Source organism: Lepidochelys kempii, chromosome 6 (genome assembly GCF_965140285.1).
Source record: "Lepidochelys kempii isolate rLepKem1 chromosome 6, rLepKem1.hap1, whole genome shotgun sequence".
Lineage (NCBI taxonomy): Eukaryota > Metazoa > Chordata > Testudines > Cheloniidae > Lepidochelys > Lepidochelys kempii.
The window spans coordinates 23,794,092-24,082,449 of record NC_136385.1 but is presented as its reverse complement, the minus strand read 5'-3'; the positions used below and the strand labels follow the sequence as shown (position 1 = coordinate 24,082,449).

The window sequence follows — 288,358 nt, the reverse complement described above, 5'->3', positions numbered from 1 at the left end:
CAAACAGGTTTGTAAGGGAGTTACGTCATTCTCAATTTCGCTGCCTCGCAGATTGACTCACTCTCGGATCTGCCTACGAGCAGCATCCAACACTATAGAAGTGCCTCACTTTGTTTTCAACAGCACTAGCCTTATGTAAAAGGTTACAAAACACTGCCTCGCCTCCCCTCCCCGTACGGGGCCAGTCCAATGTCTCTCCATTGGCGCAGACAGTGAAAGCCACTCTGGCCCACTCTCAGCCTGTGGGATGGGAGATGGAGGGTAATTTCACCCCCTTTGGCAGGAGAGCCACAGATCAGAGACCTCCCATTTTGGGGGACTATGCTCAGGGCCGTCCCTAGCCACTTGGGGGGGCTGTGTGGCCCAAGTAGAGTGACCAGATCACAAGACTGAAATATCAGGACACACTGGGTGAGCGGGGCGGAGGGGGTGTAGAGAAGAGACAGACACAGGTGCACAGGCCCGACTGGAGCCAAAGGCACACTGGTCCACCAGGCCCTGTGCTACCAGCGTGCCCCTTCCTGTTGGGGGTGGGCCCATGCGGCGCCACACAGCTCCCCTGCCCAGCGCCCCCTGGACCCACTATGCCCAGAGCCCCCCTACAACCCTTCCACCACAAATGCACAGTGCTGTGCACACACACCCCCCTGCCCAGAGCCCCCCTGCCCACAGCCCCACCAAAGCTGCCCAGCACCCCACACAGAACCCCCCCTCCCTAGTTTCCCAATACACACAGATTTCCCCTCCCTCCCAGTGCCCTTCCCCACAGCCCCACCATCACAACTACACAATGCCCCACACAGACCCCCAGTGCCCTGACACACACAGATCTCCCTCACTTCTCAGCACCCCTCAACAGGCCCCCACTGTCTAGCACCCCAAAACACACAAACCTCCCCCACTGCCCAGCGCCCTCCACACCCTCACAGCCCAGCACCCCCACACACACCTCCCAGACACTCACCTTCACACCCTGCCCCCTTCCCTGGCCGTACTCACCAGCCCTGCTGGGAGGTCTCTGGCTCCTAGGGTGAGAGCAGCATGGGGAGTGACCAGACTCTCCACGTGCTGCGCCTGCCACAAGCGCGAGCTCCGTGGCTCCCATTGGCCGGGAAAAGCACCAGTGGGAGCTGCCGGAGCTGTGGAGTGGGGCTTGCAGGTGCTGGCAGCGCACAGAGAGCCCCTTGCCCCCCGCCCCGACCCTAAGAGCCAGAGGGACCGGCCAGGGAGCGAGGTGGGGAGTTCCGGCAATGTTTACATGGGGCGGCTCCCGCCCTGGGAAGCATCCGGCAGGCAGGTCCCTCTGGCTCCTAGGGTCACGGGGGCAGAGGGCTCTCTGCCCACTCCCGGCGCCTGCAAGCCCCACGCCTGCAGCACGTGGCGCTCCTGCCGGTGGGCGGGCGCCAGGAGCTGCCCCAGGAAGCGGTGAGCAGCGACGCCGTGGCTGCGGTCCGGACGGTCCCGATATCGAGACAAAGGGTGTCCCGACCGATGTAAGATAGGGACGCGGGACAAGTCCCCTAAAATCTGGACGTCTGGTCACCCAAGGCCCCAGGCTTCTGTGGGGAGGGGGGGGGACTGCCCCACAGCACAAGCCAGTGGAGCGGACCGGGCTGGAGCCAGGTCGCTTCACTTCCTGCTGCCCGGTGAGTGCAGGGCAGCCAGGCCCAACCCCGCACTCACAGGGTGGCAGGAAGTGGAGTGACCTGGCACCAGCCTGCTCCACTCTGCTCGCCTTGGGAACCGCCCCCCAGCATTCACCAGTGGTGTGGCTGGGAGCACCGGCGCGGAGCGAGCTGGGGCCAGGTCACTCTTACCGCTGCCGGTGAGTACAGGTCCGACCCCTGCTGCAGTCCTCAGGGGAGTGGGGGCAGGGCTGGGGCAGAGCAGGAGTGGAAAGAGGCAGAGCAGAGGCTGGGGCTGGGGCTGGAGCAGCACACAGCTGTGTTGGGCACCAGGAAATTTGGTGCCCCAAATTTCCTGGCGCCCTATGCAGCTGCGTACTTTGCGTATGGGTAGGGATGGCCCTGACTATGTTGGAGCTCCCTGGCACCTGACAATTTCAAGGCCAACAAGCATATTTGACTCTCCAGGAAAAGGAAAAGCTTGAACTGGGTGATCCTGGTTGGGTTTCCAAACACAGGACCAGACCCTCAGCCCCGATGGCATTTCATAGCATCAGAGCAGCACAAAGGGACTTTAAGCTGCCCTAAATGTGGGCAGTAAAGGAAACCCCCAGCCATGGAAGAATTCTCGGCTGCTGTCAAGCTGGCATAGCTATCTCTGTGCAGCCCATCCTGTGCCCTCTGCTTCTCACTCAGCAGCATAGGGGGCATGTGTATCAATGCGGCCTCTGGTGGGACACAACTGAGAGTATCAATTCAGGACAAATTGCTTAGAGCAGGGCAGTTACAGCTCCAGGCTGGGGTTCCTCCACTATGAAGGCACACCAAACCAGCCAAACAGAGAGGAATTTGGTTTTACCCCACTGGCTAACCAGAAGTCATACAAGCAATTCCCTTAGACACTCCAGTTTCCCAGTATCACCACCAGCACCACTTCTTATGGGGATGAATGATTATGAAAACCAATACCCCAGTAAAAGAAAAAAGGTTCTCCCGATCCCAAAGGACCAAGCCCCAGACCCAGGTCAATATACCAGTTAGATCTTACCCACAAATCACGCTGTTGCCAATCCTTTAGAATCTAAAATCTAAAGATTCATCTATATTTCTTTTTATGAATAAGAGTTAGAATTAGCCAAAGTAATCAATTACATACAGCAATGGCAAAGTTCTTGGTTCAGGCTCGTAGCAGTGATGGAATAAACTGATAGCTTAAGTCAAGTCTTTGGAGTACATCCACAGCTTGGATGGGTCATTCAGTCCATTGTTCAGAGCTTCAGTTTGTAGCAAAGTTTCTTCAGAGATAAGAAGCAGGATTGAAGACCAAATGGAGATGATGCAGCTGCCTTTTATAGTCCTTTTGCCATGTGGCTTGTGCTTCCTTTGTTCCAAACACAAGTTGCCCAGCACATGGCATGGAAAAACCTTAGAGTTTTGTCCATAGGCATGTGCCTGCATGTCTTGCTGAGTCACAAGGTGTATCTGCCTTCTCTCAATGGGTCAGTTGTATAGCTGATGGTCCCTAACAGGCCATCAAGCAGGCTAGGCAGTGCTGATGACAAACTGACTGGGGTGTCACCCAGAAGCATAGCCCAAGTTTGAAATACAAACAGTACAGAGCCAATACTTATAACTTTAAATACAAAAGTGATACATGCATACAGATAGCATAATCATAACCAGCAAATCATAACCTTTTCACAGACACCTTACCTGACCTCCTTTGTGCAAGATTTGGTGCCACTACAGGACCTTGGTTGCAACAATGATCTATATGGTCACAATTCATGTCGATAACATCACAGCAAGGCAGAAATTGGCATCAAAGTGCACTGTGCTCCAGTGACTCTTGTTGGCACAATGGCTCAGAAGTGGCCATTACAAGTCAGTTCAGGACAGATGTGGAGCCCCTTTCTGCCTGCATCCCCCATTGTGAGCTCAGTGCCCCGTAGGACTGTACCCACTGAATCTAGGGGCTAATCACAACACATGATCTGCTCTTGTTATTTACCTCCCAAAGAAGAGTTCAACACTGGTTTGGTGTTTTGCATTCTCCCAGACTTTTGATTCTCTCTTCCTTTCCCATGATATTTCCATGACAGGCAGAACCATACTTCAGATTTCAACTCGGGTTTTTGGCATCACAAATTCTCTGAAGTTTTCACTTCCGTTTCTTGCTCTTAAATCAATTCCTGACTCCTTGTCCTGAACAGAAATTCAGAACTACATACAGCTTTGCTGTTCATGTTCACTTAACTGAGCAAACCCTTATTTATCACTATGGTAGCCCGAACGCAAAGTAAGTCTCCAAAAAGTTAGAAACTTTGTTTGGATTTTAAATATTTCAAGTATAGTTGCTACTATATCAGAGAAATGTGGGACACAGGCAGAACCAAGCCTTGGGGCCAAACGAGTTCCCTGCAAGCAAGAGCAGAGTCATTACAGTGCTGGCAGAATGATGCTGCTGAACCGCACAGCCTGGTTGCAACTGGCACCCAATTTTCCAACACTGACAGCTGCAATACATGTCACAGGTACCACAGTTCAGGGCAACTGCACCTGTATTCCCCTTCCATGATCCCTCAAGGGCACCCCCCTAGGCTCCTGAGCCATCACCTCTCGGTGGTGTGAGGGGGAAGACCCAAATCTCTCTCCCTCCCTCCCGATGTTTTTCCAGGCTGCACAGTTTCTGGTCTACACTGTGATATGCCCAGCGAGCCAGGCTGTCTAAACAAGCTTGCATCTGTACTTTGCTTTCTCTTCAGAAGCTACAAGCAGCTGCCAGCAATTGTAAGCTACAACACAACCCTTTCTAAGTAAGCATATTTATTCCTAAGGTGAAAGCACTACAAAGAAAAACATTAAAATCGTGAAAGAAACTACACACGCCAAAAAGTTTACCAGAAACCACCACCATCCCCGATTCCAGTAGGGCTCCGGTCAGTGTCAGTCCTTCTACCCCTTCCATGGGGATTGCCCCCAACCCCTCACCCTTGGGCAGAAGATTCTGTCCATTTTCTAGATCAGAAAGAAGGCCCAGAGTGTGTTTAATTTCATGCTATTTATCCAAATGTCCCTCTGTGTCTGTTGGTCTCTGGAGAATCCAGTTTGAACTTCTATACATGAGCTTCCCCATGCGATGGTACCTCTCCGGAGCTGTTACAACCCAAGTGAGTTTGCCTAATGCCCCACCACCACCACCGTGCTTAGTTTATGGAAGGTCTGTGGTCACCCTCCCCTACAGAATTACATATAATCCCTGGCCCACAATGATACATAAACTTAATACAGTAAGATTTCCCAAAGATATTGCAGGAAATTGCCATATCTGTCACAGTAGGATTGCAGTTTTCCTCCATGGACTGTATGGCAGTAAGCTAAATGTTTATCATAGTTCTGCTCATCCATTGCTGGCATGTATTCAAAGTCAAAGTCAAAGCCAAGCTCAAGCTTAGACCAACTTTTCTACCTCCAATTTACATTGCACTTTTCCCTACAGGGATCTCACGTGGCTTTGCTTGGATTTGATCCAAGCTGAATCCCCAAGGACGGACAGAAAGATGTATCGTGCACCAACTTCTTTTTTTTTTTTTAAATGCACACTCAAATGATTTTTAATCATCAACTATTCAGAATCAGAAATTTTTTTAACCCCTCTAGATTTACAATGGATTATAACAGTGAGAGCTCAGTGGTTCAGGAGCCAAATGAGCGATCAACAAAAAAAAAAAAAAAAAAAAAAAGCCACAGCAGCGCGAATTCATTGTTTAATTTATTATAGTAGTATCCATGTTTAAACAGTATGACAGGGGAAATATTTAGTTTATATATCTATAGTCCCACAGCAAAGAAGTTAATAATTTAGCACTAGTTGATAACTTAATTGGTCAATAAGAAACTGAAAGCATCTTGATTGGTTAATAACTAAGTTACACAGTGTTTTAATATCATGCGCTGCAAAGAGCCGTAGTCTGAAGTATCACTGGATTATAACTAGGGGTAATGGGAAGAAATTAATAAAAGGAAAATTTGGACTAGTTACCAAGAAAAGACATCCAAAGAATGTACATCATTCAGTTGTGGAATAGTCCTGCCAAGGGAAGTAAAAGCCTCATCGCTGGATGTTCAGAATAAGACTAGACAAAACCCACACAGTATGCTGAAGGGAACAGCCCTGAACTGACAGCAGAAGAAAATTAGTGAATGTTCTCTTTCTCGGATTGTTGTGATTCAAATAACCCCCTTCTGACTTCGCACCACTGACTAGACATGCAGAAAAGTGAATAAGAAACCAGCCTCTAGTTTGAAGATACAGTACAAACAAGAGATCAGAGCTGACCTCTCTGGGAGATGTGAAAATTGACTCATAACACCAATCACCTATGAGAGAGGCAGCTAAAAACAAACAAGAGGCCAGCAAATCAACATTCCTCACCCTAACCACCAACCAGTGAGTCCGTAAAACACAGTCAGCTCTGGTGTGTAACACAGCTCCACTTCAGAACCAACATCTCACATAACAAATGGAGCCGTGGCCTGCTTGAGGTCTCTGCAAGTGCTACAGCAATATAAATGTTAAATAAACAACATCCCCGGATTGTGCCTGGATTAGCCAGATTGGAGGGGACAGGGAAGGGAGCTGGAAAACAAGCAACACTTAGATTGGAAGCTCTTTGGAGCAGGGACCTCTGTTTGTTCTGTGTTTTTACAGCAACTAGCACAACAGGGTCCCGGGCGCTGACTGGGGATCTTTGCTGCCACCACAATACAAATCAACAACAACATAAAACCTTCCCAGCTGAGCAAGGAGCAATAACTAAGAGCTCATCCTAGCTGCCATTTTAAGAAAAAGACTTGGATGTAATATGGCAATAGCATGCATGGGCTTAACAGAGAGTTTTCCCAGGGACTTATGGGAGTTTTACCTCTTCTCCTACAATTCTCTTGGGCTCCCCAAGGAATTCCCAAAGGCCTTCTGAAGCCTCACAGAATAACTGCTTCTAGGAGCTGTGCCAAGGACTGAGAGCGGGATACCCAGAAGGCAGTGCAACTGCAACTCTGTAGCAGAGCATAATGGTGGATAGGAGATGTAATTTGCCCCGAAACATAGCCCTACTACCTGGCCCTAAACAAGTTACAAATGCAGGATGCTGCAAAAACAGCCATTTACAAACATTGAAAGCAAACAAAACTATTCTAACAGAACAGTTAGAGCCTGCAGATGAGCTCCAAGAATCACAGGGATTTCAAAAGTGTACCATGGTGTTCAGGAGAGGAAAACTGTGCTCCAGAGCCTGATCTGAGACCAAGTGGCTATCCAAACGACATCCCCTCCTGCTGTAGTCAGGCTAACCTTGCCCTTCAGGTGGCTCTGGCTCTCAGATGCCCAGTCATCCAAATGCCCCCTTCTCCTGGGGTGAGGTTTCCCTTCGATACAGTTCAGCTCTAGACTGGGAGAAACAATGCTCCAAGTGGCGTTGGAGCCGGCTCTGCAGCCTCTTGATATGGCCCAATACTCGGGATCACCTCCAGCTCCCCTACACTGCAAGCCCCTCCAACAAAATGGCTGAAAAAAAAAATCATCTTGTGACCCATATCCTACACTTTTCGGCAGCCATAGAGGATTGTGGGATATGGGAAGTTTTTTATTTTGTGGGCCACCAAACAACAAAAGGTTGAAAATTGCTGCCTTGAACTGAGCCCCCTTGGGAACTGGTTTCTTCCTTCCTTCCTGAGCCTGCTTTAAATCCAACCTGTAAGGGGGATTGCTCCTGCCCTCCAGCCGTGAGGAGATACCAGCATATCAGGTATCTACTGCACATGGGTACCAGATACTTCCCAAAAAGGCTTCTTATTCCACACAGCAAATTAACCCACTGCACAATTCAGTTATTTAAAAATTAAGTCAATAGTTAGTCTGAGAATAAAGTGCCGAAAAAACCAACACTTTGTTGATCTTTAACCAACACACATATTGAAAATATCCTCTCTTTATATTAAAGCAGTATTTATTATTAATACTTAGGTCTATTGATCCTTAGATCTCAAAGCATTTTACAGGGTAAATGTTATTCCCTTTTAGAGTTGGGGAAACCAAGACAAAGTAGAAGTGACTTGCCCAAGGTCACACAGCAAGCAGGTGAGTGGCAGCGGTAGGAACAGAACCCAGGTCTCAACTTCCAGTCCAAGGCTCTATTCATTAGAATACCCACTGCCTCTGTTTAAAAAACTGACCTAGGCTGCCTTGGATTTACAGTCTAGCTAGCACAGTGATACTCAGACCTCAGTAGTTCAGGAGCCAAATTAATGGTCAACATTACCCAAAAGAGCCCCAGTAGTGTGAATGACAGGAAAATTATTTAGTTTATATCTATTTATATATTATTTTGACAGCAAATAAATTAATAACTTAGCACAAGTCCATAACTTAATTAGTTAAGAGTAAAAGCATCCTGTTGAGTTAATAATTAAATCACATTGTTTTAATATCGTGCACTGAGGGGACACATTAAAGAGCCACTTGCGGCTTGTGAGCCATAGTCTGAGTTTCACTGATCTAGCATAAATTGACTAAGACATGAAAGAATTTCAGGGTTACTCACAATGCCCGGTATATCCTGGGTGGAGATGAAGAAAATACTCTCCAAAGAAATTTCAATGGCTTTTCATATTTAATTTTGGAAGGGGCAGGTGAGAAGAAGAAAGGGATCTTGCCTCAGTTTCGGCCAGGCAGGGGGGGAAGGCAGCTAACGGACAAAACGGTAACCTTGATCAAATTTTATGTTTATTCAGACCAAACATGAATGCAAAATACTCAGCTCCTGAGCATAGCTGGCTACCAACTAGCAGCCTACTGTTCTGAAAGGGGTTATCAATCTTTACAGACAATGCTCTGATCATATGATTAAAGGCTCTCTTATTATTCCCACACACCACAGGCTGCAGCAGCATATCAGATCAGATGGAGTAGAGGCTGCCTTTCAGTACAAACTCTTGAATAATTGTTCCCTGATGTGCCGGGATATGTGATTTAATCACACACCCTGGGAATGCAAGAGTCAGAACATGCCACACATACAACACTACTTAGAATGTTTAAAGAGGTGACATACACTGACAGCCAGGAAATTCAAAGTTGACTCTCAGTCCTTAATTCACTCGACCAGGCAAGAGTTCCTTTAGAATTAATTATATGATACAACACAGTTATCCCCATTTCAGATTTGGGGAAAACTTATACCTTCAAGTCAGTGGCACTGGTATGGGTACCCGCATGGCCTCACAGTATGCCAACATCTTTATGGCTGATTTAGAGCAACGCTTCCTCAGCTCTCATCCCCTAGTGTCCCTCCTCTACTTGCGCTACATTGATGACCTCCTCATCATATGGACCCACGGGAAGGAGGCCCTTGAAGAATTCCACCTGGATTTCAACAATTTCCACCCCACCATCAACATCAGCCTGGACCAGTCCACACAAGAGATCCACTTCCTGGACACTACAGTGCAAATAAGTGATGATCACATAAACACCACCCTATACCAGAAACCTACTGACTGCTATACTTATTTACATGCCTCCAGCTTCCATCCAGGACACATCACATGATCCATTGTCTACAGCCAAGCTCTAAGATACAACTGAATTTGCTCCAATCCCTCAGACAAACACCTACAAGATCTTTATCAAGCATTCTTAAAACTACAATACCCACCTGGGGAAGTGAGAAAACAGATTGACAGAAGGAGATGGGTACCCAGAAATCACCTACTACAGGACAAGCCCCACAAGAAAAATAACAGAACACCACTGGCCATCACGTACTGCCCCCAGCTAAAACCTCTCCAGCACATTATCAACGATCTACAACCTATCCTGGAAAACGATCCCTCACTCTCACAGACCTTGGGAGACAGGCCAGTCCTTGCTTACAGACAGCCCCCCAACCTGAAGCAAATACTCATCAGCAACTACCCACCACACCACAGAAACACTAACCCATGAACCAATCCCTGTAGCAAACCTCATTGCCTACTCTGTCCCCATATCTACTCTAGTGACACCATCAGAGGACCCAACAACATCAGCCACAACATCAGAGGCTCATTCACCTGCATGTCTATTAATATTATATATACCATCATGTGCCAGCAATGCCCCTCTGCCATGTACATTGGCAAAACCAGACAGTCCCTATGTAAAAGAATAAATAGACACAAATCGGACATCAGGAATGGCAACACACAAGTGGGAGAACACTTCAATCTTCCTGGACATTCTATAACAGATTTGAAAGTAGATATGCTTGAACAAAAAAAACCCTTCAGAAACACACTTCAAAGAGAAACAGCAGAACTAAAATTCATTTGCAAATTTGACACCATTAATTTGGGCTTGAATAGGGTCTGGGAGTGGCTGGCTCATTACAGAAGCAGCTTTGCCTCTCCTGGAATTGACACGGTTAGGATATAGATATTCAGGCCTGTCTGTAAAGGCCTATACTCTAAGAATTTAGGTGTATTCTTATCACTTGGCTAGTTATAGAGGTATAAAAGAAAGAATCAAAATCACTGTCTGCTGGTGTAAGAGCCTTCTCTTACTGTGACAGTCTGAGGCCCTGTTCTTAGGCTAAGGCCTTTGGCTAAGCAGCAGAGGCAGCCATAAGCTGGGAAGCGAACGGTCAGATCCTCACATTCCAAACTAGTCACATTGAAATAAGGTGCGATGGGGCTGTTAGGAATACAATCCTGTCCTGATAATGCCTATCACCTCCAGAGAAAGGGAAGTGCCTAGAAGATGTAAAAGGAAACTTAGTTTGATAGCATCCTGTCTGGCAAGAACTCACTTATCAATAGCTGGGATGTGAAATCCTCATTTCTGTGTTGTTCTATCACTGTAGTCCTCATTTCCCTATTGTTTGTCTGTATAATCTCTGTCCGGTTCTGTGATGGTTTCTGTCTGCTGTATAATTAATTTTGCTGGGTGTAAACTAATTAAGGTGGTGGGATATGATTGGTTAAATAATCATGTTACAATATGTTAGGATTGGTTAGTTAAATTTCAGTAAAATGATTGGTTAAGGTATAGCTAAGCAGAACTCAAGTTTTACTATATAGTCTACAGTCAATCAGGAAGTGAGTGGGTGGGGAAATTGGAATCATGTTTAGCTAAAGGGGGAAATGGGAACAGGGACACAGGTAAGCAAGCCTCTGTGGTGTCAGAGCTGGGAAGGGGGACACTAAGGAAGGAAACTGGAACATGCTTGCTGGAAGTTTATCCCAATAAACATCGAATTGTTTGCACCTTTGGACTTCGGGTATTGTTGCTCTCTGTTCATGCGAGAAGGACCAGGGAAGTAAGTGGGTGAAGGAATAAGCCCCCTAACAGACACCTCCTCATCTATTGTTAGGACTGGACTACATCCACCCTGATCAAATTGGCCCTGTCAACACTGGTTCTCCACTTGTGAGGGAACTCCCTTCTCTTCATGTGTCAGTATATTTATGTCTGCATCTGTAACTTTCACTCCATGCATCTGAAGACGTGAGGTTTTTACCCACGAAAGCTTATGCTCAGATAAATCTGTTATTCTTTAAGGTGCCACCGGACTCCTTGTTGTTTTTGTGGATGCAGACTAACACGGCTACCCCCCGATACTTGACACAGTTACCCAAGGTACTGTATATAACTCAGCACATTCCCTCCCCCTACCATATCACCACACTGTTCAAAAAAAGGGTGTGTACCACTGGGTGAAGCTGATCATGCTGTTGGAAAGCTCTGTGAAAGCTTCCCCTGAACAGCTCTGCCAATGCATCTCAATCCCTAATGCAACATCCCCGGAGGCCCCAAATGCAGCTCACCAGTAGGCTGTCAAATTCCCTCCCTGTACTATTACAGTTCCAGGGCCTCTCCCCTCCCAGAGCATCTCATATCCTGACCTGCAGCCCTCTGTTACACCAGTGCCACTATTACAATGTGAACAAAATCCTGGGAGTGGCACTTGAAAGGGGGCGGAGGGAGAGAAACTCACTAGAGACCAAACCAGCTTCGGAATCCATATTTATAAAGGTGTGGGAAGGATTAAATGGCTTTTTTTCTTCCTCTTTACCCATTAGAACATAACAGTTCCTGGCCCATCATATAAATAAGTGCAATAAAAACCCTTTTGCAGAGTAGTTACTGTGCATGTGTAGCCACCACTTGAATACCATGAAGTTCATTAAAAAAAAAAAAAATAATAATACAACAAGAGTGATTCAATGAACTCTCTGCTAAATTACAATTTAATATCTGCACTTTAAGTGTTGGACCCCTACAGTTACTGTTTCTGCAATGCAATAGCTTCAGCGCCGCTTGTGAGACCAAGCATGTCGCCTTAATGCATCCTTAAAGTGACAGAACCACCAGACTGAGCAGCTTTATCACCCTAAGGGCACACAAAGTAACATGCTTAATCTGATGAGTGATGCCGAAGCAGTGCCTGTCAATATTTTATGAACCATTTGGTTGTTTTTTAATTTAAATAACAAAACAGCAACTCAGTAAACAGAGACGGCACGCTCCTTCTAGATGGAACAATCCTGGACGTGCAATGGCCCATTTCATCCAAGTGATACATTATCTCCTCTGTGTTTACACCTTTTTTTCATGCCAATTGCTGAAATCCCACTTCACCACAAGACTTCAGGCTCTGCTTCCCGACAGGGATGGCTGCTTAGAAAGAGGATCGTCTCTCATCAAGATGTGACAGGCCTCTCGCAGGGAAGGGCTGCTTTAGAATGTTTACCTTCCATACAGCATCACAATCTGAGCACGGCATGTGAACATTTAACAAGGGGAATTTGCCTACCTAGCTCCTTGCCCTACCATTGCTACTTCTTCCCTAGTCCCGGGAGCTTGAATCCAAATATTAGGGTTCAGGGGCCTCCCCCAATCCCAGATCCATGGATTCAGCCAAAACTGACTCCTACTTACAGTTGGAGTTCCTACTCCTAATGTTGCTATGCAGTCTTGCAAGGAGCAAGAGAGATCCTTCACAGAAGATATGCAGAGAGGACAGCCTAAAATCAGACTTGAAATGCAACCACAAAAATGCTCTGGAATCACAAGGTTCAATCCCATCAGGGACTCAGTAATTCATCATTCCAAGGCACAAATTCACTATCACGTGTAGGGGTCTCTCATATAAGATCTTGAAAGAAATCAGCAAAGCTTTGATCTTTTGTGTAGTCATTAATGAACTCAGAAAACCAGAACACCTGTTTAAAAGAGCCGTGTTTTGCTGCAGTATCCTTAACCAAAATGTTTCTCTCCCCTCAGTACTGTATGTACTGGTTATTAATGTGGCTAGGACCTTTCCACTCAGAAGATGGCCATGGTTCCATGGTGCTGTATGAATGTTTCTGCTTCTATTGGATGTGTTTCTGACTTTAACTGGGAACACAATCAAGCTCTTGGAGATCAATCCTACAAACACTTACTCCTGCCTGGCAGAAGCCAAGACCATGAGTTGCTAAGCACTTTTGGGTCCTTTTGAAGGAAAATGTAACAAAGTAACCCCAAGAAGGAGAATAATTATTATGACATCTGAGGACACTTGCAGGAAATGGCAGAGCTGATAGACAGCTGGTGCAGTCTTATTGATTAAAATGCTGCCATGGGATATTACTGAGATTTTGTCTGTGGGTTTTTTACATGAAATGGTCAATTAGCTAGCAATATATTCATGTCATCAAGACTTTTCTCTCGTGAGGTGGGTCAATCAGCTCACTGCATAAACAGGACCAAGAGAGGCAAAAATTAGTTTTGCCTTGAAACAACCTTGCTGAAACCAAACATATCAGATCAATGCAGCATTTAACAGGTTACATATCTGCACCTGGGGAAATTGAGGAGTGGAGGTGGGATCCTTATGGAGTTCTGTTTGTGTCCTTTCCCATCTCACTTCTTCTGTGAGAAATGACAGACCATTGCAGGGAAAGGCAGGTCTAGAATTATATATATTACATACACTCACACTCATTCTATCTATGGCACTTTTTGCTGGTGCCCCTTCACAATACAACAATAGTTTCTGTGAGACAAACTTCTTTATGATGTCAGATGTCCAATGGACATCTCTTGATTCTCAGTTATGCTAAGGCCCCTTTACGACGCTGTCAAAATAAAAAAAAAGTCTTATTAAAATGAATGGAAAGTACCCCCTGAGAATGCTCCCTGTGCAAAAGGTGTTCCCAGGCAGAATAAAGCTGGCATAAGGGCTCTGCTCCCAGCAGAGGGGACATATTGGGGAGGGGCATGGGCAGAGTATACGGCTCTATAGCTACTCTCTACTTCCAGGGCCAAGACCCACTGTGGGCCTGGGGAAGCAAGTCAAATTACAGCAGCCCTCAGGCAGCTTGGACTTACACCAGAGGCGACAACTTGCCACAGAACACAGCTAAATGCCACTTTTGTTCCCCACCTCTGTTCCTGCCCCAAATCAGAACCCTTGTCTCCACAGATTGACTAGATAGACAAGAAATGCAGCAATTCTTGCCACTTTCCAAAGGGATCTTTTAAAACACGAACAATTAGTATTAATTATTTGTATTGCAGTAGCACGTAGAAGGCACAGTCATAAACCAGAACCCCATTGTGCTAGGTGCTGTACTAACATGACAAAAAATAAAAATAAAAAAAGAGACACTCCCTGCCCCAAAGAGATTACAATCTAAAAATAAAATAAATCTTTACATGAACAATAGAACAAACTTTACATCCAGCACAATGTTTTACACAGTATTACGGTGAAATACTGTATATGTATTTGGGATGTGTTGGTGGGACTGTCACACATTTTATTTTCCTAAAAACTGGGGATTTTAAGAAACATCTGTTACTCAACATATATTTGTATATAAAAGGACGTTATGCCGATAATAGAAAGCAACTCTTTGAATCCTTTCCATCGGTCGTCACTAATGAAGTCTATGGGTGCAAAACTGAGTTCATTCCGCCCCCATTAGAAAGCCAATTACACTGGGAAAAAAATGCAATTAGCAAGGTGTAGATTAAACAGCCTGCCACCTGCCTTTAATAGCAGCCCCACTTCAAACAAGTCAAGGTCTCGGCAAAGCTTTCAGAATTGGCAATGGATATTATACGTATTTATTCAGCAGCTGCTCTTCATTGCAACAAATATTACAGGCTTACCAGATAAGGTCAACACATTTTTTAAAAATACACTAAGTATTAAACCCTGCTTTGAAGCTGCAAATGTTGCTTTTAATGAAATCAGCAGTATCAGGCTTTTCTGTATCACTGTGAAATCTGCAGTTACGTTCCCTAGCTTAAAATCATATTTCCCTTCATTTCTACCGGTTCAGCAGCTTCTGAATTTGTTTCACTAAATCCAGGGGCCTGGACAGGTATTAAACAGCACTTGCAGGGCTGATGGAGCTGTTAAACAATGCAATGCATTGAGCAGCCCGGAAGAGTAGACCATTCTTTCATCCTATCATCGTCCCTTTCTTTTGTTCTGACCTTCTGCCACCTCTCCATTGTCGGATGCAAAAGGTACATCAAGTGAGGGCAAAAAGGGCAATTTTCCCACTCAGCCATTGATGTAAAGGGCAGCCAGTGAAGATTTCAGCTCAGCCCCCTTAACCAGAAGAGGGCAGAGTGCTTAGGAGGAGGAAAAAAAATAGTACTCTTACCCCTTTTCGGGGAAGGTACTTACTGTGCAGAAACTCTCCTGGCTCCTTCCAAAGCAATGTTGACTAGTTGCAGAAGAAGTCACATGCAGTGCACTGGACGGAATGCATCCCTGCTTGGATGGAATGTCAGTGAGTGACAGGCACTACTGTGTGGTACAGGAAGACTAGTGGAAACCAAAGGTAAATCCTTTGTAGGGAGAGACTGGTCTACACTGCAAACTTAGGTCGATATAAGCCACTTTAAGTTGATCTAATAATGTAGCTGTCTACACTACCAAGTCCCTTCTATTATTTTTTATATTTAATCTGAACAAAAAAAGTAGGTGTAGTGGGTATTGGTGGCCACTCCAGCTACACAGCGGGTGCTCTCTGAAAAAGACTATTTATGTGCATGGGGATCCTCCACGGAGATCTCTAGGAAGCTTTCATGGAGGTATTCTGCAATCCTTTGCAGAAGATTTCTGGGAAGGGCTGCCTTATTTCGTCCACTAGAGTCCCTCTGTAGCCATCTTTGCCCAGTTCTACATCCTCCTTCCCCAAACATCCTATGAGGCAGGGCGGAGTTCGGTATCCCTTGCACTCAACACCAGGGGACGGTACAAGCACCAGAAGGTGCCCATTCCCACATCTTTGAGTGAGTGTTATTGCAGTGCATCAGTAAGCAAGCTTTATTTGTTTCTCCCCCCGCACACAGTGTTATCTTACTTTTCTTTGCTGTCTCAGTGTGTTTGTGTGCATAGAAAACTTAATGGACTGAGGAGAAAAGGTTTGGTTGGTGGGGGTGGAGTTTACAGGCGGAGAAAATGCAATGGAGGGGACAGTTTGGCAAGGAACACCACAGATAAGTGTCACAATACTCTGGCTCATTGCTGAAACTGGCTTTCAAAGCCTCCGCAGAGCCCCTCAATGTGCTCTTCTTATTGCCTTGATGTCTGGCTGCTCAAAATTGGCTGCCAGACAATCTGCTTCAATCCTCCACCCTAGCAGAAACTTTTCTCCCTTTGCTCACTGATACTATGGAACACAAAGCAGGCAGCAATAACAATGGGGAGAGGATATTGCTTTCACTGAGGTCTAACCTGTACACAAACATCGTCAGCGACCTTTTAAACATCCAAAGGCACATTCCACCACCATTCTGCACTTGCTCAGCCTGTGGTTGAACCAGTCCTTACTGATGTCCAGGCTGCCGTGGTATGACTTTGTGAACCATGAGAGCAAGGGGTCGGCTGGGTCTCCCAGGATCACAATTGGCATTTCAACATCACCAATGGTTATTTTGCAGTCTGGAAAGAAAGTCCCTGCTTGCAGCTTTCTGAACAGACCTGTGTTCCTAAAGATGCACACACCATGCACCCCTTCAGACCATCCCACACTGATGTCGGTGAAACGGCCCCGATGATCCATCAGCGCTTGTAACACCATTGAAAAGTACCCCTTTCAGTTTATTTACTCTTTGGCAAGGTGGTCTGCTGCCAAGATAGGGATATGCCTTCTGTCTATAGCCCCACCGCAGTTAGAGAACCCCATCGTGCCAAAACCATCCACTATGTCCTGCACGTTACGCAGAGTCACTACCCTTCTTAGCAGAAGTCTGTTAATGGCCGTGCAAACTTGGATCACAACAGATCCCATGGTAGATTTGCCCACTCCAAATTGAAGCCCCACTGACCTGTAGCAGTCAGGCGTTGCAAGCTTCTACACAGCTATTGCCACTTGCTTCTCCACTGTCAGAGCAGCTCTCATTTTAGTATTGCTGCGCTTCAGGGCTGGGGAAAGCTCTTCATACAGTTCCTGGAAACTGGCCTTACGCATTCGAAAGTTCTGCAGCCACTGCTCGTCATCCCATAGCTGCATAATGATGCAGTCCCACCAGTCAGTGTTGGTTTCCCAGGCCTAGAAACTGTGCTGAACCATGTCAAGGGGCCGACAACAACTGTGAATTGCTCTGCTCTAGGTCTTCCAGCAGGGCTGCTTGCGTAGCATCATATTGTTCTGTGCGGCAGCTCATGTATCAGCTGCGTAAATACTGCAGGATAAGGCGCAAGTTGTTTGTAATGCTTACAACAACAGTGTACAGCTGACGGGGTCCATGCTTCTTGTGCTATGGCATCTGCACGGGTAACCCAGGCTTATGAAAAAAGACGTGAAAAAGGCTTGGTTTGTTTGTCGTTGATTTCAGGGAGGGAGGTAAGTGCATCATGGGAGGTTAACACCATGTTCCCATAACCACCTGCGCCAATGTTTTGGTCCCATAAGGCATTGCAAGCCAACCCAAAATTCCACTTGGCTATGTGCACTATGGTAATAGCTACCCACAGTGCAGTGCTCCATGCATTAATACAAGCCCTGCTAGTGAGGATGCACTCCACCGACACAATGAGTGTAGTGTGGACATGCAAGATCAACTTGCTTAAATCAGAGGCGGGAGAGTGAAAGAAGAAACCAGCAATTCCTTTTCTCCCCTCAACCACTCTGTCCTCAACTTCTGATCCATAAAATCTTCCCATTCACTCCGATTCCTAAAATTCACACTTTTTTCCTTTATGATTTTTCACTGTCCTTGATTCATTTAAGGGTCAGTAGCGTGGCACTGAGAGGATACCACCAGTGTTTAAGGCATCAGATTGAGATTTCTGATGAACCAACTCTCCCTGAGATGGACCGAGCACCTCAATAAAGATATTTCTTCTCTGAAGGACCAACGGAGAAAGCAGGAAGTGGAGCTGCTGCTTCTAACTAGACAAGGGGCCAAATGTCTACAGGTTTTAAAAAGGATACCGGTCAAGATTAACAGGTCTAAAATTTTACCTCTCTCAAAGGAACACTTACAAAAAAGATTCCTTTTGCCTTTCACCAAACGTGAGTTGTGATGGAGATACAATCAAAGCTTCCCACGCCTGGGCAAATCAGGTCACAACAGGCTGTATTCACCACTGCTCTGCACCTTTTGTGGTCATTTACCCCGAGTTAAATAAATGTAAATTCAGAAATACAACCTCACTGCACAGGTATAAATGTTCACACAACATGCGATGCAGCAGAGAATCAGTTTCTATCTGCAAGAGAGAGCACAATCTCTCTGTCACACACACACCCTCCCTCCCTCCTCAGGGGATTACGAAAAGGAAGCCTCCAGACACACGCCTTCAGTTTCTCAGCTTTACCTGCAGGCGGAGCACACATCTATCAAGCCACCATTCTGCAGTACAAACTACAAAAGGAGAAGGTCACAGGAGACGCAGCCTTTCAACATGGCTAGATGCAGAAAGTCACTTGCCCTCACACATTATAAAAACACTTTGGGGATGGTTCAGCCAGGCAGGTCACTTAATTGGCTGAATATACTTAACCCTCTTACTTGAGAGGCAAAGGTGCCCCAGGGCAACAGAGCGGCTGCTGGAACAACAGACTACAGTATTCCACAGAAAGTACTTTATGCAAAAGAGTAGGAAGGAGCATCTGCCTTTTAAACAAAAATGTACAATATAAATATTCATCGCTATGATTGTTTTATACCCTAAGCCTAGCTGTACTTTGCAGGTCTACATCCATCCCAAGTCCTCAAGATGTGTTCAACCCCTACAGTGTCGGCGCCAAGGTAAGTACAAGTAGCCTTCGAAAGCTACGCCAGCATCAAAGAGAATCTATACGTACCTAATGTCTAGTGCATTAATCGGAGAGTGCGTTATACAGATGGCTGCAATTTCACAACAAAGCAGCACTAATGGCAAAGTTTGCTTTAAGAGATGCCCCTCCAAAAATGTGTTTAGGGGGAGGGTCGTCACACTTTGTTATTCATCATAGTGAAGCAACTTATCGAATCAAACAAAAATAAGAAACTAGTCCACAATCCCCCCACCTGTTCCAATTCCATTAGTTCTAGACCAGGGGCGGGCAAACTTTTTGGCCTGAGGGCCACATCAGGTTTTGGAAATTGTATGGAGGTCCGGTTAGGCCAAACAGCCAGGCGTGGCATGGCCTGGCCCCCGATCCCCCTGACGCCTCCCCCCCCAGGACTCCTGCCCCATCCACCCCCCCCCACTCTCTGTCCCCTGACCGCCCCCGGAACCCCCACCCCTGACTGCCCCCCGCCGCCCCATCCAACCCCCTCTCCTTTCTGACTGCCCCCAGGGACCCCTGCCCCATTCAACCCCCCCCCTTCTCCCAGTCCCCTGAATACCCCCCCAGAACCCTCGCCCCTGACTGCCCCCATTCAATCCCCCTGTTCCCCTCCCTCTGACTGCCCCAACCCAACCCAACTGGAGTGAGCCACGCACCGTGCAGCACCGAGCACCGGGTCAGGCCACGGCTCTGCACCTGCGCTGCCCCAGGAGCTCGCAGCCCCACTGCCCAGAGCATTGCGCCGGCGGCGCAGTGAGCTGAGGCTGCGGGGGAGGGGGAAAAGCAGGGGAGGGGCCGGGGCAAGCCTCCCAGGCCAGAAGCTCAGGAGCCGGACAGGAGGGTCCAGTGGGCCGGATGTGGCCCACGGGCCGTAGTTTCCCCACCTCTGTTCTAGACGACCCTCTTATGCTCATTGTTGAGGAGCACTCTGATAGGGTCATTAGCTGTGAGCCATATGAAGCATTCTGCAACCTCTAATAACTGTTCAAAGACACAAAGATCGGGGGCTGCCACTTACTGAAAGTGGTGGAAGGCCTGGGGAATGGTATAGTGTGAAAACTTCTTGGCGTGTGAGATATAACTACACACTTCTAGGGGCATAGAGAACTCCAATACTTGCAAAAGGAGATATTTTACAAGTAGGACCCAATTCAATTTAGTGCCAAAGAGCATGGGTTGGTATTAGAACGTATAAAATATTTAAGTGTAGAGGAGCTGGAAGCTGGAAATCCCATGGGATGCAGCTATCCACCCAATGAAGTAGCAAGGAATCACCCTAATAAGAATGTGCCAAGGTTCATAAATTACTAACTCTGCTTCTTAAAACACACAAATGGTTTAAACTGCCCATTGTGGCTTGGCAGGAAAATACGCTCAGAACAACAGGATACACAACAGGCAGCATAAAATGTTCTCAGATGTAACAATCTCTGCAGTTCCCAGAACATAACAATCCTTAAATTTCACAGGATCAAAAAAGGACATAAAATCTATTAGACCATTAAGCCACTCACCCAGCCAGGGTAGGTTGTGTACACAGGACAGATCAGATGTTAAAATTAATACCATGTCTAAAGCATAGTAATGTATTCTTGATGAAGATACAAATGAAGAAATGTCTGAGAATTTAGGTCTGAAAGTTGCTGTCAGGTTAAAATTCAGTTTTGTCTTCCTTAAAATTAATAAACACATTTCCACAACTTAACAGCAAAGCCCTGATCTACCTGTAGGGTTACCTCTCTGTCACGAACCCCCAGCTACAGCACCTCCCTTTCTCACTCTCACTTCCTACTTTCTGCCTGCAAATACAAACACTTCACTTCGCAGTTCAGGACTGGGGCTCTACAGAAATTCTGTCGCTGAACAGGTATCAAATCACAATCTCGAAGTTCACCAAAAAAAAAAAAAAAATCAAAGGAGAAAAATAAATAATGAACACGCTCACAGTTCTCATTGGCCTCAGAATCTACAACTCACAGCAGTTCATCTGCCATTGATGCCAAGTCAATTCATTCTGTTCACAGCTAAAGATAATTATTGTTCCTGGGACAGCAAAAATCATAGTCGTTTCGTTGGTGCTTAGAATTGTTTATAAGTGGTTTTATAATCCCAAACCTCATTTGTTATAATGGAAGTATTTGCTCTTCTACAGTTCAAACTGGGTCTGGAGTTTCTGCGCATTGGGTCAATAATCTGTGTTTTCAAAATAAGAGTCATGTAAGATGTATTAACATAAGCTGTGCATTAAGACAATTATTTATATGCCGGGCAGTAATGGCTCCACGCTTTCCTTTGTGTAAGGGGACTGTTGCCCCCTTACTAACGTTCAGTGGGAGTGTTTTAGTTGCTAGCTCCCAGTACTCAAAGGGGAAGCGTTGATGGGAAATCAGGACCCTGAGACTGATAGTCCCCAGGAACAATGGGGAGAGGCCAATGCTCCAGGTCAGCCTGAATGACAGGGCGGACAGGCTCATCAGGGAGTTAGGAGGCCAGGGATGTCCTCCGTGTGAGCTGGAATCGCCTGGGTCAGACAAAGTGGGCAGCAGCCTGCAGAGCAGACCTGTCCTGGGAGCAGAGCTGTAGCAACCAGAGGCAGAGGGGCCAAAGAGGCAGCCCAGGGAGCTGGAGGCAAAGCAGCAGCAGCGCTGAGACAAAGTGGTGGAGCTGGGGCTGGAGCAGTCCGGAGCTGGGTGCGGTGAGCTGGGGAGAGCGAGGGGGATCCTGGGCAGCGGGCCCAGTACAGGGAGACACCTCAGCCAAGAGGCTCTGCAGGCCAGACATGGATCGTAACCCGGACAGGGCAGGGGCGACACTGGGAAGAAGGGTCCTACCACTTAGAGTCTGAGAGCGTGTGGCCACTACCAGAGCAAGTGTCCAACCCACAGCATCCCTGAAGCACAGCCAGGGCCGGAGAAGGAGGCCTGGGACTTACAAGGAACAGACTGTCAATGGCCCTGACGTTCCAGAGACACTGTTTGTGGTGGTCCCTGCCACAGAGCGGGTTGATGTGTTTCCTTTAACCTTTCCCATTTTTCCTTATTGTTTTTAAAATTAATTGTTGATTAAATAACTTGCATTTGCTTTAAATTGTATGTAATGGTCAGTGGGTCAGAGAAGTGCCCAGTGCAGAGAGAGTACCCCGGAGTGGGGACACCCTAGCCCCTGTCCTAGGTGACCACAGCAGGGTTGGGGGTCGAGCCCCCCAGGAATCCTGGGCCCAGCCTTGTTGGGGTCACGAGGACTCTGCCAGACAGGAGAGTGGAAGGGGAGTCCTTAAGGGCAGGGAGGCCACTGGGTAAAGGAAGTAGGAGTGAGGACTCAGATCCTTTTGCTAGCCCACTTGGCCCACTTCACCGAGGTAGTGCAGAAGCCAGGAAAGTTCCCCACAATAGCGGGACTATTCCCCTGCTTACAATTGTATCAAATCTCAGATACTTCAGAAAATTACCACTTTAAATAAAGAAAATTAGCATAATGTTAATGTTGTAACAAGTGAACAATAAGAATTGTCCAGAGTCAGACTGATTCTCTATCCTACGATCCTCACCCCCCAAAACAACTAGATGTGCCCCCAAAGCTGGTAGCAGCCACACCTGTTTACATTTTTTAAGCACATACACTTCCTCACATCTTTAACTTAGTCTAATGAAATACCTCTAACAACAACAAAACAATTTAAGATGCATATTTACACATTACCAAAATTCTCTTAGTTTTTGGGGTACGCAATGAGATCATTTGTCACCTTGTTTACAGCAACCCCTCAACTCCTTCTCAGTGGGGCATGACCCTTTCTTTCCCTGCCCTTCTCCCTAGATATTGCAACGCCTTTCTAACAGTGCATGATGGAGCTCTACTGCCTTGGCACAAAGGAAATGAGCCAACACTGGTGAGTAGTGCCAATGTTAAATTGGAACATTCTTGCTTTGGCCACACATTGTCTTTTAAATTTACATTAACAACATGAGTCACATTAACATCTGTCCCTTACAAGGCCATTTTCAAGTTTAATTTGGCTCTAGTTTAGATTATGTAAAAATAAACTCTCTTACCAATCTAAAATAATTAGAACTCCCCCCATTTTGTTTTAATTTCAATGAAATCAGTTGTTTTAAACCAGTGAACATGCCCCTGCTGTATGAGAAATTCACCACTGAGACCAGGGAAGTGAAACTGACAATAAACAAAAGTAAAACAAACCACAGTGATTTTCTTCACACAAGTGGAGAGAAGTGTAAAAACTAAACAAAGAATGACAAGTAACTTGGATTTTTTTAAATGATTTCTCTTTTAAAACTTGTATGTGCTATTAGTCACAGATAAATATATTTGCTTGCAAACAATAATTGATGTCTGTTTTTAAATTGGCAGAGTATGTGACCTTTTTTGTGCAAATACCTCCACAATTGTTTGCAGGCAACCAAATTCAGAAACTTCACATTTAATAGAAAAATTATTAAAATACATAGCAGTACATCCGAATTCCCTTCCTGCAAAGGTATGGTGCCTTGGGGCGCACCTCCATTGACCTTTGAGATGGTTACTTCAGCGTGAGAGATTTGTATTGGTACAGAGTAAGTTTTTTGTACGACATCAAGTATCAGCTCTCTCAAGTCTCACTCACTTGGATAGAGACTCCCTCCCTTTCGAATCAAAAGCACTATATTAATCAAGTATTAGACAGCACCGTGAAATCAGATCGGATTAATTTCCAAGGGCAGTTTTTGTGTGGGTATTTTTTAAGTCTCTCCACGTTCGGATACGGGATTTTGCACTCTGGGGTGTTTGTTTGTTTGTTTGTTTGCTTGCTTGTTTCTAAATCTCAGCTGGCCATTACGGCTTCCAAGCAGCCTTGGGGGCATGTCCTTGCAAACCACTACGGAGATCTAGGGGCATTTCTTGCATTGCAAAAAAGGAATCCACAACTAGCGGTGCCCAGAACAGAAACCACCCGTGCCCTGCCCTACCTCACCCCCCTCCCCGCCAAACAACAGTAGGTGGTGAATGCCCTCAAGCAACCGAGAGAAGCCCCTCTTCAGCTCTGCCTCTCCCCCCTGCTCCCCCCGCAGCAAGCACAACTTGTTGGTGCTGAGCTGCAGCCACCAGTTGCACTTTCCACTCATGCACAAACCCAAGCACTAACTGGCGTGGGAGATGAGGGGGGGGAGGGAGTGAAATCGGACTTCTTTTAAATCCCGTTAGTAAAGCCCAAGCAACAAGTGTCTGCAGAGAGCGCCTGGGAATCATTAGGAGTGAAGAGAGGTACCTGACACTGCACCGCCACTGCAGCTGCCTCCAGCCTCTGAGCTCTGCTGCTCCAGCTGCTGCTGCTGGGCGCTCTACGCTCCCAGAGCACCAGCTGTCACTCAGCGCACGCGAATCGCGAACCCACCCTGAACGAGGCCTTCTTGAGCCAACCGAGACGCCGTCGGTTTGGGATGTACCATCCTGAAGCCGGGGGTGGGGCTGAATTATTTATTTCCCCGCGCGCGCGCTAGGCCGTAAATTGCTATTATCACCGGTTGCATTGCGCCTTGTGTCTGCTCCCCTCCCCCCCCGCCAAATCAGGTATAGTGGTATCACCCACGGAGAGGGGCAACTGCCGTTGGAGCAGCGGTAGCGGCGCGTGGGGGGTGAAGCTACCGGGCGCGGTGCAGGCCCTGCTGAGGTAACGGGAACCAGTGACTCGGGCGGCAGGGGGGGCTGTGGGCGAGTGAGAGCCCCAACGGGCCCCTGCCCCGACCCGACCCGGGTCCCTCTTTCAGTCACCGCCGCCTTCCCAGCAGCGGTTCCCCTGCTCGGAGCCCCCGCCTCTTCCTTGGAGACACCCACCGGGGTCTCTCCCCGCCCCGGCGTCGCGCGACCCGTAGCCGCCCCCCCCCCGGCTTCCCGCGCGCAGTTCGCCCAGTGCTTGGCCAGGGAGCCCCGAGTGCCCCCCTCCCCCCCCCCCGCCTGCAGCGAGCGCGCCCGGCGCGCGCCGTCCCAGCAGGCAGGGCGGGGAGCCGGTCCTGGGCCAGCGCATCCGCGTGGTGAGTGTGAGGCGGGGCCCGGCCCCCGTGCGCGGCCGGGGAGGGGGCCCAGGCGCTGTCCCGAAGCGGCGCGGAGCTGAAGGGCCCGGGGGTCCCGCGGAATCCGAGAAGATCAGGGTTGGGAGCGACCCTCCGAGTGCAACCCCTCCGCTCAAAGCGGGAGCAGCCCCACCTAAATCATTCGAGCTAAGCCGGGCCCTAAAAACCTCTCAGGATGGAGATTCCCCCACCTCCCTAGGTAACCCATGCCTGGGCTTCACCCCCCGCCCAGTGAAATAGCGTCTCCCCCCGTCGCTGCAGCCCGGGCCCCCACAGTGAACCACCTTGTCTCTGAACAAACCAGCCCCCCAGCAGCTGCCTCCCGCCCTTGGGTCTAACACGGCTGCAGCGCCGAGCTGCTGTTCGGTGGCACTTGATCCACTCAGCTGCTGCGCCTGCGCCCCCCCCCCTTTTTTTTTTTTAATTTCTAATCCAAGGTATGTCGAGCAAGGCTCCCTAGCTGCCACCGGTGTAAACTGCTCAAACGAGTACGGCTGTGTCTACAATGCCACTTTCAGCGCTAAAACTTTAGCCGTTCAGGGGTGTGAAAAAACACACCCCTGAGCAACAAAGGTCTTAGTGCTGAAAAGCGGCAGTAAAGACAGCGCTTTATCCTGGCGATAAAACTACCACTGCTCGTTAGGGGTGGGGCGGTTTTATCACCGGGAGAGCTCTCCCGCAGCGATAAAGCACGTCTACACTGCCCACGTCACAGCGCTTCAGTGGCCGCGCTGTAACGTGGGTAGCATAGACATACCCTACGCTGCCCATGTCACAGCATTGCTATGGCCACACTGTAACATGGGCATTGTAGATGTACCCTAAAGGGCCCCACACAGGCTCTTTAGGCGCCCCACAGTGTCTCCTACATGGCTCTTTTTAGCAAGTTTACCATCCCGCTGCCAGAGCCTTTCCTCTCCTGCAATAGGAATATGTTCCAGCAGCAGGGAAGCTGCCAGAGCCTTTCACTGCGCTGTGTACGTACGTACATACATACATAACACAAAAAGAAAGGGAGTACTTGTGGCACCTTAGAGATTAACCAATTTATTTGAGCATAAGCTTTCGTGAGCTACAGCTCACTTCATCGGATCCCTTTTGCCCTATGTGAAGAACTTCCCATTGTGATATTTTATAGATGCATCAAATGCATTCCGACATGTAAACGCAAGCAGCAAGCACGTTATTTGGTTAATGTTTTGACAGTTACTGCAAGAAAATGATTATCCCAGTCAGATGCTTCACCTGCGGCAAAATAGTTGGAAATAAGTGGGAGGCATATCTTGGCCTTCTGCAAGCAGAGTACACAGAAGGGTAAGTATTTCTTTATGCTCCTTGGCCCTGATCTTGCAAAGACTTAGCCAGACCTGGTCTATGCTACAGAGGTAGATTGATGTAAGACATCTTACATTGACCTAACTCTGTCTTTGTCTACACTACAATGGTGCTCCCGCGGATGTAAATTGCCCACTACATCGACTTAATAACGCCACCTTCATGAGAGATGTAGTGCTTAGGTCAATGAAGTTAGGGTAGCCCAGTGTCTATATAGACACTGGAGACCCGGCCCCATCACAGACAGTCGGCCACCAGGTTCACAGCTCTTCCCGTGCCCCCAGCACTGTCAGCAGGGCATTGGACTCAATGGGAGCTGGAGAAGAAATGTGAAATAGCAGCCATGAAACTGATAAAAATGTCAGTTCGCTTCTGGTAAGCTCCCTGCTGTGAAATTGATCCCCACCCTGGACACACAATGCCCCTTGCTCCAGCTGTCAGTGCCCCACAATGCCCCACTGCAGTCGGAGTAAGCGCTCCCGGTGAGGATGTGCACCACTGGCAGAAGGAGGGTAGCGTGGACACCAAGAGCCGATTTAATTGCTGCGGTGGCTGTAGGTTGTCCTAATTTTGTAGTGTAGACAGGTCCTCTGTGTTCATGCTTTGACTTCGCTGGGGCAGTGCCTTAAGTATGTGCGTAAATATTCACAGGCCCTCGTTTGCCACTTGACTGCTTTCGCTGCCTGTTAAGTTTCCCGCAGGGGTATAGGAGTTTTCACCAGCCCTACCCCCTACGTCTTGTCTGTAAACTGAGCAAGGGCACCCACCACTTGATTTTTCAGGGGTACTGGGCATTCACATCTCTTATTGAAGCCAGTAAGTGTTCAGCAACTTAGAAAAACTACCCTTTCTGTCCAGCGCTTTTTCTAATAGCTGAAGGGGGGAGACTTCACCACAAAGCCTGCACCACTGTTCCTTCAGCTATAGAGGCAGAAAAAAGCCGTTATATCACCTCGCCAAAGGGATGATCGGAGGCTTGAGTAAAGACCCAAACAATCTCAGGCTGTCTGACGTAAGTTATGCCAACATAAGCTGTAGTGTATTCAGGGTGTGAATAAACCAACCCCCGAGCGACATAAATTATACCGACATAAGCATTGGTGTGGACAGCGCTATGTCAGCGGGAGAGCTTCTCCTGCCGACACAGCTACTGCCACTCACTGGGGTAGGAGTAGTTAAGCCACTGGAAGAGCTCTCTCTCATTGGCGTAGAGCGGCTACATTTACAGCCACTAGCGCCCCTGTGTACTTGCTAGTGTAGCCATGCCCTTAGATGAACACTGTAGGGGTGAAAAATAAACTGAATTCAACTTTGCCAGCAGTTTGTTACATCAGGACTGCAACTGGAAAATACATGAAAGAGGAGGGGATTATAAGTGGAGGCCAAGATTGTCAAAAGTAGCTAGTAATTTTGGGTACCTACCCACTTGAGCTGTGTGCCAGAGCACGTAATTTCTGAAAGTCAAGTCCCTTTTAAGGTGTCTCAGGTTGGGCACCCAAATTTGCTAGTCATCTAGGAGAGATGACTGAGGGGTTTTTGGGAGTATGTTCTATCCTTCAGATGAAATGATTAATCACATAATTGTCCCTCAATATTTGGTTGATAACCAAAACACTACTCCACATTTAGCATAGTCTACTTGGAGCTGCCCAAGAACTAGAATTATCCTGTAACTTGGAAATTTCTCTCAAGTCACACTATAAATCTCAGTTATGCACCAGACAGATCCTAAGTGTCTGCTTGAACATTAGGAAGCATAACACTGTGCGTTGAAATAAGCTTTCCTTTCATAAGTCATTTAAAAGTAAATCACAAAATCATTTGTAATTTTTTTACCAACTGTTATGTACAATTGGCAGATCAGAAAAAAATAATGTATTGTGCATTTGACAATTCATTATGTATTGCTACTTCCAGTGTTTATTCTGCAGTCAGTTTCCCTTTAAGGCAATTTATAACAAATCCAGCTTTCTATGAGGTTTGGGGCTTAAGACTCCCAGCTTTACCAGACAGACTATGAAGCCGAGATTAGTTTTAAAAAAAACAAAACTAAAATCTTCCCTTGCCTAGCTTTAAACACACGGGGATTCATAATCCACCCCTTTATTCTCTTCAGAGCTTTTTGCCAAGGTTGTAGAAAAGACTTATCTCACAACTGAGATTTTATTTCTCATTTGTCAGTTGTGTTAGATGAATGTGCAGTGAGACCCAGTCACTACTTTTCCTAAATCCCATTGCTGTCCTGGAGTGCGTACTTGTAAGTGCCCTTCCAGAAAGATCACACCAATGGATGTTGTTGAGCTCAGATACTGCAGGTCCAAGAAGGAAATTATGGCAATTTGTGCTGTAGCTTCATCATATAGAGTTAATTATAGCTTATAGTAACAATACAGAGCAGGGTTCTAAGAATTTTTTTTGTAATGCTCATTTTAATAGCTATTTATCATGGCTGTTTTCAGTGGCAGCTTGCTAACGACCATTCAGTTCCTAGATAGGGTATTTGTTTTTTCAGTCTTTAGTTTAAGTAACTCTACTTAGAGGAATGCCAAAGCCATGAACTATTTGTGGCAGAAATGTACATTTGAGACTTGATAAGATTGTTTTGACATATTGTGGACCTGGTTCTGAGCTCACTAGTGTAAATCGGGAGCAATTCAACTTTGTGAAGTTACACCATTGTAATATCAGAAGCAAGGCTTCTGGCACTAAAACTTGGGCTACAGCTACACAAGAGAGCTTACAGTGGCACAGCTGCACTGATGCAACTTAACTACTCCAGCCCTCATGAGTGGTGGTAGCAGCTTTCTTGCTGCCATAGTGCTTTCCACACCGGCACTTATGTCACTCAGGGGAGTGGTTTATTCACACCCCTGAGCAACATAAGTTATGCTGACATAAGCTGTAGCATAAACATAGCTTTAGAGTTACAAAGAAGCTCAAATGATAAATGCAGCCTGAAATAGAGCATGCCCTAGGCGCGCACATTGATTTTTTTTTTGTACCATTTCGGTGTATGGATTCCTGTATCCCCTAAGGTGAGGAGAGTTTCTGCAAGCTCTTCTCTACTGTGCCATGAGCAATGAAACTGCATACAATTTTAGGTAATGGTGTGCAGCCTTCTGACAATCGTCTGGGCAGATAAATGTCAGATGCAACGGAAATCACTTATTGTAACTTAAGAAATGAGTGAGGAAAATGGAACAATGTGTAGTGCAGGGGTGGGCAAACTACAGCCCGGGGGCCACATCCAATCCTCCAACTTGTTTAATCTGGTCCTCGAGCTCCCGCTGGGGAGTGGGGTCTGGGGCTTGCCCTACTCCTACGCTCCAGCTGGGGCAGCGGGGTTGGAGGCCGCTCTGAGCGCATGTGCCGAGGCTCCCGGAAGCAGCAGCATGTCCTCCCTCCAGCTCCTATGTTTAGGGGTAGCCAGGGGGCTCCGCGTGCTGCCTCGCCCCAAGTGCCACCCCCACGGCTCCCATTGGCCAGGAACTTCAGCTAATGGGAGCTGCAGGGGCGACGCCTGCAGATGGGGCAGCGTGCAGAACCACCTGGCCACACCTCTGCATAGGAGCCGGAGAGTGGACATGCTGCTGCTTCCAAGAGCTGCTTGAGGTAAGTGCCACCCGGAGCCTGTACCCCTGACCCCCTCCCATGCCCCAACTCCCTGCCCCAGTCCTGATCCCTCTTCTGCACTCCAACCCCCTGCCCCAGCCTGGAGCCCCCTCCCACATCCTGAACTCCTCATTTCTGGCCCAACCCCAGAGCCCACACCCCCAGCCAGAGGCCTCACCCCCTCCTGCACCCCAACCCCAATTTCGTGAGCATTCATGGCCCACCATACAATTTCCATACCCTTTGGCCAAAAAGTTTGCCCACCCCTGGTGTAGTGGCAGAAACTGCGGTGTCTCACTAAAAAAATGTTTTCCTTCCTTGTAAGCACAGGTTTGTGGAAGGTTGAAGAAGAGAGGGAAACATCTAAGGAACTGGTGCTTCTGAGTACTGATTTAGCTGAAACTATACAGTGTATACTATTTCTAAACTTGTAGCTCATTCTTGTATTCTGCAGCTCTGACTGTCAGAACAGTATGACTTGAGAGGTCAGAATTTTCCAAAGTAACTGTTACTTGTCAGACTTAAACTCTTCCCATTTGAAAAGTGTTCTGCTTTGTAAAAGTATGAAGATGCAGTGTGATGCGTTAGTCATAAAAACCACACTTCCTGTGCCCTTATCACAAAAATATGCATTTACTATAACAACTGTCTCATGTACTACTTGAAGAGTAACTTCTGCACATACTTGTTTTGCACTGGAAAACATACTTGCTGTTGAAGCCCCCCTCTTTAAAACCTTAAAATAAATTGAATAAAGTACTAGCAAAAACTGTAGGAGCAATCCTAAGCCAACAGGTGGAAGGACTAGCTGACTTAATTTCTGGAACTTATTATTCTGAGAACATTGTTTAGTCCTTATCACATCCACCCAAACAGTTGACCAAGATCCAGTTAATGTAAAAGCTTCCTGGACTTTGTTCAGTGATTACAAAGAGTTCATGAACAGCAGCTCTTCCCATTCAATCCCATATACAGTGTCACAGTTTTGTTTTAAGTTCATTTTGGGAATCAAATACTGGATTATTACAGCACTGAATAATGCAAGTCTAAAGATTACTAGGATTCAGTCCATATATTTTGAGGATAAACCAGTTTTGAAGAAAACTGAACTACATTTATTTATAATCCATGGGTTGGGGCTACAATGTTCAGATGCTACTCTACATCCACTGGGAGATGTGTACAGTGAGTGAGGGTAGAATATGGTTCAGGTAGTGACCAAACTTGTAATTACATTTAGCATCACTTAAGAGTAGGTAAAAGGTGGAAAATAATACAGGGCACTTTTAAGTGTGTGTATTGTTTGAGCCATTTGCCTTATTACCCAATTCACACATGCAATTGCATATGCTTAAATTATTAGAAAATCTGGTTCAACTAAAGCATCCCATTTATGAACAGAGGTAGTTCACATTTGTGACCCATTAAAAGATAGCTTCAGACTTGTCTATGCTTCTTTTCAGGTAACTTTTGGCCTTCATCTTTGCAATAGGAGTGCCTCATATTTTAATGTATTGACCCTTAAACATCTCAGAGGTGGGCAAGCATTATTCCCAGTTTTACAGATAGGAAACTGGCAGATTCTTTGAGCTGGAAAACTAATCTACATCTTTCAAGTGCCTTAACCACACACTTGTCCTTTCTTCCACTGTAACAGTAGCAGGGTTCCTAGTTAGTATAGATGTGACCAGACTATATCCAAGTAACTGGCTTAAAATCCTGGACAGTTTGACTTATCACAGTAGTGGGGATGCTGTTACAGTACAAGGTTCAAAACAGCATCCTGTTACCAGGCTGTCATCTCTGGTCATCCGGATTTTTAAACCGGAGTAGGTCCCCCTCTATGGTACCAGTTGCAACAATGGTGAAACCAAGTCCCCTTTCTCAGTTATAATAATGTAAATGGGGCCTAAACAGGCTGCATGGGCTTAGTTAAAAGTCATGTTCACAACCATGAAGTCTAAAAACAGGTTTCCTAGCTGGATAAACTTGCATTCAGCTTACTTGTCATGGGTTGAGTTTGACATTGTCTTTCATAGTGGAGAGAATCCTTCGGAACTATACATAGAGCTTTTGGATTTCCAAAAGCAGTTAATTGTGTCCTATGGGAATTAGGCAGAGTCAGATTTACCACCTGTAAGAACAAGGTGGAAATATCAATGTCAGTTTGATTCTGTATTTAACTTTAGTTCCACAGAAAGAGTGGGACCCCCTTGTTGATTTAATCTGACAGGAAGAGCAGGCTTCAGCTACATATCCTGCTCAGCAACAACACTGGAAAAGAACATTAACAGAAATAAAGATACCCATCCAGGACCGAGCAGGGGTTCTTAAAAGCTGCCGACTACCCCTATATTTCTCTTGTCACTCTAGTTTAAAGTCTCAAGTATGTTGCTTACGACCATTTTCAATGCTACTGTTCTAAGGAATGCTTTTTCACTGTGTCATTTGTTCATTGTCAGGGATGCCCTGGACGCCCTAGGATTGAAGAGATACTGTTGCCGTCGCATGCTGCTAGCCCATGTGGATCTGATTGAGAAGCTCTTGAATTATGCCCCTCTGGAGAAATAAGCAGTGGGTGGAAGGTTTCATACTGCAGCCATATGGGCCAAAAAGGCACCACTAGCAAGCCTCCAACTGTACTGTTCAGGAGTTAGACAGATGCAAGCCATTCATACACCAGCCAATGAAGGATTTCACTTTCCAGCCACAGTACTGCCCCAGCCACTGATCTCTTCCAAGGAAGCATTTGAAAGATGAAATCCACTTACAGTCCAGTATTGGAATTTAATTAAAATGCGGACGGAAGATTTTTTTGCAGCAGCCTGACAGTCAAGTAGGCAGTTTTCCTTCCCTCTTTTCTTTCCTTCAGTACTTTTAAGAAATTTTCACCCAGTAACAGTATTTAATAAAGTTTTTTTTTATGAAATGTAGCCAAGTTGTTTCATGATTATTACAGATTTGTATTGTCCCCTTTCTCTCCCCAGTCCAATTTCAGTTGCTGGATAGGGTTTTAGTGTCCACTAAACTTGAAATTCCTTATTCCTGGTGTTAAAGTTAAAAGACCAGTCAATACTGAAAAGAAATTGTTCCTTCTCTTGAACAGTTGTCTACACTAGTGTACAGGGAAGAGGCTGGGTCTGAAGTTCTGAGTTCCAACATAGTATCTACTTTCCTTACTATGTAAGAAGAGAGGTCATTTTGTAAGAGCAGATATTCCTCTTCATGGTCAGTGATAGTAGGGGGTATTTCCTACCTCAGGGAATGAAGCAGATGACTTTTGCTAGAACTTAGTTTAGAACATTGACTGTGGAAAAAGCAAAGGGAGCAGCGATTATAGCCCTGGTCCTGTACACACTTACATGCTTAACTTGTGAGCTGTCCCTCTAAAGCCAATTAACAATTTAAGTGAAGTTGAGCATGCATGTTAGTATTGGCAGGACAGAGGTCTATAGCCTTGATCCTGCAAGATGCTGAGCACCCTCCACCTGATTCAGCAAAGCACATAGTCAGGCGCTCAACTTAAGAGTACGTGAGCAGTTCTATTGAAGTCAATGGGACTATTCACATCTTAATGTAACATATGTACTTAACTGCTTTCCTGGCTCAGAGCCAGAATATTCAACAGCTTGCAGGACTGAACACTAGGTCCTCAGCAGTTACTCTCACATAAATCTTGGCTATTAGAGTGTGTGTTAGGTAAGACTCTTTCCACCACAAGTCTGGAGGATAGTCACCCCTTAACTTCTGGGTGCTGTTAGAAGAGACATCAATTTAGTCTTATAGCTAAAGGAAGGACTATACTTCTCTCACTGCACCTTTCCCAACATGTGGTACCTGTATCTCTACTGGCTGAAAGAGTTAGTTTCCACATGCAATTCCCCTCCTCACCACCCACAAAGAGTAAGAGGCACAGGTCCTGCACTGTGTACATGCCCAGAACTCTCCCCTTGAGAATGCAGCTTCAGCCTACATGCAAATTTTAGACATAATTCGTAGCCACAGTGTTGCTAGAAGATAAACTGGAGCAGATTATACAATAATTCTCTAATTTGGAGACCATATTCCTTGGCAACATTCACTTTCTTGGCACATAGAGCTCAGCTGCTGAGCAAGTAGTAACTGGATTTTTTTCCCCATAAAGAAAACTGCAAAGTTGGGTTAAACAAAATCTGGTTTCTAGATGAGTGCTGTTTAATAACTAGGACTATTACTGGGCACAACTGCTTCTCTATACAGTGGTCCAGTTTTGCCACAGTACCTTTCATTGGGCTTTAACAATTTTCTATAAAAAAGTTATCAAGTTTCTAGCTATATTGATCAGTCCCAGGAATCTTTATAGTTTAAACTTCCTTTAAGTTTATTACTGACAGTTTTCCAAATGAACTGCGGAATGTTGTATTTTAAAACACATGCTTTATCCTAATGGAAAGGGCATTAAGTGATTAGTTTGGCATTTGTGTGTCACAGTTGGATAGCTTATGTTCTGCACATCTGCCACATTATCTAGGAAAATGCATTAAAAACATTGTTTAAGGCTTCATGGTTAAAGGGACACTCACATACATTAGATACTTTTTCAAAAGTACTCTTCCCTTAGAGAGCAATCCTGCACACTTGTGTTGGGGGTGGCCAGATTAGATGAGCTAAAGGCTTTTTCAGGTCGTAATTTCCATGATATTAAGCAAGTGCCCTGTTTTACACACACTTTAAAAAAAAGTAATCTTGGGGACACAAGTGTATTCTCTTTCAGAACAGATGCAACACAGGGTAGTGTGACAATAGCAGCAGTAGCTCTAGAGCTCTGTGTAGGTCCTACAATGGAAGTAGTAATTTATTTCTTAAAACCACAGATCTAGTTCAAAAGACATGCTTCTCTCGGGCTCCCATTGTGTTTGTGCTTAGATCTTGGACTTTCCTACCTTATGACTCCAAATTGAGTCTTCCAGTCAGAGACTGGACCTTATGCTAAACAAAAAAAAAGTGGGGGAATGGTAAGTCACAGTAAACAAGCACTGGGGGAAAAAAAAAAAAAAAAATACAGCACATCAGACAACCTATCCGCACTAGAGTCCTAGCTAAGGTCCTGGATATGTCAACCATCCTGAGAGTTGATATCAGCACAGAAAATGACCCGTCAGGAGATCACACAAATGGACAATGTACTGGAACAGGCTAATGCTCGCCTCAACACCACAAACCCAAGAGCTTTAGGAATAAAAGAAAGTGGAAGGTGCTGAGCAGGAATGAGCACAAAACACTAGAAGATGCAACAGGCACATGAAGTACTTAGCTACAAAATTGAAGTCTTAGCTCAATCTCTCAACCTATACATGGCTAATTTGGGGACTACAGGTAAGGAAGAATCTGTATCTACAAAAAGAAAAGGAGTACTTGTGGCACCTTAGAGACTAACAAATTTATTTGAGCATGAGCTTTCGTGAGCTACAGCTCACTTCATTGAATGAAAGCTTATGCTCAAATAAATTTGTTAGTCTCTAAGGTGCCACAAGTACTCCTTTTCTTTTTGTAAATACAGACTAACATGGCTTCTACTCTGAAATCTGTATTTAGTTAGCTAGTTGGAAAACCTAGAGGCTGATCTCATCGGTATCAAGAAACTAGTATACAGAGTCCTTATGAAATACAACCAAAGCCATAACATAAGGAAACAGAGTTCTCCAACTTTCTTTTGATATTGCTCTTAATACAGTCTGTGGCCTGAGAGCCGTCTGTAGTGTTTTCCTAGCTACTCAGACAAAGACATGTTTTTATCCCTCTGAAGCAAAGCTTTTTAGGAAGGAAAGCTAAGGTTGTATTGGACCTAGCCAAATGAAAAAAAAAAAAATGTAAGAGACAAGACAATAAGAGGACTGTGAGGCAGCAAAAAGACTGAGAATATAATGCAGCAGCAGCTTGTGAAGTTGTGCCATAGACACTAAGGCCCAGAACCACAAAGGAACTTAGGTGGTGCAACATTGAGCATCCCCATGCCTAACTTTTAGGGACAGCGGGAGGGAATCACAGGAACAACGCTGTGATCCAGAAAGCTTCAGTTAGACACCTAGGCTCCCTATACAGTGAATGGGGAGAGAAGAGGTGACTTAGAATGTGATCCACAAAGGCTAGCATGCTAGGTGGGGAGCTGCCTAAATTAGGCAATGGGAGATGCTGACAACAGGGGTGTGCGCTAGGCCCTGCCCCTTTCTGAGATAAGCAGCAGGTATCGAAGTCTGGGGTGCAGGGAGGCCCCAATCTATTTAATAATCCACAGAGAGGAATCCGGTGCCTAAAGAGTTTCTTGCAGGAATGAGTTAGGCACCTCCCTTGCTCCACAGAAAACAGCCAGAGGAGGTTGTTTGAGCACAGCTGTTCAAGTCCCTCCTCTGCCTGAGTGGGAGAAAGGGAGACCCCTGTTCAGATCCTACCTCTTTAATGCTTTAACAACTGACCTCTGGGATTTCTGATGTGGGGCTCCCTCAGTCTCTTCTGTTGAAGTTGTTCCACTGGGGATAAACAATTGGAAAGTGACTGAACCACCTACCAAGTGGATGCCCTAACCACTAGGCTACTCATACACTCACTCTCCCCCCAAATCCTACATTTTGGATAATGTGGATTGAGTCCAAAGGCTGGCTGTTCATTTGGTATAAACTGGAATGACAGGTTATGGAGCTATGCCAATTTACGTCAGCTGATCTGGACCAAGACTGTATGATGAACACTTGTGTACCCACATAGGGACAGACATGTTCTGAAATGTCAGGTAATGTGTGTTTGGAGTTCAGAAACAGAATGTCAAACCTTCCATGGCACTGGTGAGATGAAAAACCAACACAGTCTGTATCTTTTGAGTGTGGAATAGGTGTATAGCATGCTTTCAGTTCATTCCAGTAATCAAAACAACACAGTAATTCGAGTTCTAAGCATCTGAGGGCATGTTTCTATTTCTAAAATACAACATGCAGGTTTTTCAAGAACACCCTCCTCCCCCCATTCTTATCTCTTTAAGCTGTGTGGAAAGAGTGATGTTTACACTGGGAAAGCACAGATTTAATTAATCCAGTGGTCTCTCTTATTTTAGGGGTGGGTTTTAGAAAAAAAACCCTCTAAGTGTTCAGTGCACAACCCATTACAGGCTATGGAAGTAATTATCATTCTGGGATAATGGGTGCATTGCCACTGATTTCATTGGGGTTGCTCCCACGTAGTAGAGAAGAATTTGGCGCTGGCTCTGTGTGCTACTGAGTAGATATTAAATTATCTGCACTAAAGAATAAATATCCCAAACCTGTAAGAAACTCCCCTGCCTGTGTCCACATAGTGCTCCTTGCAGAATCAGGGCCTTAGCAGGCAGTCATGTGTTTACAAGAACTTGAATCTCCCGCACATCTTGTATTATTGTTGCACGTAGTCAGCATTTGTGTTAGGCTGTTGTCATTACACAGAAGTGAATTTAAATGTAAACAGGACACCTGAGTTCTTGAATACAGTTCTGAATCCCCAAAAAATTTAAAAGGGAAAAAGGCTAGAGGCTAACATGAGCACATCAGGTTGTCTTTCTAGGACACCAAGTCTATTTGAAAAGAGTCATCAAACTGATGCACAGGACAGCAGAAATCATCAATATTTACCCTTGAAAGCTAAGATGGTGGGTTCGGGGTTTTTTTTAGGCAAACCTCATCCGCCCAGAATCTTCACAAAAGGAGAACTTTTCACTTCAGCTTAGCTTACTCAGAAACACACTACAGGAAGAGATCATGCTATTGGAGCAACACTAAACTAAATGCAGAAATCTTATTGGATACGGGGACCTGTAGATATCGCAGAGATTTCGCTACAGCATAGCCGCTTACCTGCTTCATAATCATTCTTATTTTTCAAGTGGAGTTTGGAATTCTATGGTGGAAGGATGTGGTTGAGATGATACTAACCTGAAACTAGAACAGACACAAAATCAAAAAAAAAAAACTTTAATAGAAAGAATTAAACAACTAGAAGCAACCTGAATTATAGGCGGCTGCTCAGTGCCTACCACAACGGGGCCTGATCTTTGACTGGGTTTTTAGGACTAACAAAAATGGTGAGTGAGCAATATGTGACAGATATTTAAGTTCTTTGGAGTAGAGATTGTGTCTAATGCTTTTGTAGAGGATCTAGCACAATGGGGCATCAATATTATTGCAACATTTTTTTATAGTTCTTTGAAACAGCAATTTTTACAAAGATAATGTTGATCATGCTTTTGCGGCACATGAACTGAAACACGTTTAGTGCAGATGCTCACAAAATCTTGGGCCTCAGACCTTCAAGGGCAGTTCTCTGAAAAGTGAGCCTGTAAAGATCCCATTGGAGGGTTCCATGTTTACTGTCTCGTCAGTGACTCCAGATCCTGAGTTTACCGGATTTTCCAGCTACCAGTCCTGCAAATTCAACCTGGACTTTGATACTCAAATACTGTTGATGAATGAAGATACAACATGGCCCTTTATGCTAGAGATCTGCGCTTCCGCTGGCTCAGAGATTAACACGGGAGCATTCCTAGGATGATCTCTACATACCAGCACTTTGTAGAGGAGTTTGCACCTGCTATGGATCTGGCACCCTATTTACAGAGTGATACACACTGTCAAAGCCTCAGTGAGCCAGTCAGACACCTCCTTTCATAATGCCCTTCTCTATAACTATAGCTAAGATGCAGCACCCCAGAGCAGTGCACAGGATTTCCATAGCCTGACCCACTTTTTTTGTGGTACCTACTCTACATGTGCTGTGCTGAATGTAATCGTAATGCCTTGTAAGAGCTGAATCAGAAATAGATGCAGGAAAATCCTTCCCAAATGTAAGAGTAAGCGCTTTAATAAAACCGGTTGGTTATTTTCTGCTTTTGGGGGCAGACCTAATGGTGATCAAAGGAAGCATTTCATCAGCTGTTGGGCGTGTAAGGAATAAAGATAGTTAACACTCCTAAAAATATATGTAAGTATGTATGTTATGGGCTATGGCCTAAGTTTTCCAGAAGTGACTTTGCATGCCCAACGTGAGGCAACTTGAAGGGGTCTGGGTTTCAGAGGGCAGACGCTCAGGACTTTCTGAATTTCAGACCCTTCTACAAAGCGTCTTAAGTTTGGCACCCCAAAAGTCACCAGTTGCTTCTGAAAAATATAGGCCTGTGGTTTTAAACAAGAAGGACCTGAGCGAAAAAGTTAGGATCCACACTTTGCTCTGTATCAGCACCCTGACTACTTTAAACTAACAACTAGACAAGGGCCTGCACTAGACCCCTGGATTTGAATGTCTTCTACCTCAGTATTATGCTCTTCTTAATACCATGCTATCTCAATGCTTTAAATATGCCATGTGTATTAAACAAAAATCACCATCTATACCTCTCTTTAGGGACCTGATCTGGGATACTGAACTCAATGAGCTTCCAATCTGGCCCAACAGCCCCATCTGATCCTCCCTTGACAGGCAGGACTCCCATTGCTTTACCTGGGATGTTTCCCATATCTCTGCCCCAATGAAGGCCACGTTAACTACTTGCCCAGAAGCAGAAAGACCCCACCTAATTAGCACACTCATTTGCACAGCTGAAAAACAAGCAGTAAATATGCACAGCTATAGAGAAGGACGGACAGGCTTGTAGGTAAGGTACTGGGCTGGGTCTCAGAAGATCTGAGTGCAGTAGCAGAGCCAAGGACAGATTTCCCAAGTGGGCTTAGGCGAATCACCTAATTTCTCTGTGCCTCAATTTCTCCCACTTGTGAGACAGCTAGCTAGCTAATGAGGCTTTCAGACACCATTGTGACAAGCACCATAGAAAAGTCTTCAGATGATGTAATAGTCCCTAACATTTGCTTCTACTTCTATCTTTCTAGACTGATAAATAGAAGTGGCTTTTTGGAGACCGCAGTTCACTTGCAGTAAATTGATCAGCTTCATACTCATTCTGCAGTTACATGGACAGCACAGCCAGGAACTAGGTTCTATTATTCCTCTATGGGTTGCGTTTAGCCCTCGGGCACCGTACTGTGCACTCCTGCAATATTGGATGGAGCTTTTACTGGGAATTTAATTGTGTACAGAAACCCTACCCTGGACTGACAGACAGTCACACAGAGCAGAACACAACAGGTAGGTTAACCACTTTAACCATCACTTTCTAGCTATATTTCCTGCTTTCCCTTATTAAATAACTTGTTCAAGAACTGCTAGTGGGAAGGGAGAAAAATCTCATAAGTTCACCAACAGGTGGAGTCTTTAAATCAAGATGGGATCTCTTTCTAGAAGAGATACTCAAGTTCAATGAGTAGTTGTTGTGCTTGAAAGTCTATGCAAGATTTCAGATTATATTATCACCACAGTAGTCCTTGCTAGTCTAAAATCTATCAAGTTATAGTCTAGTGATCTCAACTTGTTTATTCACAGACTGCTGTGACTACTACAAGCTATGGGGGTTTTCCACTAAAGCCTGTCTATATTACTAGTGTTAGCCTTGTTCAGATAGAAATGAGACAAGATGAGTGGTGCTAAATGTAACTGACTAGTCATCACAGAACAGGGCAAACTATGTTCAGCATTGTGTCAGCTACTCACGATTACATTTTGGGTTGCTGAAACAGAACTTGTCTTTGTCTACACTGACCAGTCAGTACCATGCCAGCTAACACGACTCTTACCAATTGTCTTTAAATGAAGTAGGATTTTCCTAATATACAGAAGTCCTAAAGCTAGCTGTGCCCTGAAAAGTTGGAAGTTCAGTACTTTTATAATTAAGCTTACAAACGAATTCACAATAATGAAATACTTAACACCTGGGCTGAAGTGTAGAACAAGAGGCTTTGCTTAAGTTCATGCTAGAAATTTAACAAAATGAAACTGAATTCACTTTGTCTTGAGCTGTAGGCCTTTCCCAGTGCAGCTCAAGCTATTAACTGTACTTTTTTCTAACTAGCAATAGCAGTTAGACCAGGAGGGCTTCCTCCAGGAATTATCTAGTAAATGAAAGCATTAAGTTAATAATGGCTTGAGCAAGTCAGATCATTATGGAGAAAGCCTACAGCACCAAGCACTGCTAACTTGATTTTTTTATTGTCAGCGTGGCTTTAAGAAAACCCCCTTTGGTTCCAGTCAGTGTTAAGCGTGGCCTTGACAAATGGCTGTTCTTCTCCATTAGGCATAACTTCAAGAGGCAAAAAAAAATTAAAATCCACAGTTGAATAATTGTTTGTTTGCCAGACAAACAAAGCCACCCCTATCATCCTCTGGGGATTATTGAGTTACCCCAACCAAGTTACTGCTGAAGGAGATTCACATCAACATCAGACACTGTGATGGGCACAAGAAATGTGAGGAGGGAGGGGGAAATCACCAGGTCAGTAGCAAAAGGGAATGTCTCAAGATGCACAAGAGCAGGGCTTGATGGTTACAGAGAAGCTCTGGAAGGCAGGTCGCTGGGGGAGGCCAGAGTTCCAATCCTATTTATGGGATAGACTCACTGTTGATTTCCTTGGAAAGAATTCTGCCCATCATTTAGTCACGTTAATAATAGTTTAGAATGCCCTTGCCCCACCCCCACAAACACCTTCCCAGTAGACAGAAAGCCCACCCTGTACCACCTCAGCCCTCCATCAATGCCGACTCAACTAGATAGGCTATGCAGCATGCCCAGAAGGACAGCTAATTCAGATCTTGATCCAGGGCAGATCATTCCAAAGGAAAGTGACCCTCCAGAGAATTTGCTGTCAGCAGTGCCCTCCTTTCTGCTTAAAATGTTTTATAACTTCCTTTCTTCCCTCCCTTCAAAATCCTCTCCTAGGCTGAAGTTTCTAATGCTTGTTCTGTACTTTTTATTACTTAGGAAAACGTGCATGAGCCAAGCATGAAAAGATGGAGCATTGGGGCCCAAAGCACCAATGATCTCTCTCTGGAAGGACCCCCATGCAGCTCACTTGAAATCAATGTGGGGTCTACATGCATCCTTGCTTGATCAGGAAGTTACATTGGATACATCTTTCTTCTATGCTTTAAAAATATAGTGTTCAGATCTCTCTCAAAAAAAAACAGCTATTGGATCATGTCCAAATATAAACCCATCACAACAACTAGGGAAAACACAACAGGTAATATATTGGAAGGGGAGCACACTGAGGCCAAGAGAATATCGTCTCCATTTCTAGCTGCACTATTCATAACTGAAGCCAGGTATCCTGTTGCTATATTAGTCCGTGGTATTGATTTGTTCTTAATACAGTGAAATGCCCCTGTAATGAACTCTGCTGTGCCCTTAATAATTTCATATCAAAAGATGTTATGTGCCTTGCTCATAACAGGGTAACTGCAGCTCCCAAAATAGCAAACCTCATAATAAAGTGTTATGGAGGAGCCTGGATTTCAATATAAAAAGGACTTGGCAGTACTCAAGGGCTTTCTGGAAACAAATGCATACTTAAGAGTTGTATTAAAGTCATGTCAGTGACCAAATTACACCAGCACCAGGAGACGCTACTTCAGGCAGTGACTGAGCCCTGGGTCCCTGAGACACTTGTAGACAGATGCTGTACAGATTGGATTTAGTCCCATGGCACGGCCAGGACCAGCTGACAAGAAAGCAGCTGAGTTGCCCAGCTTCTGACAGCTGCTGACTCGGGAAGGGTGGCGTGCAGAAGGGGGCTGTAGTAACTGGAAAGAAATCATAAAAAGAGACCCAGAATTTAAGGTGCAGCATGGTTGTGAATTGATCCGAGAGGTGGCATGCTTGAAGCATAGGAGACGGGAACCCCTGCATTCTAAAGCTGGCTCTGTCACTGATTGATAATGTTGCCTCAGGCATGTCACTTTACCTATCTCTGCATCAGCTTTTCCAGTCTATGGAGGGACTACATCCATTTGCCTCCCTCCCCGGAGATGTCGGGAGACTTGTTATTCAGTGTTCGTGGGGGGCCAGATTTCCAAGAGCTCATCATTCACAATTAGGGCCTGACAGTCAAGAGATCTCCGCTCCCGTGGAGGCGCATAAATCAGGGCCAGGCATTCTGGGCACTGAGTGCTATTGGAGCTCCCATTGTGATGCTCGTCGCCAGACGGTCATAGAATCATAGAATATCAAGGTTGGAAGGGACCTCAGGAGGTCATTTAGTCCAACCCCTGCTCAAAGCAGGGCCAATCCCCAATTTTTGCCCCAGATCCCTAAATGGCCCCCTCAAGGATTGAACTCACAACCCTGGGTTTAGCAGGCCAATGCTCAAACCACTGAGCTATCCCTCCCCCCCGCACTGAAAGCACAGCCCCCAATGTGCTTTATCCTTGCAAAAAGTGGGCCCATCATGCTCTGAAGCACTACACACCGCTAAGATATTATTAAAAGTTCCTAGATTGGTCTAAGAACTGCTTCAATACTGCAGTTGCCGATGTTGCCTCACTTTACGTTTCTCCTTTTATACAGCAATAGCCTGCACATGGGCCTTGTACCAGAGAAATATTGACGCTGGCAGTGGAAAACAGACCGAGAACAGCAGCGGAGTCAGCCGTGAAGTTCTGTGGAGCAGAAATGGAGCAAAAGGGAAGAGAATTAATAGTTGGCATCCTATAAACCACAAAGGTGGAAGGAAGCTAAAGATGAACCACGTTTAATGTATGACCTGCCCTCAAGACAAGCTGCTCACAGGCGGTGTGTTAATTACCAGGACATCTACCGACGAACACACAAGAAACAATAGGGCAAGACTTGCAACTGCTAAGAGAACAAATTCCCTGTTTTAAATAGGTTTCAGAGTAGCAGCCATGTTAGTCTGTAGCCGCAAAAAGAAAAGGAGGACTTGTGGCACCTTAGAGACTAACAAATTTATTTGAGCATAAGCTTTTGTGAGCTACAGCTCACTTCATCGGATGCTGTAGCTCACGAAAGCTCATGCTCAAATACATTTGTTAGTCTCTAAGGTGCCACAAGTACTTCTTTTCTGTTTTAAATAGTTAAGAAGCGAGGCACTAGGGGATTTAGGGCCTGATCTAAAGCTCGCTGGTGTCAGTGGGAATCTTTCCATGGACTTCATGGGCCTTTGGATCAGGCCCTTAGAAGCGATCACTAATAAAGAGGAAGTCAGAGTTCCCCCGATACACGAACAGCTCTCTCCTCACTCTGCCAACGGTGTTGCCAGCAGGGGTCACTGATCTCTGGCAAGGTCTGCACACCCACTTGTCAGTTTCACTCACTTGTTGTCAGCAAGTGCATTTTCAAGACGCGCTAACATAGTAAGGGAATCAATGTGTCAGCCCCTTATGAAAGAACAACACGATAAGCGATAAGCAACACAGGTTCATAAAGAACAGATTGTACCAGACAAACCTGATTGCCTACTTCGACAAAATTGCAGATTTAGCTGACAAAGGGAAAGAAGAGAATTTAATATAGCTAGATGAAGACAGGCTTTAGGCAGAGTCCCTAGTGGAAAAATAGCAGATTGGGATGAGATGTCTTCTAATCAGAAGACATTGGAGAGTTTCCCGTTATCCAGTGCTGTAGAGAGAAATAGTCATATAAACAAACAAGTTACTAAGAAGATCCAAGTACATGTTTCAACACTTCCATGGGAGAGACTGGCTGCAAAGTCATCACATAGCTGAACCGTGGAGGAAAGTTTCTAGACCCCCATCCCCGTCTCTAAAGAGAGGGCTTAAAGGCACTTACCTTATACCAGAGATGTTTAGAGAGTCACTGGAAAGATTCATTTCTTCCCCTACCCTGCTCTTGGGGTGGAAGACAGAATTAGCACCTATCCAGAGAATAATAAAATCATCCTCCCAAGGAAAAGCAACACATACTCATTCCCCCTGGTTCTGGGAAGCACCACAGGACATCACAGCAGAAAAGCCCCTTTATGGCCCCATTTCACTGGATGTTCTAATCACACAGGTCGCTTGTGTCACGTCCCAGTCCTACTCTCCCTTTCCTACATCCCCTCTTCTTCTCCCTCCTGCCTCCTCAATGCTCCTTACACACACGCTTCTTCACTCTATTCTTCTCCCAAGCCTTGGCAATGAGCTCAACATAAGCAGGCCCTTCCCTGCCCCAGCGTGGAGCTCATTAGAGCATATGGATAACTGGCTGGGAGAAACTTCCTGTTTGGGAGGGTACTGAAGACAAGCTAATCACCTGAATGTGCCACACCTGGAATATTATTCTCCTTAGCCTGTTTTCAAGCAGGTGAACAGGGAGATCTCTCCTTTCCCCTCGCACCTTTAGATAACAGGAAAGCAGTTAACTTAGACTGTAAGCTGTTGGGGTATGGACTGTCATTTGCTTTACCAGTAGAGTTCTTGAGAAGCAATGAGTCTCAGATGTCAATGCAATTTCCTTTCTTTAACAATTGCATCTGTAACATAATGGATGATGACGGAGTCAGTATCTTCCTCGGAAAAACTCTAAACTGTTGCTACTCTGTCTCTAGCCTACTTCCTGTTAGATACCTGCAGGACTTCCTGTTAGATACCTGCAGATGACACTTTGCTACAATATGTGTGCACAGCACCTGGCACAATGGGACCCCATCTCAGCTGAGGACTAGTGCTAGTGCAATAGAAAGAGAAGCACTTTCCAAGGGTGTGTGGAGAATACAGCTTATCTGTGTTCATATACAAATTCCAGAAACCTTCTGCCTATAAAACAAACAGAACTGAGTTACCTCAAAGCAAAATTATATTTGCCACCGAACAAAAATTGAAATACTTGCTGAAACTAGATTTGTTTTCCCGATTGAAATCAATGTAATAGAAATGCTGTTGACATTCAGCATTTTCATGGACATATAACCACTTTGGTGCAATAATTTTTATTATTATTATTATTTATGTTACAGGAGCACTTTCAGATCCCCAGACGAATAAGAGTTGTGCTCGGCCTTGTGCATACACACGGTAAGAGAAACCTTACAAGCTAAAGGGACAAGCCAAAGGAAATATTCATAGCCCTGTTTGTACAAATGGGAAACAGAGGCACAGAAAGACTAATGACTGGATTTTTCAAAGGGGCCCAGCTGCATCTACAAGTGGGGCCAGATTTTTGGGTGAGCTTAGCTCCCATCTGGGAAAATCTGGCTTTAGATGCTTAAAGTGCTGAACCCTACTCAGCTCCATAGAAAATAGAGGAAGCTGGCAAGTGCTGAGCACATCTGACAATCTGGCCCCTTCTTCTAGGTGCATAAATGGGCACAGAACTCTTTTGATTTGGCCAAATCTGTGGCAGAGCTGGCAAATGAACTCAAGTCTCCTGACTCCCAGTCCAGTGCTTTAGCCACAGTTAAATAAAAAGTTTTACTGGGGGAGGTTTGAATTTTAAAAATCCAGCTCCATTCTATTTGATTCAGGGTTGTATGATTCTGAAATCTGGATAAATCATTGAACTATTCCTTTTGAGATGATTGTCACATGGATATAGACCTGACAGACCATAAATAAATTAACCCTGAGCCAAACCCCTTCAACATAGCATGAGGTATGAAGCAAAGTAGCACCAGATCAGTCTTGGGCTGGAATATTATTTAAAACTTTCATGAATGGCCTGGGGGATGGGGAGGGAGTAAATGACAATATTGATCACATTTGCGAATCAGACAAAACTAGAAGGGACTGAAAAAAACACAGGAGGATGAATGGAAATGACAGCGTGCCCAGGAGAGACGGACAAGTCTAAATGGGATGCGGTCTGATTCAGCTAAATGTAAAATACTCTGTGACTCACAAGCGTAGACACATATAACAGGAGAGTGCTGTCTCAAGAGGAACAATGTGGGAAGCGAAGGGGGGGGGGGAAGAGGGGGAGTAGCCTGCAATGTGACACAGGTGAAAAAAAAGATAACAATGCCCTTCTGCGGTATATAACCAGGGTTGGCACCTGTAGGAATAGAGGGGTAAGGATGGCTCTTTTTACTACCTTGATTAGCTAGGATTTATTATTTGTACTGCAGTAGTGCCTAGCGGCCTCGGCTTGCCAGGTACTGCACGTACACATACAGATAGACACCAGAACTCGAAATAGACAAGACAGGGGAGTCTGTGGCAGGGCCAGGAACTGATCCCAATCTCCTGAGTCCCAGCTCAGTCTCACCCAAAAAACTGTCATTCCTCTCATTGTACGTTTTGGTGTCCCACATTACAGAACAGGCATTAACAACTTAAGAGAATCCAAAGCAAGGAGGTTAAAGGTGTAGAAGATCTTAACTGTGAAGAGGGGCCTAAGTGTGGCTTAAATAGGCAGATTTTGAAGGAAAAGGAGCAGAGAGACATACTAAAGCTAAGCAATAGCTCAGTATCTCTGAGGGCATGTGGTCCACTGAGTACAGCATTTTATAATACTGGAAATTCAGAAAATCCACACATACGGCTGTGATTCAGGACCTCTGGATTCCATTGCCTGCTTTGCTTCTGACTTGCTGTGTGGTCTTTGACAAGATTTGGCCTCTTGCTGCCTCAGTTTCCCCATCAGTAAAATGGAAATAATACCTCACATGGGAGTTGTGAGCCTTAATACATGAGTATAAGATTCCCTTCAATGAAAGGGCTTCGGCAAGCAGCTAGGGTAATGTTACCATTACCAGTGTGAAAGGTTTTAATATAAAGATATAGGGCAGGATTACTTGTAGTGCCTCAGAGCGGCCAGAGCCCTGACTTGAAAATTAAACTGGGCCCATCTAGGTTGTAGAGAAAGCAATCTGTGTGCTGTGGAATGACCTGCCAACAAGCTTGGATGTTCTTGGGAGAGGCACTCGGCCTAGACGTCCCTCAGGTAGGGGAGCAGCTGGTGCTTTGTCGCTGCCAATGTGTGAGAACAGGTCAGCTAAAACTCCAGGGGCAGTCAAGTAGAAGAGAGGCCCTCTCCCTGCAGGGAGCAGTGCTTCTTTGAGAACCCGAGCAGGTTTCTATGGTGACCAGTTAGTGGGGAGCCATTTTAGTGGGAACCTTCATTCTGAGCAAATTAGGAAACAAAAATCCAATCTGTAAAAGTTGCTCTTCTACTTCCACTGCAAACTCCTTCCCCCAGCTTCCTCACGCAGCAGCACGGCAGGTGTGGGTTGCCCCTGCTGATGGGCCAGCCAGAGTAAAGGAAAATTGGGCTGGATGGCAGGAGAGCTGGCGGCGTTGCATGTGTGAGAAGAAGGAGAAGAGCTGATCTGAAAACGTCGCTTTCCCCTCTTGCCTCTGCTACTGTATTGTCACAAATCTGTGGCGGCCTGGGACAGCGTGGTTGTCACTCCGCTGCACACCATGGCCACAAGCATTTCACAACGGCAGCAGGGATTTCACCCAGATCCTCCGCCTGTTTTCAAATCACAGGACTGTGTTCCCCATATTGAAGAAGAATCTCCATTAGCTGCTACCAGTATATGGCCTAGGACACACAGCTGAGCAGTTCTGAATCAGGACAGCATAGCCAGCCAGCTCATTCAATTAACTCGGGAAGCATTTTGGGGGACGGAAATAGGCTACACGTTGCATATCTTATTTGTGTACCTCCTTGTCTAAGCAGGGTCAAGGAAGGCCAGTGCTTGGATGGAGACCTTCAAGAACACCAGGTGCTGCAAGAAATAACGTTTGTGAATCAGTCCAGGGCACTCTTCCCTCTTTAGTCAGTACTGAGTAAATGCCCCAGCATGGCACTAAGGGCACTCCCTCCCCGGAAGGCACATTGGGTGAGTCTTGCTTCTCAATTTGTCTCCAAAGTCTCAGCTTGCATTTAAACAAAAAAAAAAAAAAAAAAAAAAAAGGGTGCATCTCCAGCTGTTACAATTGCAAAGAAAACCTTCAACACATAACCTAAGTGTAACCGATGCTGCAATATCTGCCGGAGTCTGCAGAGAGCCTGAAACAACAGTGCTGAAGAGCAAGCTGTTCTGTTCACCTCACTGGGTTCTAATTCAGATCCAGTGATGGTACTTTACATACCACCACTGTTAACTATATCACTGCTCTCCAAAACGTGTAACAATAGAGAGGACGTATATTGTGAAGACCTACACAAGCTGCTTCGGTGAGCTGGTGTTTTGGATAGGCCTTTTACAGCACCTGGCCAAACTGAAAGGGGATGCTCGTGGATTTGTTTTCCTGGTGCTGGCTCAGCTGTCCAGAGTTTGGGAAATCCTGCCCCGGGGTATGTTTGCAAGAGTGTTAGCACTTGAGAGGGACCAGCATTTCACACGGGGAAGATAGCTCACTCTCCCGGCCATACAGGAATCTTTCCCTCGGTGCGAATAATAGCGGTTTCTGCTAGCAATGACTGCTGGAAATGCCGAGCACTGAAAAGCTATTGTCGTTACCACGGAGCAGCAGTTATAAAGAGAGACAGCAACTGATCTTAATAGGCTCAGTGTGTGAACTACTTTCTGTTAATGTAGGCCCTGGTTACGATGCTAGGGGACAGGCGTCCTTTACAGTGAATAAGAAGGTTTTAAACCCCTGTATGCTTAATGGTTGAACAATGATTCACTGAATACATTCATTGGGCACCAGCCATCCCTGCTGTTCATGATTATATCTTGTTTGAGTGAATAATCCGCCCCCTCCCCCCCAACTTACCTTTTCTAGGGACTCTGCATTGATCTTTCTGTTGTCTATTCCTCCTACCCTCCCCGCAAGCCAGGAGATGTCACCAACACAGCCACAGCCCCTAGTCATGACGCGGCTTTTAAACAGAGCAGCTTTATTAGCTGGTGTTTTTCCTGCAGTAACCTCTCCCCAAAGAGGAACGTGACACAGTTGGAGGTTATAATAGCTGCACTTTAATAGCATGGAAACAGGCCAAGTTACAAATAGCAGAATAGTAAAACCCCAATTGCTGTTTAGCATCTTATAGCAGCTTCCAGGGCCGCGTGCGAGCAACGTTAGCCAGCGGTGCAGTGAGCAACACATGTGCACCTCACCGGCACGCACCTGGCCAGGGCTAACCAATGCGTGACGTGCGTGCAGCGCCTCGGTCTCTGCACCAGCCATGCTAGCCAGGGCACTGGGAACCAAAGACAGGCGGCTGGCAACGAAACGCTAACAGGTGCCCTGGTAATGGGCTAACATCTCGCAAATCCCAATTTCAGTGTCAACCGCCCTCCACGTTAGTACAAAAACAGTTATACAAAAAAATCAGTCATGGCTAAAAGCACCGTTCTGCAACTAAGGCGTTCGCAAATATTATGTTCTCCATGAAGCAGTGTGCTTTGCTGAACCCCGCTCAGAGCACTGAGAGGAGGGCAGAGCAGCATGAGGCAGACTCATAGATTCGAAGGCCAGAAGGGAGCACTGTGATCACCTCGTCTGACCTGTATAACACGAGCCCTTGGACTTCCACAAAATAATTCCTGTTTGATCAAGGGGATGAACGATATTATGGGCAGCCCCATGATCAGAGAGAGGGAGTAAGTGGGGATGGGCACGGGGTCTGTGCACAGGCGCCAGGGGAACCAGCAGCCAGGAACAATGCCAAGGAGGGGATTCACAGGCTGCAAAAGAAACAAAGGTCTCATGGGAAACCCTCCAGATTAAATAGGAGACATGGGAGGAATGGGGCTCTCTGCAGAGATCCCAATGCATGTTCTTGGCTTGGCATCTCCTTGGAGATGGCGAGAAGGCAATTGGGTTAGTGTGAGGCATACAGCAATGGGGAGGGGATAGTTGGGTTAGTGTGGGGCAGACGGCAATGGGGAGAGGGCAATGGGGCTGGGGAACGGGCAGTTGGGTTAGTGTGAAGCATACGGCAATAAGGAGGGGGCAGTGGGGTTATCCTGAGGTGTGAAAGTGAGGAGGACTATCCCAGGAGGAGTGCTGTGTTTTCTAAAGGGACCAGAGATTTTGTCCTGTGCCCACTGGGCTCCAAAAGCTAAGCCAATTAGAACCGTGATGGGCGTAACAATAAAGTGTAACTGGCCCGCAGTGAGCTCAGGACATACAAGTGAATGAGCTCATCCCAAGCCAATGGTGCTCAGTGGAGGAAGTGCTGTGTGACACTTCTGGCTGGGCCCGTACCAATGCATGTGAACTGTCAAGGGAGGAAACAAAGCTAGGAACAGGAGGGAAGGACAGGGAGAGGATGAACCAAGAACTGCATTTATTACATAAGGTGGTTTGAACAGGATTTTGCTCTCACATCCCCGCTTTAGGCCTGAGTACATTGCAACATTTCCCCACTCCCCAGGCCAACCTCAACGCAGTCTGCGGTAACAAAATCTACCATACGATGTGAAAATGCACATTTCTCTAGAGCTGCGACTAACTTCCTTCCGTCAGAGGAGGGGAGCAGAGGCCTCTCCACTTCGACTCTTCTGGAGTTACATGCAATAGGCTCTTCTCAGCTCCGGCGAGACACCTGGCATGCACCCCCCCCCCCCCGCCCCGAAAGCTGCACTTGCATTAGGCCCAGCTCAGGTAGCTGGGATGCAGCAATGCTTCATACGCCGCACTGTCTGTGGCATACAGAGTGCCACTCTGTGGTCAGATATATTGACGGCAGGAGGACATTTCCCCCAAGGGTTTTGCTCCTACCACATTGGCACAGGGCTAATAAGGGGGACACTTGTGTTTATGGTTGTCATTTTTAATTCCTAAGGCAAACACAGAGTGAGCTCAAAGCTGGACTGCAGAGAGGCTGCCAGACTCATCCGCTCCGGCACTCTCCGTGCACACGTCCAGGGCTGAGGCTCGACTGCTGTGAGCTACGCCAAGGGCACGCGTGTGCCCAGGCCACAGACACAGGAATGCATCCCTGCAGCACAGGCCCCAGGACAGAAGTAGAGCTCATCATATGGCACGACCCTGGCACTGCCTTCCATTGCCCTGCAGTAGCTAGTGCAAGCCCCTGTACCAGATGTGGAGGACTTCGGTTAAGTTTAGGGTGCGTGGGTGCAACTGGTGGGCAGACAGCAGAGCAGAATTAACCGGGCTCTCCGGCCAGGGGTTGGACTCTCTGTTCACGCACATCCTGCCTGTTACTGCTGCCAGGACTTGAACACACAGCCCCTGGCAGGCCAGAGGCAGCAACACTAGCAGCTGGGCTGGATAGGAGCTGCCCCCTGGCAGAGCCTGTGGGAGCCATACTGAGCAGGCCTCAGCTGCCACTCTTTGCACGTGTCATGGCCAGCAGGGCCTTTCCCACTCGGGCAATGAACGTGAAGCTGAGCCTCCTGAAAAATACTGTAATACACATGGTGCGGCACACTGTGTGTAAACACCTCTGTGTGCGCTCACTCAGGGCCTGACCCCACAAGATCCTGGGTCCTCAGCTACCATAGGAGCTGTGGTTGCTCAGCACCTTGTGGGTCTGGATCCCTATAAAGCTGGCTAAACAGTGCCAAGGAACTAATTTGTCTCCTGCTTCCCACTCTATTCTCCCAGATCAACTTGTTCAGGTTAGAAGGACTAGCTGGGTCCAGCGGGATTTTTTATTCCCTCCCATGCTCGCTATTTATTTACACTATGTACTGTATACTATGCACACTCGTGCCCATGCCCTGAGACATAGGCTTCAGCATGGCCTGATCCAAAGCCCAGTGAAGCCAATGGGAGTTTTTCCATAGATGTCCATGAGCTCTGGATCAGGCCTCTTGTTGGGGAACAGGAGGTGTCAAGTGCCCTAAACTTCTATTGGCTTCAATGGGGCTTAATGGCTCTCAGCACCTTGCAGGATCGGCTATCCAGGAGTACTGAGCATCAACAGCTCCCAGGACCCGCGGGTGCTCAGCACGCTGAAAACCAGTTCCTGGAGATCAGCACTTTTTAAGCTTTTCCATATGGAGACCCCCACTCCCACTTAGCAACATGGGAAGGACAGGGTCGTTGTGATTTCCTCACAGTTGTTTGCAACCCCTTTGAGGATCCTGAACCCCCAGACTTAGAACCTCTGCTTTCCAGCTTTGGCCTGTTTTCTCTGAGACCCTTTCTGTCGCTGCAACCCTGCTAAACCACTACTGCATGTTATCTCGTTGGTATGGTTACAAAGGATAAGTAGAGAGTCTCTAGCTTTATTGTCTATTGACCAGCAACTTAAACTGAGTTATAAAAAAAAGCATGAATATTACATGGGGGAAATATAAAACAGCTCAGAAGACAAAGGCCTGGCCATTCTGCCTGGTCACTCCCTCCCTCTGGACAGTACGTCTTCCAGGGAGCGGGTACAGACAACTGGCAATACACACTTAAGTAACTAAAAATATTGCTTCAAGCAATGTGCTCAGTATTTTCCTTTTTGTTAACAGTCAACTTCTCAGGAACTGAAGAGTAAAACGAGCAATAATTTAGAGTTTTATCCTTTAGAGCGTTCTGTAATAATTTAGGTTCTCTTTCCCCCTTCCACCACCCCAGGGGCAAAAATGCCCCTCCACCACACTCTTTGCCTGTGTTAGCATCGAGAATTATTTCATTATGCTGCTGCATTGGGGATTCCCAGTTTCACCTGCCCTTATTTGTTTTTTCACCTCATCACCTTTTAACCGCTTACTGGGAGGCTTTTGGTATGTGGAGCAAAGCCTCCTGATGGTGTAACAGGCCCTGTGGGACACTGGGAAATTCCAGAACTGTTAACTGTCTGGCTGCCGGGCTCAGTATGTGCCCAGAGTGACAACAAACTCCATAAAGGCCAACAAAGGGAATAAGTCACTCAGCTTATACTGTCTTCCTGCAGTGAACGGACTTTCCCAACCCACACCCCACCTCTGTTCACTCTTACTGACAAAGGAAGCATCTCCAAGGACCCTCAGACACTCTTTGGCTGGGACTCTCAAGAAAGCCAACCCACGCAGCCCTGAGTTATTCATTTCACTGCACAACCCAACGTGTGCTTTTCAGTCAACACTCTACCCTGGATCTGCTGTCCTTGGCCAACTTCTGAAGGGACTGAGAGGGGAGTATGATCAGTTTGGGGGATGGGATTTGCAGTTGCTGATCATCAGGGATAAATTACGTGCCTTAGTAGCTTGTGATTTCTCCCCTCCATCACCAGGACCACAGAGATCTCTGTGAAGCAGAACTTAATCAGAGCATGGAAGGGTATAGGATCCAGCTCCATGGAATCCCATGAATCTATTGCTGTAAATGTAAATCCTTTGGAGCAGGGGTCACCATAGACAGGACGCTGTGCTAGGTGCGTATAGTGAATTCCTGGGATGGAAGGGCGTCACTGACAATGCTTATGATGGGAAGGAGCCAGGAGTGACTGGTGGTGAAACAGGGATCAGCACTGCAGCATCTGGGGAGGACCAGGATCATGGTCACCCTGCAGAGCTTGGAGGGCTCCGAAAGGAAAGGAATATTCAGGGGCAAGCCCAAGGAGAGTTTGGATTTCTACAAAGGTGGCTAGAATGGGAAGCCCTCCCTCCCACAAGGACTATACTTCAGGGCCCTGCACCAAAGTGGGCTGGACAGGACCCAGCCACACACAATTCTGAGTATCCCACCTGCTTCTCGGTGAGCCAAAGAGGCTGTTCTTGAGCAACACAATGCCCTGCACCAACCCCTAAGGATGAGCTCACCGACTCCCCTAGGCCTGGAATGTTTTAAAAGCACTTTCCCATAACCCACATGGAAGTTTCTCATACTGCAGCCTCAAGAACACGCTGCTCCCTTCAGGAACTAGCCACCCACTCTACAGACCTGAGCTAGCTTTCAAGGCCACTAGGAACCATTCTGATCATCTGGTCCGAGCTCCTGCATAACACAGGCCAGAGAACTCCACCCAGTGACTCCTACATCAAACCTATCTCTGATGGTTAAGCTTTTAGAAAGGCATCCAATCCTGATTTAGTTTCACTTCAGAGCTAATTGCCAGTTTGGGCATTCGAGGACCAAATTTTCACCCATGTGTCTCTAAAGGCGCTATGTAAATTTCACAGCTGCACCAACTTGTGTGTGCAAAGCCTGCCAGATGCCCATGTGCCAGGTCTATCCTTTGGAAGCACTGATGGAACACTGGCAATTCAGAGTAACATACCTGGGACGGCACAGCAGCTGCCAGGAATTCAGGCTAGCACCCAGCTGGCATCATGGTCCACAGCCATAGGGAGAGACTATGGTGGCAATAGACGTCTTTTGCCCTGAAAAGTGCCATGGAGACTAGTGAAGTCACCATGCATTTACACTAACCAGACAGAAAAGGAGTACTTGTGGCACCTTAGAGACTAACCAATTTATTTGAGCATGAGCTTTCGTGAGCTACAGCTCACTTCATCAGATGTTTACCGTGGAAACTGCAGCAGACTTTATATACACACAGAAATCATGAAACAATACCTCCTCCCACCCCACTGTCCTGCTGGTAGCAGGACAGTGGGGTGGGAGGAGGTATTGTTTCATGATTTCTGTGTGTATATAAAGTCTGCTGCAGTTTCCACGGTAAACATCTGATGAAGTGAGCTGTAGCTCACGAAAGCTCATGCTCAAATAAATTGGTTAGTCTCTAAGGTGCCACAAGTACTCCTTTTCTTTTTGCGAATACAGACTAACACGGCTGTTCCTCTGAAACTAACCAGACAGTTAACTAGCATCCCCTGGTACTACCAATTTACCAAGTATATTTTGCGATCACATGAAACTGACTCTGCAGGTTATTAGGTGAGAGGAATGAAAAAGCAGGGTTACAGGTTTAATTAGCGCCAGAGAGTGCCTAACTGATTAATGAGATCCGGGGAGGCCTGTACAAAACCCTTAGTGCATTTCCTTTGCAGCCTCCACATCTGTCTCTCTTGGGCAAGAATTAATCCATATGGCTGGGGAGTATCTTGTCACATAAGAGGGTTTCTCTGGAGAGTGGTGTTCCAGTAGGCCGTTCCCGCAGCTGAAAAGGCAAAGGATTTAAACACCCATATGTGGCAAGGTACAACACATTCCCCTCATGGCCCACTGTAGGGCCTGTCAGACAGGGAGCAGGAGGGGGGACAAGTTAATTTTTCCCATTTACACTGGAAGCCACTAAATATTTTCCACTGAATGCATCCGATGAAGTGAGCTGTAGCTCACAAAAGCTTAAGCTCAAATAAATTGGTTAGTCTCTAAGGTGCCACAAGTCCTCCTTTTTTTTTTGTAAATAAAATATAAATCGCGAGAATCAGAAAATGATTGAACATCCCTCTCCAGTCACTGAAGGCAAAAAGCCCCTGTGCCCCCAATGGGCTCTGATGGGGATGGAGGCTTTGAGGAAGAAGGGGCAAGATTGCTGTGTAACCCCAGCCGGTCACACCTCAGGCAAGATCAGAGTTCTGGCAGGTCACCCTCCTGCTGGGGAGATTGAGAGAGGTGATGGCAGCAACTGCCAAGAGCAGGTATAGATGGAGTATAGCTCTGTCAGGGCATGGGCACGGCGCAAGGAGAACCATCTGGATGTAAGAATTGGTGTGGGCTCCCACCCAGCACAGAGACATCATCTGTTCTCATGGTCGGTGCACAGGCTGCTGAGTGGTCTATCAGCCAGAGCGAACCATTGTTCTTGTGTGGAATCCTGATATCTCACGGCAGGGCTTGGATGATTTCTCTTTGAGGTTGCAACATGGGCCTGGTTTGTTAAAGCTTCTAGCGGAGTGGAATCTGCAGTTGAATTGCTCTAGAACACACAGGGAACCCACTGAACTCCTGGCCGTCCTGTGCCACCTTAAGGAGGGTGGCCTTCTCTGGCAGAGGCAGGGTAGGTGCTGGATGATCCAAGAGTCACTTCATAAGGAAGGCAAGTCCTCGGGTTACTGATGTTTCTGTGCTGCTGGGTAGAAGCTGGTGGGGTTGAGACACTGAGGGTGGTGGTAGAGGGGGATCTGATGGATTTCCTGGTACTCCTAGTACGGTTCTGACTTTAAACTCTTGTACAAGCAGCAGGTGAAGATCATTCCAAAGATCTAAAGGGTGAGGAGATAAGAGACTGAGAAACATGACATGTGCTTAGGGGCAGCTGTGTAAAGATGGGTCTATGTACCCTAATGGGTTAACAGCTATCCGCCAGTTGGGTCTTCTCACAGAGGCCAGTTTGACTCCTCTATCTGACGCAGGACCTGATTTCAGAAGTGCTGAGCACCCACAACTCCAGCTGAAGTCGCTGGGAGCTGCATGTATTCAGCACCTCCAGAAAATCAGGCCCCTTAGGATTTAAAGCATCTGAGAATTTACTGTACTTCCAGGAGCTCTGGAAGGGGAGCTGGTCATTCTGGATGTAGAGAGGATGAGGAGAAAGCAGCTTGTAATATTCCTACCGGACCTTAATTGCAATGGGTGCTCAATGGATGAGCTGAGCATTTGGGAAACCCAAGCTCTGTGTTTCAATAAAACAGCAGAAGAGATGATGAGCAAAGCAGGGTGTCTCCCCCTACAACCAGTCACAGACATCCAATTGGTGCCATTGAGTTACTAGCCAGAAAAAAAGGGAACTGAGATCATATCCCACTGTCGTTCCCCTGGGAAAGTCTGAATCTTGAACCAGAGAGAATACCCTGCACCTTTCCTCTAAGATACAGGCAGGCTAAGACGACATGTACCGCCCCTGGAATGTGTGTCCCTTTTTCACATTATCCTCACAGAGGTATCAAGACCACAGCACCATTCACCTCTGGTGACAAAGCAAAAGGAAAAATCAGGGCACAAAACTACTCCAGATCGGCAACATCTATGCTGGCAATTGTGGGGGTCCCCGCTAGAGGTCTCCCTCAGTCTGCAATAGAGAACAGCAGAACCCATGCCGTGTCCGCATTTCAGAGCAAACGCGTAACTCAGCTCTCCCCAGCCCACTGCACTGGGTTTTAGCATCAGAATTTCTCTCTCGGAAGCATAGTTAAAGCCTCCGTTTTCACAGACACAAGGAAAGGGAACTAGCTCAGGGCATCTGAACCTTGGATCCCACAAGTTTAGATTAGCACAGTTTGTGGAGACCCACACACCATACTTCCAATGAATCAGTGCCATAACTCCCTAGCCATGCTCTGGGCTCAGCAGATGGTGCTTCACTGGCCTAGGGTCCTTCTAACGTGAGCCAAGCTTCCCCAATCCCGAGAAGTCAGTCAGTCCCTTTACCTGAACACAAGCAATGCCAATCCCCACGGCTCCAATAATTTTCAGGTGTTCCTGAATGAAGTTTTCCAGCTTAGTGATGCAGCCGCCCTGGAAGGGTGTGGGGGGGAGAACAGGAAGGATAGATGGGAGTTAGTTTTGGTTTAATCCCTTGCCCCTCGTGCATTACAACGTTTGTAACCCTGTAAAGCGGGTGAATGAATGGCAGTGAAAACTAACAGGATGGATTCCTTGATACAACTTATTCTTATCTGTGTTATGGTGGCATCCAGGAACGCCAGTCAGGCATCAATGTCCCATTGTGCTAGGTGCTGTACAGACAGCACACAGAGAGCTCATAATCTACACTTCCACCCTAACACGGCTGCTACTCTGAAACTTCCACCCTTGTTACAGATACCAAATGTAACAGTACAGCATGGACAGTAACCACTGTGATAGCAGGGAGCCTGGCAGCTCCCCAGAAATGGCAAGCAGGCTTCAACAGGTCCAGGGCAACAGACTTACAAATGGCAAGCGAGCGAGGCAGTGACCGCAGAGCTTAGGCTAAGACAGCAGCCCAGCTGGGCACAGGTGATGGGGAGGCAGTGCCCTCACAGAAACCAACATCAGCCCTGCAGCCAGAGATGGGTGAGACCATGACCTCCCATACGCCTGGGGCTGAGTTGAGTTCTGGTGGCAGGGAGGAAATTTTACCCCAAGCTATGTGGAAAGCCTCGTCCTTGCCAGAACCTGCCTGCAGGGGATACTGCATCGATACCCAGTGACCCCAAAGCCTCCACCCGACGACTGTAACGGCTTTGACCTGAAAAAGAACATGGAAGCCCTTGCCGGGTCTCCAGGAATTGCAGTTTGCACCAGCTACGAGGTCTCCTAAAACAGCAGAAGCCCTTTAAAGGAGAACTCCATGTAGGATTGTTTCTAAGAGTGATGAGGTGGGGCGGCGTGGGCCCAAAAAGGTCAGGCACTGCCCGCCTTCATCTTGTAATTGTGTCCGTGGTTGGCAGCCTGCTCCCCTCCCAGCCCTGCCAAGCCATTGCTGACACAGAAGCAGCAACAGGGTTGGTTGAATATTGATCCAAGGGTCTTTAAATGATTAAGTGGGTTAATCTAGCGAGGCAGATCTTCTGTGGGGAAGGGCAGCTTCCAAACAGAGGGTAACAAGGCTCCTGCCCCAGAGAGCTTACAACCTACAGAGAGAGACAGAGGGAAGGGAGAGGAGTGTAATATACAGGCAGAGGGGGTTGGGGTGGAGAGGCCCAGACCTTGCTTGTTCCGTGATTGGACTTCAAAATCTAAACTACCCCTAGCTGCCCCATTCTGGAGCCATTATTACCTTCATTACCCAACCCTTGTCTAATTTTTTCAAAACCACTAAAATCTTGCCTGAACTACCCCCTCTTAGCCAAACCCTGGGGGGGCACCGTGCAGGCTCTCTCTCCCGAGAGCTAACCCAGCCCCTGAAACCCCATAGGTTCTCTCTCCTCAGAACTAACCCAGCCCCCCGCTATCCCACAGTCTCTTGCTCTCCACAGCTTACCTGGCCCCCACCACCGATGGGCTCTCCTGCCAGCTAACCCAGCCTCCAAGCCCTGGGCGCTCGCTCTCAGTGCAGCTGTGGCCCTATTGGTCCCAGGGTATTAGACACGGTGGTTAAGGTCATATCTTTTACTGGACCCACTTCTGTTGGTGAGAGAGACAAGATGAGCTCCGTGTAGCTCAAAAGAAATTGGTCCAATGAAAGATATCACCGCACCCACCTTGTAGGTCAAATGGGCAGCTGTGCGGGCAGTGAGAGGCAAAAAAGGCAGCCCCCAACTCCATCTCTGACATGGGTTCCTCCGTTACGCTGTCCCAGGGTTGCCTTGTGGGCCCTCCATCATTGGTTTCACTTCTGCACTTCCTTGCTGGGGCCAGGAGCAGATGTGGGGGAAGTGCCAGGCAAGAGGCTCTACCCAGTTCTAGCCAACCAGCCCAGAGCCACAAATCTCCTGAGCTCGCCCTTTTCTCCTGACATTCCTAGCTCAGAGCAGTCTGGCTACGCAGCTGAACTTGAGGCGACTGTGCTGAACCAGAGAGTCTCCGCTTCCACCCTCACTATTCATGCCCAGAGGCATGAGGGCTGATTTCCCTTATATCCGTCTGATCTGCTCAACTTAGCAGCAAATGTTACTCATGCTCCTAAAACTGTCTAATCCTCACGTGAGCCCTGCTGAAAGCACATGCCCTCTGAGAGGAATATCGGACTTAAAGGGGCCACCTCTTCATTTGCGGTGTCTCTAACGAGGGAAATTATAAACAAGGAAAAGACTCCAGCAGGCATTCCCCACCCCTCTAATTACCAGTCTCAAGGCAGCCAGGCAAGGTGCTGACTCCACAGGTTAGAGCGCTGGCTATGCTGCTGGGAAGATCAGGCTAGAAAGCCAGTGAACAGTCCCTTGGTTGAGGCAAATGTATTTATACTGTTATGAGTCAGGTGAAACTTTGCTATAGGCTTAGTTAAAACCTTGTTCAACCTATGTGTGAACAATAGCTGTAAGAGACAGTTAAGGGAACACACCTAAAACAAGGCCTTCTAGAGCCTGCCCAGAAACTAGCCCCACGTGGGAGCAGGGTTACACTCGGTACTGAGAAAAAAATAGAAACTGAGAACAAACAAGAATGGAGAGGGAAGCAGAGGCCAAAAGCAAGAAATCCAAGCAAGCAGTAGCTTGTGTGATCTTGGGGAAAGCTAGAGAGAGCTTTGGGGTCTCTTGGTGTGGTTAACTAAAAAATGGCTCCTTTTGTTCCTGGTTCCTCCCGAGAAGCAGGACTTGGTCCGCTCCTTGAAAATAAATAAGATTTCATTAAAGAGAATACCGGACTCCATTGCTTCCCACTTCTAACTGGAACATCCTCAGGGCCCCAAAATTTGACTAGCTGCTCGAGTCAAAAAGGGCAACAATATGGTGGGTGCCACAATTCCCCCTGCAAGACCTCACCCCTCCTCGAGTCAGGTAAATGACTGCTTAGCTACCCATTTTGTTTGTCTGAGTAAAGCGGGGTTTCCCCTCTACTCAAACACTGCCTAACCCAGCTCTAGCCAACGGGGACTCTACTAATTTGACTCTACAACACCCCCTTTCCCTCCTCTTCCTACCTCTTTCCTTCATGCTGGAGGCTAAATCCATCTTCCCTACCATCCTACCACCCTTTCAGATGAGGACTGGATGAGACTCCATTCAAAGCCTGCCAAAGCTGCTGAGATACCACTTGCATTGTGGGACTCAAACCCAGGTTTCCTGCCCAGAACTGAAGAGGAGAAGCACTAGGCTAGCCTCACTTTTCCCCCATCAGCAACATGCTTCCTACTCTTCCCTTCCCCATTTCCTGGGGTGCACTTCTTGTCAGCGTCACGTTCCCCACCCACAACCAAGTTTCCTGCTCCTTGTGCTGCGAGTCGATATTGCTGTCTGCTGCACAGGATTCTTTAACATGCTCCTCGAGCTTTGGAAGGCGATTTCTGCACTGATTTTAAATGAACTACTTGCCCAATCCACACTCCCATCTGCAAGATGCTGCCTAGGTAACTTGTACCACGCTTACTCAGGACATCAGCTCTGATCCCACACCCATGACAGCTGTGATTAGTACAGCATTTGGAATTGGAGGTGGGGAACAAAGTTCGAGAACTCAAGTCTTCAATGGAAAGTCCCTGCCCACCCCCTGACTTCCACAGGCTTTGTATTCAGCACTACGGAAGCGCCAAACCAGTCTGCCCAGCAGGCAGAGTTGGCTCTAGGTTTTTTGCTGCCCCAAGCAAAAAAATTTTTGGCCGCCCCCAGAAATATGTCGCCCCTGGATAGATGCCAACTCCGCGGGTGCTCCGGGGCTGGAGCACCCCCAGGGAAAAATTGGTGGGTGCTCTGCTCCTACCGGCAGCTCCCCACCCCGCTCCCCCTCCTCCCCTGAGTGCACTGCTGCCACTCCGCTTCTCCCCCTTCCCTCCCGCCCAGGCTTGCCGTGAAACAGCTGTTTTGCATGGCAAGCCTGGGAGGGAGGGGGGAGGAGTGGAGCAGTGGCGCGCTTGGAGGAGGAGGTGGAAGCGGAATGGAGGTGAGCTGGGGCGGGGAGCGGTTCCTCTGCCCCCCACCAAAGATTACTTCCTGCAGCCCCCACCTCCCTGCGTGCAAGCCTGGGAGGGAGGGTGGAGGAGGAGAAATGCAGCGCGCCCGGTAGAGGAGGCGGGGCCAGGGATTTGGGGAAGGGGTTGGAATAGGGGCAGGGAAGGGGCGGAGTTGGGGCAGGGCCGGCGCGAGCACCCACCGGCGCCGGGTAAACTTGGCGCCTATGAATGTGCCCGCCCCTGGAAATGGGCCGCCCCAAGCACGTGCTTGCTTTGCTGGTGCCTAGAGCCGGTCCTGCCAGCAGGTCCCCCCAGTGTGATCCTGGGAACGTTGACATCAGCCTGTTCTTTACCTCCTTGTAGATGTTGGAAGGATGGTCTCTCCGGCCACACCCTTCTGTTATCGTCTTACAACAGCTGTCTGGGAATTTCCGCCCTCCGGCCTCTGCGGATTTGATCCAGATGCTCTCGCTCCAGTCTGTAGCATTGTTGCTGCCACAGCACTTGAACTGTATGCGCACAAAAGCAAAGGGTGAGCCTGCAGTTTGTCACCAGAAAGCACAGCGCCATCCCCTACATCCATCCTCACCGCACCAAGCTCCTAGTGACACTCCCCGCAGAGCATTGTCGATCGGCGAGTCCAGCTGCTTATGTCTGCCTGTGTTTTTATGAGCTGCTCTACTTATGAGCGACCTTTGTGCCTAAGGTTCCTAAAAATGTCCCTTAAAGATCTGCAGTGCCTCAGTGCCACTTACTTCTCTGTACGGAGATGGGCTTCGTCTGCAGCTCCTTGTGGTCTTGACAACAAAACTGAACAGCACCAATCATGCGCACGTTGAATCAAATTACAGACGACTGTGGGCAACTTAGCTGTTCAGCACACCCACAGCCTAGGGGGTAGTTGTAGTAGGCAGAATGAGCTTGTTCCCTGTGTGGGTCCCTGCACAGCTGTCTGTCTCTCATCCCACTTTTGGGAACAACTCATGCCCTCAGACCATAAAGGGCTGCATCCGTGTGCCCTTGGCACACTCAGATCCTGTTGGCAATGATGAGGGGAAAGGCGGGCTTGTGGCCAAGGACTGAGAATCAGGAGAGGAGAGTTCAATTCTGATCTCCGTCACAGAGGGCACTGCGTTGTTAGTTGCACTTTGCCTCTGCTTTCTCATCTGTAAAATACTCACCTGATAGCGACAAGGCCCGGATTAACCTTTGTGCATTGCTCTGGGGTCCTCAGACAGGAGGCACTACAGAGCTGCCGGTTAGTATTATTCATTTACAAACAGAACTGCTTTGACTGCTGAAGATTGGACCTCTCTCTATTTGTGACCTAAACAAGCCACAAGCCCTCAGCTCTATGGATTCCGTACCTTGAGAACAGAATCAGGAGACACCAAGCACTAGAATACACACTGAGACGCTCAACACCTTAACATGGGGCATGAGAAAGCAGAGCAGAATGGGGAACGTGAGAAAGCGCCATGGCAGGCCACCCCAGCGACGTGGGAGTCAGTTCTAAAGCCTGTACAACCCTCCCGAGAATGTCACGTCAGTGATCCTGCACTTCTCATGGACATGTATCATAACAGAAGTGAGAGTCAGGCAGTGGGACATCAGATTGGTGTGGGTTGGAGGTAAATTCAGGTCTATAGCAAAGGGCATGTCTCCTGGGGAGGGGTTGAGAGGTACTGGATTATGAAGTTATCAGGACTATTCAGCCATTCCGATGGCTCAGTCCCCCAACTCTCTGGCAGTGCCTGGAGCAACAGGGCACTTCAGTTATTATACTTCACTCTCCAGGGTATTGGGAAGCTTAATTAACATTAGTAATTCCTCCCAAACTCCTCTGGTAGACAACCTGTTGGAAGCAGCTATCAATACTGAACTGGCCAGTACTAGTTCATTCAACAAGTGATGTGAATGTCCCCCTTCCCCTTTCAAGCAATCACACTGCTCAGAGAGCAGGAGTCCCTGTCTCTATGACAGCAGACGCAGCATCACATCCATCCTGTCTGAGCTGGGGGAAGTGGGGTGTGATGCTGGTAAGCCAGGTGCCAGCTCTTGCCAAGGCTGGAGGTGTCAGCTGAGCACTGACAAATTCATAGCTGGAAACCACACCAGCGCATCTTGTATGTTAATATTGTTCAAGGTAGGCGTTAGACTTGAAAGGATGTGTTTAATGTTTGGACTCAATAGAATGCTTGTAAGTTGCTGCATATATTAATCTTATTTGTAATGCCTGTATCCCATGCTATACGGTAATATGGAAGTCTTGATTTATAATTATAAAAATGCCTGCTCAGTACAGGTGAACCTAGGCAGGAAACGCCCGCCCATCAAGGAGGACTATCAAGACTAAATGGGCCAATGTAGGACAAAAACTTTGTTGATCGTCCCATCCACCCATGAAGAAGTTATGTGCAGGAGCGCTCATCCCATCAGTTTGAACTCTGGGGGAAGGACATATAAAGATGCTCATAAGAAAAAATGGTTATATCTTTGCTGTTTGGATTTTCGCAAGGGCTGGACCTAGGAAACAAAAGCATTCTCTTGGGGCTGGAAGCAACCTGAATATTTTGTGATTTTTGGTGTAAGTGACCTTTTGTCACTAAGTCTGGCTTGCCTGGGCGGCAAGACAGACTGGAGTGCCCAAGGTGACTATCTGTTACTTCATGGTAAGACTAGCACAGTGATCCAGGAGTTCACATCTGTTACTGCTTTGGTGAAATCCAATTGTAGAACACACCACAAGTTTGGGGTCTCTGCCCTGCTTTTTGACAGTCTGCCTGAGGCTGGTGTGCATGGACCACTCCAGACAGTGTGACATCGGGAACACCTTTATCTCTTCAATAATAAAGAGCCAGTGATCTAAGGATGGTATACTTTTTATCTCTATCATAGGTTTAATTCTCCCCATGTCTTTGAAGCCTACCTCCTGCTGCAGTTTGTCCACCGCGCTGGTCACGCCCTCCTCTCCCTCCTTCCGGTACTTCTGGGTCATGGTCTCTTTCAGGTTTTGCTTCAGCTCCATACTCAGCTAAACAAAAGGGGCATTGGGGGTGAAATCATGAGGCGGACACCTTCCTTATCATCACCCCTTTATATTTTCTATCATCTTCACTCCTGGAGAACAGCAGAGAACTTTGTGGAAGCTATAACCCCGCCTCCAATGTAGACCCCATTGGTTCCAAGAAAGCACATTTGCTTATTTCTGCTTCTCCTGGCTCTTTAAACATCATTCTCCCATTTTAAAGTGCAAAAGACTCTCACGGGGCCAAATCTGTGTCCGTCTGTGGCATGCTGCACTGCAATGGTCCCAGCATGGGCCTGCCTCCACATTGAAAGGGATACCATCCAGAGGGACAGGCCTGCCCCAGAACAGGATTGCCCTTCTCTAAAAATCTCATTCTTGCCTCTAGGATCAAAGGGGCTCTCATGCCTCTGGAAGCACTAAATCCAAAAGGATCTGGCGAGGAGTATTAGGAATTCAGAGCCCTGGACCTGCTGGGCTGAAGTTGTGCAGTCTAAATACCTTTTATATCATTGAATGGGACGTCGCACAAGGAGATTGAGAGCATGAGGAGGGATTTTAAGACTCTTGCCTCCCTGGCTGCAGCCCTTGTGATACTAGAGATAGGTTCAGAAAGCAAGAATGACATTGCTCAGAAAGAGGGTCTGATATTTGGAGCATGTCAAGCATAAAAGTGTCCTTTACAGTGACACACACACACTAATGTATCCACAACTGTCTCTCTCTGTTGAGCTGGCTGATGCACCACTCGACTGCTATGTCCTTTCCTGGTATTTTCCTGCCCATCCCTGCTGATACACAAAATATAGCTGAAGTCTGCCTCCTTTCTAATCAGCCTCCTCCTGCCTGATCCATTCAGTAATGATGCCATAATCCAGTGCCTGTGAAATCACAATTCTCCCATGCTCCTGAACAATGTCGTCACAGGTGTAAATGGCATCACTGAATAAACCAAACGGGGAAAGGCCAGATGGCCAGATAGGGAAAAGCTTCTCTATGTACATGTACTTCTTACTAATAAGCAATAACTGTGGGGTGGAATGCAGGAAAAGAAAATTTCGGTTACACTGGTTTGGGGGAATATGGCCTGAGTTTTCCTCCCCCACTTCAAATCTGCTGAATGTAGCAGTGGGTCTTAATTTTCTGTCAAATGGGGATAACACCTACTTCGCAGAGGTGATGCGAGACTTCATTCATTAACGTTTGCAAAGTGCTTTGAGATCTTGGGATGGGAGGCTCTTTAGAAGCGCAAAATATTTAGGGAGCAAAGACAAGAAGAAAAGTTTGGGAGCTCATGGGCACCAAAGGCAAACAAAGAGACAGAGTCTACTGGTGGAAATATTACTCAGGAGAAAAGCAGTTACCTGCAGGCTCACGGGGAAGAACTGCAGCATGGAACAAAGACAGCAAAAGAAACACACAGTTTATATACACGCACGCATTGGACAGGACAGCAAGGGAAGGGGAGAAAGAAAACCAACTGCTAAGAGAGAAAGCAGCCGGAGCCCAGGGAAGGAAGGACTTTTACATAAAAGAGCGTGGGGGGATCAGTGCAGCTAGTAAGCCAAATGCCAGTGGGTGATCTACAAAGCAGCCTGCGGCTCTGCCAGAGAGACTACAATACCAGCATGCCACGCTCCACCTTAATCCAGGAAGTTTCCACCATTTCACTGATTGCCAAGTGTTACTTTAGTCTTTGCTCAGGTCCACATGGAGCATGGCTTTCTGGGTCCCATAGCCTCCATGGGGCCTATCCCTCCATATTAAAGATGGAGGCAGCTGGAATGTATTCCACTTGATACAAATGAGGCGTAGCTCTCTGGCTACAGGCAAACTGCTAATGCCACCCTTGGGGGAGGAGGGGCAAAGCCTGGGAGCCCTGAGGCAGGATGAAAATTCCCAGTTTAAGGGTGTAATCCAGGGAAGCCTACAGTATGTGAACACAGAGCCACTGAAAACGCCTGCAGCCCTCTGCAATGTACACTTCCCTGTCAGACACACCTCCTCAGACAATCTCCAACAGTCTGCCCTCTTCAGACACCCAGCCTTCCTCAAAGGATGGGGGAAGAGAAGACATGTGGGCAGCCTTGTCTGAGGGAGCCTCCCAAGCGGTATACCTCTCATCGGCCATATCCAGTGTGATAACATGAAGCCATAGAATCATAGAATATCAGGGTTGGAAGGGACCTCAGGAGGTCATCTAGTCCAACCCCCTGCTCAAAAGCAGGACCCATCCCCAATTAAATCATCCCAGCCAGGGCTTTGTCAAGCCTGACCATAAAAACTTCTAAGGAAGGAGATTCCACCACCTCCCTAGGCAACGCATTCCAGTGTTTCACCACCCTCCTAGTGAAAAAGTTTTTCCTAATATCCAACCTAAACCTCCCCCACTGCAACTTGAGACCATTACTCCTTGTCCTGTCCTCTTCCACCACTGAGAATAGTCTAGAACCATCCTCTCTGGAACCACCTCTCAGGTAGTTGAAAGCAGCTATCAAATCCCCCCCCCCATCGCTCCCTCATGGGGATTTCAAGCTCAGCTGTCTACGACTGCCGCAGACCCTCAGAGATATTCTGAGCTACGCCGGTGGTGCTCTATCCCCAGTTAGACCATTTCTCGTCTATGAGCTTGCTGGATTTAGCAGGGAGCGTTTCTGCTTGGCTATTAGCCAAGATGGTCAGGGACGCAACTCCATGCTCTGGGCATCCCTAAGCCTCTGACTGCCAGATGCTGGGACCGATCAACAGGGGATGGATCACTTGATGATTGCTCTGTTCTGTTCATTCCCTTTGAAGCAGCCGCCATTGACGACCGCTGCCAGAAGACAGGATACTGGGCTCGATGGGCCATTCCTATGTTCTGCTTCATGGACATGCTAGATGGCACAACTGTCATTACAACTGCCTGCGTTACCTTCCTGGGTGTCAGAAAAATCCTCAGGCTGACCCTCTGTACTAGAAACAAGACGATTCACTCCAGCAGCTCTCTTCATAAGGCATCACAGAGGGAGGGGGAGAAAAGAGGATGTGCAGGAAGGAGCTGAACTGTATCTGACTCCCAAATACACACATAACAGACTAATACCTTGTCAAATATGGCTTATAACCTCATGCATTTTGTATATGGAGGGATGTAAGTAAGGAGGGATCAAGCTGGGGTGAGGAATAGATGGGCCCAAACCCAACAACGGATTCAAAGCCCTTGAAATGTTGGTTTAGGCCCCATCTCTAAATACAAATTGGGTGATAAGTAGCTGCTCCCTCTTTCTCTGGATTGATCCTCTTAGCTCGACATCCACTTACCTGTTGGTAGTAGATATAGGCCAGGATACCCGCAATGATCTCAAGCAGGAAAATGCACAGCAGCAATATGAAGTACTGCAAAACAATGGTAAAATTGTCTGTGTTAAAAGAGAGCATCAGGAAGGGTGGGAGAGAAGTCCTAGAAGTTAAATTTAGATTATCAGGAAAAAGCCTTAAATCTGTCAGTATTATTGTTTGTATTACAGCAGCTCTCAAAGGACTTGATCGGTATGAGGGGCTCATTGTATTGGGTGCTGGGCATGGAAAAGGTTATAATGTCATTTAAGACAGGCAGCAACAAGAGGGCTTATCAAAGAGTAGGAAGTGGAGGAGGAAGGACAGATGAGAGTAATAGTGATATAAATGTATCTAGTGAAGGGCAAGACAAAAATTACAGCTGAACTGGAGGAGACAGGCTCCTATTTACCCTTTTTCCTACTTCAAGAACAAGGGGGTATCCAATGAAATGGAAAAGTAACATTTATTGATATCAGGATTTTTCTTTTTACATGATGCACGCTTAGTGGGAGGAACTCTCTGCTACAATGTATCATGAAGGCAAGAGTTCAGCATGGTTCCAAAAGAGTCAGGACACTGATTTGGTTAAGAACATCCCCAGTCACATTAGGTGGGATAAAGAAAATGTATAAGAGAACTAAATTTTCATGTTTCAGGGCATAGCTCAAAGGTGTTAGGAGGAAACTATCACTCTGGGCAAGTTAATCCATAATTGTCTATTCTCTGAGGGCTCTTGCATCATTCTCTGAAGCAGCCTGTACTGCCCAGCGATGGACATAAGATTTTGGGCTAGCTGGACCATGGGTGTGATCTGGTAAGGTCGTTCATATGAGCCGTCACGTATAACTAATGAAATGCAACTAACTAGATTCCATGGATACAACAGCTCAGTTGCTGATGCCACCCACCACAAAATGCAGCTGCACCAGTTCCTGTGTAGAAACTCAACACTAGCTTGTTAAATAGGAGAGGAACATCTGACTGCACCAGGCGGTGGGAGTCCCAGAATAACCATGCATCCTATGGGGACGGCTCTCAAAACTGAGTAGAAGCCAAGGATGAGGCTGCAGTACAGACAGCAAGTGCAGGGACTTTGTACTCCATAGTCAGCCAATTGTTCAAAGGAGGAAACAATGCAACAAGGTGGCACTATTTGGCAATTGCAATGCCTCCTGATTTGGGGTGGGAAATTCCCTGCTCTGGGGACCTTCAAGCAGAATGCAGAGTGCAACGTCAGCACTGGAGCTCTGTATTGAAATGTGCCTGTTACTCACACAGGGTGAAATTCATCCCTATGCACCACACAGGTCCCAAGTAACCCTCATAAGAGAGCCTCACCTTAAGCAGTGCATACATTGTACTGGTCACAGTGGTACGTAAGCCCGAGAAGTGAATTTCACCCACAACAATTAACCATGGAGAGTTGACCTCCACCCTTGGGGTAACTCTGTGGAGTCCACTGAGATACAGAAGGGATGAATTGAATCTGGGCATATTGTTTAATCTTTTGCAGTCCTTGTGTCTATTTAAAATTTCAAAAAATGCTCTTAATGTAATTTTAAAGTTGGTGAAGGAATCAAATTGCCATCCCTGAAGACCACCCAATGCTCTCTTTCTAAAGCATCCAGTGCTGTAGGATCTACGCATCATGTACAATTTTCTCAGAAAACAGGGCTATGCCCTGTCCTCGTTTAAGCTACTATCCTGACTGTCATGTCAACATGGTGATGGTCACCTAAGCGGCTACGGCCAGGTCATTCTACAGCTCTAAGGGCCTAAATTCGGGCTCATCCCGTAATACTCTAGGTCATCACAGCACAGCACTTGGCAATGCCGTCTTCCCCACACACTGCCCCACCAGAGAACTTTGCCTAGAGCTGGAGACACCACCTCTAGGGACTGTCATGGCTCCATATTCATTCTAACTGTGGCTCTTCTGCAAAGACTGTCAGGTAGCGTCAGTTCTGATGGTGATTTACTCCACTAGGAACCGGAGAGAGACACTGCCCCATGCACACAAGCTTATTTCACAGAAAGAAGTCATGCTGGAAAGTCCCATCTTTGCCCCACCCATGATGGCTGTTCTCTTTGCAGCCTCATGCGGTTCTGCATGGGAAACACACTCACTATCGGATTTGATATCTAGCTGTACCAGCACACCATCTATTATTACAACCCTGGCCCCACGAAAGGAGCTACACACCCCTCCAAAAATCCATGGTTGGCATCAAATAAATGCATCTGTATGTTACAAAAAATAGACCACCACAACACCCTGCTAGGAAAAGCAAAGGACTGGAGACAACAAATTTGCCTTTGCATCACAGCTTGTCTTTTGCTGAGCGACACCTCCATTTCTCACTGCGCTTCCCCTCTTTGTCAGAAGACACAGGTAATCAAAACGTCTTGCCCCAGTGAGATTATGCCAAATCAGAATCCTTGTCCATTGGGTCAGATTTCCTCTTTCACCCTCTGCTAGGATTCAGCAGCTGCCTGTGAGGGACAACTGGGTTTTATCTGCAGGCTGGGCTTTAATAGGAGTGTACAATCTCAGGCATTCACTCCCAGCCCTAAACTCCCCCCACTGGCTCTCAGCTGAACATTGCAAGTGTCTGCACATGCTTGTACAAGGTACCCATTCATACCACGGGAATGAGTCACCCGATAGAGTGCTGGATAACCAAAGGCTGGGCACCACACTAATGGGAGGCTGAAAGGGACAGAAAAGGAGAGGAACACTCCTAAACAAAAGGTTTCTTTCTTTTGTTGGAGCCTGGTTACATAATACCTCTCTGACATCATGGTGCTGTCAGGCTGCTGTTTTAGGGGAAGGAAAACAACCAATTAACTGGAAAGTTTCTCTTTCCTTCATCTATTTTCTACATACAGAGTATTTTCTGCACTGATGTCAAAGGCATTCCAGTGCAGCTGGCATGTATCACAAGGCCTCAGCTCACCATATTATCTTAAAGAGCCCTCCCAAGTTTTAGCAAACAGGTTTTATCAAAGCCTATATAGAGTGAAGGTTACTACAGCTACCATTCAGCTAGACTGTGCTAAAACATCTTGTTATTATTGTTAGCCCTGCCTGGCTGTTTCATTTACCTGTCACATCTTATCTATTTAGACTATGCTCTTTGGGGCAGGAACGGTCTCTTACTCTGTATGTACAGCACCTCGTACAATGGGCCACCAGCCTAGATGTAGCCTCTGGACAGAGCTGTAATCCAAATAATAACAACAAAATGCTTTCCACCAATTCTCTTTTCCAATGTATGTAAATATTTGAGAGAGGCATGTGTATGTGGGGAAAAACAAGGGCTATCTTTTATATTCAGCTCTTCTATCCTACATAAGAACTGTCATACTGAGTCAGACCAAAGGTCCATCCAGCCCAGTATCCTGTCTTCCGACAGTGGCCAGTGCCAGGTGCCCCAGAGGGAATGAATCTAACAGGTAATCATCATGTGATCCATCCCCTGTCACCCATTCCCAGCTTCTGGCAAACAGAGGCTAGGGACACCATCCCTTCCCATCCTGGCTAATAGCCATTGATGGACCTATCCTCCATGAATTTATCTAGTTCCTTTTTCAACCCTGTTATCGTCTTGACCTTCACAACATCCTCTGGCAAGGAGTTCCACAGGTTGACTGTGCATTGTGTGAAGAAATATTTCTTTTTGTTTGTTTTAAACCCACTGCCTCTTAATTTCATTTGGTGACCCCCGACTGGCTCCTGCTTTTATCATGTGCACTATGTTTGTTTCCACGTGATTGTTAAGAGACCCATGATCACCCTACCTGCTTGTAATGAGCTGTGTACACCAACAGTGACATATACATTATGTTCCTGATTCTCAGTTATGTTTCTCCCTACTTTATGCTATCCCAGCAGTGTAAAGTATGATGAAAGTTGGCTTAACGGCCATTTCCTTGGCAAAGGGGGGATCCTAGGTGGCAACCCTACACCTTTGCAGTCCATAGGATAGGGACATCTCAGGGTGTGTTGGGTGTGCAACCTCACCATCCCTGTGCCCTGATTGTTCTTTACTGTTAGAATGGCTATAGCATCTGAGCTCCAGTTAGAGTAGGCCCTGGGATTGCTCCAGCCTATTCTAGGGACCAGACGATTCCCTGGCCTGCTGTGCCATTGGTGGGGAGTCTGAAACTCAGAGTCAGGGTGAACTATAACAAGCCTGATCCTGCAGCTCTTGCTCATGGGAGTGTCTCTCACCGAAGTCAACAGGCTGCAGGCCTGGAACCCACAGAAGCAACTGTGGTATCACAAGTGCTTGGATCACTGTGGCATCCCTGAGTGAATCAGGCTGGCTGCGAAAGAGGAAAAATGCTCTTGACACACAAATGTCCTGGTAATCAGCAATGAGAAACAAAACACAGGGGAAAGCCTTGAACTGGGAGTGAAAACTCACCAGTAGCTATAAAAGTAGCTAGAATATACCTTCCGGGCTCAAACCCCCACCCCCCCAATGCACATACATCCCCACCCCCCATCTGAAATTATTCTTGCAACTTGCTTTAAAGAGCCTCTGGATTTGGAAAATTACAGGACACTCCCTATCACAGCGTCTCTCTGTATAATACATGGCCCTTTGGTACAGAGAGAAATTGGGACCGACTGGCACAGACACCTTTGTCTTTGTTGTGAAGATGTTGGGATTACTGGCTGAGCTCAGAGCTGGCAGGAGCCTCCAGCCAGACCAACTCAGCCCTGCCCAGCACAAAATATTTCTTTTGTGGATTACTTAGTATCAGATAAACCAGAGGAGGGACGAGACAATAGATCTGTCACAGGCAGCCACTCAGAGGGGGAAAGAAAAGACAGAGAACAACCTTTTGTTTCCATGAGACAACTGTTCGTTTTCTGTGTCAGAATAACAAAGAAAACCCCACCAGATTTTCATCTGTAACTTTCAGGAGGGCGGGGGAGGAGAGAGAGAGACAAAGGCAGATGAATAGAGCTCTTTAGAACAGTGAGTAATTGTGCTATACCAAAATGAACTGCTAAGGGCCAGGGGCCAAATACCACCCCTCAGAACCAAATGAATGAACCACTAACAAGAGCTCCTGAGTGCTCATCACAGGCCTTTTAGGGGCATTTTCCACCACCTTGTAGTTTCAGTTCACAGCCACTCCCCACAAAGTGGGATCACAGTCAGAAGGTATTGTTCATCATGGCTCCTTTCCCTATCCCCACCCCAGTCTCCACTCCACTCGGACAAAGGGGATGGGACATTCAGGCCAGCAGCAGCTTGTAAAACTGAAGGAATGCTTAAGGCCCGAGTGGAAGTGTCCCCCTTTGTTACTATGAAATGACAATTAATGGCCCTTTGCTTTCAGTCACTACACTCACCACTGCAGATGAGCTGCTTAATGAACCACTGCCACCCTCCGGACCGCAAAGGAGATTTGAGAGAGCACGAGTGAGAATTAGGGCAAGTCTACACTTAAAACAGTGCATCGGTGCAGATGGGCCGCTGTAGTATCTTAATGAAGACGTTCTATGCCAATGGGAGAGAGCTCTTTAGTCTAATCCACCTCCCCGAGAGGCAGTAGTTATATTGACAGGAGAAGCTCTCCTGCCAACATAGCGCTGTCTACATGGAGAGTTCGGTTGGTATAACTATGTCACTCTGGGGTGTGGATTTTTCACACCCTTGAGCGACGTAGTTATACCTATATAGGTCTGCAATTTAGCCTAGAACTGAGATTTATGAGGGCTGGTCAAAAATCTCAAGTGCTTTTTCATCTGTTTGTTTTTTGGGCCAAAAAAAAAATTGGGTGTATGTGTGAAAATTTTTGCACGGTTCGAAATTTTGGCTCAACAAACCAATCAAAAGAAATGTTTTGCTTTGAATCAAGTGGAAACACAATTATTTATTTTTTGGTTTTAAACTGTCCCACCCTGCCTTCTCTCCTGAATTTATTCCCATTTTTTCCCTACCAGCCTGAACTTTTCCTTTGCTTGGAAATGTTTTGACATGCTCAGATGAAAAGCACCGTATATTTATTATTTAGCACCTTTTGAAATGCACAGAAACCAATAAATTCTCTGGGTGGGACAGAAAGAAAGGAGTCTCCTCTGTAATAGAGGCCATCCATTCCCAACAGGGAGAGCGGGCAAGTCACTGGTACAGCTCTCCAGGTCCAGAGGAACAGAGATGCAACTCTCTCCTCATACACACAAGACGTTCGGTGCCCCGTGCTGTCCTAGGGCAAATAGGAAACCTTACCACTCTCAGCAGGTTCCGCCGCTCTTTGAAGGTGGCACAGCACCCGAGGATGCCAGTAATCATGACGACAATTCCCGCCACCACCAGGATGTAGGCGGTCGCCATGTACGTGTTGGAGGACAGGAGACTGATGTAGTCGCTCTTCTCGGCCAGAGTCCAGATCCCCACCGCCATCACCGCCCCACCGGCCAGCTTAATAAAGAGAGAGGCAAGCCGGTGAGATGCATCTGAGGTGGGCACTTCCTCTTTTTCAGAAGTGGCATCCCCTGCTGGGCCACAGGGATCAGATTTCAGCTCGCTGACCAAGGGCCTGATCCAAAACCTATTCAAGTCCATGGAAAGACTCCCACTGATTTCAATGGGCTTTGAATCAGGCCTTAAATGAAGCAGATTCTTCCTCTCTCCCCAGTCTCTCAAGGGCCCTGGGAGGTTCCAGGGCGTCAAGGCACAATATTCCAGCTGGAAGGGGATGACAGCTGGCTGGGGGTTTGCCCACACCGAGTGGGGAACTTTGTAACTGGAGTTCTAAGTTTCCAACCTTAACCAGGCTCTTGGCTCTCACGATTGCTTGAGCGCCGCCTAGAGGCAGGGAATGAAGATGAGGAGAGGGAGGGGATGCTTTGCTTTGCACCCTTGCTGGCTGATCCAGGAGTGATACTGACTGCTTCTAAACAACAGCTGTGTCTACCTCCCTCCAGGACAGAACCACTGCGGGGCAAGGCTGTAAAAGGTGGGAATCCTGGTTAGCTAAACTCCAGTGAGAATGAACATTAGCACAGGAATACCCCCGCAGTCGGGGCACACTGGGTGAACCAACATCTCTCCTTCAGGCTCCCCTTCCTCTTTATGGGCCTTGTGTTCCCTAGAGGTTTTTACCTGGTTGCCAATTCACTGAGGCAGTTCATAATTCATTCCTCTATAAAGGCTAGTCTGGACCCTCCCCAATCATTTCTTCCAGCCCACGAATGTCTGTGGCTGACAATAGTCTGATCCCTTGGCCAGCAGTTAACTTGAGGTAAAAATTCTAGTGTAGACATAACCGCAGCTATTACCCCCATAATCCCAGCCTAGCCATCTTCATTCCACTGCCAGCCTGTGCTACGTTGCTGGGCAGAATGAGAGAGGAACTGAATGATGTCCTGTGTCTATGGGCTGCCCTGGAGTATCTGATGCCTTAAGAATTGTGCCCTGGGTCACCATCCCCTGAAGTGGGCAAAAAGCACTTTTTCAGGCCACCCACTGCTGTCGATAGCTGATCACTTCAGGGCTTACTCCTGGTTAGGCAGGTTATAGTCCTTCTCCCCAGTGTTGGCAGCATGGGTCTAGTCAGATACCAGGGGTGAAATTCTGGACTCACTGAAGTCAAGCAGAATTTTTGCCATTGCCTTCAGTGGGGCCAGGATTTCACCCATGCTATCCATCCCACCACCCTGGCCACTGAAACAACAGATGGAACCCTCGACGAGGGATGTAGTGAGGCACACAAATGGGCTGAGGCACACAAAAGCTGGCACATTACCCAGAAGAAGAAGTTAAAGATGAAGAGCAGGTATTTGAGGCAGATAGTGCCGCACGTCTCCTTCTTCTCCGTGTACTCGCGCATCTTCCCGGCTCAGCAGGTCTCTGAAACGTGACACAAAGAAGAAAAGCCTGTTAGTTTTCCTGTCTCCCAGCAGGGCGGCATCACTGCTCTCCTCTTGCAAACAGCAACCACTCCTCAAAGCCTGTGCTGAGGTGGACAACCAAGGAATCCCAGCATGGTGAGTGATGGGACTCCAGAAAGAGTCTCATTGCTGTAAAATGAACCCCCTGCATCCTGATGGCCATTCTATCGCTCCTTGACAGAATCAGAGAGAGGTTGTGTAATCATCTCATCTTATTGTGTTATCACCCACCCACTCCTCCCGCTATTTCTTAGGCACACTTCTTATGGCTCATCTGCAGTTGGATTGTACTCTCTTTGGGGTAGGGACCAGGCTACCCACATGTTTGCACAGAGCCTAGCACAATGGGACCCTAATCCTGACTGGGGCACTGTACTGCCTACTATAATAGCAATCCCAAACATCACAGTACGGAAACATCTCAGGAAGAAAATGGACACATGCTCCTCCCCCTTTTCATTTTACCACCCCACTATTTGAACAAAAGAAATGCAAGTCCCAGGCCTGTTCAAAACTACATCCACTATCCAGATCAAACAGGAATCACTCCATGAGAAGAAATCAGGGAACGGAGAGGAGTTTTGTGGACAGGAAAGAGTAAGCGCTATACAAGTGTGATTCACCCTCAGGATAAAAATCCTCCCATCCTAGACATTGTCCAGAACACTCAGTCCCTTCCCTGAAATTCTTCCTTACACTCAACAACCATCACCAGCACGAACTCCTGTACCAACCACTTCCCCTTCTGCCTGAGCCTAAATCCTTTATGTCAACACTTCTCTTAGGGATCACCAAACTGGATCAGACCCCTGGTCCATTCAGTCCAGTATCCTGTCTCCAACAGCAGGCAGCATCAGCTGCTTCAGAAGAAGGAGCAAGAAATCCCGCAGTTCACAATTGTGGGGTATCTGCCCCCTAGAAAAGTTCCCTCCTAACCTCCATAACTTAATAGAGGTTGCCTTAAACCCTTAAGCAGGAAAGTTTATAATCCTTCCAAACTCCTGCCTATTTTTAATCCTGACTATTATAACTCTGGACTTGTTAGCCTAACAAATATCCAATTCTTTTTTGGAATCCTGCGAAGCATTTGGCCCAAGAGATATCCTGTTGCAATGGGTTCCAATGGCTAATTGTTAAGGTTGTGAGTCTGTCACGGAGGTCACGGATTCTGTGACTTTCTGAGACCTCTGCAGCAGCCAGTGCGGCTGGCCCAGGGGCCACCTGAGCAGCTCAGGGCAGTCTTGGGCCACCATTCCCTCCCCCCCACAACAGCAGCAGGAGTTTGGGTGTGGGAGGGGGCTCAGGCGCGGGAAGGGGTGAGGGCTCCAGGTGGCGCTTACCTCAGGGGGCTGCCCGGAAGTGAGACATGCCCCTTGGCTTCTAGGTGGAGGGACTGGGGGCTCTGTGCGCTGCCTCCACCTGCAACTGCAGCCAATGGGAGCTGCAGAGCCGGAGCTCAGGGCAGGAGCAGCACACGGAGCCCCCCTGACTATCCCTGAGCCTAGGAACCAAGGGACACGTCCCTGCTTCCGGGGAGCCACACAGAGCCAGGTAGGGAGCCTGCCAGCCCGCCAACCCCCACCCCCCCGAGCACCAGCGGGGGTCACGGGTCGCCCCGTCCCACAGAGCGCCTGTGGTGCCCCTGGGCAGCCCCTCCCCCCCAAGCACCCAAGATTTAGTGAGGGGTATAGTACAAGTCATGGACAGGTCATAGGCCATGAATTTTTTTTTGCTGCCCGTGACCTGTCCATGACTTTTACTAAAAATACCCGTGACTACAACATAGCCTTACTAATTGTATGTTATCCCTTACTTCTATAGATCATGAAGGCCCTAAGCCCTTTCCATGAGCCAGCTCTGGCTCCCAAGGTCAGTTTTAACGAATACTAGGAGGGAGAGCACATGCAAATTGGTTTCATATGATCTGCTGGTCATTGCACACCCCCGAGCGACGCAGTTATACCGACCTAACCCCTGGTGTAGACAGCGCTGTGTCGACAGGAGGGTTTCTCCTGCCTCTCATGGCAGTGGATTGACTATGCTGATGGAAGAAGCTCTCCTATCAGCATAGTTGTGTGTTCACTAAAGAACTACAGCAGTGCAGCTATCGCGCTGTACATGTAGACAAGCCCTTCGGAAAGGCAGGTCAGCCCACTGCAGGGAGAAATTTCCCTTTGCTTTTCTCTGGTCAGCAAACATCCAGGATAGGCCAGTGTTTTAGGAGCCAGCAAATCAGCCATAGGAATGCAGTAATGGGAATGCACCCATCCCCAAAGCTGATCTGCCCCAGCCTGTCCTGATTTTACAAGGAAACATTTTGCCCAGAAGAGGATATGACACCATAGCTGGCAAGAGAAAGTCACTTCACGTGGGATGGGAGTGGCTCTGAGATGGAGGTATTTATCGGGGAGAATAACTATCAGGCTCTTTTCCCCTGGCCTCTGGGCAACTCCACTGTCACCAAGGCCCTGTCTACACTGGCAAGTTTGTGCACAGTGAAGCAGCTTTGAGTGCTGTAATGCCTGAGGTGTACACACTGCCAACTCACTTCGTGTGCGGAAATTGCACGGCGCTGTTAAAAAAAAAAAAAAAACCACCCCGACCAGAGGCGTGCAGCTTCCTGCACCGGGGCTACTACGCTGCAGTGCCAGTGTAGACCAGTGTTGCATCTGAAGAAGTGGTTTTTTACCCACGAAAACTTATGCCCAAATAAATCTGTTAGTCTTTAAGGTGCCACCGGACTCCTTCTTGTTAGTATAGACACCGTGGTCGGTTACAGTGCTGCAATTGGCCTCTGGGAGGTGTCCCACAATGCCTGTTCTTGCCTCTCTGGTCATCGGTTTGAACTCTGCTGCCCTGTTCTCAGGTGACCAACCATCATCCCCACCCTATAAATTCCTTGGGAATTTTGAAAGTCCGCTTCCTGCTTGCTCGCTGACTCATGCAGTGGTCTCAGTGCACCTTTCCAAGTGGCCAGGCCTGCTCCACGCACCAGGCGATCCCCGGCTTGGAGCAATGCCAAGCTGCTGGACCTCATCGGCATTTGGGGAGAGAAGGCTGTCCAGTCCCAGCTGCGCTCCAGCCGGAGGAATTATGATACCTACGGACAGATTTCACAATGCATGACAGAAAGGAGCCATGACCGGGACACACTGCAGTGCAGGGTCAAAGTGAAGGAGCTGCAGAACGCCTACCACAAGGCACGGGAGGCAAACCGCCGCTCCGGTGCTGCGCCCATGAGCTGCCGGCTCAACAAAGAGCTGGACACGATACGCGGCGGTGACCCCACCTCCACTGCGAAGGCCACTGTGGATACTTCAGTGGCTCACGTGTCAGTCAAAAGTGGACCAAGCCAGGAGGAGGAAATCTTAGATGAGGATGTATGGGGGATGACCCAGAGGCAGAGGATGACTCGGAGGTCAGAGATGCATGCAGCCAGGAGCTCTTTTCTACCCCGGAGACTACCCAGTCACAGCTGTCAGTTGTTGGTGAAGCACAAACAGGAGAGGAGGCCCCTGGTAAGTGGATTTGATTTTGGGAATTGCTGAAGTGAGATGGTGGGGGGAAGGAGGGTTGCAGAAAGCAGGCATGTCTCCCACCACGTTAGTCTGAGTGGCAGAACAGGCTGTTGATTGACTCCGTCACTTCATGGGAATCTCCCTCAGAGATCTCCAGGAAACTCTTGTGGAGATATTGGGCAATCCACTGCTGCAGGTTCTTCAGCAGAGCTGCTTTGTTTCTTGCCCCATTAACGGTAAATTTCCCGCACCACTGTGCCATCACGAGAGGGAGTGGGGGAACCATTACTGCACACAGGCGAGCCGCATTAGGGCCAGGGCGGAAGATGCAGTCTTGGAGAAGACCCTCCCTTAATTCCCTGCTCACCCTCTTCCATAACGATCACATCCTGTGGAAAGTGTGGGGACAGAAATGATTATCAAGACCCCCTACAGTGCTGGCTCTCCCCAAGAGCCACGTGCCCAGTGTACAGCAGGGTCCGGGACGCATGATTTACCCTGGCCCTGCCGCTACTCATCATTTTGGGGGTCTTGTGGCTCATGTGTGCTTGCCTGGAGTCAGCCAGTTAGTGAGAGGTGTAAGAGTATTGACTGTGTTTTAAATCCCTGAATTAGTGTTCTATGTGTTGCAAACAATATTGCTTCTGTAAAATGTTGCATTTAAACTTCACAGAGATGACCGTGGGAGTCCAGCCTCCCCCTTTGTTACCGGCTGAATGGCTGTGCAGAATTAGAAAGCGGCCAAGAACTAAGGAGGACTTTCTGCATGATGTCATGATGCACTCTAGTGCCGAGAAACAGGAATTGAAGGAGTGGCGGGACAGCGAGAAGAGGGGCCGAAAGGAGAACACAGCGCACCAGAATGAAGCCACGGAGAGGCTCTTAAAGGTTATGGAGCGCCAAGCAGACACGCTCCAGGTGCTACTAGCACTGCAAACCAAGCAGCTCTGCGCCTGCCCTCCCCTGCAGCCGCTGTCGCAAAACTCTTTCTCATGCTCCCCCCAGACACCACCAACACACTCTTATCAACCTCCTGACTCCAGTCTATACCCGCGGCATTCCGCTCCTCCCCCATCACAGCCCAGCACTGCGGACTCCCACTACCCACGGCACTCAACACCTGTCCCTCTGCAATTTGGCCCAGCTGAAGCACAGTACCCGCTGCATTGTATTCCAAAGGAGAAGGTTGGATATGACCCCTGGACATACACAAATCTTTAGCCATCCTGCGACCCCTCCATCTCCTGGAACCTTCCCTTCCCTTATCCCCCTCACTGCTTATGTTTTTTTTGGCTTGACTCTCTCCTCCGGTTGTCGTTTTTTAATAAAATAATTGTGTTGGTTTGAAAGCAATCTTTATTCTATTAATTGAAAGCAAAAAGAACACTGCAAAGCAACATACAATTACGTTAAACCCACATTGTCTGCACCAATCACCTCCTAGCATTACAAGCACTGCAATCCCGAGCATAGCAACGAGCATTAGTGTCTTTCAGCTTCAAATTGCTGTTTCAAGACATCCCTGATCCTTATGGCCCTGCGCTGTGCCACTCTAATAGCCCTGGTCTCTGGCTGTTCAAACTCAGCCTCCAGGTGCTGAGCCTCTGCGGTCCAGCCATGAGTGAAGCTTTCACCCTTCCCTTCACAATTATGGAGCGTACAGCACACGGCTATAAGCATAGGAATATTGTCATCAGTCCAGCTTCCCACAGAGGCAGCGCCAGCGGGCTTTTAAGCGGCCAAAAGCACATTCAACAGTCATTCTGCACTTGCTCAACCTGTTGTTGAACCGCTCCTTGCTGCTGTCAAGTTGCCCCATGTATGGTTTCATAAGCCACAGCATTAAGGAGTAGGTGGGGTCTCCCAGGATCACAATGGGCATTTTGACTTGCCCTACGGTGATCTTCTGGTCCGGGAAGAAAGTCCCTGCTTGCAGCTTCCTGAACAGGCCAGTGTTCTGAAAGATGCATGCATCATGAACCTTTTTGGACCAGGCTGCGTTAATGTCTGTGAAACGCCCACGGTGATCCATAAGCACCTGGAGAACCATACAGAAATACGCCTTCCAATGAATGTACTCAGTGGCTAGGTGGTCTGTGCCAGAATTGGAATATGTATAGCATCAATCGCCTCTCCACAGTTAGGGAAGCCCATCTGTGCAAAGCCATCTACAATGTCACGCACATTGCCCAGAGTCACAGTCTTTCGGAGCAGGATGCGATTAATGGCCTTGTAGACTTCCGTCAACACGAGTCCAACAGTAGACTTTCCCACTCTGAACTGATTAGTGACTGATTGGTAGCAGTCTGGAGTAGCCAGCTTCCACATGCAATCGCCACACGCTTCTCCAATGGTAGGGCAGCTCTCATTCTCATGTCCTTGCACTGCAGGGCTGGGGTGAGCTCATCACAGTCCTATGAATGTGACTTTCCTCATCTGAAAGTTCTGCAGCCACTACTCATCATCCCAGATGTGCAGGACGATGTGATCTCCCCACTCAGTGCTTGTTTCCCGAGCCCAAAAGTAGCGTTCCACTGTGGTCAGCACCTCTGTGAATGCCACAAGCAATCTTGTGTCATAGCTACTACGTGTGGTGAGATCAATGTCACACTTCTCTTGTCTTTGTAGTTTAAGGTATAACTCCACTGCCACTCGTGACAGGTTGGTCAGAGCGAGTAGCATACTGGTCAATAGTTCGGGATCCATTCCTGCAGCCCGAAGAGGCAGGGCGCGCAATACAGAAACCGTTGAAAGAAGGCGCCAAATGCAGACGGAAGCACAGGGATTGCTGGGATGAGAAGCAATGCATCACAGGGCACTGGGACAGGACCCAGGATGCCCCACGACCCCCTCCGCTTTCCTACAACTCTTAGCGGCAGAAGAGGAAGAGGTGCTCTGTGGGAGAGCTGCCCAGAGTGCACCACTCCGAATACCGCTGCAAGTGCTGCAAGTGTGAACACGCTATTATGCGGGCAGCTGACAGTGTGAACACACAACAGCGGTTTCCCTTCAGCGCTCTCTGAGCGGCACTGTCACTCCCGGCGCTGTAACTCTGCCAGCATAGACATGCCCTTAGAGAAGATTAATTACCACATTGCTGAGCAAAAGCATGAGGGAGCGGATGATAGTGCCGTCATCTGCTCTGAACAGATTTGTAATATCAGAGGGTTTTTTCCCTCCTTTTAAACAATGGTCCTATGAATTTCAGGTTCCTGGAAGGTGACAGATTTAAAGTCCCAAAATCTTTGTTTAACCACAGGACACTTAGCAGCAGCAGCGGGGCTAGTTTCTACACACTGTGCTATCCGTGTGGCTCAGCCTACACCTTCCTAGACAATCTCTACGTAATTCAGTCTCTAGGGCCCATGCTGTCCTTGACCTATTGCCCAAGACTGCCAGGAAGGGGGCCATGGAGTGCAAATTGTGATGTGAACCCTCCTGAGATCAACAAACTCATTTAACTAAATAACCAGGAAATTGTAACCGTTACTGCCAAGCTGTATAGGATTTGAACTAGCAACCTAGATGTGAAAAGTCTACAATAGACCCTTGCTAATCCCCTGAACCATCCAGCACCCAACACTGGAGCCCACTCCTACCCTCATAGGATCCCAGGATACAGATGCCCCCCGCAACATTTTCTTGCTCCCACAAAGAACCGCACTATGCAGTCACCTGACACTGCATCAGCTTTAGTTAGAAAGTGCAACCATGGTAGGTTGGTGCATTGGTCTTTCACATACAGCAACCTGGATGTAAGTGTACGTTAAATCAGTGATGGAAATACGTCTTAGTCCCTAGTAGATATTTATTCACATTGTGAATCCACCCAACAGTTGGATATGAGGCAACACAAGTGGCTATTTTTCCCCAAGAGAAGATCCAAACCAAAGACAGGAGGAGGAGCAGCAGGCTAGGTCTGAGGTTTAATAACACAACCCGGGGGGTAGGGGTGGGGGCAGGAGAAAGGAGAGAAACTAGAAACAGTAGAGTAAGAGATGAAGAGGAGTTAAAGTTGAGGTGAACTGGCTGAGCTGTGTAAGGGGATGCAGGAATGAAATAGCAGGGCGTGGTGGATTAAGGTTTAGGTGCAGGCAGATCTGTGTGAGAGGGAAGCTTGCTGAGCAATTATCCCAGCTATTTCTGGATCAAGCTACCAGTGATTTACTTCCACCAGCACTAGATTTCCCCTACACTCCCCGCAAGATCCAAACCACTATGACAACAACATGTAGCGAGGAGGAGCCTTTTGGTTCTTTGTCCTCATCAGCATCCTACCCCCAGTGAGGTGTCTCCAGGAAGGGGGTGTGTGTAGCTCTTAATTCCCTCTGAAGCCAAAGCCTATGCTGAGCGCTCAGTGTAAACGGTACCGGCGAATTGCTCTTCTGCTTGCTACATATTGGGAGTAAGAGATTCCTGAGAGGCGCAGCAGGGTGTCCTCACCCCATACAGCACTTTACGGTGTATCCTTATAACGTATGTACAGCAACTAATAAAGAGAAGAGGCGGGGGAAAGGCAAGCCTTTCCCCTCCCTTCCCAAGAGACAGTCAGATGCCCCAGGACGGGATATCATTGGAAGAGATAAGCTTGAGTGGGAGATGAGGTGTGACCCTAAGAGCCCCCAATACTCGCTGGTAAAGGCCCCAATATAACATAAATTGTGTCAGGCCTGACACACTCATTACCCCCACACGCTGTGATGATATATAATTAAAAGATGTCTGTGTAAGGTATCACATGTAAACTGGTGACACGCTGGTCCCAAAAATCATTGTGTGATGTATGTAGAGGTTGTATATAAAGGTGTGTGGTATGTGTGTGTTAGAAACACATTCTTCAAATGTGTTTTGGAGGCAGTGTATACAGCATGTCTGCCCTAGCCAAAGGAATGGGGATTTCACTGTTGACTGGCTTGATTACAGGCAGAGAACAATGAAAGTACATTTACATATAAGGTAAACAAAGCAATCAAGTAGAGGAGGAAACAGTTTAGTGAGTCTGCATGCCCAGGAAGTCTTCCTGGCTCTTGAGACAAAGACAATGAACAACAGAAAATATAGAGGAAACAAAAAGACATTCTAGTCATTCATCACTAGGGGAACAGCAACCTCTGAGCCTGTGAATGGTAGATCTTCTTGGCCTGAAGACCAGGAGCTGCTGCTAACTTGCTCTAAGTGAGAAACTGTTTTAAGCAAAGGTATAACTTTTAAGGAATTACATTTTAGGCTCTAGAAAATATGGTATTTTTGTAACCCTTTTTTCTCTCTTTTATACTTGCCTAGTATCAATTAAATCTCTGTTCTTTATTAATAAACTTATTCTTAGTTTTACTCTAAACTATCTCAGTGCTATTATATTAAATATAGAGAGTACACAGCTAACCTAGCAGGCTGGTGTATACACTGTCTCTTTCGGGGCAGCAAATGTAATAATTTCCGAGTATCCAGTGAGAGGGACTAGAAACTACAGACAGACATCTCTGGGGAACTCAATTACTGGGGTTCACTGACTTCTACCTGCAAAGCAAGGTTAAGACTGGAGGATTTTCAAGGAGCTTGTGGTTGAAGAGGACAGACTGGTGTGGCAGGGAGCTGACACAGTCTAATCGCCCACAAAGCACACTGGCTAAGGCAGAGGAATAACACAGCGGCTTATGGTTTTGGGCTGCCCTGAGGAGAGCATAATTTGAAGAGGGGTGTTGTGGATTAGTAGCTAATGCACTGGACTAGGAGTCAGGAGACCATGGTTCTATTCCTGGTTTTGCCACGGTCCTACTGGGACACCTTGGGCAAGTCATGCTCAGTGTCTCTGTGTCTCCTCTCAGCATTTGCCTGTCTTGTCTATTTAGATTGTAAACTCTCTCTCTCTCTCTACACACACACACATTAAGCCTAGCACAATGGGGCCCTGAGTTTCACTGCTGCCTCTAGGTGTTACTGTAACACCAATAATTAATAATGAGATCTGGATTGGCGACTTTGATTTTTGTCATTATTGAGTACCGGCAAGTTATCATTGTAAGCCAGATCCTCAGTGAGTGTAAATCAGTATAGCTCCCTTGGCTGATTGACACCCGCTGAGGATCTGCCGTGTATCTTGAACAATGCACCCACTTCCTCTAAGCTCCATGGGATCAGATTTTCACTTCACCCAATCTCCCAGTCTAACTAGGTGACTGCACTTTTCCATCCCCCCTGACCCCCCCCCCCACAAAAAATAGGGGCTCTTTGATGACATCTTCACTGCCGAACAGCAAAAGTACAGCCTGTTACTGTCGCTGGGTTGCCTTTTTAGTATTTCACTCTCCCTGCCCTGGGCCAGATCCCCTGCTGATTGACACCTCCCAAGGGTCCCATGTATTTAAAGTGGGAGATGTCAGACTTGCCATAATCTTGTGCATTGGTGTGGGGGGTGGGCAATGGACTTTCAACTTAGGCTCTAATCAACCCTGGGTGAGGCAGTCACTACATACCCTCTACACCAAAACCTCTGCCACTGCTCAAGGCCTCCTGGGAAATTCCCTCTCTCACACACAGATGTTTCTAACAAGCCTCAGGTAAGGACTTTTCAGAGGATCTTGCAGAACTAAGCTCAGCTGTTCTGACAAGAGGAGCAGTAAAAGCACACAAGAGGTCCTCCTCTCTGTGTGTTTTCAAAGAGCAGACAGAGAACAGCTGCAGGTTTATGAAGCACAGATGATTCATGGAAGGGTGGTAGCCAATGAATCACAGAGTAATCATGGCTGTCTTCGTTTGATCTATTCCTCCTAGCCAGTACAGGCTGCTCCTGAATGCTTGGTGACTAGCCAAGGAAACTATTCATGGAAACACGTGGTTCTTTCTGGACCCTCCCTTGTGTGTGTAATGCATTTTCTTTTCCTTGTACCACACAGAGTTGACTAGCTCTTTGCGAGAGGCTATTCCAGGCTGCCCTGTAGGGAGCAACACCCATCTTCAGGGAAATAGACAAAGGAAAGATACATTTGTATTGAACCCCTTGCCCAAGCACCTAAGAAGCTGATCCTGAGCAGTGGTAAGCATCCATGCCTTCCATGATGTTTAACTGCATCATTGCTGGAAAAGCCCTGGAGCGATGTGGAGCATTAAAATGATCCTTTGGGGCCTCGGCATGCTGGGTGCTGAGCTCCTCCGACAATATGGCCATAAGGCCTTGTCTATACTTGCAAGTTAGAGCACATTAAATCAGGCCCAGGCGCCATAACTCCTGAGGTGTTCACATTGGCAAGGCACTTCGAGTGCCTGGACGCTGCAGCGCTCCTGGTAATCCACCTCCATGAGAAGCATAGAGCTTGCTGCGCCCCGGCTGGAGCACAGGGGTGTGAGTGTGGAGGACGTGTGGCATTATTGTGCTGTGATTGGCCTCCGGAAACGTCCCATAATCCCCTGAAGTCCAGTGGGCACTCTGGTCATTGTTTTGAACTCTGACTGCAGGCATGCGGATATCCCCTTTCAAAGCTCGTTTCTGACAGCCCAGGGACACAAAGCAAACCCTTACTGTGGAATGCTCCTGCTGCAGAGGTGTGTGTGTGTTTGTGTGTGTGTGTGTGAGAGAGAGAGAGAGAGTGTGGGTGGGGGCTGATGTCGGGTTTTCCCCTTCCCCCTGTCTGAACTTACAAGGTAGCATGCTGACACACTCAGCCCCCGAAAACACACTGTCTCTCCCCCCACATACACACAACACACTCCCTGTCACACTCCCCACCCCCTCATTTGAAAAGCAGCTGGCAATCTAGTCGGATGCCCATGGAACAAGGGGATTGGGAAATCGGCATCATGTGACGCTGTGTCTGCCCCATGACGCATTGCAAACCCTTCCCAAAGCACCCTGCAGCCACTTGCACGCTGGGACAGCTACCACAATGCACTGCTGTCTGTGGCATTGCAAGAGCTGCTAATGTGGACACGCTCCACAGTCACAAGGAGCACAGTGTGAACACACAGCAGTGCTTTCCCCACTGCTGTCTCCGAGGGCTGGTTCAACTCCCGGCGCTCTACATCTGCAAGTGTAGCCATAGCTTAAGTAACACAGTAGGAGCTGAGCACTTTCGAAAATAACCCCAACTGTGGCACTTGACAGTCCAGCCCTAAACATGGTACTGTAGCATCCATTATCCTGGGCTGAGGCACCTGCGTCTCAAGATCTTGTTGTGGGGTCCCACCCCAGCCCACTGGATTTTGTTAGCTCATCTATGTATGTGCACATGCCAAGGCTATGAAAGCACATGCTCCTGCATTCAAATAGGTTATAGGCACTTGTCTAGTCACACACACAAAGTGGCTCAATGAATCTGCCTCTACCTGCCCCGTACCAGGAGTCAATTAGACAGCAAAGAAAGCAAGCCGGTCCTGAAGACTTTTCTGCATAGCCTGCCCTGAAGCTATGTCTAATGGATGGGGAGGTAAGGCATTGTTTCTTAACCTAAGTAAATTAAATAACTCCCAGGCCATAAAAGGCAACACTTAATGAATAGCAACTAGGAGGCAAGCAGCATCCAGGGTGTGCCCAATGATGTGTCTTTATTTTCTCCCCAGTTAAACACAAGTCAGGCAGAAAATAGAGTTCACAGCTGTTCAACCTTTTGGTGGCACCCATGGCCACAGTAGCTAAGTGCTGGACAGATGCAGTGCAGCTGTACTGTAAGGTCCATAGTGGACTTCACAGCCCATCTTCACCCACATACGTAATGCACAAGATAGTCTCACCTGAGAACTAAATTCTAGTTCTGGTTTTGCCAACCACTTGCTGGGCTTGGATAAATCACTTAAGGCCTTAATTTTCAGAGAAGCTGAAGGGCAATTACAGGTGCTCAGCACTTCTGAAAATCCAGCCCTTAACCTCTCTGTGCCAAACGAAAATCCCACTAGCACTCCCCGATCTACCAGCTAGGATTTATTTTAAAAAATGTCATCCTGCTGCTTATCACCTCTGCCCTTGGGTGCTTTATGACACTGAAAACAGCTATGAACCATTAAATACAGCCTTCCCGCCAGCTGCATTGTAAGGGCTGCTTGTGAAGTGCTCTGTAGTGCATAAATGCTAAGTGCTATTATCTGCCTAAAGGGGATGCTCAAAGGGGAAACAAACACGGCTTCACTCACCTTTCAGGGGGAGGAAAAGTTGGAACACAAATGAGACCTCTCAGTTCTCCACGGGGATGTCTTTCTCTTTCACCTGCTCTCGTCTTCAATGGGATACAGGGAAGAGAACAACTGAAAAAGAAGGAAGACAGCCCTCAGCAAAAAAATATTCCCTTTCCCTATATTAAAAAGCTAATAGCACGCATCTCCATCAAACCTTCATTCTGTAACATCAGAGCGTCTGCTCACAAAGCATGCTACATGTGTGCGTTGGAAGGACGAAAAGAGGAAGGCCCAGGCTGCAGCTCTGGGAGATATGATAGGTAGCCCTCTAGTGTCGGAAGCTCCCAGAAAGGGGCAGCCAGTCATTGGGTTTATATTCACATGTCTGTAACATCAAGTAAACCCAGCTAATGTTTCTGTCAAGGCTGCCTAAACCACAGCACAGGTGCACTCTGGCAACACAAAGGAGCCTAAGAAGGGGTGGAAATGGCTCCCTGAGAAAGCCCATGGAGAATATGCCCTGCCCGGGAAGACACCCCAGCCAGTGTAGAGCTGGCATAAGGACTCCAAGCCAGCTCTGCTCCCAGCCCCTGGCATAGGGGGCATGTCAGGATTGGGCCAGGGGTATGGAGTGGGCGGAAGTGGGCAAGCAGGGATGGAAATGGGGCACATGGCCAGAGCTCACAGTTCTACCATTATTCACCAATTGCCAGAGCTCATCAGGAGCTCCAGAAACCAACAGAGATAGAACAGTTCTGAGGCTGACACCCAGAGCCAGGAAGGGCCCCCAGCTTTGCTCCAAAACATGCAGCGCACAACCGTGGTTTTAAGTCACCTTTTCCCAGCCCCCAGCTCTGTCCCAAGCACAGGAGTTGGGGGACCAAGAATTCGGGCCTATATGCCAAGCCAGTCCCTGTCCAACCATGAGTTATCAGCGAGTGATCTTATTAACAGGCTAATGACAGCCCAGAACAGCTGATCCAGATCTGGCTCCTGTCTGACTTCCCCTGCCTGTCTAGGTTTTTGTATCATGCTCAGCAACACAGTGTCTCTCTCAGCTGAAAAGGCCCCTCAAACCTGACATAAGCCCAAGCAGTACTGCCTGGACATAGGTCACCGTTGTGATTTACCTGCCACTGCCTCCCCACCCTGCCTAAGGCCTCTTCCCCCAATTGTGAACTGACTAGCCCTCCGGGTTAAAAACAAACCTACAGAAAGGATCTCATTCTCCACTAAATATTACAGGCTTTTGAGAATAATTTCTATACAAGCCTATTGCATTTCTGTAGCCCTCTCCTGGAGTCTTCGCAATGAAACCCTACAGGACTTTCGCTGAAGTCAAATGGGTAGCCAGCTCCAACTTTTCTTTCTTTTCTTCTTTTTTTTTTTTTGGAAGGGGAGGAAATGGGGAGGAGTTTAGACAACTTGCCTGTTCTCCAGAGAGAGCACTGCATGCGGGGACTTGAAGTCTCCATGGGCTGCATCTTCACAGAAAGACTAAGAATGGCTACAACTAATTACAGCCCAAATCAGGTGCAGCCCTGAGGCTCCCGATAATCTGCACTTGGCAAGGTTTGGGAATCCTTCGTCACAAACCGCAGGACATGAAAGGGGAGAAGGGGGCAGGAATTCACCTAAAGCCACTTATTTATATTGCAGACCAGGACCCCCCTGTGATAAACACCGTACAAAACACAGAATTAAAAAATCCCCATCCTCCCATGATCAGTCTGCCTCTCTGAAAAGCTAACATTAATGTATCCTCCCAGTGTGAATGCTACAGTTTCTTCCCCCCACCCCACCCCACCCTTTGCCTTGCCCTTTAGCTGCTTGTGGAGATTCAGCTGGGGAACTGGAATTCCTACTTGTAAGCAGTTTGCACACATCCCCCTCAAACAAAAATATTGTCTGGGGTTCTGCGAGTTAAAGGAGAGCAGAAGTATAGTGTTAATGGCTGAGCTGACTTGTTTCTACTCCCACTGCTTCTGTTCCCCACCCCAGAATAGAACACTGTTTACTTCTGTTGTCTTTAAAGTCACACTCCTAGCTGCAGAACAACAGGAAACAAGTGAATCTGAGATTTTTCTCAAAATGCTGGACACATGCGGATTCCACATGCAAGAGTTTTTCTCTCTCCTGAAATCTCTGCCCCTGCTGGCAATGCTGCTGGGGGTGAGGATGGGGCTTTGGCATTGATTTATCCCCTGCAAAGGTGGTGTGATCCAGCAGTCTGAGCACAGGATCAGGACTCCCTGCATTCTATTCCGGCTGTGTCATTAACTCACTTTGAAGCTTGGGGAAAGTCACTTCACTTCTTGGTCTTCATTAATACTGACTAACCTGCCTTGCTGGGATGTTATAAGGATTGGTCTTTGTGACACACCTGGAAGAAAAGGGGTAAGTATTACCCAAAGGCCAAAACCCCAGGTTCTCACCCAGTTTTTAGTCAGGCAGATGCCCCTTGAAGTTGCTAGGAGTTTGAATATGGCCCACAGGGAAGTACAAGGGATAAAGTCTCAGGTACCTCCAACATCCCTTATTCTCCTCCTCCCCCTCTCTGCCAAAAACAAAAAAACCCTGGAAGAAGCAGAGTTAACTTCCTGGCAGCGAAGAGTCTATTAGACCACATCTACAATGCAGCATGTACAGTGGCCCAGCTGCAAGGCTGGAGCGCTTGTGATGGAGATGATCTAAGCGGACGGTAGACTTGTCAGTTTAGTAACTGCAGCCTCTGCAAGAGGTGGTAGCTATGCCAGTGGGAGAAGCTTTCCCACTGACCTGGTGCTATCCACACCAGTACTTAGGTCGGTATAACTTGCGTTGCTCAGGGTTGTGAATTATTCACACCCCTGAGCAAAATGAGTTATACCGAAGTAATCAGTAATATAGACAAAGTCTTAGATCATGGAACAGTCTCCCAAGATAAGTGGGAGGAGCCCCAACATTTAAGATGCTTGCAAGTCACCTGGGAAAAGCACTGGAATATAAATCAGGTTTCAGAGTAGCTAGAATTGTCAGGGAGCTGGGCTGGGTGAGCTAGGAGGGACCTTCCTACCTCTACTGTCTGTGTTCCTAGGAGAGCCATTTAAAAACAAATGGGCAACGTCAGCAATGTTTAAAAAAAAAAAAAGTAATGAAAGGTTGCCAACCTCTTCTCCAGACACACTCTACACCAGCTGACCGACACTGAGTGACAGAGCACCACTGTCTGCTTTCTCCTCCTCCCTGAGGTAAAGCTGCCAGCCTCAAAGCCCAGCACTCCAGACAAGGGCTCTGATTTCCTAGGACCAGCCCTTCAGTCTAGCTCAGCCAGATTCAGAGTCATTACATGTGTACACAGGTCTCCACCAGATCTTTCCCCTGGCTGTCTGCACTCCTGGCAGCGCTCATTAGCTCTAAGAGCTCTCAGACTCTTAACTGAGGCTCAGACAGTGCAGCAACTCATGAGCCAAATGTCCAGTCCTGCCTCCCCATGACATGCTGGGCCTGAAATCTTCAGGAACTTCAGCTGTGTTCTGCCCTTTGTTGAAGCTCATCATGGTGCTGCCTGCCCCCATGCCCTTTCCCCTTGCAAGAGGAGAATTGTCCCCAGGATGCAAAATGCGTTTTTCATTTCAACCAGTTAGAACACGCTTGAAAGTCAAACCACCAATGGGGTGGTGAAAAGCATGAGTGTGATCAAAACCTTAAACTATATGAGACAAGGAAGCTACTCAAGGGCAGGCGTATGGAATGGACATGGAGCTGAACTCCCCTCCCCATCTTCTGATTCCTCTTTGGTTTTTGAATGGAAGCATGCTCTAGTGCAGAGATTCTCAAACTGTGGTCCACAGACCACCAGTGGTCCACAAGCTCCATTCAGGTGGTCTACAGATAGTTCGCTCTAAGGTGCAAGCCGGGGCGGCTGAACACGAGAGAATGAAGGGCCACTAATTAGGTGCCTGGCCCAAGAAGACGCACATGGAAAGTGAGGTGGTGGCCTTGGGGGGAATAGGAGGTAGGTGGGAGGGGGCAGTGGGGTGAGAAGAGGGGGTGAAGGGAATTTGGGACATGCAGGGCTGCAGCGGCCAGAGAAAGAGGTGACTTTCCCCAGCTCCAGAGCTGCGGCCACCAGGGAGAGACTCCCCTCCTTCCCAGCCCCAGCTCCTGGCGGCTGCCGTGGCAGGACATATTCCTGTATTCCTGGAGGTTTCATCACATGACATAGCCTTTAGTTAAAGATTTAGTTAAAGATTCATCTTCAATTTGTGAAGACTCCAGGGCAATTCTGGAGGATTGGCAACCCTAGGCCAGGAGGCTACAGGCCACAGCTCCCTGAACCTGATCCTCTGGAAAGCAATGGGTCCCTCAAAACAGATTCCAAAACAGTTGAAGGTGGTACACAGTGCAAAAATACAGGGCTGCAGACAGAGCAGGTTTGGAGATGGGCACTCCACGCGTGGATTTAATGAAAGCTCTTCCATGCAAACCGCATCCTTATGTCTGAAAGAAAGCTCCTTTCATCCAGAAGGATCTCAGAGCACTTTATACTATTTATACACAGGAACCACTTCACCAGCCACTGAGCTGAAAAGAGGGATAATAAAAGGCTTTTCACTCTTCACGAGAAGTGCCAGAGCTCAGGGCCTGCTGTGTGTTTGCAAAGAGCTCCTTGAGATCCGGACCTGAGGAACAGTGGATGAGTTAGGTCAGTCTCAGCTGACAGACACCACAAACCTGCTGTGAGGACACTTCCTTTTCCCCTCCAAGTTCCCCGTAGTTACTACTGCTGGTGTAGCTCCGCAGTGGTGGCAGTGGTAGCCTAGACAGGGAGCACTTAGGTAGTCTGGCCTCTGGTGTTTTCGACACCATGCTATCCATCTCCACTCAAAGCCCTTATTTAAAGAGCAGGGCTCTTGTCTACACTCGAGAACTGGATCCAGTGCATTATGCCAGTTTAATCACAAGCGATTTAGTGCATCTGCATTGACCGTGCTGAATCCATGGAAGTTATGCGCCCCTCCATACGAGACTGATGCTGTCTTGATCAACTCCCTGATCATTCCCACTCAGTTCCCACAGACGACGCATTGGGGCCATTCCCCAAGGTCCCCGGTGGACTGTGGTAGGACTCGTTGAATCCTTTCAGCTTCTCTGAGTCCATGATGGCACTAAATCAGTTCAAACTGAACTGGTTAGACGGTTTGTAACAGACCTGCAGACAGTTAGGGGAATGTGTGTGTGTGGGTGCAGTGCTCAACGAATATTCTAAGGGCCTTAACCAGTTGAATTTCTCAAGTGTACATCAAGCTCTTTTTACAAGACAGTTTCACCTCATCGACACTGGCTAGCCAAACTGCATTGTAACTTTTAAGCTCAGCAGGTAAACACTGTTAGCTGAACTGAGTCCACAGAGCTCTTATAGAAGGTGCTTTCTATTTATTATTCACAGATCCCTCATCATCATCTTAGTTCCTGTGGTGGGGTGGTGCCCCACCCCCAGGCAAGATTGGGCTACAACTGGCCAGAGCGGTTGCACAGAATGGCAGCCAATCAGAGAGGGCCTGTGGGGAAGCCAATCAGTGCTGAGCAGAGGGCAGCAAATCAGGGCCAGGCTAGGCCCTATATAAAGGCTGTCCAGGAGAGAAGCAGTCAGTTTCTCCCAGACCTTCAGAGGGAGCTAAGGGGACCAGCACCTCAGACAGCGCAGCGCAGCGCAGCGCAGGCTTGGGGGAGCAGAGGAAAGCTCCAGCCCCATACCTGTCAGACTGCAGACCCTGACTAGAAGGGCCTAGAGGGTGCAAGGGGTCAGCAGGGAAGTGACCCTGGGAGGATGGACAGACAAGAGGAGAGAAGGAGGGCAGAGAGGCTGCCACTAGAGGGTCCCTGGGTCGGGACTCAGAGTAGTGGGCAGGCCTGGGTCCCCTCCTTCCCCCCCGGTACTGTACCTGGCCATGAAAGAGTGGCCATGACAGACTGCAACTGGCTCTTGAGCAGAGGGGCTAGACTTTGGAGGTTGTGGTTGGCCACTGCGGCAGGGGCAAGTTGGAAGACTGCTGTTAAACCTGCTGTTAAAGGGGTAAGGATGGACAAGGGGGGCACTGCCGGAGGGCAGTGTCCTGAAGTAGATGTTGCCGAGCGGGGAGCAACACGAGTCCGGGTACCAATGGGGGAGCAGATGATGGACGGGACACCACCGGCAGAGGGCGCTCCACAATGGACAGAGCTAATTCCCAGATGCGCCAGCGGGAGACGCAGGGGTGGTCCCCAAGCCAGGCATATTTTTGGATCTACATGCAGTGTTAGGTGTACGCCAATGCTGGCAGTTAGTTATCATGCAGTGATAATTCACAGTTATTAGACTTTAACCAGAGCAATAAAACATATTTTCAAGAACCACTGGAAGATGCAATAGCTGCTAAGGTGCTTCTATAGCCCCCAGAGTCGTCATAGCAACTGGGCAGGGCACCACACCCCCATTAGTGTATTTATCCTCACAACACTCCTGTGAGGTAGTGCAGCACTGTCCCCATTTAACAGAAAGGGAACTAAGGCACAGGCAGACTAAGGCCTTGTCTACACTACCAAGTTTTGTTGACAAAAGAATTATAGAATATGAGGGTTGGAAGGGACCTCAGGAGGTCATCTAGTCCAACCCCCTGCTCAAAGCAGAACCAATCCCCAATTTTTGCCCCAGATCCCTAAATGGCCCCCTCAAGGGTTGAACTCACAACCCTGGGTTTAGCAGGCCAATGTTCAAACCATTGAGCTATCGCTCCCCCCAATGAACGCATACACACTGCTATGTGACTTTTGTCGGGAAAAATGCCCGGTTTTGGCAACAAAATACACCCACCCCCATGAGAGACATAAATCTTTTTCCTCTACATTTTTCTCAAAGTGCCAGTGTAGACACCACGCTTGATTTTATCACTTTAACTGGCCGCCCTGAGGTGTCCCACAATGCCCACCGCGACTGCTCTGGTCAGCAGTTTGAATTCCACTGCCCTGCAGCCAGATAAACAACCATCTGCCCCTCCCCCTTAGAAGCCCCAGGAATTTTTGAAATTCCAAGAAGTCTCATCACATCTTTCCAGGTGACCATGGCAGGTTACCACAGCAAACACTCTCCTGCTTGGACCACTGCGCAGCTGCTGGATCTGGTCAGTTTATGGGGAGAGGAGGCTGTGCAGTCACAGCTGTGCTTGAACTGTAGACACTTGGATACCAATGGGCACATTTCTCGAGGCTTGCGCGAAAAGGGTATGATCAGGACATGCTGCAGTGCAGAGTAAAGATAAAGAAATGGAGGCAGGCATACCATAAGGCAAAGGAGGCAAACTGTTGCTCCAGTGCTTCACCTAAGACCTCCTGATTCTATAAGGAACTAGATGCTATCCTCAGTGGCGACTCCACTTCCAAGAGCCCCGTAGATACTTCGGCGGTCCTGGAGGTGGCGGAAAGAGGACCTAACCTGGAGGACAAAGTTATTGATGAAGAGGTGGAGTTAGACGACTATGTGGAGCTCCCAGCGGGGTTGCCCGATGGGACGGGCAGCCAGGAATGGTTCTCCACTCCAGAGGTGACTAGCCAGTCTCAGCAGTTGCTCTCTGGCGAGCAAGAAGCAGAAGAGGAGAGGCCTGGTAAGTGGCTGTGGTTTGTGTAGTGTGGAGGTGGGTTCAGGGTCTAGAAATGTGGGAGGCTAGCTGTGTTTCTGTGAGCTGGACATTTCCCTGTGTAGCTAATCAGTACGGCGGAACAGGGTGTTGATGCATACTGACATTTCTCGGGAATCCTCCAGAGGTCTCCAGGAAAGTTTCCGGGAGGTACTAGCAATCCTCTGCCGAAGGTTTGCTGCTTTGTTCCTTCCCCTGTTGCAGGAAACTTTCCCGCGCCATTTGGCAATCACTTGTGCAAGGACCAAAGCGGCACACAGGCGAGCAGCATAAGGAGCAGGGCGGAAGCCACAAGCGTGGAGTAGATGTGCCCTCATTTCCCTGCTTCCCTTTAGCAGCGAGATATCTGCTACAATGACCCCCGCCTGTGGAAAAGTGTGGGGAATTTTAGAATTTTTTCCCTAGTCGGCTGCACCACGACCCTTGCAGAGTGTGTGCTTTTTTCCCCCCCATGTGCAGCGCCACTCCCCCTCACCCCCGCCAACACTCACCGTGCTTTGGGTGTTCACAGAGATGTGTGCCTGCCAAGGGTCAGTGAGAAAGTGACTGTTATGTTGCAAAAGATGTATTTAACTGAAATATTTCAATGTTGTGTGTGAGTTTAACAATCCCACTTCTGTGCATTGTCCCTTGTGTTTTGGCAGATGTGGCCTTCAGGAGCACCCCACGGACCCCTGCCGAGCGTCTCCGCCAGATAAGAAAGTGCCCAAGATGCAGCAAAGAAGACATGTTCTGGGAGGTATTGCACTACTCCAATGCAGAGAAAAGGGAATACCAGGATTGCTGGAAGCTAAACAGCAGGACAGAAAAGAGAATCAGGAGTTTATTAAGGATGCTACTGAGTGGATGATTAAAGTAATGGAGTAGAAAACGCAGGTGCTGAAGTCCTTAATAATGCTGCAGACTGAGCAGATCTGAGCCCGCCCTCCCCTGCAGCACATTCAGAACTTTTCCATGCCACCCCCCACCCCCTCCAAACTCCACCCACACAGTCCTTTCCACGATCTGGGACTTCTAGGTTTCCCCTTCACTACACCCCATTGGAGAACTTTCCCAATGACGGCTGGACCTACACACAGCTATGAAAGTCTGCCCTTCCTTGGTTTCTCCTTTCCCAGCAGACATCTGGGTGTTTGTGTGTGCTGTTTCTTGTGCAATAAAAGCAAAGTTTTTGAATTATAATATCTTTATTTGATCTCTACAAATTGAGATAGTAGGCACTACCAGTACATACACAGACAGTTTAATCATTTGCTTACTAGAATGTAAAGCCCAAAATGTCACCATTGCTTCCTAGGAAAACTACACGTAATGTAACATTGCAGCACCCATCGAAGAGATCTATATTACTGGTTCTCATTTTCAAAGTGTTGCCTCAAAGCCTCCCTGATTCGAACTGCCCCCCTCTGGGCCCTTCTGATAGCCCTGGTATCTGGCAGCTAACCAGTCTAACTCAGCACTCCACCCCGAGCAAACCTTTCACTCTTAGCTTCACAGAGATTATGCCATGTACAACATGCGGCTATGACCAGGGGAATATTATCTTTATTAAGGTCTAACCTGCCCTAAAGGCAACGTCAGCGTGCCTTTAATCTGCCAAAGGCACATTCCACTGTCATCCAGCACCTGCTCAGCCTGTTGCTGAACCACTTCTTACTGCTGTCCAGGCGTCCCGTGTAAGCCACTTGAGCCACAGATGTAAGGGGTATACCAGGTCTCCCAGAATCACTGTGGGCATTTCAACATCCCCCACTGTAATCTTCTGGTTTGGAAAGAAGTCCCCACTTGCAACTTTCTGTACAGGCCGGTGTTCCTGAAGACGCGTGCATCATGCACCTTCCCGGACCACACCTCACTGATGTCAGTGAAATGCCCATGGTGAACCATGAGCACCTGCAATACCATGGAGAAGTACCCCTTCCTATTCATGTACTCAGTTACATGGTGGTCTGGTGGCAAAACTGGAATGTGTGTGCTATCTATCACCCCTTCACAGTTAGGGAAACCCACTTATGCAAACCCATTCACTGTTTCATGCACATTTCCCAGAGTCACAGTCCTTTGTAGCAGGATGCAATTTATTGCCCTGCACACTTGCATTAACACAGCCCCAATGGTTGACTTCCCCACTCCAACCAAATTGGTTCGCGACCGACCGGTAGCAGTCTGGAGTCACCAACTTCCACACAGCGATTGCCACACGCTTCTCTACTGATAGGGAGGCTCTCATTCTGGCGTCCTTGCATCGCAGTGCAGGGGTGAGCTTCACACACAGCTCCAGAAAGGTGGCTTTCCGCATCCAGAAGTGCTGTAGCCACTGCTCGTCATACCAACCCACATGATAACACAATCCGACCATTCAGTGCTTGTTTCCCCAAGCCCATAAGCGACCGTCTACCCACTGCGCTGTTCTGTGAATGCCAAAAGCAATCTAAAGTTGCTCCTATCTGGATAGACTCACAGGTGCCCAACATGTCTCTGGTTTCCATTTCTCTGAGGGCTCCGTTTTTGAAGCCTGAGTATCTCCGGCTATGATTAAGGCTTTGAGTAGCTCTCTCTCTCTCTCTCTCTCTCTTTTTTCCACAGTTGAGATCATTTACTAAAAAAAAAAAAAAAAATTTTTTTAAATCAAATATTGAGCCTGTTCAAGGGCAAATTAAATGATAGTTCATTTCTTGAAGCAGTGGGAGCCTCTCTCTCTGCTGCTGTAGCAACAGCAACATGTTATGTGCAGCAAACTCAGGACTGAGCTGCCTCTAAAATAATCCTCCTTAGAACCAAAATTAACACCCCGTTGCTAGAAATAGAAGTTCCTTCCATCCCTCCCTCCCCCTCTCTTTTGCAGCAAACTTTAATGGATCGACAAAACCATTTACTCAGCTGTTTGTAGAGCAGCCTGCAAACATCACAGGGAAGTATCAGCATGTGAATAAACAAGGGGAAGGCATGGGCTGTTTAAAGGCAATTACAAGCTGGCTGAGTGCCAATGTTAGGAGGGGCGGGGGAACAGCACACTCAAACAAGCTGTAAATCAAAAACAACGAGGAGTCCGGTGGCAACTTAACGACTAACAGATTTATTTGGGCATAAGCTTTCTTGTGGGTTAAAAACCCACTTCTTCAGAGGCATCCTCCTCATTGTTTTTGTGGATACAGACTAACACAGCTACCCCTCTGATACTTGGCACCATTCAAGCTGTAAATCAGGTTCCTCTGAAAGATGCCATACTCCTTCTCTGCCCCCATTCATACTCCACTGTCCCTACAGGTACCAGTGAATGCTTCGTCACTAAGGAACTGTCGACACACAACTTCGTGCTGCTTTAACTATATCGGTACAGTTAAGGTGGTGCCACGCCTCGCAGAGCGGATGCAGTTTTAGCAGTATGCAAAGTAGACTCTGAAGCCACCTCAGCGAATCACGATCCTTACTGAGAATTAATACACCACTGATCTGTAGCTGAGAGAAGAGATCCACTGCATTCCAGCGCTGTCTGTTAGTCAGCACTCTGATTATGGCTGGGAAATCCTGGACTGGATTTCTGCAGCTAGCCGACATGGGGTTTCTTCCATCCTTCCATCTCTCTGGTTACCCCAGAAGGAAGGAGGTAGCCTCATCACAGACGAAGTATAAAAGCAGTTTTGGGTTCACTCCCTCTATTTTCTCCCCATAGAGTTTAAGGCCAGAAGGGACCATTAGATCATCTAGCCCAGTGGTTTTCAACCCTTTTTCATTTGCGGACACCTAAAAAAAATTTCAAATGGAGGTGCAGATCCCTTTGGAAAACTTAAGACAGTCTGTGGACCCCCACGGGTCCGTGGACCACAGGCTGAAGACTATTGATTTAGTCTGACCTCTTGTATAACACAGGCCAGATGATCTCATATAGTAACCCTCTATTGAGCCCAATAACTGATTTGACTAAAGCATAATCTTCCAAGTGAAGACTGGATGCCTTCCTGAAGGCATCAAGAGATGGAGAATCCACCACATGCCTGGTAGCTTGTTCCAACGGTTCCGCTCTTGCAGATGGCTCTGCCTGCTTCTTTAAGTTCATTCAATACTAGCAGAGTTCAAAGGGAAGATGCCAATGTGACAACTGTCCGAGGTATCGCTGGCTCACCATCTGCTTCCCAAATCATCCCCATGGCATCAGTGGGGTTGGGGGAACAACCAGAGCTGTGGTGTTTAAATTCGACCTTTAAGATCTCAGCACTAAGAATGGGATCTTTCCAGTCCTCCGTTTTTAACAGAAATAGTGAGAATTTTCAGGAAAGCTACGGCCAAAGTGTCTAGAAGTGACCAGTGATTTTTAGATGCCTCCATTTTTGAGTGCCCAACATGGTGATAATTTGAAGGGGCCTATTTTTCAGAGGGCAGGAGCTCAGCACTTTCTGAAAGTCAGGCCCTTTTAAGTTGAGCAACTGAAAAATGAGGCTCATAAAAAACAAACAAAAAAAACAACAACCCCAAGCCACTAGTCATGTCTGCAAAGGTTGGCTTAAATCTAAACGTCATGCTGAAAGTAGCCATGACGACCTCACTAGGCTCTAATTCCATTCCTGTTGAAATGAGTTGACGGGTAGGTTGCTACTGACTGCAAAGGCAGCAAGATCAGGGCCGTACGAGTGCAACTGAACAAACTCCTCACATCAGCCTCACACGAGTTACAAAACAGCATCTCGCTAGAAGGCCCCATACAATCAACCTGGACTCTAATTATCGCAGCACAAACACAGAGAAGGAAAGAATCTGAACAGGGAGCTACAAGGAACACAAGTACAGGCTGGCCCAAGGGGGGTGGGGGCTGAAATACAACCTTGCTGCGATATTAATGGCCTTGGGCTGTGTGCTGGCTCCCCTCCCATTGGCCAGAGATATTTAACACTCTCAGGGCTTGTCTATACTGGACAGTGTCACCCGTTATACAGGTAGAATTTTACCAGTATAGTTACACTGAAAGAGTTACACTAGTGTAACTCCCGGTGCGAACAATCCCTCAAGAGTGGATGGTGAAGACGGGTAGTGTTTGCTACACATCCCAGAGCTTGCATCTGAGGACCAGGCACAGGGAGACCTGCACCCTTCTCCAGCCACTACAGCAGCAGGTTTCCTACAGTACTGATACCCAACCTCTGGGCTCACACAGCAGCCACAGACTCAAGGGAAAGCAGTCAAATGGTTTCTCCTCCCCAAACACAGAGAAAGGCCTTGTCTACAGTGTGGATTTGCCCTGACTTCAGCCATCTGAGCAGCTGATACCCCTACAGTAGACATGGGAAGCTGGGGGGGTTGCACTGGTGCAGTTGCCTCAGTGGTTGGCAAATCCCCAGTGTAGGCAAGGCCAAGTGTGGGAGAGGACTCAAACTGATGTGCCCCCTGAAGGAGGAGAGGTTCCTAAACTCCCTTGCATATCACGGTGTGGGCTTCCTGGGATTACAAGGTGACTGGTGTCAGTGGGGCTACAGAACCCAAAATACAGCTTCAGTCTAGAGGGCAGCTCCGCCTCTTACTAGGCTGCATTTCAATACACCTTTGAAGTCATCCCTTCCCACTCCAGGGCTTGATTTACTGCCACTGCAGAGAAGTCTGCAAACACAAAGGCAAATGTTTTCCTGTTGTTATGCAGTTACCTAATCAGAAGACAGAGAACCAAACAGGGGGAAGAGGGTGGGGATCCAAACAGGGTAGGAATCCAAACAGGGTCTTGGTTTTTTTTAAAGACAACACGGCTCAGAATGTTTGTGGCACCTCAATCCACTGTGTTATCAGTTCTATCTAAAGCACCTCCTTCAGCGATGGCACTAAGAACACAAGCATTTGCACACACTAAGAGCCCCAGACGCTGCTCTGTGACTGCATGCACAGCTCCCCTTGGCATCTGGGGGAGTTCAGGGTGCAGCCCGCAAGCAAGAAAGTAAACAATTAAACATGGGGCAAGGCACTGTTGTCAGGGGAAATGGATGTTAATTCTTCCCTTACGGATTCCACAGAGGCCAATGCAAGATACCAAGAGAGATTCACAACCCATGACTCACTCCCACTGCTCCTGGCACCTAAACTATGCTGCTGGCTGGACAGCATGTCCAAAATCCTGGCATGATTTTGTTTGCATAGCTTGGGCCTACCCAGCATGGAGATTCTGCTGAAGTCTTTCTTCCACTATATTTCTTCCACTCTTGCATTACCTTCATTGGAGACAAAAGCACCTTTGAAACACAGCTCGGCACACACCAAAGGCAACATCTGCTTTTAGAATTTAGGGGTTACTAATCAGCCACTTAAAAAAAAAAAAAGATCCACAACACACACACAATTTTAAAAAGTCACCAGAAATTCCTGCCTTCAGTTCCTCCTGTCCCAAATTTTCACTGCATTCTGTGTGGGTTAAATGTGCTAAACTGACATCAGTAGTCTATTATCATTTGTATATGGTATCTGAGCTCACTGTGCCATTGTGCTGGGTGCTGTCTGTACACAGAGTAAGAGACAGTCCCTGCCCTGGAGAGCTTTCAGTACGAATAGACAAGACAGAATGTATTATTATCCTCGTTTTCCAGACAGAGAACTGAGGCACAGAGCGGTTAAGTGATTCACCCAAGGTGACACAAGAAGTCTGTGGCAGAGATAGAAATTGAACCCAGATTTCCCGAGTCCCAGACTAACACATACAATATAAGCAGTAGTATCAGACTGATACCCTCTGCCCCCAGTAGTGTGATAAGCAGGAGAGATCACCCCTAGCTCTGAGAAGGGAGCTCAGCCTCTCTGCTAATTTGCTGAGAGTGCCAATAATGCCACCTGGACTGGATCTGAACCAATGGCCTAAAGACTCTAGATCCCATCATCAATTCAGCCCCCCTATAATAAGAAGAGGCCCTGAAACACGTATCAGAGGCCTGAGCTAAAGTAGTGAAAACTTTGCTGATATAAAGCAAAGTTAAGTTGTGAACAAGAGGCAGGCCCAGCTCACAGAATTTGGCAAGCACAGGGCTGCTATTGCAGAAACACACATTCCTAAGTAGTGCTAGGCACAAGAATATATACGCAACCACATTCTAGAAAGGTGGCACCAGAACACCTCAATACCAAACACATTCCCCAAAGATAACAGGAACACGCTGACCCATCTTAAGGATAAGGTCAGGATGACAGCATGATGGATAGAGATGTTTTGATCAAATCTACAGGTACAAGGTAATGGGTGGCAACCTAAAAGGTCAGAGGGTGGCACCCTGATACGTATGGGGCAATACGTAATTTGTTTGTATTGGTGTATAAAGATGTATCTCAGAGGGAGCGTCTTTCGCCTCCTGAGGGGGCAGTGGGAAGAACCGCCACTGACTGAGCTGTGTCCATTGTCACGGGCATACATGGGCTAGTGTAACGGTAGACATTGATCCGGGGAGCTAGGAACATGCTTTGTTGGCAAAAAACCTGGTTGGATGCCTTCGTACCTTAATGGATCTTGTGGTCATTAGGCAGTTCGCTGCGCAGAGCTGTGACAGCACACAGAGAACAGACACACATGCAGCCAAACATCTAACCACATCCCCTTCTGCAGGTATACACGTTGTACACTGAAGGGGATTTAGTGCAGGATAATGCTTTGGTAACTGAGGAGCAAAGAGGCCCAGGAAAAGGTTCTGATTGCATCTCACAGCAGCTTAAGTCATTACATTTACAAGAGTCTCCGCAGCTTACAGACTCCCACTTTTATTAAAAACCTTTTACAGCAGCTAATTATTTTCAGAGAAGATGCTGATTGGTCTGTTAATGGCGCTGACCTTCTGCCAGGGAGAACGGTCCTCAACTCACACAGGACCCAACCCTGCCCCAGCTTTCCATGGCTCAGTATCATTCAACACAACCCAAACCCGGCTTCAGATACAGACAAGGAATGTGGCACCGTGATGTAGCAGAGGCCTGTAACAGAGCTGGCTGACATAAGCCGCATTCACTGTGCTCATTTCTCAGACTCAGATTTCGAATACATTAGTGACAACGTCTCGCGAAGTTCTTCTCTTCTTCCATGCCCACTCTGCCCCTGCAAAGACTCACCCAGGAGGGGGGCGCCGCAGTTGTAATTTCAACAGCATACACTGACACCTACATCTTTATTGAGAACAGGAGCCTTTCACGCTGCCCCTCCAGGAGCAGCATCAGTGAATGAATGGACGCACACAGGCCAACATCTTTTTCAGTGCCCTTCCTCCCTTGAGTACACGCGCTCTGCACACTCAGCCCCCTTGGGGGACATGAGAAAAGTGCACTGAATATCTTACGCATCTGGGGTGGGGGGGAGGGGGAGAAAAGAGAAAACAAAAGCAGACTTTGCATGTTTAATATTAGGCTCCAGCACCAGATTAAAAAAAAACAAAACAAAACAAAAAACCCAGCATCTAATGCCAAGCAGCTACTTTGTTCCCAGCTTTCAGCTCTGTTTGTTCCTGCAGATCATAGATACTGTTGCCAAGATCAACCCACAGGTCTGGCTAACACCCGCTCTGGTGCTGCACTTACTGTATGTCTCATTCCGTTTTTTCCCAGTGGCCAAGGTGCAACACACAGCTGACAGTGGTATAGGTGGGTGACCCAACTCCACTGGGCAAAAGGGGCAACTTTCTTATTAGCCTCCATAGTACGTACTATCCTATACCAGAATTGCCCTGCTGGATCAGATTGATGGCCCATCCTGTCCAGTATCCTGTCTCCCATACTGGACAGCATAGGTGCTGACTTTTTACTTTTCCCGGGGATGCTTCACCCCAAGGCCCCAGCCCCACGGCCCCGCCCTTTCCGACCCCTGCTCACCCACTATTTTTCTCCCCCATGGGTGCTCCAGTCCCAGAGAACCCCCGGAGTTGGAGCCTATGCTGGACAGGACCAGCTGCATCCAAGAAAGATGCAAGAATGGAATAACCTTAGCTCATGTAGATAGTGGCTGGCGTGTGTCCTGAAGCAGAAGATGACAGCTACATTTTATTATATGCCTCCAAGACCCAAAAGCACTTTCAGTCACCCACAAGGATTATTTTACCAACTGCTGAAATGTAACCATTGCTAGAGTAGAACCAAGCAGCAACATCCCACAACAGTTTACAGCAGAAAGTGAAGAATCCCATCACCTAGACCTGCAAGGGGAATTTAGGGTGGAAATGAGGATGGCGCAATGTGGCTGTGACACCAAAGTGAAGGCCATGACTCTTGCAAAAAGTGCAATACTTTAATAATCATAGTCCTGCTGTCTTTCCTTTGCTGTGCAGTAGTTTATTACACAGTAGCCAGGGCACGGGGTTAATGTGACTGACTGAAGTAGCTTCCTCTGCATGTCAAGCTGCTGAGATCATGAACAGAACAATCCAACATGCTGGTACGAGCAGGTTACTGGTAAAGACTTAGGCACCGGGATGGAGCAGGAAACGAGAACATACTGTCACTTACTCTTAACAGAGCTCTGACGCTTCTAAACAGGGGCTGGGTGTGAACTCCCTTCAAGTCACAGGGAAGGAAGACCTAAGACTCTACCTGCTCTATTGCCAAGGAACCTCATTCTCAGTCTGCAGTTCCCCATCCCCTCCAGGCCTCGTCCCACCCTCCATGTGAGTGAACCCCAACTCAGGGCACCATGATGGCAGGGGGGAGGGGGGCATTTCCCCAGATAGAGAAGTTTGCAAACCCCCATCCAGGATGGCTATGCACACACAGTCACCAGGCTCCCAGAAAGGACGTACGCGGGAGGAAGGGAAAGCATGGCCATGTTGCAAAGTAGGACTGGCTTCGTTTATTAGGCTTGGTTGCAGTCAGAAGGTGCGGCAGGGAAAGGAACACATGGGGTGTAAGAGATTAAGAGGTGTACGGTGGGTCCCAACAGCTGAGAGGACACGGAGGAGGGGCGGAGGAGGGGGTGTCAGGGAATGCAAGAGATGGAGGGAGATCAACCCTCAGGTTCCTGAAGTTTTGAAACTATCAAGACTAACTTACTTTCCTGGTCTTGGTGGGAGCCCATTGGGACTGTTATGATAGGGAGGGGCCTGACTTATTGGTGGAGCACCCTGATTCATTCTGGCTGACACCAGTCCTCTAATCTAACTTGTCTGGGACACATGGCCCAGCTGCAGCAGCAGCCCCCTCCCCCGGAGATAACTGGGCATGGAGACTAGAAGTAGGTAGAGAGTAGAAGGCTCTTGACTCCCATAAGTAATTGGGCGGGTAGGAGATGGGGGAGCAAAAGCAAAGAGAGAATAGCAGAAATGCCGACAGAGGTTTGCAGGGCATGGAGCAAGAAAGGGGAGACGTGTAAGTGCCACTCTTTTCCTTTCTGATCCCACTCTTTCTTCAGCTTGTGTGTGTTACCTATGGGAAGTGCTGCACTGGACTCTACCTGCTAGAAACTAACATGCGATAGGGGTGAGGGCAGTGGGGACCGCACCACAGCTGGAAGCCAGGTGAAGAAGCTACAATGAGATGCATGGCGAGATCTGACAGGACAGTTTGTTTTCTGCTAATATTGCTAAAAGATGCACGGAGGGTAGAGATATCCAGCTGTTTTCCTTCCCCAAAAACTCTCACTGAGGGGAGTTTTAAAGTAACACTCACATTTACCATAACACATGCATATTTAGCCAGAGGAAGAAGGAAGTAGCTCCCTGCAGCAAGCAAGGGCCAACATTTTCTGAACTAATTAGAGATTTTTAGGTACCTTGATTTTTGGCCACCTAGCTTGGGACATCATAAAGGGGATGACTTTTCTGAGGGTGAGCAAATACATAGTTGCAGACTCTGTAACATTCTCACAGAGTGAGCAGCTACAGCAGTCGAGCTACAATTATTATTAGCTTCGTATAATCCAATCTGCCTCGAGAGCCATATTAGCCCTGCATCAGCCACCCAAGGCAGAAACATTGTTCTGCTCTACAAAGAAAGGTGGCAGCCTCTCTCCATCCCCTCCCAAAGAATCTCTCACTTAAGCCTAGGAAGGCCACACTGGAAATGTCCCTTGTGGAGCCAGGATTTAGACAGGAAGCACCTTATTATACTTCAGGAGAGGCAATGTTAAATAACCCGGCTGCTACTCTGAAACCTGTCAACGTTCAGTGTGTCAGCATAGCGCCAGGCTGAGTGGGAGCGTGCCTTCACTAAGGCCGGTTCTGTAATCATTTCCAGCCTGGTGAGATGGGGGCGGGGGAAGAGAAATAACACCCAGAGAAACAGCCCAGGCTGCATCTAGGCAAGGGAGAGAGAGAGAGAGAGAGAGTCTGTGCTAGCAAAGGTCATCACCACAGTTACTGCATTTGATCAGCAAGAGCAGACAGTGCAGGGAGATCTGGGCCTGCCAGAGAGCCTGACGGAGGTGAGACACCCACAGTCCAAAAAACCACTGGTTTCATGAGAGCAATACAATATCCCCCCTCCGGCCACCGCACTGCAAGGATGCTGGTGACCATGAGCGCTGTTGCCACACATTTTACACGATAATGTCGTCTCAGAGATGTTCTCTGAGCACAGCTCTAGAAGCCAGGAATTTTGTTGTTCTCATCTTAGTTCTAACACTGACTTTGCAGCCACTTTAGGCAAGTTACTTAATTTGTCTGCCTCATTTTCCTTATCCATAAAATTGCAACAACACTTCCTTATCTTGCAGGCGCGTCAGCAGGCTTAAGTGTTTGCAAAGTGTTTTGAAGATGGCAAGTGCCATACAAATGCTCAGTACGGGATACCCATAAGGTGGTTCCTTTAACCCCCACAACCCCCAGAGCAGGGTGCAATCAGGCCAATCTTGCTATTAGGGAGTTCATCCTAAACAGTGCTCTGCTCCCTCTATACTGGCTGCACAGAGATGAAACCATTAGAACAAGCATTTCTGAAACACACCTGGCCTCCGCAGAAACAACACCTAGGGGAAGAGAGACTTTGATGCCCACCCATTCTGGCAAAGAGGGCATGGGGTAGGAATTAGAGAGCACGAGGGGTGCAGCTGAACTGAGCAGAGCAGGAATGAGTGAATGCAGAACCGGTTTGAGAACCGTAAGAAGAGCTCAGAGGAAGAGCCTAGAGAAGAGGAGAATGAGGTGGGGAGGGCTGTTACATGGAGTAACCTATCTCAAAACTACAGCAGGGCTGCAAGGCCTTTGTACCAGTGGGAGTGGAAAGTCTCATGGTGACTCTGGGAGACTGAACTAATAGGCTCTTTTGGACTTCTCTCTTGCCTTTTGAGACACCAAACACAGGGAGACATGGACTAATTGATCTGGCACTGTAAAGTGGCCAGCTAGAGAATGCTCAGAAGCTGTTTCAGAAGCTTATACAAATAATACACAACAATTTCAGGTGAGGCAGTGAAGAATATTGAAACTATGGAGGGAAAAGGAAGTGGTATGAGAGGGGTCAGAAGCTGCAGATCTCAAAAAACAGCTTAGCTCTCCTGGTCACAGTGTGGTAGTCTGTTACCATAGGGATCTGCTGAGCTCAGTAGCGTTCACTTCCGTAACAGAAAAGTACAATTCCCTTTCCTGCTGGAGGCACTGGGTTTGTTAATCATGTTGATTTACAGTAGTGCATAAAAGTGCCACCCAAGAACGCAGCCCCATTGGGCTAGCAACGTATAAACACAGTAGTAGAAGATGTGACATTTGATAGCCTACGTCAGCATAGCTTAAAGTCAAAAAGGCACCACTGTGATCAAAGTGTATGAAACCTTATTACGTTTGTTAGATCAAGTAGAGCAGCAGATCAGTCACAGCACACAAAAGCTGCGCCCATTTTGCCCTGAACTCCACTTTCCCTAGCCTATGGTAAGAGGCAGGTTATCAGCAGCCAGGGTGGATAAAAATTAATTATTTAAAAAAAATTTTAAAAAATCTGATTTTTTTTATTTAAATTGGATTTTTTGGATAAAAAGGTTTTTTCCTCAAAAAGCAATCTAAAGACAGTTTTAATTAAGATACATTATGGCTCAAAGATAATATGGAATAGGAATTATAAATTCTATAGTATGAGACAATATATTCATGTCATGTTTAAGAAAAGTTTTGTAAATGAGTTCCAATAGTTCATGGATTACGGACCCAATCTTATGGGGTGCCAGGGGCTTCCGTACAGATTATTTAGGTTAATCTTTCTATCGACCAATGGGGCTCAGTCTAGAAGATACCATCAGAGACGCTTAGTTTGCAGTTCTCAAACTGTGGATTTGTCTCTCCAGAGATAACATACTTGTTAAGAGCAAAAATGTTTTTAAATAAATAATATATAGAGGTGAGAAATAACAGACCTTAACCCTATTGTCCCTGTGCAAATTTGTGTACACAGAGTCAATCCCTTACCTCTCTCTAAAAGTGCAAAGTTTCAAAAAGTTCAATGAACAGAAGGTTGTTGGGGGCAGAATAGATCTGGACAAGGAGAAAAAGTCTGGAGATAAATGTGAGAAGGGAGGGACAGGCAGTACAAACAAAAGTGAAACTGTTTGAGCAGCATATTCCAGAATTCACTTTTATGTAGAAATCCATGATTAAATCGAGTCTCCCTCACTAAATCAAATCCACCCTGACAGCAGGGCTATGGTAACCCACAGAGCCTAAAGGCAAACTATGTGCTAGGTGCTATAAGGTGTTGTCCTCCTACTTTCACTGCAAACTAATACCCAGGGGCTGAGGTTTTAACTCAGAAAGGGCTTTTCTGAGTCTCCTCCATCTGCAGCAACCAGTTTTAGTGATGCCAAAGTCCAGGGACGGGGCAGACCTTTCAGCTCTATCTTCATGTTGATTTAAACGATTGAGAGAACTTTTGGTCTGCATGTTAACTAGATGATATTTGTCACGCTAGAAGCCTCCCTCAGAACCTAGGCCACTGTTAAAACATCATAGACTGTAGAAGTCAGTTTTCTGAACTGGGGTCCCAAATAGAAAAGGAGTACTAGTGGCACCTTAGAGACTAACCAATTTATTTGAGCATAAGCTTTCGTGAGCTACAGCTCACTTTTGCATCCGATGAAGTGAGCTGTAGCTCACGAAAGCTCATGCTCAAATAAATTGGTTAGTCTCTAAGGTGCCACAAATACTCCTTTTCTTTTTGTGAATACAGACTAACACGGCTGCTACTCTGAAATGGGGTCCCAAATGGTTGTCTTGTATGGCATAACTTTACCAAAACTTCTGCCACCATGCATCACCTCTGTAACCTTTCATTAAACCCTTGATCCATGGGAAGGGCTGATCTTTAGCACCTTGTGAAACCCAAGAGCAAGAAGGGGGGGGGGAGGAGAATAAGTTACAGGGATTTTAATAGGGCATCCAGAGGTTTCTCCGTTAAATATACTCCTCCTCAATACCAACAAGCTGCTGCAATGGGATGGATTCATGATCAAGGGCTTCTATGATCAAGACATGCTGAAGGCTGTCTACCCTTTACACTCGATGCCATGAAGCAAAGCCTGCTGGGGAAGGCTCTGCATGTCAAGGAACAGGGTGGTGCAGCTACAGTAATACCCAGCCAGCACAGCACCTGCCAGTTTCAAAATGGGAGACAGGGAGAACAGAGAAGCAGAACAAGCAGAACAGTTGATTGGATTTCCCGGTAAATATGTTCTCTCTTCCCCACCCCACCCCACGGATTTCACCAGTATTTCAACCTAAAGCCCAGATCTTATTTATCCAGAAGGGGAGCCTCAGACAAGCCAGAAGTGAAGAGAGAGAAGCTCTATGCAACTAAGTCAAGAGAGGACACAGAAGCCCTGTGGCGAGGCGATCCCTAGGGATCTGCTGGCGATAGAGGAAGTCGCGTTTTTAAAAAAGGCAACCACAACTCAGGAAACTGGCCTCTCAGTAGGGAGGAAAAGGGTTTGGCGATTAAAGCCCTAGAGCTGGCCACAGGAGATCACCGACAACGTGTGCGCCCTGGGGCAAGTCCCCAAACTGCTCTATGCCTCCGATGGCTCTAGAGAAATGAAAAGGGAGACGTCTGGATTTCGCACGAGGCACCGCCTAGGCTGCATGGAAATTCGTGGCCTTCCAGGGAACAGCGGGGCATTGCCCCAGGGGGTTGGGATTTAGGCCGCTCTTGGCGGGGGACGCTCTGAAGTCACGGTCTGAGCCAGCAACCTCTTGAGTCACGCAGTGGTGAAAAGAAAAGAAAAAACAAACACCCAACCCACGGCATTTTTGTACCTCGCCGAGTTTGGGATTGTTGCAGTTTAAAGCGCCAGTGAAAGCTGCCTTGCAGCAGGGAGAGCTCGGCCCTTCCCAACCAGCCCTTTCAGAAGCTGGAGACCCTTTGCAAGGCGAGGAGCTGGGGGTGGAAGAAGAGTTTAGCCACCCCCGTGGAAACAAAACGCGCCTTGGGTTGCAAGGGGACACCCACGGGAACGTGCTGTACCGCGGGCCCCCTCTCTAACAATACCCAGCTCGGGGGAAATCCCCGGCATGCTTTCATGTGCCCGTCGCTGACTCAGCCCGGCAAACCCAGGCTCCGCTCCTCCTCTGCTAGCCCTGGGAAGGGAAGGGAAGGGGTGGGGCGAGGGGGGCAGAGGGCTTCCTTTGTTGCTGCTGTTTCAGGTGCGCGTCCCCCTGCCGGTCCCCGCGCCAGCAGCTCCTTGCTTTGGCCATTGCGCGCTTCTCCCCTGCAGACAGACGAAGAGGCTGAGCAGAGCCCCGCGCGCCTCCCTTTACCTGGTCCCGGCGAGCCGAGTCCCGAACCCCTGGGGCAGGAGAGCGAGTCCCACCTTCCCTCCGGCAGAGCTGCCGCCGCAGTGAGACCCGGCAGCGCGAGCCCTGCTCCGCAGCCGCTGCTCCAGACCCCTCCCAGTCCCCGCAGTTCCAGCCAGCAGCTGCTCCAAGGCTTAACTGTTTGAATAAACTCTGATCCTTCTCTCCCGGAGACCCCTAGTGGGCAGAGGGACTATAACTGCCTAGTTTCAGAGGAGCAGCCCTGTTAGTCTGTATTCCCAAAAAGAAAAGGAGGACTTGTGGCACCTTAGAGACTAACCAATTTATTTGAGCATAAGCTTTCGTGAGCTACAGCTCACTTCATCGGGTGCAGCCTACTGTGATCTGGAGGCAGAGCAGCTCGGTGTAAGCTTGAGAACTTGTCTCTCTCACCAACAGAAGTTGGGCCAATAAAAGCTATAACCTCACCCACCTTGTCTCTCTAATAGCCTAGTTTCAAAGTAACAGCCGTGTTAGTCTGTGTTCGCAAAAAGAAAAGGAGTACTTGTGGCACCTTAGAGACTAACCAATTTATTTGAGCATAAGCTTTCATGAGCTACAGCTCACTTCATCAGACTCACATGGCTGCAACAACACTGCACTCAGCACCACAGAGACAGTGAATCCTGAGTCAGCGAATAAGAACATAAGAAAGGCCCTACTGGCTCAGACCAAAGGTCCATCTAGCCCAGCAGCCTGTCTTCCCATAGTGGCCAAAGCCAGGTGCCCCAGAGGGAGTGAACCTAACCAGGTAATAATCAAATAAGACACACCCCCTCTTTCTGTTTTAATTTTAACTTATTTTTTTATTCAAAAGACCAAGGCAAACTGGTCGTTGAAAGTTACCAGCTACTTCAGCCTCAAGAAAAGTCAGCTGTACAACAAAACATTTGTTCTGAGTTGTGTGTGTGTGCACATGTGTACCTGTACACACTTTTCTGCCACATTCCTAAGTGGCCAGAACACTTTGAGGATCAGATGTAACCGTCCAAACAGCTGGAGAAGGGAGGGGCAGGAGGAGATAAAGAAGAGGTGGGAGGAAAATGCTTAGCCTGTGATTTTGGACACACGTTGACGGCAGTTGTGGGTGCCCAATTGGAGCCGTCAGCATTCAGCACTTCAGAAAAGTTTCTGAACCCTGTAAGAACCTAATAACCTATATACTCCCGTGTGCAATATTGCCAGCTGCAGGAGCTCAAATGTCATGAGTCAGGCCCCCAAAATTGAGGGTTGTTTTTTATTGTTTTTAAAGAGATAGATTGTGGTTTGGGGTCTGTCCAGTGACCTTCCCCATAGGCCTGGCAAGAACAGTATTGCCAACTCTCCCAAAGTTTATAGAGTAACAATTTTTACACATATGCACACCCACTCACCCCACAGTTCTCCTCCCTGTGTGCCTGTAGGGCTCCTTACTTCTCCCCAAGTCTCAAGATTCCAGTTAATTCTGCACCCCAAGACTTATTCACCCCATGTGATGCTCTGTACCTCAGGGGGACACCCTATACCCCCATGTTCATCTTTATAAAATGATTATGTGGTATCCAATGCAAAGTTTGTCATGTTGGGTGTCTTCAGAAGGCTCATAATGCACTGAGCATGGTTTTTATAGTAACTGTTACAGTAAGGTTATAATTTCATGTATATAGTTACGAGGCTGAAAATGTATCCTCCTGGCTTAAAGTAAGCCCATGCAAAAAGTCTCCAAGAACAGGGAGGCAGTTCACACCTCGTCAGGGTATGGATGGGACAAATCTAGCTCAGCCTCACAGGAACAATGGACACTGGCTTAGGCAGCAACAAAAGAATCGGTTAGACCCTCGAGGGAATCACCCTCTTCCTTTGGTCAGTTTGGGACTGCAATCAGGTAATGCTCACCTGCCTCTGGGGGGGAGGGGGGCAGCATGGCACGCGCGCAAAGCCAGGAGGAAAGAAAGGACACGATAAAAGGGAGTGATTTTGCTATGCTCTCTCTCTCTCCCACCTACATCTACAGACACCACCACCAAGGGACTGAAACGCTGATCAAAGGGGAGAGCCTGACTGAAAAGTAACCAGCCAGCCTGTGGTTAGAAGCATCTAAGTTTTTAAGGACATTGAAAGTGTTAAGAGCAACTTAGAATGCTTTTTGCTTTTATTTCATTTGACCAAATCTGACTTGTTACACTTTGACTTATAATCACTTAAAATCTATCCTTATAGTTAATAAATCTGTTTGTTTATTCTACCTGAAGCAGCGCCTTTGGTCTGAAGTGTGTCGGAGGCTCCCTTTTGTAGACCAAGCCTGGTACATATCAGTTTCTTTGTTAAACTGACAAACTTATATAAGCTTGCAGCATCCATACCTAGACACTGCAAGACAGAAGTTCCTTGGGTTGTGTCTGGGACCGGAGATATTGGCTAGTGTCATTCACTTGCAAGTAGCTGGGAGCAGCTTACATGCCAGAGACTGTGCGTGAACAGCCCAGGAATGGGGGTTCTCACAGCAGAGCAAGGCGGGCTCCCAGCATCAAAAATTGGAGTGACCTAGCAGATCATCGGTCCAGATAAAACGAGAGGGGAACCTCACACCCCAGCAGCCCCCACACCAATGCTGGCTATCCCCATCCTTCAGTGTAGCTCTGCTTCTCCAAGGGATCTTCACCAACTCCCAGCTCTTAGGGGTAGGGGGTCCTGCTACAATTGCACCCCTTCTCTCCCTTCCTAGGCTTGTGGCTGCCAACTTCCTGTATTTTATTGTATCTGTATCTTATGCTATTTGGTGCTTTTCTTAAAACCCCAGCTCCTAAAGTCATGGGATTCCAAGAGAATCTCACCTTTCATTAAAAAAAAAAAAAAAAAAAAAAAAAAAGCACAAAACCAATGAGGAGTCCTTGTGGCACCTTAGAGGCTAAGAAATTTATTTAGGCATAAGCTTTTGTGGGCTATCACCCACTTCATGAGATGCATGGAGTGGAACATACAGTAGGCGGGGATAAATACACAGCACATGAAAAGATGGGAGTTCCCTTACCAAGTGATTTCTAGCCCTCTCAGTTAGATAGAAAAGATTGAAGAGGTTACTCAAGTGCCCCCTAAAGGCTAAAAACCAGAAGAACAAAGCAAGCAAGCAAAACAGTTTCATGATTTCTTTTAGTTTTTAAAAAGGCATGCATGATTTTGGGCGGGGGAGGGGGGCCCTAAAGCATGATTTTTGAATGCTTGGGGTTGCCAATACTGTAAAGGCATTGTTGTCATACATACAAGTTACAGCACCATCCCCCTTTGCATCACATCAGCAAAATTAATAGTGCCTAGCCAAAGGTTGTGCCCTTCTCGAGACTCTAGTCGCAGGTATACTTTTTGTTTAAGAGACACTCACGAAGGAGGTTTCTACAGTGCAGCCTAGAAGTTGTCAGACTAGTAGATTGCCTCATCCCTCCATTATTTCCCATAAGCTTTAACCTAAATGCCTCAGCATTAGGACATGCCTCCATACAAGGAGCACCTCCTATCTGGATCTCCACCTCTGAGTCAGAATAGAGGTATCCCTCCTCCCAACAAGGAGTGGAATAAATTCATACTACACTTGACCTAAGGCAATGGCCCAAGTCATCTTATCAAGACCTACCTAGATTTGTAAAAGAATAAATCCAGTTGGTTTGCTTCATTGCTATTCATTCTTCAACATATAGTATCTCCATGGGATGATATTTATTTGGAAAACTGGCTGCCAGCCAGACACTAGACCAGCCCTTAGTGACTGAGGGTGGCAGCCTTGCACATTAGGGTCTTAGTGGTCTACAGGAGAGAAAAGAGGGAGCCTTCTCCATGCACATATCAAAGGGGTAGTAAAATGTAAGGAAGAAGTGATGACTGGGAAGGAAGAGGCAGATTTTAAGTGTACACGCACTTGTCAAAGTAAGGGGGGAGAACTGCTCTTAGATGCGGGGAGGGAACTGAGGAAGAGTTCCTTGTCCTCTCCCTGGCTTGGGGGAGCCAGGTTCACCTCCTTTCCTGATTCAGGTAGAGTCCCCTTCCTGTCCAACCTATTGGAATCACTGTGTATGTGACAGGAAGAAAAGAACCATCCTCTATTTCTTTCAGATCAGCACTAGGTGGAAGGGGGAGAGAAGGAGGAGGAGGAGGAGGGCGGGAAAAGAGTGTTGAAATAAAGCAGAGAGCACTGTGGGAGGAGGTCAGAGTCTAGGGCCAGAGCAGAAGTGAGCATGAAATGAAGAAATTGAAGGAGAAGGGAAGAGTGGGGGAATAATGAATAAATAAATGGGTACACTAGGTCCAACTGGAAAGAGGAGCACACAGATATTTCAGTACTTGGGTAAGGTCAGATCCAGTCCGCTTTGGAGGTAGCCGTGATACTTGAATACAGCAGACTGAACAGGTAGTGATAATACACCCTCTGTACAAGCTTAGGACAAGGCAGTGAGGAGACAACCTAATCTCACACCAGACTCCCTTAAGGCAGTAACCACATGGTTCAGTCTCGACACTGGGGACATAGGAGTTGTGCCTAGTTCTGGGCCAGTTGAACATTCTCCCCTAGGTTTGGGGTAGCACACTGATGTCATTAGTTGCGGGGGTAAGACCACCACGACGCCTCTCACATAAGGCATTTCTGTTCTCTGCCTGCCTTGCATCAGGACTGCCCTTCTCACTGCTCCCCTGCTGTAGGATTGTGGAAGGGAAGTTTTCTGCAAGGGCCTCCCTTCCTCCAAATCCTATTAGTGGTTGTATTATGGGAGCAATTGAGATTAGGGCCCCATTGTACAAGACACTTATCTAAGTAGACAAAAAAAAAAAGAAGAAGAATTATCCCTACTTTATGGGGAGGAACTAAGGCCCAGATCCTCAAGGGAGGGAGGCGCCTAAATGCCTTTGAGGATCTGGGCCTAAATGACTCGTTCAAGATAACACAATGAAGCCGGTATCCAGGCCATACCTAGGGAGGTGTGGGATCCAGGGCAGAAATGATAATTTGTCACTTCTGGGACCAAGCACGCCCAGTGCTGGGCAATCACACTGGTGGCCCATGGGCCCCCCCCCAAAACAGGGGGCCCAGAGCAGTCACCCCAATTTGCCATACCCAAGGGACTGCTCTGCCTGTATCAGAATCAGGACTAAAACCACGTCTCCTGTGGCTAAGACACTAGACCAGTGCAGAAGACCATTTTTCTCTAAATCATACAAACCAGAGCTGGATTCCTTATTACAATCTACTGCATAAATAGGAATCACAAGAGCCAGATAGTGTAATAAACCTGTATTTCATACACCAAAAAGCATATACAAATCACCAGTCTGAATAAATATTCTTTAGCAGCAATACACAAACCAATTGCACCAAGTGAAGCCTGTAGCACAGAACCCAGTCTCGGTGAGCCAGACCTCACCCCTCATTGCAAGGCTCAGCTGCAGCTGGAGGGGAGCTAGCAAGGGGAAGCTCTCTTTCTACTTGCAGACTTTTTGTTGGGTTTCTTGATCAGAAGCGGCTTCTCAATTCTGGGCGGGACACCTCCTTGTGGAATAGTCACCTGGTTGAAGAGTTTATGCAGTTCGTCGTCACACTTAATGCCCAGCAGGATGTGCCTTGGCATGATGCGGTGGTAGCCCTTTGCCTGGGTCACGTACCCTGCTGCTTCCAGCACTTCGGCACTCAGGTACTGTAGCACAGAGGCCAGGTAGACTGCAGCACTGGGGCTTATTCTCACGGCATAGTGCCCCTTCTTCAGGTACCGATGGACACGGCTCACAGGGAATTGCAAGCCAGCCCTCTTTGACTGGGATCTTGAAGACCAGGGCTTTGCCTTCCTCTTGCCGCGTCCAGACATTCTGTCACGAGGCTACAAGAAAGAGGGAACAGTCACCCACAGCTGCCCTTGCCAGGAGACTTGCGAGCACGTGTGTTAAGCTAGATAGAAGCCCCAGTAGGAACAAACCAGCATTCCAACACTCTAAACACGGTGAAAGGGGTAGCTAAGGACAATGTAGCAGCACAGTTACGATTGCTCTATACCTTGGAAGCTGGAAAAATGTTGTACACCATGTTGGTCACAACTCGTTGTAGCCTGTGCAATAAATGAGAGCCTAGGTCAATAGCACAGGAAGTTAAAGGGTAAGCGTCCTGGGCAGTAGCTTGCATTAGAGAAGTTTTGGTGTCCAAGGCTGGGTGCCAGCTATTGGTCCAGTATGTGAAGGAACAGATATTGCTCCTCTGGTCTGTGCCCTTTGCAGAGGAGAACTAGTTTAATCTGCCCCCACCCTTCTTTTTCACAGCTTCTCTGAACACCTACGGCACCACTCTCCTGTAGAGGAGCCCAGCTAGGTTGTGACGTTCATACTTTGAAGGCCTTCCCCTTTGCTGGGGACAGTTTCCCATGTGGCTGAGCAAACAGGCTATCAGCAGGGACAACAAAGCCACAGCGGTGGAAGAGTCTGCTCAGAAAGCTGAGGGGTTAGGCTCTTCCTGTAGATTTTATCTGTTTTTCTCCTTCTCCCGTGAGCCAAGAGCCTACATCCCTCCCCATCCCAGATCCATACTAGCCAGACAAGCCATATTTAAGGCTATTTCAGACTCACAGCTCTTGGAAAGTTGTAGACTGGGCCTTCCAGTGCTTTTTGCTGACCCATCTGGGGTAAGGGGGGCTTTTCCATTACAGCAGATGGCCTGAGAAGAGGTACCCCTGCCCCGTGGTCTCTCTTTATCAGTAGCCTAATTTTGCTATGGAAGGGGGACAGATGCTTCAGGGGTTTCAGCTGCTGCACCCAGCAATGAGCAAGGTGAAACCACACCAAGGCTCATTTGTGACACCTGGGGGTGCCACTCTTTACACTGCCTTGGAGCAGAGCTCCAGACCTATATTTGGGGCTCTCACTTTGCCAGAGGCAGACATTAGGAGCCACTAATCAGCTTAACACCTGTTGGAGGGGGCACCATGAGACTGAATATTAAAAACCATGGTCTCACCCTACACCTTGGAATTTGAAAGCCCCCAGGGCCTTGCTGATATGACATCTGCTGTAGTGACAGAGAGACCCCTAGTACATGGGGAACTAGTTATAGGATAAAGATGGGTAACAATTTCTGTGTTTGGCGGGGGGACCTCTGTGAAGGCCTATGTTAAGCCAGGGAGCATACTCAGTATGAACCAAGGTGAAAATTTCAGGTTTGTATGGATTTGAGCACCTCACTCCGAGCACTCATAAGCAGAGCTGAGAATTACAGGCTATTAGAGGCATTGCCTATACAGAGCTCACTGGGTCCAAAGAGAATTAATTGAAGGTAGACAGAAAGACAGAGCCAAGCCACTTATTTAGGCACTCAACATAAGAGCATAAGTCTGAAATGCAGACTCAGTGCAAGATAGCTGGTCAGTTAGCAAGCACTTAGTACCATCTCTCCAGCCACCATACAGACTCACCTTTATGCATACCACACTTACACTGGTTCATTAGTGTCGAGGTGAAGTTCTGTCTGACCCAGGAGACTTACACTAACAGCCTAAACTCATGCTAGAGAGAGACAGCCATATCCCAAGTCAAAGTTTAGAGAAGAATGCTTTGCCTGCCCCCTTTGGCAACAAAGAATATTATAGCAATCCACAGCAGTTGCTGTCCCCCTTACACATCCTTTTCTTTAGATCTTTCCTGTTACTTATTAAATCCCTCCCAACATCATACTACCCCAGGACAGAAATCCTCTCCCCAGAGAGCACAATTCCTTCATACAAAAGAAAAGGATAAGCCAATATATCACCTCTAAGGTTTTCACACCATTTCCTCCTAGCAGCCTGTTTCTGAGCCAACAAATATTTCAAGTAGTAGCCTGCAGCTGGTCCTTTTTAACTTTCTCACCAGTAAGAGCCTCATTAGCACCACTTCCATAATACTTACTTCTAAAACCAGCACCTGGATTACTGACTATCCATTCATCCCCCACAACTCTAGGAGAGGTAAAGGGAGATGGTAAGTAGAGGAAAACATTAAAAATCCCAGACTGAGCTGGTCAATTTGCTGATTAGGAAAGAAGAAGTTATCAGTGGTTTGCTGTCAAAACTGTGAGACTGTATTGAGTGGGGTCTTGCAGGGGTCTGTCCTGGGTGTGGTACTATTCAATATGTTTGCTAGTGACTTGGATAATGGGTTGGAGAGTACGCTTATAAAACATGCAGATAACGCCAAGATGGGAGGCATTGCAAGAACTTTGGAGGACAGGATTAGAGTTCAAAATGACCCTGGCAAATTGGATAATTGTTCTGAAATCAACAAGATGAAATTCAATAAAGACAAGTGCAAAGTACTATACCTAGAAAGAACAAACCAAATGCACAAATGAAAAATGGGGAATAACTGGCTGGGTGGTAGTACTTCCAAAAAGAATCTGGGGGTTACAGTAGATCACAAATTGAATATGAGCCAACAATGTGATGCCATGAAAAGGAAGGCTAATGGGAGTTTTGTATCTAAGACATAGCAGGTAATTGTCCTGCTCTACTCAGCACAGTTGAGGCCTCAGTGCAGCATTGCATCAAGTTTTGGGGGCCACACTTGGAGAAAGATGTGGATTTTTTGAAGAGAGTCCAGAAGAGAGCAACAAAAATAATAAAAGGTTTAGAAAACCTGACCTATGAGAAAAGGTTAAAAATAATTGACCATGGTGAGTCTTAAGAAAAGAAGAGTGAGAGGGGACCTGACAACAGTCTTCAAATATGTTAAGGACTGTTACAAAGAGGACGGTGATCAATGGTTCTGCATATCCATGAAGATAGGACAAGAAGTAGTCAATTTAATCTGCAATAAAGGAGATTTAGGTTTGAGATTAGGAAAGGCTTTCTAACTATACGGACAGTTAAGTACTGGAACAGGTTATCAAGGGAGGCTGTGATCTTCTTGTCCCTGGAGGTTTTTGAGAACAAATTAGACAAACAACTGTCAGGGATGGTCTAGGTTTACTTGGTCCTGCCTCAGCAAGGGGCTGGACTAGGTGACCTCTTGAGGTCCCTTTTAATCCTACATTTCTATGATTCTATATGCATAACTTTACACACATGTCTAGTCCCACTGACTTCAGAGGGACTAATCAGATGAATGCAGGTATTTGCAGGAATGGGAGCTTAGATTTAAGCTGCTTTGGACAGGGTTATTTTTTTAAGAGTTATATCCACCTAACCGCACTCTCTAAATAATTATTTTGACTTCAGAGTGAGAGGACTGAATCTCAGTATATCTGGGGCCTGAGTCTCCACTCCACGTACCCCCGGGGCAGAGTGAGTGTGATAGGGAGGTAGAATGTTGCTATGTCAGAGTGATACTCTGTGACACCTGCTTTGCACAGGTGGACGTGACTGTGTCAGGTGCTGGCATTGGGGAATCAGGGCCCGTGGGACAGTGTCTGCACTGTTTCACATTAGTGTAGTAAATACAGCCCTCTACTCCCCACCATTTCCCAAACTCCCAAGATGGGGTTGCTTAGTCTGCATCTCTCCGGCATCATTTTTATCCATGGAAGAGAACAAAATTTCCCAAACCTTCGGGATGATGATCTTTGTCTCATGGGAAAGTTCTAGTTTTAAATTTAAAAACTGGGGCCTTTTCTTAACCTCTGGTTTGGTTTCTCAAACGGACGCTGTCAGGATAATCCTCTTTTTTTAATCATCAGGTTATTAAACTGGAAGAAGCCGAACACTCTTAAATTCTTCTTGCCAATGTACAAAAGTTTGTGTGACCTTGTCTATTCATTGGAGCTACTGTATTTTCTCCTCATGCTTCTCTGCCTGTACTTGTGTACATAACTGCACTCTTAGAAGAGACAACATATATTTCCCAGCCTGAAGGAGAAAGGGTTTTTAGTGTTATGATCCTAAAATGCCTTATAGGTTGTGCGCATGGGTCACTCCCCTACCAGGAAAATGCAGTCAGTTTGATGGTGGAACAGCTCTGGGCAGAGATCCCCATTTGTGTCACTCAAAATTGGGGTCATCCCCTTTTTCATTCGTTTGTGCTGCAGCTTCCAGTAACAGATTGCAAATTGGGCTGGTAGAAAATCTTCCATTGAAATGTCTTTGATGAAAATCTGGGTTTTGGGTGAAACTAGAGATTTTGTGTAAAGTGTCTATTTCCCTCCAAATTTTAGAATTTCAGCAAAAAAACAAAAAAGGTTACAGTTTTCAACAGGTATGGGGTGGGTTTTTTTGTTGTTTCCCCCCCACCACAAAAGTTGAAATTCTGCAGAGAAAGAATCCATTTTCCAACCAGCTGTATTTGCATACACAGTGTGAAACACTCCCTGGTACTTACACCACCTATGCAGCCTCATACAGCCCCAGTGCCACCTCACAATGTCTGACATGACAATGTTGCCTGGCTGTGTTGAATGCTAGGATGTGATAAAGACCCATTAACACATTTCCTGCACTAGAAATGGAAGTGAGTAATAACGTCTCCATTTGAATAACAGACGGAATTTCTGTGTGGTACACAATGTAAATAACCAAGCTGGAATTTGGCCAGGGCACTATGAAAAACATGTCTTAATTCCTGTCAAAAGAATGCATGGGATTTTTAAAATATTATTAAAACTAGACCCAAGGGTGACACGCAACCACGTGCCATGCATGAAGCAATAAATTGCTCCACACTTCTGGGGGTCTTGCTCTGTTAACACCACAATAGGGTCTGCCCCTCTTAATGATCTAAACCATGACTTCTAACCTTTAAAGATGAATGTGCGGGACCCAACATTCCTGTACTGCCTCAGAGATGAGTGTCCTGAGCCAAACCCTCCACGCGTTTTCAAAGCCACCTGGTTGTATCGCTCCACCAGTTGCAAACTTCTCAGCTTCCATTCCAGAGGATGTAACCTGCATAGCATACAGGCAAACCTTAAAATTTGGCTGCTCTCTATCACACAGGCAATTACCTAGGGCAGCCAAATTTTAAGGGTCTGGGCGCCTTTGGACTGATATGGGTAGAGGTTTGCCTGTATGGTCCCTAAGTTCCTCTGTCACTGTCAGGTTTCAGAGTAACAGCCATGTTAGTCTGTATTCGCAAAAAGAAAAGGAGTACTTGTGGCACCTTAGAGACTAACCAATTTATTTGAGCATAAGCTTTCGTGAGCTACAGCTCACTTCATCAGATGCATACTGTGGAAAATACAGAAGATGTTTTTACACACACAAATCATGAAAAAATGGGTGTTTATCACTACAAAAGGTTTTCTCTCCCCTCCCCCACTCTCCTGCTGGTAATAGCTTATGTAAAGTGATCACTCTCCTTACAATGTGTATGATAATCAAGGTGGGCCATTTCCAGCACAAATCCAGGTTTTCTCCTCCCTCCCCCCCCCCCCCCCCACTGTCTGCTTTTGTGCTTCAGGGAGAGGCCGTTGAGTTGCTCGGTCCCTCACTGGCAGCTGGAAAAGTGCAGTTTGCTTGTAATGGCAGGATTGTGTGTTCACCCCCTTATACACCAGGCTGTCATAGCCCAGCTGCATGGCATTAGCCTTCTATACAACACATCTCCCCTCTAGGGACCACAACATGAGGGCAAAATACAGCTGGTAAATCTCTGGGAAATAGCACTGGGCTGAGGTACGTCTATGTTTTCCTTCTCCCCCCATACTTTAGCTGCTTGGGATTCTAGCTGAAATACAGCAAGAGCCACATGAGAGTCAGAGGCAAACTAAACTCTCCAGTCTAACGATATGGGGTTTTCTCACTTCACCTGGAAACAAGATGAGCCCAGACTCAAAGGGCTGGCATTGTCGGGAGCCTTTGAGACCGTCTCCAGCACCGAGCCCACCGCTCTCGTACCTAACATTCTCTTCTACACCTAAGAAAAAGGACGCTCTCTTTGAAAATGTTCCCCAAACTAAATTTGTCACTAACCCGCCTCTTATTATTTAGTATTACACTAGAGGCCTCAACAGAGCTTGAGGGCTCTATGTACCTACACATAGTATGGGACAGATAAGTTTACGGCCTCTTAGGCATTGACCCCTTCCACCTGGTAATGTACACACTAGTTCGCCACTGCTATTTACTGGATGGAAATGGAACCACTCGTCTGAGTGTTAGAAGCTTGATATTGGTTACAGGTAATGGAGCTTCTCTTAACTCTAGCGGTAGGGTCTTGTTTTATGTGGGGCGATCAGGAGAACTTGGGCTCGATCTCTGCTATAACCCTCAAGCAGCTGAGGTGCAGGATAGCGACAATGGTTACATTTCTGGCTGGTTATAGCTCATTTACAATACCAGTGAAAATCCTGGTTATTATAGTTAGGAGTGGAGAACTATCCTGGCCCTCACAGCTAGAGGAATAACCAATATACAGTTGTATAAATAGTTTCAATATATCATGTATTGTCACCCTTCTTCCAGTTGACTGGAATCAGTAGAGAGATTAAGGCTGTGAGAAATTGCCCCTGCTGTTTGCAACAGCTCTCCCAAAGAACTGACTTCACCAAGCTACCAACAATGCAGCATTTCCACCAAGCCCGTACGCTGCTTCCGCAAAAGGAAAAAGAACTTGTAAGACCCTGTGTAACAGCATCAGGTGGTGATCCCTCTCGTAACAATGTTATATTGTAAGTAGTAAATGTGTTAGCCCATGTTTTTGTACATGCAGTCTGTGTTCAGCTCTGTTCTACATTGTTGATTCTGTACAAAGAGCACAAGAGGTGTAAGTTCATTATCTGCTAGCAAATCTGCGATGTGCTCTTTTCCACTGGTAGTGAATGCGAATGGCCCAGGTTCAGATCCTGCCCCATGGCACAGGCTCACACTGCAGTTGCAATATACTGCAATATATGCTCTGTGCTGGATGAGACAGAAAAGAGTTCCTCAAGTTTTGATCAGCCTGTAACTGTATCACGTACCAGCTGCTGATCAAAAAGGCATCTCCGAGTCTCATTACCGACAACAGCTAAGGGAGCTTCTCCTGCAGCTCAGGTAAGGGGCTTTGACTATGTACTCATGGTTTCTAGCCTCCCCCCCCCCCCCACTCACAAAGCCACTTAGCTTTGTGGGTCAGCTAATGAACCTGACGGCTGTTTTTGTGTATGAGGCCATGGATCATTATACAGTGCCACACAAGGGGGTACTACATGGTTACAGGTGCCTATTGGAGGAGACCTTCCTTGTTGGAGGTCATCGGGGAGGCAGTTAAGGCTATTAGATGCTTTTTGAAGATGAAGAGAGGGCCCCAGGACTGCTATTACTGAGCACAGAGTAGCTGCTACCCTAGTGGTCACTGCACCACTAGTCTCTGGCTCACTGCATCAGCTGGGACACCTGGCCTATCAAAGTGCCACGGCACCCAAGTTCCAGTGTATTCAGTAAACAGCATGAATTCCCTTGGCAGTGAGGTGGGGAAAATACCCAGCAGACTAAGAGGGGTAGCCGTGTTAGTCTGTATCCACAAAAACAATGAGTCCGGTGGCACCTTAAAGACTAACAGATTTATTTGGGCATAAGCTTTTGTGGGTAAAAAACCCACTTCTTCAGATGCCTGGAGTGAAAATTACAGATACAGGCATAAATAAACTGGCACATGAAGAGAAGGGAGGTACCCAGAGTGGACCACATCCACCCTGACTGAGTTGGCCTTGTTAACACTGGTTCTCCACCTGTAAGGTAACTCCCTTCTCTTCATGTGCCAGTATATTTATGCCTGTATCTGTAATTTTCACTCCATGCATCTGAAGAAGTGGGGTTTTTTACACACGAAAGCTTATGCCCAAATAAATCTGTTAGTCTTTAAGGTGCCACTGGACTCCTCGTTGTTTTTCCAGCAGACTTAGATGTTTGGCTACTCCCTCAAGTCACAGCTTCCATTTCCTTAGTGATAAATGTTCTCATTCCTTCCAGAATCCAAATGCAGAGAGATGTTTCTAGGGAAAGCCTGTTCTGCGGCTGTGTTGTAGGTGACTCAGAAGGCATTCCCCACCCAGGACGTTCCTGGGGAGTTCTGATCACCAGCAGTCGCCACAGAAGCCTGAGTCATTGCCGTGGCGTGGGAGGGATCAGGCCATTAGCAAGGAAGCTATCAGGCCAACCAAATATTAGGGCTGAGGCATTTATTTATTTTTAAAGTTTATAGAAGGGGAGATTTGGTTGGCCTCCTGGTAAGGGAGCCTTTAAGTTTGTTCAGAAAGGTCCCTTGCAGCTGGAGCTTCACTCTTAGATGTGTGGTCCCTAAACAGAAACACTTGCTGGTGATCTGCAGAGAACAGACTGGTCACATGGTGCTGGGTTCAGCCTTGTTTCTAGCTGCTACCTTGTACTAAAAGCAGCTAAAAAACACTTTCCTTACCTTGCTTTTTCTACATCAGCCACTGCAATGGTCACTCCAGAGATGCTACAGGCTTATGAATGGGAGTGGGAGGGGAGATGGGTCGGAGCAGTCCGGAAGAGGAAGGGAAGAGTCCACCACACAAACATTCGCAAAAAGAAAAGGAGGACTTGTGGCACCTTAGAGACTAACCAATTTATTTGAGCATGAGCTTTCGTGAGCTACAGCTCACTTCATCAGATGCATTCAGCTGTAGCTCACGAAAGCTCATGCTCAAATAAATTGGTTAGTCTCTAAGGTGCCACACGTCCTCCTGTTCTTTTTGCGAATACAGACTAACACGGCTGCTCCTCTGAAACAAACATTTGAGAAATTAGATCAGACATGAATGCTATCTGACTAGAACCCCCTTTCTCTCCATCCCCTAGAGCAAGGTCCAGGCCCAAAGTGTGCTAATAGCACGTTTCACTATATAAGTAAGTTTCACAACTGAAAAGACTCATTACACACACCAACTAAGTTTTAAAATGTCACAACAACCAAGACATAAGACCAGGATCTTCTACTGCTTGGTAAGATTTTTTTCAGAGCTGCTAATAACTCAGGATGGGCAGTTCCCACATCTCCAGGAAAGGGAAGGGTAAGGCAGGAAGAGAGGAAACAGAAGGATAGGCCTGAAGTGCGATCAGTTTGTGTTATTTAACAGCAGCAAAGAACGGTCACAAAACAATGAGTGTTAGCAGCACAAGGGCAAGCTTCGATTCTCTGAGCAACAGCTCTACAGGCTGTAAACAGCCTTCAGAGCACACAACAAGTATGAAAGCTTCATTAGGCTAATTAAAAAGTGGAAATCTAACGTTGCCACTGGGGCTGATGGCTAAGAAAAGTCATTTTCTCATACGGAATTAGTGAGCTACATTCTTGGCAAATCAAGGCTGGATTTCCTTTGAGAAATTAGAGCCTGATCCAAAGCCTAACAAAGCCAGTGGGAGTCTTTCCAATGGCACCATAATAACAGCATAATGGAGGACCCTCCTTTGCCCCTCTTCCAGAGTATTTTCCTTAGCACTGTTCTGCCTTGTGGTTTCTCAGTGACACACTTTTAATGGCAGCCAATCCACCCTTTATTGTGTACCATGGGCCTGGCAGGATGTGCCTTGTAGAGATTGAGGGAGACATCTGCATTATTGTTTATGAATATCATCTACACCCCAGTTTACCTGTTTAATATTATTCTGTCTGACTGCATAGAGCTAAATCGAAGTAGGTTGTTGAGGGGAAACAAAACAAAGATCAGGTATCAGGCTTCAAAATAAACTATGATACATCTGAAATTTTTGGACTTAATATTCCCAGAAGGGTCAAATGTATGTCAGCTGCACACATTTCAATGTGTAAAGGGAATCTTTACAATATTTAGGAAACACTACTGTGGTGACACATGAAAAGCTTTTAAAGGCAAATTACCCTCCAATGTGGAATAAAATAATAAAAGATTTTGAAGGAACAGAATAAATATGAAATTTTTGGCTAAGCAGGGTATCCTAGGGGAAGAGGAATGGCCTCCTAAAGTTGTTGTTTTTATTTCAGTGCATTTCTGTTGGTATCCCTGATGTGACTTTAAGAACATGGCAGGATGCACTAGTAAAATTCAGATGGAAACATAAAAGACAAAGGGTGAGTTCAAAACTTCTGTGTCGCCCTACAAAGTGGGGTGGACTAGCTTGCCCTGATTTGGCTTAAAGAAAAGGAGTACTTGTGGCACCTTAGAGACTAACCAATTTATTTGAGCATAAGCTTTCGTGAGCTACAGCTCACTTCATCGGATGCATACTGTGGAAACTGCAGAAGACATTATATACACAGAGACCATGAAACAATACCTCCTCCCACCCCACTCTCCTGCTGGTAATAGCTTATCTAAAGTGATCACTCTCCTTACAATGTGTATGATAATCAAGTTGGGCCATTTCCAGCACAAATCCAGGTTTTCTCACCCTCCCCCCCCCCACACACACAAACTCACTCTCCTGCTGGTAATAGCCCATCCAAAGTGACCACTCTCTTTACAATGTGTATGATAATCAAGGTGGGCCATTTCCAGCACAAATCCAGGTTTTCTCACCCCACCCCCCACCCCCATACACACACAAACTCACTCTCCTGCTGGTAACAGCCCATCCAAAGCGACCACTTTCCCCACAATGTGCATGATAATCAAGGTGGGCCATTTCCAGCACAAATCCAGGTCTTCTCCCCTCCCCCCCGCCCAAACTCACTCTCCTGCTGGTAATAGCTCATCCAAACTGACCACTCTCCCTACAATGTGTATGACAATCAAGGTGGGCCATTTGGGTGGGCTGATTTGGCTTGTTGTTATTATACATCACATTTAAAAGATGTGGTTGTGACAGATATTACAACCACAAGCTGTAACTTTGGGGGCACATAACGTATTATGGTTCTGTACCGCTGGGGGCAGGCTGAGTTCTGGATTTAGCCATGTTTGGTCAATTTTCCAAAAGTGATTTAGGAGCCTGAGAGCCATTGTCAAAAGTGACTTTGTCCTTGTCCACACACACAAGCTGTGCCGTTCTCGTGCTTAAGGTGGTACAACCCACCCCCATAGTGTGGCCGCAGTTATACCAGGATAAAGGTTTTAAACCAGCAGAACTTAGTCGTGGAAAGGAAGGGGAACAGCTGTAGTGGTATAAGCACCTTTATCCCAGCGTACCTGGGACCATACCAGGAGTTATACTGATTTGTGTGTACTAATAACGAGCTCCCCTCCTCCCCGCCCCAACCAATGCAGTTACTGTGATACAAAACCAGTGTGCAGCGCAGACCTGAGGCACTGAGGAGCCTAAGTCTCATTGAATGGAAAGGGGGCTTATGCTCCTAAGTCTCTTTTGTAAAATGGGGCCACCGCCAAAGCGCTCTTGAAAACGTTCCCTGTTCTTTCATCCCTTCGCTGTATGATGCTGAGCTACACCTGTGAGAGCCCACCCTTCCCACTGAAACCATTCATGACTTGGAAATACAGGAACACGCAAGCGCCCGATCCTTTGATTAGCCTGTGGAAGCAAAACGTGTCAATGGTGGCTTTTGACACAACTGCAACACAGCAAGCCTCTTGTTTGCTTGCGGCTCCTGCTTCACTGGTACCTGAAGCAGGGGACAAGCGTCTTAGTCCCAGGTGTGTGCTCTATAGGGATAACAACTAGAGCTATTCAGGAGTCAGGAGGTGACCCCCTCCTCAGCTATTCGGGAGCTGCCCCCAGCAAGGGACAGACAGGCGTCTCTCCGGGACAGCGGCCACATATCCTCAGGCACAAAAGGGCTGCAGAGCTCTCTGCATTTGTCACAGGCCCTAACCCACTGGTGTTTGGTAGCTTGGTGTCAACGGGAGCTAAATCCAACCCTCAAAGTCCCAGGCTAGCTGCAGCCCCAGCCAGAATTTCCCCAGAGGTCAGCGGTTTGCGCCATCAGTGGCTTGAGTTTGGGCAGGTTTGTGCTAGCCTCCAAACTGCACCCGCAGGCAGAATCCATGCGCCTTGAGCAAAGAAGAAAGCTAGTGTCAACCTACTCCAGCGTCACCGTCTCAGCTGGCTGCGGTTGAAGGACTGACAAGTGTTAGGGCCATGACACATCCATGTTCCTACCTAGAAGGCAGGAAACAGGTTTTGTTATAACCTTAGATCAAAATGCTACAAGGCCTACACCTCCCTTCAGAAAACACAAGTGCGAAAGCCAGGTAGAACCAGCGCTGTTTGGGTTGACGCTGGGGTTTGAACCAGGGACCTTCAGAACTATAAGCATTCGCTACTTGAACTAGAGCAGTGGGTTTCAAACTGTGGGTCGTGACCCAGTAGTGGGCCGCAGAATGTCAGGCACTGGGTCGCGGCGGCTCTGGTCAGCGCTGCTGACCGGGCCGTTAAAAGTCCCGTCGGCGGTGCTGCCCGGCTAAAGCAGGCCAGCTCCTACCTGTTCTGACACCGCGCTGCGCCCCGGAAGCAGCCAGCAGCAGGTCCAGCTCCCAGGCCGGGGGGGCCACGGGGCTCCATGCGCTGACCCCACCCCAAGCACCAGTTCCACACTCCCATTGGCCTGTGGGTGAGAGCCGCACGGAGCCGCTTGCGCCCCTCTGCCTAGGAGCCGGGCCTGCTGCTGGCTGCTTTCAGGATGCAGAGCAGTCTGCAGTGCCAGGACAGGCAGGAAGCCTGCCTCTGCACCACCACTGACCGGGAGCCGCCCGAGAGAAGCCTGTGCCCCAACCCCCTGCCCCAATCCCCTGCCCCACCCCAGAGCCCTGACCCCCTTCTGCACCCCAACCCCCTGCCCCAGCCCTGAGCCCCCTCCCACACCCCAAACCCCTCAGCCCCAGCTCCACTGGGTCGCGGGCATCAACAATTTTCTTCAACTGGGTTACCAGAAAAAAAGTTTGAAAACCACTGAACTAAAGGACTACCTCCTTTAAGGCTCATTGCTAGGAGACTCAGTGGAGCAGCCACTAGAAGGAGACAAAGAGCCATGCAGGTCACATAGCTGAGTAACTCTGATTAGTCAGTCCGCTCCCAAAGGCCAAGCAAACATCACCTTTAAGACGCACCAACACTCCCAGTGCTATTTCCAAGTTTAAAATAATCGTCTCCTTATTACAGAGCTGGACATTGCTTTAGTTGATTTAAAACGGAGTGTTGGGGTGCCCTCTGTTCTCCTGTGTTTGTTTCCCATCGGGGGTGAGACGCAAAAGGAACAAGCAAAGAGGAGAACCAATTTCTGTGTGGCCAGTGCAACGGCTCAAGCAGTATGTCCCTGGAGTTGGGGGGTGGGGTTGGGGGGAGGATGCTGCAGCTGTAGGAGAGCATGGGGCGGAGGGAGATTAGAATTATTTTGTTGCACATAAGTTTTGTTTTGTTTTAACATCTGGATGTTCCCTCTTGGGACAAGCTTGCACCTTCCTTGAGTCCCTGTGGAGCTGATAACATCAGTTCTTAGCTAGCTGGGAGGCAACCTGCTTAGCCAGCCATGTGCAGCCCCCACATGCTCCGGAGAGCTGCTCCTTGCTCCATCACATGCAGCATCCCTTCCTCTTGTGGTAATCTTCCAGGTGAAGGGCATTTTCCTTCTGCTTGTCCTCTTGAGCTGTCAGCAGCCTGGAATGATCAACAGATTAGCAGTTCAAGAACACAGCGGCCTGATACTGCCTGCTTCCTGCCAAGTCATTCATGCCCTGTGGTCCCCATCAGGCAAAAATAAACTAGATGTTGAAGAGTGAAGGGAAATAGTGAGAGCTGAGCTTCTTTTGGAGTTGGGCTACATAAAAGACAGACAGACAGACAATATTGGTGAGACATTCCAAATGCATGCAGAGGAGGAAGTAGCATCTACTAGAGGAGACAGTGTGTCATAGTGGGTGGGGCACTGGCCGACGACTCAAAAGATGTTGGATCTATTCCTGACTCTGCCACTGGCCTGCTTGGTGACCTCAGACAATCATGTGCCTCAGTTTTCCCATCTGTAAAATTGGAATGCTGGATCCTTTGTAAAGCACTTTGAGCTCTACTGATGAAAAGATGTATAAGAGCTAGGTGGTATTATTATTACACTACATTAGAAACACAGCAGGACTTCCTGCTTAATAAACCGTTAACTACTAAAGTGGGTCAAAAATTGTAAAAAGACTTTTGCGTGTCAAAGCTTTCAAAGAGAAATTATTTTTCTTTGTTTCCCAAAAAAATGCCTGTGAACTTTTTGAAGCAATTTAAAAACGAAAATTTGTCAGATTTGATATTTTTTGTTTCCCTGCCCTTTTCTCATTTTGCCACTAAAAAAGAAATATGAAAAAAGTAGAAGAAAGGGAGAAAGGAAAAACTGAAAAAAAATAAAAACTGAAAATGAAAATTGTCCAGTTTTCATAGAAAAACCCAGCAATTTAATTTGGGGAATTTTTTTAAAAGGTCTTTTTTGGCCACAAAAACAAACAAAACAAAAGTGGATCACACGTTTTGACAAGCTCTGATCTTTCCTTAGGTTGTGACAGTGTCCATACAAGATGCTTTCCAAACACAGGGGAAGACAACAACCACTTCTCTGGCATGTTGACCCCTCAGCCTGTTGAGTCACCAAAAACAATGCGCTAATCCAAGTTCTCATTTGGGACCAAGTGCTATCTCAGATGAACACCCCTTCTCCTTGCCTGTACCTGAGAGAGGTTGTAGCAGCTTGGCCCTGGCTGAAAAAGATCCAAGGGTGATGCTGTTCCACTCCACTCACCTTGCCATATGCTCCAGGATGTTATAGCCAGTCATAGCGCTGCACTCATAGAAGACAGCCTTGTATTCCTGCCGGCAGGGAGAGTCAGAAGATAACTTCTGCCGCTCTCAACCCCCTGCCCCACCTAGTCTCTCTCTCTCTCTCTCTCTCACACTCACACACAAATGATCCTTCCCCATCTCCAGCACTTACAACAGATTATCCTCCGTCTCCCCACACACAATGTAATGCAATTCCGCTCCGGAACCCTCTGGGGTTTCACAGAATGCTGCATACATGCCCCCAGTAATACTGGCATCACAGAGTGTCATCCCGTGAGTGGTACAGGCACGTTCTCTTTCAGCAGCTGGAGGCCCTGGTGTCCAGAGGGTGTCAAAGCTCTAGCAGCCAAGGGGAGCACTGGGTTGGGTCTTTCAGCAGCTGGAAGGACCGGGGGAAATGCCCCCTCACTGGCCTGTGTGTGCTGCCATGCAGCAGAACATAGGAGAGTCAAGATCCTGGTCGGGTGCAATTTGGAGCACACCTCATGCACCACTACATGATTCAATGCAGCAAGGCCCCAGTGCAGGCGTCTTTTCGGCTAAGGGGAGGCAGGGACCACTAGGCATTGAAACGTGGAAAATAAATTCCCATTTCATAATCAACCAGGGCATTCCTGGCAAAACTAAGGTATGCCAAGAGCGTGGAGCCTGGGCTGGCAGACTTGCTAGATCCCTGGTTAAATGGCCACTATTTCAAAGGAATGCTGTGGGCTGCACCCTCACCCTGAGGGGTCAAAGTCATTTTAAGGATGCACCGAGCCCAAGCACAAAGAGACCTGAAGTCCCTCCAGAGCCAGGGTCTATCACAAGCTGGCCACTTTATATTATCATTAAGGCTAAGAGTTTGTCACGGATCTTTTTAGTAAAAGTCACAGACAGATCACGGGCAATAAAGAAAAATTCACGGAAGCCCGTGACCTGTCCCTGAATTTTACTAAAACTATCCATGACAAAATGGGGAGCCCAGTTGCGGGGTCCCCACACCATCTGCAGAGGTTGGGCAGTTGCGGGGGCCGCTCTGAGCTCTGGGGGCCCCCACTGCCTGTGCAACCTCTGAGCTCCAGGGTCCCCTGGCTTGGAGTTCCGGGGTACCCCCACCACCCGTGGCAGCCAGGAGCTTTGAAGGACCCCTGCTGCCTGCAGCAACCAGGAGCTGCAGCCATGCCTCCTGAGGTGGCTGGGAACTTCGCGGAGCCCACAGCACCCTGCGGCAGGAGGACCCCGCAGCTCCTGGCCAACAGGGCTGAATTCACGGAGGTATCTGGAAGTCACAGATTCCATGACTTCCATGACCTCAGTGAAAAAATCGTCATCTTAATTATCATTTAAGGACTTCACCCTGCACCACTGAAGTCAAGGGGAGCTTGGCTGTTGATTCCAGGGGGGCAGGACCATACTCTGCAATAGCCGTTAGCATGCGAGAGTTCCCTCCCATTTCCTAAATATGGCTGTGAGCACGCAAACCAGACCAGAGCGAAATCTACAAAACCTTTGGATTGGGGAGTAGCATACAGAGCCGTACCTTTGCCAGCCTTTCCCCCTCCGTCTTGGGCACGTGCTGGGTCTTTCCTTCTGCTGCATCCATTTTGTTTCCGAGCAGAAAGATCATGGCCCCATCCTCAATCCCTTCCAGCAGGACAGACAGAGCAAGGCTCCCGTGAGAACCGTTTGGAAGACAGGAGTATCTCGGGGCTGGATCCTGATCCCACTGACATGAACAGGAGCCTTGCCATTAGGGTGACCAGACAGCAAATGTGAAAAGTCAGGACGGGGGTGGGGGTAATAGGAGCCTATATAAGAAAAAGACCCAAAAATTGGAACTGTCCATATAAAATCGGGACATCTGGTCACCCTACTTGCTGTTGACTTCCATGAAAGCAGGATCAAACCCTGTGGGACCTGCCAGGGCACTGGGAGATTTTGTTTATTTAGGAACTGTTCTGCAAGCTCTTCAAGTGACACTGGGAAAGGAAGTTAAACTATGGGAATGTTCTGATTCCAAGTAGTTGATTTATCAAGCCTTAATGCCAGGGTTTTGGTGAGTGGGCCAGGGAGGAGATGGGATTTTAATTGGAGGGAGGGGGGAAGAAAGGAGTTGTATTTAGTTTCACTGACTTTTTGAAAGAAAGAAAGAAAGAAAGAAAGAAAGAAAGAAAGAAAGAAAGAAAGAAAGAAAGAAAGAAAGAAAGAAAGAAAGAAAGAAAGAAAGAAAGAAATCTGCCCTATGAGAATTTAAAAATCCTGCCAGTTTTTCCTGTACAGCCTGAATTTCCTTGGTCTGGAGCCTTTCAGCTTGATGCCTGCTGAACCCAGCCATCCTTAACTGAAAATCCACAAGCTAAACAGGGTAAGCAAACTTAAGCCCTCACATAGCATTTTAGCAGCAGCTGTCATTCAGGATTCACATCTGAAGTCCCTTATTTAGGTAAAACCCCCATATAACTTCACTGGAAGTGAACTTGAATAAGAACTTCAGAATTTGACCCTGGATCATTTCCAAATTTAAGGATTCTACTCTGCACCATCCACAACATTTGAACTGCTCAGGCTTAGAGTCAGGTGAAAAGTATGGGCCAAATCCTCAGAAACAACTAGAGATTTTGGATGCCTCAATTTTTGGGTGCCCACAGTGGCCTGAGTTTTGGAGAGCAGGTACTCAGCCCATTCTGAAAACTAGGCCCTTTTCAGGTTTCAAGTTGGATTAAAAAAAAAAAAAGCAGCACCTGAAATCACTAGACATTTTTGAAAATCTTGGCCTTGAATCCTTAAAATTCCTTGGAAAAAAATGACCAAGCTATTTCCAATGGGTATGTGCAAACTTGTTGACATTATTCATAAAACTAACTGAGCAGATTTATTTCAACCTTGGCTTGATTTTTGTGTCTCAGCATGATCTACAAACAAGCAAAGTTTGACATAGAATCATAGAATATCAGGGTTGGAAGGGACCCCAGAAGGTCATCTAGTCCAACCCCCTGCTCGAAGCAGGACCAATTCCCAGTTAAATCATCCCAGCCAGGGCTTTGTCAAGCCTGACCTTAAAAACCTCTAAGGAAGGAGATTCTACCACCTCCCTAGGTAACGCATTCCAGTGTTTCACCACCCTCATAGTGAAAAAGTTTTTCCTAATATCCAATCTAAACCTCCCCCACTGCAACTTGAGACCATTACTCCTCATTCTCAGCTTCAGCTTTGCATCACCCATACACAAAATATCTACTCAGAACATGTAGGGAAAGTATTCACCCCTTTCCTCTCCCCACAACTCAAATATATCTGAAATGATTTTGCTTTCAAACTTTTGCACACACACACAAAAAACCCTTGCAAATCGACAGAGATTTTTGCAAAATAACGTCACCCCAAAAGAATATGTTTGTGAAAGTTACAGCAAACTGGAATAGGGGTTGGAAGAGAATTTATTTATTATTAGTGTTACAATAATGCATAGAGGTTCTAAATTGAGGTCAGTTCCTCATTGTGTTAGGTGCTGTACGTACACACAGTAAGAGACAGTCTCTGCCTCAAAGGGCTTTTGATCAAAACAGACCATCATCATGTCTTTGCTTTCTGCACAACAGTAAGAATATTAGGAAACAGCTGAGTTCCAAATAATCAGGTTTTACTAAATATATACAAACATGCCACACTTAGCTACATAAATACACTGTTGCTGTGCTAGGTTTTGGTGACTTCTGCAACAGAAGACCAGGAGGCCCATTAGTGGGCTTCGAAATAATTGAACAGAATACTACCCAATTCCTATCTACTACAAGCACCCAAACCAAATCTTAGCTACAGTAGCTTAGCTACCCATGTCTGCTATTATGGTTAATACTGTTTGAGTACCCTACAGACCTTAGGACCTTCTAGGCCTTTACTAGCATACAACATGGCTGTTTCAAATGGCCGCATCTCTAGAGCAGGTCCACGTGGGGTCATTACAGTAAAAGAAGAATCTTGAGCAATGCCAGCATGTCAGAAACAAGCCCAAACGTGTCTCGCTCTTACCTGGAAGCTACTCATCCAGTTCCACACTGCCACGAAGGAGCACTCAGTGGTGATGTCATACATCACAAAGATACCATCCACCTTCCGGAAATACTGTTTGGTGATGCTCCGAAACCTGAAGTCAAATGAAACCGAAGACACTTCCAGCACCCATTCAGCTGTTAACAAGCAAACAAACTATCCCTTTCTTAACATGGATCCTCTTTGCAGGGCCTGGTGGGGTTGGGGGCAGGGAAATCTCTGCAGAGTGATGTTTTGGTGGATCTGTAACTTGGACCTTTTCTGCACTGGGATTTCAGCCACTGGTTTAGCTGCACCAGAGTAAACAGCTTTGACCCAGTATAAACCACATCTACGTGAGGGCTCTCACCAGTTCAGCCACACCAGGGACAAAGCCTTCATCTTATTTGCCCCAGTTTGCAAATGTCTCATACAAAGCAGCCACCTCATGGATGACTCGGCAGATAGATTTGAGTTCCAAGACAAACTCCAGCAGCTTGGGTAAGTATGTATTTTGTCTTGGGGAACATACATTCTAGTTGGGTTTACAGGCACATTGTTTACTGAGTTAAGTGAAGTAGAGATTGCAAGATCTCCACATATTTGTGCTTTATTAGAAGAACACTTTAGGATACAGGCTGAGAAGTAAGTCCATTCTCTTGGATAAAGGCTAGAAGAACATGCAGCAGGAAGTGAAGTTTCTAAACTAAATAACTCTGCTTCCCTTGGAGCATGTTCTCTTCTATGGCCTGCGGGGGGTGCTGTTTACACTAAGGGCTGGCATCAGAAAAACTCTCCATTTGAGAGAGCCAATACAGTAACTCCTCACTTAACGTTGTAGTTTTGTTCCTGAAAAATGCAACTTCAAGTGAAACGATATTAAACAAATCCAATTTCCCCATAAGATTTAATGTAAATGTGGGGGGTCAGGTTCCAAGGAAATTTGGGGGGGCAGACAAAAGGCATTATATACTGTACTGTGGTTGGGAAGTGCCCCTGGCTTACCCCACACAGGCACAGCTCACTGCAGGCAAGGATGCTAGGAAGCACCTTCGCAGCAGCAGTGGCAGCTTAGCCGGAGAAGAACAGGCGCCAACTTTGCTGGGGGATGCTCCAGGCCTGCCTCTTCCCATCCCCGCTCCACTCCAGGCCCACCTTTTCCCACCCCCACTCCGGAGCACGCTGCATCCCTGCTCCTTCCCCGCCCCCAGAAAGTCCTAAGTGCTGCCAAACAGCTGTTTGGCGGGCTTAGGACTTTCTGGGAAGGAGGGGGAGGAGTGGAGACGCAGCACTGGGGGAAGCACTGGGAGGGAGGGGGAGGAGGCAGAGAAGAGGAACTTGTGCAATGCTCCCTTGTAAAGTCGCTGCCCTTCCACAAAATCTTACATGCCGTGTACAGAGCAGGCAGCCAAACGACCTTATAAGGGAGCATTGCACAACTTTAAATGAGCATGTTCCCTAATTGAGCAGCGACGTAGCTTTGAAACAACGTTAAGCTGGAGGACGTTAAGTGAGGAGTTACTGTAGCATGTCTCTGGAGTTCCAGCAACACTTTTGACACTACAGAGCACACTAGACAGTGGAGTGGTGACCACATGTAGTGGTTATTTGCTTCTATGGGCCAAAAGAGATCATGAAGAAGATCTCCCATGTGTGCAGAGGAGTTTGTCCCCCTTTCTTATACCAAGCATTGGCTGCGTGCCACCAGTTAAAAGCTGTTACATCAATATTTTCAGAGCTAAGAAAGATTTTTGCACCATTCCAAGGTCCTGATTCAGGAAAGCAGTCAAGCCAGGTGCTTACTTATAAGCACATCCTAAAGGCCCATTGATTTCAATGGAATTTACACACATGCTCAAGTGCTCTCCTGACGAGAGATGATTTCCTGAAGTGGGGTCCTTGTGTGATTCAGGGAAAGCATGTTACAATTAGGTTAGAAACAATTATCGCCTGACAGCTCTGCCTTGGCATAAATATGGCTACAAGAACTTGTTTAAATGGAAATTTTGCTTCTTACGTGTGTCTGATTTGGGGCAGTCTCTATTTATAATAACCAAGTATATGGCAGTTCTGGACTGCAAAATCTGATTGGCTGAGATGGGGCTTGTATCATTGTTAGTGGCCAGCAGAGGGTCACACCACCCCTGTGACCTCAACCTCATCATGAGATAGGTCTGATGTCGCAGCATATTTAGAGAAAAAATGCAGTATGAGAGACAATTTCAGTGTATTTATTGCCACACTCCATGAAATTAAATGGCCCCCTTGAAGTGGTAAACTCAGATTTGAAAACACAGCATAATTAAACAGGAGTAGCACATAGTAAATAAAAGTAGCTCTCTCTAACACAGTGTGGTTCTTTGTCCCCTCTAGTGGCTACACCAGAGAAGAGGTTTATGATTGTGTTACTGGCTCTAAACTAAAAGAGCTAGTCCTTTATTTTAAGAAGTACAGGTTGGTGCTTTTAAATCCAGAGGTCCTAAATTCAATCCCAGCCAGGGCCATTGTTACATAAAATTATTTTCCAACATTCCTCGAGGCATCAGGAGCTGTTTCGAATGCCACCTGCCCTGTTGTTTTTCAGGAGCACATCAACTTAGGTAGGAGAACTTTGAGGGCCACAGCAAGTTTGTATCCCGATGCAATGATGTATGGAAAGGCTGGCCCCAGCCTTAAGTATATGGACAAGTACTCCAGGTGTATTGAAATTCACACCTTTTCCATGGCACTTGTAATCATCCCCTCCATGACTGCTTGGGAACCACAGATCCTATAGATCTCCTGCATGGAATTGTGATACAGACACTGGTGGCAGAACCTTCTGGTGCCAGCTAACAAGCCCTATAAGGTTAAAATGAACATCACATTCCTTGGGACCTGGTACAGGTCTGCTCTCTTCTCCCACACCCTGCCCACAAACTCAGTAGCCACTCTCAGCACTTACTGTTATCTGCTGTGAGCCTGGCAGCATGAAATGCTAGCATAGAACCCAAATGCTTCATTTACCTCTCCTGGCCCGCTGTGTCCCACAGCTGCAGGGCCACTCCTGTGTTATCCACCATTAAACTCTTCACCTGGTAATCAATACTTGTAGGGGCGGCAACAGCACATGGGGATTGCAGGATGGGGCAGGGGAAAACAGGAAAATGAGGCCTAAGGAAAGGATCAGCTGAATTACTTCAGTGAAACAAAATTGTAGGGGCAGGGACTCTGTCTTCCTTTGTGTTGGGGAGGGGCCCAGCTCATTTGGGGTGCTCCTGCAGTCTAAAGAGGTGACAGTGAAGGCACCAATCCTTCCCAACTCCCTCTTTTCCCTTTCTCTTCCCCAGAATTTACATGGGTGGCCATAGGTCAGACAGCTCCCTGGATAATTTGGAGATCAACAACCCATCCTCTGAAGATCTTTAAGGTGTCTCAGGTTGCGCATCCCAGAATCACTAATCCTTTTTGGAAAATCTTGGCCATTATTTGTCAGTGTCAACAACATGTTCAGTGCTGTGTGGAACATACAGGAGAGAGAAATTATCCACTCCGCTAATGCTGAAGGAGAAGGTGTTCATGAGTAACTCTGCACTGCCATGGATCAGACACACAACAATGGGATCATTTCAAGCTTCCTTTTTTGATATGTCATTCTGTCCCTCATTTCCCAGGCCAGAGGTTCACACTGCTGTGACCTGGCAGCACAGGGGAGTCCTTTCACCTACCAATGGTTGCACTGATCTTAGCCATGAACCTGTCATAACAAAAGCGATGGATGAAGGAGCTCTTGCCAACGCCAGAGTTGCCCACAAACACCACTTTGAAGACATGTTCTGGGGAAGAGCTGACTGGTTCAGGTGCCTGAATTTGGGCAAAAGAGGGTGGGAAGACAAGAGGAGAATAGAGTTTATAGAAACCAAGGTCTGAGTTGTGCTTTATGGGCCAGAACCACAGCTGGTATAAACCAATGGAGATTGGAGGTGGGTGGTAAGGTTCACAAAAGCTCCACAAGATTCACCCATCTGCCCCCAGTAACACATGAGGGAAAAGGAAGAGCCCTAAATGATTAGACTTACCATGGTTTCAGTGCCAATGGGCTGCTCTCCGGAGGACAATAGGGAATCATCGTCCAATTCATCAGGTGTTTGCCTCCAGTTGACATCACGCTTTGGAGCCGTCCTTGGGTGCCCGCCAGCCCCTGCCATTTGCTGCAGCTTTCGCTCACAGCTTGAGGTGCAGCGCTCTCCAAAGCTCATGCTGTTTGCTTTCTCCTTCTTCAGTGTGGTTGTGGTGGCCAGGAAGTATTTACAGCTCTTCTTGTTGGGCTCTTCCACAGTCACATCCTCCAGGAAAGTGAGAGGAAGATCCCCAGGAACCAGCTGTCTGCGCCGAGACCCATGTGTGCCCCAGAGATGGGATGGGGAGGCCCCAGAAATGATCAATGTGACCAAGTTAGAGCACGCAGAATACTGACTGGGACACACACACAGACTAAGACTCAAGACCAACAGTGCCCCCTAGGGGAAGAAGGAGGCAAGAGGACACAGCACACACGTCCCAGTTCTGCAACCTCTTACGCACGTTTCAGTGTTTGCAAGATTGGGATCCGAGACTGTGGATCTTACCCACATGTTATATAGGTTCAAGGCCTCTTAATGGAGCAAAACTCAAAGGAAACTCAGAGATGGTGGCAATAGGATCCTGGCACCAGTAGGGGTACGGACAGGCTGACTAAGAGTCCATTTCAAACCATTTCTTATGGTGACTGTCTGTGTTGTAATTAGATGGGGGAGAGGGGGGATTTCAAGAAAACAAATTGTAGCCAATCGTGTGTGGCAGGTTTCCAAAAAGAGTGATGTTTGGTTTATTTGAACATTTTTAGGATTTTTTTTAAAATAGAAAATTTATTTTTGCTGGCTTTTCGTTGTTGATGTTCTTTCAGTTCTTGGTTCTCACCTGCCACCCTGTCCCTTCCTTTTTCCTATTGCCACAGGAAAAGGGAAGGGAAAACAGGGAGAAAGGAATGGGGGGAGGGGGGAGGAAAAACAAGACACTGCAAGATGACTCTGTTTTTCAATTTCTAATTTCATCAAAAACACGTCCCTTATTAGCAGCCACAGTTCAGCTGAGTGATCACATTCCCCCACCAAGTGCAGGGGGCTGGACTTGGTGACTTCTCACGGTCCTTTCCAACCCAACATCGCTATGATTTACAACCAGGGGTGAAAGCAACTTAAAGGACTTACTGGTACTCCGGAGTCCTGAGCAGGGGGCGTGGCCTCAACCGGAAGAGGCGGGGGCCTTTAAATACCCAGGCCCTTTAAATCAAGATTTAAAGACCCCAGGGTTCCGGCTGCAGCTGGGAGCCCCCAGGCCTTTAAATCACACCCGGAGCTACCAGCTGCAGAGGCAGCTGGGAGCCCTGGGGCTCAGGGGCGATTTAAAGGGCCCTGGGTTCCGGACACCGCTACCACAGCAGAGCCCCTGGCCCTTTAAATCACCGCCGGAGCCTGATGCAGTTACCCCAGGGGCTCCGGCAGCGGGGCTTGGGTGGCACTTTACAGGCCCCGGGGCTCCAGCCGTTGCAGGGAGCCCGGGGCCCTTTAAAGCGCCAGCCTGGGGAAGCCGGTCCGGCCCGGCCCGGTGTACGGGCTCTTGCCGATATGCCGTACCGTACCAGACTGGCTTACTTTCACCTCTGGTGTGAGCTCCGCAAACCAGTTCTAAAAACTGGGTCTTAACACCACACACAACTGGCTCAGGGGAAGGAAGACACCAAAGATCTGGGCTCTGACAGACGGTTATTCTTCTGAGCCGGCTGCTTCCCAGCTGTAACCTCTCAACTGCAGTGGAGCTTTTCCCTAGGGACGGTCGAGTGGGTCATCACCCACTCTGTCGTAGTTGTGAAATGGCGGCATGACCGCCCACCGCTGCGTGTGTTTGAAGCCACGTCTCCACTAAGAGGGAGGATTACAGGACCTTAGGGCAGGCTGCCCCGTGCAACTGGTCATATATGATGTTAATCGGATGGCAGGGAGAGCAGGCACCTTTGGAATAATTCACTTGGTACAGAGGGCTTGTTAGCACTTGGAGCACACAGTGAGGAGCTGAGAGCTATGGCCGGGTTGGCTCGCCACTGTTAAGGACCTAGAAGAAGGGAAAGGGAAGATGTAAAACTGAACTAAGCGCTTGAACTCAGTGGAAAGATTTCCTTTCGCTTCCATGGACACTGGACCAGATCCAAACGAGGTGGGGCCAGGGGAGACGTGCATGCTACATTACAGCCTAATCCTAGGGTAGCACGCTCACAATTGTATCGAGCTCGCCTTTAATACAAGGCACTAGTGGATGGACCAGGGGTCAGCTCTTTTCCCTCTCCCCTAAGCCTGCATGTGGCCAATACCACTAGGGCTGTGAACATTCATTACCTCCTAAGTGCATTCATTTTCCTCCTTGTATTATAGGGTGATCAGACCAGAAGTGATGGAGAATAGTTGACCGATTGAAATTCCCAACAGGAGGAAGCTCACACATGGGCTCCAGCTCTTGGAGAATAGAAATGTGCATGACCTTCCCTCTACACCCTAAAGATACACAAACACGACTGGCTGGAATATGGGGTTGAGAGGCAAAGGCCTCTTCAGAGTTGGGTTGCCAACTTTCTATTGGCACAAAACCGAACACCCTAGCCCCACCCCTTCCCTGAAGCCCCGACCCCTGCCCTGCCCCTTCCCCAAGGCCCCACCCCCCGCTCACTTCATTCCCCCTCCCTCGGTGGCTCACTCTTCCCCACCCTCACTCACTTTTACTGGGCTGGGGCAGGGGGCTGGGGTGCAGGAGAGAGTGAGGGCTCTAAATGGGGGTGCGGGCTCCAGGGTGGGGCCAGAAATGAGGGGTTCAGGGTGCGGGAGAGGGCTCCAGGCTGGGGCAGGGAGTTGGGGTGTGGGAGGGGATGAGGGCTCCAGCTGGGGGTATGGGTTCTGGGGTGGGGCTGGGGATGACGGGTTTGGGGTGCAGGACGGGGCTCCAAGCTGGTGGGGGGCTGAGGGATTCAGAGTGTGGGAGGGGGCTGTGGCAGAGGGTTGGGGTGCAGGAGGGGGCTCTGGGGTGGGGCTGGGGATGAGGGCTTTAGGGTGTGGGAGGGGGCTCTGGGCTGGGGCAGGGGGTTGATGGTGCAGGGGGGATCAGGGCTCTGGTCTGGGGTTGTGGGCTCTGGGGTAGGGATGCAGGAGGGGGCTCAGGGCTGGGACAGGGGGTTGAGGTGCAGGGGGGTGAGAGCTCTATGGTGGGGCTGGGGATGAGGGGTTCAGGGTGGGGGAGGGGGCTCTGGCCTGGGGCAGGGGGGTGAGGTGTAATGGGGTGAGGGCTCTGGGTATGGGAGGGGGTCAGGGCTCTGGGTGTGGGCTCTGAAGTGGGTCTGGGGATGAGGGGCTTGGGATGCAGGAGGGGGCTTAGGGCTGGGACAGGGGGTTGGAGCATGGGCTTACCTTGGGCGGCGGTGCTGCGGAGCCAAGGCAGGCTCCCTGCCTGTCCTGGGGCACCACGCTGTGCCCCAGAATCGGACATCAGGTCCGGCTCCTTGGTGGGGAGGTGGGAGCCAGGGGCTCTGCAGCACGCGCTGCTCTTGCCCACAGACACCACCCTCCCAGCTCCCATTGGCCAGGAACTGGCCAATGGGAGGGCAGAGCCGGTGCTCGGGGCAAGGCCAACATGCAGAGCCCTGTGGCTCCCCCCTGCCTAGGAGCGGACCTGCTGTCCACTTCTGGGGTGCAGTGCGGTGCGCCAAGACAGGCAGGGACTAGCCTGCCTTAGCCCTGCTGTACCGCGAACCAGACTTTTAACAGCATGGTTGGTGGTGCTGACTGGCGCTGACAGGGTCCCTTCTTGACCGGCTGTTCTGATCGAAAACCTGACACCTGGTCACCCTACTTCAGAGAATAGTTTTCATCAAGGCCACTGAAGGCAAACCACCACCTCAGGTGGAGTGGTGCAGCTGCACGTTTACAGGCTCTCCTGAGGTTATAGCAATTCTTACGTAACGTGGTCGCTCGACAGCAGGAATGGAACAGAAGGAAGATCAAGCACTCCTCCTCTTCCCCACACCACCGTAATCGCCAAGCCTCTGCCCCTGCTAAACCCTTTGGATCATCACATGCCAGCAGCTGTGTGCTGGCTCACCAAAGGCACAACTCTTGAGAAGAATGGGAGGACAATATCTCCAGGCCCTTCTGGTTGCATTGGGTAGAATCTCAGCAAGAGGCTCAGGGATCCTCCCCAGCTTCTTCAAATTCCCAGCAGAGGATTTGCTCAGATGTTGTAAACCAGACTTTTACCAGGGGCTTAAATATGTGGCCACTAAGGCGGCAGGGGTAAAAAGGGGGGGTTGCATGCACAGTCTGGTAAACAGGCTAGTGGCTAAAGGAGCGTGCACGCCAGGAGTTAACTGCAGACTCTCTTAGCTGCAGGGACAAAATTGGGCCCTCACAACTGCAGATTATTTCTTAAAATTAGTCCTTGTGATTTAAGTAATTCAACCACTTTAGTAGCGCCTGTAGCTTTGTCTACATGGGGAATTTGCCTTGATTCCAACAATTGATAGCCGGCCACCCACGTTGCTGCACCAGTGCAAGCCCCGTGTGTAGACAAAGAACACTGGCTAGCCGCTCCTGTCCCCATCAAGCTGCAACCCACCGAGCTCCAACAATTAACCCATCATTGGCCCACATTGTGGCGGGGCAGACACAGAACACAGCTGGGCCAGCAGGCTGGCTCAGCTGATCACAGACTTATGGCATGCGACTAACACAACACAAATTCCTGTCTAACCGTTTGACCAGCTTGTCCTCCAACAGGCATTTGCCTATCACTGACCCTTTCTTCAACAGGGGCCTTTTGCTCTGATGTGCCTGGAACTTAAAGAGAGGGGATGAAAAGAGCAATTAGGATCCATCAGCCAAATGACCAAGCACCAGAAGGCACCAGCTCAAACCCCACTGAGCGAATGGCAGCTCCAGCCTCACAAGGGAGATGGTTTTTCAACCCTTTCAAGGCTTTGGCATGTACAGCAATGGAGTCCAACCAATAGCCACAGCGTTGGGTGGATATGCAAGAGGGGTTAAAGAATTACATGCACTTAGAAGTCATAATGGAGGACTTCACGAGATTTTCATGGTAACCGCTACATTACATTTCCGGGCCCTGAGTCAGGAAGGTACTTAAGCATACACCTAGCTTTAAGCACATGAATGGTCCCAGTAAAAATCACCAGCCTTATTCTCAGCATGAGCAGAAATAGCTAGCTGAATGTGGGCCCTTCTTATGATTTTTTCATACTCTGAGGTGGTAAAGGCGGTGTCACGATTGGAAGGATTATAGCAAACAGGCATTTCCTGTTAAGTAGGGAGTCACACCGCTCTTCTGTATGGCTCAGTGTTTCATAACGCTCGAGATTGTGGTTACTGCACACATTCTGTTCTTAATCACAACTGCTGCACACCTGTTCACCTAGTTCCATCCCATGTAGGGATTGCAGCAGATGGAGGGAGATTGCGGCTCAAAGGGGACCTGTGCCAGGACCTCCTCCTGCTTTTACTAGGCAGAAAGCCACACATACTCCATAGGAACAGCAGGTGAGAAAAATCACTTCTCCAATAGGGGCTTCGGTAGCAACATGCATGTGTGTCTATGGAGAAATTTTCACTGGGCAGCTGTTGTGATAATTGAGCCGACAAAGTTACCAGAGGCGGGAGTTCACTTGTAAGACATGCATTCACAAGCTGTTACAATAACCTTTAATAACTAATGTTGGTGGAAAGTCGGTCAAGTTGTCAACAATGACTGTTATAAATAGGTGCAAGAGAACCAGAGACTAACCGAGTTCAAACCAAAAAGGCCACATTGATAGAACTATGCTGAACTCATGCTTGGTAACAACAGAAGATGGGGACTTGGAAAGCAATGAACCAAAATCAGTGTGGCAGCTATTATGGGTTGAGCAACCAACAAGGGGGTGGGCTATTCTACCCATCATTCCCTTTGTGGGTCCTTAAAGAGAGAGACTTGGGGGGGAGAAAATAGAAGAAGAGATGGAGGCTACTGGAGGTAGCTTTACCATCTTCGCTGCCACCTCTACTGTCGCCTGGGACCTCGCACCTTCGTCGTCCTAATCCTGAGAGATGTCCTGCCCCACACCAGGCCAGAGGGAGGGACCCAGATGACATCACCACCCCTACCAGCTATAGCAGAATCCCTGAGGTGAAATGCGATTAGCCTAACAGTGGCAGCAACAGTTATAGCTCATCTCAACTAACTTCTCTTTTACTCAAAAGGACAGTTCTGACTGTCTTTGATCCCACCTAAGAGACTGTCAGACACGGGGGTTTTCCCCTTCTAAAATCGCACTCCAGCTGAAGGGAAAGGGACCAAGGGATGTTCTTAAAATCATACCCTTGTTTAATGCTTGATGTCTCAAATGCTTTAACTGTTTTTTTCTTTTCTTTATCTTTAATTAAAGGTTAAAAGGAGTTTAAATGGTATGTTTGCCATGGTGCTAAGCAGGCCGAGGTCTCAGTATAACAATCCCAAACACTGTTTAATGTTGGACATGACTGGCTTACGTTAATATCTTGGGACCCCCTCTAGTCCACCTAAAGTAATACCACACACCATTGCAACTTTTCAATGGCATTTCTCATTTTTAGACTTGTCTGACTGGTCCCTTCCCTGCAGCCAGCTTCCCAGAGAGCACAGGAAAAAATATTAAAGAAAATAAACACGTCTGTGAGGTAGAGTCATTCCCACAAAGAGAACCTCAAGGACTTGCCCGAGGGCAGGCTGGGGCGTCTATGGCAGAGCAGGGAAATTGAACCCAGGTCTCCTTAATCTCAAGCTAGCTTGCTAACCACTGGATCAGCCTGCCCTCATCCACCCACCAGCCACAACAAATGAGACCACACACAGACGAGGAAGTGTGATCCATATGCTGGCTAAGGGGAGGGGTGAGGTCTCGTCTCCAGATTACACATCATTTTGCAGGCCTACAGACACAAACACAAGATTTTTTTGGGGGGGAGAAAGGAGGAGGAGGATGTGGAAGTGGGTTTTTAACCTACCCTACATCTGCAGGAGCAGCTCTTCTTGACTAAGAGAACCCCTGCAAGTGGCTCACGCTAAGTGCTCCCAGGGGTTGAGCTTCACATGCATATAGCCTAGGCTGGGCTGTTTACCTGCTCCCACCCCCCAAGTAAGAAACCCCCCCACGCCCCACCCTCAAACAACCCTTCCCCCCAAAGCTCATCCCAAGGCAATTTTTTAAAAATATAATCAAATGTGGACAGTAGCTTCTCAGGGGACAGGAACTCTAAATCAGTGGTATTTTAAAATGGTCCTCTGGAGTCGATGGCCTCCCTTGCCTACAGGGCTAAGCTGAACTGCAAGTTAAAAAAATATTACCACAGAAAATAAACGTTTGAGACCAGATCCCACGCCCACGGAAACCAGCAAAAACAGCCTGCTTTGCAGGGGGACGTCAGCTGGTTCTATTTCCAGAGCATGGCAGAGGAAAGGGATTTAAATATAAACCCCGTCATGCCCTAGGGCTGATGGTATCTGGTTATAAAAAAGGAGTTCTGTCGGAGGCTAGTTTATATCAGGAGGGCCCTGATTCTCAGACAGCCACAGAGCACGTGTCCCCCACCATAAGGTCTTGGTAGCCCATTTCCTGAAGCTCATATCAGAATGTGGTTCAAGTGTTCCTCCCAGGGTGAAGCAAAGCACAGGAGACACTCAGCCACAGCGGGAGGAGAAAACATGCAAGGGTCCGACTGGGAATAGCAGCTGAAATTTGAGTGCTCTCAGCGCTTGGAACCATGCAGCCATCCCATCCCACATGTCACATGCACCTCAGGCAATCCCGCAGAGCCCGTCAGTCACCTTGGGAGCTCAGGTGACTCCTGGGTAATCTGTTACCAGCCAGCCCTACCCAGAGAGTAAACGCTACCTACTAAATAAATACCTATTTCTAAAAAAAGAGAGACAGTTGCTGGGATTTTTTTTTTTTCCCATTGGTTCATCAGGCTTTTATTGGCTTGTTGGCTTCGTGTAACTTTGGCTTTTCACATAGATGGTACAGACACAAACATGACATCACAACTGGACAATACACAATGCCCAGGATTCCATGAAGACAACAGAATGCAAAGACCTACTATGGGGGGAAGGGAAGGCATGTCCTCTACTTCTCATTCACATTCCTCTGCTGGCATGTCCTGGCAGTTTAGGTCCCAGTGCCTTACTAGTGGTGAATAGAGGAATCTTGCCTGATCGGGACAGCACCTTTGCTAACACACACCATACAAATATAACAGCATGGCTGGGGATCAAACCTGGGACTTCCGGATTTAAAAGCACAATGTACTGCTTCTGCTGAAGGCTCAGCTGTTTGCTCATAAACCTGTGTGTGTGGTCAAGCCACTAGAGGGCGATGCAAAGCCACACCATGTTAGCATGGACTGCACAACCATGCCCGTGGCAATGTTAGAAGCTTTTCGGAAGAACGAGGGATAAAACCCTTCCTAAAAGAGTGCAGAGGATCAGGGTTCTTGTTGCAATTAGGCACATACAGTCCTATACCCCTCGCTCTAGCCCATGTGCTTGTTCCTTGCACCTTCATTTCACGGAAATAACATTATCCTTCCTAAGCTTTACAAAGAACTAAATTTTTAAATTATTTTTGCATATTTACAAAATAGATACATTCCCTCTCCACGAGGGGCTCTGTTTAAACACACATGCCAGAACCACAGAAAAGACCAGATAGAAAACGCCCTGTTGCTGCTGCCGATGGCTAGAACTTGCATCACATTCCAGGAGGTAGAGTCCCTGTAATGGATCTGTGGCAAATCAATGCCCCTGACAGCCTCACAGGCCTTGAATGACTTCATATTGAAATGAGATGTGGATTGGTTGACCACCAGAACCCCTGGGTTTAAAAGCAGCAAGCTCCAATATTAATAGAAACAGTAGGCTGGGAAGTCTGAAGTCCCCACCCCCTGTCCCGCTGCTAAGGGTTCACCGTGGAAAGAAAGCCCTGTGTCTGCAATACATGCCTCAGACTTCGAATGCAGTTCCCATTATAACCTGCCCAGATTACCAATTCTCTCTTGAAGGACAGATTTTCTTTGCACCATACCATCAGTACAATCTGCTCTTAAAGCAGCGGGACGTTGATTGGCCGGTGGTACACAGCTGATGTCAGGGTTCTTACACCATTCCCCCTCCCTGCTACCAGGCAGTACCTTGTGCCACGCTGTTCTTAGGCTGCATTTCAGCCTCATGGGCCTGTTACAGCTGGCACAAGTCAGAGCAGCCCCCAGTTGCTCTAATGCAGTACAAGGGGATCAGCCCTGGACAGAGCTATAGCAGGAGCAGCACATGCCTCTGTGTGCATACCCCTGAACTGGACTCTGTGCATCAGCCATACCACAGCACCTGGCTCATGATTTTAAATACGTGTCATATATATTACATATAGATGCATGCACACTCATACACACACAAACAACAGCTAAATGTCTGAATGCCTCAAAATAAGAGACCCAACTATTGTTGTAACAGCTGAAGTAGCCTGGTCTTGCCTGAGTGCTGACCTGGCTTTTCTTCTGGAGCAGGTTTTGACTGCAATCTATGTTGAATCTAAGCCTATGGGTAACTGAGGTTTTGGTCGCTAACTCTATACAGTAACATTTCACACACAGGGCTAGAAAAATGGGTCTGATATAAATCAGCCCCACCTCACTGACTTCATTTGAACTCTGCTGATTTACACCCGATGAGGATCTGGCCCCCAAATTCCCAAAATAAAGAAATATGGCAAGAAACGGATCAGTGTTTTCTCCTGACCTGTCGTTTTGGGTGTGGCTGAGGTTTCAATGCAACGCCCAGGTCGGGGCTCGGGGACAGATTCCAGTCTCCAAGACAGTCCATACCTCAGGCGCCCCATGTTCAGTACAGAAGCTTTTACTGGCCTCTTTAATGGTGTCTGTGACTGTTTCCTAAATAAGTTGCTAACTTTTTTCCTATTGCCATCACCCCCGTCAATTAAACCACATTTAAAAAACCCAGCTAAGCGAGATGAGCCCCACACTTCTAGGGCAGAAATATCTTAGAGTGGAGGTGTGTTTGTAGTATTCCTCTGAACGGCTCTAAAACAAAACAACACAAACGGATTCTGCTTCTGCTCTTTAGGCTATACAGACTGCCTCAAAGAGGGTCCTTCCCCCCATTTTATTTAACATCAGAAAAACCAGGCCCTGACTTCCTTCATACTGGTGGAGGACGAGAACAGGCTGATACCACAACAGGCTGAAAACTGAGATGAACCTCTCGGCAGGGGGAGGGGATGCTAAAGCCTTGTCCACACTGGGAGATTATTCATATAGGTACACCAATGCCACTGAACCGGTGCAAATAAGCTGCACCGGTGTCACAAGTGCCTTGCACCAGTACAACTGCCCCCGTTTGAAATCAAGGTAAAAGGAGCCAGGGGGGAGGTTTCCTTGACACAACAGATCATTAAGAAGAACAGCTAGGATGCCAAGAGGGTGGTTATCATCCCAACAACCACTGGAGCTCAGCAGTCTGGGTAGGTGTGACGGAAAGGCCTGGCATTGAAGCAGAATATAGTGAAAAAGGTAAAAGCACCATTTCCCCCCCCTGTTTGCATTGGACTCTGCAATACGGTGATCTGTTTTTATTGGGTTATTTTTCCAGGAGAAGGCAGTATGCGAACATGCCATGTGATCCCTATGATAAAGCCAGCAACTGGACTGGATATCCTGAATGACTGCATACCAGCTCTTGGTGCAGCAGCCACTCCGGTTCCTCTGGAAGAGGTGAGCTGGTACCTCCTCCAGATGGCTTAGCTGACACTTTTCACCCAGGACACAGGCAGAGCTGGAACTGTGTGCTCTGACAGGGTGGATTCCAGCTATGGTCTAGATTGTGGCTGGCTACCCACCACCAACTTGCACCACAACACTCACGCACGCGATTAGCAGCTTCCCCATGCAGGGTTCAGAAACAAATCCCGCCCCCTGACCCCCAGAGGAAATCGTCAATGCAATTACGTTGTTCTGAAACAAGCCCTTCCTTCTTTGGATTTTACTCCAGCCTTTCTTCCAGGAGGAGCAGCTCGCAGCCAAAGCATAGACGGGACCCCTGGAACTGATCCCAGTCACATGTCATCAGGCTGGTCTTGCTGGTTTTACTGACCCCTACCCAAGTGCCAGCCTGGCTTGGACTTGCTGGATCCTCCTTACCCCAGCCCTCCGCTTTGCTTCATCCCCTCCTTGCATGCTCATTGACATTGCTGGAAGGCCGTCCCCTCCACATCTTCACCAGTGGAACACGGTGGCAAGGTTGGGGGAAGATGACCCCTGGTTGCAAGGATGGATCCAAGTGTGGGTGAAGGGGAGGGGAAAGGAGCTTTGCTGCAAGATGAATGAAGGGCCCACAAGGACGTCCACCTACACCACACGCTCTTACTAGTCTGGGAGGCCATCCAGCCTTTAAGTAAATGCTGGGATGCTGGTGAGCCCGCCTGCCTCATACATCATATGGTGCCAATTGCTCAGCTCACCCCCCATCCAAGGCTGCATCTTCAAGACGATCAGATTGTAGGCGAAGGTGATGCAGATGAGGCCCACAGTGAACCCAGTGGTGCTGTTCCCCTTCCTTTATGGGGTCTGAGCCCCATCCCCCTCCTTGAGGGCTTGCTGTTGCATGTCTGTGCAGCACATTTGACAGGGATAGGGCTGGGACCAGGCTGGCAGCGGCTGGCACAAAGGACGGAGGGGCCAGGCAGTACTACTTGCTATTAACTCAAATGGGCCCTGGAGGCTGCAGAGATGGGTGCCGGCAGGCAGACAATCTCGCTGGACTCTACCCCATCATCACCATTCAGGCTAACACAGCCTGACCTCCGGCGTGGGATTCAGCACCAATGTCCTCCTGGCCTTGAATTCCCTGGCTCAATCACAAACTCCCTTGGTCCCCACACTTGGGCTCCCCCTTCACCACTGCCACAGGACAGTGGACTCCAGCAGCCCCATCCCACCAGCTTGAATGTAATCTGCACGGCACTCTCCAGAACAGGAGAAGTGCGTGGAAGTCTAAGGTGCTACACCAGGCCTCAGATGCTTGGGTCAGTGTCCCCCGTGGAAGTGCAGGGCCCCCGAATGATGACAATAACAGCAGCAGTCGAAAGGGCGGTGGTTGGGGATTAGGATTTTCTTTCTTAGACTAACCAGCTTCTTGGCTTCAAAGGCATCTCTGTCATCCCGAAGCTTCTTGTTCATCTCTCTGCTCCAAAGGAAGGTGAGAGAGAGAGAAGCAGAGTGGTTACCAAACACTCCTAGGGAGCAGGGCAGACACCAACACTAGAGAGCTAATTAGGGAAATAAGGATCCCCTTCCTGCCAGATGGGTTGGATGGGGGGTCTCAGTCCAGATAACAATGGGACTCCATAGTATTCCCTTAAACAGGAGGAAAGAATAATCCCCTTCACTGGATGAATTGCTGGGTGACATCCTATGGCCTGTGTTATGCAGGAGGTCAAGCTGGATGATTATACTGGCCCCTTTGTGAATCTATGGATGCCACCGAAATACATTCAATATTATTACAGCTTTCTGGAGAGACAAAGAATTCGTATGGTGCTTTGGCAGTGTTGTCACATCTGGAAACAAGCTAGCCAGAAGAGGACCAGAGCTAACAAACCAGCCCAAATCCCTTTGGCTATTGGTTGGAGGATTCCCAACTCCCACCCCAAAGAGTCACTAATTCTGGATGCCAAGGAACTCTCCCAGAGCAAACAAGCATTCTTGGGCACAGCTGGAGTTTTGAATCTATTTCTGTCTGTGGGGTGGATAATGCCTCTGACCTCTCCACCTCTTCTCTAGTCTCCTCTCTAGGGAAGTAGCAGTTTCTCAACACCCCCCTTACCTGAGGAGCTCCAGCTGTCGAAGAAGGCTTTGTTTCTCTTTCTGCATGTTCTTAGAGACTCTAAACACATCCCTGTGTGAAGGGAGGGGAAAAGAAAACAAGGAAGAAAAAGAAACAAGGTTAAGTGAAAGATTAGAAAGGATGGAACCCCCCGCCCCCTCATGCACACACAAGTGATGTTGCTAAAGGTACAAGCCTGCCAGCTTCAATGATAGTTCAGTGGATAGAGCCTTGGCTTTGGAGCCAGCGAAAGATCTGAGTTCTGTCACTAGCCTACTCTGTGTCCTTGGGCAAGTCACTTTCCTTCTCAGCACCTCAGTTACCCCACTTATAAAATAGGGATAATGTCACGTCTGGGTCATGGGCAGCCCAACCTAGTAATTAGAGCCAGAGTTTGCAGTCACAATATAGGAATTAAGAATTGGCTTGATCAGGATACCGGGAGGTCAGAAGTAGGACACACGCTGGAGGTTCAGGAACCACAAGGTAGAGGCTAAGAGTCAAACTGGATGGAGATGCCAGGAAATGGAGCAGGAAGCACAAGGCATGCAGTCCAGAGCAGGATGGAGCCCACTTGTTCAGACAGGTGCCTGCTGCTGGCTTATGTAGCACCAGTGGGCCACACTGGGGCTAGGCTTTGTAGGTCCCATATAAGCTGCTGCCAGGTGGAGGGTTGGAAAGTGGCTGCTCCCAGGAACCTTGTGGGCCCAGGTTTGAGACCCGCGGGTCATGACTGATAATGATACTTGCCTCTGTTTGTTAATGCATCATGAGATGAAAAGCTGCTATGTCAAAGAACTAAGTCTTATTATTAGGTAAAGGCTGAAGAGATGCACCCCACAGTGGTTACGATACAATTATTGTAACCTCTCTAGCTGAGGCTACAATAAACTGGAGAGCACATGAAAGAAACCCCCCTACTGCTTTAAATAAAAATAACAATTCTTTGCCCTTGTACGGTGCTTTCCAGCCTAGCAGCTAGTAACACGTTAATTTAGCCTCACAATTCCCCTAGCAGGGGACTATTAGTATGTGTCACATTTTATCAGCGAGAAAACCACCACAGGGAGATGATTACTTGTCTTCCCCAAGATCAGGTATTGAGCTCATGACAGAGCCGTAATAGAACCCAGGTCTGCAGCTTCCAAGCGCTATTCCTTAACCACTAGACAGCTCTTCCTACTGGGTACCAGGTAAGTCATGCTGCACAAGCAGCTACCAGCTTCCACTGCACATTGTGTAACCGCTATCCAGCCATACCTGTCTTTCTGTTCCTGTTCACGCTGAGCCTCCTTCTGGAGACGCTCCAGATGCCCCTTGGCCACCTCCAGCTCCCACTTGCTTCTCTCCAGCTGCTCCAGAAGGTTTTCATTCAGAAGGTGGAGCCGCTCATTCTGCACCCGGGTCTCCAGCTGCTCAGAGTTCAGAGACTGTATTTGATGCTCCAGCTGGGAAAGAGGAAAAAGGCAGACAAAGAATAATAAAAGAGACACCTGCCAGATTCAGGAAGCCACAGCCGTATAATGGGCCAGAAAAGCAGATACACAAGGTGCTATTGAGGAGTTGCTCCAGGTAAGCTGCCCACAAGGATGTGGATAGGCTGTCAGCATTACACTCAGTGTGACGTAAAGCCACAAGCTGGGTATTTCAAAGCCTGTTATCCTGTGCTGACCCCTCTCAATTGATGCATCACAAATGTGGCACAATCGCACCCCACTGTGGAACAGTAATATCAAAGGGGAAGAGTCAAGGCTGGAGAAGCAGCAGTAATTCTGCTCACCCCACACCAAGAATAGAACATTATTATTTACTGGTTGCATGACAGTAGCACCTTGCAGCTCAGTCACAGCCCAGGAACCCAGGCTGACAAGTGCTCTACAAACAGAACAAAAAGAGCCGCTGCCCCAGAGAGCTTACTGTGTAAGTATAAGACAAGAAACAACAGATGGATGCAGGCAGACACATGGGGAGCACAAGGAAACGATGAGACAACATTGGTCAGCCTGATAGGCAGTGATCTTAGACGTACATTGAGGTTTGTGAGTACATTGAGGTTAGGTGTTTGCTTGGCAGAGGCAATGAGTGAAATGATTAGAGCAGGGAACTGGAAGTCAGGTTGCCTGGATCTCACTCAAAATACCCCTTAAATCTCATCTTGCAGCTGCCCGCTTACAAACTAGAATGAGAAGGTTTACAGCACTTTGGCAGGGGCTATCCCTGACAGGCCTTCATGCACCACCAGAATGTCACAGGCAAGCGCCTTGCTGAGCCAAGTTTAACCCTGTGGAGACAAGTAGATGTGTGCTACATTACCTGGGCACGAGGTCGAGTTAAGGACAAGGTGAGGTCTGATCTCATGCACATGCCAACCTTGCTAGGGCCCCTCTAGGAGGGGATGTGTACTCTGAACTGCCTTCTTGCTGCAAGCTTAAGTCAGACCCTTATCTGAAAGCAAGATAGCGAGAGATAAGGCAGGATCTCATGCATGGCCATCCCTGGGCAGAAGACTCCCATGGAATATAAACATCCAACTATGCTGGTGAAGCCTGGCTCTCCTCCACAGCATGGTATGCTGCGCCTGCTCTACCAGGCCAGGTGGAGACAGGTGGTGCGTGCAAACACTGGATTACTAGGGGTATGTTAGAGCAAGGGCCATTCATCCTGGATTTCTTGGAAGGCCACATGCGGACCCCATATCTAAGGAAGCCTTGCAGACAGCCTCAAAGATTAAATGTTTTAGCTTGCTAAGCACCCGGAGCAGACCCAGTGAATCCCAGTTACTTGAACCCCATCGCTTCAAACCTCCCTATCTAACAGATGGCCAACATTCCTCCATGCCTGTTGATCCTTGATTAGATAAAGCTGCTTGGTGCTGCTCAAGCCATGTGGCTAGCTGGGACCCTACCGTAGCCCTGAACAAGAACAAGTTTGTACGTATCTAAAGCAGAATCATTAGCTGGTCCGGTCGTGGAATCTACACAAAGGAAAACCCAGAAGACACCCAAAGAGCGAAATGTCTCTGATATTTTGCTTGCTGCAGATTTGCCTAGTGCATGGATTTCCAGCTAAGCCCTTCCCATCTCCTACAAGCCATTTCTGGAAACCTAGCTCTTCCCCAAAGAATTCCAGATAAAGCAGGTCAGAAGTTGGGTCATTCTTCCTCCTGGGCAAAATTTTGATTTAAAAACAAAACAAACAAACAAAACCAAAACCAAAACAAAGAAAAACGTCGGGTTGAAAACAGAAACGATCTCCAGTTCCCGCAAAAAGCATTGAAATGTGGTGATGAAAACACAGAGATGCCTTCCGTACAGATTTTTACTGAGCTGAAAACCCTATTTTTCATCCAAAAAAGCTTCAGTGAGCCCTAATCCCAGCTGCAATGACTGCATGGGACTGTGTGTATAAACTGAATCCAACTTTAAGACAGCATCCTTTCAGGGCAGGAATGTGCCATTGGTTTGAGGCAGTTTGTCTGCTACACTGAGCCAGGAATACTTATGGCAATATATATGTATATATATATATATATATATATATAGCCACTTCAATATGACCACTAGGGAGTCCCCTCCCAAAGCGGCAGCTCTGCCATCTGGCGTGGCCAGCACTGACATGAGCACCTCTGATTGGCATGAGTTCTCCCTGGATACAATCAGCAGGCGCTAGGCAGGTAATTTGCAATGGGGAAGCTCTCTAGCAGAGGGAGGAGAGCAAAACAGGGAGCTGCTTTAGGAGAGGCAGCCACTGAACACACGTGTCTTGCTGTGTAAGGCAAGATTAGGGCCATCACGGGTGCATAAATGGAAATCAGGGTGAGGGGAACAGGGCAATCAGCTTATATGCAGCTGCCCTACTCAGCCTGCGTCTCTGTCACCACAAGCATCAGCGAGATAGGCCATCCCCACAGCATGTCACAAGGGGCTTCCTCGCCTTTTCCTTGCATTGCAAGAGTGTTGCTGCCATGCTCCTAGTGCCTGACGTAAAGCCTATTGCAGACAGTAGGAGTCTTCCCACTGACTTCAGTGGGTTTTGGATCACATCACTAAATCCTTGTCAACCCATAGAGCTCGAGACTCAAACATTGACCCTCATCTTGTTTTGTCACGTGACCGTGCTGCCCCCTCCTTGCTGGCTGTGGGTTTCGTCATGACGATCCATACATTAGCAACCTTCACTCCTACTTATTGCATTTATCTGTGCCAAGGTACGAAACCACACACCTTAAAAAAGCCTGAGTTTTCCATGCAGGATACACAGGGCATCCTGAACTTGTTCCCCCGTGCGAGACCCCAAGCATTTAGCAGAGGAGTTAACCAACAGTTCACTAAGGAAGAGGAAATGGACCATGTGGAAAGGAATGAAGTCTGCCAATTACAGACTGGTGATTTTCCTCTTTGATAGAATCCCCTCACAGGTGGGAGTGTTATCATTCGGTCTCATTGTGCCAGTAAGGGCCACTATTTTCCCTAGCATGGAAAGGATTTTGCTCCCCTGGTTATCTCAATGGTGGGAGATGAAGCAGATCAGACATATTTTCTGTGTCCACTTCTCTGTTTGTTTTAGTTTCACAGTCCATGGACCAGAACTGCAAATGCATTCTCCCCAAGAGGATTTGGGGATGGTTAACCACTCCTGCAGTCTCGGTAGTCATCAGATCATAAGTGTCTCTGGCACGATACGTTTATTCTTTGTGTTAGCCTTAGCCCCTGGGTTAAGGGGCCTCTATCCCCACCAAGGAAAGAGGTAAAAGACCCTTCATGCCCAACAGTGAGTGGATATCAGGCAAGGTCTTGTTATCTGTTTGATTTGATACCCTCCCTCCACTCACCTGAAGATGCCTCTTCCCTCCCTAACTTGGACTTTGGTGCCATCAAATAGTACACTTAAACTTTAGAACCATCCTCTAGACACTGACCGCACTGTTTACAGCGTGCTACAGTGTATGACCTGCATCATGGTTATCTACTGATATGGGCTTTCATCCATGGGCAGTTCCTAGTCAGAAGAATATCTACAGAGCTTTAAACACACACCCACACACCCCTAGCTGGGTGAGCTTGAAAGAGCAACCAGAGAAGTATCTCTCACTTTTATTCATAGGCAAGATCTATTCCGGTTCTGGAAGTAACCTAATAACAGCCATACTGGGTCAGACCAAAGGTCCAGCTAGCCCAGTATCCTGTCTTCTGACTGTGGCCAATGCCAGGTGCTTCAGAGGCAATGAACAGAACAGGTAATCATTGAGTGAGCCATCCCCTGTCGGCCACTCCCAGCTTCTGGCAAACAGAGACTAGGGACACTCAGAGCATGGGTCACATCCCTGATCATCTTGGCGAATAGCCATTGATGGACCTATCCTCTGGGAATGGATCTAGTTCTTTTTTGAAACCCATTATAGTTTTGGCCTTCACAACATCCCCTGGTAATGAGTTCCACAGAGTGACTGTGTGTTGTGTGAAGAAGTACTTCCTTTTGTTTGTTTTAAACCTGCTGCCTATTCATTTCATTGGGGGACCCCTGGTTCTTGTGTTATGTGAAGGGGTAAATAACACTTCCTTGTTCACTTTCTCCCCACCAGTCATGATTTTATAGACCTCTGTCATCTTCCCCCTTAGTCGTCTCTTTTTCAAGCTGAAAAGTCCCAGGTTTTTTAATTGCTCTTTATACGGAAGCTGTTCCATACCCCTAATCATTGTTGTTACCCTTCTCTATACCTTTTCCAATTCTAATGGATCCTTTTTGAGGTGGGGTGACCAGAACTGCACACGGTATTCAAGGTGTGGGGTGTACTATGGATTTTTGTAGTGGCATTATGATATTTTCTGTCTTATTATCTATCCCTTTCAATCTTAATGGTTCCTATCATTCTGTTCGCTTTTTTGACTGCTGCTACACATTGAGCGGATGTTTCCAGGGAACTATCCACAATGACTCCAAGATCTCTTTCTTGAGTGGTAACAGCTAAATTAGACCCCATCATTTTATATGTGTAGTTGGGATTATGTTTTCCAATGTGCATTACTTTGCATTTATCAACACTGAATTTCATCTGCCATTTTGTTGCCCAGTCACCCAGTTTTGTGAGATTCCTTTGTAACTCTTCGCAGTTTGCTTTGGACTTAACTATGGTGAGTAGTTTTGTATTGTCTGCAAATTTTGCCATCTCACTGTCTGCCCCTTTTTCAAAACACTTTGCACGTTTTGCTTATCATCTCATTTATCACGTGGAAGCGAGTGAGGCTCCCCTATATTTTTACCTCAGTATTAGGAACTGTAATAGATTCCTAATGTAAGATGCACAGTGCTTTATCATAATGCTGTTGCCAGCCTAGGTCATTCAGTAAGAGCATGGCCCTTGAAGCAGTGCAAGATTTGGGGCCAAATCCTCAGAGGACATAAGTTGACCCAACTCCAGTGAAGTCAGTAGAGTTATGCCAATTTACGCCAGCTGAGGATCTGGCGCTGGGACACTATTCTCCATCCCCACCCCTATACACATACCCAGCGTGTGTGCGCGGGGGGCAGAGAGGGGAAGGGCACAGGTCTAATAAGCACTGAAGAACATGGCTACTACTCATGACTCCCCTTTAGAAAGTCCTCATTAGATCAAAGCAAGACCCTCTCATCCAGTTGACATACAGAATGATATCATTCATTGTATAAGGAGCTGAGCACACCCTTCGCAAATATTGACACAACGATTACCCAAGCAGCATAGCGTTACATGACCCAGAGCAATTATTTCTTCCCTATACTCTTTTAAGAGACGTAGCCATACAATAACAAGGAAGAGTAAACATCGTTGCCCTTCCTTATCTTGATAGAAAGGGGACCAGCTGGCTGAAACGAGGATTACAGCAGTGTTGGAGTCAGGCCAGCGTTTGGTGCCTGTAAGTCACAGAGCACTAGTACCTCTTGTGAGTGGGAGGTCGGGCTAAATTAAAGTGGGATCCCCTATTTCTGGTGGCTGAAGTCAAACACCAGAAGCCTATGAGAGCAGAATGTAGGAATGCTGGCCCAGTATCACTGGGTCCTCTGATAGGCTAGTAGATATGCTTGGGGTTAAGCCCATGCTCCTGGTTAGGAAAGCTACAGCATGACAGAATGGAATACATATAGTCTGAAGCAACATAGGAGATTTGCAAGCATCTCAGTATGGGATTTACCATATTAGATTGCTTTGGTGGTCCATCTAGTCTGGTATAAACTTTCACAGAGAGCTTTAAATCCATAGATCTCAAAGCACTTTACAAAGGAAGGCAAGTATGTGAGTTAGAGAGAGGTTAAGTCAATTACCCATGGTCACATACATCAGCACCAGAGCTGGGTATAGAACTCAGGCATCCCAACTCCCAGTCTAGGACACTGCTGACATGACCACAACACCTCCTATACTCATGCTTCAGAGGAAAGCAAAGGCCACCTTAATGCACATGGTCACTTGTGAAGGTACATGAACAGGTGAGAAGATTCCTTCTTGGCCCTGTGGACGATCAACCAATACCGCGAATTAGGGGTATTCTATTTTTTGTCAAGGTACAAATTTCTTGGTCAAGGTATAGTCAAGGTCCAGACAGCAAAGAAAATAACAATAATAAAAAAACAACAATAATGATAAAAACAACAAGGAGTCTGGTGGCACCTTAAAGACTTTCAGATATATTTGAGCATAAGCTTTTGTGGGTAATACCCCCACTTCTTCAGATGCATACAGACTAACACGGCTACCCCCTGATACTTGTCAACAATAATGATGAGTAAATAAAAAGATTTCAGGATCCATTCAAAAGCATCTTGTGGTCTGGATTTGGCCCATGGTCTGCCTATGGATTACCCCACCGTGAAGAATGAGACAGGAGCACCCCAATTTCAGCACATACAACTGAAGTAGCATAAAATTATCCAAACCCTTTTTAAATCCAGCTGCAGCATTTTACTCCATGAGTTATTCTGAAGGAGACAGAAAACACAAACCACAGAGGTTAAGGGGAATTGCTGCTGGTGTTTACATGCATGAATTGCTTCTTCAGCATGGCTTTGCTGGTCAGAATTGTGGAAGGGGACACACACGGACACACACACGCGTGCGCGCTTTATTGCACATACCTCGCCAAATTATATTATCCTGCAGGAAGAAGAGGAGATTCCAAAATGGATGGGACAGGAATACAGTAGCATTTTTAAATGAACTGTGGTAACCAGCAAGAATGCTCAGGGCAGAGCCTAGCTGGAGCAGTAGGCAGGAACTGGACTGACTGGTGCAATGCAGCCAATTATCGCCCACTCTCAGCACAACTTCAGGAGCAGGGCGGTAGCTTTCAGGCTTGCCAAGGGCAGTTAAAAAGGAATTAAAGAAAGACACTGTGGGGCACCTATTTCTTCAGGAAGGCCAGGTTACCTTTTTCTGTCGGTAGAGGATTTTCTCAAGCTCCTGCTCCTTGCTGCGCAGCTCCTTCTGCAGCACGTTGCTCCTGCCGTGCCTCTGTGATTCCTGCAGAGGGGAAAGACCCATAGATTTTCATACTGTCCAGAGAACCCTGGACTGACATTTCCCAATACCAGGGACCAAAATATCATTGCTGCCCAGGAGCCTGCCACTAAATGACCCACCGCAATCCCCTCCTGCTTCAGAGACAGGAAAGTTGTAGGGTTCTCCATTGGGCCTTGTATTGAAGCCAGTTTCCCACCTGGTGGTTTAGTCTCCCTAGGGAACATCCAAGCTTGTTGCTGATCCCTTGGCCCACCCATTTCCCAACTCTATTTATTTTTTGCCTCTCACTGAAGAAGATTTACAAGGAACAGCTGTCCCTTTCTTCCAACAGTCTCATTGCAGGGGAGTTGCTCACAGAAGAGGAGGGCAGGGCAGGGCAGAAGACACACAGCAGTTCTTCTAAAAGATGGTTCTGGTTGTCTTTATAGTCTTCCCTCATGCTAATTTCCCCATACCAAATGAAATCTCAATAGTCCCTCTCAAGCTGGCTAATATCACAGATGAGAAAAGGACACTCCACAATTAACTTCTTCTGCATTGAAAACAAGAGGGTGTTCTTCAGGCCCCTTGAGAGCAGAGACCACAACCTTCCAACAAGGCAGAGATAAAAAGTGAAGCCCAGATTAGGCGGTAGCTGTCGTCAGTGTCAGAGCATATTAACTGAGGTTCCTGAGATGCACCATGAGCACTGCAACAGGGGGTGTCCTGGCCCAGTCTCCTCCAGCTAACACAGATCCTTGCACCAGTAGAAGAACAAGGCCACTGAAGATTTCAACAGAAGTCACACGGGGAGCAGAGTTAACAGGGTCACTGCCCTTGCAAATGCAGAGGAAACCAAATATTTGCCTCATTTATTAATCAAAATGCATGCCCAGCTGAGCACGTGTAGGGAGGAAATGGCCAGGCAGGATTTACCTGGCAGAGCAGTTGTTCCTTTTCCGCTTTGATCTGTTGCTCCATTTCTTCATAAAGACACCTGACTTCTCTGTCGTGGTCTGTCTCCTTCCTACCAAGGAGAAAGAGCGTGTGAGGGAGGGAGACTGAGAATGAATGTGAAAGGAAAAGAAGGAGAAATAAAGAAGGAGAGGGAGTGGGAAATCTTTATTCTCAAATAGGAGGATACAGATTTAATTTAGAATCCACACTAATAGCTTATTGGTATTACCCCAAGCACCTGGGTTTACATACACTGATAAGGGATTTCATGGCCACTCGACATCCATGGGAGCATATTTATTTGCACACAGTTTTATTTATTAGAGTCATCCATCTTAGGTACTTAATATGGCTTCCACATAGTATCTGAGTAGCTCACCATCTTTAAAGTATTTATCTCCACACCATTCCTGTGAGGCTTGTCAGTATGATTATCCCCATATTACAAATGGGGAACTGAGGCACAGAGAGACTACATGACTTGCCCAAGGTCACACAGGAATTCAGTGACAGAGGTCTCCTAAGTGCTACACTGGTGCCCTACTCACTAGACCATCCTTCCTCTCTGCAAGGAGAAAACCACATAAATTGGAGTTAGGACTCTGGCTAGATGTTAATGCCCAAATCTGGAGGGAATAGGCTAAGAGAGTCAATGCAGTATTATACATGGCACAGAAGTCTCCTTTTCTTCCTTAATCCCAGCCTCCGCCGGTTTCTCCTTGCATTTTGGGATAAGGCAATGAGTCAGGTTGCATCTAAATGAGTACCAGCTGGTTTCCAGCTGCCCTGGAGGCCTTCTTACCTCTTCAGTGCCTGCTCCATGGATTCCTTCTCATAATGCACCTCCCTGATATACGATGAAACATGGAACAGGAACTCCTCAAAGTTGGCCAAGAGATCTGGCTGTTCTTTCCGGAGACGAGACCAAAGCTCCCGAACCTCACTCTGACTGGAGCAAAGATAAGAGCGGGAGAGCCAGGGAGTTTCCATGTTATCACAGGATTGGTATTTCTTCTAACTTACACACGTTCAAGTAAAGAAGGGCTGCCCTGCATTGACCTTAGAGGTTGCATTGGATGGGCCTGTAATACTGAAGTGTGGGGGGTGGACCATGACTGGGAATGAAGACTACGAAGTAGTGGGTGGCCAGAATGAGATAAGTCATCCCAAAACCACCATATAAAACTAACTCAGCATTGCCATGAGTCAGGCCCCTCCAAAATCATGAGGCTTAAAATAAACAATAAATAAATAATAAAATTGGTTCAACCTAATAAAAAGCAGCAATTATTATAAGGCAAGGATTTTAGAGCTACTTTACAAATATTAATTATCACACAGCTACTGTGAAGTAGATCAGCATTACCCCCATTGTTTTACAGGTGGGGAAACTGAGGCACAGGGCGGTGATGTACCTTGAACAAAGTCCCATGCCAAGCTAGTGTCAGAGGTAGGAGTCACACCTTCCAGTCCCTTTCTCTAACCACCAGACTATGCTACTTTTAACAAAAACCTGAGATGATTCACCCCCTCTCAAAATGACCCAAGCATTCAAACTCTTTAGAGCAGTGTGGACTAGCGGATAGAGCACTGGATTGGGACTCAGAAGACCTGGTTTTATTCCTACCCCTGCCACTCTCTTCGGTGACCTTGGGGAAGTCTCTTCACCCCTCTGTACTTCAGTGTCCCTCATCTGTAAAAGGGGAATAATAATACTGACCTCCTTTGTAAAGCGCTTTGAGATCTACTGATGAAAAGCACAATATAACAGCTAGGCTTTATTATTATTTTTCACCGCTAGAACCATGCATCTGAACTTACTGTTTCTTTGTGCGTGATGGGGAAAAGATGGAAGAGGTCTCCATATTCCTGTAGGAATGGGATAATCCCTCCTAAACTCAACAGTTCTTCTCAAAATGAAATAGGAGGCTTAAAATGCTGCTCACTGAGAGGTAGGGATGGGGGGAGAATTACTTCTGTGCCCTATTTCTGGAGAAAATGTCTTTGGGGCAGGGACTGTCCTTTTGGTCTGTGCTTGTACAGTGCCTAGCACAGTGGGGTCCTGATCCAGGACTGCCAGGCACTACTGCAATACAAATAATAAGACAGATCAAAAAATGTAGACTAAGTCTTAGCACTCTCACTTTAAAATAATAAGGAGACCTAGCTCTTCAATAGCACTTTTCATCAGTGGACCCAAAAGCACTTCGCAAAGCAGATCAGCATCATTCCCCCCATTTTATAGATGGAGAAACTGAGGCACGGGGAAGGAAGTAACTTGCCAAAAGTTATCCAGCAGAGCAGTGGTAGAGCTGGGAATTGAACCCGGGTCTCATGACAAAAAACAGGAAATTAAGGGAGAGGTGTTCAAAAATACCCAAGGGATTTAGGAACAGACCCATTGACAGTCAAACAGGATGTGTGCACCTAAACCCACTAAGTGCCTGCAGAACACATTTAGTTGACGACTGAAAGCTTTTATGTTTGAGCTGATCGACATTTTTCAAAGGTTTTTCCCCTCAAAAAATGGTCGTTTTTTCCCCCCAACAATTTTTTTGCATAAATGTTGTCATTGACTTTTTTCATTTTTCATGACCTGAAATATGATCATCAATATTTTTCATTTACCAAAACCCCAGATTTTATTGAACAAAAATTGTCCATTTTGAACTCTCTGAAACAAAATCAACACCACTTTGTGATTTCCCCTTCCCCCACAGTTTTCAACTAATGCAGCTTTGTATTCATCTTTTGAAAAAGCTAGTTTGACCAATACAAATTCAATTTTAACATCAATTTCACTATATGTTTCTGCTGAACATATAGACTCCATCTAGTGGACAATACAGTGCAAAATATTCCATTTAACCTGGACAACTCTTTCACTGGGATATTTCTCAGGAGACAGAGATGAAGGGCAATGGATGCTGTTTAACTGGGATGGTAATATCATTATGGTAAAAGTGACCAGGTGGTGCTGTTTCACATCAGTTTCCCAGTTCTTTTTCTTAACGTGTGAACAAGTTTTTAGTCTGAAAAGAAATGCCTGTTTGTTTTGCAAGGCTCCAAAGAGGAAACTTTGTGAGCAGCAACAGAGTTTGCTCTCTGCTTTGGTCTCTCACTGGAGTCAGTTCTTGAGTCAGAGTTGCTCCCTGGGAACCGGGCATTGGTGTTGGCTGAGATTCCTGAAAGAAGAGATTGTCCTGGATGCTGTTTGATCATCTCTTTTCCAGAATTGGTATATGTGCGTAAATAAAACAAGTGACACTTTGGGTATACCCAGACTCTGCTTCACTGATTTCCCCTTCCCTGGAAAACACCCAGCAAGGCCTTGGAATTCTGCTACTGCCAGGCAAGGGGGCAATACTGGTCTCAGAAAAAGGAGCAACGATATCATCAGTTCCACTTACTGGGGCCACATTTACCCTGTTGCAAGTGACTAAGTGGTGCTTAGACAGATACACATGTCTAGTCTTAAAGAAGCTGTCAGATTTCAAAAGAAATAAGATAGGAATGAAGCCGGTATCATTTTGTTCACTGCAGCATTTTATGGCATTCACTATATTTTTTGGAACGTTGCCTGTTTATAACCTCTTCTCCTAAATCCGGCGAGGTTGTCTATGGGGATGCTTGCTGCATGGCACATCTAAATTCCTTTGGACAGTAACCAAAGACCATGCCACCTTAGCCTAGTGAATAAGTTATATTTCTTTAGGCAAGGTGATCAGTTCTGTTGGGGTTTAGGGCAAATGTTTAATTTTAAAACTATTTCTCTGGGCCAAATAAACTTTTTCCTGGGCTGGTGGATCTGTGACTGTTTCAAGGAACATCTCAGGTGAACCAATGATGATAGAGACTGATTATATACATCACTGGAAAGTTGGACACTCCAGCTTTGATTGATGTATGGCAGCTTCTTCTACCTATCATGGTTCATGATGTATCCAATCATACGAGTAATATTTGAGCTGTGCATGTACATCCACTGTGCCCTGCTCTTTGGAGCAGCAGCCTGGCCTATGACCCAGCCCGACCCACTCCTGTTCATACTTAAAGGAGAATCCTGAAAACGAAGAGGAAAAAAAATCCTACCAACTGAGGAATGCGCAGCCATGTATTTCAAAGAATGATCTGCCCTGGGGTGAATGCTCCGTCTGAGGGGATGGCTAATGACATATACATCAGATCTGAATTACCCAGATTCTCTGGGTGTTCAGATTCAAGTCCCAACAGGGTCAATTTACTTCCTCATCTTTCTAGGTGGATCAGTCAAGCTCCAGGCAGTGCATTGTGCAGCCATCTACAAATAAGACCTTAAAGACTAAGGTCCTCTGCGTGGCTGTTGAAGACCTCATGGCACTTTTGGAAAGACAAAGAACTCATCTCTTTGCCTAAATCCTCCCCACACCCATGGTTGTGCTGCGTACTGTGCACCAATTGGTTGCCATCCTGATGACAGCAATACTTCATAGCTGAAACATGAGCCTATAGCCTGTAAAGTTCTTTGGGAAAAATGCTGTATTAAAGGCCACTGGTGATTATTCAGGCTAGATATCCCAGACTCCCTTGCATTTCTAAGGCAACACATGAACTTGACACAAGGTTGGGATACAAAGTGCTAAGGCAACACTTCTGAAAGCAAGTCCTTGAAGATAGCCAGCAGTGCCAGGTCAACTTCTCTCGGTCCATGCTGAAGCACTGAGGTTTTGTTACTGTAAGATCAGACCAGGACAGAATTTGAGATTTGAGACTTACTCTTCAAAGACCTGGGCTGCGCTGAGCTGCTCCATCATTGAACAAAATCGCTTCTCCTCTTCGTCGTCTGTCTGGTCCAAGTCGTCTGACCAGCCTGACTCAAAGGTCTCCTCGAGTCTGGAGTGATCTGTGCTCCCAGACCCTTGGTACAGCTCAATCCCGATGAACTTCCCTGCAGGAAGGGGGAGGGAGGGAAGAGGGAGCCGGTGGTCACACTATATTTAACACTAGGAAAGCTTTGAGGGGCAGCCTGAACCAGCTCCAGTAGAGATGGCCAAATCCAATGATGTCTATTAAACACTGCCCTCAGATAGCAAACAGAGAGCCTGTTCTTGTATCATTATGAACGGGAGGAAATTGATCAGTATCTAGTAAGAGCTGAAGCAGCCCCCTGCTGGAGGCTCAGGAATTCAGGACTTTCAGGTGATGTGCATTTAGAGTTGAATTCATTACACCACAGTTCAGGCATTATAAGAATGGAAGGGTGGGCCTGCACTTAAGGCAGTGGACTGGCACTGGGGGGTTCAATTCCCAGCTCTGCCACAAGCTGATCTCGGGCAAGTGATCTCGGGCAAGTCACTGAATCTTTCTGTGCCTCAGTTTCCCAGTCTGTAAAATGGAGATAAAAATCCTTCCTCTCTCCTGCCCTGTGTCTACCTTGTCTGTTTAGACAGAAAGCTCTTTGAGGCAGGGCCTGTCTCTCGCTATGTGCTTGTACAGTGCCTAGAACAGAGTCTCTCCGATCTCACTTTGGACCTCTACCGGTTCTACCATAATATTAATAATTCTCCTCTCACGCCGCTCGTCTCCCCAGGTACTATGCTGAACAAAATGAGTACAGCTCTCTGAACAAGGCCCCCTCCCTGCAAAGATGACTCCCTCTCCTCGGGTCTCAGTTTATCCGGAGCACTGCACTAGGAAGGTGGAAAATATTGGGAGTTGAGATGGAAATGAGTGGGCAGGAAATTCTTTCTAAAGGAATACATCAAGCGGCTCTCTCTAGGAAAAAAAAAAAGATTTTAATGCCAAAAGGGATCATTATGACAATCTAATCTGCCCTCTTGTGTAGCATAGGCCGGAAGACCTCACTCAGTGATTCCTGCGTCAAGCCCATCACTTATGTTGGAGTTAGAGCAGGGTCGGGCAAACTTTTTGGCCTGAGGGCCACATCGGGTTTCCAAAATTGTATGGAGGGCTGGTTAGCAGAGGCTGTGCCTCCCCAAACAGCCAGGCATGGCCTGGCTCCTGCCCCCTATCCGACTCCCCATGCTTCTTGCCCCCTGATGGCCCCCCTGGAACTCCTGCCCCATCCAACCCCCCCGTTCCCTGACCCCTGACAGCCTCCCCAGGACCCCTGTCCCATCCACCACTCCCTGTCCCCTGACTGCCCCCCGCCGCCCTATCCAACCCCTCCTCTCATTCCTGACTGCCCCCGCGGCTCTGCAGTTGGGCTGCCTGGCAAGAGCTCGCAGCCCCGCCACCCAGAGCACTGAGCCAGCAGAGCAGTGAGCTGAGGCTGGGGAAGAGGGGCAATGGGCTCGCCTCCCGGGCCAGGAGCTCAGGGGCTGGGCAGGAGGGTCCCACGGGCCATAGTTTGCCCACCTCTGAGTAAGAGTGTAACTTCAATACCTGGAAAGATACTGGAACAAACGATTAAACACTCAATTTATAAGCACCTAGGGGATAATAAAGTTGTAAGAAATAGTCAGCACAGATTCGTCAAGGACAAATCATGCCAAACCAACCCGATTTCCTTCTTTAACTGGGTTACCGCTGGATGTGGGGAAACAGAAGACATGATATATCTTGATTTTAGTAAAACTTTTGACTCAGGGCTTGTCTTCACAGATTGAGGCGGCTGCAATCGGTGCAGCAGGTGTTGATTTAGCAGGTCTAGTGAAGTCCCACTAAATCGATGGCAGAGCGCTCTCCGGTCGACCCTGGTACTCCACCTCCCCGAGAGGAGTAAGGGAAGTCGACAGGAGAGCGTCTCCCGTTGACGCAGCACAGTGAAGACACCACAGTAAATTGAGCTAAACTATGTTGACTCCAGTTAAGTTATTCACCTAGCTGGAGTAGCGTAACTTAGGTCGATTTACCCCCATAGTGAAGTCAAGGCTTCAGTCCCTCATGACATTCTCATAAGCAAATTAGGGAAATACAGTCTAGATGAAATTAATATAAGTGAATGCACAAATGATTGGAAAACCATACTCAGAGAGTAGTCATCAATGGGTCCCTGTCAAACTGGGATGGCATATCTAGCGGGGTCCAACAGGGGTCAGTCCTCAGTCCAGTACTATTCAATATTTTCGCTAATGACTTGTATACCGAAGTGGAAAGTAGGCTTATAAAATTTGCAGATGACACCAAGCTGGGAGGGGTTGCAAGCATTTTGGAGAACAGGATTAGAATTCAAAACCACCTTGACAAATTGGAGAATTGGTCTGAATTCACCAAGATGAAATTCAGTAAAGATAAATGCAAAGTACTTCACTTAGGAAGGAAAAAATCAAATGCACAGCTACCAAATGGGGAATAATTGGCCAGGTGGTGGTACTGCTGAAAAGGATCTTGGATCAAGACAGAATATGGGTCAACAATGTGATGCAGTAGGCTAATATCATTCTGGGGTGTATTAATGGGACGGTTGTATGTAAAACACAGAAGGTAATTATTCCACTCTATTCGGCACTGGTGAGGCCCCAGCTTGAGCACTGTGTCCAGTTCTGGGCGCTGCACTTCAGGAAAGATGTGGACAAATTGGAGAAAGTCCAGAGGACAACAACAAAAATGATAAAAAGTTTAGAAAACCTGACTTATGAAAAAAGCTTAAAAAACTGGGCATGTTTAGTCTTGAGAAAAGATGACTGGGGGTGGGGGGGGGGGCCTGAACCTAACAACTGTCTTCTAATAGGCTAAGGGCTGTTCTAAAGAGGATGGTGATCAATTTTTTCTCCATGTCCACTGAAGGTAGGACAAGAAGCAATGGGCTTAATCTGCAGCAAAGGAGATTTCTGGCTAGATATTCGGAAACACTTCTTGAGATACGGGTAGTTAAAGCTCAGAGAACTGCCTTCCAAGGAGGTTGTGAATTCCTCATCATTGGAAGTCTTTAAGAACAGGTTAGACAAACACTGCTCAGGGCTGGTGTAGGTTTACTTGGTCCTGCCTCAGCACAGGAGGATGGACTAGTTGACTTCTCTAGGTCCCTTCCAGCCCTGCGTTTCCATGATTCTAGCTTTAAAAAAAACCAAAAACCATCCAGTATGGACTTAAAGATAAGCAAGCAGAGGCACAGGGAGCCAGAGTCTAGTTTCCTGAGCCAGGAACTTCTGGGTTCTAATCCCTGTCCTGAAATATATTTATGACTCTTGGGAAACCACCCAACTCCTCTGTGCCTCAAGTCAACAGCAGAGTAGAATCTTAACTCCATCCTTCCTGGCTCCAAGCTGCATGCTCAGACCACATGTCTACTGCATCCTTTCCATTACCTAGAGACAGTGTTTTGGTATGTCATTTGTATGACACACACTGCAGTAAAGCACAGTGTTTTGTTTTCTTTTGAATGAGATCCCGTCATTCCTCTGAGCCTGCCCCTAACAGCCTTGGTCAGTGCTCTCTGTGCCAATTCATAGACTATGAAAACTTCAGTCTCAATTTTCTTGTCAGTGAAAGGCCTTAAACATGTCCAGGCAGTTGCCATTCTCTGACATGTGGAACATGCCCAGGAAATAGGTGGGTTGCACTGTAATAAAAGTATATCCTTCTCTAGTAGCAACAGTTTAACTATCTGCTCTTGAAGTGACTGCTGTAACCCTACAGGCTTGATGCCAGCATAAAGTGCCAAGTCTGGTATGGAAGGCAGGCCTGCTGGGATTCCTGCCTGATCGGATTAACTCATAAACCTCAGAGCAATCCAGGAGAGCAGAGTACCTGGCAGTGCTTATCTCCCATTATTGTTATCTGGCCAACCATATGCCACATGCAGGGGTGAAAGTAATAATAAATTCTTACCAGTACGGGGACCGGCGCCACGGATGGAAGGGGCGGGGCTGGGGGGGAAGTCAGTCTCCCCCAGCTGGTCCATCCGAGCTGCCTGGCCTCCGCCACCCGGAGCTCCGACGGTAATTTAAAAGGGCCCAGGCCCTGGCCGCTGGGAGCCCTGGGCCCTTTTCAATCGCCAGCCCTGGGGCAGCTGCTCTTTTGCCCCTCCCCCCGGGTCGGCGGCCCAGGGCAGGGAAAGGGGCAACAATGCTAAAGTGCTGTGGCAGCGATTGAACGTCATTGCCCCTTTTGGCTCACCTGTCGGCAGCCCTAGCGGTGGGGTCCCTGCTGGCAGAGCTGCCAGCAGGGGTGGGGAAGGGGCAGCAACGTTAAAGGAGGGTCCCTTGCCACAGCAGCGCTTTAACGTTGGTGCCCCTTCTCCTCCCCCACCCACCGTCAGCGGCCCTGCCGGTATGGACCCTACCAGCAGGGCTGCCAACAGGTGGGTGGCAGCACTTTAACATGGGCTGCATACGCCGTACTGGCCCGTACCGGCTCACTTTCACCCCGGCCACATGCCAGTTACTCATATAAAGAGTCCCTGGTCCAGAGAGCTTAAAATTGAAAGAGGCAGAACACAGGAAGCACCAGGACACACAGAAGCTGGGTCAGGTTAGACATTTGTCAATATACTTGTGTGTTTCTGCAGTTTTTTATAAACCAAAACCCAGCTCAGCTTGGTTAGTGTCAAACACTATACCAGAGGCCCTTCCTGCTGTCCAGGTCTATTCCTCAAGGTCTCTCTTAAAATCCCCTGAATAGGAATTCAGAATTCCTCTTAAAGACACAGAGCCTGATTGACCACCAAGTTACTCCAGTTTTACACCAGTTTCAATGGGCCAGACTGGAGTAACAGAGCAATAAATCAGGCCCACTGTCTGTTGTGTTAATTTTGATGGAGTAAGTGGGTCCATAGAATCAACATGACCTTGTCTTGAGAGAAGGGTCTCCCTTAGATTGAGGAGACGGTAACACACACACTTGGGCCAAGGTTTGCACAAGTGGTTACCAATTCTGAGTGGCTCCATTTTTGGATGCCCAACTTGAGATAAGGGAAAGCACTGAGTATCTGCCCTCTTAAAACCAGGACCTGTAGAGTATCTCATAGGAACATAAGAATGGCCACACTGGGACAGACCAGTGGTTCATCTAGCCCAGTATCCTATCTTCTGACCGGGGCCAGTGTCGAATGCTGCAGAGGTAATGAACAGAACAGGGCAATTAGCGAGTGATCTATCCCCTGTTGTCCAGTCCCAGCTTCTGGCAATCAAAGACTTAGGGACACTCAGAGCATGGGGCTGCGTCCCTGGCCATTTTGACGAATCGCCATTGATGGAACTGTCCTCCATGAACTTATCTAGTTCTTTTTTGAACCCCATCATAGTTTTGGCCTTCCCAACATCCCCTGGGAACGATTTCCACAGGTTGACTGTGCGTTGTGTGAAGAAGTACTTTACTATGTTTGTTTTAAACCTGCTGCTTATTGATGTCTTCGGGTGATTGGTTCTTGTATTATCTGAAGGGGTAAATAACGCTTCTGTATTCACTTTTTCCACACCACACACAATTTTATCGACTTCTCTCATATCCCCCTTTAGTCGTCTCTTTTCTAAGCTAAACAGTCCCAGTCTTTTTAATCTCTCCTCATACAGTAGCTGTTCCAGACCCCTCATCATTTTTGGTGCCTTTCTCTGTACTCTCTCCAATTCTAACACATCTTTTTTGAGATGGGGTGACCAGAACTACATGCAGTATTAAAGGTGTGGTTGTCCCATGGATTTAGACACTGGCATTATGATATTTTTTGTCTTATTATCTATCCCTGTCCTAACAGTTCCAAACATTGTTAGCTTTTTTGACTGCTCCTACACATTGAACAGATGTTTTCAGAGAACTATCATGATGACACCAAGATCTCTTCCTTCAGTGGTAACAGCTAATTTAGATCCCATCATTTCATATATATAATTGGGATTATGTTTTCCAACTTGCATTGCTTTGCATTTATCAACACAGAATTTCATCTGCGATTTTGTTGCCCAGTCAGCCAGTTTTGTGAGATCCCTTTGTAGCTCTTCACAGTCAGCTTTGGTCTTAACTATCTTGAGTAATTTTGTATCATCTGGAAACATTGTCACCTCACTGTTTGCCCCCCTTTCCAGATCATTTCTGAATATGTTAAACAGCACAGGTCCCAGTACAGATCCTTGGGGACCCTCCTATTTACCTCTCTCCAATGTGAAAACTGATAATTTATTCCTTTATTCCTTTGTTGCTTGTTTTTTCAGCAGTTACTGATCCATGACAGGACATTCCCTCTTATCCCAATACTGCTTTCTTTACTTAAGAGCCTTTGGTGTGGGACCTTGTCAAAGGCTTTCTGAAAGTTCAAGTACACTGTATCAACCAGATCACCATTGTCCACATGCTTGATGGTACCCTCAAAGAATTCTAATAGATTGGTGAGGCATGATTTCCCTTTACAAGAGCCATGTTGACTCTTTCCCAACATATTCATCTACATGTCTGATATATCTGTTCTTTACTACAGTTTCAACCTATTTGCCTTGTACTGAAATTAGGCTTACAAGCCTCTAATTGCCAGGATCACTTCTGGAGCCTTTAAAAAAAAATCCATGTCATATTAGCTATTCTCCAGTCATCTGGTACAGAAACTGATCTAAATAATAGGTTACATACCACAGTTAATAGTTCTGCAGTTTCATATTTGAGTTCCTTCAGAACTCTTGGGTGAATACCATTTGGTCCTGATGACCTATTACTGTTTAATTTATCAGTTTGTTCCAAACCTCATCTACTGACTTCTCAGTCTGGGACAGTTCCTCAGATTTGTCCCCTAAAAAGAATGGTTCAAGAGTGGGAATCACCCGCACATCCTCTACAGTGAAGACTGATGCAAAGAATTCATTTAGCTTCTCCACAACAGCCTTGTCTTCCCCAAGTGCTCTTTTAGCACCTCTATTGTCCAGTTGCCCACTAATTATTTGGAAGGCTTCCTCCTTCTGATGTATTAAAAAAAAATGCTTTTGCTGTTAGTCCGTGTCTCTTTTGCTAGTTGCTCTTCAAATTCTTTTCTGGCCTGCTTAATTACACTTGACTTGCTAGAGTTTATGCTCCTCTCTATTTTCCTCACCAGGATTTGACTTCCAATTTTTAAAGGAAGTCTTTTTGACTCTATTTGCCTCTTTTACACTGTTGTTTAGACATAGTAGCATGTTTTGATTCTCTTACTGTTTTCGTTTTGATTTATTAGTTATTTTATTTCCTACTGTTTTTATTTATTGAGTATTTTTATCTCAGATTGAAGTATTCCAAATGCCAAGTCACTTTTGGAAAATCTCGGCCCTGATTCATACACTACCCCTCTGCTCCAAGCCAGAGAGCCGTTAAACTGTCCACGTAGCCTAGCCACACAATCCACCACATACAGAAATGTCTCTTATTTAAACAATCAGAGCCAACAGGGAGTGTATTTTCTAAGACTTCATGACCAGCTGGAGGAATGGAGTGGAGGTCATGGAGGTCATTATTGTTATAAACATTCCTCTCCCTCATCAGTTGTGTCTTGAACTGCACTGTGGACTTGTTTACCATACCAGCATTTTCTAGTGGCTAATAAAGAGTACTTGTAACCAACAGAAAAGCAGGGCTTCATTTCTCTTCACTGTATTATCAAACTAACAGCACTTTCATCAGCACACAGGACAGCTGAAGTGCTGCGTTATATAAATCCATAAAGGCATAAATCTCTACTACTGTGGGTAATTAACCATGGGAACAACTTACCAAGAGTGGTGACAGATTCGCCATCAAGATTGGATGTTCGTCTAAAAGATACTCTCTAGGAATTATTGTGGGGAAGTTCTATGGCCTGTGTTGTACAGGAGGACAGATCAGATGATCACACTGGTCCCCTCTGGCCTTGAAATCTATGCATGGAGCTGATTTCCAAGGTGCAGATTTTGTCCCCTCAGAAAATAATGTTCCTTATGCAGCCGGTTGACCTGGGATTTCCTGCCTGCTGATGGAAGCCCAGGCATGGCATGTGGCCAGTCAGAGAGGTTCAGAGATGTGGCTGGCAGTTACGTGAAAGTACTGCAGAAGCTGATAAAAGGAATGTTCTACAGGACTGGAATGACAGGAATGCCTAGGAGGGTTGGGAGACATCTCAGGGTTATGATACACACACATGACCTAGGTTAATATTAACATAGGGTGGAGAAGAAACAAGAAGGATGGGCCAACTGTTGCAGGCAGTTGGCAGGTGAGGGTTTAGAGCCAATAAGCTCTGCTCCATCTCTCCTATATACATTTTAACACATTACCCACGTCTACCTGCTGCTCTTACCTAGTCCCATGCTGAACTCGACAGGCGTCAGGTACCCATTATTGTCCTGCTCCAGGCTGTCAAAGACAGCCTCCAGCTGTTCTGGGGTCAGGGGCAGTTCACTCTGCAGCCGCTGGACAGACAGGAGGAGGGACAAAATAAATACCAAACTCTGGACCCACCCACAGCCCAACTTAAGTCTTTCCAATGACTCCCACTGGGCTTGGATCAGTGCCCTCACACTCACCCTACTGGGAGTGAGATGCTGCAACTGTGAAGACAATGCAGCTGGGCCAGTATGAAGTAGTTTGGAATGCCCATCAGCACGGGGAACTAGATTAATGGCCAGGACTGTGCAGAGGGCATTTTGCTTTCTACGTGTTATTTGGTTCTGAGGAGCATTCTTCCAGGATCGGCCCTTATCCCCAACTTCCTCCAGTACCACCTGTTATCTTTTTAGTTGTCCTCCATCATCTACTGGACTTTTCCTGTCATTCTGACTGAGGAGGGCTGGCTGTGGCTCTCTCAGAGCATCAACACCAGTTAGAAGGACTGCTTATGGCATAACAATGTGGTATAATGGGTATCAGCTCCCTCACCCATGCTACTCCTATCAAAGAGGACACATGGTCTTGGGGACTGGGATTCAGAAGATGATCTGGGTTGAACTCCCAGCTCTGCCACAACCTTTGTGTGTGACCTTGGGCAAGTCATTTAATCTCTCTGTGCCTCAGTTCCCACCTGGTAAAAGGAGAATAATAATACAAACCTAAATATACAAAGGATGGGAGAAAGAAGATTAACTCTTCAGGGCAGGGACTATCTCTTACTATGTGTGTGTGCAGCGCCCAACACAATGGGCCATGATCTCAGCTGGGGCTCCTCGGAGCTACCATCATACACATAACGAAAACCACAGCAGAGATCCTAGTAGTGCTTGTTAAACAAACAGCTATGGCTAAAGCTTAATAAAACCTCTTATTAAAAGCACATGAAACTAGGCATTGCACAGCCCAATACAAAATGACTCAACAGCTCTTGTTTATTAAACATAGTGTATGCCGGTAATGTTAATTGTTCAGAAAAAGCTGGGACAGAACAGAATCCCAGTGTGACCTTCCTCGTATGTACACTAAAGGGAATTATCCAACTTTTGATACAGCTGTAAAACCCCAAGATTTTAACTCAAAATAGAAAGCAGAGAGATGTCTCTCTCCAGATCACAGTCATAATTCAGTCCTGGAGCTAGTTTTTAAAGGAAAGAGACCATCCACAGAAATTATAGGTACAACCAAAGTGAGAAAAATCAAGCAATGTGTCTTGTTATGGGGGCCGTGGTGGGGAGATGGGACACAATATGTTTGAAAAGAAGCGTCAGAATTCTGAAATCCCCCGCCCCGCGCCGTAGAGCAGGCCAGGGTAGTGGTGATGGTAAAGGGGGTGAATTTTGGAAAAATTCTGACACCTTTCCTCCTTCTCCACCCCAAAATTAGAAATTTCCATCAAAATGTTATTTAAAAAAAAATCACTCTGCTTCAGTTCTCTCTGTTTTCCAGTGGGCTACTGGCACAGTCCACCTCAGAGGGGCCATGAGACAACAGAGGTTATACATGGGCTGACCAAGAGCACCCAGCAGTGTGAGGTAAAGCAGGCCCCCTTGAGTACACATGGCACACATGGTTCCATAGCTTCCTGTCTAGAAGCAGAGCAGGAGGATTTTCTCCCCTTACCTGCATGTCCAGCTTGGTGATGAAGCCCTTCTCCTCCTTGTCACACAACTGAAAGAGCTCCCTGGCCTTTTCCAGCATCTCTACCTGCACGTCCTCTGCTTTGCTCAGGCAGAGGCTGGAGGAGGCACCGGCAGCCACGCCATCCTCCTCCTCTTCCTCTTCTTCCCACAGGGCATCCAGGAGCTCTCGCCTCCGGTTCTCCATCTTCCCAAAGCTCTCCCGGCCAGGGTCCAACAGCCGTGATGGAGGAAGCTGAAACAGTTAAATGAAAATGAACTGCAGATCACACATGCTCCAACCCACCATACACACGCTTCAGAGAGAGGCCAACTCACGGCAGGTTACCTAGTAACGCCTCCTTGGTCAGAAGCGCAGCATTGAGAGCATCTCACGTCTTTGACTGGGGTCACTGGGGAGGCAGGAGACAAGACCTCAGATGGAGAGAGGGCAATACCTCTGATTGCCTCACAAAGAGCTGCCTGCTACAAACAAGGTGCAGGCATTGCTGAACTGATGTCAGAGAGCTAATGCTGCTGGCTGCGATGGGGCTGGCTCTTGCCATGTCCTCACACAAAGACATGCACACCTTCTCCTCAGACCTGCAGTGAAGTCACAATTCTCCATTGGCAACAGTCGGTTGCCAGGAAAGATTCATCAGGATGGGATCATGAACTAAGAGAAGATGGTACAGGAAGGAGCAAAGCCCTTATTTAAACAAACCCAGCAATTCTCAAGAAGGGCTGCATATTCTTTAAGGCACTGGGCTGAGACCCAGGAGAGCTGGGTGCAATTCCTGGTTCTGCCGTGGGCAAGTCACTTTAGTCTCTGTCCCTTAATTTCCTACATGCACAATGGGTATAATAATCCTTCCTTACAGGAGGCAGGGTTTCAGTGTCCAACCCTAGTCATTCCCTCCACAGGCTGGGCAAACTATGCAGGCAGCATTTAGGCTCTGGAGAGGCAAAGTGAAAGTAATAAGCCATGGCAGCTCAGTGGTGACACTCAGCAGAGTTAAGAGCAGCTCAGAAGGCAGCCAGTTCCATTTCCCCCCTCCCCTCCCCTTTGTAGATGGGATGTGGGGAGGGGGTTCTAAAGTGTGGGGAGGATAAAATCCTTTGGGTTGAACAAGGTTTCCATGATGGGGCAGAAAGGAAATAGAAAGAAAATCAACTCTCAGGAGTGTTTAAGATAAAAGTACACCCCCCCACACCTTTCCCCCCAAATATTTGATCTTACCCCTTCCTGCTAGTAGCTTCTCCCCCTGCCCAGTGTTTAAGGACGGCTCACCCACTACTGTCAAATCTGCACCACCAGGGTGATGAAAATCCAGAACAGGGGGTTGACCAACACACAGAGTACCATTTTGGTGGGGATCAAGGAGAGTTTTCACAACCAGGGGTAGGGAGAAGAGAGAAATAAGTCACACACCTCCCCACTCTCCTCAGCTTGGTTCTCCTTCCCTGCCTTTTCACTTTGATTTTCAACTTTTTTTTTTTTAATATATGTGGGGGGGGGGATTTTCAACCACCCTCCCCCCATTTTATTCAAGCATAAAGAAAAGTAAGAAAATGTTTTGCATGGGACATGAAATGGGAAATTAACTAAATAAACCAAACACTTTTCCCCCTTATCTCCAAGCCTACGTGTTCTGAGAACTCAAAAGTTGCCAAATAGAATTTTAATCTAAAATGTTCATTTTGTAGGAAGAAACACACACACACAAACAAACTTCAGCTGCCACATAAAACAATTTCCAATAAGTTTTGAGCATCTAGAAATAAAGGCATCAACTTGACTATAGCATTGCTACTGTGATACTGTGCATGTGTACACACACACACGCACCCCCCACCTTCCAAGTGAGAGGTTCAGTACAGTTCCCTATGGACTGTTTTTCCTTATTACCAGTAACACATTTTAAGCCTTCCTAAACCAAATTGCTTTAGATTTCAACTCTGCATTGCAGGGAAGGAGTGAGCAGGACAAGAGGATTGAGACAGATTTAACAGCACTAGCCAAGGAATTTATTTAATTTTCAAGAAATTAAGACCATTGTACAGGTGCAAGAACAATAGCTGAGTGAATTTTTGTTTGCACTCTTGATACACTGGAAGGACAAAGAATGTCATGTACGTAAGCAAGAAGTAACTGACACTAACCCAAAAGGACTAGGCAGTCTTTTGTTCATTATTGCTATTTGGAGAGTTAAAATGTGGCTCTGCTCTGAAAAGTGACTGAGTAAAAAGGTGCCATTTTTATCTATGAGATATCTTCCCTGAGAGCATTCAGAATCAGGTCTCCTGATTTTTAACAGCAACCATGATGACATATTTATTTACAGTATATTATTCAGATGTCTCTGTGTGCTGTATAGATCTCCAGACAAGCGGTTGTCCCTGGTAAACAATGGAAACAAAGCTGGAAGTTGAGCTGTGCGGAAGTGCATTGTTTGTATCTGTCATCACAGTTGCATTCATTAATCCCCTCACCTGCCGTTTACTATAATAAGCCTTTATACTTACTGTTCTTGTAGTCCTGTAGAGCCAATGCAACATTTGGAGACTGAGCTGGACTCTATTCAAGCTTATGTATCAATAACTTAACTGTTAACTCATTCCTGACTGCAGAATCTTTACAGAAAGAACTCACCTTGATTTTCACATTCTGGGTTGAGACTGCAGGGTAGGCACTCACCAAAACCATCCTTGGACTGTGTAGCTTAATGAATGTCTAAGGAGACAGGTTATGTGGCTATACCTTGATGGGTGATAATTATGGGCGGTAACAGGCTATACTGCAGAAGCTCCCAGGAGAGAAGAGTTCATTCAGATCACTGTTTCATAAAGTGGGTGATTTCCTCGGTGTCTCTAATCGCATAGGAAAGTTAAAACATTTAATAGAGAGTCATCACTACTACCACTAAAAAAGAAATGGAGGACTTGTGGCACCTTAGAGACTAACCAATTTATTTGAGCATAAGCTTTCGTGAGCTACAGCTCACTCGGATGCAGTGAGCTATAGCTCACGAAAGCTTATGCTCAAATAAATTGGTTAGTCTCTAAAGTGCCACAAGTCCTCCTTTTCTTTTTGCGGATACAGACTAACACGGCTGCTACTCTGAAACTACTACCACTGTTCTTCTAAAGCAGACTGGAATAGGCGTATCGTCCTCGAAGCCTGAGGGACGCAGTTTGGTCAATTGCGTGGTGGAATAAATTCACACTCAGAGCACTGTAAAGTAAAAAACTTCATGCCCAGGGTTTCAAGCACCACATAATCTGGGCCTTTGCCAATGACAGGTTGGAGAGTGGTGAGTCTGACAATGCCAACCTTATGCATCTGTTAGCTTAGCTGAGTGGAGTCTTGCTGGAGTCCAGTGTCATCTCTTCGGAGTGTCACCCTGTAGTAAGCAGAGAACTTGCTCTGCCCGGGGTGTGAGAAGATGGTGGCTTTGCTGTTTGAGAGAACACTGGGTGACCCTGGAGCTGAAACAAAGGTAATTCTGTCTTCTCACTGATGCGTGGCAATGCCAGCCAGAGTGGGAGGGTACCATGGCTAGTGTGTTGGAGAGGAGGGATTGCAAGACAAGGGGAAGAGCAGCATCAGCATTGTACAGATGGGAGGTAACGAGGAACAAAACAAACATGTGACACTGAAAAAGCCTGCTCTGTGGTGTGTGTAGGTGGCGGTGGGATCTCTTCAGTCACTGCCAGCACACGCAGGCCTCGTCTTCCTTGTTAGGAGATTAATCATTTTCATTTCAAAAGTGGGAGCAGCCCACATGGATAATGAGCCCAAGGCACTTTTCTTTGGTACATAAAAGGTTGAAGAGGCAGGATATTCTTGCCCAATTATGAGACCTATTCATGAGCTGGAATCAACCATCTCCAAGACAAATTGCTACCCGCTACCCCCAGCACATCATCATTTTATCAAAAGACCCCACTTTATTATAGTTCCCAAGTAATTAGGAGAGCTAAACCCCTTCTAATTAGAAGAGCTCCTGGCAAAGTGAATCTGAAAAGGTTTGAATCACCCAGCGAGAGGGTTAGCTAATTAATTCTGCATTTCGAGAGAGAGTTCTCTCTTGTGTAGAGTGCTCCATTGGCTCTGGTCTTCAGGTGACCCTGGCTGACTTGAACAGAAATAAAAACATACTACATAAAAGGGAACATGGTAAGCAAACCACTCAAAACTTTCAGCGACTTTTCTCTACATGACCATGTATTAAGAAGTTCTTCTTCACCTGTGTACAGAGAATGGGGCTCTTTGGGGCAAAAGAACTCAGAGATGATTGGCTTTTAGCCCAGTGGAATCCAAGTTCTGGTCAACTGAGGGGCAGAACTGTCAGCTTGCTAGGAGCCCAAGAGCCACAGCTAGCTTGCATCAACAGAGTGGGTGCCTTCTTCTTTAGTGCCAAGGAGCAGCCCACAGAGACTACAGGTCCCAGCACCCAGTGCTTTACCTCTAGCCAAGTGGCTTGCCCCAGTAAGGCCCCTGCCTTCAGGATGCGAACCAACAAACAACGTGACATTTTACTATAGTTTAGAACGAGACGCGCACACTAGGGAAGGACAGGAGCACCCTCAGGATTACCTTGCTCCTATGCCAACTGGGAAGGAAATTCATTTAGATGATCCTGGGTGAGGACTGTCATCTAAGTCTAAGCTGGTACTTGGGCATCTGGACTGAAGGAGGAGAGACCTTAAGGACGTTACTATTGATGCCTGGATGGGACTCTGGTTCTGCTGGTGTAAACCAGACAGACGCTTTCCCTTCTAGATGGTTGTTGGCAATGTGGTGCAGGACAAGCTCCAAGTTAAATAGCTGCACAGCTGTAAAGGAGATGCCTGTGAGCACAGCACTTCTCGTAAACCTGGGCTGAGCGGGACCCAAGTCTTGTGGGTTACAGCAGCTGTTTCCTGCCACAGGCTTTGTTGTGGCTCAGCAGGCAGCAAAGACAGTCACCAGATCCTGGGGGGGCAGCTTCCTTAGCAAGAAGACCTCATGGAAACGGACCCCGGGCCTTAGCTCAGAATGGAGTGTCCCTGCCTAGACACAGCGGAATCAACCGCCGGTCAAGGTGGTGCCCGTGGGCCTTGCTTCACTGAGGCAGGGAGTCCACGCAGAGTGCAAGTGGAACTTTAATCCCAGACCCCCATGCCTTCTAGTTAATAATTATAGAGTCAGCACTAAACAACATGAAACTAGCTTCCAGAAGGGCTGAGAAATGCCAGAGAGTCAGTGTGGGCTAGAGCAGCATCCTGGGTCTGCTTCTGCCCTGCTGCGTGACCTGAGTCAAATCACTTCACCTCCCTGTGCCTGCCATGTTGCCAACTCTCATGAATTTATCATGAGTAAGGGGCACTGGAAAAGAGGGAACCAGGGGGCCATGGCCCCCACACTTTTTCCCACGAGCAACGGGGTGGGGGGAGGAAGTGGAGAGGAGCGAGCAGGGGGCAGGGTCTTTGAGGGGAAGAGATGGCATGGGAGCGGGGCCTTCGGAGAACGGGCAGCGCAAGGGAGGGGGCTTGGGGAGAAGGGGCAGTGCAGCGGGAACAGGGCCATGGTTCGGGCACCGGTGGCTCCCCTCACACTTGTAGGGACTTTCTGCCACTCCTGTCATGAGTCTCATAATAGCTGATGTTTTATTTAAAGCCCCAGCTCCTGGAGACAGGGGATTAAGAGAGAATCCCAGCTTTCATTAAAAAAAAATAATAGGAGTAAGTTTCTAGCCCTTATGTTTGGAGAGAAAAGGTTGAAGAGGTGAGCTGAGCCCTCCCTAAGGCTCACAAACCAGAAGGCAAAGAAAAAAATCCCAAAGCTCTTACTTTTTGGCAAGAAAAAAAAAATCTCAAGATTTTTAAACCAGTTTCATTGTTTGGTGCCCCACTCATAGTTTCTGACTGCTTGGCAGTGCTGTGCCTGTATCCCCTCACAGCTTGTGCCTGTCTTATCTATTTAGGGTGGAAGTACTTTGGGGGCAAAGACAACCTGTGGGTGTGTTTGTATCTGGCTACTTCAGGAGTACAAATAAAACCCTTCCTATTTATTAAGACGTGTCAGTCTTTGTCTCTATTCTCTTTTGATTTTAATAATGCTGGGGGGTGGGGGCTTGTGTTAGTAGGGGGCTTGAAAATAGATGTCGCTGACGTGATTAAAATGCTGGTGGCTACTAGCACCTCATCTACACTAATGCTACCATGGGGTGGATGTGACCTGTGAGCTCTGCCTTGTGTACATGTGCCGTCTCTTTCACAGCCTGTAGGGAATTAGGCTGTGGAATTCTTCATCTCCAGTCAAGGCAGAAGACGGTGGGAAAGGAAAGCAGGGTGTCTTTATTCACCGTCAGTCCTTGCAGGTGTTATTTATCTTCAGATCTCCCAACAGCCCAGTGAGGTCGGTCACTGGTCAGCCACTGTTTCGCAGATGAGGAAAACTGAGACGCCGGCTGGCTGAATGACTTGCCCATTGTCAGTGTTCAGAGCCAGGATTAGTATGTGCATGTGTATGTTCAGAATGTGTGTTGTTTTCATTCCTCGATATTTGCAGGGAGCTCCCCCCAGCGCTAAGGGGTGCCATGTGAGAAAGTGCAGAGCTGCTTGTGGGGAAATGTTACGACTGAGAAATCAAGAGTGGCGTAACTCTGACCTGGCCTCATCTCCCAAAGGTGATTTTTAAGTTTTGAGTTTAAAACAATCCACCCGTTTGTTGAGAATGAGGAGAGGAGAAAAACCCTTTTCCTATTATAAAGTAATTCTTGCCACTTTAAAAATACCCAGCAACAATAAAACCACAGCTGTAGCACCAAAGGGGTTTAGGCTAGAAAGCTGACACTCAGGAGCGGGGAGGTGTTCGAGGAGAACATGTGACTTTCTGTGCTCCAGGAATATAGTTACGGTTTGGCTGAGAGTTACAAGGGCTCATATGTGTCCATTAGCTTTCTTAATAATGATAATGCTTTTAAGAAGATATCTCCCAGTGCACCAAAGCCCCAGTTCAGCAACACTTGTTCGATATTAAGTGTGCAGTCATGCTTAAAGAAAAGCACCTGCATAAGTGCTTTGCTGGATCAGACTTGTAAGAAAAGAAGATTGCACAGCAAGTAATTTAGGTTCACATTAAAACACTGAGGGAGTACTATCTGATTCTATGCAATGTGCTCAGCAGTGCATTGACCGTTCCATATCATCCTTTAATGTGAGCATTGAACGAGAGCCAGGGGTTGTATAGAAATAATAGCATCATGTATTGTAATGCCCAGGCACAAAAGGGGCAAAGTTAAGTTTGCATATGCTACCTGAACAATAGCACTTCCTCTCTTCTAAGTGCTAAAATGTACATCCTGAAATATTCTCTTAAAGCAGCTGTTCTGTTGGAATGAGTGTCTTATGGTAGTGTGGCATCCTATCAAGTTTTTATTGCATGCATTTGGGATCGTTGTATTACTGGTAAGTAGTGTAGTCACATGTTGGTTTTAAGGCAAGAGGCAAAAAAAACCCAAAAAACTTTATAGGTCCTTATACCATTTCACACAGACTTTATGCCACTCGCTTTATTTATTCCTCACTCTTCTCTGCTTTTTCCCCTGCCCCCTTTGAAGTTATATTGGTTACTATGGAAACAGTGTCATTGGAAAAGGCAGAGCATAGTGACATCCACAGATGCAATATGCAGTCAGCTCTACAATGGTTGGAGATTTGTGCCCTAGTCAGACAGCTATAGGTACTGGAGATTATTATCCTGGTCACATACAAAATCATGTACCTTGAATACGCGGATGAAAGTAAAGCCGCATAAATCTACTGGAACAGGTCAATTTAAAAGATTCAGAGAAGTCCAGCCAAAGAACCACAAAGATCAATGCCCTACACTGATTTCCCCCTGTATGTATGTAGGCTGAGGTTTTCAAAACTGCCTAAGGAATTTGGATACCCATTAATCTGAGGCTGCTTTGAAAAATCTCACCCCCACTGTTTCGAAAGACTAAGGTTACTAAAGTCATTCTTTCCCCTATATGAGCAGTTAGTGGCCCTTGTTCTTTGTTTTTTTCATACATCAACAAGAGAGGAAAAAAATCCAGTAGAAACAGGGAAACAAATTGTAAAAAAAGAAAAAAATAAGCAAACAAAAACCTCCACAAAAGTTGGCCTGGGGACTCAGGAGCAGGTATAATATCTGGAACTACATCTCTAAGCTTTCTCTTCTTTTTTTTTTATTGACTAGATTTCAGGTTGCTTGTATCTCTTTAAGGAAACAGGAAAGAATCCAGGAACCTTCGTGTTGTTTGCTCAGCAGAAAAAGATTAGCCCTAACTGGGTAGCAGGTTGTGCTAATACGCTGCAACCTTTACTGATGACTGTACCATGGAACGAGCCAGAAAGATAAACTGGCTTATTCACAGAATACACAGTCAGCAGGAAAAGGCTTTGCCATTGGAGATATAGGGCAATCAATAACAAATAAATAAAGCGGCTGCCCATCCCAGTCTCTCCATCCCCCTCTTACTTCATCCCAAGGACGTTTACAGAAAGAGAGAAAAGAGCCATTTGCTGCGCAGTTACAGTAAAAATGCGGTTCTAACCACAAACAGCTTTGTTTAATTAGTGATGCTCTATCTTAATTTGAAAACAAGCATGGAATTTCCTTTGCCTGCAACAATGACCTATATTTTGACATGATCTTTGCCAATAAAGTCTTCTCACTGAGAACTCATTCCACAGTTTGATACACTGATTCTATATTCCTGTATATAAATAGTGGAAGCATGGTAACAAATATATACAATGGCGCCTTATTTCAGAAAATCAGTACAAATTATACGCTTAAAATTGTATCCACTCATTAATGTTCTGACTCAAAGGGATATGAAGTTAAAATCACTATTAAGAATATGTTCTGTTACAAGCAAAATCTCAGAATATTAGAATAGAAGAAATAGTCTCTCATCATTTAGCACCTCTCTGTTAGGATCATGAACAGACAAGCCAGTTTCGCTTCTGTTTCTAATCAGTTATACCTTGTGCATCACACACAACGTTTGGATTGCAAACAGCGAGAGGGAATGCTTATTTCGGCACAACTGTTTCTGTTAGAAGTGATGGTGGGTTTTTTTTTAAATCATGGCCGCTTCTGATATTATATATTTTATAAATGTGTTTAAAAAAAACCACACATCTAAATTTGGGGTCAAAAATTTGTCTCTATTTCCCTAACATGACACTAGCAGTTTATGCTGTTTCACCAGATACAACTAATAGTTTACAGCTACTGATATAATGAAAGTGGTATGCAGTTGCATTTTTCAGACTATAAGTAATATGGCAGTAATGGTAGCATCAAACACATTGAAACAATTCACTGAAAACAATTCGAACTGTGTTTCGCTTTAATGGGGATTTATAGTTCAGATGACTCAATTCTTTAAAATAAAATAAAGATATTTAAGGAAATAATGCCACATCATCACATGCCTGCTATGTGATGCTTGAACACCTATACCATAGCAACAAGGGGAAAGATAACTGCTACTTTATGGGCCTGATGCAATGCCCTTTGAATTCACTAGAAAGACTTCCACTGATTTCAATGGGTTTGGGAGCAGACCCTAGATCTATAAAGGACACTATAGCCAAGAATGAGCAAATAAAGCCCATTCATTCAGTTTAATAATGGAGGGGCTGAGAAACATCCGAAGTTGCTTTACCAGCGATGATGCTGTAAAGTTCTTTGGCAATTAAATGATCACTAATGGAGGCGCTTGAGGCATTCAGGTCAAACAATCAGATCCATGACATTATTTGAAATGTATGGGAAATCATTATTTATTTCCTAATGACCTTCAACGCATACCAGTCTAGGAGGAATTTGCACAAGATTGTTAATTCAATAATAAAAATTATGAAATTAGGGGTAGGCTTTGTTTAGAATACAGCAATGCGCCAGTGTAAAGAACTTGCTCTTTCTACGGCAGATGCCCCATCAGCTGACAAATGGCAAATCTTGTTTTGCACGATTAGTGACACCTGCTGGCTAAATAGGAGGGGCAGCTGAGCATTACTTACTAGAGGAGTGTTGCAGTGACAGGAAGAAGATTCGGGGTGGGGGGGGGAACCTGGAACCTTAAGATGATGAAGGTTTAGCACCAACACAACTGGGGTTTCATGACCAAGCAAGGCTGCCATGACCCAGACAGTCCCAGCTTATGGGGGCCTGTGGGGCTAGGGTTGAAGAGAACCCTATCGCACAGCTCTCTCTCTTGGCAGGGTACAGTGCCGCAAGCTTGAAGAAGCGAAGCTTCAGTAACACTAGACAAACCTCCAAGCCATTAACTCAAAGCTCTCACAGTTCTGCTCCCAGGCAGGTGAGACAATAACACAGGGCCAGCTCCTCCTCATTGGGGGTGAATTGACATAGCTCTGTTGACTTCATGGAGCTTTGCGGACTCACCCCAGCTGAAGATCTGGCTCTCTGAGCAAAGAAAGCCAGTCTGTACCCAGAGCACTTCATGAAAGCTCTGAAGAGTGAGAGTCAGCACCACTCTGTTGGGCCCGGGCTACTTGTTAATCAACAGGTGATGTGCCATCCAGGAAAACTTAACACATGACTGCCACCAGCTCAGCTACCGGAGCTCAGCAGGGGCACATCAGCATCCCCAAGACTCCTCTTGCATCCTGCCAGCGCCCCAGTCTCTCTCATGTGCAGCATGTTATTTCATTGCTCTCGGGAAAGCACTGTTACTGCCTGGCCGCACACACTTGGATGCCGTCCAATGTGGAGAAATGTGACATTGGAGAGAGAGGCTCCCCTTGTTACCACAATAATAATTAAAAAAAAAAAAAAGCTGGACATCCTGTACTACATCCTGAATATACTTCAAGGTCACTAAAAGTATATTACACGGGAGGCTGCTTTTTCATAAGTAGAGCGGGTAAAGAGTCCCCCCCCACACACACACCTGCCTTCACTCTAGGTTCTGCATTTATGTAAAGTTGTGACCACTAATCAACTATTGGTCTTTTAACTATTCAGCACTGGTAGGAGTCATTTAAAAGAAAGGGGTGGGGTGGGGTTCCTTCCCCCTCAGCTAACCTCCAAGTGTGAAGAGGGGTCACTTTCCCTGTCAGTCGGCCCAGCTTGCCTGGTAGATTGCACATTTGGGCTAAAGGATCATGGCATTTACTATAGCAGACCAGACCGTTGGGCCATCACATCTTGAGGAATGATGACCTTGAGGCTAAGGCACTGGACTGCAACTTGGGAGCGGTGGGTTCAAATCCCCACTCTGACTTTCTGTTCAACCTTATGAAAATAATCTGGGAGATGTTCAAAGCACTATGCTTTGGCCTAACGCAGCTACTATTGATGTCAATGGGAGCTGGCTTGCATGGGAGCAGACTTAGGCCAAAACAAATCGCTTTCGAAAATCCCTCTCAGTCTCGCTGTGCCTCAGTTCCCCATCTGTAAAATAGGAAGTGATATTATTCCTTTCTCCCACCCTTTTTCTGTCTCGTCTATTTAGATTGAAAATCTTTTGGGGGCAGGGACTCTCTCTTACTGGGCATACATACAGTGCCTAGCACAATGAGGCCCTGATCTTGGTGAGGCCCTCGAGGAACTAACAACAACAAATGACATTCCCTGTTAGTCTGTACAGCTCTGCTGGTGTATTTCACGTTTGCCCTACGGAACCATGGAATTTACTGTATTATATCAGAGCACTGGTCCATTGAGTCCTTTTGTGGAGGAGGGAAACATTTAGCTAAAGCTTCCCAAGGGTGACAGTGGTTATTTAATGTCTTTGCTGTACAGAGATTGCCTCTCCAGCAGATCTCCACGGCATCTGGCATGAGTCACATCACTACATGGGATGCTGGAGTTACAGGGGAGGCAGATAGTTAAGAGACATTGCATCCATATTCCCTCACCCCAGCAATTCATTTCAAGTCTCTTTAGAAATGGACAGAATGAATCTGAGGGTCTCTTTACCATAATCTTTTCCAGGCTGCAAGTGCCACACAGGGGAAAGGAGATGGTCTCACGCAGCCTAATGGGCAAAGTGAACAGAACCATTCATTTGCTATTCCCAGCCTTTGAGATGGGGTCAAAAGCCAGCAATGGTTTGCAAAAATTAAAAGCACAAGAGGGTTTCCAGACACCACCATCTTCCCCAACTCTGTGCTTGGTGTTGTATCAACCTCTCCCTTTAGTGGTTTACAAGGCTCCTAGAAGGCTTAACTTTTCTGCACAAGGCATTTCAACAGCAAACACGGTGGGGGTGGCTGTTTGTGTCCAGTTTATACCATGTCTCCTCTCTCCAGTTCATACTATGCCTGCGAAGGCTAAAAGTATAACTGGATTCCAAAAGAATTAGATAAGTTCCCAGAGGATAGGTCTATTGATGACTATTAGCCAAGATAGTAAGGGATGCAACCCCATGCTCCAAGTGTCCCTAAACCTCTGACTGCCAGAAGCTGGGACTGGACCTCTTGAAACTGCCCTTTTCAGTTCATTCCCTCTGAAACATCTGGGACCAGCCACTGTCAGAAGAATGGATAGTGGACTAGAATGGCCATTGGTCTGAGCCGGTATGGCTGTTCTTATGTTCTTGCTTTTTCCTTTGAGGATCACATTCAATGAGAGACACACACACACATCGCCCAGTGGCTGAACTCTAGGACAATCAGACACATCCCAGTTTAAAATTTGCCCAGGGAGCAGTGGGTGAAAAGCAGAGATTTGCCCCTTTTTCTGCACAAAGCAAGTTCCAGCTGTTCAAAGCCTTAACTTTGCTGTTCAAAGCAGGCCTGAGAGGTCTTCACCAGCTTCTAAAGGATTAATCTGGTGCTTTAGGTGCACAGACTAAATACATTTTCTGAGGACAACGCACCCTGTTTACCTGACCCCTTCGTTATAAAGTAACTGTGGATGAAATCTTGGCTCCACTGCATTCAACGGGATGCAGCAGAGCCAGGATTTCACTCCATAGATCAAATGTGGAGTCCCCAGGCTTCTGGGAAACTTCTCGCAGGACAGCTGAAGTGTCCTGCGTTTTCCAGTTAAAACCCACATACATTTGGCTTTGTTTTAACGAGCAACATGCCTTGGACAGATTGAACAGCGTGTGCTCTGTGTTTATCAGGAGCTGCCCCATGGATCAAGCACTCAGTGTGTGAAACAGTGTTTGAAATCAAGCAAGAAGCAGAATGAGAGCAGAGCAGACGCTATCAGCGTGGGTCGCTCGCTTAACTACCTTTGTTCAGCTGTTCCGACTGCGTTCTGAAGGAGTTTACAGTACTGGATAAACGTCCTCCTCGCTGACTGTTGAGTCAGAAGCTGGCAGCAGTAACACAAGCACAGTGTTAAAAAAACATGTATTTGTGGGGCTGGTCAAAAATTCTGTCAAAATGGTTTTTCCAAGAAAAACTGGGTTTTGAGCTAAACAAAGCTCACAAAGACGGTCTGCTTTCTGTGGAAATTTTCAATTTTCTATTGAAAAAACAAATGTCTGAAGTGGGGTTGTCAAGCGATTAATTGCACAGTTAAACAATAATAGAATGCCATTTATTTAATATTTTTTGATGTTTTCTACATTTTAAAAGACATTGATTTCTACTACAACACAGAATACAAAGTGTACAGTGCTCACTTTATATTTATTTTTGATTACAAATATTTGCACTGTAAAAAACAAAAGAAATAGTATTTTTCAATTCACCTCATACAAGTACTGTAGTGCAATCTCTTTATCATGAAAGTTGAACTTACAAATGTAGAATTATGTACAAAAATATAACTGTATTCAAAAATAAAACAAGGTAAAACTTTAGAGCCTACAAGTCCACTCAGTCCTACTTCTTGTTCAGCCAATCACTCAGACAAACAAGTTTGGTTTGCAGGAGATAATGCTGCCTGTTTCTTGTTTACAATGTCACCTGAAAGTGAGAACAGGCATTCACATGACACTGTTGTAGCCAGCGTCACTAGATATTTATGTGCCAGATGCGCTAAAGATTCATATGTCCCTTCATGCTTCAACCACCGTTCCAGAGGACATGCATCTATGCTGATGATGGGTTCGGCTCGATAACGATCCAAAACAGAGTGGACCGACGCATATTCATTTTCATCATCTGAGTCAGATGTCACCAGCAGAAGGTTGATTTTCTTTTTTTGGTGGTTCGGGTTCTGTAATTTCTGCATCAGAGTATTGCTCTTTTAAGACGTCTGAAAGCATGCTCCACATCTCATCTCTCTCAGATTTTGGACGGCACTTCAGATTCTTAAACCTTGGGTCGAGTGCAGTAGCTATTTTTAGAAATCTCACATTGGTACCTTCTTTGCGTTTTGAAAATCTGCTGTGAAAGTGTTCTTAAAACGAACATGTGCTGGGTCATCATCTGAGACTACTATAACATCAAATGTGGGTAAAACAGAACAGGACATACATAATTCTCCCCCAACAAGTTCAGTCACAAATTTAATTAACACATTATTTTTTTAACAAGCATCATCAGCGTGGAAGCATGTCCTCTGGAATGGTGGCCGAAGCATGAAGAGGCATATGAATGTTTAGCATATCTGGCAAGTAAATACCTTGCAACACTAGCTACAAAAGTGTCATGAGAATGTCTGTTCTCACGTTCAGGTGACATTGTAAAGAAGCAGCAGGGAGCAGTATTCCCCATAACTGTAAACAGACTTGTTTGTCTTAACAATTGGCTGAACAAGAAGTAGGACTGAGTGGACTTGTAGGCGCTAAAGTTTTACATTGGTTTTTGTTTTTTAGTGCAGTTATGTAACAAAAAAAATCTACATTTCTAAGTTACACTTTCACAATAAAGAGAATGCACTTCAGTACTTGTATGAGGTGAATTGAAAAAGACTATTTCTTTTATCATTTTTACAGTGCAAATATTTTAATAAAAATAATAATATAAAGTGAGCACTGTACACCTTGTATTCTGTGTTGTAATAGAAATCAATATATGTAGAAAAACATCCAAAATATTTAATAAATTTCAATTGGTATTCTGTTATTTAACAGTACAATTAATCATGATTAATTTTTTTGAGTTAATCGGGTTAGTTAATTGCGATTAATCAACAGCCCTAGACAGAAGACTTACGTATTTTTATTTGACTATGCCACCACAATGTCTCATGGGAGTTATAGGTCAGTTGTTTCACTCATCCATTCTCCTCCATAGGTTGGTCTCAAAGGTCAGGCTACATCTCACACAATGCACCAAGGTCTCACCCTCTTGGAGAAGGTTGGCAGTATACATAAGAGTCTCTAGCCGTGGTGCATCATGGGAGATGTAGTCCAGCTGTGGCCCCCAGCTTATAAAGGAGAACAGGGAGATGAGGCACTGCAGCAGCATATCCAAGTCAAAATTTCCCAGGTTTGGCTGAAATTTCAGCTTTTGAATTTTTGCCAAAAAAGTCAAAATATTCAGCAATTTTTTCCCCCCCTAACCAGGTCTAGTATTTAGTTTTATAAGAGTATTTTGGGAACCTACCAGGTGTTGCCACAAAAGTGCCACAGTTGTTTTGAAACACAGCCACCCTAATGGTTAATCAAAAACTTAATCAATCAATAAGTCTGCCTCTGCAGACTTATGTATTTATTGGTAACAGCACCATGCAATTCTCTTCCACTTATCCAAATCCCCATCCCATTTGTGTACTGTTTCTTTAAGTCTAAAGCAAGAAGCCAAGGAAGCTAGGGAAGCTAAGGAGCTCTGCTTCACTTGCTTTTGGGATAACAACTCTTTGTGCTGCTCTTTCATATTGTCACCATTCACCGCCTCTCTCCCTCGCCCCCCAGGGTTTCAGATGTTCCTGTAACCCTTCAGAGAAAGACAGGAATTGTCCTTCACTTCTCACTCCTGGACCTGCCAACATTCCAAATCTAAAAGCAGGGAAGGAAATGAGAGAGGGATACACACATCAGTGCCATCAAAATGAATCAGACTTTGTCAGATCAGGTGCATTCTAGGAGGCGGAGCTCACTAATGAGTCAAGTTATAAAGTATTTGGCTCTGGGGTAAGCGGTTTCCTTTAGGCACACAGACGTTACGAGCCCCTAGTACATCCATCCTGTCTCGGACAACAAGCAATATCAGCTGCTTCAGAGGAAGATGAAAGACATTCTGAAGATGGCAGTAATGGGATAACCTGTCCCAAGCCCCAGAGGAAGTTCCCTCCTAACCCCCATTCGTTAGTGGCTGGTTTATATTCTGAAGAAGGAGGGCTTCTGTCCCTCTCTGTTTTGGAAGGGCTTCCTCAGGCAAGATGGGAAATGCAAAGAGGTAAGAGCATGGAGTCAGAGGCTACCCTGTAAACAGACAGCCATGGCTTAGATTTCCAAAGCAGCCTAAGAGAACCCATCTCTTCTGGAATTTCAGTACGTGCATAATTCCCTTTGTAAATTCTGCCCCATGTTTGTCCCCAGGTTTTGTGCTTTGCTACCTGCTTACAAAGAGAAGCACATAGAGCTTTGGGGACATGGAGGGAGAAGAGTTAAACATTTGGCTAAACAGGGACTGGCCCTGCACAGCAGAGTAAAGTGGAACATATGGTCCCCCATGAGTTCTCTATTAAACCAGCCTTTGCTGGCCTCCTCTCTCCTGGCACCACCCAGAGCCTTCCCCTCCCTCCCGTTTTCTCCACTGGAAAGGAAAAGCCAGCCAATTTGTGATGATGAACCGGGACTCTGGTTTGTTATTAAAGACAGCAGCTTCAGGGCTTCAAGCCAATACAAAGCTGTCCTTGGCCTTCTCCACTCCTATCAGCTGGGCTGGGGCCTTATCCCAGGGCCAGGAGGAAAAAACACACTGAGGCCCCGACAGGGCAACTCACCATTGTGTGGCCAGGTTTAATCCCCTTCACTTCCCATACCGGGCCCAACATATCTCCACAGCAGCCCTCAAGCATAATATTTGTCCACCAAATACAAGTCCCAATGTACAAAAAATGACAGGGTGGGTGGGAGTGGCCAGCTCCTTAGAGAGAAAACATTCTTGGAAACGTTACCAGCTCAGAAACTCCAACCAGTAGATTAATTGAAAGAAAAGGCTTTTTATCAGTTATGCAATTTTCAGCCTGTGGAGGGAGGATTTGTGAGCTTCAAATAATCCCCATACCTGCAGGAGCCAATGACAACATGACCTATGGAAAGCAAAGAGAAATGCGGGTCGTTCTGAGGGAATTTCTGAAGTATGATCTAATGGCTCAGATTCCAAAATGGAAGAGAGGAGGTACTGATCCAGCTGCAAAGGCTGTCACCCACTGGCACACAGGTCTTCAAATGACTGTGGCACAGATGTGTGTGTGTGGGGGGGGGACTAACACACTAGCTCTTCAATCAGGAGAGACAGGTTTAGGTTACACACGTAGTGAGAATGGTGGTCTCCAATGGAGACATGCTGCCAGGGTGATCTGCACAAGTTGGTAGAACCCAGTCATATTAACCTCCAGATACAGGTACACTGGTTAGGTGTATAGTTCTCTAGCTCTAGGATGAGCCAGTGTATGTTTTGGATACGGTGCCAATGAGTCCATTTGTGATACCCCTTTCAGTCCCTCTCCTACTCCAGCCTGTGCCTTTTTCCATTTCTCCCCATACATGGCATGCCCTCCCCTAACCCATTTGCCAAGACACCAAACCCTCCTTCCGCCAACCAACCGAAACCCCACAAGCCACAACCCCCCCCCCACCACCACCAACCTCCCCCCCACACTTTTGCTACCTCACCTATGGGAAGTGAGGAAGGATGAAGAAAAAAATCCTTAATTCACTGAATCATCAAGATGTGGACATGCCTTACACCCCAATCCTGTAGTCTGCTCTACAGGAATCCTGTAGCCTGTTTCAGTGCGACTCCATAAAGTCATAAGTATCTGCCCATGAGATTACAAGATCAGCTGTTACTGATTAACAACATTATCTTCGTACTCCTCTCCTCACCACCGTGGCTCCCGCTGTCATCTCAAATTCAGGACTGTAGGCTCCTTGGGGCAAGCTCATGTTTAGTGCCTAACACAGTGGACTGCTGATCTCAGCTGGTGCCTCTAGGTGCAAGCATAATACCAATAAAGAAGGGAACTGTTTGCTTACATCTGAGTTTTGCAGAAGATTTCTCATGCCCTCAGCATAGTCCTCCTCCTAGATTCCTTTATAAACCTGAGCCACATGTTAACAATACTCTCACTAGGTTTCCCTGAAGCTAGTTTTGAGCTTTGCATACTGAAACACTGAGCTTATTAAGTAAAAACATAACAAAAATCAAAGCCATGTTAATGCAGCATTAAGGTTACATGGATAAAGGTCAGGAAATGCAAAAGTTATGCAAAAAGAAAAGGAGTACTTGTGGCACCTTAGAGACTAACCAATTTATTTGAGCATGAGCTTTCGTGAGCTACAGCTCACTTCATCGGATGCATACCGTGGAAACTGCAGAAGACATTATATACACACAGAGACAAACCTGGCAAAAGTTATGGTTTCCAAAGTAGTGCTAACTCAACCACATTGCTCATCCAGTGTTTTTCATGGTACCTGCTCAAAGGGAAGAGAGTTCATCCACTGAGGCCAAAAAGGTTTTTGATTTAGTTAAAGTGTTTTGCTTATGGATTTTTAAATTTTGTTCTTAGGGCAAGTGGATTTCCAGGTAGAATTCATACTATTGATTAAACCGTATGGGCTCCATTAGTGCTGTCCTAAATCAGGGCAACAGCAAGGATTTTTCAGAGGGACTAGTGATTGGGTGCCTCCAAGTTTTGGTTGCTCAACTCGACTTAAAAGGACCTTATTTTCAGAAAGGGCAGAGCGCCCATCCTCTGAAAAAATCAGGGCTTTTTCAGGCATCTCCAGTTGGGCACCTAAAAAGTTTTGGCACAAATCTAAGAGAGAATCATTGATGTGACAGATACACACCAAGATCACCCTTTCTCGCTATGCCCCCTCAACAGAACCAGTGGCAGCCAGTACCAGAGAAAAATGAAAAATAAAGGGGATTAAAAATGTTAAGGAATGTCTGGACAGCAATTCTGCAGTAAGCTACGTCTTTTTTTAAAGTGTGGATTAAAACATACAGTGTTCAACTCGATCTCATTAATATCTCTCAGGGGATTTTCTGTAGTTCTATCACTGCCTTTAGTATTCTGTTAGAGTTTGTTCAATGCAATTTCTCTCTTCTTCCTTTCCTCTTCTCGCCCTCCCAAACTCAGAGAAAGGGCTGGGTGTGGGTGTGGGTGGGTGTTTTTTACACTTGATTGCCTTGTGGCTCAGACGCTACCCTGGGAGATTTCAGTTCACTTCTCATGTGACGTTGGACAAGTCATTTAATCTCTCTCTCTCTATGCCTCAGCTCCTCATCTTTACAATGGGAACAATCCATCCCTACCTCACAGGGGTATTGTGAAGATAACATCCATTAATAATCATGAGGCACTGGGGAACTATGGGAAAGAGGACCATAAATTCCTAGACTGATCAACTGATTATGTAGGACCTACACCACTGAATGGTCCATTCCTGCAAAGGAGAAGTTCAAGAAGCTAACAGAGTATCGCAAAGCTGGGCTGACATGAACAATTTACTTCACCAGCACAAACAAGCTAAAGAGACCAGGATCAGGTATGAGGGACCTTGAGCACCTCTCTGTCATCAGTCCAGGCCTTGTCCCACTCACACAGCTGCTGAGGTCTTACCTTTAAATTCTATGCAACTCTGGTACACATCTCACTGGGGTGGGGGGGGGGCGGGGGAGAAATGCAAATGGATCACTTGACATGGCAGCTTAAATCAGAAGCCAGATTTGCATGGAAAGCAACAGGATGAGCCAAATATTTCCAATGACACAGCAAAGAACTGAAACCTATTATCCATCCATACTGGAGCTTATGGCTACTAACCCACAAGTGGAAGGGGCAGAATGGGGCTGTATCTTACCATTTGATTATCTCACTCTGGTCCTGCTAGACTTTTGAGTACCAGTTTAGAGGTAGATTAGAGATACTGGGGAATTCTCTTTAGGTAAGAAGGGAAAAACTGGAGAGAAACAGGTTGCTGTTGGACCTGAAAGCTGCCATTGTGTCTAGGAGATGGGAAGCCAGACTCAGGCATTTGTAGCAGGATTTTCTTACATCTATCACAGGTGAAAAGCCATTGGGTAAGGTTACACGGCCCTTGTCAGGTGATAGCCAACCCCTCCCCCTGCAGATATTCTCTAGGAAGCCATTATTAATTAAAGTAATTAAATGCTCCCAAGGCCTGATGATCTTGGGACCATTTAAAAACTGAATTTTAATCCCCGTTCCCTGAGAAAGAGAAAGCAGTCGCAGCCCTCTCACTAGTGGTATCACCTATTGGAGGGTCCCCCCGCCGCACATCTGCCTCGCAGATACAAAGCTACCACCTGCCACGGTCCCCTGTGAGTTCCCAAGAGGGGGTCCATCACATTCACACCTACCTCTCAGGTCCCAGCTAGTCCAGGAGGGCCCACAAATCCAAGCCAGAATGTAGCCATGACTGCCAGAGCTGAGAAGGATTAAATACATTTTGCCTCATCTAGAGTAAGCCAGTCTCAACCTGATTATTTGCAAGATTGTACCTAGGAGGGGAGCTGGATTCAGTCTGGCTGTAAAAGATTCCCAAGCTAATGCTCTTCATTGGAAATCTGCTAGGGTTGCCCATCCTCCAGGATTGTCCTGGAGTCTCCAGGAATTAAAGATTAATCTTTAATTAAAGATTATGTCATTTGATTAAACCTCTGGGAATATATCCAGCCAAAACTGGCAACACCAGAATCTGCTATGGTGGAAAAGGAAAATCTGCATACACCCTCCATCCTTTCCCCCAGTACGTCCCCAGTGCTTTGGTATGAACCGTCACCAACCTCCCCAGTCTCACACAAGCAGCCAGGAGGGGGCACTCTCACCACATCGGCCAAAGAGGCGATGCTGTGCAGCTGAGAAATACTCACAGATGTCCTCTTACTTTTTTGCCTCTGTGTCTCAGCTGTATTTGCAATGGTTGTGCAGCTGGATTTCTTCAGAACACTTTGAGCAGTCAGCATACTCCCTGCCTTTAGATTAGGACCAGGCAAGAGTAGATGCACATGTACAGAAAAAAACAACCAAGTTGGGTTTACATTCTTTTATGAAGGCAGCCCAATCACTCCAAGGAAAGATTTTCATCCCAATAGTGGCATCATGTTACGCCCAGTCATTTACAGCTTAATGAACACAGCATTTATTCACATGATACAATACAGGATGCAGAACCATGCAGAAAATGTATGCAACTCTCCAGCCTTCTGGGAGCCAGCAAAAAAAACCCCAAGAAACCAGAGAGATAAATAGAATCTCTTGCCTAATAAGATTTTGTCCAGCTTCATCCTAACCTCTGAGGAAAAGCCCATAGTCGATTTATTTTTTCTTTTCCGTTGTTCCTTAGCAAGATGCCAATTTGCTTTTGTTTTATTTATAACTAAGACCCCTTCTTTGACGTTAGCATATTAGATCAATAAGTCCCAATATGCTAGTACTGAGACATTGAGAGTTACATCAGAAGGTTCCCCCTACAAAAACACAGACCAGGAAGACAAATAATTAAGATTCTTGCACTTTGATCCAGACTGCTTGGTGTCCATTTAGACTGTCAGACAGAAATGTAGATGGTCATCATGAACCAGATCATATAGTAACCAATATCTGTTAATCAGAACAACTCTCCAAGAAACGTGAAAGGATGGTCCAATGGTGAGGGTGCTACCTCAGCCCTCGGGAGACTTGGTTCAATTCCCTGCTCTGCCACAGACTTCTTATGTGACCTCGGGCAAGTCACTTAGCCTCTCTGTGGCTCAGGTCCCCAGCTATAAAATGGAGATGGTAGCATTGCCCTACCTTACTGGGGTTTTGTGAAGATAAATACAACAACAACTGTGATATGCTCAGATACTACAGTGATGTGGCCACATAAGTACCTTAGATAGAAACAGAAACTTCCTCCTCCTGTATACAGCAACACCTTCCCTACCACAGGAGTTACTCACCTGATATCATATACACACAGAAGGATAATAATTTGAGAAAAGCACAAAAACTCTCAGCATATTCATATGTTCACTGATCCTTTCAAGTAAGTGCCTCCTTAACACAGGCAGGTGCCAGTTACGCCATGCTACGTTGCCATGACATCCCCAGACCTAGCGTAAGCTTATTGGTCTCCATCTGGCCACGCTCTGGGACCTTTTGAGTGTATGTCAGAGGATTCAAGACTCCCCCAGCTACTTCTCATAGACAGGGGTGTCTTTCTCCCCACCACCGTGAACTCTGCTCGCCCCATGAGTAATTCCTCAGAGATCTGGCCGGGCCTGTACAGCCCTCGCTGCTGCGGCTTTGCTGTTCCAGGGGCTGAGCAAGCTATATTAAGGCTACCTTGGGTATGTTGGCTCAAGCTGCAATCGTTCCTCATGACTGCAGTATAGACACACCCTTAGAATGTGTATATCACTAGATATTGCTATAGGCATAAAAAAAAAATCACGCCTGCATGCATACTCATACAGACAGCACAGCTGGCAGGACAGATAGCCACCCGAGTACAATCCCATCCAGGACCCTGGCTACTCTGTAAGTAGACATACCCTTCGAGAACAGGGTATGGATGCTACTAACATCCTCCCACGCAGAAATAATCTAACACTTGAATTTCCTCCTTGCCTATCGGCTCAGAACATCATGCTAAAATTTCGCACGCTGGCAATAAACATCCTCCTCCTCGAACAAACCAATGAGTCAAATAAAACATTCTTGGAGTCCGTGCCAACACTCTAGACATGAGTCACGAAGCCCTGCCACAGGTGGCAAAGGGAGAATACCTGCTGGGAAAGCCTAACTACCTACCAGCATCTGGGGGGTGCAGGACTCATTCTCTCAACCTGGGTTAGGGCCAGGAGAATTCAACAGAGCTCTGGCTCTGACTCAAAGTTCACAGCACCAGAATCTCCACACGACCCACAACAGACGCCAGCCCTGAGACGTGCAGTGTTGTCTGCTCGCATGAGTTTGTCACAAGTCTTGCAATACGTGCTGGTTTTCTGAAAGTCCAGCTCTGGAGTCATGTGATTAAACAAGACTCTCGGGTTTCATTTTAAAAATGAAAAAAAAATGTCTCTAGCCCTCCTGGTTGCAGCGGAAAGCTTGAACACATGATCTGAGAGCAGGGGAAAGGCTCAGAAACCACAAAACACAGCAAATGAACCCCCCAGCTTATTTTGAAAATTCTCGTGATTTTTGGTGCTTGACTCATGATTTTTTGAATGTTTTGAGCTGCCAACATGCAATGTGCCCTAGAACACCAGCAGTCAATTATTTTTCTCAAGGTCCAAATTTCTTGGTCAAGGTATAGTCAAGGTCCAGTCTCCAGAGAAACTTTTTTCACACCAGAAGTGTCCCTGTTCAACAAACACATACAACGCTGTGCATTGGTAATGTACCCCATTGCTTATATTTTTAGTGCATTAAATGAAACATAAAAGCAAACCACCGTATAACCTAAAAATAACCTCCAAGAAAGATGTAATAAATTACATCTGAAACTGAGAAAGTATATATGCTCAGTTTTTTATTGGCAGAAACTGATGATGGCAAAAATTAAGCAAATAAGGAATTAAGGAGAACCAGTCAATCATTATTTCACAGAATAACATATTAGAGGTCGCATTGTGAGAGAATGAGAGGGTAAAAAAGTTTAAAAATAACAATATGGATAATAAGTAAATACAAAGATTTTGCAGTCCGTTCCAAAGCATCTGGCATTCCAGATTTGGTCTGCCTATTGACTACCCCTGCCCTAGAACATGGGACAAGCAGAGAGGGAATAAATCACTGAAGCCACCTCAGGACTTCCTGTACAGAAGCAGAGTCAAGGTGAGGCACACTGAGTATAGCACAGGGGTTCTCAAACTGGGGGTCCAGACCCCTCAGGGGGTCGCGAGGTATTACATGGGGGGGTTGCAAGTTGTCAGCCTCCACCCCAAATCATGCTTTGCCTCCAGCATTTATAATGGTGTTAAACATATTAAAAAGTGTTTTTAATTTATAAGGGGGGGGTCGCACTCAGAGGCTTGCTATGTGAAAGGGGTCACCAGTACAAAAGTTTGAGAACCACTGGTATAGCATGTTCCTTAGGACATGTTCCACAGGAAGGGAAATAGCTCTTGGCAACAATCATGGACTTAAGGCTTTGGGATGCAGGATGAGGAAAAGAGGACTTTTGCTTTACCAGCACCAATAGAAGTGATCAGAACATCTCCAGGTAGCATCATCTCCATTTCACTCCTCCATGCTTCACCAGACCTCACAGTAAGCACAGTGACAATCAAAGGAAAGAGAAGCTGGCCTATATTCATAGAGCTGCCCTTTTTTTAATGTTGCCGCAAAACCAATGGCTCAAGATTCAAATATTTAGTGAAACAAAATGTGCACCTTAGTCTCTACACAGAGATCCACGCCTGGTGTAAGATGACACAGCTCACCTGAAGTCAATGGAGCTGTGCACATTTATACCACTTGAGAACCTTGTCCAGTCTCTCTAAAGCCAAGCTAAGCACCTTCAAGTAGATTAAATGGGATTCAGCCCCTAGGGCAGTCCCATCATCAGACCAGAACAGGTTTAATGAGTGAATCCCATGTATGAGATTTTTGCCATTATACTGGGAAAAGTAACTCTATCCTCCTACATGTCAAAGCTGTTGCAATGACTGATATCTGTAAAGTCTTTTCAGCATGAAAAATGTTACGTGGGTAATGAATTTGGTACTGGTATGATTTGTTTCACTGTCAACTGATCGGATCCCTTTTTTCCCCCCTCTGCTGCTTCTTGGCAAAGCCATGAGCAATAGTAGAGAAACAGGGAACTGTCTTCTGTCTGCAGACTAAGGAAGATGGTATATCTAGTTCTCATTTGGAAACTGATCTTTGCAATAGTAAATAGTAGAAGGTTATTTTTTTTAAAATAGTTTATATTCTGCAGAAATTGATGGCAAGGGCTTTTCAGTTGCATGAGAAAATTTTCCTGCTCACTAGTGGCAGACAGCATAGGTGCTGACTCCATGGGTGCTCTGGGGCTGGAGCACCCACGGGGAAAAATTAGCGGGTGCTCTTCACCCACCAGCAGCCAAGCTCCCCTCACCCCCCGCCACCCTTCCTCCTCCCTGAGCGCGATGCATCCCTGCTCCACTGCCTACCTTCCAGGGCTTCCTGCCCAGCTGCCTCCAAACAGCTGTTTGGCAGCGTTTGCATGCTCCAGGAGGGAGGGGGAAGAGTGGGAATGTGGCACGCTCAGGGGAGGAGGCAGGGAAGAGGCGAGACCGGGGCGGGGATTTGGGGAAGGAGTTGGAATAGGGGCAGGGAGGGGGTGGAGTTGGGGCAGGGACTTTGGGGAAGGTTTGGAATGGTGCCAGGGCAGGGGTGGGAAGAGGCAGGGTCTCATAGAAGGGGTGGAGTGGGGGCAGGGCCGGGGGGGTGGGTAAGAGCAGGGTCAAGCATCCACTGGAAAGAGGGGAAGTCGGCGCCTATGCCACACAGTATAAATTGTTAGGGCTTAAAAAATCAGCTGATTGGCTGGTCTCTCTATTGATACTGGCAACAAAGATGGAGAGGCTCTGGGAGTAAACAGATCTCTCACCCATTGAGGGGATTTCCACATACCAAGGCTGAAGACTATGAACAGACAATCACCTATCCTATGAATCAGTACAGAACTTCATCCATTCAAATGTTGAAAGGGATCTAAATCTTCATGCTTGAGGTCTTAAATCTGTCTAAAGATTAGGCTAAAACCTTTAGGGGGGAGAGATTACCTCACATTTGCCTACTGCAGGGTTCCTTTCACCCTTCTCTGAAGCAGCTGGTGTCAGAGGCAGCGTACAGGCTTAGATGGAGGACTGGTCTGATCCGCTGTGGCAATTCCTATGTTCCAGTCTCCTGGGCTGTCCAGCCAGCACCCTTTTAGCAGCACAGAATGCATATTCTTTAAAGTATATGTTTACTTAGTAGTATGAGCCCAATAAAAATCTGTATTAAAAAAGGGACAGGATGGTTTGAATTACACCCAGAATTCAGGGTAAACCAGTTTAGTAAGAGGTTCTAGGTGTTTAGATATTCTCTTTATGCATGTGCTGTTTGTAAAGGACACATTCATCAGCTCACAACAGCAATCTCCCGGACATCTCCACCAGAAAATCTTGGATAGCTGAGAGAGACACTCCCAGATTATGATGTCTCTGCAGGATATTCCTGGCCAAGATACACTGACATTTATATGTATCTGAAGCTTGCAGTCATTGGTCTCTTTCCCCTGCTGCTTTCAGGAAGCCCCACAGGAAGGATCTGAGGTTACATACACAGTCACTGCAGTCATCCATACTCATGTGTAGCTGAGAGGAAGGCACCAGGGTTCAAAGACAGGACTTTCCATTGTAAAACATCATGCTTTACTGGCTCTGACTTAGAAAGTTCAGCTAGCAGAGAACCATTTTAGCTGATAGGTTTCAGAGTAGCAGCCGTGTTAGTCTGTATTTGCAAAAAGAAAAGGATGTAGCTCACTTCATCGGATGTAGCTCACGAAAGCTTATGCTCAAATAAATTGGTTAGTCTCTAAGGTGCCACTAGTACTCCTTTTCCATTATAGCTGAGCAAGTCATTATTCTATAGAGGTCCCCTACACCCCACCCAAACATCACCCTCTTCTGCACACTGAATGTCATCTGCATCCAGACACTGGCAAGGGAGGAGGTGGATGATCACCCGATTTGCATGTAGATATTGGAAAAAGAAGGAGGGAAGAGCCCCCCATTGAAGTCAGTGGGAACTTGCCTGCACACAATGACTTGCAGCATCAAGGCCCTACACTGTAAACTGCTCTGGTCAGTGCCCACATCTTTGTTGTCTGTAAAAAGAAAAGGAGGACTTGTGGCACCTTAGAGACTAATCAATTTATTTGAGCATAAGCTTTCGTGAGCGTGCCATGCACTCCACAGCACTATATACAAGTGCAAAAGCCTTACAGTTAGCCTTACAGTTTGCTCCATCCTATAGGGTTAGAACCATATTTAATCACCCTACCATTATAAGGCAGTGTCTGGGAGGGAAGAGGGCTTAAGGCAGCAAACTTAAACCAGGTTGCCATCTTTTACAAGAAAGAGACTAATAAGTTAGACAGACAGGGTGAGAAGAGCCCTGCAGTGACTAGGAAGAGAGGCATATTTAATTCAGAATGAGCAAGAACATTCCCAGCTCAGGGGGATCATCCCAGTGCAGTATTAGGCCAACTTTCCCCACTAATCTACATACCCCACATTACAAGCTTTCAGATAAACGCAGAGTGAAGCATAAAAAAATTTTTTTTAAGAGACAGTCAGACCTACTTAATCTAGGCAAGGTGATCCAATAAAGCCAGGTGAGTGTTCAAGTGAACGGGGTGCTCCATTGACTAGTCTGCATGAAAGTGAAGCTCTGGAACTGAGCTGAACCAACGATTTTGTCCTAATCCCCGCATTTCTCTCCCTGGACTCTGTTGGCAGCTGCCTTCAGAATATTCACTTTCAATGGCTTATGACCAGTCAGTACCTCCATCTTTATACTGTCATAATCACCTCTGTGTCCTACTGGCAATGTACAGGATGAGAAGGAAGGAGCTGTGAAAAGGGATATAAATGTACCCTTCTAAAAACCCAGGAGCTCCAATCACTAATCTTTTCATAAAAGGCTTTTAGAAACAGATGTGCTGAACTTTTATAGTTCTCCAGCTCAGGGAGAATGAAAAGCTCAAAAATATCCTCTCTTGTTGCTCTCCATGGTTATTGCTGCAGGACCTGAGCTAAAGGCTTAAGTCAAAACACCAAGCAAACATACAGTCACAATGAATGTTCCAGACAATGTTCTGTATACAACACTCTCCTACACCAAGAAGCCACTCTAACAATTTCAATCAAACATTAGTGATCCAATCTAAACACTCAGCAGAGCAGCAGCTCTGATAGGTGTGTGGAGGGAAAGGGAGTATATACAAAGGCTAAAGCAGCAAAAGCTCTGAATGAGTTCTCAGTCTGAGAAGAAACACTGAGCTGGGTAATTCAGGGGGACGCTCCCCATTAATGCTTAGAAACTCCAGATATGGGCAGCAGAATATACAGCCCCAAAATAGAGTAGATTAGGCCTATTGTATCTATAGCCAACTGGAGGTATTCCTTGGTCACTCCCAGAGTGTAATTAACTACCCCCTTAACCTTTCACAACACAGACCAGTGTTTCCCTGGCAATAATTATCATCTACCAACCTGCCAGGCAAGGGCTCTGGAACAGTTTTTATAGTGGGGGTGTTGAGAGCCATTGAACCAAACTGTAACCCTGTATATAATGGAAACCACTTCAAATCAGGGAGTGCTGAAGCACCCCCCGCACCCCGACTTCCAGCACCTATGTTGCCAGGGCCAAATGGAAAACAAGGAGCCAAAAATTATGGACACAAGTTGGGGAGGGGGCCTGATGGAATGAGAGTTTTACAAGCATGTGTCACCGGCTCATTACTCAGCCCCCTGATGGAAATCACACAGGGCAAGAGGAAACCAGGGGAGGAAGGGGGGAGACAGCGTGAGGGGGGAGGAGAAGGGGGGGGCACGGATCAATAGAATTCTGAAATGAGGGCCCTGGAAATGGTAGGAGCTGGGAAATCTGACACATACACCCCCGCCCCAGTTCCCTGTAGGGTGACCAGATGTCCCGATTTTATCGGGACAGTCCCGATTTGGGGGTCTTTTTCTTATATAGGCTCCTATTACCCCCCACCCCCTGTCCCGATTTTTCACATGTGCTGTCTGGTCACCCTAGTTCCCTGCCACAGGGGCAGAGCCAGACTGAATAGCACTGGCTCCAGGGCGAGCACCCCAGGGCAGAGCTTTCAGGGAAATGCCCCCCCCTCCTGCTTCTTGGGCTAACAAGATCCAGCCCCACCCCATGTTGACTGAACCCAACTTTACCGGCCAGACTTGGGGATTCAGAAGCGAAGCCACAGGAAGGGCAGAGAGGAGACTGGCCTGGAGGGGGGGCTCGCCTGGGAGTCTGCAGACGGAGCTCATTGGGAAAGCATCCGACCTGGGAAATGATCCCTCCAGAGACCCCCGCCCGCCCGGGAGCGCCGCTGGAGCCGGGCACGGCGCGCAGGGGAAAGGGAGAAGCCGCCGGCTGCTCTCCGCTTACCTGGCGCCTGGGCTCCGGGCCGGGGAGCCGGAGCGGGAGCCGCCGGCGCTTACAGCTGGAGGCGTCTGAACCCGGAAATGCCAGGAGCCCAGCGGGGCCAGGAGCCCTGGCAAAGCCCCGCACACGCCAGGCGCCTTAACCCGCTGGCTGCTGCTTTGCAGGCGCAGCGCCCCGAGCCTGCCAGCCCCAGGGCAGCCTCCGCCGCGGGGGGGCTGCCCTGGGGCTGGCTCTGGGGATGCCCCCCCCGCGGGGCTAGAGCAGCCGGGGGGAGGCTGAAGGCGTTTGCCAAGCCCACGTGGAGTTATTGCTTTTTCCACCCCCTGCGCAGGGAGAGCGCCCCGAGGGGAAATCCATGGGGAACAGGCAGAGAAAGCTGGGGGGGGGGGGCACAAACGATCCGCGGGGCTGGGGGTTGAATCTAGCTGTCCCCAGGCTGAGACACTCAAAGGCGAGCCAGCAGCCGCTTCAGGGACGGCGGGGAGGAGCGAAAGGGAATCAGCCTGAAGGGCTCACACGCGAGGGGGAAGGAAGCCCAGGGCCAGATGCCAACGGGTTGAAATGAATAAACCCTCCCGTTCAATCTGTCCCCCCCACCGCAAACTACAGGGAAGACGGGGTGAGGGGGGGGGCAGTGAACAGGGCTGTGAAGCTAGAAAGAGCCGCCGGTCAATGGGACACTTGGAGAATTTGAATATATACAAATTAGCCTGGCCAGGTTGTATTCATCCCCACTCTGTATTAAGGACATCCAACCTCAGTCCTGCCATGGGTCAGTCGCAAGCCTAAAACTCACGCTGATGCCTGTTTAATTAACAAGGCTTCCGATTAATAATGTCCCTTCGAGAGAGAGGGGGGAGAGGGAGGGAGGCGGCATTTTAGGGGGGAAAGCAGGAGAGGTTTTCTAAAAGAGAGATTAGCCTGTCGAAAGCATCCCAAGAGAAGGGAGGCTTTGTGTCCTATCTACATTTTCCAAGCGCTTGGCAATGTGCGGGGTGGAGTATACTTCGATAAATACCTATTTTCAAGTTGAGGTTAAACTCCTTCTCCAGTGTAAAGCTCTCTTGATCTATTGGCATGGAAAAGGGGTGCATAGTACAAATAATTGTGGGATGTAGGGAAGGTAGGAGTTAAACATCTTACCGGATCGGAGCCTTCATTTGTATATATGAAAAAATAGTTCTGGAATTGATTTTGATGACTCTGATTCAGCTCCGAGCGGATTCTATAGGGCCAAATTAGACCCTTAGAGAATATGGGTTGTTGATGAAAGGTTAGCATGCTCTGTCATATTATACCTGTACATGTCATGCACTATCTGTCCTCTTTAGTGAGAATTATATTTCCCTTTGCTAAGAGTCAGATTGTGATGCTTTTACTTATGCTAAATAGTACATTCCTCCACAAGTAGAGCCACTGGTTGGAGACAGAGTGACCTAGACCTAGGGGATGGAGCTCTAGACTAGGACTCAGGAGAGGTGGTTTCTATTCTGGGCTCTGTCACTGGCCTCCTGGGCAAGTACACCCCTCCCCTCATACCTCAATTTCCCCATCTGTGTAATGGGGATATGGATACTGACCTCCTTTGTAAAGGAATCTGAGATCTATAGCTGAAAAGAGCTCAGTGCTATTATTGGTTTCAGAGTAGCAGCCCTGTTAGTCTGTATTCGCAAGAAGAAAAGGAGGACTTATGGCACCTTAGAGACTAACCAATGTATTTGAGCATAAGCTCTTGTGAGCTACAGCTCACTTCACCGGATGCATTCAGTGGAAAATACAGTGCGGAGATTTATATACATAGAGAACATGAAACAATGGGTGTTACCATACACACTGTAACCAGAGTGATCACTTAAGGTGAGCTATTACCAGCAGCAGAGCGGGGGTGGGGGGGAGAGAACTTTTTGTAGTGATAATCAAGGTGGGCCATTTCCAGCAGTTGACAAGAACGTCTGAGGAACAGTGGCGGGTTGAGGGGGGGGGAATAAACATGGGGAAATAGTTTTACTTTCTGTAATGACCCATCCACTCCCAGTCTCTATTCAAGCCTAAGTTAATTGTATCCAGTTTGCAAATTAATTCCAATTCAGCAGTCTCTCGTTGGAGTCTGTTTTTGAAGTTTTTTTGTTGAAGAATTGCCACTTTTAGGTCAGAAATTGAATGACCAGAGAGATTGAAGTGTTCTCCGTCTGGTTTATGAATGTTATCATTCTTGACATCTGATTTGTGTCCATTTATTCTTTTACGTAGAGACTGTCCAGTTTGACCAATGTACATGGCAGAGGGGCATTGCTGACACATGATGGCATATATCACATTGGTAGATGTGCAGGTGAACAAGCCTCTGATAGTGTGGCTGATGTGATTAGGCCCTATGATGGTGTCCTCTGAATAGATATGTGGACACAGTTGGCAACGGGCCTTGTTGCAAGGATAGGTTCCTGGGTTAGTGGTTCTGTTGTGTGGTGTGTGGTTGCTGGTGAGTATTTGCTTCAGGTTGGGGGGCTGTCTGTAAGCAAGGACTGGCCTATCTCCCAAGATCTGTGAGAGTGATGGGTCGTCCTTCAGGATAGCTTGTAGATCCTTGATGATGCATTGGAGAGGTTTTAGCTGGGGGCTGAAGGTGACGGCTAGTGGCGTTCTGTTATTTTCTTTGTTGGGCCTGTCCTGTAGTAGGTGACTTCTGGGTACTCTTCTGGCTCTGTCAGTCTGTTTCTTCACTTCCGCAGGTGGGTATTGTAGTTGTAAGAACGCTTGATAGAGATCTTGTAGGTGTTTGTCTCTGTCTGAGGGGTTGGAGCAAATGTGGTTGTATCGTAGAGCTTGGCTGCAGATAATGGATAGTGTGGTGTGGTCTGGATGGTGTAAGGTACAGTCCAAGATAACTAAGAGCATTACAATCTGCCCCTAAATAGCTTGTGATGATGCATCTCCTCATACCTTAACCTAGGATAAGAATTGGGCCCAAAATGTTGTAAGGATCCCTCCCACCTCACTTGTCCTGAAAATTACCTGAAGTATTCAGACACATCCCTCTGTTTTACCTCCTTTTTCCTCTGTCAGAAGAATGTGGGAATGGCCAGCAGGAGAAATATCAGGAATAAAAGCAACAGCAACCTGAGGATGAAACAGTACCCAGGCAAAGCATAGTCTGTGCTCAGCTACCCGGCAGTTCTCATAGCCCCCCTGACTCCGCTCACAACCTGCATCCAAGAATAAAAGGCATCTCAGGTGTCACCAAGACCTTATCGAATGACTATAAATTCTGAGCATGGCATGCCCAGGACTTGGATATTTGGTTATTCTGAAGAATCCAGCACTGTCATTAAAAGCAAAAGGTTGTTTGATCTGTCAGTCCTGCACTACAGACTCTAAAATATGGCTCCAATTTCCACTGCCTGCTGTGTGTTGAACCTGCACATCCCTCTGTAACACATGAAGTGCACAAAATTATTTTACTATTGTCAGTATTGGCAAACTCAAGTGTTTGAAAACTAGGAGTCAGGCCACCACAAATGATGAGATTTTTAAAATCTCATTATTTTAACTCAGACAAGTTTTGGGGTTCTTTTTTGCCTTTTTTTTTTTTAACTTGGAGCCTTTCAGATGCACTCAGATCACATTTTCAAACTTTTCTCCACCACCAGAGTGCTAGAGCCTGTAAAAGAAAGGTCAGAATCTAATATAATCACATGACTCCAGGAGCTGGAGCTTTAAAAAGTCAAAACTCCAAATATCACAAGAATTGATATCACTTTTTAAACCCTGGGGTGAAATCCTGGCCCCATTGAAGTCAATGGCAAAACTCTCATTGACTTCAGTGAAGCCAAGATTTCACTCCTCGTGTCTACCATTCAGTGGAAGGAGCAGCGCTGTTCTCTGTCCCCTCTGAAACCTCCCTCTTCTCCCTTGTTTGTAAGCAGGGGAAACTGAAATGTAAAGGAGACTCTCAGCTTTCATTAACTTTTTTTTAACCCTTTGAAGAGCCTGGTGATTGGCACCAGTTAGCAGATTGCTGAGACTGAACAGGACCTGCATCTGTGCTCTCTCTCTGCAGCAGGAGCCAAGGGACCTCACGATCTCTCACATGCTTTTGAGCTGTACCCCAAAGAACCATTTTGCCAATCCAAAAATAACACAAAGCAGCAGCAGTTCTGGGGGGAGGCTGCCCCAGGTTCCCATGCCCCCACTTATTCTTAGCAACTTGCTCCCCACCACTCAGAGAGTTAATTAGAGCTGGGAATAGAAACCAGTGTGACGCTCTGTACCTCGGGGGAACACCCTACACTGCCATGTTCAGTTCAGGGACAGCCTGACGGAAAAGTAACCAGCCAGCCTGTGGTGAGAAGCATCTAAGTTTGTAAGGACATTGAAAGTGTTAAGATCAGCTTAGAATGTGTTTTGCTTTTATTTCATTTGACCAAATCTGACTTGTTACACTTGACTTATAGTCACTTTAAATCTACTTTTATAGTTAATAAATGTTTATTCTACCTGAAGCAGTGCGTTTGGGGTGTCAGAGGCTCCCCTTGGGATAACAAACCTGGTACATATCAATTTCTTTGTTAAACTGATGAACTTATATAAGCTTGCAGCATCCAGAGGGCATAACTGGACACTGCAAGACGGAGGTTCCTAGAGCTGTGTCTGGGACCAGAGATATTGGCTAGTGTCATTCGCTTGCAGGTAGCAGGGAGCAGCTTACATGCCAGAGGCCGTTCATGAACAGCCCAGGAGGGGGGGTTCTCACAGCAGAGCAGCGTAAGGCTGGCTCCCAGAGTCAAGGATTGGAGAGGCATAGCAGATCACCCGTCTGAATAACACCAGAGGGGAACATCACAATCGGGTCTCCTGAATCCCAGTCATGTGCACTATCCACTGGGCCACACGACCTCCAATGCACTCAAGAGGAGTAGCTCCCCTTAGGCTGCCTAGAACTTGATGAACTGGGTGCAGCCCAAAGTTTCCAATGTACATCTTGGAGTGCATTTAAAATCTTTCATAAACTTTTAGTAGTAAAATGAAGAAAGCAAGCCACCACACCAGCTGAGAATTTTTAGAAAGTTTTTATTAGAGGTATATTTTTGCCAAAATAAATAGTTACACTTTCTTCAGCAAAATATTAGAAAACAAGAACAGGAGGGGGAAAAAAGGCATCAAAATTTTAATGCTGAACGTTCAAGTGACTGAGTGCTACTTAATGACATTGCCGTGTAAATAAATCAATTGCTTATGTTGTCACTGATCTAATCACTGCTCTGACTTCAGTAAATTCCCGCAGTACTCTACATTTGCTCTATATGCTCTGCACAGGCCCACCACATCAGCAGGAGAGCTCTAAGGAGGAGCTGGCCCACAGAGTTCTCACCTATACACTGCAAGTGAAACACACAAACAGAAAACAAGTTTTATTTCTAGACCTGTACTTGGCATCTGTGGTTCCTTGCCCTTTGTAGGCAGGCCTGAGTGCATCAGTTCAGGGCAAGGGCGCTAATGCATTAGAGATTTACTGTAGTGGAGCCCTGCACCGGCATGGGGTGGTGGTGGTGGCAGATAGATTTCTCTCGTTTCCCTCCCCGACATGAAGCATGTTGAGAAACAACTAACTGCAGCCGCATTCAGAAAGGCAGATTCCACAGGGAGAGTGGAAAGGGGAGGTAGGGAGTGTGATGGGGAGTGCAACAAGGAAGGGAAAGGGTGGGAACACGGTGTAAAGAAGGCACACTGTGGAGTTCAACGCAATGCTGAACTGGCAGATGCATCTGACTGACCAAGCTAGTCCATTGTTTCCTTATCTCCTCCTAAATCAAATGCCAGCTCTCATCTGAGAAAAACATATATATGCGCTCTGAATGGTGACCTCATGGGACGCTTGCAAAGCTCAGCATAGCATTGACCAGAGATGGACTACACAAGGCGGACAGCAGGAATCTTGTCCACACACCCCTCGTCCACACTTGCCCTTTCTGCCATGGTAACTGGCGGAAGTCTCATCACTGAAGAAAACCATCGAAAACCAGACAGAAGCAGGAAGACTATTGTAGTCTGGTAACAGCCCTGCTGCATTGGCAGAGGGATAACCTAGATGACTGGAGAGAGTTACGTTTCTCTGGCCCCCTATGATCTTCCAGAAGGGAGTGATCCCCAGGACCACTGAATATCAGAGAAGTGTTTGGCATCCTGTCCCCTTTAAGAGCCACTTGCAATAATATTAGGATTGAGGCAGACACGACACACACCTGGCATAGGGTACACTCATCATAGTTTACAGAGCGAGTTCAGAAGATATGCAGTGTTGTGCATAACATAAAATAACTATACAGTACAACTTAATTTAGTCATTGGTTATATACACAAGTTCATTATGTGCCTCATTACAAGCAGCAAGCAGTATTTACATAAAGTATATTTAGCTTCTTGTGCACGTGGGCTAAGGTGCTATATTAATAAGCTTGACATTACAGAAAGCAACCTTGGTGTGAAAGTGGTGGAAGCTACGTGGCTCAGGACATTAGACAAAGCACTAGCAAACTGCTGAAGGGAAGTATCCTGCACTGGATCCCAGGCGACTGGCTCAATGTAACAGGGGTTCTCTCTCATTTCTTAAAGCCACACGCTGACTAGGACCAGCAGCACCACATTCAAGGGCTTTGAACTATTGCGTGATGCACATTGAAGTTGGTTTCTCTCAAGCCAAGTTTTCAAAGTGTCCTCTTGTGTTGGGCACTTCAGATTTTGGGCTGATCAATGTTTGTCTCACCAAAGAATGAGTTACAGCTGGCAAGGAATGTTAGACATAACAAGAAGGGGGTCTTCAAATATGTCAGACATAGAAGAAAGATCAGGGGGATGGTGTGGGTCCACTGTTCACTGGAGAAGGTGAGCTGGTATCAGAAGATGATAGGTAGGCAGAGCTGCTCCTACTTTGCTTCAGTCTTCTCACAAAAAACGTGTCCGAACGATTAGCCAAGTTACCATAGACAATAAAGGGGAAGAGATACAGATCGGGATAAGTAAAGAACACGTCAGAGATCTTCTGATCAATTTGAATTAATTCAAATCAGTGGGGCATGATGCTATTCACCTGAGGGTACTGAAGGAATTAGCTGAAGAAATCTCAGAGCCAGTGGCAATATTTACAAACTCATGGATGACAGGAGAGGTCCTGGAAGACTAGAGAAGGGCTAAGGTGGTGCCCACCTTTAAAAAGTGGGGAAAGGAGGAGCCAGGGAACTGTAGACCAATCAACCTGACTTCAGTACATGGGAAGCTATTAGAGCAATGTATAAAACATTCAATTTGCAAATACCTAGAGGATGCAGGGGTGATCAGTAGCAGGCAGTATGGATATACCAAGGACAAATTGTGCCAAACCAGCTTGATTTCCTTCTTTGACAGGGTAACTGGTTTGGTGGATAGGGGGGATGCGGTGGACATAATATACCTGGATTTCAACGAGGCTTCTGAAATAGTCCCACGTGACATTCTGATAGGGAAGTCGGAGAAATGTGGGTGCAGTGGAATTACGGTTCAGTGGATACATAATTGGTTAAACAATTGCAGACAAAGCGTAATGATTAATGCAAAGATATGGGACATAAAACAAGGGGGGATTGCCCACGCTTTGGAGGATAAAGCTAAAATTCACAGGGATTTTGATAAATTGGAGGACTGGGTTATGGACAACAAAATGAAATTCAACAAAGACAAATGTAAGGTGCTATGCTTAGGGAAGAAAAACCAAATGCACAAATACAGAATGGGGGAAAACTGGCTAGCCTGGACTATTGCAGAGACAAATATCAGGCCCGTTTCATCAACTGAGCAGGGGCTTGCACTATGCAGGGAATGTCACTTGAAGATTGGCAAGGGGACACTAAATCACACAAGCTTGTCTCCAGACCAGTGTCTTGTGGGCACAGACAGGTCTACCACCACCAGGGCCTCTCCACCTTCAGAGTCCTGCTTGCAGATGGCAACCACAAAATGAACACCGTGGTTACTCGGTGAGCTCCTGGCTGCTTTCTGCCAGAAGGTCTCTATGGTGCATGTCATTATAGGCATTATAGCAATACTCCTTTTGGTGGAGGCAGACACTCCCACCCACACCAAGTGTATCATCCAGGCCATGGCTGCTAGCAAGCATGCAACCTCACCTTCAGAAGGAGGGACACCTTTTCTCATCAGGTCCAGGACACATATGCTCTGCTGGACTTTCTATTCTCTCTCTCTCTCCAAGCTGTTAATTATTGATCATGTGCCAATCACCAGGGTTTCTGGGTGCATCTCCTCTTCTTTACAAAGTGGCATTTGAAAACCTTGTATGAGTCACTAGTCTATGTATACAGTATATAGCTGAACCTGCCCCCCTCCAAAAAAAAAGGACACATTCATTTTGCTTTGGCCTATTGCAGCTTGTTTGTGCTAGCAGAGGTAGAAAGAAGCCCCACACAGCCAGAGGCATTGCAAGGAGAGGAACCTTGAAGATGGTTTTGTGTCACAGACACAGTCACAGTATTAGGATTTTGGCTTTTTCAGTACGTACAATCCCCACTGGCGGCCATCTCTCCCCTCCCACTGAGAAATGAGGCAAGTAACAGGTGGGACTAGACACCCATCCTCTCACGGAGAATGTGCCAAAGAAACAGCTTTGCTAGAAGCATATGTGCAATGGAATGCTACTGGGTTACCTTGGGACAATGCATATTTCAAGGCAGCACCTTCCGAACACTGGGCAGAGTTCAGCCCTGGTATAACCCCAATGACTCATCTTTTAAGTGACAAAATAAAGATACAGTGGCCTGCACACGGATTTGGCACTTCTTGCTTCACCTCCCCGACTTCCTTGTTCTTCTTGCGCACACTATGCTGTCACCTTTGGGGCAGTACCACCTTCGGTCAGAATGGGGGGCACACAGCTCCCGCTTGGGGAGTTGACACGGCAGCATCTCTGGGACTGGCAATCTGCATCATCCAACGTCAGCTCCTTCACTAAGGTCCAAAATCACCACAAGCATACGCAGGTGCAACATCACTGGCTATGACGGAATTCTGTCCTTTTGCGCCAGCGGGGAATTGGGTTTCAGGGTTCTCCAGCTCCATGGTCCCTGGGACTTGGAACCCATTCCCCCTCCAGATGACCATCTCCTGGGCACCTGCTGCGACATTCCACCACAAGCCACTGGGACACAACATGCACTGTACAGTCTTCACATTCGGCCTTCCTACAAGCCCTTCAAATTCCTTCCCCAGCGGCAGCCATCGGGCCAATCCAGGGAAGGAAGGCTGAGATTTCGCAATGCCACCTAAGGCTAGTTCAATTAAAATGAATGGGAATCAGGCACCTAAATCCTGAAAAATCTCAGATGAACATCTCATGTTTCCCCCCCCCACCAAAAAAAATTCCCAGCCAGTTTTATCACTTCAGATCTCAGGCCTCCAGAGCCCAATGGAGACAAAGATCCCTAAAGGAGAGAGGCAAGAGAGACCAAGAAGAGATGAAGGAAGCTTAGAGCACCATCTGTGGGTATCCAGTTCTCTCCTGTAACTCTGTAGTCCCAATGCCAGTGAAATCTACATTAACAGCAGCAGGGTCAGAGCTGGCTTTGAGTGAGGATAGAGGTCAAAATTTGGCTCCAACGAAGGAGAGTTGAGAGGCGGGTTTGGGCCCATACAATAGCTGCTTTGGTACTATGGGCTGCTTTACCTCCTGGTAGCACAAACAGTGAAGAGCCACAGGGTGCTGGATTGTTTAAAACAAAAAAATCAAAGAAGCAAAGCCATGAATTTGTAGATCTAAAACCAGAGACAATTAAAACAAGCTCCAGAGCATGAGCTACATCCTGATCTAGGCTACATCCCTCCACGTATGTCTCCTGGAGGAGCCCATTGGAACCGTTACAGCACAGTCGGGGATTGCCACCTCCCCCATGCTGGGTGCTGATACACTTCTCTAAGTGGTCATCATCAGCAAACATGTTCACTTTAACACAGTGCCCCCTTCCCCTAGTCAGGCAAGTAGCAATTAGCTACAATGGATGCCACTGCTTTGTTCATGGGGAAGCTCCCATCACAGGCTTCCAAGAACCAACGGTGGAAAGTTGCTGAGATGCAGGTCTGACCCCAGCAGCCTGCCTCCTCCTGGCTGCGGCTGGGGGCTCAGAAGTGTGGCAGGCTCTCTTGCACATGGTCTGTTGGCGAGAGTCTCATCTGCAGCCCATCCGACGGGAAGATGGAGGCCTGCATGTCCACGTTGATGCAGAACAATCCTAGCATGAGCTGGCGCTGATATTCCTCCCACTTTGTCTTAACGTCTGTCAGGGAGAGGTTGCTTCGCACCCACTGGGGCAGCACCTCACTATAGGTAGAGGCCAAGGGGATTGGCAGGCTCTGGGTCCTTCGGAGCTCAAAATGGTAGTACAGCCTGAAAGGCAATGAACATGGGTTACAACTTAAATACATGAGGGTAGGGACACTCAGACAGCACAGTCCAGTGGCCAGGGCACTGCACAGAGAGTTGGGTGACGTAGGTTCTATTCCCAGTTATGGCACCAACCTGCTTGTGTGACTTTGAGCAAATCATTTCACCTCTATACCCATCCATTTCTGCTCCCCCCTTTGTCTATCTTGTGTATTTAGACTGTAAACTCTTCTGGGTCGGGGTTGACTCTTACTAGGTGTACGTACAGTATTTAGCACAATGAAATCCTGATCTCCTTTGGCACCTCTAGGCTTTTCCATACCACAAGGAATGTTATTTAGATAAAGCATTATATTCTCACCTCAACCTCGGCCCACGCAGGGCACTGGCCAGGCATAATGCAGACAAGCAATGCTGGAGTTGTCCCCAAGTATCTCGACACTAGAGCTGGTTGGGAATTTTTTGCCAAAACTGTTTTCCGTTGGAAAATCCAGATTTGTCAAAATGGCATCTTTCCATGGGAAAGAGTCAGTTTTGATTAAACTTTTGTTGGGAAGGTTTCCTAAGTCCAGGATAGAATTTCTGGATAAAACCAGAGACAGAGAAAGAGCTGTACCCCAGAATAACCAACAGCTTGGTGTTTGGGGGACTCTGCTGGGAGACCCACGTGCAAGTCACTGCTCTGCCTGATTCAGAGCCAAGACTTGAACCTCGGTCTCCCTCATCCAAGAGGAGTGCCCTCCCTACCAGGCTGTTATGGGAAGTGGCGGGGGGGTGTCTGTCTCATGGTCACATGCTCCTCAGTTTTGTCCCAGTGCAGAATGGGAAATTTTTTTGAAAATCGCCACAGTTTTCATAGGACGAGAAACCGGTTTCCCACCCAGCTGTACTCCATTTTGACCTGGACTACCCTGGCTCCCCTAGTACTGACCTATGCTACTCCAGTCATAGGCCTCTAAGCAGAAACGGCCACTTGACCTGAATTATCTTCAGAGGAAACTTTGAGGCTCCAGAGTAATCAAGCTAACAACCACCATGCAAACGGGCATCACTGCGTCTTCTATGAAATGGAGCCAGGTGGACAAGTGAGTACGGCTTTTATACCACGCCCACTGCTATGCGATCTGATCGTTTCAATACAGTATCATTCTGGGAGGGTAGGTGGGAACTTTACCCCAGAACTAAGCAACCCAACAGACAAGGTCTCTTGATTTGCTCCAAGTCGATTCAGTAAGAGTGACACAGCGGAAGGTGAAACAGATGTGTCCCCCTCCCACAGGCCGTACCCACCCCTAAATGGCTGCAGAGGGAGGGCTGGGAGGAAAGCAGAAGAACCTGGCTGAGAGATGGCTTCCCAGTTTCTTCTTGGCTTCCCTCATGAGATAGGTGCATAGATTACTCGTCTGTTCCTTCATCCACCTAATGTCCTCAGGGACATCCGGCAGCCATTCCAGCAACCTGAACAGGAGAGGAGGCACAGAAAGAGAACAATTAGCTGAGAGGCCACTGCTAGATCTGCAGACATGAGAGATGGAAAACATCTTGCAGACCTTCTAGTCCTAGCCCAGCAGGGCCAATGCATGACTGTTTTCCAAAGCTTCATGTCAAATGACTTGAATGATGGCGCTTCCACTGCTTCCTTGATAGGGCACAGCCTAGTCTTGCCTGGAGCAGCAAGATATACATGGATTTCACCCCTGAGGCACTGACAGTCAGCATATTCATGTTGCCATCTCAGGGAAATTTAGTTCATGAACTCCAAGGAGGAGGTAACTAAGAGATGAAAGGCCACGTCACTTTCCAAACCTCTAAGAAGGCTTAAAAATGTAGCCAATTCAGGAATTGAACAGGGAATAGAATATTGAATGTGGTTTTCCTCTGCCTCTATTGCCTTCTTCCAGCCAGAAACACTATTTCCGTAGGGTGGGTCCATGCTTTACACCAATCCCAACAAAGCACTGAGACTTGTTGCTCTCCCCTTCCCCCTAAGGTGGCAAAATGGGGTCAAAATTCAGATCCAAAACTATCCTCCTCTCCCTCCTTTCCCCAATCAGACCACAATGGCATGTTAAACCTTGTAGGACTCATCCCACCCCCAGATTAACAATTGGGGGGGATGGGCCTACGCTAACGCCACACCTCTCGACCCTCCTGTATCCTTCCACTCCTGTATTCGCGGTGCTGGGGAAGTTTACTACAACTCTGAGAGCAAGTTTCCAAACAGAACCAGCTCTCTTCAGCCTCATGAGTCAGACGGGCTGCGGCTGAAGTCCCAACACAGTGGCCGAGAGGAACTGAAGTTGTCTCCTGGGCAACTATCGTACACAGGAGGGCTGGAATAGATCCTTGCCCTGCCCTAGATCCATGCCCTACTGGCCACATGGCGTGCTGTGCAGCGCTACCAAGCAAACGGGTGCGAGGTTTACCTGACCGTGAAGGAGACGGCTGATTCCACAGGCAACGTGTAGGGGATCATCATGGCAGAGGCCAAGCGCACAGGCAACAAGTTGGTGATGCCAACTAGCAGGCCCCTTTTCTCAGTGCAAGCTTCCAAAAGGGCTGAGGACAGAGAACACCACAGGTTCAGACCAGCCCCCTAGCAAATGCAGCGTGATTGTCCACCACCCCCCCAGTGCTACATGAGCTTCACAAATTATCCTGTCTCATTCAGAGCATGCGCCGTTCCAAACGAGGAGACAAGGAGTTCAAGCCTTTGGCTTCATCTGGCTTATGAGAAGCAAAATCCAGAAACCCCCCTCTCTCCCTCCCACCAAGGGGAGGTGAGCGAGTTCCCGCTCCCGCTCACTTAGGCCACACCGAAGAGCTAAATAGTGCAGAAGCAACCTACAGTGAGAGAAGGGGGTTTTCCCGTGGGGTAGGAACACCACCTCCCCGAGCGACAGTCAGTGGGAGCATTCTTCCATCAGCCTAGCTGCGTCTACACAGGAGGTTAGGTTGACGCAGCCGCGGTGCTGGAGGGTGTGGAGTTTTCACAACCCAGAGTGCTATAGCTGTGTCAACCTATATTTCTAGTGTAGACCAGGCCATAGTCTCTGTGGTCCCTCAGAAGAAGGTGAGGAAGCATAACCCAGTAGTCAGGATGTGTTGCATATGCTCCCCCGCCTCCACACACACACACCGGTGCCCAGTCTATACAGAAAGTGAGGCTGGTACAGCTCTCAACTACAGACCCTGGCTCTTTAGCTCAAGGTGTAGAGTTTCCAGGTTTTAGCTCAGCAGGGCTCCAGTTCAATACGCGGTGCATTAGCTAACATGGCGGTCAACAAGCAACACTCACATCCCAACAGGCCAGTGAGCTATGCTGGTCAGCTTAGAGAGGAGTGAGTTTTTCACTGGAACAGCTAGAAGCCTGGACTGTCCCCCTAGGGACCATACCTTGGTTCAGTCTGGGTGGCAGGTGTTCAAAGATGTGGTCTTCGACAGCAGCCAGCGCAGCGTTCTCCCTCAGCTGGTCCTCAGCTCGTACCTCCTCCTCCTCCGGGTCCCTCTCCCCTGATGAGTTCTCAACAGCCAGGGGAGGGTGTGAGGGCCCTGGGCGGTGAAGGAGACCTGGGGAGGGAAGGTGAGTGGAGGGACTGTGGCAATTTAGCCAGTCGTTTTGCTTGCCGATTGGTTAGAGTGCTAGGTTTTACCTCATCTGATGCCACGAGCGGGGATTAACCTTACAGCCGTGAAATAGGCCTTCTATCTCCAACCGCGGGCAGCCATTTTGGCTACCTGTGTTATGGTGCATAGCCAGGTATATTAGATACCTGCTCACCTATGGTGCAACGTGAAGCTGGAGTGCCTTTCTCAGCCAGATAAGCTAACACCTCCCAGTACACTCTGGAAATACCGTAGGTTATTGCTTTCATAACTGTTTTATTGGTATATACTCAAACCATAGGCAGAGTCAGACCCATGCTTAATCCAAACTTCTCGGATTTACTATACGGCACAGATCCAGCCCACCCTGCAAGACTATAGCTGCTTGTAACTTCACCATTGGCAGACCCTGCCTACATGAAGGTCGTTTGCACCAGTGTAAGCACACTTCACTGGTGCAGGCCCCCCCATACCAATGCACTATGCTGACAGAAAGCACAGCTTCCCCCAGAACAGGGACATCCAGTGACATAACAGAGACGCTGCCTTTGTTTCCTTACCATCCCCGGGGGCGAAGTACACAGGACAAAATGAATGAGTAAAAAGCTTGATCTGCTACAGCCTGGCCACAAGGTGGCACCAGAGGCACATACAGTGTGCCATGAAAACAACGTTAACACGGGTTTCAGAGGAGCAGCCTCAGAGGAGCAGCCGTGTTAGTCTGTATCCGCAAAAAGAACGGGAGGACTTGTGGCACCTTAGAGACTAACCAATTTATTTGAGCATGAGCTTTCGTGAGCTACAGCTCACTTCATCGGATGCATACCGTGGAAAGTACAGATGTATTTTCCACTGAACGCATCCGATGAAGTGAGCTGTAGCTCATGAAAGCTTATGCTCAAATAAATTGGTTAGTCTCTAAGGTGCCACAAGTCCTCCGTTTCTTTTAGCATTAACACAGGATGTCAGTAAAGCTGGAGCAGAAGTTTCTCACTGCATCAAGGCAGAGAATATGAGAGCTCTGTAGTGCTGAGACATACTTCGGTTTATTTTATTGCTTACAGGCTTTGAAGCATCAGAGGTCAAATTCACATGTGGTGTAACCCCGACTTCATTGCAGTTACACTAGGAATCAATTTGGCCCTCAGTTTTCCTGTATATCCCCGCCCCTCCCCCAACAACTTTCAGTTAAACCCCATGGCCTGGCACAGAAGGGGTTAACCAAGCCAGACAGTGTCCCTTTAACATAAGCAAATGCAGTCAGTGCAAGGTAGTAGCCTAGCGTCTTACCATTCTTCTTCAGGAAGTGCAGTGCATCCCGGTAGCCCTGCTTGCACATGTCCCGGAGCACCTGCATGGAGACACAGAGTGGGGTCACTGGGGAGGCAGGGGAGTTTGAGCCCAAGGTTGTTTGGTTGGGTGCAGTGTGGTGCAGATTTCAATCCTGGGCTGGGATTTCTAGAGGAAATGCAAGAACTCTCTCCCCATCCTGCCCCACCTGATCAGGAGGTTGGTTCATTGCTTATCCTTCCTCCCCCCACAAACTCATCCCTGCCAACCTCTTCATCTGCTCCCCATCCTGGCACTTGAGCAGCAAAGGAGGGAGGAGAGGGTCAGAAACAGTCTTGGGGGCAAGGGGACACCATGTGAAAGGAGGCACCACTTGCATGGCCATTTGCATCTCAAGAGCCAGCCCTCTCTGATCCAAGGTCACAGTGGGCATGTCACATCGAGACATGGCCCTAAAAGTATTTTTGGCCTCCCTGGTAAGCTGCTCCGATTGGTAGGTAAGTTGTGGAATCCTTCACCAACAGAATCATAGGATGGTCCACTGGATATCTGCCCTTATAAAGCCCTCCAGAGAACAGGGGGGTGGGCAGCGCATGTGAGGCAGAGAGAGAGGCAGCTCACAGTATCCAAGCTATCCATGGCACTTGTAACAAACAAGCGCACTCAAAATGACTGCCTATCAGCTGGTTGGCGGGCAGTCACTGCTGAGCCACCAATGGCAAGATGATGCTTAACCTTATGCCGAAAGGTTCCAGACTGGCTTTTAAAATGCAGGGGCGGATTGGTCCTGGGTGCATGTGCGTCCTTGTTCGGAAGTGGTTCCCATTTCTTGCATGGTGCCAATTAAATCGAAAGCCACCCACAGGAGGGTATTTTCAGGGTTTCCACCAGCGCCTGCATTCAGGATTTCCCAGGGGGAAGGACACCAGTGTAGCTTGTTTAAATGGCGATGGGATGAACTCTGGGGGCTTAAATGTCGATGCAAACATAGGATCCAGAGCGCCACCCACCAAGCCGTGGTGCACAGTCAGCATTCTGCTGCCCCAACAGGCCGCTCACCTGAGGCTCTGGGGGGAACAAGGCTTTCGAGAGGCGGTAGAGGTTGCGAATGTTGAACTGGATGCTGGTGTTGGTGACTCTCAGCTCGTGAATGTTTGTGGAGCTGTCCCGGGGGCAGATGTCACTCTCGCCTGAGAACGGAGACACCGTGATGGTGTTCTTCAGCTCGTACTGTGGCAAGTTGTCCGAAATCCCCCCATCAACATACCTCTGGAGGGAAGGAGACAAAAATGACTGGATAAGGTTTTTTCCCCCACCTCTTCCTCCGTAAGCCAGTTTCTATCTATCCTCTGCATCCCTAGTGCACACACCCACAAGCCAGGAGAGTACTACAAATAGAGTTTACACTAACAGTGGCTGGATTGACAGCCATGTCTTCCCATCTAGGGAGTTTGTGATACTTTCTAACTGGCTTTCTGTGCCTATTCACCTGCATGAATTTTTAGTCACAGGAATGTTTGTGGAGACAGGAAAAAGGTCACCCCTGTGAATACAGATTCACAAGAATTTGCAACAGAAACCATAATCAGCACTCTTTGGGGGCTTGGGAGCCATCCAATCAAACAGCAGAAATAATATGGTGACACTTAGGTGACCAATAACAGTGTGGGTGGCACTAACCTAAGCTACGTTCACAGTGACTAGTTTGCAAGGAAGTCTGTACTTTGAGCATTCCTATAAACCACGCATCTAGACATTTTAGAACAAACAAGTTAGTAAATACAGAGGCCTGCTGGTGGATAATTGGGCGATAAAAAAAATTAAGGCGTAGATTCTTTGCTGCCAATTTGTCTGCTCAGCTGTAAAAGTCACATACGTGCCCATTTTTAAACCCTTTTAAAGGAACCCATTGGCTGGCTAGGTTTAGCTTTGGCATAGGAGTGGAACAGGAGGGTTCTCTGGTGTTGCGCACAATTACCATGCTCTTTTAATAGCGATGGTTCTGTGCACACAGTTACTGCTAATTATCCTTGGTGGAGAGACAGCTTTGGCATGTTCAGATCTAGCTAACTGGGTTGTAGTGGGGTGGCTGCCCCAGTCCTGGAACAGGGGTTAAAAGCAGCCAAGCTAGGCTGATTGGAGTAGCTGACCACAGGTGTGGCCAGCCCAATCAGGCCACAGCTGGCCCTATAAAGGGGCTGCGAGCTTGGAGCTGGAAGGAGTTTCTCTTCAGTTCTGGAGGAAAAGGGTCTAGCTGCCTGAGATCAAGGTACCTGAAGTAGAGCAGGGTTGGGGGAAGGCAAGAGGAGCTGCGGAGCTCCAGCCTGACTAAACCCCCAGGCTGCAGGCCTTGTTGAAGGCCTACAAAAGGTACTGGGCCACAGAGGGGCAGCCCAAGGACAGGCAAAGGCAGCTGGTCCTAACCCCTTACCAATAATGAGTGGCCACTACAGACTGCCCCAGTGAGCAGGGGCTAGATGATGACTGGCAGTCGCCACTGAGGCAAGGTGGGTTTAGAGGGTTGGGGGTTCCCCTGGGAGGGGAGACCCCCAGTGTGGGTACTGCTGGGGCAGAACCCTGAGGTAAAGGGCACCGGGGTCTGGGAGGAACACGGGGGCCAGCGACAGGCGAGACACTGGCCTGGAGGAGGCGTTCCATATACTGGAGAGCTAATTCCTGAGACGACCAGCAGGAGGTACCGCACCAGTGAGTCATTGCTTTGCTACATGGGTCAATTCAAAGCATCCTTTAGCTTTTGCATGATCATAGACTGAACAAGATGACTCCCACCCTGGTCCAGCAAGCAGTAGCCAGATGCTAAAGGGATATGTTACTGGCTCGGCTGGCAGAGCAATAAGACAGAAGAGACTCCTGTAGAGCAACGAGGCAGGAACCTGTAGCCTCTCAGACAAGGCTCCTATTGACTTGCAGGGAACTGCAGGGTCAGCCCCAATGTAAGAGACCCTTCCGTCTGGGCAGGTGACTAACAAAAAGGAATGCCTGGATGACTAATAGCTGGCTAGAGGAGAACCCAAGCTAGACTAAGGAGCTGCTGGGAGGAAGAGGGAAATGCCCCCGCACTCAGCTCCATTGAACAGCCCATTAAAAGGACTGCAAGGCTGAGGGCAGTCAAGCATTATAACAACAAGAAACTGGCAAGACCTTTTGGAAGTCAGTCCAGCCCCATAACAGGACACTTGAGTTCTGGCTCCCTTTTCAGCCAGGCCAGTAAGAAGGGCGGATCTTTCACTGAGCAGTGCCGGGGAAGGCTGGATGTTGGGAGGAGAGGGGAGGCAGGAGAAAATGTTTTACATTTTGTTCTCTCTAGCTGGAAGGGAGACAAGTGGCTTATCTCTGAACGGCTCCCACCAGCCCCCTGCTGTCGCTGTTATTCACGTCCTTATGTAACAGGCCAGAAAAAATTCCTTCTCCACAGATGGCCTTTCACCTACTTCTACTGGGGAACACAGAGCACACACTGAACTTCTCCAGCAGGCTCCCGGGGCCCCGGGCAAACAAGTTCACCTGCATGGTTCCTACTGTTGCCTGGACTGAGTGCTTTTGCCCACCGGGTGATCTCTGGGCTGCCCAGCACACTTGTCTGAGATAAACCTGGGGGAAAGCAAGACCCTGGTCTTTTATTGTTAGGTTTGCAGGGCAATTCTGCTTCAAAGGGCCTAAAAGTAAGAGTTCAAGGAGGGGCTGGATTCCCCATCGTTTTTTACAGGCAATGGTGCCTACAGCAATGCAATCAGCGAATGGGCTGGGTGGTGTTTACTGAGTGGACACTGGCATCTCGACACACCAGATATGTGGAACTTGGTGACCATGCAGGAGTCGCAATAGCAAGGTGGGAGAGAAGAGGGAACCAACCAAACTCAAGGGGAAAACACAGCATGGAATAGCAATAAATGACCCCTGCACAGGGCGCTGCCTGGGCATTAGCGAACCCAGCCTCAACAAGTCGCAAAGGAGGACCCTGCTTCTCCACCTGGTATTTCACAGACAGTCCTCCTCTATCCCCAGGCTGAAGAGAGCTGCAGTTGTTAGGTACCATTCCCTACCCTAGCAGCAGCTCATTTGAAGGGTCACTTTGTATAGCCAGAGATGGAGAGACCTGCCAACCCCACAATTTTGGGCGGGAGGAGAGGGGAAGGCAGAAGGAGACGAGCTAGAGAAGTCTGCTCCACAGTATGAGAGGTGGATGAATGTTTGACTACCTTGGGTCAGGGACTATCTTTTTGTTTTGTTTGTACAGTGCCTAGTACAATAGGGTTCTGGGTCATTACCACAGTTCCTAGGCACTATAGTAGTATAAGTATTAAATAAGTTTAGCCCAGTGGTTTTTAAATCAGGGTATGCATACCCCTAGGGGTACACAGAGGTCTTTTAAGGGTACATCACTTCATCTACAGATTTGCCTAGTTTTGTAACAGGCTGCATAAGAAGCACTAGCTAAAATTTCATGACTTGTTTATACAGCTCTATATACAATACACTGAAAGGTAAGTACAATATTTATATTCCAAATTATTTTTCATAACTTTATGGTAATGAGAGAGTCAGCAATTGTTCAGTAATAGCGTACTGTGATACTTTTGTATTTTTGTCTGATTTTGTAAGCAAGTCATTTTAATTGAGGTGAAACTTGGGGGTACGCAAGACAAATCAAGACTCCTAAAAGAGGTAAAGTAGTCTAGAAAGATTGAGAACCACTGGTATAGAGTAGCCCAGTGCTTCTCAAGCTATCTGATGTGGGGGACTGGCAATTTTTTTTCCCCAATGTGCACACAGACTGGCAGCCGATGGCTCTGCGGACCACCACTCTGAGTAGCACTGGAGTAGACCATGGCACAGACAGTTTTTGTAGCCAGGGTGAAGAAGCAGATACTTTATACTGCCACCTGCAGGAAAGCAACAGCTCCAAAAAAGGGTGTGTTACTGCAGCAAAGGTGATGGTTCCAAGGGCTTCTCTAATCAAAAGGAATCTACGTGTGGGCCAGCGCACCCTGCTATCTGGTTGACTGCTACTGACTGTTCCTAGTTCAGGCTCATCTGCAGAGGCACCTTTGCCACGGTGCCCCTCTCTAGCCAACACTACCACTGTGCAAACCCAGCCTTGCTCTACACAGCCTATTATAACCTAGGCTCTAAGTCCTTGAGCGATCCCCCCTCTCCCTCTGTTCCTGCCCAGCAGTTACAGCCCTGCTAGGCAGGTTAGCTTTCAGTCCTTAGGAGCTGCCAGGATTGGGGCAGGACCAGGTGTCTCAGCCAAGGGTCCTCTTTTGTGGAGGAGGGTCCATCTCTGGCTCCCCTCAAAGGCACGTTACAAGCTCTGTTTCTTTCAGATGGCCAAGTTGCCAGGGGTTGGTTCTGGGCCCCTTTTCCCTCCTTTTGGGTCTCTTCCCCCTCAGGACCTGCTGTCTCAGCTGATGCCATAGTGGGAGCTGACTGGTCCTGCCCGGGTATGTATGGCACACAGATACAGCGCACACCCGGAGAAGACTGGGTTGGTTGCTTTCCATTTTCACTGCTGGGAATAAGAATTGTCATACCCCTTACTTGGCTCCTGCTGAAATGGAGCCAAACAAGGGCCCAGCAAGGGGCTGTGTTCAAACTCCCTCATTCCTCCCCCTTCCTGCCCCAATAAAGGGAGACCCATGGAATTCCTCTGGATGCACATAAAGAGCAACAGGCCCAGCATGGCAGGGTGAGGAATGTTTAGTGGCTGGTGAGCTCCTCAATAGCAAAACCAGGAGCTTTCAGTAGGAGAACTGGGGCTATAGGGAACAAGAAAAGGAACTAGTCTAAAGCCAAGTTGGAGAGAACACCCTGAAATATTCCACTTGGTGACATGGCCCTTCCTTGTCACAGGGCTTTGCTCTGCTTTACAGCTCCTGTGGCTACAAGGCCCAGGCTGTATTCAGCATTATGAATAGGGGCTATGTTGGGTGGGATTAGTACGGTCAGATATTTTAACAATCTTGCAGGTGGTGGCTTTTGCTGGTTTAAGGATAGCCAGAAGAACTACTCCCTGAAGCATAAACTTACCCTCCTTGTATGCCTCCCCTGAATATTCCACCTGCTGCACAGTCATAGGCCTGCTCTGGTGCCAGCAGGATAGTGGTGTTGACAAGTGGTTACAGCACCACACGTGTAGGCTTAAGACATTGTTGCTTTATGAGAGGAGGAGGAGAAGCCTATAGAGTACTGAATCACGCAAGAAACAGTCTGAGGGGACCTAACACGAAAGGAATGCTATGAGGGACTTATGGGAGATGTGCACATGGCCTTTTGGTTGTTATCCATCGCAGGCTGTAAGGGGAGTCCTCTTGCTACATCTGTCTGAGTATCTACTGGGGTAGTTCTGTGTGATAGGGCTGTGCAGTTTGATGACCTGATTGTGTAGGGGAGTTACCAGGGTGGGCTTGGGAGGTGTGTAGTGTGAATGGGCAGCTATAGCCCTTTTCTCATATGCTCACATTTTTTTTTGCCAGGGTGGCAAGGTGGTATGTGGCAAATGGTGACCCTGTCCTTGCTGTGTTCTCCCCCCTCACCAGCAGCACGGTGCTTGCCAAGAAGCCCAGGTGCTAAGTATACTCCCCTCATACTCACTAGTGAGTTAATCCTCTCACCCCCAAACCCTCTAACTCCAAAAGCGATCCCAGGGAGCAGCAGCTGTGGTACAGGAAGGGGGTGGGGGAGTTTACTTCTTCATCCCCTCTGTCCCTCCCCATTAGAGACCTTGACCCCATGAAAAGCTATGTTGATACATCAGCAAAACCAAGTGGCAAAAAGGCAAAACAGCTCATCCAGAACATTAGAAGGAAAAGAGCCTTGGGTATTTAATGTGGTTTTAGCATGAATGGTTTTGGCAGAGATGGGCCACCACAGAATGGCACAATCAGGAAGTTCTCATGCAGCACTGACCAGACCCAGCATCAGCCCCCTCTGCCATTTATACTCCCTAGGGGTCATCCCAGGCACATGCTACCACTTCAATCACTTTTCTTAAAGGTCAGCTATTGCTCACATTAGCCTTTTGCCCCCTTTCTCCTCCTTGCCCATATTGCTTGCTTAATGAAGAGGGAGACAGCTATGCTGTATCAGAGGAAGGCTAGCCTTGTAATTGAGGCACTGGCCTGGCACTCAGGAGAGCTAGGTTCAAGTCCCCACTCTGACACAGACTGCCTGTATGACCTTGGGCAAGTCACTTCAACTCTCAGGCCTCAGTTTCCCATCTGTAAAAGATAACAGTTCTGTTTAGGCTGTAAGCTCTTCAGGGCAGGGACTGTCCTTTGTGTGTGTATGAACAGTACCTAGCACAATTAGGGTCTCTAGGTATCACATTAATAGAAACAAATATGTTAGCACTTGGAAGAGGGAAGACAGCCAGGACAAGTACTTGGACCTAAAAAGGAGGGAGGGAGACAAGTACTTGGACCTAAAAAGACCAAGGAGGGAGAAAAACTGTCCAGGGTGATTCCCACAAGAGGCAACTGAAGAAAGCAGCAATGTTTAAGCAGAGGCCTAGGACAAATGTGTTCACTGAAGAGCTCTCAGTCTGGAACAGCATCCCCACTGGAAATGGTGGAAAAAAAGCCTCCTAGATAAGGGATCTAGAACTAGAACAGACAAGGCACTTGAGAAAATCCAGCAGGACACAAACGGTTTGATTAGGTGACTAAACCTACTGGATTATCTGCAATTTCTATCGCTGTGATTAATTAGGCAGCATGCCTTAGGAATTTGGCAAGCACCTGGGGGCCAGGCCAGCTCTACTAGGAAGCCAAAGCAACAGTCTGCTATATTGTTAGGTGTTGGTATGGATAGGTGCCCACCCCAGGCAGACAGAAGAAGGTAGAGCAGCAGCCATTACCAGGTCTCCAGCACGATGACACAGCAAATTCAGCAATGTGGTTGCCCTTGGCAGGGAACGTGCCAGCCCCCTAAAGCAGAAAAATTCTACTGCTACCCCTCATTGACTGCAGCAAAAGCCTTAAGCTCCTCTGTTTGTGCAGCTAATGCAAGCCAAAGGAGGAGCATTATATACAGTCTGTTGCACTCACAGTTCTGTAATGCAGCCTCCACCCAAGCCTGTTGTAGCCACTCAGCACATTCCACTTCAGATGAACAGCTAGGCCCAATCCTGGCCTATACAAGATAATTGTGATTCGTCTCCCATGCCCTCAGCAGCATTTACATAGCAAGTGACCCACTTCCACCTCCCACACAGTTTTCCCTTAGGGAATCCTCATGTGCCCAGTTCCAACCAACACTCCCCAGTTAGCAAGGAGGGAAGAGAGCCACTCCGGCATTTTAACAGACTCCCCTTGTTATGGCACTGACTGAAGTACAATTGTTGTTTTAAGGGTTTCTGTGTCAAAATGGAAAAAAAAAAAACCACAACCAGCATCAGATGACAATGTCCCAAGGCAATTCACCCAGCTCAAGGAGAGCCATTAAGGATAAACCCATCCCAAATCTGCTAACTGGGCTGGGCTTTGTAGGCCTCACCACTTCCAAACCTGCAGTACAAAGTAGCAACTCGTTGACCATAGCCATGTCAGGGGATTCCTTTGTGCCACGGGAACACAATGATTCCACAGATCAGGGCAGCCAGATGTCCCCACACACACAGGGGTTTGTGTGTCTCTCAAACTCACACACAAAGGTGAACAAACATCCTTATGGACATTTTAGTTTTGCTTCTTCTGGGGCAGGGGTGGGTCTGAAGGCAGTCGAGCAAGATGCAGAGTTTTTAATCACTGTAGACTAAAGGAGCTAGGTTTTGGTTTTGAAAATCCAGGGATGGTTTGTATCCAGGCTCTGCTTTACCAGAGCTTGATATGGTGGTGGGGAGGAATCAGAGATTCTAGATACCAGGCCTGGCTGAACTCTAGCATTTACTGGGCAGAACATGGCTGCTGATGTTTTCACTGTATCAGGACAATAAGGTTGACAGCATAGGCAGGAGTTCAGGAAGGCAACTGAATCTAATGAGAGACAAATCAAGGGTGACTTCAACTCCCTGCATATGACCTGGACAAGTGTCATGGCAGGACAAGGTGTAGGGGAATAAACACCTCTTAGCTGCTCCAGGAAGCAATAATTGTTCTACAGCCCACACAAGGAGAAGCTAGTTTTGATTTCACCTCAGGTACCATCTAGAGTTAATTCAGAATGTAACTATAGTTGAACCATTGAGTACTAGTGGCCACATACAACTATTAAATGTGACATTCCTGGTGTGATTGTACCAGAGACTAGTATTGAATATTACAATTTAGAGGGGAAGTGAAGTGTACAGGAACTGGGTGGTATCCCTTTAAAAGGTTTGGGAGCCCTTTAGCAGTCCTCCCTGTTTTCTATTGCAGAGGCTACCAGAACACAATAGAGCAGCTGCATACATGTTACTCTTGGGGGAATTCTGCACCACTGCACATGTGTAGAATTTATGTCCCACACAGATTTCTTTGCTTCCCTGCAGAAAAATGACATTCTGATGGGGAAGCAAAGGGAAACCACAAGACCAGTCATGTGACCCTCCTGAGCAGTATGTTTTGGGTGCCTAGGGCTGCCAGCAGAGAGGTAATTCACTGTGGGTCAGGGGAAGACCTGGCTGGTGGCTCCTACCCTGCGCCAAGCTCAGCTGCTAGTCCTGGCTGGGCTTGGGAGGACAGGACTTCCTCTTCCCTTGCACAGCATCCGGGGCAGTGTCAGACCCACCCCCAGATTTCTCGCTTGGCTGTAGGAAGCTCTACAAACTCTTCTCTCTCCCCCCCCCCCCCAGCCCCACTTCCCTCATGTGCTTCCTGCACCCATTGCTCATCAGCTGCAGGGGGAGGGATCGCTGTACAGGGAGCTGCTCCTGCATCTGTCCAACCCCTGTGCATCTAGACCAGACCTTCCCATGGAGCCTCACCCCCTCCCAGAACCCCCCTTGATGAGCCCTACTCCCCCAACAAGCCACCCACACCTGGATCCCCACCCCTCTCCCCCACTGAGCTCCCCACACCCAAGCTGCACCCCCCCCTCACCCACTAAGCCCTAACCACCTTTACCTGGACACCCCTGCAGAGTCTAATTACTGTTGCACTAGAACCCCCAACATGCCTCCGTGCGTCCAGATCCCCCCCGCACCTAGAGCCCTGACTGAGCTGCCCACACAGAACCCTCTCAACCCACACCTGGACTCCACACTTTGAAACTGCCTTGCTGAGCCTGCCTGCCCACACCTGGTGCACCTGGCACAGAGGGGCAGGGCCCTGGGGTGTTTCTTGGTCAGGCCTGGTCCTTGTGTGGCGTCAGTGTTGGGGGAAGCCTCATCATTGAGTGTGTCCAGGGGAGGTGGAGGGGTTTACAGAGTGATATCCCCCCCCCCCGTGCAACCAGTGGCCTGTGTTCTCCAATGACATGCTGGAGCTCCCACATTTGACAAATAAAAAACATTTACAGAATTTTAAAATATTGTGCACAGAATTTTTAGGTGCAGAATGCCCTCAGGAATGATGTGCAGCAAGGCTTTGTATGTTTAAATATAGATATAGATAGTGTCATTTGGAACCCAATTGCATCTGTGTAGCCCCCCCCCCGCCAATATTCTTAATGTTATGTAGCATGCCAAGATGCAACAGGAGGGGATTCTAAAAATAAAACAAGGAAGTAGGGCTTAAAAACAAAAAAAAACAACACACAACCCACCACAGCCCTGAAGTCAAATGTGAGGCAATTCAAATCCTTAGACTCAGACATGGGATGTGTAAGTAGCCTCTGAACTAAGTCACGAGAGGAATGCATACTCCCTATACTTGAAAGGAAGCAAGAAGGCAAATAGACCAGTATAATTAAATGGAAAGGTTTTTGAGCCAAGCCATTAAGAAAATGGAAAGCCAGCTCACTTGAAGCCAACAAATCGATGTGTAAGGAGAAAATTAGGAAAGCCAACGTGAAAAGCAAATAGACACAGATACAAGAGAGAGAAATGGGTTTCCTGTGACAAGATTGGTGGGACAGGGATAGGGAGTAAACAAAATAGTTATGGAGGATATGAACGCTATGGAGATGCTCAGTGGATTTCTTAGCACCAATCTCCACCAGAGGAGGTTGGGGAGATACCTACTGACTTTTCTCAGACAATAAAGATGCATTATCTGCAACTTTTTCTTTTCAACACCAGAGTTTATGATAAAAACAACAAGTCACCAGCCCCAGATGGCTTACATTCAAGAGCTCTGATGCAATTTCAGTGCACCCTGACTAAGCAGCGCCGGATATATGCCTCAGCCGATCCAGGGCCCCCTCAGTTCCTTCTTGCCAGCTACTCCGACAGAGGGGAAGGAGGGCGGGTTTGGAATGGATATGAGCAACACATCTCGAACAATAGTTAAAGGTGAGTAACCGTCTTTTCTTCTTCGACTGCTTGCTCATATCAATTCCAATTAGGTGACTCCCAAGCCTTACCTAGGCAGTGGGGTTGGAGAGAGATATCATGGAGTGAAGGACTCCTGAACCAAATGCAGCATCACCCCTGGACTGCTGAATTATCGCACAGTGGGGGGCAAAGGTTTGCACCGATGACCAAGTCGCTGCCCTACATATCTCCTGTATGGGTACATGTGTCAGGAAAGCAGATGATGAAGCCTGAGCCCACTCCACCCTAAGTACACTAAACTACACTAACTATTAACGACTAACAACTATTAACAGGTATTAAGAGAGAAAGCTAAGGAGAGTGGAGATCAGCTATGCTGCGCTCCACAGTTCCAACAACCGTCACGGGTGGTAAGAAGGAACTGAGGGGGCGCTGGGTTAGCTGGGGCATATATCCAGTGCCATGAAGGTGCCACTCCAGGGGGTGCCTCAGCCAACCCACCGAGTGTTGCTGGGGTAAAAATCTTCTGACGATTGTGCACGTGGTGTGCACATACCTAATTGGAATCTATATGAGCAAGCACTTGAATACAAACCATCAGGCTTCAGAGCATAAGCCAGTCAGTCACTGATGAGGTTAGGAAGCAGCTTCCATTATGGGCAAGGTATTCCATAAATTGTTGATCTCAGGGTTACCTGCACTTCTCTTAAGTATGTAACCAGACAGTGCTGGATTCAGGACTAGATGGACTATCAGCATGATCCACCATGGCTATATCTAGGTGTCTCACTCTTGCACTCAAGGGGAATGTTACGAGGGCTACTTACCACTCCCTGCAGGCTTGGTGGGATCAGCCCACAGTATACAGGGATGAAGGTGCTGCAAACACAGGCCTGAAAGAGAGAGCACAAACCCAGCATAAGAGATCAGAAACATTTTTGTAACAAACAAACCAGGACCTGAAGACAGCAATTCCCTGGGAAGGCTGGCTCAGCCACCTGCTGGATCATCTGGAGAGAGGTGGCCTGTTGACCAACAGCAACCTGTTCAGAGAGTCTTGGCTGTGGTTATATTCTAATGTGACAGAATTTTGGAACAAAGACCAATCCCACAGTAATTCTCCAACAGAGGAGGGAGCCTGCAGATATCACCTAAGCCAAGGGTGGCCAAATTTTTTCGCCTGAGGGCCACATCTCGGTGGGGAAATTGGAGAGCCATGAATGTAGGGCTGGGGCAGGGAGTTGGGGTACGGGAGGGAGTGTTGGGTGTGATGGGGGTGCAGTGTGCAGGAAGGGGCACAGGGCAAGAGGCTGGGGTGCCAGGTGTACAAGGGGGCTCAGGGCAGGGGGTTGGGTGCAAGAGGGGTTTGGAGCAGCTCTGGAGTAGCAGCGGCATACACTGGGGCCAAGGCAGGCTCCCTGCCCTAGCCCTGTGCCACTCTGGGAAGCGGCCAGCATCATGTCCCTGCGGGAGCGGGCTCCTTGTGTGGTCTTTGCCTGTGGGTACCTCCCCCGAAGCTCCAATTGAGCACAGTTCCCCATTCCTGGCCAATGGAGCTTCGGGGGAGGTACCCACAGGCATGTGGAGCCCTCTGCCCCTCCCCCCCAGGGGCTGCAATCCCACAGGCTAGATCCAAAGCCCTGAGGGGCTGGATCCGGCCCATGGGCCATAGTTTGCCCACCCCTGACCTAAGCGGTGGAATGGGGGGGGGTAACAATTTCCCCACTCACCTGAATCAGCTCCTCTTTGGAATGGAACTCCGACAGGATCACATTCTCTCCATCAGAGACCCGTGTCAGCGAGATGCCCAGGCGTCCTTTAGCCACTTCGTGCCCATTGTCTGGCAGGGTCTTGTACAAGCAGCTGCGGATGATTTTCACCAAGTTGAAGGATGGGTGTAGAGGGCCCAGGAACCTCTTCCGGGCTTCTTTTGAGACCTGAATGATATTAGCGCCCGCCTCACCTACAACCAAGATAGCCAGCAAACGGGTAAAAGATGCACCACGAAACTCGAGGGAGCCAGGGAAAAAGAAAAAACCTTACACAGTGGACAGTCACTTTGTGTGATGGGAGGTCACGGAGCCTGATCCTGGAGCCAGATCAGTTAGTTTTATGACCATTAACAACATCTGTAATTATGCAGCTCAAGATAGAGGTAAATGAGATTCATTCTTCAGGAGCATCAGGTGATCTGCCTTGAGATTAGAAATATTTCCAACCCACCCCACTCTGTATATTTCTAGCACTGCATGGTTGCACTGGTGCATTATCCCCTCAGCACAGACAGAGTCAGCCCAAGAGGCCAGTCCTTAAGACAACACAGATCTGGTCAGACCCTGCTCATCCATCCCCTCCATCATCTATACTGGCCCAACTTTACTGCCATCCCATACATTCCTGCTGGTAAAGCAGAGTGGCATTTAGCATTTCAGTCCTGTGGGAAGTTGATATTGCAACACTTGTTTTCATTTCGGATTGGGACAAAATTTGAAAGAGGTTATTTTTAATGGAATGAAAAGTTTCTTTAAAAAGTTTTATTTCGGAAGTATCAAAACATTCCGAGTCAGTTTGACACAGCATCCATGTAAGAGGCAATGGTGCCTTATAGAATTTGTAATTCTGATGTCCCTTGTCTCCCTTACTGACTAGGCTCCTTGGCTGCACTATATCTCCCAGAAACACGCCATGTGACTTGGTCAGAGGGGAAATGGCAGCGCATCATGGGAAACAGCTTGGTTCAGTTCAAACGGAAAGGTTTCCATTCAGGTGTACTCAACCTGAAACATTTTCTTTTTCCCCGACTGGGTGGGAGGGGGGTTAGTTTAGCCAAAAATGGAAATTCTTATGGAAAATTTCAAACTGAAACTTTCAGTTTGCAGAACTTGCATTTTCACTTTAAATGAAATGAAAAAATTCTGGCCCGGCTCTACATGCAGGTTTCCTGTGGCTTGCTACTGTGCTTTGTTAATTGGCATCTGACAAGTCAAGTCTTGGGGATAGGATCAGTGTTACACAAAAGTCACCTCAGTTAATTGCATTTCCTATCACATACCTCTCCCCCAGACTGGGGGTGAATTCTCCTTATTTTTAAAGGGCCATTGTCTCATACACCTGGTTTATGCTAGCCTGACATGTGGGAATAGACTCCAGAGTTTACCTAACCCTTCCCCTTTCCAGTACGGCTCTTTACTAGCCAAATGTAGGTCTGGCAGGTGCATCTTTATTAAAGCCAGCAGCTGGGCCACCCCTGCTTATGCCCATGGATTGACCTCCAAGGAAACTCCTTTTGAGGGAAATTGCCTAGTTTGGAATGAACCTTCCTGCTACTAATAGAAATAGTAAGTGCTTTCAAACCATTAATTATCCTCAACTCTGTGAGCACCACCCACATCTCACATGGGGAAACTGAGGCAGCGAGGTTTAGGCCACCACTTTCCAAAAGATCTTTTCAACTTGTCTACCTCAGTCATTTAGGTGCCCAACCGGAGACACTTGGGCCTCAATTTTCAGAGTGCTGAGCACCTGCAACTCCAGTGGACTTCATATGAGTTGCAGGTGTTCTGCACCTCTGTAGATCAAGCCCTAGGACTCTCAGGTCAGGCACCTAAATGACGGAGGTACCTAAAGTTATCAGAGCTTTTGGAAAAGTTCAGGGCCAAGTGATTACCTAAGACGTCTGAGAGGGAGCATGCTCATGGCAAAGCTGGGATTCATACACAGTGAGCCCTTGCTCCCAGGGCTCTGCTCAGACCCCATCTCTCTAGATTTACCACCTCACCTTGCTCCCCCTTCCACAGACTGGAGATTCAGCCTCTCCAGAGGGCCAGAGGTCAGCTGGCCACCCAGACCTAGTATGTGACCATCAACCCATATCACCAAGAAGTCAATGAAACAGACACTATTGACCTAGGTTGGATTTGAATGAGGGGCCTACAAAGGAAAGACTCCATATCCCAGTTTGTAGGGCACTGCTCTAACAGACATTAAACGAGTGGCTAAATTAGACTGAAACAGAAGTCATGGGGTGAAATGGGGAGTGCTGCTCAGCCAAGCCTTGGAGCAGTCTCCCGCTGCTTTTAGTAGAAGAGAGGGAGTTGTGATTAAAAATCCTTCCACAGTTCCAAGCCTAGAAGGGAACATTTAGAAAAGGTTCAGCTGGTGAGCCACGGTCTAGGATTTGATTTGCTGAGCGCTGTTACAGTCCGATAGCATGACCTTGTGACGCTTTCCCTGTGGAGTGGTTCCACCCCATTTAACTTGGGCTGCTCTGGAGAAGGACCCAATGGGAAGCCTGCTTCAACTTTAGCACAGTGACCTAGCTGGCACTGGACAGGGATGCAGCCATCTCCCTGCAGAGGGAAGGAACAGCTGATTCTGCTGAGCTGCCTCAAGCAGCCCAGTTTGGGAGAAGCATCAGAGCTCTGCAAAGAGAGTTTGAAGGAACAGAGGCAAAGGGGGCAGAATACCAGCCTGAGCCAAACCAAAAACCAGGCTGCAGTGCTGCTGTTTGCACGCACACATCACCACCCCCACAAGCCTCTCCTAGTAGAGCTGAGGAACAAGAGCCTTTGCTTTACATGCAGGATAAGAGCTACTCTCAGAGACAGAGGGAGAGGGGACAACGTGGGGGGTGAAGGACTCTCACAAAATAGAGCTTCAGCTTCATGCAGGAACTGTTTGTCTGATTTGTAGAGCAGGAAGGCAGAGACCCAGTTAAAAATCAGCTCAGAATCCAGTGCCATCCCCCTCTCCAACTGCAGGAGGGAAACATTTGGTGTGGAATAAAAAGGATTCCAATGTGCTAATAAGCAACAAGCAATCACATTGTCAGAGCCCGAGGTATTGTGATGTTCCCCATTGAAAACAAGAAATGAAAAGCCACTTAGCACTTATATACACCACTCTTTCACGGTTAAAAGCATTCGGAAGCCAATTCCACAGCACTGAGTTAATGGGACCTTTGCTAGTCACTTCAGTGGGTGCAGGATTAGGACCTTGAACTTCATTGAATATTTATAAATAAAGAGGTTCCAATTTTTAAGTGGAATTTGGAAACCATTAGGCTGCAACGGAGCCAAACAGTCTGAGCTCTCATCTGCTAAGCAGGTTTCAACACGACCAACCCTTTGTCCTGCTCTGCCTGAGACCAGTATTCAGTGAGTGGCTTCACTTCTGATCTCAGTCCAGCATGAATTAGCCACATTTACTCATCTCCTCTCATCCCTGCCCCCATTCTATCTCTGCCTATCTAAAGCTGGTGGCACTGGGGGCTAGTGCTATCTACTAGGATCCCCCACCCCCGCAACAGGTTATAAAAATGGTGGCCCACTTGTGCCAAAAAAAAGTGGTATTCTGCATATCCAGTAGATTAAAAGCAGGGGCCAGCACTAGGGGACAGCAAGCAGGGCAATTGCATGGGGCCTCATGCCACAGGGGGCTCTGCAAAGCTAAGTTGGCTTCATCCCCATGTGGCAGAGTTCAGGCTTCAGCTTTGGCCCTAGGCAGTGGGGCTCAGGCTTCAGCTTTCTTCCCTGGGCCCTGGTGACCAATACCAGCCCTGCTTTCTGGTTTATTTGGGGGGACCCCCTGAAACTTGCTCGTGCCCCCCCCAGAAGCCTCAGACCCCCTGGTTGAGAACCTAACCTAGAAGGTTATCAGTATTCTGTTTAGGTTATTATATCATAACCATCACCATAGTATCCAAGTGCCCCACAAATACCCCTATAAGGGACCGGTATATTTGGCCTATTTACTGATGGGGGGGGCAGAGTGGTTAAGTGACTTGCCCAACATCACACAAGAAGTCTATGGCAGAGCTGAGACGTAAACCCAAGTATCCCAAGTTCCAGTCCAGTGCCTTAACCACAAGGCCATCCAGCCCTCCATGCAAAACTGGGTCAATTCTGGGATGTGCATGTTGGGAAACTATGGGTTGAGCCAAGAACACCAAGCTCCCTTGCTGTGGTTCCTGCACTCTGGATGTGAACGCCTGCGTATGGAACGAGAGGGGCACAAGGTTAAAGAACCACATAGGGAGGATTATGCAACAAGAGATGTTTACTGACAAGAAGAGAGTTCTTAGAGCCAGCACTTCAGTTTGCTGGCCACGGCTGAGAGAGAACACACACAGAATTAGCGCAAATATTGTTAGTATTTTAGCCAGTTATTGATTAGCAAAACATCTGGGTGGGATATTTTTTTTTTTTTTTTTTAAATCAGAGCTTGACCAGCAAACGCTAGGTTAAGCTGAGATATGTTGCTCCTCATGTCTGAGCATCCACCTATTCCCCCACCCTCCTGCCCCAGACAGTTGTAAAATAGGGCCTGGTGTGACATGGCGGGAAGGGGGCAAGAGGTAAAATGAGGAAGATGGGGAATGAGGCAACACTGACTGGAAGAGATGAGAAATCCTTTCCCTCCCCACACCAATTCCTTCCCCCACTCCGCAAACAGGGGACAGCAAAAATCTTTTAAGAAGCAGAAGCCTTAAAACCTCAGATACTGGCGTATGGGGTGCAGAGAGACAGTGAACTGGAGCCCTGTGGGACTGAGAATGGACAACATCTTTGGGGGACTTCTCCCGCCTCCTTTCACGCTATTCAGCGCTTAAGAACTGAGGTGAGACTGCTGTAGGCTGTGAGCTTCTTAGGTTATTTTGAGCTATTACAGACAATGGTAGGATGGGCCATACTGAGCGCTCATTGGAGACTTCACTTTCATAGAATCACAGGACTGGAAGGGACCTTGAGAGGTCAGCTAGTCCAGGCCCCTGCACTCATGGCAGGACTAAGTATTATCTAGACCCCCCCCCCCGCCCCCGACAGGTGTTTGTCCAACCTGCTCTTAAAAATCCCCAATGGAGATCCCACAACCTCCCTAGGCAATTTATTCCAGTGCTTAACCACTCTGACAGTTAGGAAGTTTTTCCTAATGTACAACCTAAACTGCCCTTGCTGCAATTTAACCCCATTGCTTCATGTCCTATCCTCAGAGAACCACTTTGGTTCTTCCTTGTTTTGTTGTTTCCTTCAGTCATTTAGGCGAAAAGTATATGGCTGCTCTGTGTGTGTGTGTAAAGAAAAGAGAAGTGTATCATGAGGAGCCCAATCTAGCCTGTTATCCTGCCTTTGGCAATGGCCAGCACCTGAGCCTGCAAAGGCAGGGTTCTTAGCACGCCATGCAAGACTAATTGTGCAATGCTGTACAGAGGTCGAGGGGAAGGAGAAGCTTCCAGAATGCCACAAGCAGCAGCTAAAAAGCAGAAGCATGAGATTTGATTACTCTTATTCAGCTTGCATAGCCAGAGGCTTTTTACTAGTCATATCAGTTACCCCACCATTTGATAAACGTTCCCCTTGCCCTCCCACAGCAGCCAGTGCAACGGGTTGACAACACACTGTAAACAAAGAAGTTGGATAGAGGGTCTATGGATCAAAAGTAGCAAGCCCAGATGGGCAGAGAAGGCTTGATGGAGCAGCACTGGGAGCTGTTTGCACTGCTGCTGCCTCTACTGGATTTGTTCCCTGGACGGAAATGATAGTCTCCAAGGCTGTCAGTACAGCACTAAGCTCACCACATTATGTTAGATGAGCCATTGATCCTCGTGAGCTAGTTATTCTTTGAGTCCTTACATACAGGAAGTTGTAAGTATATGAAAAGCCACTATTCGGCTACTCCATTTAAAAACAGCCGTTGCCCTGAAAGCTTGGGTGTGACAGCACTGAAGGATAAAAACTCCCTTGGGGAGGGATGGGCAGAGTGAACTCCAGAGCCAGGGACTTTCCTGGAATCAGGGCCAGTGCAGAGGTCCTGCCAAAGGGGATCATGTTCATTCATTTGGGTGGTCATCGTCACAGGACAGGTGACATCTGTGAAGGCATCTGAACATAAATGGGTGGGTGTTATACCCCCATGACAACCAGAGATGCTGTTCTAGGAAAGCGCAAAACAAATTCTGCTTTGGGTTTTGCTAGGGACTGCCAGTGAGGATGACCAGAGAGCTGGTGAAGGCCAAACATTAAGGGGAGAGGGAGAAAGAGGAAGCCCACCTACCCCTCCCCCCCACAAGGTACCAACTAGCCTGCAATGGATGTTTGCACATGAGCCTCATTATTGGGCCTGATCTAATGCCAACAGAAGAAGTCAGTGGAAAGGCTCCAATGGGTCTTCGTATAGAAGAACCTAACCTGTATGCCACTTCTGTCTGCTCTGGCTGTGCCTGTGGGACACATGTAGAAAGTCTGTCTCATCAAAAAGCCATTTCCACTAAAAGACAGGTCAATGGAAAAATTTGACCGGCAGTAGTTATAAACAGACTCCTCCTCTCCCTGCCCCCCCTTAAGTCCTCTATGCCATCTGAATGCTCCTGAGCAGCACCTGCCTATTAGAATCCCAGGACATGGTAGCACATGAGAAGTGCCAGACTGACAGCCCTGGTGAATGAAGTCCCAAATATCCCTGTGCCCTCGCAGAATCAGCTCTGAGGAAAGGCCATAGTTCAGTCTCCAGGCCAGCTCAGACCTTAGCCTCTGTGTAGAGGCTACCAAAGGGGTGAATTAATACTAGCTGTGGGGCTGGTCTGCTTGTTCTTAGTCTTGTTTCTAGCTACACCAAACCCATTTCCACATAGGTTACTATATAGCTAGCCATGGTAGGTTACTATGTAGCTAGCCATGGTAGGTTACTATGTAGCTAGCCATGGTAAAGACCCCACCATCTGTGAAGCTGCTGCAGTCTGGTTCCCACAACCATAACAAGTAGAACCTGGTGCCAAAATACCAGAGGTCCAAGTCTCCTTTGCCATGCACACTGTGTGATCATTCACACATTAGTGCAAAGGGTGTGTAAAGGAACACAGTGCACAGGGCAACAGAGAACTGGGCCTCAAGCTGCCAGGAGAAGTGGGGAAGAAGAAATGGAAGAGGAGGAGACAGATATTCTGCAGAGATCTAAAGGAGCCTACAAGGCTATGCTCTCCACTGAGGCCAAGCACACTACCAGGGGTTAATGACAATCTAACCACACTTCTGCAATAAAGTTTGGGGTGGGGAAAGCGGATGATAGGTCATTTTCAGCATTAGAACTGGATCTAAAAGCAGCACCTTGAATCAAGGGCATATGGTACAGTACTAAAGAACGCAAAGCATCACCAGACCTAATTAACATCTGCCCTCTTATCAGCAAGAGATAATCTGACCTGCAAAATATTTAAGCCAATAAAAAACAAAATGGAAGAATGACTGCAAATAAAAAGATAGGAACAGCGCATCCAGGAGAATGAAAGAGGAGTTTTAACATTAGCCTAAAGCCATTCCTGCTGCCACCCACCCGGGGAGTTGTGGCTCCCTTTGGAAAGGCTCCATCTCGGTATAAAGAGCACCAGTCCATGCCAGGGACATTCCTGTTCCATTAGCTGTAGCAGCTGGCACACATGGAGCATGAACTTAGAACACGGGTGGGGAAGCAATTTGATGCTGGGTGGAACCACAAGTAAAGGGAAAGTTAACGGCATCACTGTGCTTGGTTTCCAACGTACCCAGAAAGGATGAGACTAAAGAGTGAGGAATGGATTGCTCTAACACCCTCTCTGCCTGTCCCCATCCCCGGGGGGGGGGGGGGGTAAGAAATGGATAGTAGCTCCTCAAGAGAGATTTAAGGGCTTCAAATAGAATTCAGGCATTTTATGAAGTCAGGGGCCATGCTGGACATGCCAGAGACTGGCCTATGCTACCCCTCCACCTCTGCCAACACCAGTGCTAGGCACCAGCATGGTTAGTTTAGGTGCAGCTTTCCCATTTCTAATGCACTCAGCCCCATTTTGCTGCCCTTGTCTTTACCCCTGCAGAAGACCTGCTGTCATTCAATCACTCCACTCAGCTGTCACCAAGAGGATTCAAGCGAGTTCCCCTCTGCATAGGGAATGGCAAGAGCAGCAGGATGTTAGTCAAGCACTATGATCTGCCTTGGCTATTTAGAGTGTAAACTCTTCAGGGCAGGTGCTGTCTTCCAACAGGTGTACACAGCACTCAAAGTCCCAACCAAGATCAGGACCACATTTACATGCTGCTGTACAGATACTGTAACAGAGGGTCTAATCAGATGTCCACATTCCCAACTTCCCCGAGACTCTCATAATAAGGAGAAGAATGTATGTTCTCCCCCACCCCCGCCTGCCCCCAAAGCAGACTCTTCTTCCAGCGTTACAGGAGTTGCCTTATTGCCTTCCACCTGCTCTGGTAAAGCATTACAGCTCCTCCCTGCTACTTTCCCCTTCTCTCTCTCCTGCTCAGAACAGCTTTTTTGAGGGTTTGTCTGCTTTTCCCTGGGAGCAAACAGCATAGAACTGAATTGTGCTCTGCTCACTCCGCATGGGGGTCCATGTTGTTACACTCACCTGCTTTCTGAATACTATGGGTAAGTCACATGCTATTTCCCCAGTTGTCGCCAGGATGGTTATGTTTCCATTTTAAATGTTTTAAACAGAGCTGATCTGGAATTTTCCAACTGAGGGGCTTTTGAGTGGTGGGCGGAAATCAGAATACTAATCTGTCAATCCAGAACAGTTGGTGGGAAAGGGTCAATTGCAACAACTCTCCCGAGTCAAAGTTTCCAAACAGTCTATCTTGACATGAGACAAAACATTTTTCAGTTCCAAATGACTTCAGTATAAATTAACTAAAATTTCAAAACAAAAAAGTGAAAAAAAACCACACACAAAAAAGGTCAAAATTAAACAAAACATTTTGATTGACCCAACCAGAAATTCTTTGGCTTGGTTCATGAGAATTTTTAAGATGGACTTTTCATCCTGATTCATGATGGGGAAAGATTTTGAAATCTTAAAAGAAAACCAAAAACACACACCACACACACGCACCACCCTCTCCAGGGATTGGAAAACCATTTCCTGGCCAACTTGAGATGTAAACAAGATTCACCGCAACAGGATTTGCAAATCAACAGCATGGAAATTTCACAGGGAGAGAAGATTTGCTTATGGAACTTTTCCTTGGGCAACTCGATTGCCAGAATGGTCTCTGTTCACCATTTACAAGGAACCTCGCATGGCTGCAAACTAAACCATTCCCTGAATTCCAAGGTTAAGCCATCTCTGCCTCTTACAGGGTAACCCAGGGAATCACACTGCAGTGTAACTGGGAGGGTGCAGTCCTCTTCATTAGCTGTCTCTTACAGGCTGTCTGTTGCTTTTATTCATGCTGTCACTTTCTTCTGGGCTCCTTAGGGCGGAGCAAGAAGTGGGTTTGGTTGGACTTTTTACAATGTTGATCAGCTGTTAAAGCTAGGAAATCTAGAAGGGGAAGGGAGCATGTCAAAGCTCTTGAGCAAACTGGGAAAAGGGGCACCATGCCAAGAAGGGAAGAGGTAAGAGATTCCTTCACCTACCACCAAAAATGAACAGAAAACTAACTCCATGAAAAGCCAACAAGCAATCGCTGTAAGTCACAGGTCCTTAGAATCTGGAGCAGAAACAGTACAGATAAGATTTGGACATTTCAGTTTTTTCTTCCTATGCTTCACAGGTGACATCCATGCTGAAGGAACACCACAGAACCTATACCAGGCTATTCACTGTGGGAGGAACAGTGAATATCATAACAGGCAGGCAAACTGGGTTCCCGTCCTGGTTCTGCCACAGATACTTGCATGACCTTGGACATGTCACTTATGGCCAGATTGTCAGGCCTTAACCTCCCCCAGGCATGTGCACACACTTACACCTGCATTTCACAAGCACAGATACTTGTGTCTATACGAACAACTGCACACACAGAGCAGTGGCATTATCAGGGGTTTGCAACTGCAGTGTATTGTACATGTGGAGGTGGGTGTTGCTCACAGCACCCATGTGTGTATTTTTGGCCCACCTGTGGGTGAAGACCAGGCAGCAGATCACCTGAAAACAGTCTATGCCTTACTGTGTCTGACACAGTTTCCCCATCTCTAGAGCAGGTATTGTAGATCACTTGGTGTCATACATGGCTTTTCTGCAGCGACTGCTTCCTGCATCCCAGAACCATGTACTGGACACAAATCAGACATCAAGAATTATAAACATTCAAAACCAATTGGAGAACATTTCAATCTCTGGTCACTCGATTACAGACCTAAAAGTGGCAATTCAACAAAAAAAAAAAACACACTTCAAAAACAGACTCCAACAAGAGACTGCTGAATTGGAATTAATTTGCAAACTGGATACAATTAACTTAGGCTTGAATAGAGACTGGGAGTGGATGGGTCATTACACAAAGTAGAACTATTTCCCCATGTTTATCCCCCCACACACACACACACCCGTTCCTCAGACATTCTTGTCAACTGCTGGAAATGGCCCACCTTAATTATCACTACAAAAGGTCCCCCCCTCCACCCCCGGCCCTCCTGCTGGTAATAGCTCACCTTAAGTGATCACTCTGGTCACAGTGTGTATGGCAACACCCATTGTTTCATGGTCTCTCTGTATATAAATTTCCCCACTGTATTTTCCACTGAATGCATCCGATGAAGTGAGCTGTAGCTCATGAAAGATTATGCTCAGATAAACTGGTTAGTCTCTAAGGTGCCACAAGTCCTCCTTTTCTTTTTGAGAACCATGTACTGTATCTTGTCTGGGTGGAGGGGTGGGTGTCGGATTTCTCACAGGCATTAGTGTCTCATGTTCTACACCTTTTCAAATTTGTTTGCTGTCTGGAAAGTGTATAAATCCTTAGATCATAAACTATTTAAAATAATATTTCCAGAGTCCTGTATGGGGAGTTAGAACAGGGGTGGGCAAACCTTTTGCCTGAGGGCCACATTGGGGCTCCAAAACTGCATAGAGGGCTGGTAGGAAAGGCTGTGCCTCTCCAAAAAGCCTAGCCCCACCCCCTATCCACCCCCTTCCACTTTCTACCCCCTGACTGGCCCCCCCCCCAGGACTCCCCACCCATCCAACCCCCCCCTGCTCCTTGTCCCCTAACTGGCCCCCTGGGACCCCACCCCTTATCCAACCCCCCCTGCTCCCTGACCTCTATCCACACCCCCGCCCCATGACAGGCCCTCGGGGACTCCCATGCCTATCCAACTGCCTCCTGAGATCCCCTGCCCCTTATCCAACCCCCCTGCTCCTCGCCCCCTTATCATGATGCTCAGAGCAGCATGTCTGGCAGCTGCACCCCCTGGCTGGAGCCGGCTATGCCACCGCACTGCCTGGCAGGAGCTTGCAGCCCTGCCGCCCAGAGCGCTGGCAGCATGGCATGCTGAGGCTGCAGGGGGTGGGGCAGCAGGGGCGGAGCTGGGGGCTAGCCTCCCTGGCCAGGAGCTCAAGGGCCAGGAGGATGGTCCCACGGGTCAGATGTGGCCTGTGAGCCAGTTTGCCTACCTCCAAGTTAGAATTAGCATGAATCTTTTGCAGGCATTCGGTATGATCATTTATGAAACCCAAGCATGTTAAGGAGTGTCATACTAGTACAAAGAGTTCCTCTAGGACTTTATTTTTTAAATTTTTAAATAGATTCATAGATATTTAGGTCAGAAAGGACCATTATGATCATCTAGTCTGACCTCCTGCACAATGCAGGCCACAGAATTTCACCCACCACTCCTGCAAAAAACCTCACACCTATCTCTGTGCTATTGAAGTCCTCAAATCATGATTTAAAGACTTCAAGAAGCAGAGAATCCTCCAGCAAGTGACCCGTGCCCCATGCTACAGAGCAAGGCGAAAAACCTCCAGGGCCTCTTCCAATCTGCCCTGGAGGAAAATTCCTTTCCGACCCCAAATATGGCGATCAGCTAAACCCTGAGCATATGGGCAAGATTCATCCGCCAGATACTACAGAAAATTCTTTCCTGAATAGATTCAGTCCCTCCCTTCACCCCACCCCACCCCACCGCTTTGGCACCTGTTAATGAGACGGGGATTGGCTGACTGTTCCTGATGAGCATGTGAGAAAGGAGACTTTTCTAAACTGTAGACATAGTAAATACAGACCCCTCCCCTCCCCTCGAGGTCAACCTATAGGTCAGCCTTGTTGCATAATCCGCTACTCCTATGGTAAATGCTTCATTCGTCAGAGGGCCTGTGCAGAACTCAGATACAGCATTGTACAAACAGTTCTGCGAAGGAGGGTTCCTAGAAAGCCTGGCCATAGGCCATAAATAGCCTGCTCTTTTTTCCTTGAGTTTTCCGGCTCATTTCCCTCTAGTTTTCAATGGGAGCAGAATAAGAGATCGGTTACAGTTCCCCTATCTAGGTAAGCAAGTACTGTTACCCTCTACGGCAGACTTGTCCCCACCAGGGTGCCCTCCTGTGGCAAGACTGATAAATCCTGCCTCAGTTTCTCCTACAGTCCCTGAGGCTGCCTGAGTTTCCTTATCTTCTCTACCACCAATCAAACTTGACTGTCACCTCCTTGGTGGAGGACAGAAATGTTACCATCCTAATTGTAGCCCTGCTTCTGGGCATAATTTTTTTAGTATAAATGCAACTATCAGCAGATCCTTCAGATTACGACGATTCTCAAAACCCCAAAGTAAAACAGATTAAAATGTAGCAGTTCTCCAGCTGCACACCAGGGACCATCTCCAGGCCACCCACCAGAGAGTCAATAGTCCCACTTCAATTCCTCTGCCCCTCTTCCAGAACCTCTATGCCCCTCAAAGTTCCCCAGGCTGTTCCAACTCCTCTCCACAGCCTGCAACTTAGACCTTCTGCAAGAGAGCTTGATGCAGTGTTCTGCTCTGGAAACCCCTTCGCTGACAAGTCTTAGCCCTACTCATGGGAAACTCCTTCCAGAATCAACCCTCAGCCTACACTGGCTGAGCTGGTTCTTCCCCTTTATTGGGGGGGCCTCTGCACAAGCCTTCCCCTCACCAGGGCTTCCCTCCAGTGACTCCCATCCATAGCACTCCTCAAATAGTGCATCAGTTCTCTACACACTAGTTCCCCCCAGCAGCTCCTGACTATGGCTCTCATGCAACTCTCACCAGCTCTCTGCTGTTCTTTCCTGTTGCCTGGGTCATTCTAGAGGCCAGGTGCCCTGTATCAGACCCCATCCATCTCATCACAGGTGACTTGAACCCATTCTCTCAAAGGGGCCGGTTACTCTTCAACACCCCCATTTTACAGGTGAGTGGCTAAAGCTGCAAGATCAAGGAACAAATGTTGCTGGAGCTCAGCCCCCACAATCAAGGCCAGATATTCAAAAGGGCTCAGCAGGTTGTTTCAGAAGGGCTCAGCATCCATCTGACCCACACTATAGGTGCCAAGTACTAGAGGTCTGGCTTCATGTGACCTGCCGAAAGACATGGAATATGGCAGAGTGGACAACTGGACTTCCCTCCCCTGGGTCCCAGGGCAGTGCTTCAGCCACAAGGCCAGCCCTCCTACCTAAAATAGGTATTACGTACAGGTTATGCTAACTGTTTCAGTCTGAGTAGAGACCCACTGGCCACAGTTTATTTAACAAAACAAACAAAAACACACAACCTAAAGGCTCCTTTTGGGGTTAGTCTTTGGAGACCAAGAGGTGTGGCCATCAGCTGTGGTCCAGTTTCCTATTAGGAGATCAACCCCAACTAGAAATAGGTCTGTCCCCTTTCCCTGCCCCATCGAAGAGTGAGGAGATGGTAGATAAAAATGGATTTAAGCCACCTTGGGTTTTGCCTCAGCTCTCACAAGTCAATCATCCCACATGCTGCTACCTTCCACCCCGCATACACAGCGCGGTAAGACACCGTCCCAGAGTCCATATGTAAGCACAGTTGTTTGAGTTCCATCTATGCAAGGCAGCTGGCAACTCTGCCAGAGTGCAAGGCAGGATATATTGGCCATGAAGGGCTAACAGGAATTCACTTGTGTTTTTTCAGCTAAACAGTACGCTGGAGAGAGCTAGTGGGAGCAGGCAGGTGAACTGTACAAGCTGCCATTCTTAGTTACATTTTACATCTAAAACCTTTATGTTAGAGTCCAAGGCATTGCACAATAGTAAGTCATGTGAACAGCGGTCTAACTCACTACTGCCTTTGTATCAGGCATTGAAATACTTGTCTATGCCAAGCCATGTATAAGGGGGTAGAGAAGAGCTTAGCTTAGACTGGCAGCCAGGATCATTCTGCTTTGTTGCTATTGGGATTAAAGCAGTTGATCCAGGCTGGATCATCTTTTCTTTCATCATAAGATAATTCCCTTATGTAAGTCTTAATACAGTGATCAGCAATGCAGCATTAGAGAGATGTTAGCATGGCAGAACAAAGCACAAAAGGGGGAGGTTTTAAAATAAGACTGACCCTCTCTACCCAGGAATCTAGCAAGACATACTGAAGAGCCAACTTCAGCCCTCTCTCTCTCCAGGCAACCCTCCAGAACTCAGTGGAACCGCTCTGATGGGAGGACAGAATGAAACCCACTAAGCACAAGGGACGATTCTGTTCTGACCCCCTGCTCCTGGGTTAAGGAGAGATCAGAACTTTCTGCCATGTGGCATCTATAGGAGATGAGATTGATCAGGAGCTGCATGCCAAGTAAACTGCAATGCTCATTTCTTTGAGGTCCCCACCCTGCAAATGCCAGAAGCAGGAAGACAGGAGACAAACACACACGCACGCACACACCCCCACCCAAACCCCCTCCAGGAGAGTTAAATGGCCTGAGTGTCTACTGCCTTGTACAGGCATAGATGACCACACACAGGGCAAAAATGGGGCCTTATTCTCTTGCAGTTCAAATCTGGAGCAACTCCACTAAAACCAATGGTGTTGAAACTAGTCCAATGTGCATCAGGTGCGGGTAAAATGCTACCACTCAAACTCACTAGTGAGTGACAACTGCTTCACCTAGGGTTAAGTGACTACCCAAGGCGGGAGGCAGTGAAGAATCAGGTGCTCAGCTGACAGGTCTGCAGGACAAGCCAAGATCAGCACAGCGAAAACTGCTGTCCTGGTACAAATGTGTCACACTGGGCGCACCTCCACTACAGGAGATATCGGCTACATGCTCTTGCCCCAAGGTATAGATGCAGTCGGGTTAGGACAGGGGAGTCTTGCTTTGGGAGAAAGAGCCCAACACACAAAAAGCTAAGGCCAGCTCCTCAATGGGGGTAAATCAGCAGAGCTGCATGGATTTACCCTGTAGCATTGGTGCAGCTGTTCGAGAAGCTGCAGTGAAATTAGACAGCCTTTCAGCCAGAACTCTGTACTTCCATTGCAAGGCAGGAGAGAGGCAAAGAAGCAGCAGTCAGTCTGTGCCCATTTTCAGGGGTAGAGGGTAGCACAGAGAAAAATCCACAGAGTACTTGACAGATTTCATGTAGCCTCAAAACCTGGGGGGGAGAGGGGAGCAGAACGACCATACATAGCACATCCCCACCCACACCCCTGCAGAGCTCACCAGGCCATCTGCCATGGAAAGCAGCAAGAACAAAAGGTAATTTCTGCCCTAGTCAGCTGATGAGAACCAGCCCTTATCACCTTGGTTTCTCCTGTCACTCACTCAGACTGGAGAAAGCCAGACTGCTTCTGTTGAGATCTGGGCCCTGTACTGACTGGGCCTGGGGGAGTTAATAGCCACTAGCCCATGGGGGATAAGCATGAACACAGGAGTCATGCTGGCTGTGTCAGATTACCAAGCGAGTTACTTTCCTTGCCATTCTTTCTCCAACCCCACCCGGGCCCACATGGTCAAAGTTTAAAATATATCTACTCCAGGGATTAGTGTCCTAACCCAAATCCCATTGAATGTAGAGAAAAAAAGATTCCCGTTCCCCAGATAGGAAAGATGGTCTTGTGCCTAAAGCACTGAACTAGGCCTGAGAAGCTTGTGTTTGATACCTACCTCTGCTACAGGCGCCTCTTGTGAGCTCATGCAAGTCGTTAATCTCACTGTGCCTCAATAAAAAGGGGCTAATAATACTTCCTGTGTCTGAATAGTCTCTTTAGGCTGTAATTTCTTTAGCACAGGGACTCCTCTCTTAATAGGTGCATGTACAGAAGTCTCCTTTTGCTAGAGCCTCCCACCCAAGATCAGCACCTACCACAATAAGAATAAGACTTCAAGAGCTTGCACCAATTCATGAAAAAACCAGGGCCCTTGAGGAGCAGTGTTAGGCTCCAAGCACATTCTGTGCACAAGAGATCAGCTTTTCCAGTTGGCACTATATGCCAGCCACCTTATGCTATGCCAAGCGCCTGTTATGGCCCCACTTGCTATGTCCTCTTTGCCCTTCCATCATGTGGGTATGTATTAAGAGCAACATTACACCAGCCAACTTTTCTCCAGCAGTATTAGGTCGACAGGGCAAATTGACAGCAACTAAGTCATAATGAGAAATTTTGCTCTGAGTCACCCTGGGAGGAGACCAGGGACACATTTAGCTTTGCAAGGAATCCCTTTCCATATGGGATTTACTTATGGGGGTGGGGAGGAAGGGCTGAAAGGTTAGCAGGTTCTCTTCGGGTTGTGATGCTACAATACCAGAAATGAAGGTAAGATTATCACCATGGCCCACAAGCAGCCAATTCTTGAGCACAAAAAATGACTGACATTTCTAACCAACTGAGATCTGAGTGTACTGGTCACAAAGCATAGCATGCAGCCCTGTTTAAAAGCTAACCCTCTGCTCCTCCTACAAAGCTGTTAAACAGGATAGAAGCCTGAGGAATCATGAGACAGCAGAGTTTAGCCTGAGACCTGCCAGGCAGAGCAGAGCCCTCATGGAGCTAAGAATGTGCCTGGAATTGGCTTCTCTGTACGTGCATGTATTTTAGGAGACTTAGGGCTTGTCAACAGGGCAGAGTAGCTGTCCCCCACACACTCTTATTTCAGAATGCATCCATACAGGGAATTATACTAAATTTAAATATAGTGGTTTAAAATTCACACCCTACCATATGCCAGCATAGCCTTCCTGTGTAGCCAAGCCCTAAGTAAGTTGCATCCAGGGACCCCACTAAGAGGTGAATTGGGGCAGGTCATGTTGGCCTTGCTTAAGGGCTCACCCAACCATTAAGATCTTTCATCAGTTTCTGTTCCTCTCAGCCACGATAACTGGCAGGGGAGAAAGTCTCCCAGATGCTGCAGCCTTCAAATCCTACCTCCAAACAGGGGTCTTCAAAAACGATGAGAGAGACTTTGTGGTATGAACCCATTTCCCCTTCACAGCAAGGAACAATAATCAAGGTTTCCCACTCAACCAGGAGTCTGGAAAATGGCTGCTCAAAACACATTCACCAGGGTTTTATACCCTGGTTACTTGCCAGACCGCAGCCATCACAACAGCTGCACCTGCACCAGCAGACAGAGAAAAGCCATTATTTGTACTGGTGCAGCTCATCCTGGTTTCATCACAGCAGGTATGGTCCACAGGGACGACACTAGGTGTTTGCTCTCGTAAACTGATTGGCCATGGCTGGAATCAAGGCAAAACTCCCAGCATGGACAAGGTCCAAGACTTAGGAAGGGAAAACCATGACTTGGAGAGAGATCTGCATCTGAATCCCTTAGCCATGTTGTGGGGAGACAGAGAGAAGTCATCCTTCTGTAATGATCCTCTGCATCAGGGAGGATGAGTGATGTAGCTGTAGACCTTGGGAGGTGGCCAGCAGGCTACAATGAGCTTCTAATTATAAAGCTCCTCAGATTGGCCGCCCAATACACTAGTCTGTAGCGAAGTCCCTACTCTTTCATTCATAGTCTGTCGGAATCATTCCTTTCAGAGCCCGAAGCTCCTGCAGTCTGATCACAGGTAGTTACAAAGCCACAGAAGGCTGCACCAGAAATGCAATGGCAATTTACTTCTGCACCGCACCCCTCTAGGCACTGATTAGACCAGACAAGTTACCTGCCCTAACTAATCCCTGCTGGGATCACCTCAACGTCTGGTTTGTTTAGGCATTTTAGTTGCAGATCACTTTCCACAGAAACGTGTTCCATGCGACCTCCACAGTACTGTGAACTGATGTCACAAGTTGTTGGCTGTGCCTGCAACCAGTCCTGAGCATGATCCAGACAGACCCCCTTTTGTTCTTCTGCCCAGGAAATCCGAGTGAGAATCTTCACGTTCATTTTTGTTGAGGTGCCTTGGCAGGGCAGGCCTCAGCATCACATGTAAGCTCTAATACAGTGGATTAATGCCTTCCTCCCAGGAGCCATCTTAGAAAGGTCACAGGACATTCTAATCACTTTGTGGCCTCTTGCAACAGGATCAAGTTTACCCACGAAAGCCACAGAGTAGTTAGTTTCCTCTTCCTCGTCTTTTTTGCTATCGGCCAACCCCTTTAATGTACTTGTTACTGCTTGACAAGCCAGGCAGCCTGACAAGAGTGCTACAGAGTGACCACTCCTAGATCTCCAGGATTCTGGGAGCTCTGAGGCTGCAGTCCAGCTCCCCTCCCTTCTGTGCTACCAAGCACACTTAGCAACTGAAGGAGTGAGGGAGACAAAAGGGTTGAACTGGGTAAGTTTAGAGGCTATGAAGAAAAGCCACCAGTGTGAGAGGATGCCAGCAGGCTCAGCATTCCGGTATCAGCTGTATTTTGCCTGGGGAGCAAGCACACACAATGCCACCCACTCTCTTTGCTCCATTCTTGTGAGCTGAAGGGGTGCTGAAACTCCAAAAGATAATGCTCTTTGACAGCAGGATTCTTGTCAGTTTCCAACCCCTGCCAGCTCATGAGAGCAGAGGGCCAGATACTCCACTGCTTTGCCACTTGCACGATCCCTTACAGCAGTATGGGGCATGTGCAATATGCAACTACATCAGAAGGCTTCACTCACTCATGCTGGTCAGGTCTCTTACACCCACTTTGCACGTGTATAAACGGCAGAAGAAGCAAGGCAGCAAGCAAAAGAGTCGGGCACAGATAGTCTGGGCTGAGTGGGGAGGGAGTGTGAGGCAAGAGTCCAACCACAATCATCTGCAAACCCAGTGCTTTGGAAGTTAATGTGGTTGAGTCACGCAATTTAGAGAAAATGATCCAATGGGCTACTGGACAAACAGACACACACACAGTTCACAAGCCTTAAGTTTGGTTTACCTAACACTTCTAGCTCTAGAGAAGCCAAGGGAGATTTCAGACTGAGAAGAGATTTCGGGGGAGAAAAAGGACTGATTCAGTCTGGAGGAGGTCAGTCTTGATATAATCCTTTGAAAGGCCAATGGAATAGAATTACCATTTCCCTTCAAATAAAATGCTAACCTGACATGCATTAACAGTCAAATGGCAAACAAAAAAGACTTTCCATATTATAAGCAGGCCTCACATGATCTTAAAAGGATTTCTCTAGAGATGAGCAAGTAATATGATCAATCATCATTGCTGTCAACTTTTTCCAGCTGGGAAGACTAGTGAGGGGGCAGCAAGTCAGGGACCTGTGGAACCACGGTGGGAGGGAAACTGTCAGTCTGCAAGCCAAGGACATTTGCCAGCTGACAGATTTGGTGCCTGTGTGGATGCACCATACCATCATGATTTAAGACTCAGGGCTTCACCTCTACTGATTCTGGAGTAGGTTATACTGATCGCTGGGGAAGAAAAAAAATATATATACATCAATGGAGTATTTTGCATGTAGATGCAAGGTGGTAGTTCTTCCAAACAAGGCCATAGTAGCTACTTAAAGTTTGAGGGGCCCCCCTTTCTTAAGTGTGTTTGTGAGGCACCACGCATAATTACAGATTTCCACACAAGTTCTTCCCAGGATCTTAAGAAGCTGTCCATATGCCACAACTACGCAATTTATACCTGGGGTAGGGAATCTCCTTTTCATGTGGAGACAGCTTCAGGCTGTCCCATTTCCTTCCCTCGTTCCATGATTGCACAGAAAGTCATAGACTATTGCCTCCCAATCTACACTTTGCTGGCCAGACTTCAGCTAATGAAAGATGGGGTCACTCCGACTTCAGGGGGTGGGGGGGCTTTGCCTAGGTCTATTAACAGGGGATTTGGTCCAACATTTTCCATACACAGTAATCTCTGCTGTCTGTTTATAAGCCATTGTGTGCACGCTATGAACAAACTCCCGAGGTGTCCTTTTTAGCAGGGGTTATTATTGTTCATTGACCTCAGTGAGCCTCAGCAGAAAGGAAAATGTGCTGCCCGCACAAAGGTCTCTGGTGTTGAGCAGTGGTCTTCCTTGGGGTCACATGACAGCTTATTGTGTTATCACCCGAGAGCATATACCTGAACATCAAATAGCCATTGCCTCGTCCCAGATCAAGGCTGGGACAAAAGGTCTTAACTATGACACCAATAAAACCTTGGTATAGCCTCTAACCTAAGGACACCCTCTTAAAGAATGTCATGAGCAAACAACATTATCCTGCTCATAAATCTGTGGCCTCCTCTATGTTGGCTCACAGCTGTGTGTGCAGGATTCTCATTACTGGTGAAGTCCTTACATGCTTTATGGCATTTGCTGATAGTGTCAGATTATTTATGCTTCAAGTGAATCATTGATAACATGTTTTTGTGGTAACCAGGTGTGTACAACAAAGCTGCCTCCTCCTTGAAAAAGTGGAGGATTTAGCAGAGCCAATCTGCATTCATTTATGCTACTCTACAGCAGAGAGCAATTGCATGTTACAGGAATACTAGAGATGGTTACAGGTCCATGGACATTATAGGTTACATAACCCAGAAAGGATGATCTGCTGGTCTAAGCATCAGGTTTAAAATGCCAAGGTTCTCTAGAGCCAAACGTTCAAAGTCCAGAAGAGTTGATATTGGCAGTCATCCCTCTAAGGCAGATCTATCAACAATGCAATTGGATTATTGGAGATGGTTATAGGTAACTCAAAGGATGGGGTCAGGAGAGATTTTACTGCACAGTAGAGAAGGTCCCCAGTTTAAATAGTCCATGGCACTAAGAACAGAGTTCTGTCCTAGAGTTCACATCCAAGTTTGCCCCATCTCACTTCCCCACTGTTTAAAAAACAGCTGCTTTCTCCTCTGACCCAGACATGGCTACATTTTAAAAGTGGTTCATGCTACCTACAGCTGTAATTTGCACATTGACATGCCTTGAAATTGTTTGCAACGCTACAAGTATTTAGCGATATCCAAGTTCGCATTAAGAGGGCTCTAATGTAGAATGTGCTCCACACCAAGTGCACAGGCATCGTACTGGTGTAGGACACTACCTTACGTACTTCAGATGTAGAGGATATGCTACCAATGCAGCTACCCTCTCAGAAGCATCCAAAATCCTCAATCCACTGTGATGCCCATGGAGGCATACCTATACCTAACAATAGCTAGGTGAGGGTCCATTCGGGATTTATTAAAACCTCTTGTTCACCTATATTATTTCTAAATAAGAGCCCACATAGAGTGCATATACACAACTGTGTTCCTTCCACTATCACCCTTGTCTTTGCTCTGTGTTTCTCACTCACCTGTGGCATCTTGCCCCTGTTTAAACTAACAGTTCTTTGGTCAGGCACTCTGTTCCATGTTTGTACAGCCTCTACCACAATGAGGCCCTGATCTTGACTGGTGCTCAACCATAATACAAATAAATTGCTCCTAATTCAGGGATGTTGGAGAATTAACCCAGTGACAAGTTGGAGGCAATCAGAGACCATGATAGTTGCATGCTGCAGGGACCAAGTGCAGACTGGGAAGATGCTGCTACTAACAGAAGCCTGACTGTAGGGGCCTTGGGGCTTTGACTCAAAGCCCCGTGAAGCTAGCAGAAGGAGTCTTTCCACTGACTTGGATCAGGACTTTTGAGACAGAATGAAATCAGGCAGAATGCGCTAACATACAAGAGAACCTCACCCCTGCCCAGACAGCATTTGACATGGCATGATGAGGTCCAGTTGAGTTCAGAGGCAAGGTACATATGCACCATAGCCTCAGTCATATCTGCAGGCAAACAGGGCTTCTCCAAAGTGCCCCTCTGCTTGTCATCAATCAATAGAAACATAAAGATACTTTAGTGTTCTAATTTGATGATCAGAGGGCACCACAGGGCAGCTGCCACAATTGCATTAGAACCCTGAGCAACCAGTATCCTGCAGCACCTGCTACCACCCAGCTTCCAACATGTGTCATGCAGCCACTGATAGCTTTTCCTGGAACAAGCTGTTTTGCTGACAAGTGCAGGAGTCTGCAACCTTTGTGTCCTCTCCCATTAGTGATTCAGTCCATGCACTCCAAGCCTAACCTTGGAACTACAGTCTAGGGTTCAGAGTCAAGTGTTTACGACAGGGATGAGGTGCAGGGACTGTTGGACGTGCCCAGCTGGGCACCAAGGCCACTTTTACCTTCAGTGGCAAACCAGAGTCAGCCATTTTGCGTTCTGTTGACTCGTCTGCTCTCCCATTAACGGAAATGACAGGTGCCAGCTACCTACAGAGCACCACACACAGCTACAGAAATAGACTGGACACACCAAGTTCAGATCAGATTTCAAACCATCCTACAGAACACAGAAGGGTTTGGATCTAGGTACTGAATCCTCTGCAGACAAATCAACTTGGCTTCATTGACTTCAATGGAGTTGTGTTGATTCACACCAGCTCAGGATCTGGTTTTAGGCTGGTCTCTCCTCAGTACTTATCCCCCAACACCCCCCAGGATATAGGCAAATAAATATTATTAATCCTAGTTTATAGGAGTCCCTGATTGTGGATTCTTTGGGGGCAGGGACTGTGTGCCTAGACAGCACCTGGCATACTATAGGTGTTACCTGAATACAAACAGGAATAGCGGTAGACGGGATAAGTTACTTGCTTGAGGCTACAAAGGGAATCTGTGTCAGAGCGAAAAGCAGTACTCAGGAGTTCCTGGCACCCAGTTTCTTGTTTACAAGAGTTTTCCTTGCAGATCAGGGTGGCAATGGGATTCTCTGAGTAGAAATGAAGGCTATGTCTACCCTACAGCCTATGTCAGCATAACGTATGTTGCTTAGGGGTGTGAATAAGCCACTCCCGAGTGACGTAAGTTACACCAACATTAAGTGCTTGTGCACAGCGCTACGTCAGCAGGAGAGCTTCTCCAGCTGACATAGCTTCTGCCACTTTGGGGGGGGGGGGAGGGGGCAGAGTTTATGCCCATGGGAGAGCTCTCTCCCGTCAGCACAGAGCATCTTCCCCTCATGCACTGCAGCGGCAGGGCTGTATCGGCACAACTGTGCCGCTGTACGTCTAGACATGACCTAGTTGTTCTGTCATTGACCAAAGTTCAATGGTGGACAGAGAAGCAGCTGCATCAGGCGAGTCCCTGGCAGCGGCAGCTCTCTCTAGACCGAATCCTCCATGGGAAGTGATAGATTAAAGAAGTCCTACCCCCTCCACCAGAGCAACTGGCACAAGGAGCAAGGCTACAGTCTCAGACTGCAGTATGGGTAGCCCATATACTCCCCACCCATGGTACATTCTGGCAAATTCCCTGCAAATAAGTGTTTGAGGTCCCATAGGGCGCAGTTACATCTAGACTGGTTGTCACTGTAGAAGTAGTCATGTTGGGGGAAAAGCCAGTTACAGTCTATAGCAGTGCTTCTCAACCAGGGGTACAAAGTCAGTACAAACTAAAACTTCATGAGACAATGACTTGTTTATACTGCTCTATACACTGAGCTGTAAGTACAATATTTATATTCCAATTGATTTTATAATTCTATGGTAAAAATGAGAAAGTCAGCCATATTTCAGTCATAGTGTGCTGGGACACTTTTGTATTTTTGTGTCTGATTTTGTAAGCAAGTAGTTTAAGTGAAGTGTAACTTCGGGCTATGCAAAACAAATCAGACTCCTGAAAGGGTACAGTAGTCTGGAAACGTTGAGAGCCACTGGCCTATAAGTCCCTGATGTAGGTAAAATATGGTTTGGTCTTGCCACACAAGTTGGCCTGATCCATTGCATGCAGGCCCCCCACTCCAAAACCACAGCAGGTTCCACAGAACAGACAGAACTTTTAGAGAGGCCTAACTTCCGGGGATCAAGGGAGAGGAACACCAAGTGGCAAGTATAACCACTTGTTATTGTACCCAAGCGTAGAGTGTGATTATATCCTAGTATAAAGAGGCAGATACTCGTGAGTCATTGTTAACCCCTTCACCTCTGAATTCTTTGCACCCATACACAAAACATGCCTCAGTGTGTGTATACGTGCACACACTCTCCTCAGTTTAGTTACATAGAACATTTTAAAATCCATTATATTGCTGCATGTTGGACATGGTGGCATTTCTTAGCTATACAGGTCTGGCAATCCAGTCCACCAAGTGACTACAGTTTCCTGGACATTTCATCATGATAAATGAAAGGGGGGGGAGAATTGGTCCCTTTTATGGACACCCAGCCAGCCAGCTATAAGTCCCTCTTGGTGGCTGTTCTCTGCTTGCTTTACCTGTAAAGGATTAAAAAAGTCCCCCAGGTAAACGAAAGGGAATGGGCACCTGACCAAAAGAGACAATGGGAAGGACAGAACTTTTTAAAATGGGGTGGGGGGGGGAGAGAAAAGAAAACTTCCTCTTTGTGTCTGTTTTTCTCCGGAAAAGACAGGAACAGGAAGCAGTTATGCTATGAGAAGCTTTAAGGCAGGTATGATCATAAATCATCAGATCCTAGAACTACTTATTTGTAACTCCCAAATGTGTAAGTAGATCAGGAATGTTTACAAAGATGGGATTAGGGTTATTACTGTTTATTTCTTATGGCTAATGGACTCCTCTGAGCTAACCCCAGATGCTTTGGTATGCTTGTAACCTTTAAGCTGAACCCCCAAGAAAGCTATTTTGGGTGCTTAATTTTTGTAATTGCTCTTTTAAAAATCTAGCAAAAGCCTAAGTTCCAAATGTATTTTCTTTTCTTTGGTTTTTTTTTTTTTTTTTTTTAAAAAACAGGATTGTATTTTTGGTGTCCTAAAAGGTTTATGCATACGTTGTTTAATTACCTGGCAGCAACAGCTGATTTCTTTTGTTTCTTAGCTCTTCCCTGAAGGGGGGAGGGAGGGAGGGTGAAAGGGCTTGAGAGTAACCAACAGGAAGGAATTCCCAAGTGCGTCTTCTTGAGTTCCAAAAGGGGTTTTGTTTGGGTGCTGGCAGTGTTTACCAAGCCAAGGTCAGAGAGAAGCTGTAACCTTGGGAGTTTACTACAAGCTTGGAGTGGCAAGTATTAATTTTAAAATCCTTGCGGGCCCCCACCCTCTGCACTTGAAGTGCCAGAGTGGGGAATCAGCCTTGACAGCATCACTGAACTCTTTGTATTATAGGGTCTCGTAAGCAGCTCAGGAATGAAAAAGAGCAGGTTTAGAAAGGTGATTGCCCCTTGTCCCCCTTATTTTCAGCCTCTCTATTTAAAGAGCTTTCCTAGTTTCTTGGAGACACAGATGATCAGCGTGGGTAGCCAAACTCATAAGCACATTATATGCTGTCCCTACTTTTTCCTCCAGTCACTTTTCTGCTTCCAGTACAAAGCCATTAAGAACTCATCTGCTCTATGTTTCCGTCCCCACACGGTGGTAAGAGTGACAACGAGCAAGGAGTAGGTTTCTTTTAACTACACTGAAGTTACAGAACTTCATCAAAAGCTGAATCTTTGCTTAGCTTGCGCCATTGTGGTCCAACAATGATGCAGGTTTAAAAAAAAAAAAAGTCATGCTTAATTTCCTATATTAATTGGTTTTGATCAATCTGCATCACAACCATAATGCTAGTCCAGTATCACGAATGCACAGCAGTTCCCACCTAGCATGGTAATGTTATAACAAAAGTACCTTTTTAGAACAAAGTTCCACATTTTATCAATGCATTACAATGTACAAAACAGTTCACATTGCAAGACATGCTCTAAAGCAGGAGTGGGAAAACTATGGCCCATGGGCTGCATCTGGCCCTCAAGCTCCTGCTGAGGAGCAGAGTCTGGGGCTTTCCCCACTCTGGTGCTCCAGCTGGGGAACAGGGTCGGGGGCTGCTCCATGCGGCTCCCGGAAGCAGCAGCAGGGCCTCACTCTGGCTCTTAAGTGTAGGGGCACCCAGGGGGCTCCACTCTGCATGATGCCCCCACCCCAAGCGCTGCCCCCACAGCTCCCATTGGCCGGGAACTGCAGCCAATGGGAGCTACAGGGGCGGTGCCTGCAGACGAGGCAGTGTGCAGAGCCACCTGGCCTAGCCGGAGAAGGGATATGCCGCTGCTTCCAGGAACCACTCGAGGTAAGCGCAACCCAGAGCCTGCACCCCCAAGCCTCTCCCCACACCCCAACCCTCTGCCCCAGCCCTGATCCCCCTCCCACTGAACCCCTCGGTCCCAACCTGCACACCCTCCTGCACCCCAAACCCCTCATCCCCACCCCAGAGCCTGCCACCCTAGCCAGAGCCCTCACCCACCCCAGCCTGGAGCCCCCTCCTGCACCCTGAGCTCCTCATTTCTGGCCCCACCCCAGAGCCCACACCCCCAACCAGAGCCCTCCACCCCCAATTTTGTGAGCATTCATGGCCCGCCATACAATTTTTATTCCCAGATGTGCCCTCAGGCCAAAAAGTTTGCCCACCCCTGCTCTAAAGGTCCCCCGCAATCAACTACACTATAAATCAACATCCACTACGGGCCCACTGTACTCATTAGGCATCCTTTTATAAGTTTTCATGGGCTATATCAGGCTCATAGTGATCACTTACACAGAAGCTGGTCTCTGAAAAACCAGCTTCTCTGAAGTCTAGCCACATATACCCATCCATAAACAACAAGACTAATCTGGGTTGTTTTCACTTGCCATTTCAGATCAAAGGTCCCTCTTTGGTTTTAGTCTGTGCTCAGTGTTCCTGCATGGTCTTGTATAACAAACAAACAAACCTGAAAGGATATTTTGGAGGGAGAAGAGAGAAGTAGTAGTTCCCTGAAGGTGGATAAGATACATATAATTTAAGAAAAAGAGATCCCATGCTGGCACTCTTCTAGAATAGTGTCACTTTTATTCCAGACTAGTGTCCACAGGTGGAGCTGTTCCCAAATAGCTTATTCCACAACAGTTATGCTGCTCAGTTTCCCCATGAAGACCAGCCATAAGAGACAGTCAGTCCCCGATTCAAAGAGCTTCTACATTAAAACAAACAAAACAAAACACTGCTTATGTGCAGCTCAGAATTTACCAGCAGAAGGGATCACCTGGGGGCAAAACAGTTTGCCTAGTGGAGTGTATTTTTTGTTCTGGTGAACAGAGAGGATCCCTTATCGGCCTTCCCTTGTCCAGTGGATCTCAAACTTTTCCATCCCATGGCCCGCCTCCCATCTAGCCAGGATCTAGGGCAGGATCATGAACGCCCCCCTCCCCCCCCCCACACACCTGTTTATGACACACACGCGCGTGCGAGCCACAACCCCAGGTTGACACCCACACACACACCCCCACACACCCCAGCCCTACTTGACATGGGCTGGGAAGGCATAAGGCCGGGTCTGCCCTGCACTAGCAGCGGGGACAGGCTCTTTGATTTCCCACCGCCGCCGCCCACCCCGAAGCTATTTGAACTCCTCACCCAAGCAGGCTCCCGTGACCAGGGCCGTGGCCGTCAGGGCCCCGGCGGAGGCTCCGTAGATCGTCTTGGCGTTGGCTACCAGGAAGGGGGCATGCTCCCGGAGGCAGCTGGCCACCCCGATGTGGTACACCCCCAGGAAGCCGCAGCCCGCGAAGGAGATACTCCAGGGGGAGTCCAGGGGGAACATCGCCCCCCCCCGCCTGGCGGCGCCTCTGGCAGGAGAGAGATGGGGGGCAGCCGAGGCTCGCCGAGCCCCCGGCGGACCGACGCCCCGCCTGGGCGACGCGAGCGGAGGACCGGAGCGGGGCACCAGCGAGGTAAGGGCAGGAGAAGCTGCGGCGCCCCGGATCCGCGTGCGTCGCTCTTCCCGCTCACATTCTCCGGGGCTCTGCCGGCCCTGGCCCGGGATAAAGGGGAATGGATACGCGGCGGCGGCGCCTCCCTTCCTGCTCTGCCCGCTGCCAGCGCCTGATGAGCGGCAGGGAAGGGAGGGCAGGGGGGCAGCGTTATATCGGCGGCGGGCCTGCCCGGGGAGGGGCTCCGGTTTGTCAGCCGTGGGGTCGGAGCAGCCAATCCCACGCCCCATGCCAGGGGCCGGGGGGAGGAGACTCCTGCACCGGCTAATGGCAGCGGGGGGGCGAGCCTCTACCGCCCGCCCGGCGGGTGGGGCCATGCAAAGCCGGGGGTGGCATTGGGAGAGGACATCCCGCTCGGCGCCGGCGCCGGCAGCCGCTGCCGGGCCCCGTGCTAAAGGGGCAGCCCGCAAGGGCGCACAGCTGGGGAGCGCGCAGCTGGAAGGCACATGCGGCTCGCTGGGGTGCGCTCCGCAGTTGTGGGGCTGCCGGCTGCGGTAGCGTTCGGCCCAGACCGATGACAAGAGATCCCCTCGCTGGCCAGAGGAAGTCTGGCTAGGCACCCTAATGACTCTCTGTGTGTGTGTGTGGCGTGGCTTGTGTGTATTGTGATGACGCGTGTGTGTTTTGAGGACTGTGTGATGGGTTGCGTGTGAAGGGGGTGGAGGGCGTTGGCCTGGTGCGCATGTGTTTTTGTGGGGTGGAGAGTTCTGGAGGGGTGGGGCGGTTGTGGCATGTTGTGTGTGTATTCTAGGGTGGTTTGTGTATGTGGGAATAGTAGTTTTTGGAGTGTGTGTGTGTGTGGGGGGGGGGGTGTTGTGGGCATACAAGGTTTTGGAGTGGGGGGGGTGTATCGTGGGGTGGGAGTACAGGATAGTGCAGTGAGGTGTGTACATTGTGGGGTGGTTTGTTTTTGTGTGTGTTGCTGAAGAACAAAGAAAAATATATATTTTAGTGTATTGTTGCTTTTGCTCTCTGCAGCTGGCCTACCCCAGCTGTTTACCCCAGCCCGCATTTTCCTGCACATCATCAGTGAGATGACCACACATGAAAACATACATATCACCCTCTACAAGGAGGATCCCAGTCCTTGGTGTGACTAATCTCTACATCAACTGGAGGGGCTATGGGGAGAAGGAAAAGCCTTGGCTGCAGGAGCACAGGTACCAGCTGGAGGCAGAAATGGGGAGAAAAGCCCAAGACTCCATATTCCACTTCAGGGACTAACAGAGCGGGAAGGGGCTCTGCACAGCACCCTGCAGCACAGGAGGATTGCGGAAGCTTGAACTTCCCTATTCATCCATGGAAATGACACATCAGCTGTGGGAGGCATGAACCACCCTGTTCATCTCTATGGGTGCTCTCCCCCATCTCCCATGAGCCTATGCCCTGTTGCAGAATACTAGTTTTCAAAGCTGCCACCTCACTCCCCTCCCTGTGGATTTTAGAGTAATTTGAATATTAAAATGAGGTCCTTAGTGGGGTGGGGGGCTGTATCTGAGGAACCCTTTGACCAAATTACCCCAAATTTGCACCAGGAGGTATACCCTGGCTCCTATTGTGCTGTACCAACATTCAAGATAATTGTCCTATGCACATGGATGTTTGAGCATTTTGAAAATTAAAACTGCTCATTTTGTGGGTGGCCATATATTGGGATCCCGCTTCCAATAGCCCCAGATTTTTACCACAAGTCCCAGACTCTCTTGCAACATGCCAGTATATCTGTGCACATGGACTCTAGAGCATTCTGATAATTAGGAGCATCTCCTATTGGTGGGCTGCATCTCAAGAAACGTTTGATCAAATGGTGCTGAATTTGCTTCCCAAACACTGCTGAGCTCCTTTTGTGCATCTGGCAGCCCTCTACATCACTCAGCTACCAAATCCCATCTCTCCCTGGGCCCTCCCTGTCCCTGGTAAGATTGGAGGAGCCATGGCATTGCACATAAGAGCTGGGGGCATCAAGATGGAGGAGAGAGGAGATCCAGAGTTCCTACCCCAGACCTGAGCCTTGTATGGGGAAGGGGATCTGCACATCTACCTGCAGGTTTGGAAGCAGAAGTGTGAAATGGCACCATTCATCTCAAAGGTTGTTCTCAGTTAAAAGAGTACTCTTCATGGCACTGAATGGAGCTATGTGAACTGCCCTTGTGGAGGTGCGGGGGATTTTATGCCCATGGGAGAGCTCTCTCCCGCCAGCACAGAGCATCTTCCCCTCACGCACTGCAGCGGCAGGGCTGTATCAGCACAACTGTGCCGCTGTACGTCTAGACATGGCCTAGTTGTTCTGCCACTGAACAAAGTTTTTGGCTGACAAAGAAGCAGCTGCATCAAGCGAGTCCCTGGCAGTGGCAGCTCTCTCTAGACTGATTCCTCCATTCATTTTAACGGATGTTCTCATCCCTGTCTCCCTACCTTCTGGTCTGCTGATGTCTGCACGTGGATTGATTCCGGAATAGATATTGCACTTTGAGTTCGTACCTTACTTTAATTCAAATTAGTGTCCCCAGTGTAGACAAGTCCTAAGTGCCTGTCCCACACACTGAGCATGCCTGTTCTTCATATTCCCTCACCCCTCTCCGCAGTGCTGTGTCCCTCGTGTGTGCATCCAGCAGACCTGTTCCAGGGGCCAGCAAACTTCTAGCCCATCATGCTGAAAGCTATCTGGTAGGAGCTCTACCAGTAGAGAACTGATTCATCCTGGCTGGGATTCTTGCACCAGCCTGCTGATGTCATTTTTATGTGGCACCTAGTCTCTCCCAGATCAGCCCAGCCCCACACATCATACCAGGCTTCATACTCCACATACTATGCTGCCCAATTGAGCCCAGGGCAGGACTTTCACAGACAGGTAGATGGAATTGAGGGTACAGTTGTGGGGAGCTGATCTCCCTCAAAATAATGAACAACACTTGCACTTCCAAGGAGAGCCCCATTGTGGCCCGTCTCCAAGCAAAGGCAGATTGTGCACAGCATGCAAATCTCCCAAGGAACAGAATCAGACTCATGGTTCTTGGGTACAAAGAGCTGTGACTGTTCCCCATAGCTTCCATGTAGTTTGCGGCTCTGCTCAGAAATGCTGTGTAAGCAGAGGTGGTAATGCCTGTATTGCTTCCTCAGAGGGTCAGCGGGTGCTGGACACTAGCTGACAGAAAATTGGGGTGGATGAGTACAATAGTCTGAGCCCCATGTACAGAATAAGACATAACTGTAAAATGTGGATGTGATTTTTGGGGAGTGTCTCAGGACCCCCTTGCTCCAATGACCCCAAATATGGACCCTAGGATGAATTGTATTGAGGCGCAGCACAGGTCAAGGCAATCTGAGTCAGCATGTGGCGTTTAGAGCACATAGTCAAATCAGCTGTTAAACCGTAAGCCATTCTCTGCTATGGTGGAGCTACTGCCCCATTATAATAGAAACTACGAGCCTGATGCCAAGTGCCCACAACCGTCGCCGAAGTCAATGTGCGCTGTGGGAGTCCAGAACTCACAGGATCAGGACCCGAAGGAAAGCACTAGTGGGAACATTTTGAGGAAAAAATGGGGGAGCAAGGAAAATTCACAAAAAATGTTTGCTGAAAAGATTTTCCATTTCCCCGCCAGTCAGCAAAGCCAGAAACTGTGCTGGAAACGCCAGGATATATGGAACTGACAGAAGCACAAGCATGAGATCCAGGCCTATGACCCTTACTCTGGTCACCCCCCACACCAATAGAGGGGGTTGGTGGACTAAGGAATGCAAGATCAGCATCATGCTGCCAGTAGGGAGCATGTAATTACACAGCAATTCTTCCCAATTTCCTATAATTAGCTGGATGGACAAGGCAGCGGTTGCGCCTCGAAGGGGTGGTCGTGCTCTTATAATAGCAGATTTCTTGAAAGTAATCCAGACACAGGCTCCAGTTCAGTGCTGTAACCTGCCTTCCTCAGGGACTCCGCTTCTCGGAGGTCGCTGATCCAGAGGGATACCACAGGGAGGTTCTTGGGCTTCCCTATAATGCAATGCTTCATTTTCCTGGGAAGAAGGCAGTGCCAACAAACTTGGACGAGAGAGGATTATCTCCTTCAGTGGAAGAGAATGCAAAGTGCAGGACGCAGGGGGATCAGTGTGTCCATGTTCTTCATTTTTTGTGGGAGGGCAGGGAGTGATGGGTAATACAGCAGTGAGTCATCTCTGGGACAACATGTTTTGGGCCTGACCCAAAGCCAGACAAAGTCAGTAGAAAGACTGCCATTGACTCCCGTGGTCATTGGATCAGCTGCCTTTATCAGATTGTCCCATGGACGGCATGACAAAATACTGTCTCCTCACTACGTCAGCACACAGGCCCAGAAAGATCCTGGAATGAGTAAGCCATAATTATGGCCCGCAGGTGAAATGGCACAACAATGTGACAATGAGAAACGCTGACGGGAGACCAAAATTAACACTACAGGAAACAGAAAAGACTCCCAGCCCTAAACTGTGCTTGTTTAGATCACTTGTGTAACTGCATTATTGAGAGAGGCATTAAAGGAGACTGAAAAAAAATCAGAACAGCTGCAAATTAAGCACCAATAAAGTCAGGTTAGTAACACTTGCAGTGAGGGAATCCAGTACCCTAATTGCCATTGACTTCAATGGTCTCAAAATCAAGAAAAAAACCAAAACACTGATATGCATGTAACTGGTGACATGTTCCCATTTAGACAAGGCCTAAAAGTTGGCCTGTGCCCTGATGAGCTCACAGACAAGGCTGATGAAAACCTCGTCTACACAAGAGAATTTTCCATTTATCCCAGTATAACTGTCCATGTGGACGCTCTTATTCTAGAGTCAGAGTGGCTTTTTTTGGTTTAGCTTAACCCCCTTCCTAAGCCACATAAGCTAACCCAAAAGACATATACCATAACAAGAACAGCTACATAGGGATTATACAAGTTGCAGCAGGAAGCTACACAGCTTGGCTTCAGGTCCATCGGCTGCCTCAGTTTCCCTCACTCCAGGCATCCACTGGCATCCAACACTTCAGGTGCTGGGCACTAGTCAGACTGTCATCCTCCCTTGGTCACAAGGCTCACCACATCACCTCACTGACAAATGACAGATGACAAAACAGTTTTTCCATCCTCCTCACGTGCAACACCAGTATGGGAGCACCCACATCCACTCTCTACTACAGGTTCCCGATCCTGGGAACACTTCATAACAGGGCTATCTAGCCTCCCTCTGATAACCTCATTGTGGGGCTCTGATTTCCCAGGACCGCTTCCTGGATTCACTCTCCTCCCACTCTTTACAGAGCACTAAATCCAACTTCCTCTGATCTCCCAGTTCTACTGCTGTTTGCAATTCCTCCCTGCTCATGCCCCACAGGCTGTTCACTCCTGGTTTAGTCACAGGACCTTTGTCACGTGAGTTCAGCACTTAGCGCCTTCATCTGGGGAGGAGAGCTAAGCTGGGACAAGTGCAGCGGCACCCCAATCCTCTTAAAGGGCTAGCTCAATTTGTGACCGCATATCACAGAATCAAAGAATCATAGGACTGGAAGGGCCCTCGAGAGGTCATCTAGTCCAGTCCCCTGCACTCATGGCAGGACTAAGTATGATTTAGACCATCCCTGACAAGTGTAAGTGTATTGGTTTAAATTCATACTTTAGGTTATATTGGAAAAAACCAACACTTTCTGCTGTAGGCACAGCCAAAGGAAACATTCCTCGCCACATTTTACAAAGGCGAACCAAGGCACAGAGGGGTTCAGGCACTGCCTCAACATCACATAGGAGTTGGGACTTAAATCCAGATCCCTTGAGTTCTAGCTCAGTGCTTCAACCAAAAGACCAGCTTTCCTCTCAGGCTAATGTTGCTTCTGCCTGTTTTTCCGCACCTTGCAAACCGCACGGTTCCGTCTGTAGCTGAAGGAGAACAATGGTGCTGGGGCTGCACCAGTTGAGAAACATCTCCTCAGATGTTTACATCACCCAGTCTTTGGCCTTCAAGGTTATACGACTGAGGCCTTATTATTGCCTGGCAAAATAGCACAACACTGTTATGCTTGTTGCAATAAACAGTGTAAACAGTAATTTCTCGCTGAACATTTCCTGGATTCTTTAGCTGGTAAGAAAATGCTGGCAAACAAAGTAATAATGGTGTTTTTCTCCCAGGTGGTAATCCCCCCAAGCCAGTGATTTTTCAGTAAGCAACCAGCAGCAGGGAAATCAGCGTGACCCTCAAATGTGTTGTGTAAGCAGGCTTTATACCAGTGCCTTTCTGACATGTTGGATACTCATCAAAAATCGCATGTTCATTCATGCCCATTGAATGCTCAGTATGCAGCAAGAAAGCTTCCTCTGCAACCCTTTCATTACCTTCTTGTTACTCATGTGGGTTACGTACAGTTAACATCCTGCTACTATCATGGTACAGCACATACAAAACCAATGTCAGCCTCTCTTCTTGATGACATTCATATATTACAGCTTGACGACACCGTGTTCCTTTAGATGATCCAGGGCCTGATCCAACTCTCATTAAAGCTGATGGAAAGACTCCAGTTGACTTTCTCCCTATTTTAGGGTTGCCTTTGTGCTTTGTGACTATGTATTAGACCTTCATAACACAGCTCTGCTTTACTAATCTAGGCCAGTCCAGAGTCTTTGCTTTCATAGTACGGCAATATTTGTTCTTACAACTACTTTTCCCTTTGAAAACAAACCCAAATTTAATGCAGAGAAGTGTGGGCTGGAGCAATAGCCTGGGAAAATAAGTCTTCATCCACAGAACATGTATAGCCTGGATACATCAGAACAAGCTTCCCCACCACTATGCTTCAGACTTAATCTGGAGGGACACCTCCAGGGCCACCTCTCGGGGCAGGCAGTCTCCATGCTCCATTGATCCTTGAGCTTCCTTTTAGGGCTGCTAGTAAGGGTGCCAGCAGTGACTGGACATTTAAGCCCCTGCTGACTGTTCTGTGCAGGTGGATGCTTGTGCCTGTGTGGAGCACCATTGACTTCAATGGGGTGCTGCCACTCTGGAGCAGCGCACAAAACCGGGGCGTTAGGGTATATCTACCCTGAAGCTGGGAGCAAGCCACCCAGCCTAGGTAGCCAGACTCATGCAAGATGGACTCAAGCTACCGGGCTAAAAGTAGCAGTGTGGATGTTGTGGCTCAGGCAGCAGCTCAGACTCTCAAGCCACCCCACACCCTATCTCTGAACTTCTGTAGCTAACCAGGCTCCACCCCAGCCCCAAGCTCCACATTGCCATTTTTAGCATGCTGGCTTGAGTCTGTTCACCTGAGCTGGGAGGCTTGCGCCAGGTGCAGTGTAGACCTACCCTCAGTGACTCAATCGAGAACACTAATTGACTTCACAGATGCCACCACGGAGCCATCACTTAATTACCATTTCCAGTAGCACCTGGGAAATACTTGGTAGTCTCCAAATAGAGAAGATGTCATGCTTCCTGTCCTGAGGTGCTTGCAAGAAATGATTTTCCTTCACTACTGAGCTGGAGTAGAACTAATATCCCAGAGATGAAAGTGTCCATCTCTTACCATCAACCTTATTAGCAGATCACTCTCCCTTGCTATGGTAATCAGTTACCACCATAACGTCCAGGATAAAGATTTGGTTCTCCTTCCTTTCCCAATATTGCTGATGTCACTACCTTTGGAACAGAGATTGTGCCATAGGATGTGCCAAAGTGAGCCATGTTCCTGACATTAGGATAAAGAGAAAGGGATATATTTAGAAGTTTATAGCATATACAATATACCACAACTTTCTGGGCCTTACCTGTGGTTTCAGTAGGAACATGCCCTTGTCCTTATCTTTTAAGGCACCTTTTACAATGATTCATACGGTCAGGCTTGACAAAGCCCTGGCTGGGATGATTTAATTGGGGATCAGTCCTGCTTTGAGCAGAGGGTTGGACTAGGTGACCTCCTGAGGTCCCTCCCAACCCTGATATTCTATGATTCTATGATATAAGAAGCATTATGACTGTGAAGAAGGAAGCTACAACTGAAAATACAGAACAGCATCCATAGAGACAAAGCAATGGGTGGGTCAAATTGCTCAGTGGTAGACACCTGCTGAAGACAGTGGAGTTAGAACCATGATTAATTTGACCCAGTGCATTACAGGAAGCTGATGGAGATTTCTAGATACAGCACTCTGATTATAAACCAGTTCAGTGGCAACTGAAAAGACTTGGAGTTGGGGAGAATAGATTAAAGTACTTTTGCTTCCTTGTTTGGAGTAAACTTTTATCATTTCACAGGACAGGCTAGATGGTTTGCTATTGAATTGTGAAACAGGCATGCAAACTTCCGGCATAGCTAATTGCTTAAAACATACATAAGTCCCCCTCCCTCTGTAAGCTTCATGGAATGTTATTTAAAGCGTATTGCCACCTTGAGGGTATTCTGGGAACTCCACCAAGTATTTAACAAGTATTTAACAAGTTTTGGTATGTTTAGAACTCAGAAGTGGTCTCTGCGGCCAGGGGTTTACTATAGACTAGGAGGGATAGCTCAGTGGTTTGAGCATTGGCCTGCTAAACCCAGCATTGTGAGCTCAATCCTTGAGGGGGCCATTTAGGGATCTGAGGCAAAAATTGGGGATTGGGCCAGCTTTGAGCAGGGGGTTGGACTAGATGACCTCCTGAGGTCCCTTCCAACCCTGATATTCTATGATTCTACGAACGTGCTGCAGACAAACAGAGCACCAAGTGGTCTGATTATATATTTATCACAAAGTGGTGTGATGTAGTCAGTTGGTGGTTTTTAAACACACAAACCCGAGACTGTGCTTTCCAGGGCAGATTAGTTGCATAAGCTTTAGCAGAAATGGTGCATTTTCAGGAGAGTTTTGAAGTAGATGGTAGGTGGCCAACCATCAGGTTGGGTTGATAGCTCCAGGCCTGAAGAATGGGAGGACAGTCGGCGTAGTTAGGCCTCTTGTGCAGGGCACAGCTTATACAAAGTGCTAGACTAGGAGACATCAAGACTCGGCTAGGCCAGTTATCAGCCTGCATCTCAGCTGCCTTTTCCGGTTACAATTATTGAACAAATGGTGACAATCAGGTGGCCTCAGTACCCTTGGATACTTGTCAATTTGGAGGCATGGGACAGACCAGCTCTTGTTACATCAGTAGATAATCTCCCAGCAACAGGCCAAGATTGCATCTCCACCCTGACACTCTTAGAATTGCAAACTGCCTTTGATACTTTTGATCATGAGGTGTGTGGACTCAGCTGGGGGCTGCACCAGGAGTGAATGGGGTTGCTTTGGGGTGGGACCATTCTTGTATAGGTAAGGGCTTTCAAAGGCTGGTGGTTGGGCCCTCCCTTGGAGGGCTACAGGGCTCCATCTTGTCACCTGTCCTCTTTACAGAGCTATGGGGCAGTTAGAAGGGTTGGTGAGGAGGTGGAGATTGCTCTGACTTCACTATGCTGATGGGGCCCAGCTCTTTTATTTTCCTAGCAGCCAAAAGGGTCAAGTGCCTCAGCTGGTGTTTGGATGAGAACGAGCTGGCTTACATTTGGTTCAGAGAACATGGAGGTGATACTGATTGTAGGGGAACAAGTGGAAGAGATGGCAGAGATAATATCTCCTCCTCTGACTGAGGGAGGGGCTAGCTCAGCATTTGTGGGGCAAGTGAGCAACCTAGGAGACTGGCTGGCCTTCCAGCTGCTATTAGAAAGTCAGGTAGAGGGTACAGCCACAATCAGCTTTCTTCGATTACGTACAAAACAAGAGGCTGTGTCTGTTTCTTTCATAGACATTGGCAACTGTGCTTTCATCCTCTTGTGCAACCACTATAACATGATTGGTGGTGCTACGCTTCTTAAATCTATCCAGAAACCGATGCCAGGTTCACTTGTTATGGATACATCTTGCCTTGACACCAGTTTTTGAGGGCCTGTAATGGCTATTTATTACATTGGAACTGTAGCATAGTTAAGGTTTCAGTTCAACAGGAACTTAAAACTTTTATTTTGTACAAATCTCATTGAAATAGCAGAAGCCAAAGTCTTATCTTTGAGCACTGTTTTATCTTCTCATGGTGGGTTGATGAAAAATGAATTGGTAGAGAGAATAAAGTTAAAAAATACTTCCTTTTTGGCAAATTTTCACTCTTTTCTTTGTACCCTTTTATAAACAAATCCAACACTCTGGGGGCCTGTCCTTGGACCACAATATTAGTCGTCTTATGCTGATTATCTATGAATAACTGATAATTGAGCAGTTTGTCTATAGAGTATTCTATAACTTTTTAGCCATAACAGAAAAGAGGCAAATCAGAATTGACCTACTTTAAATGAGTCAGACAGGGAACCTAGCGGAAAGGTATTTGAGCTGGAAAAGAGGAAATCATTTCAAATCTCACCTGTTTAAATTTCCATGTAATTTACTACCCTTAATATTAGCCAAGCTCATTAACTCTAACCTAGAAGGCAGTCAAGAAAGAGCTGTTGAATCCCGTGTTGAAAATAAGTTAGCACAGAGTCTATGCAAGGACACTACATGCATGAAACCTAGGTCTTTAATGGTAAGATTTTCAAGAGTGCCTATGCAAGTTAGGCACCTAAATCCTAGTGACTTTCAGTGCCCAAGTTACTAGAGACATTTTGAAAATGGTACCCTAACTTGAGAAAACACAATCCTATCCCCCACACAACACTGCCTTTCATATTTGAGCCTGGTCTACACAGATTTTATATCAGTATAAACTCTGTTGGTTAGAGATATATTTTACTGAAAATTATACATATATAACCCCTAATGTGGATGCAGCTATACAGCTGTAAAGGCATCTTACACTGAACTTATTCCCCTTCCCATACACGAATAAGCTCTACTGGCATAAGAACTTTTATACCAATCTAGAATTGCATCCACTCTAGTGGACAGGTTGTACCATTTTAAGTGTACAAGTTGTACATCTCCACTATACCTGTATGTAGACAACACAAGATCATACATCACTTCAGCAGTGTTACCCACAATAACTTACCAAACACACGGAATGCAAGTCAATCTGTTATCAGAGGTTCTTAAACTTCACTGCTCCGCAACCCACTTATAACAAAAATTACTATACGACCCCAGGAGAGTGTTGGGGGACGAAGCCTGAGCCCTGGGCCCCAGAAAGTCTAACCCCAGCCCTGATGATCCCATTAAAATGGGTTTACAACCCACATTGGGGTCCTGACCCACAGTTTGAGAACTAATAATATAATGGATATCAAAGCTGTGAAGCGATTTAAGATTTTGTGTTTGCACATTTGATGAAGTTGAGGTGAGCATTGCTTTTAGAGATCTGTTGGAGATGGAAGTGAAATCCCTAAAGAATGTGTTACTGACAGCATTGTAGGCAACATGCAGGTAGAAAGGAATGAACAAGTCTTGGAATAAGATCTAATTTGTCAAAGAAATGAGTGCCGCTTTGGTCATTTACAAAATATAATCTTTATGAGAGTTAGCTTTGAAGTGATGCAGTAGAATTTACAAGCTAATTCTGATTTTCTTTCCATTGGGTTTTACAACATGATTTAGAATCAAGTGCATGTTTAGGTCCTTCAGGGTGGGGTTTCAAAGGTTTCTAAGTGATTTAGGAGCATAAGTTTAATTGGCTTCACCTACATGGAGAATCAACGAGGCTAGTTAAGAAGTTTTTTTTTCTTTAAACAAAGCCCAAATCCAGATCACCGTTCTTCTTAGATGAGAGAGAAAACTTCAGGGACAGTAGGGTTATTATAACAAAACACCTCAACATCCATTTTAAACAAAACGTTTTATTAGCTTCTGTAGCAAAAGTTTAGTCAAATAGGCCAAATCCCATGTCATCATCAGACTCCTCAGACTCCTCCTTTTTCTCTTCTTTCTTCTCCTCAGCTGCAGAGAGAAAAGATTTAAACGGTGTTTACTCTCATCTGGGAATATTTACAGTACATTTTGGACATTGCAGGTGTGAGGAGATCCCAAAACACACACTCTTCATGAAAGGTTTCAGAGTAGCCGCCATGTTAGTCTGTATTCGCAAAAAGAAAAGGAGGACTTGTGGCACCTTAGAGACTAACCAATTTATTTGAGCATAAGCTTTCGTGAGCTACAGCTCACTTAAGTGAGCTGTAGCTCAGGAAAGCTTATGCTCAAATAAATTGGTTAGTCTCTAAGGTGCCACAAGTCCTCCTTTTCTTTTTACTCTTCATGAAAGGGTATCTTCCAATTAAATGGACACAAGTCACCCCTTTAAGTTTCAGTCTCCATATCTACTCTGTGCGTTACTAACAGATTCAATTTCTTTTTAACCTATATGTTTAAAGATTAAGTGCCAAATTTTGCCTTCAGAGACATATGCACCACTCTCAATTACATCCACAGGAGTTGCATACTCACACCTGAGGGTCCATTTTGGCTCTACAGACTTAAACCAGAACAAATTAATGAAGGTGAGGAGCAAGCAACTGTGTACAACTCTTACTGGTTGGCTGGTTTTAGCTAACTGCCTTCTATGCACACCACTTTAACAGTTCATTCCCAGGTACAGTGCAGAGATAGTCTTTAGTGCTAAACCATGTCAGTTAATATTTCAATCTCAGGACAAGAAGCCAAAATACAGCAGAAGAAAGAAAAGCTTCCTAAGTTTACATGATGGGAATTAAGGCACTAAGATTTGAATGTAATGAGTTTTCATAGAGGGGCTCCATTTCCCCCCTTGTTTCTACTGCACTGCACAACTATACTCACCAGCAGCAGGTGCAGCAGCGGGAGCAGCAGAACCTGGTCCAGCTGAGACTGCTACAGCTCCACCAACCGGCATGCTGGCAAGTTTGCCGTTACCTGTAAGGAACAAAAGGGTGGGGAACACTAATTAAGCACTCAGAATAGACCTGGCCCTGCAAATACTGCAACACGCAGAACCAAAGTTATGTAGTAAGATGGCACCTAGTCAATATGGTATATGGACATGTCTATGATAGGATGAAATGAATGAGGAAAAAAATATAAAAATATCTAAGGGATGTGATTACAGGCTCGCCTCTGACAAATTAACGCACACTAGCCACCTGCAAGGAACAATGAGGTGCCAGGTATTTGTTTGTTTAAAATACAGCACATTCTACAACAAGATTCTAGAGTTTAAGACTGAAACACTGGGCAGCTAGCCTACCCAAAAAACCAACAAACAACATGGTGTTGACAATAGTTTTGGGCAGTATTTTTTTGCCTACAAAATCCCCCAAACCTCCATATTAAAAAGTTAAGACATCAACAGCAAGCAAACTTTACCAAATAAAGAAAAAGGTATCCTTCGAGAAGAGCATTTCCTATATGACCTCTGCTAGGTCCTGTCTATTCTATGTTGTCTACAATGTGCTACAACCTTGGACTGTGCAGCAATGCAGCACTGTTTGGGAATATGATTAGATTGCCATGTACAGAAGGAGACCAAACAACACTGAGCTGTTCCAAGAAGTACTGTGTAATAACTAGGCCCCTCCAACACAGAAGGAATTACATTACAGATGGGACCTTTGAGATTAGTGACCTCACTACTGCTTAATGTCTCCAATTTCTGAAAAGTTTTCCCTTTTCCCTTGTGAATACTGAGAGTCCCTCTGCTTTCGAAGTTTGCTTACCCAGTCCTTTTGCTTGTACTTCTTTTCTAAGAATCAATTTCTAAATAATTCCTTAGAATTTCAGATTCCTATAACTAGCAAAATAAACATGTTTTATAATCAGGTCAGATATTCTAAGAAACCACGTACAGTAGAACCTCAGTTACAAACATCTCTGGAATGGAGACTGTTCGTAATTCTGAAATGTTCATAACACTGAAGAAAACATTATGGTTCTTCTTTCAAAAGTTTACAACTGAAAATTGACTTAATACAGCTTTGAAACTTTACTATGCAGAAGAAAAATTCTGCTTTCCCGTTTTTTTAACTAGTTTACGTTTAACACAGTACTGTACTGTACTTTTTTGTTTGCTGCCTGATTATGGACTTCTGGTTCCAACTGAGGTGTGTGGTTGACTGCTCAGTTCATAACGCTGGTGTTCATAACTCTGAGATTCTACTGTATTTCTAAAATAAATTATTCCATCAGCAGACAACTGAATCATTTTAAGAGTGTGTGGTAAGTGCATGCATAATGGCTCTTTCAGGTTTTTATACAACATTCACAGAAGTATCTAACAGCTACTGTACTTTCTGATAATCATTAAGGCCTGATCCTGTGAGCACTTAAGGCATGTGAGTAAAGTTACAAAAATATCTGCTTAAATGTTTGAAGGAATGGAGAGTAAATCATTAAAGAGCTTTGGGCTACTCGAAGTATTCAACATGCTATATAAAAACAATGTATTTGGTCAAAGCCAAATATTCAGTAAGTGGAACATTCAAATTGTTGTGCCCTTCTAAATTTATATTTATTAATTTTGCACTGAAGGTAAAATGTGATTTTTTTTTTTTTTACTTCATTGTTCTCTCTCAACAAGATTTATCACTTCTAGGTCTCCCTGAAATAAACAGAAGGCTTGTGAATGAAGGATTTAGTTCATGAAGTGACTTCTCGGAGAAAGAAAGTTCAAGAACACAATTGGGTAAACCAAGAGTTACAATTTAGAATGCTAAAATCTGGCTCATTCTCTCACCTAGCAACATGTCCAGAAAACTCTTGTTATGAGCAGACTAACTGTAAACTCATATTTAAGAGCACTTTCCAGTTTAATCTGGTCCACAAGCGAAACCTAGCAGGTACTGGCACTGACCTGCAGGAATTAGGATGGACCCCTACCCATTACATGATTTATCCCAATTTCTATCTTAATTGAGAGCCCTCTAAAGCAAGTCTGATTTAATGAGGAAAAACAAAATGGAAAAAAGAAAAGAAAAGAAAAATCTGGTAATTCTCCGCTCTTAAGGGTCTTTAAATTAGTGACTTAACTAGAAAGGCAATCATCATAAATGTCACCCCCTCATGCCAATACCATGAGATTACACTTACCCTGAGCAATGACATCCTCTACATTTTTTCCGTTCAGTTCACCAATAACCTATGGAAATTACATATAAAGTATTAAAACAAATTGTTTGATAAGCTGTTTTAAGTGTTAGTCAATCAGGCTTCTGTGTAATACCACCTAACCAGCTGCTTGTAAGACTCCATCTTGCCCTGTTTCTCAAGAGGAGAAACAATGAATATAGGGTTTTTTTAAAATAAATAATTTAACATTTAATTTTGAATTGACAACCTACGTTAAGACCTAAATTTATGATCTATTAAAATCATTTAAATAATTGTAAAAATAGTATTAAATAGTACATGTTTGCTGCTGATGTTTTAAAAAAAGTCAAGCCACTGAACTGGGAAAAAGCACTGGTTAAGTACCAGGAACCAGAGCTGGTTGAAGCGCTAAACCAGATTTTGACAATAGGCGCGCTCTACAGAGATTATTTTGTTCATTTCAGTTTATTCCTCTAATTCAGTTCAATGACTAGTTCATTCAAAGTTAAGAAACCAACTGGGAGCTGAAGAAGCAGGGAAACTTGTTTTCCCTCTTCCGATCTATGAATAAAAGCTAGGTGTGATGATATCTACTAGTTCTAAAAATAAGGACACAGTGACCAGAAATAATCAGTTCAATTCAACAACTATAGATAATATTTCCTATGTTTAATAAATCAGTTTTAACAGCAAAACATGTTTTGATGAACTTTCTTCCTTAGGTATCAGGCACATTCAAGATAATTTTTGATAAAATAAAATTAAATGCTGTTTTTGTGCTTTTTTTAAACTGAATTTGAATTTCCATCCAAATAGAGCCACAAGAAAAAAATTAATCTAGTAAATAGAAATGTGTCATTCATCAATTGCTAACATACAAAGGTAGAAATAAATACAAGTTAAGCTATATAACTGCTTATGTAAATATAGTGTGTCCACATAGTTAGCAAAAAGCAGGACCAAATTTTGTATAAAAGCTATATTTAGTAGCAAATCAACAAATTTCAATGGTTACCGAATCAATCTCTTTTTTAGGAGAATAACCAAAAAGTATAAATACAAAACAAGATTAAAATCTATGATTTAAATCAATATAGTTTATAGGACACTGAAATCCAAACAAGTCCACAGTTGGAAATAAAAACAAACATTAAGTGTGCCATGATAATAGCTCATCTTAACTAATTAGCCTCTCACAGTTTGTATGGTAACTTTCAACTTATCTGTATGTATGTATATACCTATATCTTACTATATGTTCCATTCTATGCATCCGATGAAGTGGGCTGTAGCCCACAAAAGCTTATGCTCAAATAAATTTGTTATTCTCTAAGGTGCCACAAGTACTCCTGTTCTTTTTGCAGATACAGACTAACACGGCTTCTACTCTGAAAAATGTGCCATGAATGAAAACTGAAGACTGACACACTGGAGCACCTGTGCTTTTCTGTAGTCATCTCCTCATGAAATCCATTTCAATGAGTTCACAATGAATTCAGGAAGCTCACAGCAATGAAGACTATAGAAGCCTTCTACAAGTCACAAAACAGACCCTCTGCAATGGTTTGTTAGGCATTTATGAAACTGATGCTGTACCCCCTTCCATGCACATGCTCTACAGCATGGGATCCTGAACCCGCATGTGTGTTCCTCAGTACTCTGACATATGCTAAAGCCCAGCTGATCATTTCAGCTTTTCACTGGAATGTAAATTTTACTATCAAAGTTGGAGTCCAGGCTGGCAAAGATTAAACAGGAAAACAGAAACTGCTACCATCTCAGAAGCAAGCGTTAAAGGTCAAGGGTGCTGCAGCTCCTCCCAGTGTATTTCAGCTATTGGACAGCAGTGCAGGATAAAGGAGAGTCACAAACCAATGTAAACAAACAGGGGAGGCAAGATTTTAACGATAGGAACTGTAATGTCAAAATACATTGCAGCTCAGCGATAGGGACATATCTAAACAACATTTTTCAACAGCTAATCTCCTGCTCAAGTGAAGCATGCAATATGTGAATTGCCATGTTTGTGTTTATTTACTCAGAAAGGCGTGTTTGAAGAGTCCTCTAGAGTTATATTGGAGTAATATCTGGTCAGTGTTAACAAATACAGATAAGTCAATGATGACAAGAACAAATTCTAACAAAACATTGTGGAAAAGGGATGATCAGTGAAAACTAGGTGAGTTTATATTTTTAACCATAATAAAAAAGTGTCAATTTGAAACACACAACAGAATAAGAACCTCTATTTCAGAGTGCAGAACTATATCCTAGTACTGCATGGATTCTGGTTACAGAGAACTAACCACTCTTTTGGTTGGATTTCTGAAGATTACAACTATCCACCTGAAAAACCTAGTTTCCCCAATATCCTCTCTCTCAATGCATCTCTTGTAATACCTGACACACCGTGACTGCAAATAAGATCATTTCTCATTTGAAAAAATCTTATAGAATTTCATCAATTGTTTTCTTTTTAAACACCTTTTAAAACACCACCACATTATGAAAAGTATTTAAATCTTTCTTCCCAATCTTCCTTCAAGCCCTTCTCTGCCACACAGCCTTTCAATACTGATCTCCAGGCTGACACTAATCCTGCAGAATCTTTATGTTTTTTCCTAGGTATTGTATCATCTGGGTGTATCTCATTTACTTCCATGCCATTACAGGAGCCTCAGGCATTGGTCCACCTCAGTGTTTCCTATGCTCTGCCCATGGCACCCAACAGTTTGTCTCCTGAGGGCTGTAATACTTTGGTCTAATTCCAGTTGTTAGGTTAGTGTGCGAGTGGCTGGATTGTATTAGTGGCCACCTTGTATTAATGGCCTGTGACACACAGGAGGTCCAACTAGAGGACACAGTCGTCTCTTCTGGCCTCAAACTCTTTGTATGACTAGTTGACATATGTCCCTTGTAGCAGGTACAAGGGCTTGTGTGTTTTATGGAAAATGCTGTGTATACACTTGGCACCCCAATAAATGTAGTGCAATAATGTTGCCAGAAGCTGGGAATGGGCGACAGGGATGGATCACTTGATGATTACCTGTTCTGTTCATTCCCTCTGGGGCACCTGGCATTGGCCACTGTCGGAAGACAGGATATTGGGCTGGAGTGACCATTCTGATGTTCTACCTTTTGCCTGAAAGGTATGACCCTCCACTAGATTTAGATCAATTTATTTTGAGGCCGTGCATAACTGCAAATTGAACACTGTATCTCACTAGAATTTTTTTTTGCCACCAGCGTCCACTAACCAGGCAACTACCAGCCTCTGATAAGCGCCATTAGGCAGCCCTTGTTGTATGCAGTGTAGTTGTAGCCGTGTCAGTTCCAGGTTACCACCACCTGTCTCTCTACAGAGACTTATCAGTTAGAAACATAGCTTGTATTAGCTCTGTCCAGTGAGGTTATTCAGACTGAATTTTTGTAAATAAGAGACCCTGAGATCTACAGAAATGCTGCCCCAAATACTTTTTATTGGGCAATTGGCACTTGAGAGACCATAACCACATACATACCCATACTTGGAACGACACAAATATTTTTAACATCTCTTGGATTAATAAGATAAGATTCATAGCCAAGTGAATACAGAAATGGCTCCCATTTGGATATTACACTGTCAGTTACTGCATTGTCACCTTGTTCAGGCGTTCATCATCCGTCTCAATGCCTACACTGTCGAGAATCTTCTTCAAGTCCTTTGAAGCGGGGGACTCGTTGCCCCCAAGGACGGCCAGAAGATAAGCTGCAACGTAACGCATTCTGAAAGAGAATTAAAATCTTTATCATGGAGGCTGTTACAGATTTTAGAAGCCAGGGACTTGTTCCCAGCTCGCTGGAGCCCTGTTGCAGTTACAAAAAAGAAAAGTGCCTTCTTAGCTTGAGTTAGCTAACTCAAGATAAAATCCTAGTGAAGATGAGGCAGTTTTCATGAGTTTTAAGATCGAGTTCTACGGGAGCCTAGTGTTTAACTGCTAAGCTATATTAAAACTACAAATTACCTCATCTTCCCTAGAATGTTACCTCCAGTTAAGAACAGATGTCCCCTCCCCACCCCCCAAGAAGACAAGGCCTTAGAGAAGCTGTTAGTCAAGACAGTTGGTTTTAAGTGTCCTAAAATAAATGGCTTTTACCTCGAGCCGCTACGAAAGTTGATACATACACAGCTCTACACTTCCAACCCTTAACAGTGACATCAGAGGATGTGGGGGGAGAGAATCTAAGCAGCTAGCAACTCGGCACCTTTCTGAACAGAGCCCGCTGGGTAAATGCCCATTGCAAGCTGAATGCAGGAGGGGGGCAGCCCAGCTGGACACGTCCCTGGCAGGCACCCGGAGGGGCTCAGCGAGCCCAGGAGAGGGGGCTCCCCCAGCTATGCAGGCAGGGGGCTACAAGGGGCTGTGCGTGGAGGGGCAGCTGCTTGGGCACGACGCTGATGGCAGAGCGGTTTACACACTGGCCTGCTAAACCCAGGGTTGTGAGTTCAATCCTTGAGGGGACCATTTAGGGATCTGGGGCAAAAATTGGGGATTGGGCCTGCTTTGAGCAGGGGGTTGGGCTAGATGACCTCCTGAGGTCCCTTCCAACCCTGATAGTCTATGCTTCTATGACCACCCCGCTTTCCCCCCCCCCCCGACTCCCAGGTTCCCATCCCGCCCCCATTCAGTGGGGTGCTCCCCGCAGCCCTGGTAAATCCCCCTTTGTAGCCCCCCACTGCGGTCCCAGCACTGCCCCACCCCACAAGCTCCCCCCTCGCTGCGATCCCTCCCCCCCGGTACCCCTCCCTCCAGCGTCCCAGGCCCGGCGCGGCAGAGCACATGGGGCCGCCATCGCTCCTTCCTCCCCCCCCCCGGCTCCGCATGGTCTCGGCCCAGCCCTGCTCACGGCCAGGGCGGGGGGGGTCCGGGCGCGCTTATTAGAGGGAAGGCGGGGGGGGGGGGGAAGGTCCGCACACTTACTTGACTGAGTGGGGTGGGACGGGAGCTGGGGCTAGGGACGTGCACTCGCTACGGCGGCCCGGCGGCTAAAGGGAAGGGGCAGGGCCTAGACCGACAGTTCTTCCTTTTACAACGCCTCCCCAACCAGCTCTGCCATTGGACGAACCCAGGCGGGCAGACAGCCAATGAGCAGTGAGATTGTTACTAGCGCTGCGGCCGCCATGACACTAGAGGCCACACCTCGGGCTGGCACGTGCTCCAGCCGCTCTCCTGCGGGGAGGGGGGAGAAGCGGAGGCAGGCCGAGGCCTCCGGCCGTGCTGGGCGGGGTGCCAGGCCCACTGGGGACCCTTCCTCCCCCAGCCCGCCAAGCTGGGGCAGCGTGGGGCCGCAGAGAGGGCGGGGCAGGAGATGGCGGGGCAGGAGATGGCGCAGCCCTCCCCCTCCTTCCTGCCTGCCCTGCAGCAGCTCGCCCCCCTGAGCGGTCACAGGAACATGGCACGCCTCGTCCCCTGGGCACCGTCTCCAGGGCTGACGGCCCTGCCTAGGTCGCCAGAGCCAGCCCGCGCAGACGTGGGTCACCCCACCCCCCCCCCTTGGCTGAGAACTGTAACAAAGGCACCACAGCACAGGAGGGCTTGGAAGAGACCCCTTTTTATTTCCTAGCCGCCGTCCTCTCCCCTGGGTCAGGGGAAAAAAAAAAAAAAAAGCAATCCCATAGCTGGAGTTTGTATCCACTGGATTCAGTGAGAAGGAAGTTAACACCCTTTCAAAGTCCCTCCTCCCTTTTGCTTTAAGATAAAATAGATCTTAAAAGCTAGAAATTGTCCCTCTAGGTTTCCCATTCCCCTCTACATAAGAAAATTGCTGTGTTTCAGCTCTAGTTTGATTTTTTTCTTCAGGTGGGTTAGTTATGGCCTCTGATTCTCCCACTGGTAAATACACAGCCTGGTTTGTCTCCCAAAAATGGCCTGGAAGGGCCCTTGAGAAGTCATCAATCCAACCCACTATGGTGAGGCAGAAGTCTCAGGACCAAGAACATCGGCAGGTGTTTATCTAACCTGTTCTTACAGTTAGATAAACCAGGGACATGCACTCGCTAAACCCCTGACCAATCTCCTTTCAGTTACAGGGATTCCACAGCTGCCACTGAAAGCCTATTTCAGTGCTTAACTACCCTGATAGTTATAAAGGGCACGTCTTCACTGGCACCATTAAAGTGTTGCCATGGCAGTGCTTTAACATGGCTTGTGTAGTTGCGGCAGCTCTAATAAAAAACCCACCCACCTCCACAAGGGGCATAGCTGCCAGCGCTGGGAGGGCAGGTGCACTGTCTACACTGACACTTTTCAGCACTGAAACTTGCAGCGCTCCGGGGGTGGGGGGAAAGGGTGAGTTTTTTTTCACACCCCTAAGCAAGAAAGTTGCAGCGCTTTAAAGTGCCAGTGTAGACAAGCCTTAAGTGTTTCCTAATATCTAATGTAAACCTCCTTTGGTGCAGATTAAGCCAATTACTTCTTGTCCTACCTTCAGTGGACATGGAGAACAATTTATCACCATACTCTTTATAGAAAGTTAACATAGCTGAAGACTTATCAGTTCCCCCTTGTCTTAAGATTAAACATGCCCAGTGTTATTTAAGTTTCTGCTCATAAGTCAGATTTTCTAAACATTTTTGTAGCTCTCCTCTTCATTAAATATATGGAGAGAGTCCAGAGTGGCACCCAGAATTGGACACAGAACTCCAGCTAAGGCCTCACCACTGTTGAATTGAATGGGACAGTTATCCTCTCATCTTACATGCAAGACTTCTGTTAATACAGTCCAGAATTATATTAGCCTTTTTCACAACTGCATCACACTGTTGACTCAATTTGTGATCCACTACTGTATAGCAGTGGTTTTCAACCAGGGGTCTGCGTACCCCAGGAGGTATGCAGAGGTCTCAGACTCAGACTTTAAGGTCAGAAGGGACCATTATGATAGTCTAGTCTGACCTCCTGCACAATGCAGGCCACAGAATCTCATGCACCCACTCCTGTAACAAACCTCTGACCTGTGTCTGAGCTACTGAAGTCCTCAAATCATGGTTTAAAGACTTCAAGGAGCAGAGAATCCTCCAGCAAGTGACCCGTGCCCCACACTGCAGAGGAAGGTGAAAAACCCCCAGGGCCTCTGCCAATCTGCCCTAGAGGAAAATTCCTTCCTGACCCCAAATTTGGCGATCAGCTAAACTCTGAGCATGTGGGCAAGACTCACCAGCCAGACACCCAGGAAAGAATTCTCTGTAGTAACTCAGATCCCACCCCATCTAACATCCCATCGGGCATATTTACCACTGATAGTAAAAGATCAATTAATTGCCAAAATTAGGCTATCCCATCATACCATCCCCTCCATAAACTTATCAAGCTTAGTCTTGAAGCCAGATATGTCTTTTGCCTCCACTGCTCCCCTTGGAAGGCTATTCCAGAACTTTACTCCTCTGATGGTTAGAAACCTTCATCTACTTTCAAGTCTGAACTTCCTGATGGCCAGTTTATATCCATTTGTTCTTGTGTCCACATTGGTACTGAGCTTAAATAATTCCTCTCCCTCCATGGTATTTATCCCTATGATATATTTATAGAGAGCAATCATATCTCCCCTCAGCTTTCTTTTGGTGAGGCTAAAAAGCCCAAGTTCTTTGAGTCTCCTTTCATAAGACAGGTTTTCCATTCCTCGGATCATCCTAGTAGCCCTTCTCTGTACCTGTTCCAGTTTGAATTCATCCTTCTTAAACATGGGAGACCAGAACTGTACACAATATTCCAGACGAGGTCTCACCAGTGCCTTGTATAAAGGTACTAGCATTGCCTTATCTCTACTGGAAATACCTCACCTGATGCATCCCAAGACCGTATTAGCTTTTTTCACGGCCATATCACATTGGCGGCTCATAGACATCCTGTGATCAACCAATACTTTGATGTCTTTCTTCTCTGTTACTTCCAGGTGATGTGTCCCCAGTTTATAACAAAAGTTCTTGTTATTAATCCCTAAATGCATGACCTTGCACTTCTCACTATTAAATTTCATCCTATTACTATTACTCCAGTTTACAAGGTCATCCAGATCTTCCTGTATGATATCCCAGTCCCTCTCTGTATTGGCAATACCTCCCAGCTTCGTGTCATCCGCAAACTTTGTTAGCGCATTTCTACTTTTTGTGCTGAGGTCAGTAATAAAAAGATTAAATAAGATTGGTCCCAAAATCAATCCCTGAGGAACTCCACTAGTAACCTTGCACCGGCCCTGCCTCTAACCACTTTCTTATCCACCTTTCAATTTTCATATTGATCTCCATCTTTTCCAATTTAGCTAACAATTCCCCATGTGGAACTGTATCAAATGCCATACTGAAATCCAGGTAAATTAGATCCACTGCGTTTCTGTGTCTAAAAAAATCTGTTACCTTCTCAAAGAAGGAGATAAGGATCTACCTTTTGTAAAGCCATGTTGTATTTTGTCCCAATTACCATTGACCTTAATGTCCTTAACTACTTTCTCCTTCAACATTTTTTTCCAAGACCTTGCATACTACAGATGTCAAACTAACAGGCCTGTAGTTACCTGGATCACTTTTTTCCCCCCTTTCTTCAAAATAGGAACTGTTAGCAATTCTCCAGTCATACGGTACAACCCCTGAGTTTACAGATTCATTAAAAATTCTTGCTAATGGGCTTGTAATTTCATGTACCAGTTCCTTTAATATTCTTGGATGAAGATTATCTGGGCCCCCTGATTTAGTCCCATTAAGCTGTTCAAGTTTGGTTTCTACCTCCCATATGGTAATATCTACCTCCATATCCTCATTCCAATTTGTCATCCTATCAGGTCCTCCCAGGGGTACATCAACTCATCTACATATTTGCCTAGTTTTACTACAGGCTACATAACAAGCACTAGTGAAGTTAATACAAACTAAATTTGCATACAATGAAATGTTTATACTGCTCTATTTACTATACACTTAAATGTAAGTACAATATATATATTCCAATTGATTTATTTCATAATTATATGGTAAAAATGAGAAAGTCAGCAATTTTTCAGTAATAGTGTGCTGTGACACTATTTTTTGTCCGATTTTGTAAGCAGGTAGTTTTTAAGTGAGGTGAAACTTGGGGGTATACAAGACATCAGACTCCTGAAAGGGGTACAGTAGTCTGGAAAGACAGAGCCACTGCACTATAACACGAGATCCTTTTCAGCAGTACTGCTGCGTAGCCCAGTTATTCCCCATTTTGTATTTGGGCATTTGATTTTTCCTTCTTAAGAAGAATATTTTACACTTGTCTTTATTTAATTATTGATTTTAGTCCAATTTTCCATATTGTCAAGGTCATTGT

The 288,358-nt window shown here is 47.1% G+C and overlaps 5 protein-coding genes and 1 non-coding gene across 14 annotated transcripts; 1 reads left to right on the top strand and 5 right to left on the bottom strand.

Moving 5' to 3' along the window:
- The first annotated feature begins 24,506 nt into the window (after window positions 1-24,506).
- On the top strand, window positions 24,507-32,898 carry POLR2L (RNA polymerase II, I and III subunit L). 2 transcript variants are annotated; one of them, XM_073347169.2, is made up of 3 exons: window positions 24,507-24,618; window positions 26,225-26,332; window positions 32,428-32,898. In XM_073347169.2, the coding sequence occupies exons 2-3, from the start codon at window positions 26,238-26,240 to the stop codon at window positions 32,534-32,536; spliced, it is 204 nt and encodes a 67-aa protein (XP_073203270.1). In that variant the 5' UTR covers window positions 24,507-24,618; window positions 26,225-26,237; the 3' UTR covers window positions 32,537-32,898. The 2 variants fall into 2 exon arrangements, with proteins under 2 accessions (XP_073203270.1, XP_073203269.1); XM_073347168.2 differs by lacking the exon at window positions 24,507-24,618 and adding an exon at window positions 24,894-24,979.
- Window positions 32,899-55,427: 22,529 nt separating this feature from the next.
- CD151 (CD151 molecule (Raph blood group)) lies at window positions 55,428-112,470 on the bottom strand. Of its 2 annotated transcripts, XM_073347166.1 has the most exons (10): window positions 112,289-112,470; window positions 88,987-89,097; window positions 76,204-76,307; window positions 74,685-74,876; window positions 68,416-68,490; window positions 66,477-66,497; window positions 65,014-65,118; window positions 62,438-62,593; window positions 57,983-58,069; window positions 55,428-56,817 (listed from the first exon to the last, which is right to left on the bottom strand). In XM_073347166.1, exons 3-10 carry the CDS (start codon window positions 76,285-76,287, stop codon window positions 56,758-56,760), a joined length of 780 nt encoding a protein of 259 aa, XP_073203267.1. In that variant the 5' UTR covers window positions 76,288-76,307; window positions 88,987-89,097; window positions 112,289-112,470; the 3' UTR covers window positions 55,428-56,757. The 2 variants fall into 2 exon arrangements, with proteins under 2 accessions (XP_073203267.1, XP_073203268.1); XM_073347167.1 differs by lacking the exon at window positions 66,477-66,497 and having other exon boundaries at window positions 112,289-112,468.
- Window positions 112,471-117,289: 4,819 nt separating this feature from the next.
- On the bottom strand, window positions 117,290-207,630 carry CRACR2B (calcium release activated channel regulator 2B). 6 transcript variants are annotated; one of them, XR_012159316.1, is made up of 12 exons: window positions 207,280-207,488; window positions 178,229-178,480; window positions 176,520-176,631; window positions 168,104-168,275; window positions 164,151-164,297; window positions 163,328-163,418; window positions 162,320-162,412; window positions 155,179-155,366; window positions 153,919-153,990; window positions 153,222-153,276; window positions 136,936-137,050; window positions 118,083-118,161 (listed from the first exon to the last, which is right to left on the bottom strand). XR_012159316.1 is itself a non-coding variant. In XM_073347165.2 (11 exons), exons 2-11 carry the CDS (start codon window positions 178,430-178,432, stop codon window positions 117,748-117,750), a joined length of 1,548 nt encoding a protein of 515 aa, XP_073203266.1. In that variant the 5' UTR covers window positions 178,433-178,480; window positions 207,500-207,630; the 3' UTR covers window positions 117,290-117,747. The 6 variants fall into 6 exon arrangements, 3 of the variants coding, with proteins under 3 accessions (XP_073203266.1, XP_073203263.1, XP_073203264.1); XR_012159314.1 differs by lacking the exon at window positions 118,083-118,161 and adding an exon at window positions 134,543-134,714; XR_012159317.1 differs by lacking the exon at window positions 118,083-118,161 and adding an exon at window positions 134,556-134,632.
- Window positions 207,631-212,546: 4,916 nt separating this feature from the next.
- PNPLA2 (patatin like domain 2, triacylglycerol lipase) lies at window positions 212,547-264,490 on the bottom strand. Of its 2 annotated transcripts, none has more exons than XM_073347159.2 (9): window positions 263,666-264,279; window positions 235,917-236,149; window positions 235,014-235,079; window positions 223,872-224,081; window positions 222,813-222,873; window positions 221,313-221,486; window positions 220,343-220,475; window positions 219,252-219,374; window positions 212,547-217,919 (listed from the first exon to the last, which is right to left on the bottom strand). In XM_073347159.2, the coding sequence occupies exons 1-9, from the start codon at window positions 264,249-264,251 to the stop codon at window positions 217,655-217,657; spliced, it is 1,851 nt and encodes a 616-aa protein (XP_073203260.2). In that variant the 5' UTR covers window positions 264,252-264,279; the 3' UTR covers window positions 212,547-217,654. The 2 variants fall into 2 exon arrangements, with proteins under 2 accessions (XP_073203260.2, XP_073203261.2); XM_073347160.2 differs by having other exon boundaries at window positions 217,837-217,919; window positions 219,207-219,374; window positions 263,666-264,490.
- Window positions 264,491-275,793: 11,303 nt separating this feature from the next.
- On the bottom strand, window positions 275,794-284,098 carry RPLP2 (ribosomal protein lateral stalk subunit P2). Its single transcript, XM_073347161.1, has 5 exons — window positions 283,991-284,098; window positions 282,671-282,794; window positions 279,027-279,075; window positions 276,765-276,857; window positions 275,794-275,909 (listed from the first exon to the last, which is right to left on the bottom strand). Exons 2-5 carry the CDS (start codon window positions 282,791-282,793, stop codon window positions 275,833-275,835), a joined length of 342 nt encoding a protein of 113 aa, XP_073203262.1. The 5' UTR covers window position 282,794; window positions 283,991-284,098; the 3' UTR covers window positions 275,794-275,832.
- On the bottom strand, window positions 278,680-278,812 carry LOC140913959 (small nucleolar RNA SNORA52). The gene has a single exon (XR_012159720.1). It is a non-coding gene; the product is annotated as a small nucleolar RNA SNORA52 (small nucleolar RNA).
- Window positions 284,099-288,358: the final 4,260 nt, after the last annotated feature.

Excerpts from the sequence above, each read along its gene's own strand:
- PNPLA2 (XM_073347159.2), bottom strand. The coding sequence starts at position 264,251 with ATGGGGCGTGGGATTGGCTGCTCCGACCCCACGGCTGACAAACCGGAG. Across the intron at positions 220,476-221,312 it reads GCCACCCAGACTGAACCAAG|CCCTTTTGGAAGCTTGCACT; the intron begins GTATGGTCCCTA and ends CTCTGTCCTCAG. Across the intron at positions 219,375-220,342 it reads GCCGTCTCCTTCACGGTCAG|GTTGCTGGAATGGCTGCCGG; the intron begins GTAAACCTCGCA and ends TCTCCTGTTCAG.
- RPLP2 (XM_073347161.1), bottom strand. The coding sequence starts at position 282,793 with ATGCGTTACGTTGCAGCTTATCTTCTGGCCGTCCTTGGGGGCAACGAG. Across the intron at positions 279,076-282,670 it reads ATGATGAACGCCTGAACAAG|GTTATTGGTGAACTGAACGG; the intron begins GTGACAATGCAG and ends TAATTTCCATAG. Across the intron at positions 276,858-279,026 it reads AGAGGATGTCATTGCTCAGG|GTAACGGCAAACTTGCCAGC; the intron begins GTAAGTGTAATC and ends TGTTCCTTACAG.
- POLR2L (XM_073347169.2), top strand. The coding sequence starts at position 26,238 with ATGATTATCCCAGTCAGATGCTTCACCTGCGGCAAAATAGTTGGAAAT. Across the intron at positions 26,333-32,427 it reads CAAGCAGAGTACACAGAAGG|GGATGCCCTGGACGCCCTAG; the intron begins GTAAGTATTTCT and ends GTTCATTGTCAG.
- CRACR2B (XM_073347162.2), bottom strand. The coding sequence starts at position 207,378 with ATGAGCTCCGTCTGCAGACTCCCAGGCGAGCCCCCCCTCCAGGCCAGT. Across the intron at positions 155,367-162,319 it reads TCCTCTACCGACAGAAAAAG|CTGGAGCATCAAATACAGTC; the intron begins GTAACCTGGCCT and ends CCTCTTTCCCAG. Across the intron at positions 153,991-155,178 it reads GAACAGGAACAGAAAGACAG|GGATGTGTTTAGAGTCTCTA; the intron begins GTATGGCTGGAT and ends CCCTTCACACAG.
- CD151 (XM_073347166.1), bottom strand. The coding sequence starts at position 76,287 with ATGCGCGAGTACACGGAGAAGAAGGAGACGTGCGGCACTATCTGCCTC. Across the intron at positions 65,119-66,476 it reads TCTTCCCCGTGAGCCTGCAG|CTGAGTATGGAGCTGAAGCA; the intron begins GTAACTGCTTTT and ends CCTTTTGTTTAG. Across the intron at positions 62,594-65,013 it reads TGGACAAACTGCAGCAGGAG|TTCAAGTGCTGTGGCAGCAA; the intron begins GTAGGCTTCAAA and ends GTGCGCATACAG.